General features: G+C 35.6%; 2 protein-coding genes across 2 annotated transcripts; one reads left to right on the top strand and one right to left on the bottom strand.

Moving 5' to 3' along the window:
• The first annotated feature begins 62,804 nt into the window (after positions 1 to 62,804).
• On the top strand, positions 62,805 to 177,263 carry LOC148951510 (protein hobbit-like). Its single transcript, XM_089091135.1, is given in 17 exon segments — positions 62,805 to 62,866; positions 64,641 to 64,974; positions 69,205 to 69,413; positions 79,154 to 79,290; positions 79,293 to 79,487; positions 92,514 to 92,714; positions 99,480 to 99,690; positions 132,320 to 132,973; positions 135,553 to 135,604; positions 144,612 to 144,807; positions 153,772 to 153,981; positions 158,233 to 158,420; positions 170,451 to 170,511; positions 171,796 to 171,972; positions 172,065 to 172,192; positions 175,997 to 176,272; positions 177,030 to 177,263. Coding segments are annotated over 17 exon segments (3,525 nt in total).
• Positions 177,264 to 177,406: 143 nt separating this feature from the next.
• LOC148951509 (protein hobbit-like) lies at positions 177,407 to 213,503 on the bottom strand. The gene is made up of 5 exons (XM_089091134.1): positions 213,492 to 213,503; positions 210,408 to 210,637; positions 198,691 to 198,932; positions 179,629 to 180,068; positions 177,407 to 177,424 (listed from the first exon to the last, which is right to left on the bottom strand). Exons 1-5 carry the CDS (start codon positions 213,501 to 213,503, stop codon positions 177,407 to 177,409), a joined length of 942 nt encoding a protein of 313 aa, XP_088947260.1.
• Positions 213,504 to 288,358: the final 74,855 nt, after the last annotated feature.

Raw genomic sequence — 288,358 nt, 5'->3', positions numbered from 1 at the left:
TTAAAGGCCGATCAAGCTTGCCACTTGGACTAAGACGTCATTAATTAATTACATTAAAAGACGATCATAAGAATAATAAAAAACCCTGGCATACATTGGACTTAGTTAGCTACTTGATTGTTTGAGGTTCGTCTCTTACTACTTCAAAGGAGAAAAAGCCAAAGGCTTTTTCCTGTTTGTAATCATATAGCATAGAATGAACCCCAGTTGCAACTGACATTATCATCCGAGTTGCAGCGGTAGCTAGCAACCTAGTAAGAGACAATAAAGTCCAATGTTAAGACATATAATTATAGCAATCTGGATTGCAGCGGTAGCTAGCAACCTAGTAAGAGACGATCACGTCCAATGTTAAGAAATATAAAAACCCCTAACTCCTAAAAACAGAGTCAGATCAAAACAAAAAGTACACCATTAGAACCGCCTTGTCCGAAACCCCTATAAAGGAAACTTACCGCCCTGCGGCTTGAATAACAAAGAAAATATATTGGCTTGATAATCAAGAAAATTGACTTTAACCACGTTATTCTCCACAAACGGGATATTTTTTCTTTCTTTCTTTTCCACAGATAGCTTGGCACTGGAACATCGTAGAGAGTTGTTCAATGGCTCATTTTAAAGGAAATCTCTAGATCTAGCGCTAGTTGTACTTAATTTTTTTTAAATTAATTTTTTTACGAAAAACTTAATTTTTTATATACAATATTAATCAATGACGTCATAGTCTTTGGATGTAGTTAGTACATAAAGTCTGGATCATCGAATTAAAGCTGAAACTAAGTAAAGAACAATTATGCCTCCATATATTCACAGTGATCTATAAAATTTCCCATTACATCTATAAACTGTTCCACAGTTGCCGGTTCATACCTTGGAAGCTTTTCACTAAACATGTTACAGTAAAGAACAATCTCTCACCCATAGTACATAAATAGAACGATGTCAGCCAAGAGGATCTAGTGTAGTACTATTTAATAATATATTTATTTAGACTTTAAATAGATAAATGTCTAAAAATTCCTTCTGGCAGGATTTGATACCCCTAGCAACTGAAGTATCAAATCAAACAGTTCGTGGTCATAATAAAGAGCTTTGTAATGGCTTATTTTAAATTACGAAAAGGATCGATCCCTAGATATAGCTGAAGCCTAGTAAAGAACAAACCCCGGTACTTAGTCTGGGTTGTTTACAGTAAAGAACGATCTCTCTCCCATACTAACTGATATATGGTGGTGCCAGGTGTAGTTACATAAAGAATTATAATAAAGATCACACTCTTCCCTATACTAACTTGCATAAGCAACTTCACTATAGTTAAGATTACAGTATTTATATTATACATCATTATAAATTATAAAAGGTTCAAATATTCGAAGATTATAGAGTTAAAAATTTACAGTAAAGAACGATCTCTCACCAATAGTAACTGATATATGGTGGTTCCAGGGGTATCTGCAAGCTATCCAGATTGCAGCGGTATCCAGGTTGCAGCGGCTGCTGTAACCTGGAGTATCTTTGCTTAAACAACAAAGAAAACATGTCGGCTTGTTATTAAACAAAAAACTTAATCCGGGCTGCAGCGGTAGCTAGCAACCTAGTAAGAGACGATGACGTCCAATGTTAATTTACATTAAAAGACGATCACTGAAATAATTACTGTAAAGAACGAACTTCAGCCCATAGTATTATAATAAAGAACGACCACTTGCCTCTACTAAATTTTATAGGCCACTTAACTATAGTGTTGGCTAGTACAGTTATATTTAATTATAGTAAAGAACGAACTCTAGTCCATAGTAAATGAAAAATAAATCGTGATTGCTACGGTAGTGGCAACCTAGTAAAAGACGAGCAGGTAAATGAGGACTATTTAAATTTCGTCGGATATACCTGAAATATAATAAAGAACGACCTTTTGCCTATACTAAATTTTATACACCACTTAATTATAGTATAGGTTAGTAATTTAACAGATAGCTTGGGACTGGAACATCGTAGAGAGTTGTTCAATGGTTCATTTTAAAGTAAATTAATGGGGTTAAAAACCTTTTGTAATTTAAACAAATTATTTTTATTACATTAAGAAATTTTAATTATATTCCTTAAGAAATCATCATAAATCATCTCTGTTAACAAATCATCTCTGTTAACAAAGGCAGCTCTAAACTTACCGCCTATTTCATGTTAAAGATTGATCATTGATGCCATAATCATAGTTTGTAGCCAGGTCGTCTCTTACTATTCCAAAGAAGAAAAAAGCCGTAGGCTTTTTCCTGTTTGTAATCATATAGTAAAGAATGATAAGATGCCTATGGTTTAATAAACGGTTATATAAAGGGGGTGTTAGAATACAATGCTTAATCAGTAATTAAATAAAGGCTCGATCATCGAATTTAAGCTGAAACTAAGTAAAGGACAATTATGCCTCCATATATTCACAGTAAATGCATAAGATTTATGTATAATTACATAATGGCTCGATCATCGAATTTAAGCTGAAACTAAGTAAAGGACAATTATGCCTCAATATATTCACAGTGATGTATAAGATTTCCCATTACATCTGTAAACTGTTCCACAGTTGCCGGTCCATACCATGGAAGTTACAGTAAAGAATGATCTCTGGCCCATAGTAACTGATATACGTTTACAGTAAAGACCGATCTCTGGCCCATAGTAACTGATATAAGGTGGTTTATATTAAAGGACGATCATTAGAAGAGCATTATAATAAAGATTACATGAAGGACCGATATAGTTCATCATAAATGGTATTTGTCAATTAGTTTTTTTATATATTTATAATAAGGAACGAAATCTAGCCTATAGTAACTAAAATGTTAAAATAAATAATTAAATAAAATCCGGGTCGCAGCGGTAGCTAGCAACCTAGTAAGAGACGATCACGTCCAATGTTAAGAAATATAAAACCCATAGTTCCTAACAAAGGAGTCAGATCAAAACAAAAAGTACACCATTAGAACCGCCTTGTCCGACACCCCTGTATAGGAAACTTTCTGTCCCTTGGTTTCGAACAAGCGTCACAAGCACTAAACGTCATTTCGTCGACAAGGAAAATCCGTCAGAACCACAAACCGTCAGAACGTCGACACGTCAGTTCATCGACAGTCACAATCGCTAGCCATCCGAACATCGACAGACATGACAGCTAAACTCAAAAACATGTAAAAAATTCTGAGATGCTTTGCCGTATCTATTTGATGCCTGCCTACGTTCTGACGGTTAGTGGTTCTGACAGATTTTTGCTATGTAAAAAAAATTTTAATTTTATATAATAGCAGTAAGAATATCATAGTTCAGAAACAAATTTCGGCGATATCCGGGTTGCAGCGGTAGCTAGCAACCTAGTAAGAGACGATCACGTCCAATGTTAAGAAATATAAAAACCCATAGTTCTTAAAAAAAGAGTCAGATCAAAACAAAAAGTACACCATTAGAACCGCCTTGTCCGAAACCCCTGCATAGTAAAATTTCTGTCCATTGGCTTTAACAGCAAGGGAAATATATTGGCTTGAAAATCAAGAAAAGTGGCAGATACTACAACATTCTGCCTAAACGGGATATTTTTTTCTTTTTTTTTTATTTTTTTTTTCTTTTGTATCCAGAGATAGCTTGGCACTGGAACATCGTAGAGGGTTGTTCAATAGCTCATTTTAAAGGAAATTAATTGGGTTAAAAATCTATAGTAACTAAAATAAATTATTTCTAAAAGAGAATAAATTTTTCCACCAAAAACTGCATTTTGATGTCTTTTCACACTGCAGTCTTTCAAACATAATCGTATACCAGCGGTAAGAATTGAACCCACGCCTCTGAAGAGACTGGTGGCTAAAACCAGTGCCTTGGACCACTCGGCCAGGCTGCCTCTCATAAATAAATATATATGTGAATTTGGGTTGCAGTAGTAGCTAGCAACCTAGTAAGAGACGATCAGTCCAATTCTAAGAAATATAAAAACCAAAAACTCCTAAAAATAGAGTCAGATCAAAACAAAGGTACATCATTAGAAATACCTTGTCTGAAACCCTACTAGATAAATAATGAACGTCATCATAGTTTTATATTAGAGTTATGACGTGAATAGAGTGACGTCATAATTAGTATATAAGGAAAGTCAAAACTGAAAATTCTCTCATTCTTGATTAGAATAATGGTTAGATCAAAGCAGGCTATACGCAAGTTGAAGAAAGAGTACTACATATATTGGCTTGAAAATCAAGAAAATTGACTTTAACCACGTTATTCTCCCCAAACGGGATATTTTTTTCTTTTTTTTTTCTTTTGTATACAGAGATAGCTTGGCACTGGAACATCGTAGAGGGTTGTTCAATATCTCATTTTAAATGAAATTAATTGGGTTAAAAATATATAGTAACTAAAATAAATTATTTCTAAAAGAGAATAAATTTTTTCAATAAAAACTGTATTTTTGATGCAGTGACGTCATAATTACTATATAAGAAACGTCAAAACTGTAAATGGTCTCATTCATGAATACATAATCCGGGTTGCAGCGGTAGCTAGCAACCTAGTAAGAGACGATCATCCGGGTTGCAGCGGTAGCTAGCAACCTAGTAAGAGACGATCACGTCCGATGTTAAGAAATATAAAAACCCATAGTTCTTAAAAAAAGAGTCAGATCAAAACAAAAAGTACACCATTAGAACCGCCTTGTCCCAAACCCCTGCATAGTAAAATTTCTGTCCCTTGGCTTGAACAGCAAGGGAAATATATTGGCTTGAAAATCAAGAAAAGTGGCAGCTACTACAACATTCTGCCTAAACGGGATATTTTTTTCTTTTTTTTTTCTTTTTTTTCTTTTTTCTTTTCCACAGATAGCTTGGCACTGGAACATCGTAAAGGGTTGTTCAATAGCGCATTTTCAAGGAAATTAATTGGGTTAAAAATCTATAGTAACTAAAATAAATTATTTCTAAAAGAGAATAAATTTTTCCACCAAAAACTGCATTTTTGATGTCTTTTCACACTGCAGTCTTTCAAACATAATCGTATACCAGCGGTAAGAACTGAACCCACGCCTCTGAAGAGACTGGTGGCTAACACCAGTGCCTTGGACCACTCGGCCAGGCTGCCTCTCATAAATAAATATATATGTGAATTTGGGTTGCAGCAGTAGCTAGCAACCTAGTAATAGACGATCAGTCCAATGCTAAGAAATATAAAAACCCAAAACTCCTAAAAATGGAGTCAAATCAAAACAAAAGTACATCATTAGAAATACCTTGTCTGAAACCCTACTAGATAAATAATGAACGTCATCATAGTTTTATATTAGAGCTATGACGTGAATAGAGTGACGTCATAATTAGTATATAAGGAAAGTCAAAACTGAAAATTCTCTCATTCTTGATTAGAATAATGGTTAGATCGAAGCAAGCTATACGCAATTTGAAGAAAGAGTACTACACAAACAACAGAGCTAGTTTCTTGAAAAGAGAAAAGCAAAGGTATTCAACCGACCAGGCGTATCGAGAAGTAAAAATTGAGAGAGCAAAACAAAGGTATTCAACCGACCAGGCGTATCGAGAAGTAATAATTGAGAGAGCGAAAGAAAACAGCAAGATGTGTTATCACAATGATGAAGATTATAGACATGTATAATAAAGAACGACCTCTTGCCTATACTAAATTATATAGTTATAATAAAGAGTATGTTAGTAAATCACTGAAATAACAAACCATTCCATACATTGGACTTAGTTAGCTACTTGATTGTTTGAGTTTCGTCTCTTACTATTTAAAAGAAGAAAAAGCCGTAGGCTTTTTCCTGTTTGTATTTATAGTTAAAAAACGAACTCAAGTCAAAAGAAACTGAACCCTGTGGTTCATTTATATTATCTTCATTATTTTAGCTAGAAGGTAAATAAGCAAGTTTCTTTTTTAATCCGGGTTGCAGTGGTAGCTAGCAACCTAGTAAGAGACGATCACCTCCAATGTTAAGAAATATAAAAACCCGTAGCTCCTAAAAAAAAGAGTCAGATCAAAACAAAAAGTACACCATTAGAACCGCCGTGTCCAAATCCTCCATAAAGGAAACTTACCGCCCTTTGGCTTGAATAACAAAGAAAAGATATTGGCTTGAAAATCAAGAAAATAGTCTTTTACCACGTTATTCTCCCCAAACGGGATATTTTTTTCTTTCTTTTCCACAGATAGCTTGGTACTGGAACATCGTAGAGAGTTGTTCAATGGCTCATTTTAAAGGAAATCTTTAGATCTAGCGCTATGTGTACTTAATTTTTTTTTTAAATTAATTTTTTTTTACGAAAAACTTAATTTTTTATATACAATATTAATCAATGACGTCATAGTCTTTGGATGTAGTTAGTACATAAAGTCTGGATCATCGAATTAAAGCTGAAACTAAGTAAAGAACAATTATGCCTACATATATTCACAGTGATGTATAAAATTTCCCATTATATCTGTAAACTGTTCCACAGTTGCCGGTTCATACCTTGGAAGCTTTTCACTAAACATGCAACATTTCTTTTGGATATTACTATGAAGTTTTGCGAAAGCATCTCTAGCTGACTTTTCAACAAAATCCATTCTTTCAGAGATAATTTTAATCTATTTATAATAAGGAACGATTGCAATAAAGAACGACACCTAGCCCATGTTAACTGAAACATAAATAGAGATTATTTAATGTCCATCAGTATCATGGCTGTAGAGATGGCTGAAACCTAGTAAAGAACAAATTGCAACGGTAGCTAGCAACCTAGTAAGAGACGATCACGTCCAATGTTATCCGGGTTGCAGCGGTAGCTAGCAACTTAGTAAGAGACGATCACGTCCAATGTTAAGAAATATAAAAACCCATAGTTCTTAAAAAAAGAGTCAGATCAAAACAAAAAGTACACCATTAGAACCGCCTTGTCCGAAACCCCTGCATAGTAAAATTTCTGTCCCTTGGCTTGAACAGCAAGGGAAATATATTGGCTTGAATTTACAGTAAAGAACGAACCTTAGCCCATGGTAACAGAAATAAGACTATCTAGGATGCACGGTAGCTAGCGACCTATTAATTACATATTCCGGAGTGCAGTGGTAGCTAGCAACCTAGTAAGAAACACAAAATTTAAAGATAATCATTAGAAGAACAAACCATTGCTTATGTTGGACTTAGTTAGCTGCCTGGTTCTTTGAGGTTCGTCTCTTATTATTCCAAAGAAGAAAAAGCCATAGGCTTTTTCCTGTTTTTATATCCGGGTTGCAGTGGTAGCTAGCAACCTAGTAAGAAACGATAGCGTCCTTTGTTAAGAAATATAAAAACCCATAACTCCTAAACAATTACAGTAAAGAACAAACTTCCAGCCCATAGTAGCAAGAATGAGATTATGATTTCATGTTAAAGACTGATCAATGATGTCATAACCGTAGGTTGTAGCCCGGTTGTCTCTTACTATTCCAATTAAGAAAAAGCCATAGGCTTTTTCCTGTTTGTAATAGAGTAAGGATATAGTAAAGAACGAACCCCAGTTCCGGGTTGCAGCGGTAGCTAGCAACCTAGTAAGAGACGATCACCTCCAATGTTAAGAAATATAAAACCCCCCAACTCCTAAAAAAAGAGTCAGATCAAAACAAAAAGTACACCATTAGAACCGCCTTGTCCGAATCCTCTATAAAGGAAACTTACCGCCCTTTGGCTTGAATAACAAAGAAAATATATCGGCTTGAAAATCAAGAAAATAGACTTTTACCACGTTATTCTCCACAAACGGGATATTTTTTTTCTTTCTGCTTGATTTTTCTCCTCAGCTATAAAGATCGAACTCTGCCCTATACTAACTTGCAAACGCAACTTCACTATCTTTAAGATTACAGTATTTATATTTTTACACTTTTTCTGTTTGTATTTATAGTTAAAAAACGAACTCCAAAGAAAAGTCCAAAGAAACTGAACACTGTGGTTCATTCATATTATCTTCATTATTTTAGCTAGAATGTAAATAAACAAGTTTCTTTTTTAAATTTTAAATTGAAAAGATGGTGCTTTTAATTCAACATATTAGCAGTTCTCCCCGACGGGGAATCGAACCCCATTCTCCCAGGTCACAAGTGGGCATACTTACCATTAGACTATCGAAGACCTATAAAATAAAAGTTACATATAAGATATGATAATGATTTTTTAATCCGGGTTACATAAAGGCTCGATCATCGAATTTCTTAATAAAAGAACGAACTTTAGTCCATTTATATTAAAGGACGATCATTAGAAAAGTGCACCATTGCATATATTGGACTGAGTTAGTTTTTAGTTTAGAATCGCTAAAGTTATTATGTAAACTGCAAAAATATTTATGATATCTGAGCAATAATTTTAATCTTTTCATTCAAACTAACAAAATACCTGATAATCCGGGTTGCAGCGGTAGCTAGCAACCTAGTAAGAGACGATCACTTCCAATGTTAAGAAATGTAAAAACCCATAGTTCCTAACAAAGGAGTCAGATCAAAACAAAAAGTACACCATTAGAACCGCCTTGTCCGAAACCCCTGTATAGGAAACTTTCTGTCCCTTGGCTTGAACAGCAAGGGAAATATATTGGCTTGAAAATCAAGAAAATTGACTTTAACCACGCTATTCTCCCCAAACGGGATATTTTTTTCTCTTTTCTCTTTTCTTTTGTATCCAGAGATAGCTTGGCACTGGAACATCGTATTACTAATTAATTTCACCTGATTTTGTTTTAAAAATAATTCCCACACCGGGATTCGAACCCAAACCAATTGGTTGAAAGCCAACTATCTTAAACCACTAGACCATATGAGATATGTGTAAAAAGCTAATTAATTGTTTTATGATATTATAATAAAGAACGACCTCTTGCCTATACTAAATTTTATACGCCACTTAATTATAGTATAGGTTAGTACTTCAACAGATAGCATGGCACTGGAACATCGTAGAGAGTTGTTCTATGGCTCATTTTAAAGGAAATTAATGGGGTTAAAAACATTTTGTAATTAAAACAAATTATTTTTATTACATTAAGAAATTTTAATTATGTTCCTTAAGAAATCATCATAAATAAAAATTTCCCAAACAGAAATTGAACTCAAGCCTACTGGGTGAGAGCTATCCCAACCTCTAGACCATATAGGATATATTAAAATATCCGATTAATGAAGTTTATGTTAAAGTTACAATAAAGAACGACCTCTTACCTATACTAAATTTTATACGCCATCCGGGTTGCAGCGGGAGCCAGCAACCTAGTGATCCGGGTTGCAGCGGTAGCTAGCAACCCTAGTAAGAGACGATCACGTCCAATGTTAAGAAATATAAAAACCCATAGTTCTTAAAAAAAGAGTCAGATCAAAACAAAAAGTACACCATTAGAACCGCCTTGTCCGAAACCCCTGCATAGTAAAATTTCTGTCCCTTGGCTTGAACAGCAAGGGAAATATATTGGCTTGAAAATCAAGAAAAGTGGCAGCTACTACAACATTCTGCCTAAACGGGATATTTTTTTCTTTTTTTCTTTTTTTTTTCTTTTGTATCCAGAGATAGCTTGGCACTGGAACATCGTAGAGGGTTGTTCAATAGCTCATTTTAAAGGAAATTAATTGGGTTAAAAATCTATAGTAACTAAAATAAATTATTTCTAAAAGAGAATAAATTTTTCCACCAAAAACTGCATTTTGATGTCTTTTCACACTGCAGTCTTTCAAACATAATCGTATACCAGCGGTAAGAATTGAACCCACGCCTCTGAAGAGACTGGTGGCTAACACCAGTGCCTTGGACCACTCGGCCAGGCTGCCTCTCATAAATATATATGTGAATTTGGGTTGCAGCAGTAGCTAGCAACCTAGTAAGAGACGATCAGTCCAATGCTAAGAAATATAAAAACCCAAAACTCCTAAAAATAGAGTCAGATCAAAACAAAAGTACATCATTAAAAATACCTTGTCTGAAACCCTACTAGATAAATAATGAACGTCATCATAGTTTTATATTAGAGTTATAATAAAGATCGAACTCTTCCCTATACTAACTTGCATACGCAACTTCACTATAGTTAATATAGTTAAGATTACAGTATTTATATTATACATCATTATAAATTATAAAAGGTTCAAATATTCGAAGATTATAGAGTTAAAAATTTTCCCACACCGGGAATCGAACCCGAGCCTGTTTTATAGTAAAGAACGAACTCTTGCCCTTAGTTACCTATGTCTTGTCAAATTAGCTAATTAATTTCACCTGATTTTGTTTTAAAAATAATTCCCACACCAGGATTCGAACCCAAGCCAATTGGCTGAAAGCCAACTATCCTAAACCACTAGACCATATGAGATATGTGTAAAAAGCTAATTAATTGTTTTATGATATTATAATAAAGAACGACCTCTTGCCTATACTAAATTTTATACGCCACTTAATTATAGTATAGGTTAGTACTTCAACAGATAGCATGGCACTGGAACATCGTAGAGAGTTGTTCAATGGCTCATTTTAAAGGAAATTAATGGGGTTAAAAACCTTTTGTAATTAAAACAAATTATTTTTATTACATTAAGAAATTGTTATAATAAAGATCGAACTCTTCCCTATACTAACTTGCATACGCAACTTCACTATAGTTAAGATTACAGTATTTATATTTTTACATTAAAATACGATCACTGAAATAACAAACCATTCCATACATAGGACTTAGTTAGCTACTTGATTGTTTGAGTTTCTTCTCTTACTATTTAAAAGAAGAAAAAGCCGTAGGCTTTTTCCTGTTTGTATTTATAGTTAAAAAACAAACTCAAGTCCAAAGAAACTGAACACTGTGGTTCATTCATATTATCTTCATTATTTTAGCTAGAATGTAAATAAACAAGTTTCTTTTTTAAATTATAATAAAGAACGATCTCTTGCCTATACTAAATTTTATACGCCATTTAATTATAGTATAGGTTAGTAATTCCACATCCGGGTTGCAGCGGTTGCTAGCGACCTAGTTAGAGACGATCACGCCCAATGTTAAGAAATAAAAAAACCCATAACTCCTAAAAAAAAAAGTCAGATCAAAACAAAAAGTAAACCATTAGAACTGCCTTGTCCGAAACCCCTGTATAGGAAATCATAATAAAAAAACGACTTATTAGTTATACTAAATTTTATTTTATAATAAAGAACGACTTCTTGCCTATACTAAATTTTATACGCCACTTAATTATAGTACAGGTTAGTAATCCAACAGATAGCTTTGCACTGGAACATCGTAGAGAGTTGTTCAATGGTTCATTTAAAAGGAAATTAATGGGGTTAAAAACCTTTTGTAATTAAAACAAATTATTTTTATTACATTAAGAAATTCTAATTATATTCCTTAAGAAATCATCATAAGTAAAAATTTCCCATACGGAAATTGAACTTAAGCCAACTGGGTGAGAGCTATTCCAACCTCTAGACCACATAGGATATATTAAAATATCCGATTAGTGAAGTTTATGTTAAAGAACAATCCGGGTTGTAGCGGTAGCTAGCAACCTAGTAAGAGACGATCACGTCCAATGTTAAGAAATATAAAAACCCATAGTTCCTAACAGAGGAGTCAGATCAAAACAAAAAGTACACCATTAGAACCGCCTTGTCCGAAACCCCTGTATAGGAAACTTTCTGTCCCTTGGCTTGAACAGCAAGGGAAATATATTGGCTTGAAAATCAAGAAAAGTGGCAGCTACTACAACATTCTGCCTAAACGGGATATTTTTTTCTCTTTTTTTTCTTTTTTTCTTTTGTATCCAGAGATAGATTGGTACTGGAATATCGTAGAGGGTTGTTCAATAGCTCATTTTAAAGGAAATTAATTGGGTTGAAAATCTATAGTAATTAAAATAAATTATTTCTAAAAGAGAATAAATTTTTCCACCAAAAACTGCATTTTCGATGTCTTTTCACACTGCAGTCTTTCAAACATAATCGCATACCAGCGGTAAGATTTAAACCCACGCCTCCGAAGAGACTGGTGGCTAACACCAGTGCCTTGGACCACTCGACCAGGCTGCCTCTCATAAATAAATATATATGTGAATTTGGGTTGTAGCAGTAGCTAGCAACCTAGTAAGAGACGATCAGTCCAATGCTAAGAAATTTATAATAAAGAACGAATATTTTACCGATTATCTACTAATAACCATATATGACGTAATAAGTGACATGACGTAATATCTAAAACCTATTGTGTACTAATAACCATATATGACTTAATGAGCGACGTGACGTAAAAATTGAAAAAAAATATTATAATAAAGAACGAACTCTTGCCCTTAGTTACCTATGTCTTGTCAAATTAGCTAAATAATTTAACCTGATTTTGTTTTAAAAATAATTCCCACACCGGGATTCGAACTCAAGCTAATTGGTTGAAAGCCAACTATCCTAAGCCACTAGACCATATGAGATACGTGTAAGAAAGCTAATTAATTGCTTTATGATATATTATAGCATAAATTTCATCGGATATAGCTGAAACCTAGTAAAGAACAAACAAGGCCACATAGTAACTAAAACTTTTAGAATAAAGAATGAACTCTTGCCTATACTAGATTAGATACTCAACTTAATTATAGTTAATGATAAAGTAATGTACATAATTTCTAATGTTATTAGAATTGTTGCCTATAGTAAATGATAAATTTACTAGATCCGGGTTGCAGCGGTAGCTAGCAGCCTAGTAAGAGACGATCACTCCCCATAGTAAAATCCGAGTTGCAGCGGTAGCTAGCAACCTTGTAAGAGACGATCACGTCCAATGTTAAGAAATATAAAAACCCCTAACTCCTAAAAAAAGAGTCAGATCAAAACAAAAAGTAAACCATTAGAATTATAATAAAGAACGAACCCTCGCTTATACCAACTCAAATCTTTAATATATTCCGGGTTGCTATGGTAGTCACATTAAAAGACAATCGTTGGAAAAACAAACTATTGCATACATTGGACTTAGTTAGCTGCCTGATTCTTTAAGAGTCTTCTCTTACTACTCCACAAAAGAAAAAGCCGTAGGCTTTTCCGGGTTGCAGCGGTAGCTAGCAACCTATTAAGAGACGATCAAGTCCAATGTTAAGACATATAAAAACCCATAGCTCCTAAAAAAGGAGTCAGATCAAAACAAAAAGTACACATTTAGAACCGCCTTGTCCGAAACCCCTGTATAGGAAACTTTCTGTCATTTGGCTTGGACATCATTATTATAAAGAACGATCTGTCGGCCATAGTATATTCGGGTTGTAGCGGTAGCTTGCAGCCTAGTAAGAGACGATCAAGTCCAAAATTAAGAAATATAAAAACCTATAACTCCTAAAAAAAGATTCAGATCAAAACAAGAATAACACTATTAGAACCGCCTTGTCCAAAACTTCTATATAAAAAACTTACCGTCCTTTGGCTTGAATAACAAAGAAAATAGATTGGCTTGAAAATAAAGAAAATTGACTTTAACCATGTTATTCTCCACAAACGGCACCTTTTTTCCTTTCTTCTTTTCCACAGATAACTTGGCACTGGAACATCGTAAAGAGTTGTTCAATGGCTCATTTTAAAGGAAATTAGTTGGGTTAAAAACCTTTTGTAACTAAAACAAATTATTTTAAAAACAGGATAAATTTGTCCACTAAAAACTGTATTTTTGATGTCTTTTCATACTGCTTTGTTTTCAAAGATATTTGATTTTTGAAGCAATCAAACAGTTCGTAGTAAAGTTGTATTTAAACTTTATATTCCATAGATAGCTTGGCCTTGGAGCATCGTAGAGAGTTGTTCAATGGCTCATTTTAAAGGAAATAAATAACATTCAAGGACATATCCAGAGGGTTTAGTAGGTTTGAACTCCCTCCCCAAAAATGTTTGTCCGACTCATAGCAACGAATATAAAAGAAATATAACAAAATTGGATATAAATAAAAAGTACAAAAATGAATATTAACAAGTTTTTTATGCGTTTTTGAAGTTTTTTTATAATAAAGAACGAACTCTTGCCTATACTACATAAGCCTATACTAGTTAATGATGCAGTAATGATATAATTTTATTGATTGCTGAATTAAAAATTAAAGAAAATGATCCCGGCTGGCTTTGAGCCACCAACCTTTTGGTTAAAGGCCGATTGTGCTTGCCACTCAGACTATGACGTCATTAATTAAAGTTGTAAAATTAACAATATGATACTTTTATCACTTATCTTTAAATATTGCAGTCTTCTCAAAAATATTTGATTTATTAAGCAATTCAGCCAAAAAAAAAAATCAAATTCCACATTTTTGCAGATAGGAGCTCGAAACCTCAACAGTATTTATAACGCCAATTAATTATAGTATAGGTTAGTAATTCCAAAGATAGCTTGGCACTGGAACATCGTAAAGAGTTTTTTTAATCCGGGTTGCAGCGGTAGCTAGCAACCTAGTAAGAGACGATCACGTCCAATGTTAAGAAATATTGGTATAATAAAGATCGAACTCCTCCCTATACTAACTTGCATAGGCAACTTCACTATAGTTAAGATTACAGTATTTATATTATGACAGTGAAAAGGTATGAGAAAAAAGTGCAAAACTCAAAAACTGTAAACTGCAAAAATATTTAAAATGTTTGAGTAACAATTTCACTTTATGAAAATATAATAAAAAACGACCTCTTGCCTGTGCTAAATTTTATAGACAACTTAACTATAGTATCGGCTAGTACAGTAAGATGTGAAGTCAAATATTAAAAATTATAATAAAGATCAAACAGTTCGTGGTAACGAACTGTAAGTAAGGAGCGACCCGGCTCAATGGTAACCAAAACTCTAGAAAACGAAAATAGATACATCAAAAGAATCAGATTTCAATGCTGATTTCAAATATATAACTTTCATCAAGTTTAGTGCTACCCATCAAAAGTTACGCGCCTGAGAAAGTTTGGCTGATTTTCAAAAAAAGGGGGAAAGACCCCCTAAAAGTCATAGAACTTCAATGAAAATCACACCATCATATTCAATGTATCAGAGAACCCTACTGGAGAGGTATCAAGCTCTTATCTGCAAAAATGTTGAATTTTGTATTTTTTGCCAGAAGTAAGATCACGGATGCATGTTTATTTGTTTTTTTGTTTTTTTCCAGGGGTGATCGTATCGTCCGGGTTGCAGTGGTAGCTAGCAACCTAGTAAGAGACGATCACGTCCAATGTTAAGAAATATAAAAACCCATAACTCCTAAAAAATTACAATAAAGAACGAACTCTTGCCTATACTAACTTGCATAGGCAACCGGGTTGCAGCGGTAGCCAGCAACCTAGTAAGAGACGATCACGTCTAATGTTAAGAAATATAAAAATCCATAACCCCTAAATCTGGGTTGTCAATCCGGGTTGCATCCAGGTTGCTCGTCTCTTACTATTTCAAAGAAGAAAAAGCCGTAGGCTTTTTCCTGTTTGTTATCAGGGTTGCAGCTGTATTTTTCCGGCCCTATGCAATATTAAAATCTGGGTTGCAGCGGTAGCTAGCAACCTAGTAAGAGAAGATCACGTCCAATATTAAGAAATATAAAAACCCATAGTTCCTAACAAAGGAGTCAGATCAAAACAAAAAGTACACCATTAGAACCGCCTTGTCCGAAACCTTTACAATAATTTACATTAAAAGACGATCATTGGAATAACATACCACTGCATACATTGGACTTTGCTGAATTGCTTGAGGTTCTTCTCTTACTATTTCTAAGAAGAAAAAGCCGTAGGCTTTTTCCTGTTTGTAATGATATAGTATAAAACGAAACCCAAGCTGTAACTGACGTCATCCTGGTTGTTATAGTAAATCCGGGTTGCAGCGGTAGCTAGCAACCTAGTAAGAGACGATCACGCCCCATAGTATAAACTAAAAAAACCCATAACTCCTGAAAAAAATATACTAATAACCCTAACAGGTTCGTTTTCGCCATAATTGATCTGGGTTGCAGCGGTAGCTAGCAACCTAGTAAGAGACGATCAAGTCCAATGTTAAGAAATATAAAAACCAATAACTCCTAAAAAAAAGAGTCAGATCAAAACAAAAAGTACACCATTAGAACCACCTTGTCCGAAAACCCTGTATATTAAACATTCTGTTATTTGGCTTGAACAGCAAGGGAAATATATTAGCTTGAAAATCAAGAAAAGTGGCGGCTACTACAACATTCTGCCTAAACGGCATATTTTTTTCTTTCTTTTTTCTTTTCCATAGTTACACTAAAAGAGGATCATTGAAATAACAGTTCATTGTGGAATATGTAAGTTTCAACGGATATCCGGGTTGCAGCGGTAGCTAGCAATAATCCGGGTTGCAGCGGTAGCTAGCAACCTAGTAAGAGACGATCACGTCCAATGTTAAGAAATATAAAAACCCATAGTTCCTAACAAAGGAGTCAGATCAAAACATTACATAAAGGATCGATATGATTCATCATAAATCACAGTTAAGAACCAGACTACCGAAATAGCGTATTTTTAATATGACTAAAATGCTAAGGTGCATCGAGTAGGAACTTTCAGGGGGTGCTAAGGCCCCAAGTAGAGCAAGGAGGGGGTATTACACTGATGTTTCTTCATTCCCCCTAAATGTTTTTGCACAAAAAACATCTATGGCACCTAAAATCTATTCAAGGATTAAGTAGCGAGATAAATAATATCCTGGGTATGATTTTGGTGATCAGACTGTAAGTCTCAGGGAGTGTTGGGGGGAGGATGCAGTAGACATCAAACTGTGACTTAAGATAGAGGATAAAACTATATCCGAAGACACTGGGTGCATCGAAGTTTACAAAATATAATATCTGTAATATCTCGGGAACGGCCCGAAAAATAGAGTTGCAACTTTCAGGTAGTGTAAAAGGAGGTTACATTAAAGGGTTATAATAAAGAACGACCTCTTGCCTATACTAAATTTTATAGGCCACTTAACTATAGTATAGGCTAGTACAGTTATTATATTTAAGGTCAATATATTGAAATTCTTCCACTGGGTTGCAGCGGTAGCTAGCAACCTAGTAAGAGACGATCACGTCCAATGTTAAGAAATATAAAAACCCATAGTTCCTAACAAAGGAGCCAGATCAAAACAAAAACTACACCATTAGAACCGCCTTGTCCGAAACCCCTGTATAGGAAACTTTCTGTCCCTTGGCTTGAACAGCAAGGGAAATATATTGGCTTGAAAATCAAGAAAAGTGGCAGCTACTACAACATTCTGCCAAATCCAGGTTGCAGCGGTAGCTAGCAACCTAGTAAGAGACGATCACGTCCAATGTTAAGAAATATAAAAACCCATAGTTCTTAAAAAAAGAGTCAGATCAAAACAAAAAGTACACCATTAGAACCGCCTTGTCCGAAACCCCTGCATAGTAAAATTTCTGTCCCTTGGCTTGAACAGCAAGGGAAATATATTGGCTTGAAAATCAAGAAAAGTGGTAGCTACTACAACATTCTGCCTAAACGGGATATTTTTTTCTTTTTTTTTCTTTTTTTTTCTTTTTTTGTATCCAGAGATAGCTTGGCACTGGAACATCGTAGAGGGTTGTTCAATAGCTCATTTTAAAGGAAATTAATTGGGTTAAAAATCTATAGTAACTAAAATAAATTATTTCTAAAAGAGAATAAATTTTTCCACCAAAAACTGCATTTTGATGTCTTTTCACACTGCAGTCTTTCAAACATAATCGTATACCAGCGGTAAGAATTGAACCCACGCCTCTGAAGAGACTGGTGGCTAACACCAGTGCCTTGGACCACTCGGCCAGGCTGCCTCTCATAAATAAATATATATGTGAATTTGGGTTGCAGCAGTAGCTAGCAACCTAGTAAGAGACGATCAGTCCAATGCTAAGAAATATAAAAACCCAAAACTCCTAAAAATAGAGTCAGATCAAAACAAAAGTACATCATTAGAAATACCTTGTCTGAAACCCTACTAGATAAATAATGAACGTCATCATAGTTTTATATTAGAGCTATGACGTGAATAGAGTGACGTCATAATTAGTATATAATTATAATAAAGAACGAACTCTTCCCTATACTAACTTGCATACGCAACTTCACTATACTTAAGATTACAGTATTTATATTATACATCATTATAAATTATAAAAGGTTCAAATGTTCGAAGATACATGAAAATTCTAAAATTAGTTTTGCTTTTTGTCTCCTGGAAGAAAATTTTTTTCATCTCAGTTCAAATTTATTATTGTATCCTGGAACCAAACTTTTTTTGGTTTGTAACCCGTAAAGTACATATCTCCATATTATTGTCTCATAAATGCAATTATTTTAGTTTTCAGTCCAGAATCGCTAAACTTATTATGTAAACTGCAAAAATATTTATGGTGTCTAACCAATAATACTAATTTTGTAATTCAAACAAGATAAATACCTGAAAATTTTAAAATTAGTTTTGTTTTATGCTAGGTTTTAGATACTCGACATGGGATTTTGTGTACTTAATAATTTTAAACCTTGAAAAAATATGGTCTCACGCGAGTGGAAAAAAAGAAAGAATAACCAAAAACAATATCAAAATAGAGCAATCCAAATTTCTACTAATAAAAAACTTTACTACACAAAAAATAAAGCTAACATCCTGCAATATCATCCGGGTTGCAGCGGTAGCTAGCAACCTAGTAAGAGACGATCACGTCCAATGTTAAGAAATATAAAAACCCATAGCTCCTAAAAAAGAAGTCAGATCAAAACAAAAAGTACACCATTAGAACCGCCTTGTCCAAAACCCCTGTATAGGAAATTGTCTGTCCCTTGGCTTGAACAGCAAGGGAAATATATTGGCTTGAAAATCAAGAAAATTGACTTTAACCACGTTAGTCTCCCCAAACGGGATATTTTTTTTTTCTTTTTTTGGTATCCAGAGATAGCTTGGCACTGGAACATCGTAGAGGGTTGTTCAATAGCACATTTTAAAGGAAATTAATTGGGTTAAAAATCTATAGTAACTAAAATAAATTATTTCTAAAAAAGAATACATTTTTCCAATAAAAACTGTATTTTTGATGCAGTGACGTCATAATTACTATATAAGAAACGTCAAAACTGTAAATGGTCTCATTCATGAATACATAATGGCTAGATCAAAGCAAGCTACACGCAAGTTAAAAAATCAGTACTAAAAAATCAAGAAAAGTGGCAGCTACTACAACATTCTGCCTAAACTGGATATTTTTTTCTCTTTTCTTTGTTTCCAGTATAATAAAGATCAAACTCTTCCCTATACTAACTTGCATACGCAACTTTACTATAGTTAAGATTACAGTATTTATATTTTTTTTACATTAAAAGATCCGGGTTGCAGCGGTAGCTAGAAACCTAGTAAGATCCGGGTTACAGCGGTCGCTAGCAACCTAGTAAGAGACGATCACGTCCAATGTTAAGAAATATAAAAACCCTTAACTCCTAAAAAAGGAGTCAGATCAAAACAAAAAGTACACCAGTAGAACCGCCTTGTCCGAAACCCCTGTATAGGAAACTTTCTGTCCCTTGGCTTGAACAGCAATGGAAATATATTGGCTTGAAAATCAAGAAAATTGACTTTAACCACGTTATTCTCGTCAAAAAGGATATTTTTTTCTTTTTTTTTTGTATCCAGAGATAGCTTGGCACTGGAACATCGTAGAGGGTTGTTCAATAGCTCATTTTAAAGGAAATTAATTGGGTTAAAAATCTATAGTAACTAAAATAAATTATTTCTAAAAGAGAATAAATTTTTCCAATAAAAACTGTATTTTTGATGCAGTGACGTCATTTATAATAAAGAACGACCTCTTGCCTATACTAAATTGCATAGGCTACTTCACTATAGTTAAGATTACAGTATTTATATTATACATCATTATAAATTATAAAAGGTTCAAATGTTCGAAGATTATAGAGTTAAAAAATTTCCCACACCGTGAATCGAACCTCGGGCCTGTTAAGTGAAAGTTAACTATCCTAGCCACTAAACCATATGGGACCATAAAGAAGTATGATTTAAGAGCCATATGCATATTATTATTTCACCATACCAATTATAATAAGTCCAAAACAAAATTGTCGACTTGCAACCTTACTTTAGACACATTAATTAAATCTTCATCATACTTAAAAAATGTTTTGCTAGTTTTACATGAAAGAACGAACCTTAGCCCATAGGAGCAGAAATAAGAATATCTAGGTTGCAGCGGTAGTTACATTAAAAGACAATCACTGAAATAACAAACCATTCCATATATTGGACTAAATTAGCTAGTTTATCTTTTGAGTTTCGTCTCTTACTATTTAAACGAAGAAAAAGCCGTAGGCTTTTTCCTGTTTTTCCGGGTTGCAGCGGTAGCTAGCAACCTAGTAAGAGACGATCACGTCCAATGTTAAGAAATATAAAAACCCATAGTTCCTAAAAAAGGAGTCAGATCAAAACAAAAAGTACACCCATTAGAACCGCCTTGTCCGAAACCCCTGTATAGGAAACTTTATGTCCATTGGCTTGAACAGAAAGGGAAATATATTGGCTGGAAAATCAAGAAAAGTGGCAGCTACAACAACATTCTTCCTAAACGGGATATTTTTTTCTTTTTTTCTTTTTTCCTTTGTTTCCACAGATAGCTTGGCACTTGAACATCGTAGAGGGTTGTTCAATAGATCATTTTAAAGGAAATTAATTGTGTTAAAAACCTTTTGTAACTAAAATAAATTATTTCAAAAAGAGAATAAATTTTTCCACCAAAAACTGCATTTTCGATGTCTTTTCACACTGCAGTCTTTCAAACATAATCGTATACCAGCGGTAAGATTTGAACCCACGCCTCCGAAGAGACTGGTGGCTAACACCAGTGCCTTGGACCACTCGGCCAGGTTGCCTCTCATAAATAATATATATGTGAATCCGGGGTGCAGCAGTAGCTAGCAATCTAGTAAGAGACGATCATTATAATAAAGAACGACCTCTTGCCTTTATTAATTTATATTAAAGCTATTATATTTAGCTAAGAGGTAGGAAAACTGAGTTTCTTTTTTAAATTGTAAATTTAAGAGAATCTACTTTAAATTCAATATATTTTACATTAAAAGACGATCACTGAAATAACAAACCATTCCATACATTGGACTTAGTTAGCTACTTGATTGTTTGAGTTTAGTCTCTTACTATTTAAAAGAAGAAAAAGCCGTAGGCTTTTTCCTGTTTGTATAGCCAAGTTAAAAACTCGGCCAATCTGCCTCTCATAACTATATATGTGAATTTGGGTCGCAGCAGTAGCTGCAACCCAAAGGTTAAAACCTTTGGGTTTTTAACCTTTGGTTAAACCTAAGGTTAAAAGTTAACCTAAGGTTAAAAGTTAACCTAAGGTTAAAAACCTTTGGTTTTTAACCTTACAAAAGGTTAAAAACCTTTTGTAATTAAAATAAATTAAAAATGGCTCATTTTAAAGGAAATTAATTGGGTTAAAAATCTATAGTAACTAAAATAAATTATTTCTAAAAGAGAATAAATTTTTCCACCAAAAACTGCATTTTTGATGTCTTTTCACACTGCAGTCTTTCAAACATAATCGTATACCAGCGGTAAGATTTGAACCCACACCTCCGAAGAGACTGGTGGCTAACACCAGTGCCTTGGACCACTCGGCCAGGCTGCCTCTTAAAAATAATATATATGTGAATCTGGGTTGCAGCAGTGGCTAGCAACCTAGCAAGAGACGATCAGTCCAATGCTAAGAAATATAAAAACCCAAAACTCCTGAAAATAGAGTCAGATCAAAACAAAAGTACATCATTAGAACTACCTTGTCTGAAACCCTACTAGATAAATAATGAATGTCATCATAGTTTTATATTAGAGCTATGATTACAGTAAAGAACGAACCTTAGCCCATAGTAAAATCTGGGTTTTATAATAAAGATCGAACTCTTCCCTATACTAACTTCCATACGCAACTTCACTATAGTTAAGATTACAGTATTTATATTATGCATCATTATAAATTATAAAAGGTTCAAATGTTCGAATATTATAGAGTTAAAAATTTTCCCACCCCGGGAATCGAACCCAAGTCTGTTAAGTGAAAGTTAACTATCCTAGCCACTAGACCATATTGAACCATAAAGAAGCATGATTTAAGAGCCATATGCGTATTATTATTTCACCATACCCATTATAATAAGGCCAAAACAAAATCATCGACTTGCAACCTTACTTTTGACACATTAGTTAAATCTTCATCAGGCTTAAAAAATGTTTTGCTAGTTTTACATGAAAGAACGAACCTTAGTCCATATCCGGGTTGCAGCGGTAGCTAGCAACCTAGTAAGAGACGATCACGTTCAATGTTAAGAAATATAAAAACCCATAACTCCTAAAAAAAGAGTCAGATCAAAACAAAAAGTACACCATTAGTATCGCCTTGTCCAAAATTCCTATAAGGGAAACTTACCGCCCTTTGGCTTGAATAACAAAGAATATATATTGGCTTGAAAATCAAGAAAATTTACTTTTACCACGTTATTCTCCACAAAGGGGATATTTTTTTCTTTCTTCTTCTTTTCCACAGATAGCTTGGCACTGGAACATCGCAGAGAGTTGTTCAATGGCTCATTTTAAAGGAAATTAATTGGGTTAAAAACCTTTTGTACTTAAAACAATGTATTTTTAAAATAGAATCAGTTTTTTACGAAAAATCACATATTTCATATTAAAGATTGATCAATGAAGTCATAATCGTATACCAGTGGTAGGATTTGAACCCACATTTCCGAAGAGACTAGTGACTAACACCAGCGCCTTGGACCACTCGGCCAAGAAAAATATCCCACAAACGGGATATTTTTTCTTTCTTTCTTCTTCTTCTTCTTCTTTTCCACAGATAGCTTGGCACTGGGACATTGTAGAGAGTTGTTCAATGGCTCATTTTAAAGGAAATCTCTAGATCTAGTGCTATTTTTACTTAATATTCTTTTAAATTAATTATTTTTTACAGAAAACTTAATTTTTTATTATAATCAAGAACGAACTCTATTATTATAATAAAGAACGAATATTTTACCGATTATCTACTAATAACCATATATGACGTAATAAGTGAAATGATGTAATATCTAAAACCTATTTTTTACTAATGACCATATATGACTTAATGAGTGACGTGACGTAAAAATTGAAAAAATTAAATTTTTTTTATTTTCGTTTTTAGTTCAGAATCGCTAAAGTTATAAAATGCAAAAATATTTATGGTGTCTGAACAATAGTTTTAATCTTTTAATTTAGACTAGAAAAATACCTAAAAATTTAAAATTTAGTTTAATTTTTTGTTAGGTTCTTGATACTTGATACGTGTCATAAACATTTAACTAACGGTTACATAATGGTTTCAATCAAGCAAGCTACACGCAAATTAAAAAAACAGTACTACCAAAAAAACAGAAATAGCATCTTGAAAAGAAAAAAGCAAAGGTATTCAACCGACCAGGCGTTCCGAGATGCGAAAATTGATAGTGACAAAGAGCGTTATTATAATGATGTAGTTTATAGACAAGTGAAAATTGATAGTGACAAACAGCGTTATTATAATGATGAAGTTTATAGACATGCAACAATTGAGAAAGCCAAACAAAAGAGCAAGGAACTGTATGTTAACGATATAGATTACCGAAACAAACATAAGAAAAAAGTTGCTACCAGAATAATGGGTAGGTACTGGGGTGACAAAAGCTATAATGAAAAAACTAAATTCTCTGCGAGGTTGTACCGTGGAACACATAAGGACAAAGGGAAAAATTACATTCAGAAATACAAGAAGATGGCAAAAATGCAGGCTGATCTTCGTAAATTGAGAAACATTTTACGCATGTTTTACCAGGATCACGAAAAGCATTCAAAATTAAAGATTAAAATTCTCTTTGAAAGAGCGGATGCTGTTGAAAAGTCGGCTAGAAATGCTTTGGCAAAGCTTCATAGTAATGTCCAAAAGAAATGTTGTCAATTTAATGAAAAGCTTCCAAGGTATGGACTGGCAACTGCGGAACAGTTTATAGATGTAATGGAAAATGTTCGACAACACAGTGAATATACGGAGGCGTACTTCTTTGAAAATTCGTATATTAATTTTGGAAGGAGTAATTGCAGTTTATGTAGCAGCAATAAAAATATATATACAAGCATACCTATCAACAGCGAAGGAAAAGCAATGTTTTTCAATTATTTACAGTAAAGAACGACATGACCATGCTAACTGAAATAATCTATTTTATATTAAAAACGATCATTAGAATAATAAACCATTGCATACATTCGACTTAGTTAGCTACTTGATTGTTTGAGGTTCGTCTCTTACTATTTCAAAGAAGAAAAAGCCGTAGGCTTTTTCCTGTTTGTAATCAGGTGTATTTTGTTAATTATAGTAAATCTTATAAAGGGTTTGTACAATAAAGATTTATAATAAAGAACGACCTCTTGCCTTTATTAATTTATATTAAAGTTATTATATTTAGCTAAGAGGTAGGGAAACTGAGTTTCTTTTTTAAATTGTAAATTTAAGAGATACTACTTTAAATTCAATATATTAAAAAAACTTTCTGACGGGGAATCGAACCCAGGTCTTCCGCATGACTAACAGTGATAGTGACCACTGTACTATCAGAGACTTAAAATATATAAATAATATATAAGTCATGATATTAAATTGGTTAATACGTCTTTGTACATGTTATTCCGGGTTGCAGCGGTAGCTAGCAACCTAGTAAGAGACGATCACGTCCAATGTTAAGAAATATAAAAACCCATAGTTCCTAACAAAGGAGTCAGATCAAAACAAAAAGTAAACCATTAGAACCGCCTTGTCAGGGGGGCAATTAGCCCTTGTCAAATGGGGGGGCAATTAGCCACCCCATGCCCTTTTTCCCAAATGCATTCGATAAAAATTTTGAAATAGCCATTTAGTTAAAAATAGTTCAATAGTTCTGGGGGCATATATGGTTCTTATGGAAGGAATGCTCGTATACCATTAGAACCGCCTTGTCCGAAACTCTTGTATAGTAAACTTTCTGTCCCTTGGCTTGAACAGCAAGGGAAATATATTGGCTTGAAAATCAAGAAAAGTGGCAGCTACTACAACATTCTGCCTAAACGGGATATTTTTTTTTCTTTGTTTCCAGATATAGCTTGGCACTGGAACATCGTAGATAGTTGTTCAATGGCTCCTTTTAAAGGAAATTAATTGGGTTAAAAATCTATAGTAACTAAAATAAATTATTTCTAAAAGAGAATTATAATAAAGAACGAACTCTTGCCTATACTAAATTACACACTCAACTTAATTATAGTAAATGATATATAGTAATGATATGGTTCTATTGATGTTTTATAAAGGACCGATATAGTTCATCATAAATGGTATTTGTCAAAAAGATTTTTGTATTATTATCCATTATTATGTAAAATGCAGTAATTTGGGGGGGGGGTTAACAAAAAAAATATTTGTTAACTAAAACGAGAATTATTCCTGAAAATTTTAAATATAATAATTTTATTTAACTGCAAATAGCGAAAATATTTATGACTCCTGAGCAATATTACATTAAAAGACTATCATTGGAATAATAAACCATTGCAGACATCGGACATAGTTAGCAACTTGATTGTTTAAGGTTCGTCTCTTACTCTTTCAAAGAAGAAAAAGCTGTAGGCTTTTTCCTGTTTTTAATCATATATTTACAGTAAAGAGCGAACCTTAGCCCATAATAAAATTATATTAAAAGACGATCATTAGAAGAACAAACCATTGCATACATTGGACTTAGTTAGCTCCCTGATTCTTTGAGAGTCGTCTCTTACTACTTCAGAGAAGAAAAAGCCGTAGGCTTTTTCCTGTTTGTAATTTTACAATAAAGAACGACCTCTTACCTATGCTAAATATTATACGCCACTTAATTATAGTATAGGTTATCCGGGTTGCTACAGTAAAGAACGATCTCTCATCCATAGTAACTGATAAATGGTGGTTCCAGGGGTAGTACACTTGAGGTTCATCTCTTACTATTTAAAAGAAGAAAAAGCCGTAGGCTTTTTCCGGTTTGTAATGATATAGCATAAAAGAAAACCCAAGTGGTAACTGATTAACAAACAATAACAAACAATTGCATACAATGGAATTAGCTAGCTACTTGATTTTTTGAGACTCGTCTTTCCGGGTTGCAGCAGTAGCTAGCAACCTAGTAAGAGACGATCACGTCCAATGTTAAGAAATATAAAAACCCAAAGTTCTTAACAGAGTAGTCAGATCAAAACAAAAGTACACCATTAGAACCGCCTTGTCCGAAACCCCTGTATAGGAAACTTTCTGTCCCTTGGCTTGAACAGCAAGGGAAATATATTGGCTTGAAAATCAAGAAAAGTGGCAGCTACTACAACTTTCTGCCTAAACGGGATATTTTTTTTCTTTTTTTCTCTTTTTTTTCTTTTCCACAGCTAGCTTGCCACTGGAACATCGTAGAGGGTTGTTCAATAGCTCATTTTAAAGGAAATTTATTGGGTTAAAAATCCATAGTAACTAAAATAAATTATTTCTAAAAGTTTTATAATAAAGAACGAACATTTTACCGATTATCTACTAATAACCATATATGACGTAATAAGTGACATGACGTAATATCTAAAACCTATTGTGTACTAATAACCATATATGAATTAATTACCGACGTGACGTAAAAATTGAAAAATTTTATTTTATTTTCGTTTTTAGTTCAGAATCGCTTAAGTTATAAACTGCAAAAATATTTATGGTGTCTGAACTATAGTTTTAATCTTTTAATTTAGACTAGAAAAATACCTGAAAATTTAAAATTTAGTTTAATTTTTTGTTAGGTTCTTGATACTTGATACGTGACATAAACATTCAACTATTGGTTACATAATGGTTTCAATCAAGCAAGCTATACGCAAGTTGAAAAAACAGTACTACACAAACAACAGAGATAGTAACTTGAAAAGAAAAAAGCAAAGGTATTCAACCGACCAGGCGTATCGAGAAGTAATAATTGATAGAGCAAAATTATAATTTAGATCGAACTCTTCCCTATACTAACTTGCATAGGCAACTTCACTATAGTTAAGATTACAGTATTTATATTATAAATCATTATAAATTATAAAAGGTTCAAATATTCAAAGATTATAGAGTTAAAAATTTTCCCACACCGGGAATCGAACCCGGGCCTGTTAAGTGAAAGTTAACTATCCTAGGCACTAAACCATATGGGACCATAAAGAAGTATGATTTAAGAGCCATATGCATATTATTATTTCACCATATCAATTATAATAAGGCCAAAACAATATCGTCGACTTGCAACCTTAATTTTGACACATTAGTTAAATCTTCATCAGACTTAAAAAATGTTTTGCTAGTTTTACATTAAAGAACGAACCTTAGCCCATAGTAGCAGAAATAAGAATATCTAGGTTGCAGCGGTAGTTAGCAACCTATTACACAATCCGAGTTTAAGTGGTAGCTAGCAACCTAGTAAGAAACTTCAAATTAAAAGATGATCATTAGAAGAACAAACAAGTGCTTATATTGGACTTAGTTAGCTGCCTGATTATTTGAGTTTTTATAATAAACAACGACCTCTTGCCTCTACTAAATTTTATAGGCCACTTAACTATAGTGTAGGCTAGTACAGTTATATTTAAGGTCAATTCCAGGGGTAGTACACTTGAGGTTCGTCTCTTACTATTTAAAAGAAGAAAAAGCCGTAGGCTTTTTCCTGTTTGTAATGATTAGGCATAAAAGAAAACCCAAGTGGTAACTGATTACAGTAAAGAACGATCTCTCGCTCATAGTAACTGATTTGTCAATTATTACGATAAAAGACGATCATTTGAATAACAAACAATTGCATACAATGAAATTAGCTAGATACTTGATTTTTTGAGACTCGTCTTTCCGGGTTGCAGCGGTAGCTAGCAACCTAGTAAGAGACGATCACGTCCAATGTTAAGAAATATAAAAACCCATAGTTCCTAACAGAGGAGTCAGATCAAAACAAAAGTACACCATTAAAACCGCCTTGTCCCAAACCTCTGTATAGGAAACTTTCTGTCCCTTGGCTTGAACAGCAAGGGAAATATATTGGCTTCAAAATCAAGAAAAGTGGCAGCTACTACAACATTCTGCCTAAACGGGATATTTTTTTCTTTTTTTCTCTTTTCTTTCTTTTCCACAGATAGCTTGGCACTGGAACATCGTAGCGGGTTGTTCAATAGCTCATTTTAAAGGAAATGAATTGGGTTAAAAATCCATAGTAACTAAAATAAATTATTTCTAAAAGTTTTATAATAAAGAACGAACATTTTACCGATTATCTACTAATAACCATATATGACGTAATAAGTGACAGGACGTAATATCTAAAACCTATTGTGTACTAATAACCATATATGAATTAATTACCGTCGTGACGTAAAAATTGAAAAATTTTATTTTATTTTATTTTCGTTTTTAGTTCAGAATCGCTAAAGTTATAAACTGCAAAAATATTTATGGTGTCTGAACAATAGTTTTAATCTTCTAATTTAGACTAGAAAAATACCTGAAAATTTAAAATTTAGTTTAATTTTTTGTTAGGTTCTTGATACGTGACATAAACATTCAACTAATGGTTACATAATGGTTTCAATCAAGCAAGCTATACACAAGTTGAAAAAACAGTACTACACCAACAACAGAGATAGTAACTTGAAAATCCGGGTTGCAGCGGTAGCTAGCAACCTAGTAAGAGACGATCACGTCCAATGTTAAGAAATATAAAAACCCATAGTTCTTAAAAAAAGAGTCAGATCAAAACAAAAAGTACACCATTAGAACCGCCTTGTCCGAAACCCCTGCATAGTAAAATTTCTGTCCCTTGGCTTGAACAGCAAGGGAAATATATTGGCTTGAAAATCAAGAAAAGTGGCAGCTACTACAACATTCTGCCTAAACGGGATATTTTTTTCTTTTTTTCTTTTTTTTTCTTTTGTATCCAGAGATAGCTTGGCACTGGAACATCGTAGAGGGTTGTTCAATAGTATAATAAAGAACGACCTCTTGCCTCTACTAAATTTTATAGGCCACTTAACTAGAGTGTAGGCTAGTACAGTTATATTTAAGGCCAATATATTAAAATTTTCCATTAAAAGACGACCATTGGAATAAAAACCCATTACATACATTTGATTTAGTCATCTATTTGATTGCTTAAGGCTAGTCTCTTACTATTTCAAAGAAGAAAAAGCCGTAGGCTTTTTCCTGTTTGTAATCAATTAGAAAAATTTATAATAAAGAACAGACTCTAGCCAATAGTAACTTAAATATTTTATATAAATATAATAAAGACCAAGGCATTATTCTGCTTCAAATAGGCGTTTAGATCATCCGGGTTGCAGCGGTAGCTAGCAACCTAGTAAGAGATGATCACGCCCAATGTTAAGAAATATAAAAACCCCTAACTCCTAAAAAAATAGTCAGATCAAAACAAAAGTACACCATTAGAATCGGCTTGTCTGAAACTCCTATAAAGGAAACTTACCGCCCTTTGGCATTAATAAAAAAGAAAATATATTGGCTTGAAAATCAAGAAAATTTACTTTAACCACGTTATTCTCCACAAACGGGATATTTTTTTCTTTCTTCTTCTTCTCTTCCACAGATAGCTTGGCACTGGAACATCGTAGAGAGTTGTTCAATGGCTCATTTTAAAGGAAATCTCTAGATCTAGTGCCATTTGTACTTCATTTTTTTTTAAAATTAGTTATATCTTACGAAAAACTTAATTTTTTATATACAATATTGATCAATGACGTCATAGTCGTTGGATGTAATAGTTAGTACATAATAAAGGCTCGATCATCGAATTTAAGCTGAAACTAAGTAGAGGACAATTATGCCTCCATATATTCAAAGTGATGTATAAGATTTCCCATTACATCTGTAAACTGTTCCACAGTTGCCGGTCCATACCTTGGAAGCTTTTCATTAAACATGCAACATTTCTTTTGGATATTACTATGAAGTTTTGCAAAAGCATCTCTAGCCGACTTTTCAACAAAATCCATTCTTTCAGATATAATGAAGAACGACCTCTTGCCTATAATAAATTTTATACGCCACTTAATTATTGTATAGGTAAGTTATTCAATAGATAGCTTGGCACTGGAACATCGTAGAGCGTTGTTCAATGGCTCATTTTAATGGAAATTAATGGGGTTAAGAACCTTTTGTAATTAAAACAAATTATTTTTATTATATTAAGAAATTTTAATTATATTCCTTAACAAATCATCATAAGTAAAAATTTCCCATACGGAAATTGAACTCAAGCCAACTGGGTGAGAGCTATCCCAACCTCTAGACCATATAGGATATATTCAAATATCCGATTAATGAAGTTTACGTAAAGAATAAATTTTAAACTTAAACAGGTGTCTGATTATTTGAGGATCGTCTTTTACTATTCAAAAGAAGAAAAAGCCTTTTGGCTTTTTCCTGTTTGTAATTTATAATCCGGGTTCAAGTGTTAGTTATAGTAAAGAACGGACTCAAGCCCAAACAAAAAGAACCCTGTGGTTCATTCATATTATTTTCCCTATTTTATCTAGGATGTAATTATTTTTAATAGGAACCTTGTAAGAGATAATCACGTCCAATGTTAAGAAATATAAAAACCAGAAACTACTTAGAAAATCCGGGTTGCAGCGGTAGCTAGCAACCTAGTAAGAGACAATCACGTCCAATGTTAAGAAATATAAAAACCCATAACTCCTAAAAAAAAAGAGTCAGATCAAAACAAAAAGTACACCATTAGAACCGCCTTGTCCAAAACCCCTGCATAGGAAACTTTCTGTCCCTTGGCTTGAACAGAAAGGGAAATATATTGGCTTGAAAATCAAGAAAAGTGGCAGCTATTACAGCATTCTGCCTAAAAGAGATATTCTTTTTTTCATTTCCACAGATAGCTTGGCACTGGAACATCGTAGAGAGATGTTCAATGACTCATTTTAAAGAAAATTAATTTTGGGTTAAAAATCTTTTGTAATTAAAACAAATTATTTCTAAAAGCGAATAAATTTTCCACTAAAAACTGCATTTTTGATGTCTTTTCATACTGCAGTCTTTTCAAAGATATTTGATTTTTGTATATAAATCATAATCGTAAACCAGTGGTAAGATTTGAACCCAAGCTTCCGAAGAGACTGGTGGTTAATACCAGCGCCTTAGACCATTCGGCCAAGCTGCCTCTCATAACTATATATGTGAATCCGGGTTGCAGCAGTAGCTAGCAACCTAGTAAGAGACGATCAGTCCAATGCTAAGAAATATAAAAAAATAGAGTCAGATCAAAACAAAAGTACATCATTAGAACCACCTTGTTTGAAACCCTAGTAGATAAATAATGAATGTCGTCATCCGGGTCGCAGCGGTAGCTAGCAACCTAGTAAGAGACAGTCACGTCCAATGACAAGAAATATAAAAACCCCTAACTTCTAAAAAAAAAAGAGTCAGATCAAAACAAAAAGTACACCATTTGAACCACCTTGTCCGAAACCCCTATAAAGGAAACTTACCGCCCTTTGGCTTGAATAACAAAGAAAATATATTGGCTTGAAAATCAAGAAAATTGACTCTAACCACGTTTTTTTCCACAAACGGGATATTTTTTTTTCTTTCTTTTTTTCCACAGATAGCTTGGCACTGGAACATCGTAGAGAGTTGTTCAATGGCTCATTTTAAAGGAAATCTCTAGATCTAGCGTCTTTTGCACTTAATTTTTTTTAATTAATTATTTTTTACGAAAAATCTAATTTTTTATATACAATATTGATCAATGACGTCATAGTCGTTGGATGTATTTAGTATTATCCGGGTTACAGCGGTAGCTAGCAACCTAGTAAGAGACGATCACGTCCAATGTTAAGAAATATAAAAACCCATAGTTCCTAACAGAGGAGTCAGATCAAAACAAAAAGTACACCATTAGAACCGCCTTGTCCGAAACCCCTGTATAGGAAACTTTCTGTCCCTTGGCTTGAACAGCAAGGGAAATATATTGGCTTGAAAATCAAGAAAAGTTGCAGCTATTACAACATTCTGCCTAAACGGGATATTTTGTTTTTCTTTTTTTCTTTTTTCTTTTGTATCCAGAGATAGCTTGGCACTGGAACATCGTAGAGAGTTGTTCAATGGCTCATTTTAAAGGAAATTAATTGGGTTAAAAATCTATAGTAACTAAAATAAATTATTTCTAAAAGAGAATAAATTTTTCAACCAAAAACTGCATTTTTGATGTCTTTTCAAACTGCAGTCTTTCAAACATAATCGTATACCAGCGGTAAGATTCGAACCCACGCCTCCGAAGAGACTGGTGGCTAACACCAGTGCCTTGGACCACTCGGCCAGGCTGCCTCTCATAAATAATATATATGTGAATCTGGGTTGCAGCAGTAACTAGCAACCTAGCAAGAGACGATCAGTCCAATGCTAAGAAATATAAAAACCCAAATCCGGGTTGCAGCGGTAGCTAGCAATCCGGGTTGCAGCGGTAGCTAGCAACCTAGTAAGAGACGATCACGTCCAATGTTAAGAAATTTTAAAAACCCATAGTTCCTAACAGAGGAGTCAGATCAAAACAAAAAGTACACAATTAGAACCGCCTTGTCCGAAACCCCTGTATAGGAAACTTTCTGTCCCTTGGCTTGAACAGCAAGGGAAATATATTGGCTTGAAAATCAAGAAAAGTGGCAGCTACTACAACATTCTGCCTAAACGAGATATTTTTTTTTTCTTTTTTTCTTTTTTCTTTTGTATCCAGAGATAGCTTGGCACTGGAACATCGTAGAGAGTTGTTCAATTGCTCAGTTGTTCAAATAATAAATTATTTCTAAAAGAGAATAAATTTTTCAACCAAAAACTGCATTTTTGATGTCTTTTCACACTGCAGTCTTTCAAACATAACCGTATACCAGCGGTAAGATTTGAACCCACGCCTCCGAAGAGACTGGTGGCTAACACCAGTGCCTTGGACCACTCGGCCAGGCTGCCTCTCATAAATAATATATATGTGAATCTGGGTTGCAGCAGTAGCTAGCAACCTAGCAAGAGACGATCAGTCCAATGCTAAGAAATATAAAAACCCAAATTACAGTAAAGACCGATCTCTCGTCCATAGTAACTGACATATGGTGGTTCCAGGGGTAGCTGCAAGAAATCCAGATTGCAGCGGTATCCGGGTTGCAGCGGTAGCTAGCAACCTAGTAAGAGACGATCAGTCCAATTCTAATTATGATAAGGAACAAATTATAAACATAGTTAGCTGTCTGATTCTTTGAGGATCGTCTTTTAATATTCCAAAGAAGAAAAATTATAATAAAGAACGACCTCTTGCCTATGCTAAATTTTACAGGTTACTTAACTATAGTATAGGTTAGTAAAGTTTACATAAAGGATCGACATGGTTTTTACAGTAAAGAAAAAACTTCCTGCCCATAGTAACTAAAATAAGATTATAATTAATATAATAAAGATCAAACTCTTCCCTATACTAACTTGCATACGCAACTTCACTATAGTTAAGATTACAGTATTTATATTTTTACATTAAAAGACGATCACTGAAATAACAAACCATTCCATACATTCAACTTAGTTAGCTACTTGATTGTTTGAGTTTCGTCTCTTACTATTCAAAAGAAGAAAAAGCCGTAGGCTTTTTCCTGTTTGTATTTATAGTTAAAAAACGAACTCAAGTCCAAAGAAACTGAACACTGTGGTTCATTCATATTATCTTCATTATTTTAGCTCGAATGTAAATTATAATAAAGAACGACCTCTTGCATATACTAAAATACGCCACTTAATAGTTTAGGTTAGTAATTCAACAGATAGCATGGCATTGGAACATCGTAGAGAGTTGTTCAATGGCTCATTTTAAAGGAAATTAATGGGGTTAAAAACTTTTTGTAATTAAAACAAATTATTTTTATCACATTAAGAAATTTTAATTATGTTCCTTAAGAAATCATCATGAGTAAAAATTTCCCATACAGAAACTGAACTCAAGCCTACTGAGTGAGAGCTATCCAAACCTCTACACCATATAGGATATTTTAAAATATCCGACTAATGAAGTTTATGTTAAAGAACAAATTATAAACCTAGTTAGCTGCCTGATTATTTGAGGATCGTCTCTTACGGCTTTTTCCTGTTTGTAATTTATTTTTTAATAAAGAATGAACTTCAGGCTTTGCTAACTGAAAAGTTTAATATTTTTACATATTACATAAAGGATCGATATAGTTATCCGGGTTGCAGCGGTAGCTAGCAACCTAGTAAGAGACGATCACGTCCAATGTTAAGAAATATAAAAACCCCTAACCCCTAAAAAAAAAAGTCAGATCAAGACAAAAAGTACACCATTAGAACCGCCTTGTCCGAAACCCCTATAAAGGGAACTTACCGCCCTTTGGCTTGAATAACAAAGAAAATATATTGGCTTGAAAATCAAGAAAATTAACTTCAACCACGCTATTCTCCACAAACGGGATATTTTTTTTTCTTTCTTTCTTCTTTTCCACAGATACCTTGGCACTGGAACATCGTGGAGAGTTGTTCAATGGCTCATTTTAAAGGAAATCTCTAGATCTAGCGCCTTTTGCACTTAATTTTTTTTTTAATTAATTATTTTATACGAAAAACTTAATTTTTTAAATACAATATTGATCAATGACGTCATAGTCGTTGGATGTAGTTAGTATTACATAAAGGCTCGATCATCGAATTTAAGCTGAAACTAAGTAAAGGACAATTATGCCTCCATATATTCAAATTGATGTATAAGATTTCCCATTACATCTGTAAACTGTTTCACAGTTGCCGGTTCATACCTTGGATGCTTTTCAATAAACATGCAACATTTCTTTTGGATATTACTATGAAGTTTTGCGAAAGCATCTCTAGCTGACTTTTCAACAAAATCTATTCTTTCAGAGATAATTTTAATCTTTAATTTTGAATATTTTTTGTAATCCCGGTGAAACATTCGTAAAATTTTTCTCAATTTACAAAGATCAGCCTGTGCGTTCTTTGCAGCTTGTGTAAACTGCAAAAATATCCATGGTATCCGAGCAATAGTTTGAATATTTCAATACAAGCTAGAAAAATACCTTAAAATGTAAAATTAGTTTTATTTTTGGTTAGGTTCTAACTACCCGATGTGGGATTGACTATGTAGTTTCAGACCAAAAAATTCCATTTTTTAATATATTTTATTTTTCAGTTTAGAATCGCTAAAGTTACTATGTAAACTGCAAAAATATTTATGATATCTGAACAATAATTTTAATCTTTCAAACTAACAACATACCTGAAAATTTAAAAATTAGTTTTACTTTTTGTTAGGTTATGGATACTCGATACGAGTCATAAGAAGTGTTAATTAGATGAAAATATTATTTCTTGTTTTGTAATAAGATGTCTTCTAAGCGAGTTATTATACGTAATTTAAAAAAAAATTACTATACAAAAACAGAGACAACATCTTGAAAAGAGAAAAGAAAGGTATTCAACTGACAAGGCTTATCGAGATGCGAAAATTGATAGTGACAAACAGCGTTATTATAATGATGTAGTTTATAGACATGCGAAAATTGACACAGCCAAACAAAAGAGTAAGGAACGGTATGATAATGATGAAGATTACAGAGAAGCAACAATTGAGCAGGCTAGACAAAAGATCAAGGAGCGTTATCACAATGATGAAGATTACCGAAAAATATATAAGAAAAAAGTTGCTACCAGAATAATGGGTATATACTGGGGTGACATATAATAAAGAACGACCTTTTGCCTATATTAATTTATATTACGGTTTTTATATTTAGATACGGGTTGCAGAGGTAGCTAGCAACCTAGTAAGAGATGATCAGGTCCAATTTTAAGAAATATAAAAACCCCTAACTCCTAAAAAAAGAGTTATAATAAAGAACGAACATTTTACTATACTAAATAAGCCTATACTAGTTAATGATATAGTAATGATATGATTTTACTGATACCTAAATTACTAAATAAATAAAATGATCCCAGGTGGCTTTGAACCACCAACCTTTTGGTTAAAGGCCGATCGTGCTTGCCACTTGTACTATGACGTCATTAATTAAAGTTTTAAAATTAAAAATATGATACATATGATACTTTTATCATACTTTTAATTAAAAATAAAATACTTTTTAAAGTAGAATCAATTTTGTAATCCGGGTTGTAGCGGTAGCTAGCAACCTAGTAAGAGACGATCACGTCCAATGTTAAGAAATATAAAAACCCATAGTTCCTAACGAAGGAGTCAGATCAAAACAAAAAGTACACCATTAGAACCACCTTGTCCGATACCCCTGTGTAGAAAACTTTCTGTCCCTTGGCTTGAACAGCAAGGGAAATATATTGGCTTGAAAATCAAGAAAAGTGGCAGCTACTACAACATTCTGCCTAAACGGGAAATTTTTTTTCTTTGTTTCCAGAGATAGCTTGGTACTGGAACATCGTAGATAGTTGTTCAATTTCTCATTTTAAAGGAAATCTCTAGATCTAGCGCCTTTTGCACCTAATTTTTTTTTAATGAATTATTTTTTACGAAAAACTTAATTTTTTATATATAATATTGATCAATGACGTCATAGTCGTTTGATGTAGTTAGTATTACATAAAGGCTCGATCATCGAATTTAAGCTGAAACTAAGTAAAGGACAATTATGCCTCCATATATTCACAGTGATGTATAAGATTTCCCATTACATCTGTAAACTGTTCCACAGTTGCCGGTCCATACCTTGGAAGCTTTTTACTAAACATGCAATATTTCTTTTGGATATTACTATGAAGTTTTGCGCAAGCATCTCTAGCTGACTTTTCAACAAAATCTATTCTTTCAGAGATAATTTTAATCTTTAATTTTGAATATTTTTCGTAATCCCGGTAAAACATTCTTAAAATTTTTCTCAATTTACAAAGATCAGCCTGTGCGTTCTTTGCAGCTTGTGTAAACTGCAAAAATATCCATGGTATCCGAGCAATAGTTTGAATATTTCAATACAAGATAGAAAAATACCTTAAAATGTTAAAATTAGTTTTATTTTTGGTTAGGTTCTAACTACCCGATGTGGGATTGACTATGTATTTTCAGACCCAAAAATTCCCTTTTTTAATGTATTTTATTTTTCAGTTTAGAATCGCTAAAGTTATTATGTAAACTGCAAAAATATTTATGATATCTGAGCAATAATTTTAATCTTTTCATTCAAACTAACAACATACCTGAAAATTTAAAAATTAGTTTTACTTTTTGTTAGGTTATGGATACTCGATACGAGTCATAAGAAGTGTAAATTAGATGAAAATATTATTTCTTGTTTTGTAATAAGATGCCTTCTAAGCGAGTTATTATACGTAATTTAAAAAAACAGTACTATACAAAAAACAGAGATAGTATCTCGAAAATCCGGGTTGCTGCGGTAGCTAGCAACCTAGTAAGAGACGATCACCTCCAATGTAAAGAAATATAAAACCCTCCAACTCCTAAAAAAAGAGTCAAATCAAAACAAAAAGTACACCATTCAAACCGCCTTGTCCGAATCCTCTATAAAGGAAACTTACCGCCCTTTGGCTTGAATAACAAAGAAAATATATTGGCTTGAAAATCAAGCAAATTGACTTTTACCACGTTATTCTCCACAAACGGGATATTTTTTTCTTTCTTTTCCACAGATAGCTTGGCACTGGAACATCGTAGAGAGTTGTTCAATGGCTCATTTTAAAGGAAATCTCTAGATCTAGCGCTATTTGAACTTAATTTTTTTTTTTAATTAATAATTTTTTTTAAGAAAAACTTAATTTTCTATATACAATATTAAACAATGACGTCATAGTCTTTGGATGTAGTTAGTACATAAAGTCTGGATCATCGAATTAAAGCTGAAACTAAGTAAAGAACAATTATGCCTCCATATATTCACAGTGATCTATAAAATTTCCCATTACATCTATAAACTGTTCCACAGTTGCCGGTTCATACCTTGGAAGCTTTTCACTAAACATGCAACATTTCTTTTGGATATTACTATGAAGTTTTGCGAAAGCATCTCTAGCTGACTTTTCAACAAAATCCATTCTTTCAGAGATAATTTTAATCTTTAATTTTGAATATTTTTCGTAATCCCGGTAAGAAATTCGTAAAATTTTTCTAAATTTACTAAGATCAGTCAGCATTGTTGCCATGTTTTTGGACTTCTGAATATAATTTTTAATTTTGCCCTTATGCGTTCTTTGCAGCTTGTGTAAACTGCAAAATATCCATGGTATCCGAGCAATAGTTTGAATATTTCAATTCAAGCTAGAAAAATACCTGAAAATGTTAAAATTAGTTTTATTTTTAGTTAGGTTCTAACTACCCGATGTGGAATTTACTATGTATTTTCAGACCAAAAAATTCAATTTTTTAATATATTTCATTTTTCAGTTTAGAATCGCTAAAGTTATTATGTAAACTGCAAAAATATTTGTGATATATGAGCAATAATTTTAATCTTTTAATTCAATCTAACAAAATACCTGAAAATTTAAAAATTAGTTTTAATTTTTTGTTAGGTTATGGGTACATGATACGAGTCTTAAAAAGTTTCAATTAGATAAGAATATTATTTCTTGTTTTGTAATAAGATGCGTTGTAATAGAGTTATACGTAATTTAAAAAAACATTACTATACAAAAAACAGAGACAACATCTTGAAAAGAGAAAAGCAAAGGTATTCAACCGACAAGGCGTATCGAGATACGAAAATTGAGAGAGCCAAACAAAAGAGTAAGGAACGGTATGATAACGATAAAGATTACCGAAACAAACATAAGAAAAAAGTTGCTACCAGAATAAAGGGTAGATACTGGGGTGACAAAAGCTATAATGAAAAAATTAAATTCTCTGCGAGGTTGTACCGAAGAACGCATAAGGACAAAGGGAAAAATTACATTCAGAAATACAAGAAGATGGCAAAAATGAAGGCTGATCTTTGTAAATTGAGAAACATTTTACGCATGTTTTATCGGGATCATGAAAAGTATTCAAAATTACAGATTAAAATACTCTTTGAAAGAGCGGATGCTGTTGAAAAGTCGGCTAGAAATTCTTTGGCAAAGCTTCATAGTAATATCCAAAAGAAATGTTGTCAGTTTAACGAAAAGCTTCCAAGGTATGGATTGGCAACTGCGGAACAGTTTATAGATGCAATGGAAAATGTTCGACAACACAGTGAATATACGGAGGCGTACTTCTTAGAAAATTCGTATATTAATTTTGGAAGGAGCAATTGCAGTTTATGTAGCATCAATAAAAATATATATACAAGCATACCTATCAACATCGAAGGAAAATCAATGTTTTTCAATTATGGCGAAAACGAGCCTGTTAGGGTTTTTAGTAAATGTGTTTGTAATACTAATGATTTAGAACAAATTCCTGGAACACTGACTCAAGAAAAAAGCATTTCTAACTGTGTTTTAAACAGTTCGTTTAGTTCTACTGAATATTTGGCAAAAAATTCTCTGTGTAGTAGAACAAACTGTCCTGAAAAGTACGAGACAACTATTGAAAAATGCTCTAGAACTAGATCTGACAAGGAAATTATGATGGCTGAAGTCACCTATAACAATCTGAGTAAATTACATAAAAGACCGATATAACTTATCATAAATGGTGTTTGTCAATTATTATTAGAGTAAAGAACATCCAGGGTGCAGCGGTAGCTAGCATTTCCGGGTTGCAGCGGTAGCTAGCAACCTAGTAAGAGACGATCACGTCCAATGTTAAGAAATGTAAAAACCCATAGATGCTAAAAAAGGAGTCAGATCAAAACAAAAAGTACACCATTAGAACCGCCTTGTCCGAAACCCTTTGAAACAAAACTTACCACCCTTTGGCTTGAACAGCAAGGGAAATATATTGGCTTGAAAATCAAGAAAATTGACTGTAACCACGTTATTCTCCACAAACGGGATATTTTTTTCTTTTTTCATTTTTTACAGAGATAGCTTTGCACTGGAACATCGTAGAGAGTTGTTCAATGGCTCATTTTAAAGAAAATTAATTGGCTTAAAAACCCTTTGTAACGAAAAAAATTATTTTAAAACAGGATAAATTTTTATACTTTACAGTAAAGAACGATCTTTCTCCCATAGTAAGTGATATGTTACATTAAAAGACGATCATTGGAATAAAAAGTTATTGCATGCATTGGACTTGGTTAGCTACTTGATCGTTTTATCCGGGTTGCAGCGGTAGTTACAATAAAGAACGAACTCTAACCTATAGTAACTGAAAGGTGCATACGGGTGTGTGTAGTTGTTAAATCCGGGTTGCCATGGTAGCTAGCAACCTAGTAAGAGTATAGTAAAGAACAGACTCTAGGCCATAGTAACTTAAATATTATTTCACGTTGCAGAAATACCTAGCAATCCGGGTTGCAGCAGTAGCTAGCAACCTAGTAAGAGACGATCACGTTCAATGTTAAGAAATATAAAAACCCATAGTTCCAAAAAAAAAGTCAGATCAAAACAAAAAGTACACAATTAGAACCGCCTTGTCCGAAACCCCTGTATAGGAAACTTTCTGTCCCTTGGCTTGAACACCAAAGGAATTGTATTGGCTTGAAAATCAAGAAAAGTGGCAGCTACTACAACATTCTGCCTAAAGGGGATATTTTTTTTTCTTTTTTTCTTTCTTCTTTCTTGTTTTCCACAGATAGCTTGGCACTGGATCATCGTAGAGAGTTGTTCAATGGCTCATTTTAAAGGAAATTAATTGGGTTAATTATATTTTGTAACTAAAATAAATTATTTCTAAGAAAGAATATATTTTTCAAATAAAAACTGCATTTTTGATGTCTTTTCATACTGCAGTCTTGTCAAAGATATTTGATTTCTTACAGTAAAGTGTTACACTAAAAGACGATCATTACAAGAATACACCATTGCATATATTTGACTTAGTTAACTGGCTGATTCTTTGAGGTTCTTTTCTTACTATTCCTATTAAAAATACCTTCTAACTGGGATTCGAACCCCGGTAACCCACGTAACAAGCGGGATTGCTTGCCATTGTACTATTTGAGACTTATGAAAAATACTTTATATGTAAAGTAAACATGATAATAAGTTCGTTTATACACTAAAACTTATAGAAATTATATAAGGAATCGGTCTGGTTAATTATATGGGTTGCAGCGGTAGCTACAAACCTAGTAAGAGACCATCTATAGTATATACCAATAGTATAGTCTTAAACAGTTATATTTGGAGTCAATATATTAGAAATTCCTTCTAATTTGGATTCAAACCCCGGTCACCCGCTTAACAAGCAGGATTGCTTGCCATTGAACTACCGGAGACTCATGAAAAATACATTATATATAAAACATGATAATAAATTCGTTAATACACTTAAACTCATAAAAAGTATATAAGGAATCAGTCTGGTTGATTATCCGGGTTGCAGCGGTAGCTAGCAACTTACTTACTTGTACTTGTGGTGGGAATCAGGCGTTTCCACCTCGCCCGGCATCGATGATCTTGGAGACCTTCTTGGACCATGTTGAGCGATCTTCTGCCAGCTGCTCTGCAAAAGTAAGCCACTGAGTTGACCATCTGTGTCCGAACTTTCTGAATCCCCCGATAGGTTCAAGGTCTGATTTGGCCAGGTTCCACCAGTTTTTCATCCTTGACGTCTCTTCCAGGAGCTAATAGGCTCGACTAGAAGTATTTGGCGAGGCAAGTATTCTGGCGGCTTCCGTAAAACATGGCCCAACCATTTCAAACGGCGTTCTTTAATAGTGAGCGCAACATCTCTCTGAATATTGCACATTCGACGTAGATCCGCGCTAGAGATACGGTCACACAGCTGTATTCTGAGAATTCTTCGCAGACAGGTATGCTCAAACACCTTCAGCGTATTCTCATGCTGTAGTTTTACCGACCATGTTTCGCATCCGTAAAGGAGAACGGTGCGGACTAGTGCCATGTAGATTCGAACTTTCGTTCGGACACTGACTTCGCGGCGATTCCATAAGGGTTTCCGAAGGGAGGCAAAGACTGTCTGCGCTTTCTGTATTCTCTGTTGGATATCAGCGTCGGAGGATCCGTCAATACATATTTGGGAGCCTAAGTATGTAAAACAGTTGACTTTTTCCAGCTGAACTTGATTGACAGTTAGTGTGAATGATCCTGTGTCGTGGTTAATAGCCATGAATTTTGTTTTCTCCGTGCTGACTTTCAAGCCGATCAGGTCTGCCCAGGCCACCACGTTGTCAAGCATGTTTTGAGCTTCTGCGGGGTCTGACAGGAGGCCAGTATCATCCGCATAATCGAGGTCAGTCAGTGAAAGATTCTGTCCGATCTGAACTCCTGGATAGGACGACAGTGCATTTTCAAGCACCCAATCGACGCAATAATTGAACAGAGTCGGAGAGAGGACACACCCTTGTTTAACTCCAAACTCAACCAGGAATTCTTCAGTTTCTTCACCATAGGCTCGAACCTGGCTCACTGACGCGTCATAGTATGCCTTCATCAGTTCAACAAACTTCAGCGGCATTCCGTCATTCTCTAGGATCTTCCAAAGTTTCTGGTGAGTGACAGAGTCGAAGGCGGCAATGAAGTCCAGGAACATCAAGATCAGGGATAGATTGTGCCTTCCAAACTGCTGGATAATGAGGCGAAAAACGAAGATATTATCAGTACAGCCTCTACCTGGCCGAAAGCCGGCTTGATTTTCTCTGGTTCTTTCCTCCCTTGCCCCTTTGAAGTGGTTGAAGAGTATGATCCCGAATATTTTAACCGCAATGTCTATACGACTTATTCCGCGGTAATTTTTGCATTCGGTTTTATCTCCTTTCTTATAGAAAGGGAGAATGACTGACGTCTTCCAATCTTTTGGGAAAGAATTGGTCCTCCACACTTCTTCGAGAATGCCATGGAGCTGTTCAGCAGTGACCTCAGGGCATTGTTTGTACACTTCCGGGGGAGGGCGTCTTCACCTGGGGCTTTGTGGTTCTTCAGGGTCTTGATCGCTTTTAGTATTTCGGCTCTGGTCGGTGTATCCAGCTCGACGTCATAGGGTTCTTTAGAAACGGCAGGTGGGAAAGCATCAGGAGCGGATGATGGGGATGGGTTTAGGAGGATCTGAAAGTGATCCTTCCATCTTGTTAAGCGCTCCTTCTGACAACTGATGATTTTTCCTGCCTGTCTTTGACTATTTCTGAGACAGCAGCTTTCTTACCAACGGACTCCTTCAGGATCTGGTAAAGCTTGCGGGTATCATGTGAGCGTGCTGCTTTCTCTAACGACACGGTAGCATCTTCCCACATTTGGCGGTGGTCCAGACGAACAGAGCGTTTTACCTGTCTGCGCAGCACTTTTGTTTCTTCTTTAGGGCCGCTCATCTTTTGTCTTCGCTCACCGACTATTGACAGGGTCTTAGCGGTAATCCAGTGCTGTCGTTTGATTTTTGCTCGGCCTAGGATCTCATCAACATTCTCTGTGATCACAGTTTTAAAGGTCTCCCATCTCTTCTCGGGGGTTGGGTTTTCATCAGAACTGAGGGTGTCAAATCGGTTAGTCAGTTCCAATTTGAGGGCCTGCCGAACTTCTTTGTCTTGGAGCTTACCAATGTCGAATCCGGCCTTGGGCTTGTTTTTCCGCCGAGTTGCAAGACGTAGCAAAATTTTTGCAGCAACAAGCCTGTGGTCAGACCCAGACTGCGAACCTGTGTCCGCGCCCTTGTAAGAGCGAGAGTCCTGTACGGAGCTTCTCCAGCGCTGGCGTACGAGAATGAAGTCTATTGGAGCCTTAGTGACACCGTAATTTGAATGCCAAGTTAAATGGTGGCTAGGTTTGTGCTGAAATATGGTATTGGTGACAACAGGGTGGTTCATCAAGGCGTAGTTTAACAACCTTTGCCCATTCTCGCATCTGTGACCTTGTCCAAATTTTCCCAGGACTTGTCTTGTAGTTTGGTCAGAGGGACCAACTCTTGCGTTGAAGTCTCCAGGAACAATCAAGTAATCACGTGCGGCAACAGAAGAAGACAGCTGCTGTAGTTCGCCGTAGAAATCATCCTTGGTCGTATCAGCAGCGTCACGGGTGGGGGCATAGGTAGATATTATCGACACATTTGCGGGGTTTCCTTTTAGTCTGATTCTGGCAAGTCTACAGGAGACTGGTTCCCATTCTAGGAGGGCATTTCTGGTTCTTTGGTTCATGATGAAACCAACTCCGTGGAGTCCCGAATTATCCTCTACTCCGGAGTAGAAAAAATGGAATTGATGTAGTGTTTCAGGAGCTGTAATAACTATGGAGCCAGAACCTGAAATTCTGGTCTCGGATATGCAAAGTATGTCTATGTTGTACTTCTCCATCTCATGGACAAGAAAAACTTGCGTGGCTTCTTGTTTGACGGATCTTACATTCCAGCATCCCACATTTATGCTAGATTTTGCCTGTTTAATGACTGTAGTAGGTTTTCCTAGATTCATGGCATGAAAAGGATTTTTCGACTTCGCCGCCATATTCGAAGTCACGTCGCCTGCCGGGAACGCCGTAGTATGGTTGGCTTGTTTACTTCTCGACACCCGCGCCAATACCGGGGCCGCGTCGCTTGCCGGGGACGCCGTAGCCGTTACAACTTTTCTTCTAAGTCTCAGATCCATCGATGTTTCTTGGGAATAGTGTTGACCGCAAGGTCCCCAGTCTTGCGGTTCACCCAGAGCGTGTTGGCCACCAAATCGCTCGGCGTGGAGCTCAGTGGTGTTTACACCCTTCCACCACTTTGAGGTGCGTTGACGGATTTCCTCTGCTGCCCAGGGACGGAAGATCGAGCCTCATTGCCTGTAACTACCATCACTGCCATGGAGGTATACAAGCTTAGCTTGACCTTTGATTCCCACCTGGAATCAGCAGGGGCTTCAGGATGGGCTAGCAACCTAGTAAAAGACGATCAGGTCCAATGTTAAGAAATATAAAAACCCATAACTCCTAAAAAAAGTCAGATCAAAACAAAAGTACAACATTAGAACCGCCTTGTCCGAACCCCCTATATAGAAAAATTTCTGTTCCTTGGATGAACAGCAAGGGAAATATTTTGTCTTGAAAATAGAGAAAAATGACAGCTACTGCAGCATTCTGCCTAAACGGCATCTGTTTTTTCTCTTTTTCCCTTCCACAGATAGCTTGGCACTGGAACATCGTAGAGAGTTTTTCAATTGCTAATTTTAAAGGAAATTATTGGGCTTAAAAACCTTTTGTATTTAAATCAAATTATTTTTTAAAATTACATTAAAAACATCCTACTAAGAGACGATCACGTCCAATGATAAGAAATATAAAAAAACCATAACGGCTAAATAAAAAGGTCCGATCAAAACAAAAAGTGCACCATTAGAACTGCCATGTCCCACACCCCTGTATAGGAAAATTTCTGTTATTAGGCTTGAATAGCAAGGGAAATATACTGGCTTGAAAATCAAGAAAAGGGGCAGCTACTACAGCATTCTGCCTAAATGGCATCTTTTTTTCTTTCTCTTTTCTCCTTTCTTTTCCACAGATAGCTTGGCACCGGAACATCGTAGAGAGTTTTTCAATGGCTCATTTTAAAGTAAATTGATTGGATTAAAAATCTTTTGTAACTATAATTAAATTTTTCTAAGAGAGAATAAATTTTTCTACTAAAAACTGCATTTTTGATGTTAACAATAAAGGACGAACTATAGCCCATAGTTACTGGAATCCGGGTTGCGAAGGTAGCTAGCAACCTAGTAAGAGACGATCACGCCTCATAGTAATTACAGTAAAGAACAAATATAAAAATATAACATAACTCCTTAAAAAAAAGTCAGATCAAAAAAAAACTTATACCATTCAAACTGTCTTGTCCAAAACCCCTATATTGGAAACATTCTGTCATTTCACTTTAACAGCAAGGGAAACATATTGGCTTGAAAATCAAGAAAAATGACAGCTACTACAGCATTCTGCCCAAAAAACATCTTTTTCTTCTTTTTTACTTTTCCACAAATAGCTTGGCACTGCAGCATCGTAGAGAGTTGTTGAATGGCTCATTTTAAAGGAAATCTCTAGATCTAGTGTCATTTGTAATTAATTTTTTTTTTAATAGAATCAGTTTGCTACGAAAAATTTCATTTTATGTACAATATTGATCAATGATTTACATAAAGGACCGCTATAGTTCATCATAATTTACATAAAAGCTCGATTTAGTTCTTTAAAACTGGTAATTATATAAGTTTCATAGGTATAATGGCTGTAGAGATAGCTGAAATCTAGTAAAGAACAAACCATGGCATAGTAACTAGAAACCTTACTAAGGGCTGTGGTTCGTCCTTTACTAGGTTGCACCTACCCCTGCAGCCATGATGGTTGTAACTTCTGATTTTGACGTCATATAGTAAGGAGCAAAATCTTGCCCTTAGTAACCTATGTCTTTTCAAATTATCCGGGTTGCAGTGGTAGCTAGCAACCTAGTAAGAGACGATCACGTCCAATGTTAAGAAATATAAAAACCCATAGTTCCTAACAAAGGAGTCAGATCAAAACAAAAAGTAAACCATTAGAACCGCCTTGTCAGGGGGGCAGTTAGCCCTTGTCAAATGGGGGAGCAATTAGCCACCCCATGCCCTTTTTCCCAAATGCATTCGATAAAAATTTTGAAATAGCCATTTAGTTAAAAATAGTTCAATAGTTCTGGGGGCATATATGGTTCTTATGGAAGGAATGCTCGTATAAACTTCAGACAGGGCTCATTTGATTGGAAACCGAGAGCTCTAGTACAATTTTTAAGAGTCAAGAGAGATCGGAGAGGTAACCAGTCCCCTCCCACGCCGTTTTTTCCCAATTCCATCCGATAAAAACTTTGAGATAACCATTTTGCTAAAAATAGTTCAAAGATCATATGACAAAAACTCTAGATTCGACCCCCCCCTCCCAGGGCTCGAGGGCAGGCATTGTAAATTATACCCTGGGGGCACATATGGTTCTTATGGAAGAGATGCTCGTATAAGCTTCAGAGAGGTCTCATTTGATTTGAAATTGAAAATCCTAGTTCACTTTTTAAGAGTTAAAGAGATCGGTGGGCAACAACCCCTTCCCCCCACTCCTCCACACCCTTTTTTCCTCAAACCCATCCGATAAGAACATTGAGATGGCCATTTTTGTGAAATAGTTCAAAGATCATTTAACGAAAACTCCGGTGTCAAAACAACCCCCACGGACCCGGGAGCAGGCTATCTAAGTTACACGCTGGGGCATATATGGTTCTTTGGAAGGGATGCTCGTATAAACTTCATAGAGAGCTCGTTTGACTGGAAATTGAAAGTTCTAGTTCCATTTTAAGAGTCAAAAGAGATTGTAGGGCCACTAGACCCCCCCCCACGGCCTTTTTCCCCAAACCAATCGGATACAAATTTTAAGATAGCGACATTTTTTAAAAAATAGTTAAAAAAAATAGATAACAAAAACTCGGGCGTCGACACAATCCCCCAAACCCAGCCGATAAAACTTTTGATCCAGCCATTATGTAAAAAAGAGTTCAAAAGTCAGATAAGAAACACGCCTGTGTCAACGCAACCCCCCCAGGGCCTGGGGGCAGGTGTGGTAAATTAGGCCTTGGCGGCATCTATGGTTTTTATGGAAGGGAGGATCGTCTAAACGACGGAGATGAGTAATTTGATTTTACATTAAATTGTATAATTAAATTTTTAATAGTAAAGACATTTGGTTGTGCACCTTCCCGCCTTCAACCCCCCCCCCCCTTTACGCCCTATGTTCCTCCACCCCCTCCGATAAGAACTGTCAGAGAGACATTTTTTCAAATGGTTCTAAACTCATAGAACGATAACTCCTGGGTCGACACAAGCCCTCGTGGCCCAGGTGGAGGAGTTGTAAGTTATGCCCTGGGGGCTTATATGGTTGTTATGGAAAAGATACTCGTTTAAATTTCAGAGAGGGCTCAGTTGATTGGAGATTGAAAGTTCTAGTTCAGTTTTTAATAGTCGAAAGAGATCGGAGGGCAACCAGTCCCAACTCCATGCCCCTTTCCCCCTAAATGCCTCTGATAAAACTTTTAAGATAGCAATTTTGTTAAAAAATAGTTCAAAGGTCAGATAAAAAAAACTCCGGTGTCGACAAAACCCCCCAGGGCCAGGGGACAGGCGTTGTAAATTATGCCCTGGGGGCATATATTGTTCTTATGAAAGGTATGCTCGTATAAACTTCAGAGAGGGCGGATTTTATTGAAATCCGATGGCAACTACCCCCCCCCCTTGTGGCCTTTTCCCCCCAAACCCAACTGATAAAAAGTTTGAGATACCTATTTTGTTATAAATGGCACAAAGGTTTGATAGGAAAAACTTGGGTGTGGAGACAATCCCCCCGGGCCTGGGGCAGGCGGTGTAATGTATGCCTTGGGGGCATTCTTGGGTATTATGGGGGGGTTACTAGTATAAGCTTCAGAGAGGGATCATGTGAATAGAAATTTAAGGGTCTAGTTCAAGTTTTAAGAGTCAAAATAGACCGGAGGGCAGCTAGCCCCCCCCACACCCTTTTTTCCTCAAACCCCTCGGATGCAAAATTGTTTATACCAATTTTTTTAAATAGTTTTAATATCAGATAAAAAAAAAACTCCGGTGTCGGCACAACCCGCCAGGGCCAGGAGGGCCGGCGTTGTTAGTTATGTCCCGGGGCGTACATGGTTCTTATGAAAGGGATGCTCGTATAAACTTCAGAGACGTAATTGGAAAATTGAAAGTTCTGTTCCACTTTTTAAGAGGCTAAAGAGATCCGAGGGCTACTACCGCCTCCACGCCCTTTTTCCCCAAATCCATCCGATAACAACTGTGAGATAGCCATCTTGTTAAAAATAGTTAAAAGGTCAGATAAAAAAACTTGGGCGCCAACGCAACCCCCCCCGGCCCGGGAGCAGGCGTTGTAAGTTATGTTCTGGGGGCATATATGGTTCTTATGAAAGGGATGTTCGTATAAACTTATGAGAGAGCTCATTTAATTGGAAATTGAAAAATCTAGTTAACTTTTTAAGAGTCAAAAGAGATCCGAGGGCAACTAGCCCCATCCCCTAGCCCTTTTCCCCCAATCCCATCCAATATAAATTTTGATATAGCCATTTTGTTATACGTAGTGGATTTCCCAATAAAAACAATGTTTTTGAGGAGGACGCTCCCCCACAGCCCTCAGGGCAAGGGTTGTAAGTTATGCCCTAGGGGCATATAAGGTTTTTAGAGAAAGCTTTGTCATAGAAACTTCAAAAAGACTCATTTGATTGGAAATTAAAAGGGCTGGTGCCCTTTTTAATAGTCGAAAGTGATTGGAGGGTAACTAATCCTCCTCTCACGACCATCTTATCCCCACACACATCCAATCACAATTTTTATATAGCCATTATGTTCAACGTAGTTGAAAATTCTGTAAACTTTGTCTTTGAGTCTGACACCCCCCCCCCCAACCCTCCGGGCACGGGTTGTTAGTTATGCCCTGGGGGCATATAAGGTGTTTACAGAAAGTGTTGTAGTAGAAATTTCAAAAGGGGCTCATTCGATTGGAAATTTAAATGGCTAGTACCCTTTTAAATAGTCAAAAGTGATTGGAAGGCAACTTAACACCCCTTCCACGCCCACCATTTCCCCAAACACATCCAATCAAAATTTTGAGATAGCCATTTTGTTCAACGTAGTAGGAAGTTCTGGAAATTATATGTTTGAGCAGGACACTCCCCCACAGTCATCAGGGCAAGGGTTATAAGTTATGCCCTGGGGACATATATGGTACTTATGGAAGGAATGCTCGTATAAACTTCAGAGAGAGTTCATTTGATCGGAAATCAAAAGTTCTAGTTCACTTTTTAAGCTTCAAAAGATATCGGAGGGTAACAACCCCCTCCCCACGCCCATCTTTCCCAAATGCATCCGATTAAAATTTTGAGATAGCTATTTTGTTAAAAATAGTTCCAAGATCATATAACAAAACTCCGGTGTCGACACAGCCCCCCAGGAATTAAGGGTAGGCTTTGTGGGTTGGACCCTGGGCTATATATGGGTTTCATGTAAGAGATGCTTATATAGACTTCAAAGAGGGCTCGTTAGATTTGAAATTGAAATTTTTAGTTAAATTTTAAGAGTCAAAAGTGTTTGAAGGGCACCTAGCCCCCCCCCCCTCTACGCCCTTGTTTCCTCCAACCTTTTCAATAAGAACTTTTTTATAGCCATTTAAAAAAAAGTTAAAATACTGTATAACGAAAACTCTGGGGTCGACAGACCCCTCGGGCCCGAGGGCAGGCGGGGTACGATAGGCCATGTGGGACAATATGGTTTTTATTGAAGGGATGCTCGTAAAACTTTATAGAGGGCTCATTTGATTGGAAATTGAAATTTCTATTTCTGTTTTTTTTTAATCAAAAGAGTTTGGAGGGCAACTAGCCCCCCCCCACGCCCCTTTTTCCCCAAATGCATCCGATAAAAATTTGAGATAGTCATTAATTTAAAAATTGTTCAAAAGTCAGATAACAAAACTAGGGTGTCGACACAACCCCTCAGGGCCCGGGAGCTGGTGTTGTAAGTTATGTCTTGGGACATATTTTGTTCTTATGACATTGATGCTCGTATAGACTTCAGAGAGGTTTCATTTGATTGTAAATTAAAAGTTTGAGCTCACTTTTTAATAGTCAAAAGACATCCGCGGGCAACTAGCCCCCCCCCCCATGCCTTGTTTTTCCCAACCCCTCATGTGAAAATGTTGAGATAGAAATTTTTTTAAAAATATTTCAAAGATCAGATAAAAAACTCCGGTTTCAATACAACCCCCCAAGGCCCGGAAGAAGGCGTTCTAAGTTATCAAACAGTTCGTGGTAACGAACTGTAAGTAAGGAGCGACCCGGCTCAATGGTAACCGAAACTTTAAAAAACAGGATTTTGATACCAATAGATACATCAAAAGAATCATATTTTAATTCTGATTTCACATATATAAGTTTCATCAAGTTTAGTCTAACCCATCAAAAGTTACGTGCCTGAGAAAATTTGGCTGATTTTCGAAAAAAGGGGGAAAGACCCCCTTAAAGTCGTAGAAACTTAATGAAAATCACACCATCAGATTTAGCGTATCAGAAAACCCTACTGTAGAGGTTTCAAGCTCCTATCTACAAAAATGTGGAATTTTCCATTTTTTGCCAGAAGAAAGATCACGGATGCGTGTTTATTTGTTTGTTTTTTTGTTGTTGTTTTTCCCCCAGGGGTGATCGTATCGACCCAGTGGTCCTAGAATATCGTGGGAGGGCTCATTGGAACGGAAATTAAAAGTTCTAGTGCCCTTTTTAAGTGATAAAAAAAAATGGAGGGCAACTAGGCCCCCTCCCACGCTCAGTTTTTTCCCAAAGTCACCCGATCAAAATTTTGAGATAGCCAATTTGTTCAGCATGAGAAAATATGATAAAAATTTCTTTTAGGATGACTTGATCCCCCAAAGTCCCCAGGGGAGGGCTGAAAGTTATGAACTTTACTCAATGTTAACATATAGTATTGGTTATTGGGAAGTATACAGACTTTTTCAGAGGAGATTTTTTCTGGTAGGTGGGGGAAGGAGAGGGTCGGGGGCTATATGGAAGGATCTTTCCATGAAGGAAGTTTTCATGGGGGAAGGGACATTGCTATGAAGGGGGCGCCGGATTTCCCAGCATTATTAAAGAAAAAGATCAGGAATTAAATAAAAAAAAACAAGTTTTTCAACTGATCAACTGATTGTGATTAAGAGGTCATTTTTAAAGAACTGGAAAAAAATTTTGAACTATAGTTTAAAGAGCAGGGTATTGACTAGGGGTGAACCCCCTAATGTACGTGTTAAAAATTTATGAATATAGAAGTTCGTTACGTAAGTTAATTCTTAGTTACATATATTTATTACTAATAAAAACGTTCGTAAATAAAATTAAACAAGTTTTGAGAAAGCCATTTAACAAAATATAATATGCAAATTTTGTTTTATTTATTCATGTACGGTGAGCCAAAATAAAAACCTGCATTAATTCAAAAATGTTCAAAAATTAAATAAAAAAAACAAGTTTTTTTTAACTGAAAGTAAGGAACGACGTTAAAACTTAAAACGAACAGAAATTATTCCGTATATGAAGGGGCTGTCCCTCCTCAACGCCTCGCTCTTTACGCTAAAGTTTGACTTTCTCACAACTCAATTTTTTTAAACAATAAAAAAACTTTAGCGTAAAGAGCGAGGCGTTGAGGAGGGGATAGCCCCCTTCATATACGGAATAATTTCTGTTCGTTTTAAGTTTTAACGTCGTTCCTTACTTTCAGTTAAAAAAACTTGTTTTTTTTATTTAATGCCCTAAAGGCATGTATTGTTCTTATGAAATGGATGCTCGTATAAACTTCATACAGGACTCATTTGATTGGAAATCAAAAGTTCTAGTTCACCTTTTAAGAGTCAAGAGATTCAAGGGCAACTAGCCCCTCTTTCCATGCCCTTTTTTCCCCAAAACCATCTGCTATAAAATTTTGAGAGAGCCAGTTTTTTAAAATTGTTCAAAAACTAGATAACAAAAAATCAGGTGTCAACACAACCCCCCAGGGCCCGGGGGTAGGCGGTGTAAGTGTTGTCCTCGGGGGGTCTATGGTTCTTATAAATGTGTTTATAATATAAACGTCAGAGAGGGATAATTTTAATTTACATTTAATGTTATCTGTCTCCTTTTAATAGTAAAAATATATCAAAGGGCCACTAGCCCCCCCCCCGCCCCAAACCCTCTTTTTCCCCAAGCCCACCTGATAAAATTTTCAAAATTACAATTTCATTAAAAATCGTTCAATGGTCAGATAAGAAAAGCTCCTGTGTCGATTCAACCCCCCAGGGCCCGGAGGCAGGCGTTGTAAATAAAACTCTGGGGGCATATATAATTCTTATGGAAGGGAGCTCGTATAAACTTCAGAGAGGGCTCATTTGATCGGAAATTAAAAGTTCTTGCTCACTTTTTAAGAGTTAAAGGAGATCGGGGGGCAATCAGCCCCCCTCCACGCCCTAAATGTATCAGATAAAAAATTTTAAATAGACATTTTGTTAAAAATATTTAAAAGTTCAGATAACAAAAACTCCGGCGTCATTATAAATGATTCAAAAGTCAGATAAGAGAAACTCCTGTGTCGACACTGCCTTACAGGGCCCGGGGCAGGCTTTTTAAGCATTGCTCTGGGGGCATATATGGTTCTTATTGAAGGTATGCTCGTATAAACTTCGGAGAGGGCTCATTTGATTGGAAACTGAACGTTCTAGGCCATTTTTAAAGGGTCAAACGATCTCGAAGGGCCACTAGCCCCCCCTCCTCGTTGCTCTTTTTTCATCAAACCCATCCGATAGGAGCCTTGAGATAATCATTTTGTTAAAAATAGTTCAAAGATCATATAACGAAAACTCCGGGGTTAGCACAACCCTCCAGGGCTAGGAGATATGCGTTGTAAGTAATGCTGTGGGGGCATATATAGTTCTTATGGAAAAGATTCTCGTATAAAATTCGTAGAGTGTTCATATGATTGGAAATTGAAAGTCATCGTTCATTTTTTAAGAGTAAATAGATATAGGAGGGCAACTTTCCACTATCTATTTTCCTCAAACCCATCCGATAATAACTTTGAGAGAGCTATTTTTTTCTAAACTGTTTAAAGTTCATATAACAAAAACTCCGGGGTCGACACAATCCTTATGATCCCGGCGTAAGAGTTATAAGTTGTTCCTGGAGGGCATATACAGCTGTTACGGAAAGGCTGCTCGAATAAAATTCCGAGAGGGATCATTTGATTGGAATTTTTAAGTTATATTTCAGTTTTTAAGAGTCAAAAGAGATCATAAGGCAACTACCCCCCCCCATGCCCAGGGCCCCCCAACTGAACCCGACAAAAACGTCGAGATAAACATTTTGTTCAAGATAGTTCAATGGTCAGACTAAAAAAAAACTCTGGTGTCGACACAACCCCCCAGGGCCAGGGGGTAGGCGTTGCAAGTAAGGCCTGGGGGGCCCATATGGTTCATATGGAAGGTATGCTCGTATAAACTTCGGAGAGGCCTGATTTGAATGGAAATTGAAAGTTCTTGTTCAATTTTTAAGAGTCAATAGATATCGGACGGCCCCTCGCCCACGCCACGTCATTTTGTCCCCAAAACCATCCTATACAACTTTTTAAATAGCCATTTTTTTGAAATAGTTCAAAGGTCATATAACAAAACTCCGGTGTCGACACAACCCCCCAGGGTCTTTGGGGCAGGCATTGTAAGCTATGTCCTGGGGCCGTATATGGTTCTTATTCAAGGGATGCTCGTATCAGGTTCAGAGAGGGCTCAGTTGAATTGCAGTTCAGAGTTGTATTTCATTTCCTCAGAGTAAAACAGATCGAAGGGCAACTAGCCCCTCCCGCCCTCTACCCCGTTGGATTTATCGGCTTGATTACCCCATCCGATAAAAATTGGAGGTGACCATATTGTTAAAAATAGTTAAAGCATAAGATATTAAAACTAGGGGGTCGACACAACCCGCCAGGGCTGAGGGACAGGTGTTGTAAGTTATGGTCTGGGGGTATATATGGTTCTTATAGAAGAGATGCTCGTATGAACTTCAGAGAGGGCTCATTTGATTGAAAATAGAAAGTTCTAGTCCCCTTTTAAAGAGTCAAAAGAGACCGAAGGGCACCTAGCCCCCCACCCCCGCCCATTTTAACCCAAACCCAACCGATAAAAAATTTTATATATTTTTTTAAAAATAGTTTTGACATTAGATAATAAAAACTCCTAGATTGATACAAACTTATTTTTTCACTTTTAATAGTGTTACTTTGATACCAGTTTTATTGCTTTAATGAACATTTGATATTTTTTTTTAAGTTCAATTTTGAAATAAGGAATTTTTAAAACTTGAAACTTTCTGCAATCAAAAACGAATAAAAATTAAATAAAAAAAAACTTTAAGAAAAATAAGTTTTTAAAATAAAATTAAAGAGCATTTTAAAATTAAGATCAGAATAAACAAATGCCTGTTAAAATAAAAACAAAACACGACCAGAAATTACTATTAAAGAATAAATAACACCCAAAACAAGCAGAAATTAAATAAACAGTCATAGCAAAAAACATACAACAAGTAATAATGTAAATGCATAAATAGATCTTAAAGCGAGTAATGCTTGGATTGAATATGAAAATCAAGCTTAAAACGAAAACAAATATTTTGCTACTGAACTATAAATGAAACTTAAAACGAACAGAATTAAATAAACTCTCAATGCAAACAAACATACAATAGATATCAATGTAAATGAATGAACTTGAAACGAGTGAAACTTAAAGTCAATATGCAAATCAAGATTGAAACGAAACAAAAATCACTACAAACAAGAGTTTGGGTATCGCTTCCTTCTCTCACTGTAAAGGTCTAAAACCCACTGCGTCATTGGCGCTTTACTAAAAACTATATGAATTTTGAACAGTTTTGGAAAGTATAAACTACATCAAATTGAATATTTGACGTATAATGATATTAATTTTTGAAAGATCCATCAGTTCAAGAATTTATTTTACTGTAATTTTCTTTTTATTTTCAATGGTGTAAGAACTGGGAAAGAAAATATTTGTAATATAATTCGATTTCGTTAAGCACCAATGACGCAGTGGGCTTTTGGTTTTTATAGCCCTTTGCATTTCCAATCGAATGAGATTTTTTTGAAGTTTCTACGACAATCCTCTCTATAAAAACCTTATATGCCCCCAGAACATAACTTACAACCCTTGCCCTGGGGTTTGTGGGGGAGTGTCTTCCTCAAAAACATAATTTCTGTCTGGAAATCAACTACGCTGAACAAAATGGCTATCTCAAAATTTTGATTGGTTGTGTTTGGGGAACGGGTGGGCGTCGTAAGGGGTGTTAGTTACCTTCCAATCAATTTTTACTATTAAAAAGGTTACAAGCCACTCCAATTTCCAATCAAATAAGCCCTGTTCGAAGTTTCTGCGACAACTCCTTCGATACGAAGTGCCCTGGTCTAAAGAAAAAGATTAATAAATAATACATTATGCCTACATCGTTCTTTACTTAGGCAGCGCCCGTGCTCTTCCTATGAAAGAAGGAGGCAAAACCCAAACTATTCTGTGTAGAGATTTTTGTTCGTTTCAAGCTGGATTTGCATATTCAATGGGTTTCATTTATACCTCAATAGCAAATTATTTTTATTCGTTTTAAGCTTTATTTGCATATTCAACTTAAGCTTTATCCGTTTTGAGATTTATTTATCCATTTTATATATTTGTACATGTTGTATATTTTTTCGCTATGATTGTTTATTTAATTTCCGTACGTTTTTGGGTTTCATTTATTCTTTAAGAGTATATTTATGGTTGTTTTGAGTTTGAGAGGTTGTAGGTTTCTATTTCTTCTGATTTTAACTTGATAATGACCTTTAATTTTCTTTTGAAAATTCTTTTTTGGAAAGTCTTTTTTTTAATAAATTGTATAAAAAGCCAAGAGAGATAGTCCGAGTGAGTAAGAGGCAAATCTGAGATAAGCCCATTTTAGGATTGTATAAAAATGATGCCATTTTATATGTTGATTGATAAGTCTACCTATCATCCGTTTATACGTCATTCCCAGGGCAGAGCTAAGGTAGATAGTCATAGAATTAAGGGATGAAAGATTAGATGCATTTGGGGTTGACGCGGGAAGGCCAATGTCCACTGGAATTGTATGCAAAATTTGGAATCAACTTTGCTTGGACTCACAGTGGCGAACAAGTGAAACCTAAGCCTAATAGACTTGGCCGCTTGTAGTCTAAAGGTGGATTACCGTGTCATCGGATTGACATATGACCAAGAAGTCCCCTGGACTCGCAGGCGAACGGTGAAAACTATAGTTTTCCAAGTGTTTGGTTAAATGGAATGGGTAAACGGCGGGAGTACTTGTGACTCTTATGGGATTAATATAATTTTAATGAAATTTTTTTTCTTTTCGATATTTGGGGGAGTCGTACTTCAGAATTTCGATGAGCTATATATCTAGAATTAATTGTGAGTGTTTTTCTTGTTTTCTTTGAAAGATTTCTAACAAGCTTTGTGAACAAGTATACAAAAATAACTGCACCCGGGTCACCTGGGTTTGGGTGTCCCCCTCTGCTCTCTCCCTTAGTACCCGAAATGTCTGTATAAAAATCTTGTCTGTAAAAAGACTGTGCGAGATTAAACTGTGTGCTAACAACTAAATGTTTTACTTTGAATTTTGGTTGGAGTATTTTGGTCTTTTTAGTTTTATTTCTCTTTTTAATAAAAGATCATCATGTGTTTACTTAATTATGCATACTTCACATGCTTAAGGTAGAAACATTAAATAGTTTTGTTTTCCTTTTTCCAGTTGGTTTTGTTTTCCGTATTGATTCATGGGCTGCTGAACGATTGAATGAGAAGTTTGTTTGTACAATTGAAAATTGCAAAGCGTCAAACCTTCAACCTTCTAAGTCGTATGTATGTCTGCCATCCGCTGAAATAGTTTCTTGCTGTTTATCTGTGGAAAAATGTCTTACCAGAGTAAACTGCCTCTTGTGACTGTAGAATTCAATGGCCCTCTGTATGGTCACTGGACTACCTCCACACATCTGACTATTGTAAGCATATTTGAAGATGCCAAACAGTTCAAAACTTTGTGGTCCAATGGGAGTAGTGCTCCTCCAACACTTGCATCAGCGCAGAGGAAAACGGTTGAAGTTTCATTGGAGAATTTGAAGCTTAGCTGTGTTTTGTCGAAAGAGAATATATTGGACATTATTGCAGGTGACTATAGTGACCTTGCTTAATATCGTTTCTGTAGGTTAAATAATTGCTACGCAGACAATACTTTCTTTGATGTTTATCTTAACTTATATAGCAAGCCAAAGATAAGGAAAGGGAAGGTACATTAATACTTAAAACGAACAAAAATTATCCGTATATTAAGGATTGTCCACTCTTCTATACCTTGCTCCTTACGCTAAAGTTTGACTGCTTGTCCCAACTTTTAAGAACGGCTATATTTGTCTTGAACAGTCTTGGAAAGAAATGATAAAATTAAACTAAATATTTGATACATATTGATATTAATTGCTGAAAGATTATCAGTTCAAAATTTAGTTTTACTGTAATTTTTATGTTTATTTTCAATGTTGTAATAACTACAAAAAATAGATTTGTAATATTATTCGTTTTCAATAAAACGCCTATGACGCAGTAGGTTCTAGACTTTTACAGTGAAAGGAGCATGGTACACACCTCAGTACTAAAATATCTGATATCCACTGTAATTGCCCAAAACTTTTAACACATCGTGCTTTTTTTAAATTTAACAGTACGGCACTTGACAAATAATTTAACGATATTATAGCGATACTATGGTGTTGCTTGATACTTGATGTATTTTGACACACAGCTGTATTGCATGGATTGGTGCTTCTGTAAAGTATAGATAATTACTACTACTACTACAAACAACTCACCGAAGCACCAAGCCGCCTGAGGCCAACACAGCTACGCAAGATCCTCCTCCATCCAAATCTATTTAAAGCCTTACTTTTTAAACCCGCCCACGAAGTTCCCATTTCCTTTAAATCTTTCTTTATGACGTCCTCCGACCCCAGACGAGGACGACCTGCTTTCCATAAAGCCTTAGATGGTTGCCCGAAAAGAACAATCTTCGGCAATCTATCATCCTTCATCCGCACAACGTGCCCTAGCCTGCTCAACCTTTCTTTCACTATAGCCCTAGAGAGCGGTATTGAACCACTTTTTTCGTATAGCCTATTGTTTGAAATAGGGTCAGTCAGCTGGGTACCCAGAACAATCCTCAAGCAGTTTCTCTGAAAAACATCTAGCAAATTGATGCACGTAATTGATGCACAAATATTACTCTTTCTGTGAAATTCGTTTCTTCTATTTTTCTAAATGAATTTTTTCCGACAGAAAAAAATCTAAATTTTGGGATAAGAATGATGAATCCAGAGAGACTTTTTCAGTTTTTATCTTGAGATATATTTTAGGTCGAGAGGAATCTTGTGTTATTTGTTAATCGTTGTTTTCTTTTTCTTTTTATCTTTTTCGAGTGGGTAATTTATCATTATTGTTAGTACTGCAGGCAAACTTAATTTTTACCCTAGTTTTAGGGGAATTTTCCCTAATTTGCTGCTCAAGTGGCACAAAACATATAAAAAAAAGGATACAATGCTAAAATACATGTAAGTAAGACATACTGTGTACTTAGGTACGGTGTTGAATGTCCTGTGAAAGCTGATAAAGCACATTTTTTAGTACGAGTTAAAACATGTCGAAGTTTTTGACTCTTTCTTTTTTCTTTTTTTAAACATTCCTCTTTTTTTTCTTTTTTTAGATACAATAATAGTTTAAGAATTGCAGAAAAAATGGGGTCTATCCCAATACATTGTTATTAGAACATGATTTTTCAACACTTAACCAAAAAAAAACATCTTAGGTATCTCCAAATGATTTAGTTGAGCATCTTTATGATTCCACTTAATTCAAATATATTCCCCTCCCATGCAGGAGAATGACCTAAATCCTGTCTACAACGACTACTTTGTTATAACTCGTTAGGTTGGACTGTATATCCTATTCTACAACTGTCCTAATCGAACTCGATTCATTCTTCTTGTAGTTTATGGATTTGTGGTTTATGGTTTATGCAGCTGTGGTTTATGGACCTGGTCAACTGTGTCTATGCTCGCCAATTGAATGTCCAGATGAACAACCGTCGATCCACAGTTTTCAACTACCGTTGTACTCAACTCGGTTTTGTGGATTTTTAAAATAAACAAAAATTAACTCTTCCAAACTAACCTATGGAGAATTTGTTAACCTTAACTTGAATTTCTCTTGGCCGATTTAAAATTGGTATTCTTCGTGGTTCTTGATCTAAAATAGCTCGGTGGGAGAAATCCAAGTGCACTAAATGACAAATTGCACTAAGTCACAAAATAACACAAAATGTCACATAATGTTGTCACATAAGTCACAAAATGTTGTATAGATTGAAATTAACCGAATTTCGGTTAGACTAGGTAGTAAATGAAACTCAAAGTACTAAGAACATCAAAACAAAAGTTCTTTCTTTCTGGACCTATCTTAGATCTATTCACACCCGAAAACCGCGATTTTCTCAGATTTTTCTTTTGGCTGTTTCATAATTATGAAGTTATTAGGGTAATGTTATAATTTTGTCAGTGTTGCCACGTCGAATCTTAGATTTTTTTTCTGATTTTTCACCCATATATTTTTCTTCCTTTTTTATTTAGCGCCCACTAATACTAAAAACTGCATAACTGCATATGGAAGCCTGTTTCATTAAATACAGAATTGTCGATTTCCTAATTTTTTTAAGGTGTATTTACCGGTTTTTTAAATCCGGTAATTGCCAACATAATTAGTTTAAAAAACCGGATTTCATTTCTACTGTCCTCCTTACTTCAACTTTTAAAGCCTTTGTGGATTTTTATCTTGGACATTTGAATGTCATTGATAGGTTAAAGTTGAAGTATATTTAATTCTACTATTCGCAATTCAACCTTGAAATCACAACTCTTAAATTGAGAACTGTTGTCGAAGGCTGTATCCAGGGAGGGGGGGGGGCTAGTGATTTTGACCGCTCCCCCTCCTCCCCCCCCCCCTAAATGTTTGTCCGAGTCGTAAAAGCGTATCCTGGACACTGCCCTGTAAAGCAATGAATACCTAGTAAAAATATATAATACCTTATTCTGTCGTTTGTTTTGTCTTTATGTCTTTATATTAAACTAGACTTATATGTTTATATATTTATAAATACTTCCATTCATTAATGATTACTTATTGCTAGAAATTATTGATGTTAATGCAGTAGCGATTTTAGGCCTCATAATCTGGGGGGGGGGAGGGTATCACAGGATTTTTTTTTTAAATAAATTTAAAAAAAAAAAAAAATTCAGATGTCAGAAAAACTGGAGGGCAGCTAACCCCCTCGACAGGTCTAGAACCGCCACTGTGTTAATAATTAGTTATTACCAGAAAAATATAGTTAATAAACTTAGTGGTGGATTGTCTTGTGTTTCTTTTTCCAGTTGCCAAATATGTGTTTCTTTGTGTTTCTTTTACGAGCTGCCAAATATTTTTTCATTTAAATGTCAATGTTTCGCCACCAGACTCTGCTATGAGCTAAACACTTTATGTTTGTAATACCAGGATTGTGTATGAAGCCCCTGGAAGCAAAAAAGTAGTTTTACCGTTTCTTTCTGCCACAGAGAACAAGTTGTCACACATTTTTCGATTTCATGGAACTCCTCCAGTAAACAAAAGTATAGCCTATAGCTAGACTGGCAAAATGCATATAGATCGTATAGCTCATCTCATATAGACATATAGCTGATTCACGGACTGACATAATATATATGTATGTTTTGCCAATCTTCAGTTACTTTGAAAGACTAAGAAGCAAATAACAACGCTTTTAAACCCTCTTTCAAGTATGGAGAACAAGTCGCCACTGGAGAACTCTTCTAGTAAATGAAATATAGCCGCTAAATTGAGTGGCAAAATATATGCGTATTTCTCAACAGACCTCAGTTGCTCTAGGACGCTCAGACACAAGAAATGGTGCTATTAATCTTTCTGTTTAGCATGCCAAGTAGCCCACTGTTTTTTAATTTTGTTGTCAATGTTCAGCCACCAGACTCTGGCTATGGGCTTAATGGGCTATACTCTTTATTTTTATAATACCAGGATTGTCTATGTAGAACTCCTCCAGAAAATAAAAACATAGATCATAAACGGACTGATGAAATCCATATGTATCTTTCCAGTTGCTTTAGAAGATCCGAATGCAAATGACGCTGCTTTTATCATGTCTGTTTACCATGGAGAACAATTTACCAAACATTTTTCAATTTTATTATCAACGTTCAGTCACCATAGTCGGCTATAAGATAAACTATTCATTTCCATAGTACCAGGACTGTCTTCGTGAAATTCCCTCAGAAAAAAATATAGTCCATAAACGCAGTGGTGAAATATAGATGTATTCCTCAAACGTTGGTTAATTTGGAAGCAAAGTCAGAAGCCGACACCAGTCTGAAGCAAAAGACGGTGCCTTTAAACTTTTCTTTTACCTTTTTTGCCAATTTTGTATAATTCTTCCTTTTTATTATATGATTTACGGAGTTATTTTGACATGCAGCTCACTAATAGGGTCATCTCAGTTGACGATTTCTAAGAATAAGATTTGAATCAATGTATCTGCAGGTGAACTGGTATTCGATGATCAAAGAATACTTACAGTTAGAGAATTAAGTTTTGTCCGAACAGATCGTGATGAACAGTTAAATATAGAACGAGAAGGCTGTGAACGGCTCCAGTTGCGGAGCAACAAAGCTACGTGAGTATTTACACTAATCGGTTACTGAACCATTTTCTTTTTCCCCTATATTTTTATTTTCCAACATTCATGTGGGTACAAAAGAACAATATGCAAGCTATAGAAAAAATATAGGGAGAAGTTCACTGAAGGATATTCTAGGGGGAAGTACAGGTCCGAAGCATAACCTCGAGCGTATGTGTCTTGTATGAAAAGTGTCGCTATCGATGGTGGCAATCCTCTAAGCTGGACAGACAAATACGAAGGATGGTAGTCCTAGGGTAGAGCAGAAAAATCTAATCTTGGGGGGGATTCAAAGTAAAACAAGGGCAAGTATATAGAAATTACTAGAATTCGTGAAAATGACTTTGAAGTCTTGATTTTTGGGTGGCATGGGTTGAAAAAAAAACCTTAAATTATCTGTGGAAGTCTGAACTAAAAGATAAGAATAACACTTAACCACTAACAAGATGAAATAGCCAGAGACTTTAGCTAGAAACAGCCAGTAACTTCTTGAATTTTTTAGTAACTTAAATTTTCCGGAACTTCTTAAAACTGTTTAAAGTTCTAAGAAACACTGTCATCACTTTTAGTTTTTGGTAGAGTTTGGGTCGTCTATAAGTTTATATTGGAGAGACACTAATGGAAGTTTAAACAGTCTAATCAGGGGTACGATAACGTACAGTATTATGTTTCATATTCAGTTAAAATACCACTCAATTAAAATGCGTGTTTAGCTAAATCATTAATTAAGTTAAACACGCATGAACATCATATTAATGGTTTTCCGCTCTTGGGGATGCTCTCCCATCCTGCGCAAGCAGTCTAAAACCTAACTCTTCTGGTACTTTTTGTTTTCATGAGTGTAGCTAGCAATTGTATATGTGAGTAGTACATATATATGTTTTAGTCGGTCTGTTTTACTTTTATATATATTTTTTATTTATTCTTCTTTTTATTCTTTTTTTATTAACTCTTCTGTTACTTTTCTGTTTTCGTAAGGGTAGGTGGCAATTGTATATTTGAGTAATTGTATATACATATTTTAGTTAGTCTGTTTTACTTTTATATATATTTTTTATTTGTTCTTCTTTTTATTCTTTTTTTTATTAACTCTTCTGTTACTTTTCTGTTTTCGTAAGGGTAGGTGGCAATTGTATATTTGAGTAATTGTATATACATATTTTAGTTAGTCTGTTTTACTTTTATATATATTTTTAGTTTTAGATTCTAGTTATTTTTTCTTTTTGTTATATCTACGCTGAAGATTCCTTATTTTATACGGACTAAATATTCGTTTGATTTTTGTTCTCTTTGTATTCCTTTACTGGTCAGAGACCCGTTTGTCTCTTTGAGATACTCTTTTTTGTATTTGTAGAATAGCGAGGTATCTTGAGATTATGCTCACTAGAAAAAACAATCATAGTATTGAGTAAATGTAGTGTTTCATTTAAGTATTTTTTTTATGATGGTTGATGTAAGTTTATTATGTTTGGGTTTTTTTTCTAGTGTACATGACCATATTTCCTAGTGTTAATCATTAAGTACTAGTATTAGGTAAATAGAGTGTTTCGTCTAAGTGTTTTGTGATGATCATTGATGAAAGCTTATGATAGTTGTGCCTTTTTTGTGTTCATGGCCGTATTTTTGTTTTTAAAATACACTTATCTATATATGCATAGAGATTCCAAGCAGTCATTAGGTCTTATTTAAGGTAGTTTGATAATTATAACTTTTTTTTCACGACTCGGAGACAGGTGTTAGTGCTTTTAGGAAAAGTTCGCGGGGGGGGTGAGGGGCTAAGTGGACTTAGGATATTTTGACAGGGGGAGGGGTCAAACTATTTTTGGTTCGAAAACTTCGAAAAATTTTCATATTGTGGTTTCTTTTCCTTTTCAAGCCTGTCGTTTGACCGGCTCTGAGTTCCGACTGGGTTTCTATTTTGTAAATACAATTAAATTATCTTCATCTCTTTAATATCGGAATTATTGTTGTGTGTACAAACTTAGAAATGTAAAGCTGATCTCATTTCCAAACATTTCAGGGTTGTTGACATTGGCACATTTCGTCTATATTTCCCGCATGGTTACAATTTTGCAGATTCTTTCAGTGAACATTTAATGGGAGTTAGTAAATGGCTTAGGAAAGCTCATCGATCTAACAGAACTCAGCCAAGTGTCGCTGAAAGTCAGCTGCCACGAGATCTACGTATTAAAGTTGGCTGCTTCTCAATGGAATTGGCGGATGACCCATTTGAAGTAATGCTTCGTGCTAACTATGAACTCCTAGAAGATGAATATAAAGAAAGCTTGAAGCGAAAGAAAGCTCTCGACGGAAAAATTGAAGAGCTGAAGAAGGCGGGCCAATGCCTAGCCCCTGTGAGTTTTTTTGTTTTTTTTTTCTTTAACCTTTAAAAGAAAAATAGGAATGCCCATACATAAATTGTATTAAACAATTGACTGTGTAGGGGAACCAAAGAATTTTTAACCTTAATGCTTCTTAGGACTGGCTTTTTCCCTCTTCTTTCTTAGGGAAAAAATGAACCCTCATGGTTGGGTTTTAATATTTTCTGACACGTTTCAAGAATTATTTGAGAACGTCTGTACATAAATTAAGATTTATAGTTTTTTTTTTTTTTTTTTTTTTTTTGGTTTAAAATTGTTTTTGTTGTTGATAATATGAGCGAAAACAGGTAAATGCTGGGACTGAAAGTTTGAACCCTTCTATGTGAAGGGGAACCTATTTGTGAGGGTTGGCGAACTCCACCATATCAAAGTAAGGATTGACAACCGTGGAATTTTTCTATTAAAAAAAGTTTTGTTAGGAAGACGAGGATAGGCGTGGCAGAAAAAGCTTTCTCGGAGATGATTGTTGCCCCCGTTCCGCTGAAAGCCTCTCTCTCCGTCCCAGTAACTAACAGAAATTCTGCCTGCAAGGCTTTATAGCAGTGTGCCGGTGAAACTTCTACGAGTCAACCTAACCAGAATTTTGACTGCGAACAGTATTGCAGAGCGACCTTGAGCACCAAAGCCTTAAGAAGAAATTATTACCCTGTCAACGACACAGTATTGCACTGTATTATGAGTAACGACTAGTTTTCTGGGTTTATTTGTACTAGTGGGCTTTTTGGGCTTTTTTTAGGCAGTTTAACTTCCTCCTCGCCAATGTTTTCTTGTCAAGGCCTACATCTCGATCGTGTTTAATATTATTGACGTGAGTATTTAACTAATCAGATACCTGTGATTGGTAGACATCGACACTTGTTGAACGGAGTGTATTGTCAAGCGCTGAAACTCAGTAGCAACCATCAAGGCCTAAGCTGGTACAAAGCAGCCATTCAATTTGAGGTCCAAGATTCTTACTGGTTGACAAGATTTACTGGTTCTAGACCTTAATGGTGGCATTTTTTGCTTTTATTGAGGTCCTGACGATGCGAGTGATTGTGATGAAACAAAAATTGCAATTTAAAGACAACTACCATATTGAAATTTTGAATGATGAACTTAGGTATTACGAACTGGATGTATCTAGAGTTTCAAAACCCCTCTTGAGGGGTTAGCAAACATGATATTAGGTCTTATAGAATTTATTTGTTGGGGTAGGAAGGATGGGACATATTTGCAATGGGTTAGGATTCGTAATGAAGGAGGAAGCTTGTAAGTGTTGTTTGGGTTGATTTGGTGCTAATAATGGGGTTCTAGTTGCATACTTCATGACTAAAAAGCAAAAGGCAACATTCTTAGAGTACTTGCCCCTGTAGAATCCACTGACAGACAGCTGTGACTTGGACGAATTATGCATACATTTGTAGGAACAAATAGATAAAATCCTAGCAAGAAACAAAATATTTTTCAAGGGGCTTTATTTAAGGTTGGGAAATATAGGCATTGACTCTGTTTACCTTATGTCCATTGTGTAAGAAGGAAAATCAGACGCTTATAGTTCCATATGTACAATAATCCAGTAAATAAAATTCTATTTGTACACTTCATGGCTACTAACTGCAAGCACTCTCTTAGTGGTATTTTGGTTTCTTAATACCTACTGACGGAGACAGTTGTGTCTCAGATTAATTTGGCATGCAGTTGTAGTATATAGTAGCCTCCATAATTAAATTTTAAAGCTGAAATTTAGGAAACTAATTTGCATTTAGTTACGACATTTTATAGTTCAGAACAAGAATTTGAGAGGACCGTTCCAAGAGTAGTTGGATATGAAATTGATGAATTTAAAATTAGATACTGTAGATATAATGATATTGGGAAAATAATTCATGAAGTAAAATGCGCAGTTTTAGGAAGGAAGGTTAGAAAACTGCTTGAAATATTAGCACAAAAGATTTAAGTGTGGTCGAAGTTTTTCAGTCAGGAATTTTACGAGGAAAAGAAGAAGTCAAGGGAAGTAGACAAGACACCAAAGCATAAATTAGGGAGATTTAAAATACAGACTATGAATAAAATTGCTAAGTATTTAAAAGATGCAGCCAGACCACATAATAGTCATGTTATAATCCTCATTTTATAAAACCTACGGGAAGTGGTGAACAGTGGTGGTAATTCAAGAAAGTGCAGGGGCAGGATGGCTCAAATGTATTTCTTAAATCTAGGGGACCAATATTTGTTTTTTCAACAAAAATTGTTTTTCCACAAAAGAATTATTTTTCAGTAAAAGCAGAAGAAAAATGCGTATTCTAAATCGGGGGGGAGGGAGGACAAAAAGTCTAGGGGAGGCAAAAATACCCCCCCCCCCCCCCGTCCATAAAAATTGACACCACGGGTAGTGAGGCAGACTAAGGTGAACTAGTCCCATTTATATCAAACAGTTCTGGTAACGGACTGTTACAAATAGGGCGCCCCGGGTTAAGAATAATACACCAAATAAATTGTTTTTTTATGCTGATTCCACATACATAAATTGAAAGTCTAATTAGGTCCAAGAGAGGCTCGTTGTGAATTTGCAGTAGAATTTTGTCGTGGTTTTAGGAAGGAAGAGGCATTGACCAAGTTTTTACGCTTTTTGTTAAAGAAACAACAGACATAACAAACAGCAAACATAACAAAACCTGAAGCAAAGCTTGTATTAATAATGAGCGCTGGAAACATCGTAGCTCTAATTTTTTTAGACTGTAAATAGGCATTTGCATACTTATAGAAAAGATTTTGTAAAGGTCCTATCTTTTCTTCGTATACTAGATAAGGACAATTAAGTGATAAGGGCTATGCACAAGAATAGTATTATGGTGGTTAATGCTAGGAGTGAGGCTAGCAATTTATTCGTTGTGAGATCAGGAATTAAATACGTTTGGGTCTTTCGTCCATTCACCTTGTCTTAAAGGCAAATTCACAATGGGATTTTACTTATGCCGAGATTTAGGAGGCGTAATGCCATAATAGCTAAGATATAAGATAGTTTGAACCTGTTCTGCAGTTGAAGGGTAAAAGATTACCAAAGATTGTCCTTGTTGGCCAACCATCTAGGACCAAACGAAAATCAGGTCTTCCCTGAATTGGGTAGGAGGATGTAAAGAAAGATTTAAGGGAAATTTGAACATCTTGGGAGGGTGTAAAGAGGGAGGCTTTGAATAGATTGGGCTGGAGGAGGAGCGTGTGTTGCTGTTTAGGCCTCATGCGGCTTGGTGCTGCAGTGAGTTATTAGTAGGTTAGTAGTAGTAGTGATTTCGCTAGGGCTAATTTGAACAATCAGATGTCTCAAGAAAGTTTCTGATTGGCTGAAAACTGCTATAACTAAATCATACAATGCTATTAGAAGTTCACCCATAGCATCCGCCTTTTTGTTTCCGTACATCCTTGTCTCTCGCTGGAACCAGGTATCCTCTATCTTAAAATTTAGTTACTGCTAACGAACCAAACAAGTTATATTGGATAAAGTTACATAGTTCGATTGAGAGACTAATATCAGCTTAAAATGGAATCATGGTCAAGTCCGTTGACTTTGAATTGAAAAACCAAGTATTTTGCAGTAGGCATCAAGATATGACTAATTGTAGAAAAAAGCCAAGACAGATAGTCCGAGTAAATAAGAGGCAAAAATGTTTAAATAGCAATGTTTAAGTGGCGACTGCTCCTTAGGATCAGAAATCGTAATATCAACTTGCTAATCCAAGCCATATGGAAACCCATAAATGAAAAAAATGTTCCAAATTATTATGATTGGCTTAAATTAGTAATAGCTAATTTGAACCGATGAATAGTAATATCAGTGTAAGAAGTAATATTCAAGTTCCATATTGTCTAGAAATAGAATAGAAAATTTTACAGAATGTGTTTGTCCGAGGGATTTGAGAGAAGATGTTTTTTTCTTCCTTAACACCTTCAATCGTTAGTTTGACCTCAAGTCATCAAGCCGTTAGTAATAATTAAGTAGTAATTATAAACGATAATCAGAAGATAAGATCAATCATTATTAAAATTATACTCAATCTGGAAGATTACTTTCAAACAGAGATATTTTTGCTCCAGCTCATATTCCAATCTCAAACTTGGATTGCGTTTTGTAAACATTCATGAATGTATCATTAACTAGATATTCTCTAATGGTCACATACTTTTCGTTCTTATTTCTTAAGAAGGATTTGCATTCTTTTCAAGGCAAAAATCGAAGAACTCTATAGAAACTTATCACAAAAGACAGTAGAAATTTACATATTGCGTCATCGCCAAATGTATGGTACAACTCCCCCATCAGTGGCCCTTTTTCAGTGGCTTGTGAAAGATGTTGAGATTTTTGCGATGGCAGATCCTTCAATACATGGAAAAGAGAGAGCCATTTCAGCAATTCGTAAAATTGACTCCGATTCGTGAGTATGACCTTTTATCTTCATTCTGGATTCTTTTTTGCTAGTTTTTCTTTGTTTATTAGAACGAAATCAAAGGTTGCGAACTCTCAAGTTTTCTGTCCTGGTCTGATCGGTAGGGTTAGATAAGAATGAAGAATTTTATGAGAATTTTTAATGCGTGAAAAAAAGCTCCAAACTTAAGTTTAAAATTATTTAAAGCATAAAATGTGGTCCAAACGGGAATAAAACTCCTTAAAGAATATGGACTACAGAAATTGTCACTTCTCCCATAAACTGAAAAGGCTTAAAAGATATTACTGGATGGGTTTAAGACTCGTTTTAAGGGTTTTCTTTGTTTATTAGAACAAAATCGAAGGTTGCGAACTCTGAGGTTTTCTGTCCTGGTCTGATCGGTAAATTAGGGTTAGATAATAATGAAGAATTTTATGAGAATTTTTAATATGTGAAAAAAAGCTCCAAATTTGTTTAAAATTATTTAAAGCATAAAATGTGGTCCAAACGGGAATAAAACTCATTAAAGAAAATGTACTACAGAAATTTTCACTTCTCTTATAAACTGAAAAGGCTTAAAAGATAATACTGGATGGGTTTCAGACTCTTTTTAAACGTTTCTTTCAATATAGATAATGTTCAATGCTCTATTTCTGGATATAGTTACTATAGAGCTTTAAGCTCATCCAGTCTCGTTTGATACACAGCCTTATGGCTTGTCTTCACAAATTTCTTTCTTTTGGTGTTCATGTTTTACAGTTTCAAAATAGTTGCCCAGAGACTGCTTGGTTTTCCATGATTCCATCCACTGTTTGATTTTATTAGAGAATCCATGGCGCTGGGCTCCTTAAAACTTTGGTTATGATATGCTATTATTCGGCTTTTTACCCTAAATTTGTGTTGTCACTTAATTCGTGTCTGTTGAATTTTGTTTTAAAGGGATCAATGGACGGTTTTCATGGATTAATCTTACAAAGCCGTTCTTCAAGTACTACAACCACTTCTCTTGTCGGTTATCCAACTGTGCCATTTTTCTGAGTTTTAGACGTATGAGCTTATGGAGCAGTAGTGCAAGTGGAGATAACTTGTCGGAGGGAGGCTACCGTTCTTCAAGTACTACAACCACTTCTCATGTCGGTTATCTAACTTTTCCATTTTTCTGAGTTTTAGAAGGATGAGCTTATGGAGCAGTAGTGCAAGTGGAGATACGTTGTCGGAGGGAGGCTGCCGTTCTTCAACTACTACAACCCCTACTCTTGTCGGTTATCCGGCTTTACCATTTTTCTGAGTGTTATACGTATGAGCTTATTGAGCAGTAGTGCAAGTGGAGATAACTTGTCGGAGGGAGGCTACCGTTCTTCTAGTACTACACCACTTCTCTCGTAGGTTATCCAACTTTCCCATTTTTCTGAGTGTTATACATATAAGCGTATGAAGCTATAGTTCTAGTTGCGGTAACTTCCCGGAGGGAGCCTACCGTTTTTCAAGTACTATAAACACATCGCTTGTCGGTTATCTAACTCTACCTTTTTTCTGAGTATTAAACGTAAGGGCTTATATGGAGCTGTAGCGCAAGTGGAGATAACTTATTGGAGGGAGGCTACCGTTCTTCAAGTACTACAACCACGTCGCTTGTCGGTTACCTAACTCTACCATTTTTCTAAGTGTTAGACATATGAGCTTATGGAGTTTTAGTGCAAGTGGAGATAACTTGTTGAAGGGAGCCTACCGTTCTTTAAGTACTATAACCACTTCGCTTGTCGGTTAACAAACTGCCCCTTTTTTCTGAGTGTTAGACGCATGAGCTTATGGAGCTGTAGCGCAAGTGGAGAAAAACTAATCGGAGGGAGGCTCCCGTTCTTCTAGTAATATAACCACATCGCTTGTCGTTTACCCAACTCTGCAATTTTTCTGAGTATTAAACATATGAGCTTATAGAGTTTTAATGCAAGTGGAGATAACTTATTGGAGGTAGCCTACCGTTTTTCTAGTACTACAACAACTTCTCTTGTCGGTTATCCAACTGTGCCATTTTTCTGAGTTTTAGAAGTATGAGCTTATGGAGCTGTAGTGCAAGTGGAGATAAGTTGTCGGAGGGAGGCTGCCGTTCTTCAAGTACTACAACACCTTCTCTTGTCGGTTATCCAACTGTACAATTTTTCTGAGTGTTAGACGTATGAGCTTATTGAGCAGTAGTGCAAGTGGAGATAACTTGTCGGAGGGAGGCTACCGTTCTTCTAGTACTACAACCACTTATCTCGTAGGTTATCAAACTGTACCATTTTTCTGATTGTTAGACATATGAGCTTATGGAGCTATAGTGCAAGTGGAGATAACGTATCGGAGGGAGGCTACCGTTCTTCAAGTACTACCACCACTTCTCTTGTCGGTTATCCAACTGTACCATTTTTCTGAGTGTTAACCGTATGGGCTTATGGAGCTGTAATGGTAGTGTAGATAAAGTATCGGAGGTCGCCTACTGTTCGCTAAGTACTATAACCACTTCGCGTTTCGGTTACCCAACTCTACCATTTTTCTAAGTATTAATCGTATGTGCTTATGGAGATTTAACGCACGTGGCGATAAATTATTGGAGGTAGCCTACCGTTCTTTAAGTACAATAACAACTTCGCTTGTCGGTTATCCAACTGTACCATTTTTCTGAGTTTTAGACGTATGGACTTATGGAGCTGTAGTGCAAGTGGACATAACTTATCGGAGGGCGGCTACCGTTCTTCAAGTACTACAACCACTTTTCTGGTCCGTTATCCAACTGTACCATTTTTCTGAGTGTTAGTCGTATGAGCTTATGGAGCTGTAGTGGAAGTGGCGATAACTTATTGGAGGGAGGCTACTGTGCTTCAAGTACTACAACCACTTCTCTTGTCGGTTATCCAACTTTACCATTTTTCTGAGTGTTAGAAGTATGAGCTTATGGAGCAGTAATGCAAGTGGAGATAACTTGTCGGAGGGAGGCTACCGTTCTTCAATTACTACAACCAGTTCTCTGGTCGGTTACATAATTCTACCATTTTTCTGAGTGTTAGAATTATGAGCTTATTGAGCTGTAATGCAAGTGGAGATAACTTGTCGGAGGGAGGTTACCGTTCTTCAAGTAGTACAACCACGTCTCTTGTCGGTTATCCAACTCTGCCATTTTTCTGAGTGTTAGAAGTATGAGCTTATCGAGCAGTAGTGCAAGTGGAGATAACGTATCGGAGTTAGCCTACCTTTCTTCTATTAGTACAACCAGTTCTAAGGTCGGTTATATGATTGTGCCATTTTTCTGTGTGTTAGACGTATGAGTTGATCGAGCTGTATTGCAAGTGGAGATAACTTGTCAGAGGTATGCTACCGTTCTTCTAGTACTACAACCACTTCTCTTGTATGTTACCAAACTGCACCATTTTTCTGAGTGTTAGACTTATGAGCTTATGGAGCTGTATTGCAAGTGGAGGTAACTTATTGGAGGTAGCTTACCGTTCTTTAAGTACTATAAACTCATCGCTTGTCGGTTATCCAACTGTACCTATTTTCTGAGTGTTAAACGTATGAGGTTATGGAGCTTTAGCGCAAGTGGAGATATCTTGTTGGAGGTCGGCTACTGTTCTCGAAGTACTACAACCACGTCTCTTGTCGGTTATCCAACTGTACCATTTTTCTGAGTGTTAGACGTATGAGCTTATGGAGCTGTAGTGCAAGTGGAGATAACTTATCGGAGGGAGGCTACCGTTTTCCAACTAGTACCACTACGTCTCTGGTTGGTTATACTATTCTGCTATTTTTCTGAGTGTTAGGAATATTAGCTTATGGAGATGTAGTGCAAGGGGAGATAAGTTGTCTGAGGTAGGCTGCCGTTCTTTTAGTAGTACAACCACATCTTAAGTTGGTTACCCAATTGTACCATTTTTCTGAGTGATAGACGTATGAGCTTATATGGAGCAGTAACGCTAGAGGCGAGAACCTATCGGAGGTATCCGACTGGATATCTATTACTACACACCCTTCGCGTGTTTTTTTTCTAACTCCACAAATTTTATGATAGTTAAGACGAATGGGTTATATGGAGAATTAGCGCTAGCGGAGATAACTTCTTGGAGGGAGGCTACCGTTCTTCAAGTACTATAACCACTTCGCTTGTCAGTTTTCCAACTGTACCATTTTTCTGAGTGTTAGACGTATGAGCTTATGGAGCTGTAGCGCTAGTGGCGATAATTTGCTGGAGGGAGGCTACTTTATTTTACCTACTGCAACCATGTTGTTGAACAGGTTCCCATCTATCCCTATTTCCTAATTGTTAAAAGTAAGGTGTTATGGAGCTTTATCGGAAGCTGAAATATCCTATTGGACGTCGTCTACTAAACGCCTAGTACTGCAACCATGTCGCTTGTCGGTTATCGAACTTTACCATTTTTCTGATGTTTAGACCTATGAGCTTATGGAGCAGTAATGCAAGTGGAGATAACTTGTCGGAGGGAGGTTCCCGTTCTTCAAGTACTACAACCACTTCTCTTGTCGGTTATCTAACTGTACCATTTTTCTGAGTGTTAGACGTATGAGCTTATGGAGCTGTAGTGCAAGTGGAGATAATTTATCGGAGGGAGGCTAACATTCTTTATTTAATACCCACACTTCTCTTGTCTGTTATCTAACTTTACTATTTTTGTGTGTTTTAGACGTTTGATCTTATGGAGCTGTAGTGCATGTGGAGATAACTTATTGGAGGGAGGTTACCATTCTTCAAGAACTACAACCAGTTTTCTTGTCGGTTATCTTCCTGTACCATTTTTCTGTGTGTTAAACGCATGAGCTTGTGGAGCAGTAATGCAAGTGGAGATAACTTCTCTGAGGGATGCTCCCGTTCTTCAAGTACTACACCACTTCTCTTGTCGGTTACCCAACTGTACTATTTTTCTGTGTGTTAGACGTATGAGCTTATGGAGTTGTAGTGAAAGTGGAGATATCTTATTGAAGGGAGGCTACCGGTCGTCAAGTACTACAACCACATCTCTTGTCGGTTATCTAACTTTACCATTTTTCTGAGTGTTAGACGTTTGAGCTTATGGAGCTGTATTGCAAGTGAAGATAACTTGTCGGAGGGAGGCTACCGTTCTTCAAGTACTACAACCATTTCTCTGGTCGGTTACCTATCTGTACCAGTTTTCTGAATGTTAGACCTATGCGGTTATGGAGTAGTAGTGCAAGTGGAGATAACTTATCGGAGGCAGGCTACTGTTCTTTAAGTACTACAACCATTTCGCTTGTTGGTTTTCTAGCTACCATTTTTCTAATTGTTAGTTGTATGAGGTTATTGAGTTGTAGTGATAGTGTAGATATCTTTTCGAAGGGAGCCTACCATTCGTTAAGTACTACAACCACATCTCTTGTAGGTTATGTAAATGTACAATTTTTCTTAGGGTTAGAACTATGAGCTTATTGAGTTGTAATGCAAGTGGAGATAACTTGTCGAAGGGAGGCTACCGTTCGTCAAGTACTACAACCACTTCTCTTGTCAGTTATCTACCTTTACAATTTTTCTGAGGGTTAGAACTATGAGCTTGTGGAGTTGTAATACAAGTTGAGATAACTTGTCGGAGGGAGGCTCACGATCTTAATTTACAACAAACACTTCTCTGGTCGGTTATCCAACTGTACCATTATTATGAGTGTTAGACGTATGAGCTTGTTGAGTTGTAATGCAAGTGGAGATAACTTGTCGGAGGGAGGCTCCAGTTCTTCAATTACTACAACCACTTCTCTGGTTGGTTATCCAACTGTACCATTTTTCTGTGTGTTAAACGTATGAGCTTATGGAGGTGTATTGCAAGTGGAGATAATTTGTCGGAGGGATGCTACCGTTCTTCTAGTACTACAACCACTTCTCTTGTAGGTTATCCAACTGTACCATTTTTCTGAGTGTTAGACGTATGAGCTTATGGAGCTGTATTGCAAGTGGAGATAACTTATCTGAGGGAGGTTACCGTTCGTCAAGTACTACAACCACTTCTCTTGTCAGTTATCAAACTTTGCCAGTTTTCTCAGGTTTAGACCTATGAGCTTGTCGAGTAGTAATACAAGTGGAGATAACTTATCGGAGGGAGGCTAACGTTCTTCATTTACTACAACCACTTCTTTTGTCTGTTATCAAACTTTGCCATTATTCTGAGTTTTAGACCCAAGAGCTTATTGAGCTGTAATGCAAGTTGAGATAACGTGTCGGAGTTAGTTTACCGGTATCCAAGTAGTACAAATAGGTTTAAGGTCGGGTATACGATTGTGCCATTTTTCTCTTTTTTAATCGCATGATCTTTGGGATCTGTATCGAACGGTGAGAGACCTTGTCGGAGGTATTATACCGTTATTAAAGTAGTACAACCACATCTCTTGTATGTTCCAAAAATGTACCAATCTTCTGAGTGTTAGACATATAATCTTATGGAGCTATAGTTCAAGTGGAGATAACGTATCGGAGGGAGGTTACCGTTCTTCAAGTACTACAACCACTTCTCTTGTCGGTTATCCAACTGTACCATTTTTCTGAGTGTTAGACATATGAGGTTATGGCGCTGTATTGCAAGTGGAGATAACTGATCGGAGGGCGGCTACCGATCTTCTAGTGCTATAATCTCTTCTCTTGTAGGTTATGTATCTTTACGACTTTTCTGATTGTTAGACCTTTGAGATTATGTAGTTGTATTGCAAGTGGAGATAACTTGTCGAGGGAGGCTCCCGTTCTTCAAGTACTACAACCACTTCTCTGGTCGGTTATCAATCTGTACCATTTTTCTGATTATTATACTTATAGTCTTATGGCCCAATAGCTCAAGCGGCGGTAACGGGCTTGAGGTCTGCTGCTGTGTTCCAATTGCTACACACACTTTGTGTAACATGTTCACATTAGCACCTTTGGTCACAGAGTACATAATAAGGTCGAATGGCCCTGTAGCTGCAGCATCGAGACCTTGTTTGACATCGGTTCCCTTGTGTCTAGTACTGTAAACATTACTCTTGTAAGTTTTACAGTTTCAATATAAGTCTGACTGTTAAACGTGTAGGCTTATCGAGTAATAATGATAGTAGCGGGAACGTATCGGAGGGCGGTTAACGTTATTTAAGTGATACAACCACTATTCTTATCGGTTTTACTGTTTACTGTTTATTTGATTACTGTACTAACTCTGCCACTTTTCTGATTTTTAGACGTATGAGCTTATGGAGCTGTAGTGCAAGTGGAGATAACTTGTTGGAGGGAGGATAGAGACTTCAATTAAAAAAACAAGAACAAGTTGATCGGTGCCGTATTCAGATTATATTTTGGAGCCTATGGAGTGGTTGTAGAAGGGTTTTCTACAAGCTCATCGTTTTCACATACATAATTTGAAACGCCAAATGAAATATCTACGTACTATCAGTATTTACAAATTCAGTAATACAAATAAGTATTTTTCAAAGTTGGTCAGTAGTGTATTTTACTTGCAAGCTAAAATGTTTTTAGATTAATATCGTCATTAGAATTTTTACGCAAATTTCAAAAAATGAGAAAACAAATAAGAGTTCGAAATAGGGACAGGTCCTTTTATTAGACATTGAAACAAAAATATACACAAAGACTTTAGATGCAAAGGCTAAATCTCCCTATTCGGAACTCTTATTTGTTTCCTCATAGAAAAGGCAGTGTGGTCTCGGGAAAAAAAGAGAACGGGGTTTTAAAAGGCCAACGAATATACTGTACGAGACAAACATATATTTCGAAAGGACAACTACCTGTTTTCTTTAGTGCTATAAGAGAAAGTTAGAAGATCAAATTTTTTACTTAAAGACTGTTAAGCCGAAAATACTAATTTGAAAATTGAGCCATTCTCCTAAAATCTGCGATCCACAAAAAAAAATGATGCTATTAGATCAGTTAATGATGCTAAATGATGCTATTATCAGTAAATGATGCTAGTATCAGTAAATGATGCTATTAGACACAATTAGATCAGTGACTGAATTGATAAAATTTCTTTCATTCACTGGGTAAGTCAACCCAATTAGCTAGATTGGGAAAATTCTACCTAAGATTTTGTCTAATTTTAACTAGTGCTTACTTTGCATTAGACTTTTTCAATCTGAGGGGTTAGAGGTAGGTATCCCTTTGTGATTGGAAAGTTGGCCTTGTAAAACCTCATTCTAAAAAAAACGTTATATACGGTTTATCATAAACCATGGTCAATGTGGTTTATGAAATTATCTTCAATATTATACATTCAACAGAAATTGACTATTGAACAGAACAGGCTTGTCCGCTAATATCTGTCTGGCATTATCCATGAAAGTGTTGCTTAGAAAATGAGTTTAGTGAAAGCAGTGACAGGGTAGCATCGATTGCTGCCAAACAAAGGCAATGTTGGTATCAAGTGAACAGAAACGTTCTTATTTTTCTTTTGTTCGAATTCAGACTACAAATTGTAATTTAACAAGACTTTTCACAAGGTTGCTGCTCTACAGGCCCGCCATTTTCTCTGGGAGGAGGGGGCGTTTGCCTGCCTCCTGGTTCTAGGGAATTTCGCTTTTTTTAAACTTTTTATTCTTCGTTATAATTTAATTTCAAGCCTCGGTTTTCCTAAAATATTTAGGGTCGAAAAGCAAAAGTAATACAAATATACATTTTTATGAAAAGTTTGAAGGTCTTTGCAGCATTGAGGAAGAAAAGTCCTAATAACAAAAACAAAAACTTCTTTAAGTTACATTTGCATCTCAAATTTCTTTAATGTCATTCTGTTTTTTAAAGCTCTGTCAGAATTTCACTATATACTCTTTTCCCTTCAATCGCAAAAATAATAACTACACAAACAGTCAACGTCCGGTGACTGATCCAAACAATCACCAGAAACCAGCTAATTGCTGGATTTTTCTTCTAGTGGTGCAATTGCTTCAGTTTTTTCTAACTCGAAGTTAAGAGCACCACAGGGTGTTTATTGGAGTTAAGAAAGAGTTTGGGCAGAAGGCTCTCGAGTCAGAGAGCCTCATACACAGTAGATGGGGCTACCGGTGTAAGTCAGTTTGCAATATAAATGAAAAAAATCACTCATAATCTTCGTGTAATGTCTCGCTGTCAGACACTTTTGGAATTGCAGCTGAGGCCAACGGTTTAAGGAATTAACTTTTAAGGGACTCTTAAAATTTAACTGCGAAACGAAAGACAAAAATATGGTGAAGCTGATATAATTATATTGATGCTCTGTTAGACCTGCTACTCTGTGTTGTTTCATTGAATGAGTACCTCTTAATATTATTAATTGGATTTTTGCAAAATCCAAGGCTCAGGACTGAAATCCTAAGGAATGGCAAACTATGAGTCCAAATTTACTTAGTATTTTATTGTGAATTCGCTCTTTAAATAAAGGGTGCCATAACATAGCAGTCCCAAAAGGGATTGTAACCCCCATACCTCACTCTTAACCACATCTACTATATGTATGATTTTGTTCAGATATCATCCGAGAACCAATCAGTATTTTTATAATATTTAGATCTTTAACTTTAGAAATTATTAGAGTTAATATTATAGCCTAACATGGCGTATTTTGCTATGGGGCAGGAGTGGGAAAATTAGCGCCAATGTTGCCCCTCCCCCAGGATTTTGACAAAGTTACCCTGCTGGAGCCTAAAGATGCTCAAAGAAGACGAAAAATTCAAAATAAAGAGGTAAATATATTGATTCAATGCATTAGATCCTGCAGTTATTTAGATGGCACTCATTTCAGGCCCTGGCCAGATGACGGCATTGAATTCAATACCCTCTGGTGCCGGGAAGTCCAATTCGGCTGCTCTTCATGGCGCTACCAGCTCCGTGACTTCCCTCAGCCTCTTGTAGACATCAAGAAACTTGTGATAATTGGCCGATGGGTGCAGAGATGGAAGCGGCGCCAAGAGCAAAGAGGACTTATAAAGTACACATAGAGGAGCCTTGGGAATCAGATATGGTCAAGAGGAGCTTATGTGGATTGAAGTACTATCATGATTTCAATTGCTTGTTTGAGTATTTTTGCCTCGCATATGGACCTTGTTGGGAGCCAGTTATAGCGCAATGTAACCTAGGTAAGCTTTCCTACTAGTACTTTTGAAAACAAATAAAATAAAACATTACCTTTCAATTGTTGAAACTTCATAAACGGTAACAGTGCAAGAAAGGAGTTTCAATGATCGTTGTAAAATGTAAATCAGCTTAGAATTTTTAGAAAAACTAAGTTGCTTTCTTCCTCTTCCCCCCCCCTCTTTCTCATCTCCCCAATCCAATAAAAAATATCGTCTCGGGACCCAAGTCTGGCTGGCCGACAGAGACGCAGCAAATATTTAATAGCAATTAGTTCGATATTGTTTTCTAGAAAACTGGTTAAAATGATAGAAAATAAGTTTTATTTCATTTATTTTCTTTAATACGTTATAAAATTAAGCTGACCCTCACCGTCATTCTCCGTCTTAAAAAGCGTACTTCTTTTTTATTATAGATAACTATCCCTCACCCTTGGGAAAAAAAGATTCTGACTAACTCCCCCCTCCCCTAATGCAATAAAAAATCTCATCGCTTTTCTGGCCTAAGCTTGATAAGCCGACAAAAAGTAAAGTATAAGTTTGACTAACAATTAGCTTGACATGTGTTTTGTAGAAGAATAAGTTCTGATGGTTAGAAATATTTTTTTTATGAAAACCAGCTTTTATTTGTTGGAAAAATACGCTGACCTTTATCGTAATTCCTAGTCATAAAAATGAATGACTTCCTTTTTATCATCAATGAATAGTTTTGACACTTAGGAAAACTTTCTGCTAACTCCCTTTCTCCTTTCCCTCCGATAAAAATATCATCCCATTTCTGGATAGAGTTTGAATAGCCGACAGAAGGATACCGTAGGTTTCGATAGCAATTAGCTCACTATCCTTTTAAATGAAATAAGTTTGGTAATAGAAAAGGCTTTTCCTTGCATTTTTTCGTCAGAAACTAGGTGTTACCTTTATTGTTCGTCTTAAAAAGACGAATTTCTCTTATATTATATAGAAAACTAGTTTTGACCTTAGGGAAGAATAATCTTTTTTACATTTGTCGAATTTACATTGGCTGGAGAAATATTGTAGTAGCTGTAATTTGATACACGAAAATGTTTAGTATGTTCAATCATGTATGTTATTCTAAATTAAAATAGATTTTCCTTTTAAAAGAAAATAATTTACAGACAGATGAATAGAAGTACCTAAACTAATGGAAGAAATACGTAAGTGAATAAGAACAAGAGACAAATGTAGAAGTGTCAGTTCTCGTGAGTCTCGAAATGAAAATTGTCTGGGAAAGGGGGTTGGGGTACATGATAACTACTTACATACCGGTCACTTCGATAGCCAATTACTGTTAGTCATCTGGAAATGTTTTTTCGGTTACCTTCAACAATTATTTTTCCGCTTTACCTTCATTATCAATTACCTGCGTCTTTTTCTCTACGTAGTTCTGTACATTTTTCACACGTTTTTAATGCTATATCCTCTTTTTTTTTATTCCGATTGATTTAATTTATTGGATTGTGGTCCTCTACGTGTATTTATTTTTCTTTTTATTTTGCTTTTCCTTTTTGAGTTTCTGAAGAAATGATCTCTTTCAACTTGCTTGTATATTATTACAAAAAGTTATGTTTTTGCGAAACTAATGATAAATTTATGTTTTTAATTTGGTTAGATTAAATTTCTTTTGTTAAGTCAATTACTTAATTAGCAAAATGAATTAATTTGGGTAAACTGCGTTCTTATGCTCAAAAGCCCAGTGAATCATGATTCTAAAATATAGGCATGTTTTCATGATACCAATTGCTACTAATAATTCACAGAAATTTCAAGATTTTACCACTCTCGAGTATATTCGTATATTTTGCTTGCAATTTTGCCAGTTTTCGACACTAGGTTGACAATAAATTATAGAATCTGCTTTAAACCTACGTAAGTGTAAAAAAAAAAGGTCCAATTTTACTCGAAGGGGGTAGGGAAAGGGGTTTCCTGTCATGATTTTAAAAACGGGCAAAAATTAAATAAAATCAAAAGTTTTTTCAACTGTAGGTAAGGAGCAAAGTTGAAACTTGAATCAAAAAGAAGTTTTGCCGTCTGTGAGGGGGGCTATCCCTCCCTCGGCCCTCGCTCTTTACGCTATAGTTCAATTTTCTGTCACAATTCTTTAAGAAAGACTGCTCAAACACAAGTACCGTTGACTTTGATTGAGAAGTATTTGTGAAGACTTTTAGACCTTAGCTTTGTGAAGACTTTTAGACCTTCCTCATAGACGCAATAACTTCAGTTCGTTTTATTTTTTAACGTAATGCGTTACTTTCATTAAATTTTATTTATTAAAGTCAGTTACTTTCATTATTTATTAAAATCAAAAACTGAAAACATTTTGAATGTATTTCGTTTTCTGTAGAGTGCTAATTATCATCTAGTCGGGGGGAGGCATGGGGTCCGTCTGCCCGGATGAAGCTGGTGTTTATTTCTTTCCACCTCCAATCGGTTATCTACGTCATTGTTTTCTCGTTTTGGGTTTCATTTATTTATCGACGGTGATTTACGGTGGTTATACTCTCAGAAGATTATTCGACTTTATTTCTACTTTATTAAAATTTCTTTATATTTTTACGGTTTTTCTATAAGAATCCATAGTTTGGCTTCCTATTTGTATGTTCGAGAAACTTTTTCGCCAATATTTAATCCTGACATAAATAGTATTGTTAAATTTAATTTATACTCCTCAAGTTGACTTTATAAGATAAAACATTACATCCCTCTCAAAAAATTATTTTTATGCTTTTTGACAGTTTGGACACACTTACACTCATTAACTTTATTTAAATTGTAAGAGCAGGAGTAGTAATAATAGTAGCCCCGTAATTTTCAACTTAGTACCTCCAGTCATTCTTGATATATTGCTAAGGTGTCGTATTGGCAACCATACACACAGTGCCTTTTGATTTAGTTTTAAAGTAACATTTAGTTTTAAAGCATAATACGTCGATTTCATAATTGTGGGGGTTTGACAAACATCTCTAGAAACATAGCTACTGGACTGTTCTACTATACTAAACAAAATGGATGTATCAAAATTTTGACTGGATGTTTTTAGAAAATTAATGGGCCTGAGAGGAGGGCTGCTTGACCTCCAATCTTTTTTTTATCATTAATTAAATAAAATTTTTCCACAAAATAATTTTTCAAAGAAAAGTTAAGAACTCCAGTAAACAAAAAATGAGCAAAAATAAAATCAAATAATCTACCAAGCGTGAAACTACCACGAATCAGCATCGATAAATAAATGAAACCCAAAACGAATAGAAATTACAATAAATAACCGAGTCAAACTCAAAACGAGCAGAAATTAACATAAGTTCGGCTCAAAACCCCTATGCCTTCCCAAGGCCAGAACATAATTTGCACCTTACTGTAAAAAATATAAATGTTTTTACTTTTATAACTTTAATCAATCAAATAATATTAACATTTTGATTACTAAATATCAGTATATATATTAAATTGACAATGCACATTCATTTGTATTTTTTTCATTGTATTTTTCTCATTCGATTGGAAATTGGAGTAGCTAGTGTCCTTTTTAAATTCAAAAGTTATTGGTGGGCAACTAGCCCCCCCCCCCCCCGCCCATCATTCCCCCAAACACATTCGAAAAAATTTTTGAGATAGCCATTTTGTTCAGCGTAGTTGATATCCAGATAGAAAATATATTTCTCAGGAGCTCACTCCCCCACAACCCTCAGGGCAACTCTCAAGTCCACCTTTTCCCCAAACACATCCAATCAAAATTTTGAGATAGCTATTTTGTTCAACGTAATTTGAAGTTCTGGAAATTAGGTCTTTGAGGATGACAACCCCCTCACAGCCCTCAGGATAAGGGTTGTAAGTTATGCCCTGGGGGCATATAAAGTTCTTATAGAACGCGTTGTTGTAGAAACTTCAAAAAGGGTTCATTCGATTAGAAATTGAAATGGCTTGTGCCCTTTTTAATAGTCGAAAGTAATTGGAAGGCAACTAACACCCCTTCCACGCCCACCATTTTTATTGAAATCTTTGTCCTAGAAACTTGAAAAAGGGCTCATTCGATTGAATTAGGGCCCTTTTTAATAGTCGAAAGCGATTTTAGGCTAACTAACCCTCCTCTCAAGCCCACATTTTCCCCAAACACATCCAATAAAAATTTCTAGATAGCCATTTTGTTCAGTGTCCTTGATTTCCATACAGAAATTATTTATTTGAGGAGGGCACTCCCCCACAGCCCTCAGGGCAAGGGTTGTATGTTATGCCCTGAGGACATATAAGGTTTTTATAGAAAGCGTTGTCGTAGAAACTTCAAAAAGGCTCATTCGACTGGAAATACAAAGGGCTGGTGCTCTTTGTAATTGTCAAAAGCGATTGAAGGGAAACTAACCCCCTCTCAGGCCCACCTTTTCCCCAAACACATCCAATCAAAATTTTAATATAGCCATTATGTTCAACGTAGTTGAAAGTTCTGGAAATTAGGTCTTTGAGGATGACAATCCTCCCACAGCCCTCAAAGCAAGGGTTATAAGTTATGCCCTTGGGGCATATAAGATTTCTAAAGAACGCGTTGTCACTCCCCCACAACCCTCAGGGCAAGGGTTTGAAGTTGGCGTTGTCGTAGAAACTTCCAAAAAGGCTCATTAGATTGGAAATTGAAATGGCTATTGCCCTTTTTAATAGTCGAAAGTAATTGGAAGGCAACTAACAACCCTTCCACGCCCACCATTGCCCCAAAAACACCCAATCGAAATTCTGAGATAGCCATTTTTTCCACGCAGTTTAAAGTTCTGGAAACTATACCTTTGATTAGGACACTCCCCCCACAGTCTTCAGGGCAAGGGTTATAAGTTATGTCCTGGAGGCATATAAGTTTTTACTGAAATGTTTGTCGTAGAAACTTGAAGAAGGGCTCATTCGATTGGAAATTCAAAGGGCTAGTGCCCTTTTTAATAATCTCGAAAGCGATTTGAGGGCAACTAACCCCCCTCTCAGACCCACCTTTTCCCCAAACACATCCAATCAAAATTTTTAGATAGTCATTTTTTTCAACATAGTTGAAAGTTCTGGAAATTAGGTCTTTGAGGATGACAATCCCCCCACGGCCCTCAAAGCAAGGGTTGTAGGTTATACCCTTGGGGCATATAAGGTTTCTGTTGGACGTGTTGTCGTAGAAACTTCAAAAAGGGCTCATTCGATTGAAAATTGAAATGGCTATTTCCCTTTTTATTTGTCGAAAGTAATTGGAAGGCAACTAACACCCCTTCCACGCCCACCATTTCCCCAAAAATATCCAATCGAAATTTTGAGATAATCATTTTATTGCACGTGGCTTAAAGTTCATGGAACTATACCTTTGATTAGAATACTCCCCCCACAGTCTTCAGGTCAAGGGTTATAAGTTATGCCCTGGGGGCATATAAGTTTTCATTGAAATCTTTGTCGTAAAAACTTGAACAAGGGCTCATTCGATTGGAAATTCAAAGGACTACTGCCCTTTTTAAAAGTCTCGAAAGTGATTCGAGGGCAACTAGCCCCCCTCTCTCGCCCACCTTTTCCCCAAACACATCCAATCAAAATTTTTATATAGCCATTTTATTCAACGTAGTTGAAATTTTTTGAAATTAGGTCTTTAAAGATGACAACGCCTCCACACCCAAAGCCCTCAGGGCAAGGGTCGTAAGTTATGCCCCAGGGGCATATAAGGTTTTTATAGAAAGCGATGTTGTAGAAACTTCAAAAAGGGCTCTTTAAGTTGGAAATTGAAAGGTCTTGTGCCCTTTTAATAGCCGAAAGTGATTGAAGGGCAACTAACCCCCATCTCACGCCCACTATTTCCCCAAACACATCCAATCAAAATTTTGAGATATCCATTTTGTTCAACATCGTCGAAATTTCTGGAAACTAGGTCTTTTAGGATGATAACCCCATCAGAGCCCTTAGTGTAAGGGTTGTAAGTTATGCCCTGTGGGCATATAAGGTTTATATATAAAGTTGTTTTAGAAATTTCAAAAAGGGTTCATTTGATTGGAAATTGAAATTACCCTTTTTACTAGTCGAAGTGAGTGGAGAGTACTTAACCCCCTCTCACGTCCACAATTTCCCCAAACACATTCAAACAAAGTTTAGAGATAGTCATTTTGTTCAACGTAGTTGAAAGTTCTGGAAACTATGTATTTAAGGATGGCAAACCCCCTAGAGCCCCCAGAGCACAGGTTGTAAGTTATGTCCTGGGGGCATATAAGGTTTTTATAGATAGAGTTGTCTTAAAAACTTCAAAAGGGGCTCATTCAATTGGAAATTGAGAGGGCCAGTGCCCTATTTAATAGTTGAAAGTGATTGGAGGGTAACTACCCCCCCCCCTCTCACGCCCAACAATCCCCCAAACACATCCAATCAAAATTTTCAGATAGTCATTTTGTTCAACGTAGCAGAAAGTTGTGGAAATTAGGTTTTGAGGATGACACCCCCCCCCACATCCCTCAGAGCAAGGGGGGTAAGTTATGCCCTGGGGGCATATAAGGTTTTTATTGAAGGTTGTGGCGCAGAAACTTAAAATGATCTTATTTGATTGGAAATTGGAAAAGGCTAGAGCCTTTTTTAATACTTGAAAGTGATTGGAGAGCGACTAATACCCCTCTCATGCCCACCATTTTCCCAGACACATCCAATCAAAATTTTGAGATAGCCATTTTGTTTAACGTAGTTGAAAGTTCTGGAAATTAGGTCTTAGAGGATGACAACCACCCTCACAGCCCTTAGGATAAGGGTTTCAATTTATGCACTGGGGGCATATAAGGTATATATAATCGAAAGGCCTTGTGCCCTTTTTAGTAGTCAAAAATATTTGGATGGCTTGACATTTTTATAATAAAGATCGCTGTGGGTATAATGTATTATTTTTTTGTTGCTGTTGTTGTTTAGACCAGGGCTCTTCGTATCCAAGGAGTTGTCGTAGGAGCTTCGAAAAGAGCTCATTCGATTGAAAATAGAAAGGGCTGATGGTCTTTTTAATAGTCGAAAGTGGTTGGAGGGAAACTAATCTCCCTCCCACGCCCACCCTCCCTTTTTCCTTTATGTTTAAAAACTAAATGTTAAGGTAAAATAAAAATGCACTGTGTTAATTCTAATTACAAATAAGGCATCTCAGCAGTATCCCAAAAACGACTGAGGGTATTATGTTCAAACTTTAGGGGCTACTTCTGCTCTTAAAATTTAACCAAATCAAAATAGTGTAAGTGCATGCAAGCTATCAAAGAAAGTATATAGTTTTTTTTTGCGAATGTTATCCAGTTTTCCATTTCAGGTCAACTAGAGGAGGTATGAAATTAAATTAAACAATACTATTTGTGTCCAGAATTTTAAAAGGGTGTATGTTGTTAAAAATTGCTGAAAATTTTTCTCCAGCATACAATAGCAGGCCATACTATAAATTCTTAAAAAACGAAAAGATTTAAAGTATCATTCTCTTTTTCCCTGAAGAGACTACGTCAATATAAAACGAACAGAAATTAACTTAAAAAACTTTTTCACAAAATAAGTTTTTCAAAAAAAGTAAAGAACTCCATTAAACAAAAATGAGCAAAAATAAAATCAAGTATCTACTAAGCATGAAACTACCACAAATCAGCATCGATAAATAAATAAAACTCAAACCAAGCAGAGATTAAAATTAATAACCGAGTCAAACCCCAAACGAGCAGAAACTAGCACAAGTTTGGCTCAAACCACATATGCCCTTTCAGAGCCAGAACATTATTTCTAGTTTACTAACAAAACTATAAATGAATATGCATTGTCAGTTTAATATACATATACTGATATTTAGTAATCAAAATGTTAATATTATTTGATTTATTAAAATTATAAAAGTAAAAACATTTATATCTTTTTCAGTAAAGTGCAAATTATGTTTTGGCCTTGGGAAGGCATAGGGGTTTTGAGCCCAACTTATGTTAATTTCTGCTCCTTTTGGGTTTGACTCGGTTATTTATTGTAATCTCTGTTCGTTTTGGGTTTCATTTATTTATTGATGCCGCTTTGTGGTAGTTTCATGCTTGGTAGATTATTTGATTTTATTTTTGCTCATTTTTGTTTAATGGAGTTCTTTACTTTTCTTTGAAAAACTTATTTTGTGAAAAAGTTTTTTAAATTAATTCTAAAAAAATTGCACTGGAACTTTTTGCTGTAGTTCAACATCCGCCTAAATTTTCCTTGAAACTTTCACCTTAATACTCTTAACTTTTGTAGTGAAAATATTTGTAGTAGCTTTAATATCAGTATGCGCATGGCACTTTTTGATCTTTCAACATTCCGTAACGATCGCTGAAGGTTTAAACTTAACACCATCAATCGTTTTTGAAGCAATTATGATACGTCCTCTTAACAACCTGTATGGGCATAGCATGTTTCGATTTACTTCCATACAGTTTCAATATTTCAAAATTTTTGCCTTAATACCTTTAGTTTCAGTAGTAGTAGTAGTACTAGCAGAACTAATAGTAGTAGCCTTAGCTTTAGTGGCAGTAGTAGTAGTAGATGTAGTAATAACAGTTATATTAGTAGTAGTTTGAGCAGAAGCAGTAGCATTAGGATGCAAATATTTTCTTTTGGTTAGTTCAACATCTCCCACAACAAGCTGTCTAAGTTTCAACTTCACACATTCAGACTGTTCCTAATACATTGCTGTTACGCGCTTTTGACAACCTTCATACAGACGGAATGTTGTGATTAAGTTCCAAAAGAATTTTTTGATAGTTTCACCTTCATACCCTTAGGCATAGTCATAATAGGAGGGACAGTAGTAGTATTGTATTTGTATTACTGATAGTAGTATTAATAGTAATAGCGGCAGTACTAGTAGCAACAGTAGTATTAACGTATTGTCTTTAGAAGTAGTTGTAATAGAAGTAGTAGTTGAAGTAGTTTTAGTAGTAGTAAATGTGACAGTGATAAAAGTATTAATAGTAGTGTGCACATATTGCCTTGTGGTCAGATGATATTCCCTTTCAGCATTTTTCTTACAATTCCAAATTAATACCCAAATCAATTCTTTAGATATGCTCTTTTGGCAATGTACATCCACGTAGCGTTTTTTTACTTAGCTCAAATTGTCCCTCAATATTATAAATGGAGCAGTGTGGTAGTATTAGTAATAGTGGTAGTAGAAGTAGTAGTTGTAAGAGTAGTGGTAGTAGTAGTAGTTGTTGTAAGAGTAGTGGTAGCATGCAAATATCCCCTTTTTGATCATTTCCTGAAACTTTCAAATTGATATACCCAGTCATTCATGAGTCACGCCCTCTTGACAATCCGTATACACATAATATGTTTTGATTTATTCACTACTCCCCTCAACATTCTCTGAAAGGCTCACCTGAATGCCCATCGTCTTTTTGGAAAGTAAATTTCAAACATAAATACCTTTTTTAATAACATATACTATATGTAAGCAATGAACGAATTGCCGAACTTACAGCCCTTGCCTGAGGACTGTGGGGAGGTTGACTTCCCTAAAGACATAATTATTGGGCCTTTCAACAATACTGAACAAAAAAGCTCTCTTAAAATTTTGATCGGATGTGTTTTGGGGAATGATAGCCTTGTGGGGGAGGTGCTGGTTGCCCTCAGTTCACTTTTGACTCTTAAAAAGGGAACTAGATATTCCGACTTCCAATCAAATAAGCCCCATCCGATTTGAAGGTTATACGACCGTCCGTTCCAAAAAAGACCTATATTACTCGGGCATAACTTACAACCCTTGCCCCTTGGCTCTGGAGGGTTGTCTTCACACTGACGGCATTGTTATATATTCTGTGGACTATTGTGAACAAAATGGCTATCAGACAATTTTGATCGGATGCGTTTGGGGAAAAGAGGGTTTCAGGGAGAGGAGGGGGTTAGGCTCCTTCCGTTGCTTTTGACTCTTAAACGTGACCTATAATTTTGAATCTGCTATCTAATAAGCCTCCTCTAAAGTTCACACAACCACCCCTTCCATAAAAACCTTATATGCCCCCAGGGCATAACCTACAACCCTCGCCCCATACTCTGGGGCGGTGTGCCGACGCTCAAGACCTTGTTATGTGATCTTTGGACTGTTTTTGAACAAATAGCTATCAAAAAATTTCTATCGGATGCATTTGGGGAAAACAGGCTGTGCTGGGGGTTCGTGGCCCTCCGACCTATTTGACTACTAAAAAGGGGACTAGAACTTCTGATTTTCAATCCAATGAGCCCTCTCTGAAGTTTATACGACAACCCTTTCCCTTATATGCCCCCAGGGCATAATTTACAACTCTTGCCCTGACGGCTTGAGGGAGTGGGAGGGGGTCAACTTCTAAGATATACTTGCTGGACCTTTTAACTCCGCTGAACAAAATGGTTGTCTAAAAATTTTGATTGGTTGTGTTTGGGAAAATGATAGGCTTAGGGGGGGATGAGGGGCTGGGTGCCCTCCAATCACTTTGACTGTTAAAAAGGGGACTAGACCTTTCAATTTGCAATCGAATGAGTCCTTTTCAAAGTTTCTACGACAACTCCTTCTATACGAAGTACCCTGGTCTAAAAAAAATGATTGGCTTGGGGGGGGGGCTGGTTGTCCTCGAATCACTCTTGACTATTGAAATTATCACTAGACGTTGCAATTTCCAATCGTATGAACCCCTTTCGAAGTCTCTACGACAACTTTCATACGAAGTGCCCTCGTTAAAAAAAAAAATTATAAATAAATAATAGATTGTGCCTGCGTTGTTCTTTACTTTGGCAGCGCTATTGTGCTACCTATTAAAATTAAAATTTTTGACTCATAAATTCGTTTCAGGAGAGGCAGAGGCGGTTTTAAGGAGGGACAGAGGAGGCACTTGTCTCGGGCGCAGAAATTTTAGGGGTGCAAAATTTCAAATAAATAATCGATCTGTTATGATAACTTTTTAGTTTTTGAAATTTTATTTTATTAATCAGCCAATCAATTTATTCAAAAGAAACACAGAAAAAATTACAGAACTTTAGACCTCCACAAAGGCTCTTTGACCTGTGAGAGTGGGAGGCTAAGCATAACATTAAAAATTAGCACCAAAAACTACCATGCTAATCAAAATAAATGAATTAAAAAAAATGAAAAGGAAAGATAGAGGGGGAAAAGAAGGAAGGAGAGAACTAACTGTCTAGGCAACACTAGACAACTAGACAACTGACAGCCTACAATAAAGTAGAGGGCGTATGTATGATAGAGAAGTATTAGTAGTATAAGTAAAGCAGAGGGCGTATATATAATAAAGAATTATAATAAGTTCTATTTATTATTGTAAATTTATTTTTAAAATAATTAAATAATTATAACTAAACAAATTAATGAAAATTAAACATTTTAAATAATTAATTAAAAATAAATCATTAATTAAGTAATAAATTGAAAATAATTTTGCTAATAAACGAAAATTTGTAAAATTTGGCCTGAGAATTTTGTAGGAGACAGGGGCGGCACTAATTAAGATTTTGCCCGAGGTACAGGAGAGGCCAGATCCACCACTGAGGGGAGGGCATAGCACAACCGAAAAACAGATGGAAATTAAATTGGAGATTTAAGAAATACTAGGAAAATATTAAAAGTCATAAGACAATTGGAGACTCCAGAGGACAGCAGTTTCAGCCACTGATTGGAACAGTTTTAAACCTGTAAATGTTAAGTATGACAGTTTGTGTAAAGAATTTTTTTTCTAAAATACGTCTTTTTCTTATGGTTGCAAGCTTTAGAAATTTGTGATGGGAGATTTTAATAACAGACAGCTCCAACCGACCTACGTACTAATATATCAACTTTATTAATCTACCAAGGACATAAAATAAAATAAAACATCTTGCCCTCTGGACCAATCTTAAAAGTGTTCATATACAAAAACCATGTTTTGTCTGCTAGTTTTTGCATTTTTTCAAGATTATGAAGTTTTTTTTTGGGGGTGTAACGCTTTAGTTAGTGTTGTCATGCTGAATCGTGAAAATAGGTAAAAATAAATAATGACTTAAAATTGACAAAGTTCTTCGTCCGTAAAAAGTCAAAACCTGCATATTTTTGACAATTTTTCCCCAAGTCTCTTTATTATTCACTTTGTCCCCAGATACAACCAAAAGCCTGCGCAGCTGCGTGGAGGTCTTTTTCATTGAATATTCAATTCCCAATTTTTCTCCGTTTTTTAGATATATATTCATAGTATGGCCGTTTTATTTTTAGATGTACAGGCGTTATTTAGATATATATATGTCTGTGTAAGTTTCCACTTAACCCAATTAAGATAATTAGATTTCACTTTCATTGTCCTTTGTACTTTAAGTTTTCAAATATTGCATCATATTCCAAAAAATTTTTTTATTATCAGAAACAAATATCTTCATATTGTTGGCCGAAACTTGAAAAAGAGCTCCTCTTCCACACGTCAAATCTATACCCCTTTTAATTGTTTTTTTTTACACAGGGTTTCCCTAAAAAAACGCCGGATTTGAATCTACAATAAATCAAACTTATTTATTTGAAAGGAGCAAACAAAACACACCAGTCTCACCAGGAGGTGTTGTAATTATACGTGAAACCCAACATCGGTCATATGGCCCCCATGCCAGACCTACAGGCAGTTATTCTATCCATTAAATACAGCGTGCAAAAATTTGCCTGATGTTCGATAAAGGGGGAAACACCCCCAAAAAGCCAAATTTTCTCAGTTATGTAATTTCATGGACAGAATAAGTGCCTGTAGGACTAGCATGAGAGGGGGAGGGCAACAATCCGGTACTCTTTTTGGACACCTTGTAGATGAAAGAGACGCAATTCAAAAGAAGGTCAAATGGGTGTACAGACATAACAAAAAAAATCTTGTTAATTTTTATTAAATTCCTCATTCAATATTAGTTGTCAGTGATTTAGAAAGATACATTTTAATCAAGATAACGTTAATGCTGCTCCCGTGTTTATTGGTAAATGGTCTTTGCTTTTAACACCAATAACAGCATTCTTATATACTCTAGTATCTTTTTCGCTTGTAATTTTCATGTTTGTAGCAATCGAAAGGGTAAATCGACCATCAAAGGATCCTAGTCCGAGTTTGCCATTTTGGGACAAGTCAAGACTTTTATTTCATGGTAGAATTACTAGTTCCATTCGACAAATGACTATACTGCTCCACACCTCCCTTGATCCTTACAACTCCACTGAAGAGATGGAGGTGACCTGGGTTGATCTGCTTATGGATTGGACAAACTGTAGGTTTATTTCTCTTTTACACGTGATTATTTTTTTATGTACTAATGATCTTGTGAAAAAACATTGTCTGTATTTTTTTTTTTTACCTTCAACCTTTTTCTTGAAGCTTAAATACCTCAGTATATGTTCTTTTTGTTTTAGTATATATATATATATTACGTTCTGAGTAATATACGCATTATGGAGACTGAATATTGAGCCTGGAATAGCTTTGTACTTTTCTTTTACCCATTTTTTTTTTTTTTTGTCCCTATTATCCGGTGAAAAAAATTATCAGTTCTTTTTTAGCTTCAATCTTTCTCTTGAAGCTTAAGTAACTCAGTATACGTTTTTTTTTTATTTTAGTGTGTACATATTATATGCTGAGTAATATGTGCAATATAGAGACTGAGTATTGATTGTAGAATAGTTTTGAATTTTTCTTTTACACATTATTTTATTTTTAAAGTACCAATTATCCGGTGAAAAATATTATCACTTTTTTCTTTTCTTCTTTTAGTTTCAATATTGCTTAATTACCTCAGTATATATTCTTTTTATTTCAGTTTGTACATACTACGTGCCTGGTAATATATGCCTTATGGAGAGTGAATGCGAGTGCGGAATAGCTTTTTTTTTCTTAAATTTTTTTAAATATGTGTTCTTTTGATTATGGGCTTCGGTATGGGGTAATGTGTATGGGCTTTTTGTTATGGGCTTCAGACTGAGTAATGTGTATGGAGCACATGAATATTGTTTTTCATTTTGGTATATATATATATATATATATATATATATATATATATATATATATATATATATATATATATATATATATATATATATATATATATATATATATATATATATATATATTATATATATATATATATATATATATACCAAAGTATTAAGTGCTTCATTATGAAGACTGAGTAATAATTATGGAGTAACTTTTCGCGTGTTTTTTTTTATTTAATGTTTTTTCATTGCGTTGTTTTCTTTTTAATATGCGCTTCAGCATAAGAAAAACCTGTATTTTCTCTTCAGTTCGGTATATATATGTACTATATGCTTCATTATGGAGACTGAACATTAAGTGTGGAGTAACTTTGTTTTGTTCAATCATTTGGTGTCCTTTTCATCTCAGCATGTGTTCTTTGTTTACGCGCTTCAGTATAGAGGCTAAATATTGAGTATGAAGTATCTTAAGTATTGACCATTGGGCTATGAACTAGCATATGTTATTGCCTATAACCCAGGAGTTACTTGCAAACATGGAGAAGCCCTATCGCTTTTAAAAGAAACACCGAGGAAAGGGATCTAACAATGTCAAGGACGAACTAATGCCATCTCTTCCACCTGAAGCCATACTTCAATCAAGTACTGCTACTACTACCGACTCACTGCAGCATTAGGCCACCTGAGGCCAACACAACTGCACATGCTTTTGCTCCGCCCCAGTCTATTCGAAGCTTTGCTTTTTACCCCCTCGCGGAAGTTTAAATGTCCTTTAAATCTTTCCATTTGACCTCTTCTTACCCTAATCAGGGACGACCTGTTTTTCGTTTGGCCCCATTTGGATAGTTAGGAAACACAGTCTTTGGTAATTTGTCATTCTTCATCTGTTAAACGTGGATCTTAATCTTTCTTTCATTTCATTTTAGTATCAAACCACCTTGTTCGTACAGCTTAATGGTGAGTCATGGTGAGTCACACAGTCATATGGTGATTATTTCGAGCACCTTAGACTATTATTTTTTCAAACATATCAAATATGGGCAAAAAAAAAATCCCAGTATAAAGTAAATGTAATGTTTCATTTAAATGTTTTTTTGAAGTGTTAAATATTTTTTTTCTCGGTGACCGTTTTTCCAAGTATTAGTACTATTTTTAGGTTAATGTAGTGTTTCATTTAAGTGTTATATGATGATGGCTGATCAAACTTTATGTTATTTGTGCCTTTCATTTATGTTATTCTACTGTGTTCATGGCCGTATATTTGGCTTTAAAATACACTTATCTATCTATCTATCTAATATGCAGAATAATTGTACCAAACACATTTTGCATGCAGCCCCGCTATACTTCCCCCCCCCCCGGAATGTGAAAATCTATAGTCCAAATTTATTTCTAAACTAACGAAAAAAGCGGCGTGTTCTCGAATTTTACAAAGTGTAAACTTGAGTTAGTGGTTCATAATACACAAGTACCAAAATTCCTTCCCCCTACGGAAATTGAAAAGATAAAACTCAAAGAGAGTTCTCAAACTTGTAAAGCCTTATTTTCCACGGGGGGGGGGGTATTTTCTGGGGGGTAAACGCCGGCCACCATTAAAATCGTATAAAAGTTTGAAAGGGTAGATTTTTAAGGATTTGTTGCCATATCATCCCTTTTAAGCTTGTTTTTCCAAGATCAAATGCTTATTGACAACCTCATAACCTTTACAAGTTAGGCGCAAAAAAATACTAATATTTTTTGTTTTGCTTTTTTTTACCATCGTAAAATTCATGTTTTAGCTGTATAGCAGCAGTATTGGTTTCTGAATTTTTTATACAGCTTAAGGTTCATTGAAATAGTTGAAGGTCCGATTAAAACAAATTATAAAAGCAAATCATATAATTAATAGTCAATCCTTAAACAGAATGTAAATGGCACAAAGCATAAATGTAAGTCAAAATGTAAACAAATTTTATGTTGATGCGAAGCGTAATGACTTACTTGACTTAAGTCCCATCCGCCCTTGAAGGGTGTCTTGGGGCCTCTTTCTTCGTAATGGCGTGGATGTGCCTTTTGTATGCTTCACGGTCTTCTGATAGGTGAAGAAGGTTCGAGAGGTGGTGAGGTGCAAAGTTTTCCTTCCACCTTTTTGGGGGACGACAACGAGGACGAGAACCGTGAATTTGGCATTCCAAGGGGATTTTTGGGAGACGGGACCGACTCATCCGTTGTACGTGACCGAGCCATCGAAGTTGCTGGAGCTGGGTCTTTCATGAGAATTGTTTGTTGTACTTTAAGGCGCTCGAAAAGTTCGACATTTGAGATTCTATCAAGGTAAGTGATCCCGGCGATACGGCGTTGGCACTTAGTTTCAAATGCTGCGAGTCGACGGTTGTCATTTACCTTTAGCGTCCATGTTTCACATTAGTATATTGCGATGGGGATGATCAGGGTATCGAAAAGTCGTGTCTTAAGCCGCAGAGACAAATCCTTGCTTCGCCATTTGGGCTTAAGGGCCTTGAAACTGGAATTTGCGAGGGCGAGACGTCTTTTAATGTCTTTTAATGTCTTTTGTTGTCGCTGGTGATCGAATTACTAAGGTAAGGGAACTCGACGAACCACTGTAGACTCTCTCCATCAAGTTTAAGGTCTGGCTTAACTGTATCCGGAGACTTTTGTGAGTACCTCGTAACCTTAGTATTTTATACATTTAATGTCATTCCTAAAGAACCAATGGCTTCCAGGACGTCGTTAGCAATGGCTTGTAGATCCTCGGGTGTTTCAGCCATTTTGTCGATGTCGTTGGCATAGGCTAGCTTATCTGTCTGAACACCCCCTATATGTGCGCCGCAAGTCGTTTCAACCAGGGATAAGACTGCTGTGAGGAAAAGGTTGAACAGCTCAGGAGACAAGAGGCATCCTCGAAGAACACCTGCGGAAGCCTGGAAACTGTCAGTGAGACCTTCACTAGTCATGACGCGACTCCCAAATTTGGAGTACATATCTTTGATAAGATCTACTAGCTTTCGTGGGATTCCATAATGGAGGAGGATATGTCATAGGCCATTTCTCCAAATAAGGTCAACTGCTTGCCTAAAGTCGATGAAGAGCTGATACAGGTTGCGACCGAATTCCAGATATTTCTCTAAAATTTGGCGAACATTGAAAATTTGGTCAACGGTCGATCTCCCAGGGCGAAAACCGGCTTGGTATTCTTGGATGACTAAGGATGACACGGCTCTGATCTGTTGGAGTATAATTCGGGTATAGATCTTGGCAGTTTGACTTGTTAGGCTAATAGGACGGTAATTATCACATATCGGCCCTGACCCCTTCTTGTGTAGTGGAACAATTCTGGCTTCGCGCTAAGAAGTTAGGAAACGCCTCTTTTGCCAGGCAGCGGATACAATCTTGTGGAAAAGATCTATAAGTGGTTCACACCGGACCCTTCAGCAGTTCTGCCTGTATTCCGTCCGGGCTAGGAGCCTTGTTAGTCTTCAGTGCTTGGATGACATCCTCGACCTCAGAATGGAGAGGAGGTGGGCTGGGGTCTGAGACAGTAACGAGAAACAGTTCCAGGACAGCAGGATTTGGATGGATGTCAGGATTAAGCTTTTCTTTGAAATGCTCCATCCATCTCGATCGGATACCTTCTGTGCTTTGTATCTGGGAGCCGTCTTTATCTAGCAGTGCACAAGAACTGAGAATTTTCTTGCTTGTTAGTTCACGAACTCTCTTATACTTGAAGTATGATTCGCCTTTCTTAAAATCAGACTCACACTGTTCGTATTTGTCTTTAATGTAGGTGCGATGGGCTCTACGGGCGGCTTTTTCTACAGCACGCTTCAACTGCTTATATCTGTCCCTGCTCTCTCTTTCTGACCTGTTATTGTGTTTTCGTTTCTCAGCACATAATAAAATGATTTCGTTGGTTATCCAAGGCTTTTTATCACCCTTTTTGGTTCCTAGGGCGGACACTGCTACTTTGCTGATGATCTTAGAGTAGTCTTTGACCAGTTTATCGATATCCTGTTTAGATAGATTTATAGGAATATTAGAAAGAAGGTCCGATATTTGAGTAGACACTTCATCGATGTGGGTCTGGCGGACTTGAGGGTCTTTGAGAAGATGTTTGTTGAAACGAGCGGGACTATTATTCAGCTTTGCCGAAGATTTCAGGCGTATCTTTAGTGCAGACATGACCAGGGAATGGTTGCTGTCGAAATCACCACCTGCGAGGGTGACAGTGTTAGCACAGAAGATTTCCAGCACCTACAGATGAGAACGTAGTCAATAAGATTACGGGTTTTTCCATCCGGCGAGGTCCATGTCGCCTTACGACGTTCTCTGTGTTTGAAGAGAGTGTTGGTAATGGCTAGATCACTGTCTCTTTAAAATTCATTGAGATTGTCAGACTCTTCATCTAGTTTGCTGCAGTCAGGAGCGTAGACTTGTATAATCGTGATGTTGATCGGTGATCCTTTCATTCTTATCATAATCAACCGTTCTGACACGGCCGTTACGGAAATCAGGGATCTTCGTGCCTTACTCGACATAAAAAAACCAACACCTTGGCGATGGACGCCATCGGTTCTCCCAGACATTATCAGACTAGTGTTGCCGATCCTTTCTTCACCAGTGCTAGGGAGGTGTGTTTCTGAAAGTCCCACAATATCCCATTTATATCGGTTTAGTTCATTTAGGACAAGATTTATTTTGCATTGTTTAGCAAGTGTCCTAACGTTCAGGGTTCCAATAGATAAAATCAATTTAGGGGAAAGAATAGCCTCCGGGTTTGGAGTTATCAACATTGTTAAAGGGTCTCCATTCACGAGATTCTCGGTCGTCAGATCGTCGGTTGCCCCGGACGCGGTAACTTCCTCGGTCGCCCTGAATGCAGCAGGATTGGTTCCCGTTATTGATCGTTTGTACTTCATAGTTTTTAATAACAAAGAAGGTTTCGTGGCTAATTTCAGGACGCCGGTAAGCCACTCCTCTCCACCCCTAGCAGGGGCCGGCTATATCTACTACCGATAATGCGCCCTTCTGGCATCCCGCATCACCTACAATTTTCCCATTGCTGGGAGAAGGTTTGTGACTGGAAGGAAGTATCCATACGCTGATGGGCCCTGCCCAGTGCACACCAGAGGGGCCTTCCACCTCCTCGGCCTGAACTTATGGCCCCCCGACGTGGGTGCTCCAGCTATATTTCAAGACCCCCAGAGACCAGGTCCTCCCTTGGTCCGCGCCTCCCTACCGAGAGGTGCCCTGCATATCTACAGGACATTCCCCTATCGGCCACCTGGGTACGCGCCAAGTGGCCTGGGAGAGGCCCCAAAACTCAAAACTCAAGCATTACGCGAAGCGTAATACTAGCTTTAAATTACTTACTTCAAAACTTACTTTACTTTAAATTTTTCGTATGCTGATCAATGGTCTACGTCGCACAATTGCCGATCTCTTGATTCACTGTCCTTGGCCGGGAGTGCAATGCGTGGTTGGGTGCAATAGGAAAACCCAGGAGAGAACAGATAAAATGGTTGCCTAGTTCTGAGATAAAAGCGCTAGTAGGACAACTAATTTTTTCCAAGTTTACATATTGGATAGAAAGGGCTAAATGGATAACTTCACAAGCTTAATTGGTTTTTATCTCCGGTTTTGGTTTTGCGTATTAATTCTTGAAATGACCGTTTGCGGACGTACCCAAAACTCAGTTCCAAAGGAGCTAAACTCCGGATTCTGTTCAAGAAAGGGGGGGCTTATTATCGTGGCTTATTGTCGTGTACGTAATAGGGGCGTATGGCTTATTATCGTGTGTTTGTTATTAAATTTATTGTGTCAAAAAAGGCCATAAAAGACATTAATATAGCTACAGAAAATATTATATTTATAAATATGAACTAATTTTAATCTCTGACCTTTTTTGTGTTATGCAATTTTTTGGGGGGCTGCAATCTCTTTAGCCCCGTTCCTTGCTTACGCTACTATCGTTTTTGGGTGCAATATTGATGTCATTTAACGAGTTGAAACTAGTTTTAATTTATTTTTTTTTTCTGTTTTTTTAGGTAACTTTCTCTTCAAGGGTGATTTTAATATATTTGTTCGGACTGCATCAAAGTATGATGACTGCCGGTTGTTGCAGATGCCTAACTTAAAGATGACGATTGCCCTTCAGTGGTTGTGTCTTGGAGACCCAAATGATCACCACTCTGTAATGCCATGTGCTCCTGACAAAGTTCCAGAATATTCTATGAACCAGGATCATGACTCATATCGGTAATTCTCCCTTTTTTCTGTTTTTTCATCTGTTTCTGTTTATTGAAGACGAGGGATACAAAAATTATATTTACTTTATGATGTAAATATATTCTGAGAGCACATACACGACATTCAATAAAAAAAAATGAGGATATGAAAAAAATTAAGGAACTAAACGAGCTTGATTTGCAGGCAGCGAAAAAAATAGAAGACTTCTGCTAAGCCGTCCTCAGCGCTAAAAAAAAAACGGGGAAAGGAAAAAGGGTATGAAAAAACTTACGTTTTAAAGTTGGCAGAACCCAGCTATCTTTTGAATGGTCTTAAATTATTTTTTTTTCTCTCTCTCTCTGTCTCTTTTTCAATAAATAGTTATAGTAATCAATAGTTATACACAAAGGCATAGTTATTGAGCCTTTCAACTATGATGAACTGAATATCTATCTCAAAATTTTGATCGGACGATTTTGGAAAAAAACAGGGGCGGGGCAGGAGGCCTAGTTGCCCTCCAGTTTTTTTGGTCACTTAAAAAGAGTTCTAGAAATTTTAGTTTCCATTAGAATGAGCCCTCTCCCAATATACTAGGACCACTGGGTCGATTACCCCTGGGGTAAAAATAAAGAAAAAAACGAATTAGTTTACTTAAAAAGGTTAGGTCTTTTAAACGTGCCTGTTTTAATTCCCTTTTTTGAGCGTAAAGGTCAGCTTAACGGAGATATTTACTGAAATATCTGCTTTGTCTTTTTGTTGCTTTTTTTGTTATAACTGGCTGAAAAGCACCCTCGTATGTTTTTTTTTTTTTTTTTTTTTTTTTTTTTTTTTTTTTTTGACGGACGGACGGAACCTAGTGATGACCTGACTATTTCTGCATAATGCTTGTATTTACGAAATAAAATGCCTGAAAAAGACAATTTAAACATTAAGTGAATCCCTGTTATTACAAATTTAGGATAATAGAAAAAATAGTGCCCTTCAGTGGTTATCTCTTGGAGACCAAAATAATCACCACTCTGTAATGCCCTGTCATCCTGACAGAGTTGTGATATTGGTTATTTTTTTTGGATATGGGTGACCAAAAATTGCATTTTATAACAATAATATGACTGAAATATCAAAAAAAGAGTAAAGACTAATTGTCAGTGGACCTAAAACTAAATCAGACGACCGATTAGAATCTTTTGTCGACGAAACTTTTGTGTTTTTTGTGTTCTCTGCAGAGAGAAAAAAATAGAAAATTTATTTGTTTAACAAGTTTTGCAGAAATTAGCTTAATTATATTAATGTCCCACAAACTACATTAAACATACCACTTTCCTACTCATCCAAGAATTACTTTAAACTGACTAGGAAAACGATAATAGTTTTAAGCGGTCTGTAAGACCGCTTAAAACTATTTATCGACAGTTTGTGTGTTCTTTGCTTGGCATAAGTCGAAAAAATCACAATAATTGTTTTTTTTTTTAATCAACATCTGCATAGATAAGCCTAATTACTCCACTATCCTGCAGTTACTTTAAATTAACCACCTACAGACGCGAGCTTTCAAAGATATTTTCACTTCCATCATTACTTGCCATGTCTTGATTTCTTTGTCTTGCAAAATACTGGATTGCATGCCAAGCTTTCTGTGGGAGTTTGCTATGCCCCGACCAGTGAAGCAAATGCAGAGGTAAAAGACCAATTTTATAGAACTTTACAAGCGGTAACAATATACCTAGGATATACCTAGGATATACCTAGATATACCTAGGCTTGACATAACATGCTTCATTGGAGACTTTAATGCAAAGATTGGCAACGACCGGGATTATTGCCCCCAAGTACTAGGTTACCCATGGGCTTGGAGACCGAAATGAATATAGGTGAATTGCTCGTTGATTTTGCAGCAGCCAATGATTTAATTGTTGGTGGGAGCTTATTTGCTCATGTTGACATCCACAAATATTCTTGGACCTCCCCTGATGGTTTAACTTAAAATCAAATAGACCATTGTTTGGTTAGCCGAAAGTGGCGCTCAGGCCTCATTGATGTACGATCGTACCGAGGTGCTGATGCAGGATCTGACCACTTATGATGGCAAAATTTAAAATCAAGTTGAGGAGAAATACAAAGAAGACTCCTCGTTCCGACCCTCCTTTTGACTCAGACAAGCTGCTAAACAAAACATTGAAGCACGATTTTGTGGTAGAACTTTCGAATAGCTTTCAAGCTCTCTCTCAACCAGAACAGATCAAGAACACATGCGGAAGGACATGAAGATTTGTTTTCAATCGGTTGCCTCGGAAATTCTTGGCTACCGAAAGAGCCCGAAAAATCAGTGGCTTTCAGACAAGACATGGGCCCTCATAGAGAACAGAAAATGTATAAAACAAACCCTTTCTCAGAATCAAGTACCAAGCCAAATTATCTTTAAACGTGCCAGTTATAGAGAAGCAGACAAAGCGGTAAAAACGAGCGCAAGAAATGACCACCGTTGTCAAATTGAAAGGAAGGCGGAACTTGCAGAAGAAGCTGCCAAAAGAGGTGGCTCTAGAGCCCTTTATAGGATTAATTAAAAAAAAAACATTTCCGAAAAATAAGTTTTTCAGAGAAAAGTAAAGGCCATTTTAAACTTAAGTTCAGCAGATACGAATACCTGTTAAAATTAAAAATAAAAACGACCAGAAATTACTATTAAAGAATAAATGAAACCCAAAACGAACAGAAATTAAATAAACAATCACAGCAAAAACATACAAAAAGTAATAATATAAATGAATAAACATATCTTAAAGCGATTAATGATTATACTTAATATTAAAGTAAAGATTAAAACGAAAAAAAATAGTTTTCTATTAAAGTATAAATGAAACTTTAAACGAACAGAAATTAAATAAACAACCAATGCGAATAAACAAACAATAGATATTAATGTAAATGAATAAATAAATCTTAAAACAAGTGAAGCTTAAATTGAATATGCGAATCAAGCTTGATGCAAAAAAACACTGAAAACAAGAGTTTGGGTATCGCCTCCTTCTCTCACTGTAAAAGTGTAAAACCTACTGCGTCATTGGCGCTTCACTAAAAACGAATTATATTACAAATATTTTCTTTTCCAGTTCTTACAGCATTGAAAATAAAAATAAAATTAGAGTGAAATAAATTCTTGTACTGATGGATCTTTCAACAACTAATATTATTATATATCAATTATTCAAATTTGATGTTGTTTAGACTTTCCAAGACTGCTCAAAGTACGCATATAATTTTCAGTAAAGCGCCAAAGACGCAGTAGGTTTTTAACTTTTACAGTGAGAGAAGGAGGCGATACCCAAACTCTTGCTTGTAGTGATTTTTGTTCGTTTCAAGCTTGATTTGCATATTCAATTTAAGTTTTACTCGTTTTAAGATTTATTTATTCATCTACATTAATATCTATTGTATGTTTGTTTGCAATGATTGTTTATTTAATTTTTGTTCGTTTTGAGTTTCGTTTATACTTCAAAAGCAAAATATTTTTTTTAGTTTTAAGCTTGATTTTCATATTCAATCTAAGCATTACTCGCTTTAAGATCTATTTAATAATTTATATTATTAATTTTTGTATGTTTTTTCCTATGATTGTTTATTGAATTTCTGTTCGTTTTGAGTTTCATTTATTCTTTAATAGTAATTTCTGGTCGGTTTAATTTTTAATTTTAAAAGGTATTTTTATATTCAAATCTTAATTTTAAAATTGCCGTTAATATTATTTAGAAACCTTATTTTTATGAAATTTTTTTTAATTAATTTTTGTTCGTTTTGATTGCAAAAAGTTTCAAAATTTTTTAAAATTCCTTATTTCAAAATCAAACTTTAAAAAAAATATCAAACCTTCTTCAAAGTATCAAAACTGGTATAAAAGTAACAATATCAAAGTGAAAAAAGTTTGCCCCTTTTGAAGTTTATACGACAACCCCTTCTATATAAAGTGCGTCTGGAAAAAAAATAAATGGAGCGTGGGGGGAGGCTAGTTGCCCTCCGATCACTTTTTACCCTTAAAAAGTGAATTACAACTTTCAATTTCCAATCAAATGAGCCTTATATGAGGCTCATACGAGTATCCGTTCCAAAACAACAATATAGACCCCCAAGGTATAACTTAACACACCTACCCTCGGGCCCTGGAGGGATGTTTGAACGCCGCCGATTTTCTTATATGAAATGTTTAATCATATATATATTAAGTGCGTCTGAGGAAAAAATGTAGTCTGGGGGGAGGCTAGTGGCCCTCGGATACCTTTTGACTCTTAAAAAGTGACCTAGAACGTTCAATTTCCAATCAAATCAGCCCTCTCTGGAGTTTATAAGAGCACCTCTTTCGTATGAACCATATATGCCCCCAGGAAAAAACTAACAACGCCGGCCCCCGGCCCGGGAGGGTTTGTTGAGACCGGATTTTTTGTTATCACACGTTTTAACAATTTTTAAAAAAACTGACTATCTCAAAAGTTGTAATGAATGGGTTTATAGAAACAAGGACATTGGGGGGGGGGCAAGGGTACCTTAAATATCTTTACTCTTAAAAAGTAAAATAGAACTTTTATTTCCTATAAAATGAGATCTCTATGAAGTTTATACGAGCATCCCTTTCATAAGAACCATACATGCCCTTAGGGCATAACTTACAACGCCTTCTCCCGGGCCGTGGGGGTTGTATTGACACTGGAGTTTTTCTTAGTCGACCTTTGAACTATTTTATTTTTAACAAAATGTCTATCTCAAAATTTTCATCAGTTAGGTTTGGAAAAAGAAGGCGTGGGTGGGGGGGGGGCTAGTTGCCCTTGGATCTCTTTTGACTGTTAGAAAGTGAACTCGAACTTTCAATTACCAGTCAAATGAGCCTTCTCTGAAGTTTATACGAGTGGCCCTTTCATAATAACCATATATGCCCCAGGACATAACTTACAAGGCTGCCCCCGGGCCCTGGGGGGTTGTGTCAACACCTGATTTTTGTTATCCGACTTTTGAACAGTTTTTAACTTAATATATATCTCAAAATTTCTATCGGATACATTCGGGAAAAAAGGGACGTGGGGGGGGGGCTAGTTGCCCTCCAATCTCTTTTGACTCTCAAAAACTGAACTACAACTTTCAATTTCCAATCAAATTAGCCCTCTCTGAAGTTTTCACGTGCAACCCTTCCATAAGAACCATATATTGCCCCAGGGCATAACTTACAACGCCTGCCTTGGGGCCCTGGGTGGCTGTGTCAACCCCGGAGTTTTCATTATATGATCTTTTAAGTGTTTTTAAAAAAATGGCTATCTCAAAGTTCTTATTAGATGGGTTTGAGAAAAAAAGGGCCTGGAGGGGGTATAGGTGCCCACCAATCTCTTTTGACTCTTCAAAAGTAAACTAGAATTTTCAATTTCCAATCGAATGAGCCCTCTTTGAAGTTTATTAAATAAAAAAAAACAAGTTTTTTAAACTGAAAGTAAGGAGCGACATTAACACAAAACCATCCCCGAAATTAGGCCGTATATAACCAGGGCGGGCCCCACCACAACGCCTCGCTATTTAAGCGACAGATTTTTTTTTTTTTAAAAAATGGATCTTTGAGGCCGCGAAACATTTTTGCATAAAGAGCAAGGCTTTGTGGAGGGGACAGCCCCTTCCATATAGGGAATAATTTCTGTTCGTTTTAAGTTTTAATGTCGCTCCTTACTTTCAGTTTTAAAAAACTTTTTTTTTATTTAATTTCTGATCGTTTTTTAGTTAATGTAGCTTTTATTTGCACAAAAATTTTACTTTTCTTTTCCTAAATGGATGTCTTTACAAATTAACTTACGTAACTAACTTCTATATTCCTGTATTTTTCTTCTGGCAATAAATACAAAGTTGCAGATTTTTGCAGATATGAGCTTAAAACCTATGTAATGGGGTTTTCTGATACGCTGAATCTCACTGTGGTATTTTCATTACAAATTCTTACACGTCCAGGGGATGTGCCCTCCCTTTTTAAAAAATTGAGTAAATTTTCTCCGGCTCGTAGCCTTTGATGAGTAATGCTAAACATATAAAAATTTAAATATTTATAATCGACATGATAAAAACATTCTTTTGATATATTTATTGACATCAGAATTCCATTTTTAAAAGTTTCGATTACTATTGAGCCGTATCGCTTGTTTTTTTATTGTTTTTTTTTATTACGTATATGTTATTACGTATATGAGGGGGATCTCCCCTTATTCAATACTACGCTGTACACTTTAAAATTAAAAAAACAAATTGGATTCACACACCCCTGAATCACCAAGGCCGTTTAATTAGAATTGCTAGCTCGTTTGAAAGCACTAAAAAAAAACTATAGCGTTAACAGTAAGTTATTGACTTGGGGGAGAACCCCCTCACACACTTTCTAATTTCTGTTGGTTTTAAGTTCTAATATTCCTTCTTACATTTCAGTTGAAAAAACTTGTTTTTTTTTATTTAATTTCTGATCGTTTTTTAAATAATGCTTGGAAATCTGGCACCCCCTTCATAGAAATTTCCCTTACCCCAAATAAACATCCTCCCTGGAAATATTCTCAAGAGTAATCCCCTCCACTAGCGCCCCACCCTCCAGAAAAAATCCTTACTGAATATGGTTGTATACTTCCCAATAACCAATAAATAATGCTGGCAAGTCCGGCGCCCCCTTCATGGCAATTTCCCTACCCCCATGAAAACTTCCTTCATGAACAGATCCTCCAACGTAACCCCCGACCCACCCTTCCCTCCCACTACCAGAAAAAACCTCCTGAAAACTTCTGTATACTTCCCAATAACCAATACTATATGTTAACATTGGGTAAAGTTCATGACTTTTAGCCCTCCCTCTGGGAACTTCGGGATATTAAGTCACCCTAAAAGACATATTTATCATATTTTCGACCATGCTGAACACAATGGCTATCTCAAAATTTTGATTGGGTGACTTTGGGAAAAAAATAAGCGTGGGAGGGGGCCTAGTTGCCCTCAAATTTTTTTGTCACTTAAAAAGGGCACTAGAAGTTTTAATTTTTGTTCGAATGAGCCCTCTTGGGATATTTTATGACCACTGGATCTATGCGATTCCCCCTGGGTAAAAAAAACAAAAAACAAACAAACAAATAAACACGTATCTGTGAACTTTCTTCTGGCAAAAAATGTAAATTTCCTCATTTTTGAAAATAGGAGCTTGAAACCTATACAGTAGGGTTCTCTGATACGCTGAATCTGATGGTGTGATTTTCATTAAGGTTATATAACTTTTAGGGGGTCTTTCCCCCTTTTTTTGAAAATCAGCCAAATTTTCTCAGGCGCGTAACGTTTGATGGGTAGCACTAAACTTGATGAAACTTATATATTTGAAATCAGTATTAAAATGTGATTCTTTTGATATATCTATTGGTATCAAAAATCCTTTTTCTAGAGTTTTGGTTACCATTGAGCCGGGTCGCTCCTTACTTACAGTTCGTTACCACGAACTGTTTGAAAAGTTAAAAAAAAAGTTTTGATTCACAAACCCCTGAATCACAAAGGCCGGTTAATTAGAATAGATAGCTCTTTTGAAAGCACTAAAAAAACTGTAGCGTAAAGAGCGAGGTATTGACTTGGGGGAGAACCCCCTCACTTACGTTATAATTTTTGTTCGTTTTAAGTTCTAATATTCCTTCTTACATTTCAGTTGAAAAAACTTGAATTTTTTTATTTAATTTCTGATCGTTTTTTAAATAATGCTTGGAAATCCGGCGCCCCCTTCATAGAAATGTCCCTTACCCCAAAGAAACATCCTCCACGGAAATATTCTTCAGAGTAACCCCCTCCTCTAGCCCCCCACCCTCCAGAAAAAATCCTTCCTGAAAATGGTTGTATACTTCCAAATAACCAATAAATAATGCTGGCAAGTCTGGCGCCCCCTTTATGGCAATTTCCCTTCCCCCATGAAAACTTCCTTCATGAACAGATCCTCCGACATGACCCCCGACCCACCCTTCCCTCCCACTACCAGAAAAAATAATAAATAATTATAATAATAATAAATTAATAAATTGTTTATTAATAATTTTAATATTAATAATTAATAATTGTTTATTATAATAATTAATAAATTGTAATAAATTGTTTATTTATTAAATAAACAATCATAGTAAAAACATACAACAAGTAATAATATAAATGAATAATTAGATCTTAAAGCGAGTAATGCTTAGATTGAATATGAAAATCAAGCTTAAAACGAAAACAAATGTTTTGCTATTAAAGTATAAATGAAACTTAAAACGAACATAAATTAAATAAACAATCAATGCGAACAAACATACAATATATATTAATGTAAATGAATAAATAAGTCTTAAAACGAGTGAAACTTAAAAAGAATATGCAAATCAAGTTTGAATCGAATAAAAATAACTACAAACAAGAGTTTGGGTATCGCCTCACTGCAGAAGCCTAAAACCTACTGCGTCATTGGCGTTTTACTAAAAACAATTCTTTGAAATGTTTTCACTTTTGTAACTTTAAGAAATCAAAAATTAATTAAGATTTTAGGGAATAAATATCAACATATGTATATTAAATTGACAATGCACATTTTTTTTTCAGTAAAGTACAAATTATATTCTGGCTTTTAGAAAGCATAGGGGTTTTGAACTCTACTCATATTAATTTATGCTCGTTTTGAGTTTGACTCTAATATTTATTTTAATTTTTGTCCGTTTTGGGTTTCATTTATTTATTGATACTGATTTGGGGTAGTTGTATGCTTGGTAGATTATATGATAGTCCGGACGCCAGGTGTTGAAAATATGAATCATACGACGACGGAATGGGGCTGCTATGAGAATTAGCCTACCCTCCACCCCCAAAATTGACCATGCGGATTCAAAAATACCAATGGCACTTGCTTGCGAGTGGTGGAACACTCCGAAACTTGACATTTTATTATATTTTGTTGTTTCATGCAAGAAAATGCATGTTCCACAAAGTTTGAGGTGCAGTTTTCCGCTGAAATAGAAATGCCTAGAAGCCATAGAATGTTTTCATAACAAACTAACACGATTAGTTAGAAAAAATGGCAGAGTTAAAAAAATAGCAAAACTATATGAATCTTGAACAGTCTTGGAGAGTATAAACAAAATCAAATTGAATATTAGATATATGATGATATTAATTGTTGAAAGATCCATCAGTTCAAGATTTTTTTTCAATGTAATTTTTATTTTCATTTTCAATGCTGTAAGAATTGAAAAATAATAAATTTGTAATATACGAGTAATTCGTTTTCATTGAAGCACCAATGACGCAAAAGGCTTTAGGTTTTTACAGTTAAAGAAGGGGGCAGTATCCAAATTTTGTAGTAGTGAAACTATATTTGTCTTGACCAATCTTGAAAAGAACTAACAAATTAAACTGAATATGTGATGCATAATGATATTAATTGCTAAAAGCTCATCAGTTCAAAATTTTACTGTAATTTTAATATTTATTTTGAATATTAAGTACAAAAGAAAACATTTGTAATATAATTCGTTTTCAGTAAAGTGCCAATGACGCAGTAGGTTTTAGGCTTCTGCAGTGAGGCGATACCCAAACTCTTGTTTGTTGTTATTTTTATTCGATTCAAACTTGATTTGCATATTCTTTTTAAGTTTCACTCGTTTTAAGATTTATTTATTCATTTACATTCTTGTATGTTTGTTCGCATTGATTGTTTATTTAATTTCTGTTCGTTTTAATTTTCATTTATACTTTAATAGCAAAATATTTGCTTTTATTTTAAGCTTGATTTTCATATTCAATATACTCATTACTCGCTTTAATATTTATTTGTACATTTACGTCCTCACTTGTAGTATGTTTTTTTGCTGTGATTCCTTACTTAATTTCTGCTCGTTTTGGGTTTTATTTACTATATAATAGTTATTTCTGGTCATGTTGAGTTTAAATTTTAAAAGGTATTCATATAAACTGAGCTTAAGTTTAAAATTGCCTTTACTTTTATTTGAAGAACTTATTTTTTTCATTTTTTTTTATTAATTTTTGTTCGTTTTTAATTGCAAAAAGTTTTAAGTTTTTATGGCATGGAGGGGGGGGTGCTTACTGTCCGATTATTCTTGACTTTAAAAAACAAATCTAGAACTTTCAATTTAAATCGAATTTAAATCGAGGCTTTTATCAAAGTCTATACGATTACCTCTTTGATAAAACCTTATGTATGAACAATAGACAGCTTGCATAACTTGTGAACAGCGATTGACAACAATGAATAGGTTGAAAAAAGAGCTCCAACCAAGAGGGTTAAACTATTCCGCTTGCTGGCACAAAAGCATCATGGCTATTTGGAATTGACCTTATTAGGATTTTGTGTGCCAAAGTGATTTTGCATCTTCCTTGGAGTATGTATTTTAAGCTTATAATTGGATAATTATTATAGATTTCCTATGTGTTCTTCCCATACAAAACCCCTTCCCATAAGTTACAAACCCCCCTTAATAAGTTATGCCCCAGGGCATAACTTAAAACGCCTACGCCCGGGCCCTGGTGGGCTGTGTCGATATCGGATTTTTTTGTTATCAGAACTTTGAATTATTTTAACAAAATGTCTATCTCAAAATTTTTATCTGATGCATTTATGGCTTGGAGGAGGGGGGGGGCTAGTTACCCTCCAATCTCTTTTGACTCTTAAAAAGTGAACAAAAACTTTCAGTTTTCAGTCAAATGAGCCCTCTCTAAAGTTTGTACAAACATCTCTTCCATAAAAATAATGAGAAGAATTCGGAGAATCCTTAAATTACAACCCTTGCCTTGAGGGCTGTGGGGGAGTTGTCATCCTCAAAGACCTAATTTCCAGAACTTAAAACTATGTTTAATTAAATGGCTGTCTCAAAATTTTGATTGGATGTGTTGGGGAAAAAGTGGGCGTGAGAGGGGGATTGGTTGTCCCCCAATCACTTTCGACTATTAAAAAGGGCACTAGCCCTTTGAATTTCCATTCCAATGAGTCTTTTTTGAAGTTTCTAAGACACCGCCTTCTATAAAAACCGTATATGCCCCCAGGGCATAACTTAAAACCCTTGTCCAAAGGGTTGTGGGGGATTGTCCTCCTCAAAAACCTATTTTATATCTGAAAATCAACTACGCTGAACAAAACAGCTATCTCAAAATTTTGATTGAGAGTGTTTGGGGGAATGATGGGCGTGGGGGGGGGGGCTAGTTGCCATCCAATAACTTTTGACTATTAAAAAGGGCACTAGCCCTTTTAATTTCTAATCGAATGAATCTTTTTTGAAGTTTCTACGAAAACCCTTTCTATAAAAAACCTTATATGCCCCCAGGGCACAGCTTAAAACCCTTGTCCTGGGGGCTTTGGGGGAGAGTCCGCCTCAAAAATATAATTTCTATCTGGAAATCAACTACGCTGAACGGCTATCTCCAAATTTTGATTGAATGTGTTTGGGGGAATGATGGGCTTTGGGGGGGGGGTAGTTGCCCTCCAATCACTTTTGACCATTAAAAAGGGCACTATCCCTTTGAATTTCCAATCGAATGAGCATTTTTTGAAGTTTCTATGACAAAACATTCTATAAAAACCTTATAGGCCCCCAGGGCATAACTTAAAACCCTAGCCCTGAGGGCTGTGGGGGAGTGTCCTCATCAAAAATATGTTGTCTATCTAAAAATCAACTATGCTGAACAAATTGGCTATCTAAAAATTTTGATTGGATGTGTTTGGGGAATGATGGGCGTGGGGGGGGGCTAGGTTCCCTCCAATCACTTTCGACTATTAAAAAGGGCACTATCCCTTTGAATTTCCAATCGAATGAGCATGTTTTGAAGTTTCTACGACAACGCCTTCTATAAAAACCTTATATGCCCCTAGGGTATATCTTAAAACCCTTGCCCTGAAGGTTCTGGGGGAGTGTCCTCCTCCAAAACATATTTTCTATCTGGAAATCAACTACGCTGAACAAAATGGCTATCTCAACATTTTGATTGGATGTGTTTGGGGAAATGATGGTCGTAGGGGGGGGGGCTAGGTGCACTCCAATCACTTTCGACTATTAAAAAGGGCACTAGCCCTTTAATTTCCAATCGATTGATCCTGTTTTGAAGTTTATACGGCAACGCCTTCAATAAAAAACGTTTTATGCCCCCTGGGGATAACTTAAAACCCTTGCCTTGAGGGTTGTGGGGAGGGGTATCCCCCTCAAAAGCATATTTTCTAGCTGAAAATCAGCTACGCTGAATAAAATCGCTATCTCACAATTTTGATGTGATGTATTTGGGGGAATAATGGGCGTGGGAGGGGGGCTAGTTTCCCTCCAATCAATTTCGACAATTAAAAAGGGCACTAGCTTTTTGAATTTCCAATCGAATGAGCCTTTTTTGAAGTTTCTACGACAACTACTTCTATAAAAACCTTATATTCCCCCAGGGTATAACTTAAAACCCTTGCCCTGAGGGGTGTGGGGGATTGTCCTCCTCAAAAATATATTTTCTATCTGGAAATCCACTATGCTGAACAAAATGGCTATCTCAAAGTTTTGATTGGATGTGTTTGGGGAAATGATGGGCGTGGGGGGGAGAAGGGGCTAGTTACACTCCAATCACTTTCGATTATTAAAAAGGGCACTATCCCTTTAATTTCCAATTGATTGAGCCTGTTTTGAAGTTTCTACGACAACACCTTCTATAAAAACCTTATATGCCCCCAGGGCATAACTTAAAACCCTTGCCCTGAGGGTTTTGGGGGAGTCCTGCTCAAAAATATATTTTGTATCTGGAAATCAACTACGCTGAACAAAATGGCTATCTCAAAATTTTGATTGGATGTGCTTGGGGTAATGATGGGAGTGGGGGGGGGAGTTGCCCTCCAATCATTTTCGACTATTAAAAAGGGCACTAGCCCTTTAATTTCCAATCGAATGAGCCTGTTTTGAAGTTTCTACGACAACGCCTTCTATAAAAACCTTATATACCCCCAGGGTATAGCTTAAAACCCTTGCCCTGAGGGGTGTGGGGGAGTGTCCTCCTCAAAAATATATTTTCTATCTGGAAATCCAATTTGCTGAACAAAATGGCTATCTGAAAATTTTGATTGGATGTGTTTGGGGAAATGATGGGCGTGGGGGGGAGAGGGGAGCTAGTTACACTCCAATCACTTTCGACTATTAAAAAAGGAACTAGCTCTTTAATTTCCAATCGAATGAGCCTGTTTTGAAGTTTCTGCGACAACGCCTTCTATAAAAACCTTATATGCCCCCAGGGTATAACTTAAAACCCTTGCCCTGTGGGCTGTGGGGGATTATCCTCCTCAAAAATATATTTTCTATCTGGAAATCAACTATGCTGAACAAATTGGCTATATCAAAATTTTGATTGGATGTGTTGGGGGGAATGATGGGCGTGGGGGGGGCTAGTTGCCCTCCAATCACTTTTGACTATTAAAAAGGGCACTAGAACTCTCAATGTCCAATCAAATGAGCCTGTTTTGAAGTTTATACGACGACGCCTTCTATAAAAACCTTATATGCCCCCAGGGCATAACTTAAAACCCTTGCCCCGAGGGTTGTGGGGGAGTGTCCTCCTCAAAAATATATTTTCTATCTGGAAATCAACTACAACTTACTGGATGTATTGGGGGAATGATGGTTGTGGGGGGGGACTAGTTGCCCTCTAATCACTTTCGACTATTAAAAAGGGCACTAGCACTTTGAATTTCTAATCGAATGAGCTTTTTTTGAAGTTTCTACGACAACACCTTCTTTAAAAACCTTATATGTCCCCAGGGCATAACTTAAAACCCTTGCCAGTTCGTGGTAACGAACTGTAAGTAAGGAGCGACCCGGCTCAATGGTAACCGAAACTCTAGAAACTACCCATCAAAAGTTAAACGCCTGAGAAAATTTGGCTGATTTTCAAAAAACGGGGAAAAGACCCCCTAAAAGTTATAGAACCTTAATGAAAATCCCACCATCATATTCAGCGTATCAGAGAACCCTACTTTAGAGGTTTCAAGCTCCTATCTACAAAAATGTGGAATTTTACATTTTTTGCCAGAAGAAAGATCACGGATGCGTGTTTATTTGTTTGTTTTTTTTTTGTTTTTTTTCCCAGGGGTAATCGTATCGACCCAGTGGTCCTAGAATATCGTGAGAGGGCTCATTGGAACGGAAATTGAAAGTTCTAGTGCCCTTTTTAAGTGAACAAAAAAAATGGAGGGCAACTAGGCCCCCTCCCACGCTTATTTTTTTCCCAAAGTCACCCAATCAAAATTTTGAGATAGCCATTTTGTTCAGCATGGTCGAAAATATGATAAATATGTCTTTTAGGGTGACTTAATCCCCCTAAGTTCCCCGTGGGAGGGCTAAAAGTTTTTAAGTTTACCCAATGTTAACATATAGTATTGGTTATTGGTATGTATAAAGAATTTTTCTGGAGTTTTTTTTTCTGGTTGTGGGAGGTAAGGGTGGGTCGGTGGTTATGTAGGAGGATCTGTTCATGAAGGAAGTTTTCATGGGGGAAGGGAAATTGCCATGAAGGGGGCGCCAGACTTGAAATTAAATTTAAAAAAAAACAAGTTTTTTAAACTGAAAGTAAGGAGCGACATTAAAACTTAAAACGAACAGAAATTATTCCGTATATGAAAGGGACTGTCCCCTCCTCAACGCCTCGCTCTTTACGCTAAAGTTTGACTCTGTCTCACAACTTTATTTTTTAAAACAATAAAAAACTTTAGCGTAAAGAGCGAGGCGTTGTGGAGGGGATAGCCCCTTTCATATACGGAATAAAATGCGTGTTTATTTGTTTGTTTTTTTTTTGTTTTTTTTTCCCAGGGGTAATCGTATCGACACAGTGGTCCTAGAATATCGTGGGAGGGCTCATTGGAACGGAAATTAAAAGTTCTAGTGCCCCTTTTAGGTGACCAAAAAAAATGGAGGGCAACTAGGCCCCCTCCCACGCTTATTTTTTTCCCAAAGTCACCCGATCAAAATTTTGAGGTAGCCATTTTGTTCAGCATGGTCGAAAATATGATAAATATGTCTTTTAGGATGACTTAATCCCCCGAAGTTCCCAGAGGGAGGGCTAAGAGTTATGAACTTTACCCAATGTTAACATATAGTATTGGTTATTGGGAAGTATACAGAAGTTTTCAGGAGTTTTTTTTTCTGGTAGTGGGTGGGAAGGGTGGGTCGGAGGGTATGTTGGAGGATCTGTTCATGAAGGAAGTTTTCATGGGGGAAGGGAAATTGCCATGAAGGGGGCGCCAGACTTGCCAGTAATATTTATTGGTTATTGGGAAGTATACAACCATTTTCAGGAAGGATTTTTTCTGGAGGGGGGGCTCTAGGAGGGGGTTACTCTGAAGAATATTTTCGTGGAGGATGTTTCTTTGGGGTAAGGGACATTTCTATGAAGGGGGCCCCGGATTTCCAAGCATTATTTAAAAAACGATCAGAAATTAAATAAAAAAATTCAAGTTTTTTCAACTGAAATGTAAGAAGGAATATTAGAACTTAAAACGAACAGAAATTATAACGTAAGTGAGGGGGTTCTCCCCCAAGTCAATACCTCGCTCTTTATGCTACAGTTTTTTTTAGTGCTTTCAAAAGAGCTATCTATTCTAATTAAACGGCCTTTGTGATTCAGGGGTTTGTGAATCAAAACTTTTTTTTAACTTTTAACGTAAAGAGCGTGGTATTGACTAAGGGGAGAACCCCCTCATATACGTAATAACATATACATAACAAAAAAAAACAATAAAAAAACAAGCGATACGGCTCAATAGTAATCGAAACTTTTAAAAACGGAATTTTGATGTCAATAAATGTATCAAAAGAATGTGTTTATAATGCTGATTCTAAATATATAAATTTTATTAAGTTTAGTATTACTCATAAAGGCTACGAACCTGAGAAAATTTACTCGACTTTTTAAAGAGGGGGGAAATATCCCCTACAAGTTAAAGAATTTTAATGAAAATCACACCGTCAGATTCAGCGTATCAGAAAACCATATTACATAGGTTTCAAGCTCATATATGCGAAAATCTGCAACTTTGTATTTTTTGCCAGAAGAAAAATATACGAATATAGAAGTTAGTTACGTAAGTTAATCTGTAAAGACATCCATTTAGCAAAAGAAAAGTAAATTTTTATGCAAATAAAAGCTGCATTAACTAAAAAACGATCAGAAATTAAATAAAAAAAACAAGTTTTTTAAACTGAAAGTAAGGAGCGACATTAAAACTTAAAACGAACAGAAATTATTCCGTATATGAAAGGGGCTGTCCCCTCCTCAACGCCTCGCTCTTTACGCTAAAGTTTGACTCTGTCTCACAACTTTATTTTTTAAAACAATAAAAAACTTTAGCGTAAAGAGCGAGGCGTTGAGGAGGGGACAGCCCCTTTCATATACGGAATAATTTCTGTTCGTTTTAAGTTTTAATGTCGCTCCTTACTTTCAGTTTAAAAAACTTGTTTTTTTTTATTTATTTTTGTTTTTTTATTATAGCGTATCAGAGTATCAGCGTATCAGCGTATCTGATAATCCTAAAAGTTATAGAACCTTAATGAAAATCACACCATCATATTCAGCGTATCAGAGTATCAGCGTATCAGCGTATCTGATAATGCGGAATCAATGCTGATTTCAAATATATAACTTTCATCAAGTTTAGTGCTACCCATCAAAAGTTAAACGCCTGAGAAAATTTTGTCTGATTTTCAAAAAAAGGGGAAAGACCCCCTAAAATTATAGAACCTTAATGAAAATCACACCATCATATTCAGCGTATCAGAGAACCCTACTGTAGAGGTTTGAAGCTCCTATCTACAAAAATGTGGAATTTTACATTTTTTGGCAAAAGAAAGATCACGGATGCGTGTTTATTTGTTTGTTTTTTTTTTGTTTTTTTTTCCCAGGGGTAATCGTATCGACCCAGTGGTCCTAGAATATCGTGGGAGGGCTCAGCGTATATTCAGCGTATCAGAGTATCAGCGTATCAGCGTATCTGATAATCCTAAAAGTTATAGAACCTTAATGAAAATCACACCATCATTAACAGCGTATCAGAGTATCAGCGTATCAGCGTATCTGATAATGCGGAATCAATGCTGATTTATTTTTTTTATTTGTATGTTTGTTTTATTTGTTTGCGTGTTTATTTGTTTGTTGTTTTTTTTTCTTTTTTTTCCCAGGGGTAATCGTATCGACCCAGCGGTCCTAGAATATCGTGGGAGGGCTCAGCGTATATTCAGCGTTTGTTTGTTTGTTTTATTTGTTTGCGTGTTTCTTTGTTTGTTTTTTTTTGTTTTTTTTTCCAGGGGCAATCGTATCGACCCAGTGGTCCTAGAATATCGTGGGAGGGCTCAGCGTATATTCAGCGTATCAGAGTATCAGCGTATCAGCATATCTGATAATCCTAAAAGTTATAGAACCTTAATGAAAATCACACCATCATATTCAGCGTATCAGGGTATCAGCGTATCAGCGTATCTGATAATGCGGAATCAATGCTGATTTCAAATATATAACTTTCATCAAGTTTAGTGCTACCCATCAAAAGTTAAAGTTAAAACCTTAATGTTAAAGTTAAAGTTAAAGTTAAAACCTTAAAACCTTTAAAAAAGTTGAAGTTAAAAACCTTAAAAGTTAAAACCTTAATGAAAATCACACCATCATATTCAGCGTATCAGAGTATCAGCGTATCAGCGTATCTGATAATCCTAAAAGTTATAGAACCTTAATGAAAATCACACCATCATATTCAACGTATCAGAGTATCAGCGTATCAGCGTATCTGATAATGCGGAATCAATGCTGATTTCAAATATATAACTTTCATCAAGTTTAGTGCTACCCATCAAAAGTTAAACGCCTCAGAAAATTTGGCTGATTTTCAAAAAAAGGGGAAAAGACCCCCTAAAAGTTTTAGAACCTTAATGAAAATCACACCATCATATTCAGCGTATCAGAGAACCCTACTGTAGAGGTTTCAAGCTCCTATCTACAAAAATGTGGAATTTTACATTTTTTGCCAAAAGAAAGATCACGGATGCGTGTTTATTTGTTTTTTTTGTTTTTTTTTTCCCAGGGGTAATCGTATCGACCCAGTGGTCCTAGAATATTGTGGGAGGGCTCATTGAAACGGAAATTAAAAGTTCTAGTGACCTTTTTAAGTGACCAAAAAAAATGGAGGGCAACTAGGCCCCCTCCCACGCTTATTTTTTTCCCATAGTCACCCGATCAAAATTTTGAGATAGCCATTTTGTTCAGCATGGTCGAAAATATGATAAATATGTCTTTTAGGATGACTTAATCCCCCGACGTTCCCAGAGGGAGGGCTAAAAGTTATGAACTTTACCCAATGTTAACATATAGTATTGGTTATTGGGAAGTATACAGAAGTTTTCAGGAGTTTTTTTCTTGTAGTTGGAGGGAAGGGTGGGTCGGGGGTTATGTCGGAGGATCTGTTCATGAAGGAAGTTTTCATGGGGGAAGGGAAATTGCCATGAAGGGGGCGCCAGACTTGCCAGCATTATTTATTGGTTATTTGGAAGTATACAACCATTTTCCGGAAGGATTTTTCCTGGAGGGGGGGGGCTAGAGGAGGGGGTCACTCTGAAGAATATTTCCGTGGAGGAGATTTCTTTGGGGTAAGGGACATTTCTATGAAGGGGGCGTCGGATTTCCAAGCATTATTTAAAAAACGATCAGAAATTAAATAAAAAAATTCAAGTTTTTTCAACTGAAATGTAAGAAGGAATATTAGAACTTAAAACGAACAGAAATTATAACGTAAGTGAGGGGGTTCTCCCCCAAGTCAATACCTCGCTCTTTACGCTACAGTTTTTTTTTAGTGCTTTCAAAAGAGCTATCTATTCTAATTAAGCGGCCTTTGTGATTCAGGGGTTTGTGAATCAAAACTTTTTTTTTTAACTTTTCAAACAGTTCGTGGTAACGAACTGTAAGTAAGGAGCGACCCGGCTCAATGGTAACTAAAACTCTATAAAACGGGTTTTGATACCAATAAATACATCAAAAGAATCAGATTTCAATGCTGATTTCAAATATATAATTTTCATCAAGTTTAGTGCTATTCATTAAAATTTAGACGCCTAAGAAAATTTGGCAGATTTTCAAAAAAAGGGGCAAAGGCCCCCAAAAAGTTACATAACCTTAATCCAAATCACACCATCATATTCAGCGTATCAGAGAACCCTACTGTAGAGGTTTCAAGCTCCTATCTACAAAAATGTGGAATTTTACATTTTTTGCCAGAAGAAAGATCACGGATGTGTGTTAATTTGTTTTTTGTTTTTTTTTTTCCCATGGGTGATCGTATCGACCCAGTGGTCCTAGAATATCGTGAGAGGGCTAACTGGAACGGAAGTTAAAAGTTCTAGTGCCCTTTTTAAGTGACCAAAAAAAATGGAGGGCAACTAGGCCCCCTCCCACGCTTATTTTTTTCCCAAAGTCACCCGATCAAAATTTTGAGATAGCCATTTTGTTCAACATGGTCGAAAATATGATAAATATGTCTTTTAGGGTGACTTAATCCCCCGAAGTTCCCAGAGGGAGGGCTAAAAGTTATGAACTTTACCCAATGTTAACATACAGTATTGGTTATTGGGAAGTATACAGAAGTTTTCAGGAGGTTTTTTCTGGTAGTGGGAGGGAAGGGTGGGTCGGGGGTTACGTTGGAGGATCTGTTCATGAAGGAAGTTTTCATGGGGGAAGGGAAATTGCCATGAAGGGGGCGCCGGACTTGCCAGCATCATTTATTGGTTATTGGGAAGTATACAACCATTTTCAGGAAGGATTTTTTCTGGAGGGGGGGGTGCTAGAGGAGGGGGTTACTCTTGAGAATATTTCCGTTGAGGATGTTTATTTGGGGCAAGGGAAATTTCTATGAAGGGGGTGCCGGATTTCCAAGCATTATTTAAAAACGATCAGAAATTAAATAAAAAAAAACAAGTTTTTTCAACTGAAATGTAAGAAGGAATATTAGAACTTAAAAAGAACAGAAATTAAAACGCATGTTAGGGGGTTCTCCCCTAAGTCAATACCTCGCTTTTTACGCTACAGTTTTTTTTTTAGTGCTTTCAAAAGAGCTATCTATTCTAATTAAACGGCCTGTTTTATTCTGGGGTTTGTAAATCAAATTTTTTTTTTAATTTTAACTTAACTTGCGTGTTTTTGAATACGGGGACAACCCCCTCAAATACGTAATAACATATACGTAATAAAAAAAAAACAATAAAAAAACAAGCGATACGGCTCAATAGTAATCGAAACTTCTAAAAACTGAATTTTGATGTAAATAAATGTATCAGTAGAATGGATTTATAATTCTGAATCTAAATATATAACTTTTGTTAATTTTAGTATTACTCATCAAAGTCTACGAGCCTGAGAAAATTTACTCGATTTTTTAAAGAGGGGGGAAACATCCCCTACAAGTGAAAAAATTTTAATGAAAATCACACCGTCAGATTCAGCGTATCACAAAACACTATTACATAAGTTTCAAGCTCATATCTGCAAAAATCTGCAACTTTGTATTTTTTGCCAGAAGAAAAATATACGAATATAGAAAATAGTTACGTAAGTTAATTTGTAAATACATCCATTTAGCAAAAGAAAAGTAAAATTTTTATGCAAATAAAAGCTGCATTAACTAAAAAACGATCAGAAATTAAATTTAAAAAAAACAAGTTTTTTAAACTGAAAGTAAGGAGCGACATTAAAACTTAAAACGACCAGAAATTATTCCGTATATGAAAGGGGCTGTCCCCTCCTCAACGCCTCGCTCTTTACGCTAAAGTTTGACTCTATCTCACAACTTTATTTTTTAAAACAATAAAAAACTTTAGCGTAAAGAGCGAGGCGTTGTGGAGGGGACAGCCCCTTTCATATACGGAATAAAATGCGTGTTTATTTGTTTGTTTTTTTTTTTGTTTTTTTTTACCAGGGGTAATCGTATCGACCCAGTGGTCCTAGAATATCGTGGGAGGGCTCATTGGAACGGAAATTAAAAGTGCTAGTGCCCTTTTTAGGTGACCAAAAAAAATAGAGGGCAACTAGGCCCCCTCCCACGCTTATTTTTTTCCCAAAGTCACCCGATCAAAATTTTGAGGTAGCCATTTTGTTCAGCATGGTCGAAAATATGATAAATATGTCTTTTAGGATGACTTAATCCCCCTAAGTTCCCAGAGGGAGGGCTAAAAGTTATGAACTTTACCCACTGTTAACAAATAGTATTGGTTATTGGGAAGTATACAGAAGTTTTCAGGAGTTTTTTTTCTGGTAGTGGGAGGGAAGGGTGGGTCGAGGGTTATTTTGGAGGATCTTTCCATGAAGGAAATTTTCCTGAGGGTAGGGAAATTGCCCTGAAGGGGGCGCCGGACTTGCCAGTAATATTTATTGGTTATTGGGAAGTATACAACCATTTTCAGGAAGGATTTTTTCTGGAGGGGGGGGGCTCTAGGAGGGGGTTACTCTGAAGAATATTTTCGTGGAGGATGTTTCTTTGGGGTAAGGGACATTTCTATGAAGGGGGCCCCGGATTTCCAAGCATTATTTAAAAAACGATCAGAAATTAAATAAAAAAATTCAAGTTTTTTCAACTGAAATGTAAGAAGGAATATTAGAACTTAAAACGAACAGAAATTATAACATAAGTGAGGGGGTTCTCCCCCAAGTCAATACCTCACTCTTTACGCTACAGTTTTTTTTAGTGCTTTCAAAAGAGCTATCTGTTCTAATTAAACGGCCTTTGTGATTGAGCGGTTTGTGAATCAAAACTTTTTTTTTTACTTTTAAAGTAAAAAGCCTGGTATTGACTAAGTGGAGAACCCCCTCATATACGTAATAACATATACGTAACAAAAAAAAACAATAAAAAAACAAGCGATACGGCTCAATAGTAATCGAAACTTTTAAAAACGGAATTTTGATGTCAATAAATGTATCAAAAGAATGTGTTTATAATGCTGATTCTAAATATATAAATTTTATTAAGTTTAGTATTATTCATCAAAGGCTACGAACCTGAGAAAATCTACTCGACTTTTTAAAGAGGGGGGAAACATCCTCTAAAAGTGAAAGAATTTTAATGAAAATCACACCGTCAGATTCAGCGTATCAGAAAACCCTATTACATAGGTTTCAAGCTCATATATGCAAAAATCTGCAACTTTGTATTTTTTGCCAGAAGAAAAATATACGAATATAGAAGTTAGTTACGTAAGTTAATTTGTAAAGACATCCATTTAGCAAAAGAAAAGTAAAATTTTTATGCAAATAAAAGCTGCATTAATTCAAAAACGTTCAGAAATTAAATTAAAAAAAAACAAGTTTTTTAATGAAAGTAGGGAGTGACATTAAAACTTAAAACGAACAGGAATTATTACCTGCATATAAGGGGCTGTCCCCTCTTCAACGCATCACTCTTTATGCTAAAGTTTGACTCTATCTCACAACTTTTTTTTTTAAAAAAATAAAAAACTTTAGCGTAAAGAGCGAGGCGTTGTGGAGGGGACAGCCCCTTTCATATACGGAATAAAATGCGTGTTTATTTGTTTGTTTTTTTTTTGTTTTTTTTTCCCAGGGGTAATCGTATCGACCCAGTGGTCCTAGAATATCGTGGGAGGGCTCATTGGAACGGAAATTAAAATCGCTAGTGCCCTTTTTAGGTGACCAAAAAAAATAGAGGGCAACTAGGCCCCCTCCCACGCTTATTTTTTTCCCAAAGTCACCCGATCAAAATTTTGAGGTAGCCATTTTGTTCAGCATGGTCGAAAATATGATAAATATGTCTTTTAGGATGACTTAACCCCCCGAAGTTCCCAGAGGGAGGGCTAAAAGTTATGAACTTTACCCAATGTTAACATATAGTATTGGTTATTGGGAAGTATACAGAAGTTTTCAGGAGTTTTTTTTCTGGTAGTGGGAGGGAAGGGTGGGTCGGAGGTTATGTTGGAGGATCTGTTCATGAAGGAAGTTTTCATGGGGGAAGGGAAATTGCCATGAAGGGGGCGCCAGACTTGCCAGTAATATTTATTGGTTATTGGGAAGTATACAACCATTTTCAGGAAGGATTTTTTCTGGAGGGGGGGGGGGGCTCTAGGAGGGGGTTACTCTGAAGAATATTTCCGTGGAGGATGTTTCTTTGGGGTAAGGGACATTTCTATGAAGGGGGCCCCGGATTTCCAAGCATTTTTTAAAAAACGATCAGAAATTAAATAAAAAAATTCAAGTTTTTTCAACTGAAATGTAAGAAGGAATATTAGAACTTAAAACGAACAGAAATTATAACGTAAGTGAGGGGGTTCTCCCCCAAGTCAATACCTCGCTCTTTACGCTACAGTTTTTTGTAGTGCTTTCAAAAGAGCTATCTATTCTAATTAAACGGCTTTTGTGATTCAGGGGTTTGTGAATCAAAACTTTTTTTTTAACTTTTAACTTAAAGGGCCTGGTTTTGACTAAGGGCACACCCCCCTCATATACGTAATAACATATACGTAACAAAAAAAAACAATAAAAAAACAAGCGATACGGCTCAATAGTAATCGAAACTTTTAAAAACGGAATTTTGATGTCAATAAATGTATCAAAAGAATGTGTTTATAATGCTGATTCTAAATATATAAATTTTATTAAGTTTAGTATTACTCATCAAAGGCTACGAACCTGAGAAAATTTACTCGACTTTTTAAAGAGGGGGGAAATATCCCCTACAAGTTAAAGAATTTTAATGAAAATCACACCGTCAGATTCAGCGTATCAGAAAACCCTATTACATAGGTTTCAAGCTCATATCTGCAAAAATCTGCAACTTTGTATTTTTTGCCAGAAGAAAAATATACGAATATAGAAGTTAGTTACGTAAGTTAATCTGTAAAGACATCCATTTAGCAAAAGAAAAGTAAATTTTTATGCAAATAAAAGCTGCATTAACTAAAAAACGATCAGAAATTAAATAAAAAAAACAAGTTTTTTAAACTGAAAGTAAGGAGCGACATTAAAACTTAAAACGAACAGAAATTATTCCGTATATGAAAGGGGCTGTCCCCTCCTCAACGCCTCGCTCTTTACGCTAAAGTTTGACTCTGTCTCACAACTTTATTTTTTAAAACAATAAAAAACTTTAGCGTAAAGAGCGAGGCGTTGAGGAGGGGACAGCCCCTTTCATATACGGAATAATTTCTGTTCGTTTTAAGTTTTAATGTCGCTCCTTACTTTCAGTTTAAAAAACTTGTTTTTTTTATTTATTTTTGTTTTTTTATTATAGCGTATCAGAGTATCAGCGTATCAGCGTATCTGATAATCCTAAAAGTTATAGAACCTTAATGAAAATCACACCATCATATTCAGCGTATCAGAGTATCGGCGTATCAGCGTATCTGATAATGCGGAATCAATGCTGATTTCAAATATATAACTTTCATCAAGTTTAGTGCTACCCATCAAAAGTTAAACGCCTGAGAAAATTTGGCTGATTTTCAAAAAAAGGGGAAAAGACCCTCTAAAATTATAGAACCTTAATGAAAATCTCACCATCATATTCAGAGTATCAGAGAACCCTACTGTAGAGGTTTCAAGCTCCTATCTACAAAAATGTGGAATTTTACATTTTTTGCCAAAAGAAAGATCACGGATGCGTGTTTATTTGTTTGTTTGTTTTTTGTTTTTTTTCCCAGGGGTAATCGTATCGACCCAGTGGTCCTAGAATATCGTGGGAGGGCTCAGCGTATATTCAGCGTATCAGAGTATCAGCGTATCAGCGTATCTGATAATCCTAAAAGTTATAGAACCTTAATGAAAATCACACCATCATTAACAGCGTATCAGAGTATCAGCGTATCAGCGTATCTGATAATGCGGAATCAATGCTGATTTATTTTTTTTATTTGTTTGTTTGTTTTATTTGTTTGCGTGTTTATTTGTTTGTTGTTTTTTTTCTTTTTTTCCCAGGGGTAATCGTATCGACCCAGTGGTCCTAGAATATCGTGGGAGGGCTGAGCGTATATTCAGCGTTTGTTTGTTTGTTTTATTTGTTTGCGTGTTTCTTTGTTTGTTTTTTTTTGTTTTTTTTTCCAGGGGCAATCGTATCGACCCAGTGGTCCTAGAATATCGTGGGAGGGCTCAGCGTATATTCAGCGTATCAGAGTATCAGCGTATCAGCATATCTGATAATCCTAAAAGTTATAGAACCTTAATGAAAATCACACCATCATATTCAGCGTATCAGTGTATCAGCGTATCAGCGTATCTGATAATGCGGAATCAATGCTGATTTCAAATATATAACTTTCATCAAGTTTAGTGCTACCCATCAAAAGTTAAAGTTAAAACCTTAATGTTAAAGATAAAGTTAAAGTTAAAACCTTAAAACCTTTAAAAAAGTTGAAGTTAAAAACCTTAAAAGTTAAAACCTTAATGAAAATCACACCATCATATTCAGCGTATCAGAGTATCAGCGTATCAGCGTATCTGATAATCCTAAAAGTTATAGAACCTTAATGAAAATCACACCATCATATTCAACGTATCAGAGTATCAGCGTATCAGCGTATCTGATAATGCGGAATCAATGCTGATTTCAAATATATAACTTTCATCAAGTTTAGTGCTACCCATCAAAAGTTAAACGCCTGATAAAATTTGGCTGATTTTCAAAAAAAGGGGAAAAGACCCCCTGAAATTTTAGAACTTTAATGAAAATCACACCATCATATTCAGCGTATCAGAGAACCCTACTGTAGAGGTTTCAAGCTCCTATCTACAAAAATGTGGAATTTTACATTTTTTGCCAAAAGTAAGATCACGGATGCGTGTTTATTTATTTGTTTGTTTTTTGTTTTGTTTTTCCCAGGGGTAATCGTATCAACCCAGTGGTCCTAGAATATCGTGGGAGGGCTCATTTGAACGGAAATTAAAAGTTCTAGTGCCCTTTTTAAGTGACCAATAAAAATGGAGGGCAACTAGGCCCCCTCCCACGCTTTTTTTTTTTTAAACTTAAAACTTATTTTAAAACTTAAAAATTAAAACGACATTAAAACTTAAAACGAACAGAAATTATTCCGTATATGAAAGGGGCTGTTCCCTCCTCAACGCCTTGCTCTTTACGCTAAAGTTTGACTCTGTCTCACAACTTTATTTTTTTAAACAATAAAAAACTTTAGCGTAAAGAGTGAGGCGTTGAGGAGGGGACAGCCCCTTTCATATACGGAATAATGCTGATTTTGCGGAATATAATGCGCTATATTTAATGCGGAATATAATAAAAAAAAATTTATTCATATATATAATGCGGAATATAATAAAAAAAAATTTATTCACAAACCCCTGAATCACAAAGGCCGTTTAATTAGAATAGACAGCTCTTTTGAAAGCACCAAAAAATTCCGCTGATAATGCGGAATCAATGCTGATTTCAAATATATAACTTTCATCAAGTTTAGTGCTACCCATCAAAAGTTAAACGCCTCAGAAAATTTGGCTGATTTTCAAAAAATGGGGAAAAGACCCCCTAAAAGTTATAGAGCCTTAATGAAAATCACACCATCATATTCAGCGTATCCGAGAACCCTACTGTAGAGGTTTCAAGCTCCTATCTACAAAAATGTGGAATTTTACATTTTCTGGCAGAAGAAAGATCAAGGATGCGTATTTATTTTGTTGTTTTTTTCTTTTTTTTTCCAGGGGTAATAGTATCGACCCAGTGGTCCTAGAATATTGGGAGAGGACTCACTCAAACGGAAATTAAAAGTTATAGTGACCTTGTTAAGTGACCAAAAAAAATGGAGGGCAACTAGGCCCCCTCCCACGCTTATTTTTTTCCCATAGTCACCCGATCAAAATTTTGAGATAGCCATTTTGTTCAGCATGGTCAAAAATATGATAAATATGTCTTTTAGGATGACTTAATCCCCCGACGTTCCCAGAGGGAGGGCTAAAAGTTATGAACTTTACCCAATGTTAACATATAGTATTGGTTATTGGGAAGTATACAGAAGTTTTCAGGAGTTTTTTTTCTGGTAGTGGGAGGGAAGGGTGGGTCGGGGGTTATGTCGGAGGATCTGTTCATGAAGGAAGTTTTCATGGGGGAAGGGAAATTGCCATGAAGGGGGCGCCAGACTTGCCAGCATTATTTATTGGTTATTTGGAAGTATACAACCATTTTCAGGAAGGATTTTTTCTGGAGGGGGGGGGCTAGAGGAGGGGTTCACTCTGAAGAATATTTCCGTGGAGGATTTTTCTTTGGGGTAAGGGACATTTCTATGAAGGGGGCGTCGGATTTCCAAGCATTATTTAAAAAACGATCAGAAATTAAATAAAAAAATTCAAGTTTTTTCAACTGAAATGTAAGAAGGAATATTGGAACTTAAAACGAACAAAAATTATAACGTAAGTGAGGGGGTTCTCCCCCAAGTCAATAACTATCTCTTTAAGCTACAGTTTTTTTTTAGTGGTTTCAAAAGAGCTATCTATTATAATTAAACGGCTTTTGTGATTCAGGGGTTTGTTAATCAAAAATTTTTTTTTAAATTTTAACTTAAAGGCCGTGGTATTGACTACGGGGAGAACCCCCACATATACGTAATAACATATACGTAACAAAAAAAAACAATAAAAAAACAAGCGATACGGCTCAATAGTAATCGAAACTTTTAAAAACGGAATTTTGATGTCAATAAATGTATTAAAAGAATGTGTTTATAATGCTGATTCTAAATATATAAATTTTATTAAGTTTAGTATGACTCATCAAAGGCTACGAACCTGAGAAAATTTACTCGACTTTTTAAAGAGGGGGGAAATATCCCCTACAAGTTAAAGAATTTTAATGAAAATCACACCGTCAGATTCAGCGTATCAGAAAACCCTAATACATAGGTTTAAAGCTCATATCTTCAAAAATCTGAAACTTTGTATTTTTTGACAGAAGAAAAATATACGAATATAGAAGTTAGTTAAGTAATTTAATTTTTTAAGAAATAAATTTATAAAAATAAAATTAAAATTTTTATTAAAATAAAAGATTAATTAAATTAAAAACTATAATAAATTAAATAAAAAAAAAAAAATTTTTTAAACTGAAATTAATGAGCGACATTAAAACTTAAAACGAACAGAAATTATTCCTTATATTAAAGGGGCTGTCCCCTCCTCAACGCCTCGCTCTTTACGCTAAAGTTTGACTCTGTCTCACAACTTTATTTTTTAAAACAATAAAAAACTTTAGCGTAAAGAGCGAGGCGTTGAGGAGGGGACATCCCCTTTCATATACGGAATAACCATATATGCCCCCAGGAGATAACCTCCAACGCCTGCCCCCGGGCCCGTGGGGGTTGTGTCTACACCAGAGTTTTTTTTTATATTATCTTTGAACTTTTTTTTAACAAAATAGATATATTAACATTTTTATCGGATACATTTGGGAAAAAAGGGCATGGGGGGACAGCCCCCCCCCCCAGCAATAAAAAACTTTAGCGTAAAGAGCGAGGCGTTGAGGAGGGGACATCCCCTTTCATATACGGAATAACCATATATGCCCCCAGGAGATAACTTCCAACGCCTGCCAACGCCAACTTCCAACGCCTGGGTTTGTGTCTACACCAGAGTTTTTTCCAACGCCTGGAGAACACCAGAGTTTTCCAGAGTTTTCCAGAGTTCGCCAACTTCCAACGCCTGGGTTTGTGTCTACACCAGAGTTTTTTCCAACGCCTGGAGAACACCAGAGTTTTCCAGAGTTCACTAGAGTTTTCCAAACACCAGAGTTTAACTTCCAACGCCTGGGTTTGTGTCTACACCCAAGTTTTTTTTTATATGATCTTTGAACTTTTTTTTAACAAAATAGCTATCTCAACATTTTTATCGGATACATTTGGGAAAAAAGGGCATGGGGGGGGACAGCCCCCCCCCCCCCAGCAATAAAAAACTTTAGCGTAAAGAGCGAGGCGTTGAGGAGGGGACAGCCCCTTTCATAAACGGAATAACCATATATTCCCCCAGGAGATAACCTCCACCGCCTGCCCCCGGGCCCGTGGGGATTGTGTCTACACCGGAGTTTTTTTTTATATGATCTTTGAACTTTTTTTTAACAAAATAGATATATTAAAATTTTTATAGGATACATTTGGGAAAAAAGGGCATGGGGGGGTGGTTACCCTCCAATATCTTTTGACGCTTAAAAAGTGAATTAGAACTTTCAATTTCCAATCAAATGAGCACTCTCTGAAGCTTATACGAGCATTCTTTCCATAAGAACCATATATACCCCCAGGGCATAACTAATAACCCTTGCCCTGAAGACCTTGGAAGGGAGTGTCATGCTCAAAGATATAAGTTTCAGGGATTTCAACTACGTTGAACAAAATGGCTATCTCAAAATTTTGATTGGATGTGTTTGGGGAAAGGCTGGGCTTGGAAGGGGTGTTAGTTGCCTTCCAATCACTTTTGACCATTAAAAAGGGCACTAGCTATTTAAATTTCCAATCAAATGAGTCCTTTGAAGTTTCTACAACAACGCTTTCTATAAAAACCTTATATGCCCCAGGGCGTAACTTAAAACCCTTGCCCTGAGGGCTGTGGGGGGGTTGTTATCCTCAAAGACCTAATTTCCAGAATTTTCAACCACGTTGAACAAAATGGCTATCGAAAAATTTTGATTAGGAGTGTTTGGGGAAAAGATGGGCGTGAGAGAGGGGTTAATTGCCCTCCAATTACTTTCGAGTATTACAAAGGGCACTAGCCCTTTGAATTTCCAATCGAATGAAGCCTTTTTTAAATTTCTACGACAAAGCCTTCTATAAAAAGTTTATATGCCCCCAGGGTATAACTTACAACCCTTGCCCTGAGGGATGTGTTTGGGGAACTGGTGGGCGTGGAAGGGGTGTTAGTTTCCTTCCAATCACTTTTGACTCTTAAAAAGGGCACTAGAACTCTCGATTTTCAATCGAATGAGCTCCCTTTGAAGTTTCTACGACGACCCATTCCATATGAACTGCCTCTGGGGGAAAAAAATAAATAAATAATAATAAAACATTGGAGCCGTGTGGCCTTTACTATAGGCAACGCTATAGCGTTGCCTATGATAACAAATGAAATAGATGGAAAGAAATGCTCCCAATGTGGCCCCGTTAGGGACCTTTCCGGTGCTTTACAGACAGAGCCAGAGGATGTAAATGAATTATGGGTGTTACACTTTGAGAAAATTTTGAATAGACCTCCACCAGAAAACCCCCAGAATATCCCAACGATACCACTTTTTCCCTGAATATCAGTGATGAGCCCCCAAATGCGATGGAGATAAGTACTGTAGCATGGAAATTGAAAAATGGTAAATCGCCAGGTGAAGACCGAATAACAGCAAAGATGATTAAGGCATCAATCCCAGGACAAATCTCATACTGGGTCAAGTTCTTTACCAAAATCTGGGAGAATAGAAGTGCCCAGGAAAGTGCTTTGTCATATTATTTTGGGAAGGATACAGACCGAACTAGATAAACACGTGAGAGATGAACAATATGGGTTCCGTGCAGGAGGTTCCTGTGCGGATCTTATTTTCACTTTACACATGCTCACAGAGGAAAGTCAAGAGTGGCGGTCCAAAATATACATGGCTTTCATCGACTTCGAAAAGGCTTTTGATTCGGTCAACTGCGACACTTTGTGGCAAATTCTGAACTATTACGGCTTTCCGGATAGAATAATTAAGATAATTATGTTATCGTACGAAGGGAGTGAGTGCTGCATTAAGACGCCAGAAGGCCAACTAAGATACTTTAGAATCTTATCTGGAGTTAAACAGGGATGCGTGTTGTCACCACTGCTCTTTATAATAGCTATTGATTATACCCTTCGCAACACAACAACAGATGGCATTGAATTATCATCCGGTGTAACAGTCAGCGATTTAGATTTTGCTGACGACATAACATTAGTTCAGGGTTGCAAGCAACATTTGCAGTATTTCATTCACAGGGTCAGTGTGAAAACCAGCCAGCTTGGTCTCCAAATAAATGCAGGAAAGACAAAAACAATGGCAACATCCAATTCCCCCCTACATATCACATGTGCTGGTGAGGAAATAGAACAAGTTGTTGAGTTTAAGCATTTGGGTAGCATCATAGAGAATACTGGATCTACCACAAAAGAAGTCATAACTAGAATAGGTCAAGCTAACACAGCCTTCAGTCAACTGAAAAGAATCTGGAAATCCAAGAATTATTCAAATTGCCTGAAGCTGCGCTTACTCAACAGTAACGTTTTGCCAGTCCTCATGTATACCGCTGAGACTTGGCACTTAAACATTCAGCAAGTGAAGAAGAAGATTCTTGCTTTTGAGAACAATTGCCTCAGTAGGATTCTGAATATACATTGGTCGGAAAGGGTCTCAAACGATATCATTCGGAGAATCACCAATCAACCACTAATAACCGACACCATCAGATCCCGTAGATAGAGGTATCTCGGATACGTTCTAAGAATGGAAAACCATCGAATCCCGAAGTCTACACTTGAGTGGCAGCCAGTTGGAAGCCGAAAGCGAGGGAGACCTCGAAACTTATTGACGCGAACCTACAACAGTGACCTATGCCGCCTGAATGCCTCTCTTCAACCAGATTGGGAAGATGTATACGCAGTGGCTCTTCTCAGACCCGATTGGAGAATATTCACTGATGCCTTTGGCGCCCCTGGCGGTGTAAGAGGATCTAAGGTCTAAGGTAAGGTCTTGGAATATTGTCATTTTCTATATTTAGGTTGATTTTAATCTCCTTAACTTTCTAAATTATCCGAATTCGTCAAGAGTCTACAATCGAATCTGAAAGTGACTTTAGACATGTTTATTCTTTTATACTCGCTTTTGGTAGCCTAATTATTTGTCCTGTTAAATACCAAAGTCCTTTATCGCATTTTTGTCTCTTTACCGTTGAATCCACACGCTATGGGAGTTTTCCTTTTATACTTTTCAGAAAAAAAAATATTGAAGCAAAAAAAACGTTTCCCATTATTGCTTTTGCGCAGTGTTGTCTGATCACCATTCTCCATTTTTTTCTTTAATTGCCTGATCGCGCTGCTCAGAAATATCGTGGAATGGTCAGAGAAAGTAAATTCTTGTGACAGAACTCAGAAGAAGACCTTTATACTCATCAAATTTATAAAGATGACTTGAATAATAAAAGGCAATTATTAATTCTGTTCTGATAATTACTTTTTAACAAAATGAGTCTTGGAAAATTTTATGCTTGCGTCTCAGTAATTTATGTTCCATATCAACCCAATGTTTATTCGCTGAGCGAGAGCCAGCATTGTACTGTAAATAGCAGGCACAATCTTTTCTATTTTGAAAATTTCTTAGCAAGTTTTTCAGAAATATACAAATCAAAAGTATCTGAGGAAGACCAAAGTTAAAATGAATACCTGCATCATTAGTTTCTATTCTCTGATTGGTTGTTGAAACAACCAATTACATTTTCAGTCACGCAAATTCAGTTTTTAGTTTCATGTTTCCTGAAGTATTTTTCATGTCTAAAGTGTGTCGTATCATGTCGGGGTCTAGATATATTTGAAGCGTTGAATAATCTGGTCTGTGGTTAGTCTAATGTTCTATTTCCATCTATTTTGTGTTTGTTTGTTTTTGCAGAGCTTTCCGATCCCAGAACATCATTATGGTTGTCTCCATGGAAACAAAGATGAAATCTAGACAACCTGATCAAAGACCAATCACCTTACTGTATGGAAGTACTCTGAAATGGTTTGAAAACTTGAAATACATATTAACTGGTGTTTCTCGGCCAATTTGTCGTGGAAGAATCTTCAACAATTTACGCAAGCGCAAACCAAATCTATCTCGACACTACAAAAGTATTCGACTCAGTTTTTCTCTTCGTCGCTATGATATATGTTACTGGATGTCTTACTAAATCCAACGGGGTGTTGAAGTTAGATGTGGAGCGTTAACACTAAGCTCCGAGCACAATTTACTCCTAGTGTCATGTGAAGATGGGCTAAGACGTCGGCCGAGAGCAGAGTGGTTCATTTCGTATATGAACTGTGATCTAAACGATTGTGAGGTATATCTTCAAGCGGCATTGAAAGATGAGGAAGATCCTCCTTTGAAAATCGTTGTGAATAAGCCAATAGAGTAACAATATTTTTTGAGTGTCAGTCGGGTCTCCTACGGTAGAGAAGTTTCAGTTTCATCTGCTGTCTCTTACATAAGTGGCGTTGGACGAAACCTTAAAACGCATAGACTTGTCGTCCATGATATGAAAAGTGCTTGGACAAAGAGTAACAGGTATGATCAATTATTATTTAATTGTAATTTTAATTATTATTGTGTGATCTTTATTATCCAAGGTGACCAATTTTGGAATCACGAGTATGTCTATTCACATTGGCTCCTGTGCTTTCTGTTTGACAAAGAATCTGCCCAGCCTTTTTTATTTGTCATTACAACAGTGACCCAAAATTCCCAAGTTAAATTTATTTAAAAATTTTGATGCTTAGTTGAAACCTAATAGGTCGAGGAGGAATTATGACCATCTACGCAGGACAGGAAAAGCATAAACAATAAATAATTAAAGCACAATTACACTCATACATAGCTCTAATTATAATAAAAAAAACATTTAATGTAAGTACAAAACCCTTTATGCTTTTATGTAATCCAAATATACGAATGCAGAAATACAGAAATTCTTCTGGACAATAGTAACATCGACAAATCGTCGACGTAATATTAAATATTCTTTTATAATTCTTTTTCCTTATTTTTTTAATTTATTTGTGTTTCCAAATTGTATTTTTTATTCAAATTTTAGTTCAAAATTACTATTCAAATTGTTGTATTTGATAATTTCATATCTTATATATATCGCATGTTGTTCAAATTATTTCAAACTATTTATTTTGGTGTTTCACTCCTGGTAACAACCACTTGAGATGGTCATTTGGGGTTTCAGGGTCACACTCTGACCCCCTCCCCTTTGAATTCTTAATATTTCTAGAATCTTTCCCTTATTCATTAATAGTTCTTTTTTCGGCATGTGGTTAATTACAGTTCTATTCCCTTGGGCTTTAACTTAAATGCATTTTTTCAAGCACAGTTTAAATACACATTTAGATACTTATTTCTCATATTGACAGCTCTGCTATCATAAATGGTTCAAATAATAATAACTTTTGAAGCATTATAATATTTCTCCAAGAGGGGTCTGACTCATAAATATTTTATCTCCGATGCGTTGCATGTCAATACTTTGTTTAATTTGAAATAATAGGCCTACTTACGAAAAAATTACCTTCAAATGGGGATAATTCATTTATTAGACAGCAAAAACAGATACAAAAGTCTGAACATTTCGACCACATATACAGTGATCGTCATCAGCAGAAAAGCGATCGCTGTATATGTGGTCGAAATATCCCGAATTTTGTATTTGTTTCATTTTCATTTATTAGACAGCGAAAACAGATACACAAATAATTTCGGAGACCACACTGCCTTTCTATGACGATAAAATAAAAGTTCAAAATAGGGATAAAATCCTTTTTAATAGACAGTGTATAGAAATTCACAAAAATACCAGATAATTTTGTCACACATAAAGGGACCAGCCGCAGTAGTAAAACTAAACTTTTACTACTTTTACTACTGATGAGTTTCGTTTTACTACTGATGATGGTCACTGTATATGTGACCGAAATATCTGGTATTTTTGTGAATTTCTATACACTGTCTATTAAAAAGGATTTTATTCTTTTATTTTATCGAAAACGGATACAAAAGCCTGGATATTTTGAACACATATACAGTGATCGTCATCAGCAGAAAAACGATCGCTGTATATATGGTCGAAGTATCCATAGTTTGGTATTTGTTTTCACTGTCAAATAAATGGACTTATCCCCATTTGAGCTTTTATTTTTTCGTCATAGAAAGGCAGTGTGGTCTTGGAAAAAAAATACCTTATTTAAGGTATTTCGTCGAAAATAGATAATATTTATTTTCCAAAGACTATCACCAGCTCTAATAGAGCCGAATTCGCTTCTTGTGTCAACTGGAAGAGAGAAAAAAAACAGAAACCACCAAAAAATAGATAAATGTTAAAAACTATTTAAAAGAAGTCTGGTACATATATCGCCACTTAAAAAATTAAAACAAATTAGAAAAATGTTGCGTATTAAAATAAAGTGTCCGAAAATTGTTAAAGTAAAAATTACTCACTAATGGCAAAAAATTGAAAAAGTGGCCAGATAGATTGATGGATAGAAGATATTTGACTCATAAACGACTATCACAGTCTAAAAAAGAAAAAATAGCCGAATAATTCAGTTCAAAGACTGTCGAAACTATAACAGAATAAAAAATAATAATACAGGTCAAAGATCTAATAATAAGAGAAACAATTGATAAATGTAAAAAAGGCTTGGAAAAAAGCTAAAATAAAAATATGCTACAAAGTTGAAAAATAAAAACAAACCGAGAGTTAAAAATAGTTCACAAAACAATATAAAAAGAAAGAAAACGTCGCTATGAAAGGTGACAATAACTATTGCGACAGCACACGAACCAACAGTGTGCCCCCTCCCCCTTTTATCAAGGTTCTTAGGCGTGAGGCTTTAAGATGGAAGAAGTATGGGATTTTATGTAAATGACCCTGAGCGAACGTTTCTGGACCTTGTCGCTAAGCTCACTAGAAAGCTGTAGATGCCAAACTATATATGCGTATTTCAATAACCACCTGATAAAGGATAAGTAAACACGGAGTGAATTCTACACTTAAATTTGCTCAGCAGTATAGTCAAGGATAGCCATGTGTTTGCTTATTTATTATATTTTGTAATATTTGAAACATGTACTTTTCATTTAAGATTACTGGAAATTGTGACACCAAGGTGTTTATCTTATTTCACTAGCATTACGGTGAGATAGGATCTAGGGAAACAGAGGTAGATATCAGGGAGTTTATAGTCAGGGTTTTTGTTTTAGTTCTAGGGGATCTCTTTTAATATTTCTTTGACATAATTCAAGAATCGACAAGATATATTTCCATGTTTAAGGGAACTCGCTACCCATTTTATTAACTATCATAGGCAGCGCACGAGCGTAAAGCTAGCGCTGCCAAAGTAAAGAACGATGTGGGCACAATGTGTTTTTTTTTTTTTTTTTGTTTTTTATCCATACCCGGGCACTTCGTATCGAAAGAGTTGTCGTAAAAACTTTGAAAATCGCTCATACGACTAGAAATTGGATTGGCTAGTGCCCTTTAGAATTGTTAACAAAGACTTGATGTAATATATCCCTCCCCTCCATACTTCTAATTGCTCCAGACATATTTAATCAAAATTGCTAGATAGTCAAGTTGTTTATCATAGATGTTTACACGATAGAACATATGTTTTTTAGGAGGATGCTCCCCCACAACCCTCAAGGCAAGGGTTTTAAGTTATGACCTGGGGGCATATAAGGTTCTTATAGAAGGCGTTGTCGTATAAACTTCAAAAAAGGCTCATTCGATTGGAAAGTCAAAGGGTTAGTGCCCTTTTTAATAGTCGAAAGTGATTGGAGGGCAACTAGCCCCCCCCCCCTACTCCCATCATTTCCCCAGACACGTCCAGTCAATATTTTTAGATAGCCATTTTGTTCAGCGTAGTTGATTTCGAGATAGAAAATATGTTTTTGAGGAGGATGCTCCCCCACAACCCTCAGGGCAAGGGTTTTAAGTTATGCCCTAGGGGCATATAACGTTTTTATAGAAAGCGATGTCGTATAAACTTCAAAAAAGGCTAATTTGTTCGAACGTTCAAAGGGTTAGTGCCCTTTTTAATAGTCGAAAGTGATTGGAGGGCAACTAGCCCCCTCCCCCTACTCCCATCATTTCCCCAGACACGTCCAGTCAAAATTTTGATATAGCCATTTTGTTCAGTGTAGTTGATTTCCAGATAGAAAATATGTTTTTGAGGAGGACACTCCCCCAGAGCCCTCAGGGTAAGGGTTTTAAGTATACCCTGGGGGCATATAAGGTTTTTAAAGAAGGCGTTGTCGTAGAAACTTCAAAAAAAGTTCATTCGATTGAAAATTCAAAGGGCTAGTGCCCTTTTTAATAGTCGAAAGTGATTGGAGGGCAACTAGCCCCCCGCCACGCCCATCATTCCCCTAAACACATCAAATCAAAATTGTGAGATAGCCGTTTTGTTCAGCGTGGTTGATTTCCAGAGAGAAAATATGTTTTTAAGGAGGAAACTCCTCCACAAGCCTCGGTGCAAGGGTTTTATGTTATGCCCTGTGGGCATATAAGAACGATGTTGGCACAATGTACTATTTATTTTTTTTTTTTTTCTTTAGAGCAGGGCACTTCATATGGAAGGGGTTGTCGTTGAAACTTCAAAAGGGGCTCATTCGATTGGAAATTGAGAGTTCTAATGCTCTTTTTAATAGTCGAAAGTGATTGAAGGGCAACTAGCCCCCCCACGCCCATCATTCCCCCACACACATCAAATCAAAATTTTTAGATAGCCATTTTGTTCAGCGTAGTTGACTTCCAGATAGAAAATATGTTTTTGAGGAGGAGACTCCCTCACAACCCTCAGGGCCAGGGTTTTAAGTTATGCCCTGGGGGCATATAAGGTTTTTAAAGAAGGTGTTGTCGTAGAAACTTCAAAAAAAGCTCATTCGATTAGAAATTCAAAGGGCTAGTGCCCTTTTTAATAGTCGAAAGTGATTAGAGGGCAACTAGTCCCCCCCACAACCATCATTCCCCCAATACATCCAGTAAGTTGTAGTTGATTTCCAGATAGAAAATATATTTTTGAGGAGGACACTCCCCCACAACCCTCGGGGCAAGGGTTTTAAGTTATGCCTCGGGGCATATAAGGTCTTTATGGAAGGGTTGTCATATAAACTTCAAAACAGGCTCATTTGATTGGAAATCGAGAGTTCTAGTGCCCTTTTTAATAGTCGAAAATGATTTGAGGGCAACTAGCCCCCCCCCCCCCAGCCCGTCCTTCCCCCAAACACATCTAATCAAAATTTTGAAATAGCCATTTTGTTCAGCGTAGTTGATTTCCAGATAGAAAATTATTTTTGAGGAGGATAATCCCCCACAACCCTCAGGGCAAGGGTTTTAAGTTATACCCTGGGGGCATATAAGGTTTTTATAGAGGGCGTTGTCGTAGAAACTTCAAAACAGGCTCATTCGATTTGAAATTATAGCGCTTGTGGCATTTTTAATAGTCAAAATTGATTGGAGTGTAACTAGCTCCCCTCCCCCCCCCCACGCCCTTCATTTCCCCAAACACATCCAAACAAAACTTTGAGATAGCCGTTTTGCTCAGCATAGTTGATTTCCCGATAGAACATATATTTTTCAGGAGGACACTCCCCCACAACCCTCAGGGCAAGGGTTTTAAGTTATACCCTGGGGGTAAATAAGGTTTTTATAGAAGGTGTTGTCGTAGAAACTTCAAAAAAGGCTCATTCGACTGGAAATTAAAGGGCTTGTGCCCTTTTTAATAGTCGAAAATGATTGGAGGGCAACTCCCCCCCCCCCGCACTCCCATCATTCCCCCAAGCACATCCAATCAAAATTTTGAGATAGCCATTTTGTTCAGCGTAGTTGATTTCCAGATACAAAATATATTTTTGAGCAGGACTCCCCCACAACCCTCAGGGCAAGGGTTTTAAGTTATGCCCTGGGGGCATATAAGGTTTTTATAGAAGGTGTTGTCGTAGAAACTTCAAAACAGGCTCAATCGATTGGAAATTAAAGGGCTAGTGCCCTTTTTAATAATCAAAAGTGACTGGAGTGTAACTAGCCCCCTCTCCCCCCCACGCCCATCATTTCCCCAAACACATCCAATCAAAACTTTGAGATAGCCATTTTGTTCAGCGTAGTGGATTTCCAGATAGAAAATATATATTTGAGGAGGACACTCCCCCACAACCCTTAGGGCAAGGGTTCTAAGCTATACCCTGGGGGTGTATAAGGTTTTTATAGAAGGTGTTGTCGTAGAAACTTCAAAAAAGGCTCATTCGATTGGAAATTCAAAAAGCTAGTGCCCTTTTTAATAGTCGAAAGTCATTGGAGGGCCACTAGCCGCCCCCCCCAAGCCCATCATTCGCCCAAACAGATCCAATCAAAATTTTGCGATAGCCATTTTGTTAAGCGTAACTGATTTCCAGACAGAAAATATATTTTTGAGGAAGACACACCCCCAGAGGCGTCAGAACAAGGGTTTTGGTTTATACACTGAGGGTCCATATGGTTTTTATAGAAGACGTTGTGGCAAAAACCTCTAAACAGGCTCGTTCGATTGGAAATTGAAGGGCTAGTGCCCTTTTTAATAGTCAAAAGTGATTAGTGGGCAACTAGCCCCCCCCCCCACGGCCATCATTCCCCCCAACATGTCCACTCAGAATTTTGAGATAGCTATTTTGTTTCGTGTAGTTGATTTCCCGATATAAATTATGTTATTGAGAAGGGCAATCCCCCAGAACCCTCAGGGCAAGGGTTTTATGATATACCCTAGGGGCATATAAGGTTTTTATAGAAAGCGTTGTCGTAGAAACTTCAAAAAATTCTCATTCGATTGGAAATTCAAAGGGATAGTGCCCTTTTTAATAGTCGAAATTGATTGGAGGGGAACTAGCCCCCCCCCCCATGCCCATCCTTCCCACCAACACATCCAATCAAAATTTTTAGATAGCCATTTTGTTCAGCGTAGTTGATTTTCGCATAGAAAACATGTTTTTGAGGAGGACAATCCCCCACAACCCTCAGGGCAAGGGTTTTAAGTTATGCCCTGGGAGCATATAAGGTATTTATAGAAGGTGTTGTCATAGAAACTTCAAAAAAGGCTCATTCGATTGGAAATTCAAAGGGATAGTGCCCTTTTTAATGGTCAAAAGTGATTGGATGGCAACTAGCCCCCCCGCCCTAAGTCCATCATTCCCCCAAACACATCCAATCAAAATTTGAGATAGCCATTTTGTTCAGCGTAGTTGATGTCCAGATAGAAAATATGTTTTTGAGGAGGAGACTCCCCCACAACCCTCAGGACAAGGGTTTTAAGTTATGCCCTGGGGGCACATAAGGTTTTTATAGAAGGCGTTGTCGTAGAAACTTCAAAAAAGGTTCATTCGATTGGAAATTCAAAGGGCTAGTGCCCTTTTTAATAGTCACAAGTTATCGTAGGGCCACTAGCCCCCCCCCCCGCCCATCATTCCCCCAAACACTCTCAATCAAAATTTTGAGATAGCTGTTTTGTTCAGCGTAGTTGATTTTCAGATATAAAATAGGTTTTTGAGGAGGACAATCCCCCACAACCCTATGGACAAGGGTTTTAAGTTATGCCCTGGGGGTATATAAGGTTTTTATAGAAGGCGGTGTCGTAGAAACTTCAAAAACGCTCATTCAATTGGAAATTCAAAGGGCTAGTGCCCTTTTTAATAGTCGAAGGTGATTTGAGGGCAACTTACCCTCCTTCACGCCCACTTTTTCCCCAAACACATCCAATCAAAATTTTTGAGACAGTCATTTAATAAACATAGTTTTAAGTTCTGGAAATTAGCTCTTTGAGAATGACAACACCCCCTCAGTTCACAGGGCAAGGGTTATAATTTAAGGATTCTCCAAATCCTTCCCATTATTTCTTATACATGGTATGCTAGTATACACTTTAAAGCAGGCTCATTGGACTGCAAATTAAAATTTCTTATATACTCTTTAAGATTTAAAAGAATTGGAAGGGTAACTAGCACCCCCCCTCCTCCCCGCCCGCAATGTACCCGATAAACATTATTTGTTAGACATTTTGTTAAAATAATTCAAAGTTCTGATAACAAAAAAATCCGATATCGACACAGCCCACCAGGGCCCGGGGGTAGGCGTTTTAAGTTATGCCCTGGGGCATAACTTATTAAGGGGGGTTTGTAACTTATGGGAAGGGGCTTTGTATGGGAAGAACACATAGGAAATCTATATTAATTATCCAACTATAAGGTTAAAATACATACTCTGTGATAGATGCAAAATTGCTTTGACACACAAATTCCTATTAAGGTAAATTCCAAACAGCCGTGATTCCTTTGTGTCAGCAAGTGAAATGGTCTATACCCCCTTATTGGGTCTATTTTTTCAATCCATTCATTGTTGTCAATCGCTGTCCACAAGTTATGCAAGCTGTCTATTGTTCATATATAAGATTTTTATCAAAGAGGTAATCGTATAGACTTTGAAAAAAGCCTCATTCGATTTATATTGAAAGTTCTAGATCTGTTTTATAAAGTCAAGAATAATCGGACAGTAAGCACCCCCCCCCATGCCATAAAAAACTGAAACTTTTTGCAATCAAAAACGAAAAAAAATTAATTAAAAAAAAACTTTCCGAAAAATAAGTTTTTTAAAGAAAAGTAAAGGCCATTTTAAACTTAAGCTCAGTTGACACGAATACCTATTAAAATTCAAACTCAAAACGACCATAAATTACTGTTAAAGAATAAATGACACCTAAAACGAACATAAATTAAATAAATAATTGTAGCCAAAAAATACAAGTAACAATATAAATAAATAAATAGATCGCAAAGCGAGAAATGTTTATATTTAATATTAATATCTAGCTTAAAACGAAAACAAATGTTTTGGTGTTAAAGTATAAATGAATCTTAAAACGAACGTATATGGAATAAGCAATCAATGCGAATAAACATACAAGAATGTAAATGAATAAATAAATCTTAAAACGAGTGAAACTTAAAAAGAATATGCAAATCAAGTTTGAATTGAATAAAAATAACAACAAACAATAGTTTGGGTATCGCCTCATTGCAGAAGCCTAAAACCTACTGCGTCATTGGCACTTTACTGAAAACGAATTATATTACAAATGTTTTCTTTTGTAGTTAGTATTGAAAATAAATATTAAAATTACAGTAAATTTTGAACCGATGAGCTTTTAGCAATTAATATCATTATGCATCAAATATTCAGTTTAATTTGTTAGTTCTTTTCAAGATTGGTCAAGACAAATATAGTTTCACTACTACAAAATTTGGATACTGCCCCCTTCTTTAACTGTAAAAACCTAAAGCCTTTTGCGTCATTGGTACTTCACTGAAAACGAATTACTCGTATATTTCAAATTTATTATTTTCCAGTTCTTACAGTATTGAAAATGAAAATAAAAATTACAGTGAAAAAAAATCTTGAACTGATGGATCTTTCAACAATTAATATCATCATATATCTAATATTCAATTTGATTTTGTTTATACTCTCCAAGACTGTTCAAGACTCATATAGTTTTGCTATTTTTTTTAACTCTGCCATTTTTCCTAACTAATCGTGTTAGTTTGTTATGAAAACATTCTAAGGCTTCTAGGCATTTCTATTTCAGCGGAAAACTGCACCTCAAACTTTGCGGAACATGCGTTTTCTTGCAGGAAACACCAAAATATAATAAAATGTCAACTTATGGAGTGTTCCACCACTCGCAAGCAAGTGCCATTGGTATTTTTGAATCCGCATGGTCAATTTTGGGGGTGCAGGGTAGGCTAATTCTCATTGCAGCCCCATTCCGTCGTGGTATGATTCATATTTTCAACACCTGGCGTCCGGACTATCATATAATCTACTTAGCATACAACTACCCCAAATCAGTATCAATAAATAAATGAAACCCAAAACGGACAAAAATTAAAATAAATATTAGAGTCAAACTCAAAACGAGCAGAAATTAATATGAGTAGGGTTCTAAACCTCTATGCTTTCTAAAAGCCAGAATATAATTTGTACTTTACTGAAAAAAAAATGTGCATTGTCAGTTTAATACACATATGCTGATATTTATTCCCTAAAATCTTAATCAATTTTTGATTTCTTAAAGTTACAAAAGTGAAAATATTTCAAAGAATTGTTTTTAGTAAAACGCCAATGACGCAGTAGGTTTTAGGCTTCTGCAGTGAGGCGATACCCAAACTCTTGTTTGTAGTTATTTTTATTCGATTCAAACTTGATTTGCATATTCTTTTTAAGTTTCACTCGTTTTAAGACTTATTTATTGATTTAGAATAATATATATTGTATGTTTGTTCGCATTGATTGTTTATTTAATTTTTGTTCGTTTTAAGTTTCATTTATACTTTAATAGCAAAACATTTGTTTTCGTTTTAAGCTTGATTTTCATATTCAATCTAAGTATTACTCGCTTTAAGATTTATTTATTAATTCATATTATTACTTGTTGTATGTTTTTGCTACGATTGTTTATTTAATTTCTATTCGTTTTGGGTTTCATTTATTCTTTAATAGGAATTTCTGGTCGTTTTGGGTTTGAATTTTAACATATATTCGTATCAACTGAGCTTAAGTTTTAAATGGCCTTTACTTTTCTTTATAAAACTTATTTTTTGGAAAGTTTTTTTTTTATTTAATACTTTAAAAAGAAGAAAAAGAACAATATGTATGGCCACTTTGCCGTTTTTGCCGATCTAAATTTCGAACTCGAACTGTTTTTTTTTGTTTTTTTTTCAAAAACTGATACTGAACAATCAGTTCGGTGCCTGATTTATCATTTGTAAATAAAAATTTGCCCTGAGAGACCTACCATGTTGGTAAAGTACTAGGCGAGGGTGTGCCAAAACTGACAGGCCTACTGTCAGGCCTACTAACTAAACCAAAATAAACAGAACTTGTCGTCGTTTTCAATGTTTCCAGGTGTTAGGTATCAAGAAGGGGAAAACGGCCCCTTTTTCCAGGCCTTTGAGCTAATGGTTTCTGATACAAGTGTCATATATATAGTTTAAAGAACCTGAAGCCATTTAAAATGACTGATGTTTGATTCTACTGATACGAAAATACAGATGCTAAAAGTGGGCAAGTGATTTTGTTTTAAACAAAAAATATAAAATTTCACTAGTGCCACAAGCATTTTAGCTGTCATTAGTCAATTAAAAAAAGATTTAACAGCATTATTGTTATTAATATTATGGGCAAATCCGCAAAACTATGTCAATCACGCCCCAAGGGCGCTTTAACCCCGCACCAAGAGGTAATAACAGTAATATTGTGCTAATAGCCGCTAGATTATTGGTTGCCCCTTGGATGTGGTATTTTGAAATAAGTCTTATCTATTTATTCCTTACTCTCTCCTTCTATATCTCTCCTTATTTGTCTTAAGGAGTTCACCACTGTTTTTGTACATCATCAGAAGAACTTGTGCTGGTAACAAATGCACCTAAAAATAGAGGGAGAGCCACCCGCCATTTGTCAGCTATCTGCAGCCAAAAGTACTTGATTCTCCGAGCCGGTATTAGCACCTGAACTTCTTTATCCCATTTCGGATTGCTCCTCAAGACGGTTTTTCTTGTGCCATAGTCGGCGCTATTTTTTTCCAGGATGGTTGACCTCCCCAAGGCATGATACTGCAGTCACTACTGGCTTTGATCCATCCAATTACGGCAACTTATTCACACAACACCCTGCCTCATGGTCAGGCACTTGACAGGTCGACCATTGTCTGGATGGCAACCGAAATTATCAGTAGTAGATCTCTATCTTTGTCTGCTACTCTCAGGGGCACCCAGAGAAGATGGCTTCCACCATGTCTATAGACATCTTGAGTTGTAGTCTTTTTATTTAATATCAATAAACTCGTTTATTGAAGGATTTTAAAATACACCCAGTGGACTTTGGAGATGTGCAACGCAGAGGTCAGCATGCTAAAAATTTTAAAGTAAAGTAAGGTTTTGTAGTAAGTAATTTAAAGTAAGCAATTACGCTTTGCATCAACACAAAATTTGTTTACGCTTTGACTTGCATTTATGCTTTGTGCCATTTATATTTGTTGCTGTTAACCTGATTCTTCAATGATTTCGGCAGTTTAACCTGATATATCTATTTTTAAATGGTTTTTCCATTTATTTTTTTCAGGCAAGCATCACAACACCATCTCCAATTACTCGCCTTCAATCTGGACATGCTGCTGGAATGCTGAAGAAACTGATTGCTGAAGCTGACAGCAGTTCCGTTGTCTTTAGCGAAGATCCTGTTGCTGATGCGAATGAACCAGCGTTGCAGGGGATTGCTGCCTGTCAAACCGATGATGTCCTTCATAACAATTGGCTAAGTAAGATATGACGAATTTTGTCTCTGACAGTACTAGATTTAGAGTAGTGCCCCCTTAAGCCTAAAAGGCAAAATAATCAGTGTTCTTATTTGCATCTCTTCGAATTGCTGAGGAGAGTGTTGGGTGGTGAATGTCCTCCGCAATGGAGATAAATACTGAAAATATTAAAACTGAGGGCCGAATGGAAAGAATAGGGGCAGTTATATCTTCTTTCAGATTTTGTTTATATTTCATTTAAATATATATAAAGAAATTGAGTGTAAAAAAGGAAATTTTTATAATAAGAAAAATACCGAGACATTTATCCAGCTCTATTTAGCCACGTGACTTTTTCCCTGTTTTTTTTTGGGGGGGGGGACTGATTGTATAAGCAAACCGCGATTATATGGTGAGAGGGATTATAGGGTAGGATAGTACCGTCCACTAAATTATAATATGGTAATTTTTTGGTAGTGCCCGACATTTATGTTATTATTACCATGCTACCACAACTATTGTAATCTAACAGGCGTATCTCTATGTTGCTCTCGTAAAATGTATTAAAGTAATCTTTAGCTTTAGATTTTTACTTTGTCATCTTTTGTTTGCTTTTGTAATCTTTGCTTTGCTTAGCTAAAATGATCTCAACCTTGGACCTGCTATGCCCATCGCTACTATCTTTGATCTATTTGATGTATCTTGGAGTCGATCTAAAAAAATTTCTTTTTTACTCTATTTTGCGACTATTTGGTATAATACATCCTGCACCTTACAGTTTACGGAAATTTTAGTTCTAAAGTAAATTTTTATTTCGTTCTCAGAACTCCGGGAATCCATAAGAGGCTTGATTTTCATCAGAATTCACTTTGTTATGGGGAAATTTTATGCTCTAACAGTTGAAAATGGCCCAAGAGAGTCTAAAATGATGTCACAGGACATGGAATTATTATAGCTTCACTGAAAATAAAAATTGAAACTGTGGATCTTTGTTATTTGCCTAACCTTGCAACCACTCTTCTTATTTATTTATTTATTATTTGTTTATTTATTTCCCTCAGAATCGAGGAATATATAAGATACATACATGAAATTCAAAAAACAAATAAAATACTTCATTAACGGAACAAAGCCTTGATTTAAGATATGCTTAACAACATAACTGAATAAAATAAGTAAGAAAAAATATATATAAAACCTTTTTTAAATTCTGGAAAAAAGGGAAAATGAAATTTTCTTTGGCATAGTTCTATTTTAGCTAAGAAATAAAATTTAAGTTAAAATTCTTAATTTCATAAATGGAATATTCTTAATAACAGCTGTTTTTCTTATTTTTGTAATCGTCTAGCCTTTAAACTTTCATTCTCCAGCTCTGAACCTTCTTCGTTCTCATTAATTTAAAAAACCTTACACTGATTTTAGATACCTTTCATATTCAAACCTGATCACTATACTAATCAGTCTTTCAGCATTGCTAATTAATTATTTAAGTTTACTGGCGTTAATACTTGATATATCTTTTTTTAAATTGCCTGTGGTTATTTAATACTTAGTTTCTTCTTCTCCTGTCTAACTGTTAATTTTGATTTTATATGTTCGTTTTTCTCCTCCGTTTGTTGTTGGCTTTTCTTTGGTTGCTGCTGCTTAGTTGGCTCTGGTACCAGCTGAGTGCTTAACTTTCTCTCTTTTTTCTTTTTCTTTGTGCTTTTTTTTTGGTGCTTAGTTATCTTCTTGCACCGTCAGACTGTTAAGTTTTTTTCTGATTAGTTTCTCTTTTTTGTGTTAGTTGTATGCTTTTTTGTTGTTGCGTAATATTTAGTTTGCTCTGGTACCTCCCGCCTGCTTAACTTTTTCTCTGTTTTCTATCTGTTTTTGCTATTATTTTTAGTGCTTAGTTATCCTCTTGCACCGTCAGACTGTTGATTTTTCATCTGATTTGTTTCTCTTTTTTTGTGTTATTTTTTTGCTTTTCTGTTGTTGAATAATATTTAGTTTGCTCTGTTACCGACCGCTTGCTGAACTTTCTCTCAGTTTTCTTTTTTTTGATTTTATTTTTTTTGATTAGTTATCCTCTTGCACCGTCAGACTGTTAAGTTTTCTTTTGATTTGTTTCTCTTTTTTGTGTGTTAGTTGTTTGCTTTTTTGTTGTTGAGTAATATTTAGTTTGCTCTGGTACCGCCCGCATGCTTAACTTTCTCTCTGTTTGTGCTTTTATTTTTGGCGCTTAGTTATCCTCTCGCACCTTCAGACTGTTAAGTTTTTTTGTGATTTGTTTATTTTTTTCTTTTGTGTTAATTCTTTGCTTTTTTGTTATTGCTTAATATTTAGTTTGCTCTGGTACCGCCCGCCTGCTTAACTTTCTCTCTGTTTTCTCTCTGTTTCTGCTTTTATTTTTGGTGCTTAGTTATCCTCTTGCACAGTCAGACTGTTAAGTTTTCTTCTGATTTGTTTCTCTTTTTTTGTGTGTTAAGTGTTTGCTTTTTTGTTGTTGCGTAATATTTAGTTTCCTCTGGTACCGCCCGCCTGCTTAACTTTCTCTCAGCTTTCTTTTTTTTGCTTTTATTTTTGGTGCTTAGTTATCCTCTCGCACCGTCAGACTGTTAATTTTTTTTCTGATTTGTTTCTCTTTTTTGTGTTAGTTGTATGCTTTTTTGTTGTTGCGTAATATTTAGTTTGCTCTGGTACCGCCCGCCTGCTTAACTTTCTCTCTGTTTTCTCTCTGTTTGTGTTTTTATTTTTAGTGCTTAGTATCCTCTCGCGCCTTCAGACTGTTTAGTTTTATTTTGATTTGTTTCTCTTTTTTTTGTGTTAGTTCTTTGCTTTTTTGTTGTTGCTTAATATTTAGTTCGTTCTGGTACCGCCCGCCTGCTTAACTTTCTCTCAGTTTTCTATCTTGTGATTTTATTTTTGGTGCTTAGTATCCTCTCGCGCCGTCAGACTGTTAAGTTTTCTTCTGATTTGTTTCTCTTTTTTGTGTGTTAGTTGTTTGCTTTTTTGTTGTTGCGTAATATTTAGTTTGCTCTGGTACTGCCCGCATGCTTAACTTTCTCTCTGTTTGTGCTTTTATTTTTGGTGCTTAGTTATCCTCTTGCACCTTCAGACTGTTAAGTTTTTTTGTGATTTGTTTATTTTTTTCTTTTGTGTTAATTCTTTGCTTTTTTGTTATTGCTTAATATTTAGTTTGTTCTGGTACCGCCCGCCTGCTTAACTTTCTCTCAGTTTTCTCTCTGTTTGTGTTTTTATTTTTAGTGCTTAGTATCCTCTCGCGCCTTCAGACTGTTTAGTTTTCTTTTGATTTGTTTATTTTTTTCTTTTGTGTTAGTTCTTTGCTTTTTTGTTATTGCTTAATATTTAGTTTGTTCTGGTACTGCCCGCATGCTTAACTTTCTCTCAGTTTGTGCTTTTATTTTTGGTGCTTAGTTATCCTCTTGCACCGTCAGACTGTTAAGTTTTTTTGTGATTTGTTTCTCTTTTTCTTGTTTGTTAGTTGTATGATTTTTTTTGCTGCGTAATATTTAGTGTGCTCTGGTACCACCCGCCTGCTAAACTTTCTCTCAGTTTTCTCTATGTTTCTGCTTTTATTTTTTGGTGCTTAGTTATCCTCTTGCACCGTCAGACTGTTAGGTTTTCTTCTGATTTGTTTCTCTTTTTTTGTGTGTTATTTGTTTGCTTGTTTGTTGTTGTATAATATTTAGTTTGCTTTGGTACCGCCCGCCTGCTAATCTTTCTCTCAGATTTATTTTTTTTGCTATTATTTTTTTTGATTAGTTATCCTCTTGCACCGTCAGACTGTTATGTTTTCTTTTGATTTGTTTCTCCTTTTTTTGTGTTAGTTGTTTGCTTTTTTGTTGTTGCGTAATATTTAGTTTGCTCTGGTACCACCCGCCTGCTTAACTTTCTCTCAGTTTTCTTTTTTGTGTTTTTATTTTTGGTGCTTAGTATCCTCTCGCGCCGTCAGACTGTTTAGTTTTCTTCTGATTTGTTTCTTCTTTTTTTGTGTTAGTTGTTTGCTTTTTTGTTGTTGCGTAATATTTAGTTTGCTCTGGTACTACCCGCATGCTTAACTTTCTCTCTGTTTGTGCTTTTATTTTTGGTGCTTAGTTATCCTCTTGCACCGTCAAACTGTTAAGTTTTTTTGTGATTTGTTTCTCTTTTTCTTGTGTGTTAGTTGTTTGCTTTTTTGTTGTTGCGTAATATTTAGTTTGCTCTGGTACCGCCCGCCTGCTTAACTTTCTCTCTGTTTTCCCTCTGTTTGTGCTTTTATTTTTTGGTGCTTAGTTATCCTATTGCACCGTCAGACTGTTAGGTTTTCTTCTGATTTGTTTCTCATTTTTTGTGTGTTAGTTGTTTGCTTTTTTGTTGTTGCGTAATATTTAGTTTGCTTTGGTACCGCCCGCCTGCTTAACTTTCTCTCAGTTTTCTTTTTTGTGTTTTTATTTTTTGCGCTTAGTTATCCTCTCGCGCCGTCAGAATGTTTAGTTTTCTTCTGATTTGTTTCTCTTTTTTTTTGTGTTATTTGTTTTCTTTTTTTTGCTGCGTAATATTTAGTTTGCTCTGGTACCGCCCGCCTGCTTAACTTTCTCTCAGTTTTCTTTCTGTTTGTGTTTTTATTTTTAGTGCTTAGTATCCTCTCGCGCCTTCAGACTGTTTAGTTTTCTTTTGATTTGTTTCTATTTTTTTGTGTTAGTTCTTTGCTTTTTTGTTATTGCTTAATATTTAGTTCGTTCTGGTACCGCCCGCCTGCTTAACTTTCTCTCAGTTTTCTATTTTGTGTTTTTATTTTTGGTGCTTAGTATCCTCTCGCGCCGTCAGACTGTTTAGTTTTCTTTTGATTTGTTTCTTTTTTTCTTGTGTGTTAGTTGTTTGCTTTTTTGTTGCTGCGTAATATTTAGTTTGCTCAGGTACCGCCCGCCTGCTAAACTTTCTCTCAGTTTTCTCTCTGTTTGTGCTTTTATTTTTGGTGCTTAGTTATCCTCTTGCACCGTCAGACTGTTAAGTTTTCTTCTGATTTGTTTCTCTTTTTTTGTGTGTTATTTGTTTGCTTTTCTGTTGTTGCGTAATATTTAGTTTGCTCTGGTACCGCCCGCCTGCTTAACTTTCTCTCAGTTTTTTTTGTGCTTTTATTTTTGGTGATCAGTTATCCTCTTGCACCGTCAGACTGTTAAGTTTTCTTTTGATTTGTTTCTCTTATTTTGTGTGTTAGTTGTTTGCTTTTTTTTGTTGCGTAATATTTAGTTTGCTCTTGTACCGCCCGCCTGCTTAACTTTGTCTCTGTTTTCTCTCTGTTTGTGCTTTTATTTTTGGTGCTTAGTTATCCTCTTGCACCGTCAGACTGTTAAGTTTTCATCTGATTTGTTTCTCTTTCTTTTGTGTTAGTTGTTTGCTTTTCTGTTGTTGCGTAATATTTAGTTTGCTCTGGTACCGCCCGCCTGCTTAACTTTCTCTCAGTTTTATTTCTTTGTTTTTAGCTAATTTTTTTCCTGGTTATTTAATGCTTAGTATGATCTTGTACCGTCATACTGTTAAATCTTCTCTTTCATTTGTTAGTCTTTTATGTTGGTTGTTTGCTTTTCTGTGGTTGTTTAATATTCAGTTTGCTTTCTCTTTGTTTTTTTTCTTCTTTGTTTTGCTAGTTGTTTGGTTCAGGTACTCAGTTTTTAGTATTTAGTTTTTAGTATTTAGTGTCCCCCTCTTCTCAAAAACTTGGAGTCTTAACCCCCTCCCTTCCTTCCTCCGTCAGAAGCGATTTCTGGGTACTCATGATGAACCAAGGGAGCGCAAACTTTCCACTACCTGGTGTACGCAATTTCTGAAATTACTTATTGAATTAAATGACTTATTGAATTAGACTAATTGCATTAAATTCATTGGGACAAAGATGCTAATTTGATAAAAATAACTTTTGGAAGTTCTTGCAGCATTAATTTATAAAAACTATATAAATAAATACAAATTTAGTAATGAGTAAAGCACGAATGTCGCTCAAGACGTTGGGGGGGGGGTATAATTGAGGATTGAGAACGCCACAGTTTTTTTGGCTATTTTGTATTTGGCTTCATTGTCCATTGTTATTTCTTTTTGTTTTAGGCTTCATTTATTCTGTTGTAGTATAGCCTACATTTTATGCTCACTTTAGGTTCGGCATTAGTTAAGGTTGTCGAGCTGTTAGTTTTCAATCCAAGTAGAAAGGAAAAGTATTTTCAGAAGGGGGGGATTGGTATACAGGACTGCTGGAACTGATGCTTCTAAGATCGTTAAATTCATAGATCGGCAAATAGACAAATGGTTTTTAATTTTTGTTTCTGTGTTTGTAAGGTTTATTTTTCTTTTTATTATTTCTTCTAGGATGTCACCAATCGATAAGTTGACTCACTTGACTTAAGGCTCCTACCGCATGATATGTGACGTAGAGAGCCTAACAAATTTGCAGTATTTAGTTTGCTCTTGTACCGTCCGGCTCTTGTATATTCTCTCTGATTTATTCCTTCTTTTTTTGTGTTAATTGTTTGTTTTTCTGTGACTTTGATATTTGGTTGTTATTTATTCTCTTTGTTTTATTTCTCTTTTTCGTTTGTACTTTTCATTTTTATATTTTTTCTGTGTGCTAGGTAGATATTTTGGGTCGCATTATTTGTCTGCGCTATTTTGAGAAATATTATTATCAACAATAATATGAAGAAATTTTTGAATGCAAAAAAATGCAGATGAAGACTTGAATGCAAAGTGATGGTTACATGAATTTGTATAATAAAGAAATAATAAAAAGAGAAAACCCCCTAAAAAACGAGCACTCAAAGTGAAATAAAAGGAAGTAGAGAGGTTAAAGAGGTCAAAGAGAGTATACTTGGTAAAGAGTATAAAGGAGAGAAGGTAAAATCTTCAATGTAAAAGCAGATGGATTGTAGTGAAGTAAGTAAATTAAAAAAGACAGTTCTTGGCTGTTTAGGGCTTGAAGGCGACGAAATTATAATCCAAAGTAAATAAATAAACTAAGCTAGTTCTTTCCAATATCCAACTCAACTTTTGGATTATTTTGAAGGTACTATCAAACTTGCAATGTTTTTTAGCAAAGTTGTTTTCGTCATTTGTGGTTTTATTATTTATAATATTCACTGCATACATGAGTCAAGTCTATCTGCAGATGGTTTATTATTTGCGCATGGATGCCATCAATTTCTCGTTTTTCCTTTTTTTTTTTAAGTAAATTTTTTCCAAGCATTAAAATATTTGTGTTCTTTTGTCTATTTTTAGGCTTCCATCGGAATGGGTAAATGGCAGTGACATGCATCCATTATTTCAGCAAACTATTTTCTTATGTCTGAAAAGTCTATATAAGTATAATCAAAGTTAAAATAAGTTTTATTTGAACAATGCCATAATGTGATGACGTTTGATAAGGAATAGCCCCATCTGAAGCTTATATAACCATTCATTCCGTAAAAGCCATACAAACCCCTACGGCATAACTTCCAGCCTTTGCCCCAGGGCTCTGGGGAGAGAATTTTCTTCTAACTTTGAAAAAAAAAATCCATTGTTGCACAGAATCTGAATTTTGGACTGATAGAAAACCCTACTCTTAGAAAAAATAGAAATGGCAAAACTATATTTATCAATAACTAAGAAAAAAAATTATATCAATTGCAATTCAATTGCAAGTATGTCTGGAATATCTCTACTGGATGTAGTATACAGTTACATCTAAAGTGTCAACTGTCGATAACACTAACCTAAAATCTTACAAATTCCATCATCATAAGACTCTTATTTAATATTACTTTATTGCTCACGATTTTGCTAAAAATGGAAATACTCAGGTACTCCAAGGCAAAAAATTAAACGAGGAACGTAAAGATTTCTAATCCGTAAAGATACAGTCATACTAGTTACTGACAGACTGCAGTTAAATTATAGAACTTATAAAGTCAACTCATCCAAAGACAGCATTGCCAAAACACCTGGGCCTCATCTAGGACATTTTCCAGGCTTAAACTCGTTGGAAATTAGGGTAGTTTCAACTGATATCAATTTTTAACACGCTAGAACTACTTTGTCCTGATAATGTTTTGGGCAATTACTGTTGTTAAAAAGAAACAACACAGTTACACAGAATACATCCAAACAACAGCAAAAGTGGAGTCTGAAGCACACCATACTCGCAGCACGAATCTCAAAAGATAAATCTAAAAATCTAAAATAATAAATCTAAAAAGATATATGTATAAGTGCATATGTATTTTCTCTTTTTTATAAACAGTTCCTAGTTGTTTATAAAAATGTTTTTGAGCCGGTCTTGAGCTAAGGTGAATGTTAACTCAAAACTCTAAACTAGGCGTACGGAAATATGTGTTATGCCAATCATGTCTGGTCTTCAGCGCCTCTTATTAAGTAAATGTGCCTCTGGAAATACGACTAGTGAACAATTATCCACTTGAGGGACCTTTCTCACTTTTTAAATTATTTTCAAAGAATTGCGACAAGCGCAAGTTTGAGATGTGCCCATTTGTTTTTGAAACATCAGTATGAGATTTGTATGCGTTATTTGGCTCACAGCAGCCGTGAGACAACTCTCTTTGGGGATTAATTTCGTGTCTTTTTAATAATATTTCTCAAACTGAAAGTTCAAGCCAACCAATAAAACTCTTGTGCGTCATCTTGCTCAGGCCAATATTACTTCATTTCGCTCACATTCATATTATTCGACTTTGCTTTCACTTCACTTTGTATACACTCTTTTTTATTATATTTTCTAAAAACCATATTGCTCTTTTTTTCAATAATATGTTTTAACTTTTCCCACAGTAATATTAATTTAATTTTTTTAACTAATACTGTTCATATTTGCTGACAGTCATATTAATTTACTTGGATAAACTGACATTACTTCCCTTTGTTCCTACTCGTACTGCTTCTCTTTACTCACACTCATATCACTTCACTGTGGTTACATTTATGTTATTTCACTTACTTTGTCCTCATTTTACTTTTCAGTTGAATTCGTCAACAGTCAAGTTTTGCTCAAAGGTTGTGAAACCAAAGGGTATCTGATCTTAAGTGCCGCCATAGCCCAACTTTTAAACAGAGTTCATGAGCCAGTTTGGAAGGATCAGACACTGGTGAGTAAAACATCGTGGATTTGCAACTTAGAAGGTTTGCAGTATTATGCCACTGTTAGTGCAGGCAGTAAGGATGATTTGGAAAGTAAGTACCTGTGATATGTAAGCCCTAGGGTATCTTAGATATAATGGGAATTTATTTTAAAAGTTATCTTTTATACATTTTTTGGGTCGTCCCAAATATGCTAATTTGTATTGGGGTTTATTGTAAATATAATGTGGTAATGTTTATTTTTGTTTTGTTAGTGTTGCATATAATTTTAACTGCTATGTTTTTTCTGACACATCGTTAATAATAATAAAAAACACACACAAATTTCGATTTACATTTAAAGTTGATGCTGGTCTCCAAAAAGAAAGAGAAAATTATAAAATATTTTGAATTTTCATATGTAAAAAAAGAAAACTAGGCTAAAGTAAACATATTTAACAAGACATTTAGACAGGCTATGAGCTTACTGATGAGAAATAATCCGCTTACTCTCTTTGAATTTTACTGAATATCGACAGGTTTTCGCTTCCTGATTTTGCTGATTTTCCTATTTATTTTCCTACACTGATTTATTTTCCACCAGTGATTTATTTTCCTGTTTATTTTCCTCCGCTGATTTTGCTTCTAACTTTATTTTTTACACTTCTGAAACGTTGGTTACAATAGGACTTAGTGGATGTTATTGGTGTTGTTGTTCTGCTTTGAGGTGGATTGCCTTTTGTATCCGTCACTTTTTACGGTTGGTTGCCCCGAAAGTAAGAACACTTACTTGATGTTCTGTAGAATACTTTTGGGCAATTCAGACAACCTAAATACTCTGTAATATATACCAAGTTTTGAGTTTCACACTTTATTTTCTTATCATTTTCCCTCTTTAATTTTTTCTTTTTTAGATTTTTTTCCTAAAAGTTTTCTTCTTGAGATTTTCCTTTTTAAATTAAGAAAAAACCTCGTTATTTTTTCTTTCTGTGATTTTTCTCTTTAAATAAAGAGGGAACCTTCACTCATTAAATTTTCCTGTTTCTTAAATCTCCTTTAAAGGACATTTCCTTTAAATTTCCTTTATAATATGATATGATGTATTTACTTAACCTTAACAACAATTTACTTACAAAAATCATATGATTCACCCAAAACCAAATGGTTGACGTGGGTGAATCAGCTAAAAAACACATACATATAACATCATTTAAATCTACTATAATAAGAAAGATAAAAAGAAAAAAAGACAGATAAAAAAAGAAAAGAAAAAAATGTAAAATATGTAAAGTAATATTAATACTACGGGTGCAGCAACTACGTATCATGTCCATACTTTGGAGTCTGGCTCAACAACCTACACACTATTAAAACTTAATATAAATCGAATCAAATCAAATCTCCTCCAAAATAAACAAAACTGAAATTCATACTTACTTAATAATTTTTCTTTCAATTTTCTATCTTCTTCGTTTCATTTTCCCAGTTATTTCATAACTTTATACTTCATAATAAAAGAAAACTTAGACTTGGCAGACACTACAGGTGAAGTATAATAATCATTCGTACCCCTAGTATTGTGGTTATGTATATTCTGTTGCCTCTGATAAATTGCTAGTACTACTACTACACACTGCCTTTCCATTTACAATAAAAAACTAATTCAATTATAATTCTATTACGATTAAAAATATAGAAAATAATCTCATTCTCTTTCATGCTTTTTTGGCAACTCATAATAATGTGTCTGATATTATCAACCACAAAACAACATCACGTAATCAGGAATGATCACAGACATTTTTTAAATAGACTACTACTAACAACTCACCGCAGCACCAAGCCACCTGAGGCCAACACAGCTACGCACGCTCCTCCTCCATCCTAATCTATTCAAACCTTACCTTTTTACATCTGCCCACGAAGTTCCCATTTCCTTTAAATCTTTCTTTATGACGTCCTCCGACCCCAGACGAGGACGACCTGCATTCCGTTTATATATTATATATTGCCGAAAAGAACAATCTTCGGCAATCTGTCATCCTTCATCCGTACAACGTGCCCTAGACACCTCAACCTTTCTTTCATTATAGCCCTAGAGAGCGGTAATGAACCACATTTTTCGTATAGCCTATTATTTGAAATACGGTCAGTCAGCCGGGTACCGAGAACAATCCTTAAGCGATTTCTCTGGAAAACATGAAGCAAGTCTTTGTCCGCTTTTTGGAGTGCTCATGTTTAACGGCTATACCTGGCCAATATCACCACTGCGGCGTCCAATACTCTAAGCTTGGTTCATTGAATTATTTTCCCGTTTGTTAAAACTTTTTTTCAACTTTAGAAAAACACCCCGAGCCTTGGCTATTCTACTTTTAACATCTTTACTGCTTCCACCATCTTCACTAATAATACTACTAAGGTAAGTGAAGCTGCCCACCTGATCAATCTTTATTGGCCTATTATGTGCATGTTGAGTTCTGATTCTAGCATTATGATGTTCTTGTTTAATTTTTGTTCTTTGTTGTTGTTTTTTCTCATGTTTTTAAAAATAGAAAACATACTGTTCTTAAGACATATTGTTTCCATTAAAAAGAAAATCCTACTGACCTTTTAGAGAGTTGAGGCGGTAGTGGTCCTATTTGGCAAACTTTTTATCACGTTATGATTTTTTTAAAGTTGTTTTGTTGTTGATAAATTTGAAGAATAAAAGTAGAAATTATTCCGTATATGAACGGGGCTGCCCCTTCCTCAACCTTTGCTCTTTATGCTTTAGTCTTAAAGTTTTTTAGGAGTATGATTCATTCAAATTAAATAGCCCTTGTGTTTGAGCCAAGTTTCTTAAATAATTGTGACAAAATGACAAACTTTAGTGTAAAGAGCGATAGTTGCTCCTCGATTGCTTATGACAAAGGGCACCAGTCACAACAGCTGGGTAGCTGTTGTGAGTGGTGAGTCTGTATCCCCATATTTTGCACCATTTTTGAGGTTCCACTAAGTATTATCCAGAGTGACTATACCTACAGAAACTCAAGGACAAGATATTGCAGTGGCTACTGAATTACTTTTCTTATAACTACCCAAATACTGAAAATGTATTTGGGTAGTTACTTGTACATTAGAAAATTAAAGAAAAAGTATGTGACCTGTGGAATACGATTTGCCTAGGCTACTTTTCAAAACACCATCTATTGATTTATTTATATTCCGAATCGAACATTTCACCACCACTACAAACATTAATTGATATTAGTTCCTTTTCCTTACTATAATCAATGGTTAAATAAACTGTATTTTTAACTTAGGGGAGACAAGTTTAATAAATAAGATATTTAAATACTGTCTTTTTTTTTAACGGAAAATGAAATTTCTTGGCATTACTTGCTGCAAAGTGTAAACTTTTATTTTTAAGAAAATTGTCATTGTTGATGCTTGGAAGGAATGGAAGTGGGTGAATTCTATTTTAATCTTAAGGCTTACCTAGGTATGATGTTAGTCCATTGATGTGAGAGCATACACAGATCTTTGTAGACAGAGATCTTTATGGAAGTCCTACTGCAACACCAGGGGTACCAATTGGGGTAAAGTTGTAGGGGCATTTGCTTTCTAATTTTGAGATACATTCTTTTAATTTTTTTTTTAATTCCCCCCCCCCTCGTGTTGATTTTTAAAACAAGTTTTAGTATCTTCAAAAGACAAAACAAAAACTACGGCTCACCCTATTTTTTTAATGGCTTCGCTTTACAATACAAGAGCTGATAAAATTGCAACCAGGCATCCAACAAGAACAGTTGCAATTAAGGGTGATAATACAGAGGTAGACCTAAATAACTAGCTGAGCACGGTTCAAGCACCTTAGGGAAGCCAGAATTGCGGCTTTCTGCGTTTGTTCACCTGACCTTTTCTATGCTTTTGCTTACCCAAAACAAAAAATATCTTCGATTTGACACAAAAAGATAAGAAATCTGAGCAAAGGATGTTCTTATATCAAAGGTCTACTACACAAACCATCTATATACAAGATATATCATTTATATGAGAAATGGTATACTAACGTTAAGTTCAACTCAAAATCTGTTTTGATGCATAAATATATTTTTTCTTTTGAACGCTGGCTATATTAACAATTTGTGGTATTGGCTATACTTGGTCTATTTTTAAGACGTCATTCTATGCATTTATCTTTATTTTCGAACTGGTTATAACCTAGTTCGGCGTCACCATGTACAATAATTCGTATTATAGTCACACTTATATACTCACTTTATTATAGTCAAGTGACTATAATATATTATAGTCACACTTATTATAGTATATAGTCAAACTTAGTCTTATCCAAATAGGGAATAATTTTTATTTGGCTTCCAGCAATTATGTGGCTTGGTGTTGAACATATTGGTGAAAAAGAGGTATCGCACATACTAGACTTGGTAGGATCAGGACTGTCTGTCGGTGTTTTTGTGAGTGAAACTGTAGGACCTTCAAACGACCCGGATAATACCCCTATCCAAGTAAGAGTTTTGATTAATGATCAAGACAACTATAATAAAAATAATGTTAAAAAAACAACAAAAGTACGAAGAACAAAAGGGAAAACTTTTTGTAAGACAGTGGAGATAATTTGAATGAATATTTCGGCCCTATGTCCAAGGGCCGTCCTCAGCAAGACAAAAATATATAAAAGAAAAAAGACTCACAACAACATGCGACCAATAAAACCAAAAAAGTGGAAATTTTTTCAAAACAGTCCTAGCATCATTACTTCAGCGAAGTTCAACCAGGACTCTTTAATGAGTGGAAAATTTACAGGAAAATTTAATGAGTGAAGGTTCCCTCTTTATTTAAAGAGAAAAATCACAGAAAGAAAAAATAACGAGGTTTTTTCTTAATTTAAAAAGGAAAATCTCAAGAAGAAAACTTTTAGGAAAAAAATCTAAAAAAGAAAAAATTAAAGAGGGAAAATGATAAGAAAATAAAGTGTGAAACTCAAAACTTGGTATATATTACAGAGTATTTAGGTTGTCTGAATTGCCCAAAAGTATTCTACAGAACATCAAGTAAGTGTTCTTACTTTCGGGGCAACCACCCGTAAAAAGTGACGGATACAAAAGGCAATCCACCTCAAAGCAGAACAACAACACCAATAACATCCACTAAGTCCTATTGTAACCAACGTTTCAGAAGTGTAAAAAATAAAGTTAGAAGCAAAATCAGCGGAGGAAAATAAACAGGAAAATAAATCACTGGTGGAAAATAAATCAGTGTAGGAAAATAAATAGGAAAATCAGCAAAATCAGGAAGCGAAAACCTGTCGATATTCAGTAAAATTCAAAGAGAGTAAGCGGATTATTTCTCATCAGTAAGCTCATAGCCTGTCTAAATGTCTTGTTAAATATGTTTACTTTAGCCTAGTTTTCTTTTTTTACATATGAAAATTCAAAATATTTTCTTTTTTTTGGAAACCAGCATCAACTTAAAATGTAAATCGAAATTTGTGTTTTTTTTATTATTATTATCGATGGTTCAGAAAAAACATAGCAGTTAAAATTCTATGCAACACTAACAAAAAAAAAATAAACATTACCACATTATATTTACAATAAACCCCAATACAAATTAGCATATTTGGGACGACCCAAAAAATGTATAAAAGATAACTTTTAAAATAAATTCCCATTATATCTAAGATACCCTAGGGCTTACATATCACAGGTACTTACTTTCCAAATCATCCTTACTGCCTGCACTAACAGTGGCATAATACTGCAAACCTTCTAAGTTGCAAATCCACGATGTTTTACTCACCAGTGTCTGATCCTTCCAAACTGGCTCATGAACTCTGTTTAAAAGTTGGGCTATGGCGGCACTTAAGATCAGATACCCTTTGGTTTCACAACCTTTGAGCAAAACTTGACTGTTGACGAATTCAACTGAAAAGTAAAATGAGGACAAAGTAAGTGAAATAACATAAATGTAACCACAGTGAAGTGATATGAGTGTGAGTAAAGAGAAGCAGTACGAGTAGGAACAAAGGGAAGTAATGTCAGTTTATCCAAGTAAAGTAATATGACTGTCAGCAAAGATGAACAGTATGAGTGAAACAAAGTAAAGTAATATGACTGTGGGAAAAGTTAAACAATATGAGTGAAAAAAAGAGAGCAATATGGTTTTTGGAAAATAGAATAAAAACGAGTGTATACAAAGTGAAGTGAAAGCAAAGTCGAATAATATGAATGTGAGCGAAATGAAGTAATATTGGCCTGAGCAAGATGACGCACAAGAGTTTTATTGGTTGGCTTGAACATTTAGTTTGATAAATATTTTAAAAAAGACATGAAATTAATCCCCAAAGAGAGTTGTCTCACGGCTGCTGTGAGCCAAATAACGCATACAAATCTCATACTGATGTTTCAAAAACAAATGGGCACATCTCAAACTTGCGCTTGTCGCAATTCTTTGAAAATAATTTAAAAAGTGAGAAAGGTCCCTCAAGTGGATAATTGTTCACTAGTCGTATTTCCAGAGGCACATTTACTTAATAAGAGGCGCTGAAGACCAGACATGATTGGCATAACACATATTTCCGTACGCCTAGTTTAGAGTTTTGAGTTAACATTCACCTTAGCTCAAGACCGGCTCAAAAACATTTTTATAAACAACTAGGAACTGTTTAAAAAAAAGGAGAAAATACATATGCACTTATACATATATCTTTTTAGATTTATTATTTTAGATTTTTAGATTTATCTTTTGAGATTCGTGCTGCGAGTATGGTGTGCTTCAGACTCCACTTTTGCTGTTGTTTGGATGTATTCTGTGTAACTGTGTTGTTTCTTTTTAACAACAGTAATTGCCCAAAACATTATCAGGACAAAGTAGTTCTAGCGTGTTAAAAATTGATATCAGTTGAAACTACCCTAATTTCCAACGAGTTTAAGCCTGGAAAATGTCCTAGATGAGGCCCAGGTGTTTTGGCAATGCTGTCTTTGGATGAGTTGACTTTATAAGTTCTATAATTTAACTGCAGTCTGTCAGTAACTAGTATGACTGTATCTTTACGGATTAGAAATCTTTACGTTCCTCGTTTAATTTTTTGCCTTGGAGTACCTGAGTATTTCCATTTTTAGCAAAACACCATGTAACAGAGGTAAAGGGTACTATCAAGCAACCGTTTTAAAATTAAAATAACTTTCCTTCGAAAATATTCAATAACATATACCAGTTGTTTTTTTGTCACTGTTAGGGTTGCTCTGTTGCCCAATTCCTCTTTCACCCTAAGACTAGCACCAATAACAGTGATTTGCTTACCCCTTCGTTGATCGGTTTATTAAATATTTTGTGTAAATTCAAACATGAAAAAAAAACTAAGCAAAAAAACTCACAGAGAAACTACAAAAGGTGCTGGAATAAAGACTTACAAAAGAAAATTTAAAAAAACGCATCAAAAATATATTTATATGCATTTTTTTTAGTTTTTACGGATCAGACAAAATACTGGGATGGGGGGGGGGGGGGGTTCAAAACTGGTAGTCCCCCCTGGACACAGTTTTGCTGAGAAGAAAAGAATTATCTGAGGGTGTGGCAAAATACACCATCTTCATAAAGAACAAAATAAAAAATCCGGATGCAGCTTCTGCATCACAAAACCGTACATCTAGGAAACTTCACAAAATCTATTCTTATGACAGTTCCATTTGACTAAAATTTTTATTTGAATAGTTCTAACCTTTTTCTCAAGGGCTTCAATTTCCTTGACCAGCTTCTCATCAGCCTGATTTTCTAACAGGGCCTTATTGACAAAAAAGGACTCTTTTTCGAGGCGTCTTAACTGGGACAGAAGGAGACTAATTTGATTTTGTAACTGCTGAATTGGCTTTTTTTGATCTTCAATATTAGAAAGCTGCAACTGGAAATGAATCTTTTGTCGCTTCTCCATTAAGGTCTTTCTATGTGGCTCAACATATAGAATCAAATTATTAATGACGTCCAGAACCATTGCATACTATAAAATATCGAAAATAAAGAATCATGAAGACAGTACAAAAAAGGGTGACATTTATTTACTTAAGGCAAGTCATAGAGGATATTTCCAGCTGGTGAAAATGAAAATATAATGTAAATATTTCGAAAGAAACCTCCGCTCAACCGTCCTCAGTACCAAAATAGAAAACAAACACACCGTAAAAACAATCACTAAAATAAACAAAAAAGAAACCGTAAAAAAGGAACGCTATCAATGCGACGGTGAAAGGGTAACTGAATAAAATATCTGATATTTCAGACAATGGTAGAGACATGTTTCAGAAAAGGGTAATATTTGTGACATGGGAAATATCGACACTTTTCAACAGCATCATTCAATCAACATTGTACCGATGAGTTTACATATTTATGGTATCGTATCAGATATCAGTAGCATTTTGTATTCGTATTGTAGTTGTATTGGTATCAAGTATTAGTAGAGAGTAGTATTTGTAGTCTGGAGTATTTTCTAAATTTAAAATCAAAGATATAAAAAAGAAAAAAAATCATAAAGACAGTACAAACAAGTGTGGTATGAATTTAATTAAAGCAAATCTTAGCATCTCGGACGTAATCATGTCCCAGGAAAGTGCAACCACTTTGTTTCTATAACAGTTTGTGCATCAAAATTATCGTTAATATTTGTATCGGTAATATTTGTGCATCGAATATCTATACTTTTCAAGAGTATAACTAAAACGACATATTTGCGGTAATGTATCAAGTTTCATTAGTATTTGCAGTTGAGGGTATTTGCTAAACTTATTTGGCAAGCTCGGTTAATTTGAAAAATGATTGAATAAATAGTCATGACGGTCGCGTCCAATTAGGCTTTGACAATTACTTTGTCACTGTTCGATAGTGAATTTGTGACAATGGTTCGAGTGTGACATTGCATTTTGGCCGCGACCGACTTCGGGCCGCGTGTGTGACCAATTCGTACCGAGGATAAAATGGGTTTGGGTGCAGTATTAGTAAAGAAAAACGACCACGTTTTGGACAATGGTACGATTTACGGCAATTTAGTTCAAAGTCGATACTAAGTTGTCTGTCATAAGCAGTATTTTAATTCACGAAAAGTGTTAAATATTTTAATTAAATTTTTAATATATAGAATTGGTTAGGTATTTAATATGATGCGTTCCAGGCGGCGTGCTTTCCATAATTCCCAGTTGTAGTTTCCATAATTTTGTTAATAAAATATTATATTTTCATCATATTTTGGTATGATTCATTAGGATTAACCTAACTTTACTTCTTGGGTGTGGTCGATGTAATAGGCAAGTACCGAGTAAATAGTCGTGACGGGAGTTTTTAGGCTTTGGCGATGATTTTGTCATTGATCGATAGTGATATTGTGACAATGGTTCGACAGTGACATTGCATATTGGACGCGACCGAATTCTGGCCGCGAATGTGACCACTTCGCTAAAATCGGTTTTGCTGCAGTATTAGTAAAGATAAACGACCACGTTTTGGACAATGGTACAATTTACAGAATTTATTCCAAATCAGTACTAAATTGTATGTCAGCAGTCGTTCAATTCGTTCAAAATGGGTGAAAATTTTATCAAAACCATTGAAATATATAAGTTAGATTAAAAATTTAATACTAAATTGAATGGATAAGATTAAATTAAGTAGAAATTAAATGCTAAATTAAAAACCATTAAGTAACCAAAAATATTAAATGTACAGCTATTATAATAGGCATTGGATGCTATAGTAGTGAGAAGTATATAAATCATTCTTCCATTATTTTTCTTTGTTTGACTAAATATTGGAGAAAGCTTTGTCCAGAAAACAATTGCTCCTCAGAGTTCAAGCTGATCATATTTGTACTACAAATAAGACATAAAAATTAAAAATACGATACGTTACCGCTTTTTAACAGTCAGATGAAGGCGAACCAACTGATTTGAACACATTTTTAAACAACAGGAAGAAAATTAGCAGCACACTAACTTTTGGTCTAGGCCTAACATAAAATCGATATTTGTGATACAGAAGACAAAAAACAAAGAAAGGCTAAAATACAAGAAAAGGCGGATGACTTGTTCAAATCAAATTTGTCAAATAAAGGTCTCAACATTTTTTTTTGAAAATTAAAACAAATATGTTATATTCGACGTGTGTCATCCGTGCAGTCGACAGTCGTCGTACAGTCGACTCCTGTCATCCGTCGTTTCTATTAATTCAAACCAACAAAATTGGGCGATATAGGCAGGTAAGAAGGAGTTCAATTTTTGGGACCGGCAGGGGTATACATACCAAGAAAAAAAAAAAAATAGGCAAGTTATATGAAACAATACAATCATTTTGGAAGAAATAAATTTATTCAGAGAGGTGGGCATGGAACCGAAAGCCTCACTCCATACTCGACAGTAGCAAGGTCATTTTCATTGTTCTTAACTCTGTCATTTTCTTTTCCTGACAGTTTTCATCACACTTTCCTATGTTCCTGTTTTGTCACTTAGGATAGACAATAAGCATCGATCCAAAAGAGCTTCTTTTTCCTATGCTATTATTAGAGTGTAACAGGTTATTTTTTTTATTTTTTTTATTTGAAAACTCTATATGTTTCTTAGTCTTCTTCGCTACAAACTTATGCCTCTGCCGCAGCTTGCATTAGAAAATAACATTGCAATGAGTGGGTTTAAAGGATAATAATTATTCTAAGTTTCATTCGCGAAAGATTTCACTAATACATTTATAACAAAAATAACATTTAGAACTAGATAGATGAAATTTTTACTTCCAACTTACGATTGCAAATACTAAGCAGCATTTTCCGGTCAAGGACAAGCAGAAGTTTTATGACAATTTATTTGAAGTAAAGAAGAATAAATGCCCAAAACAGGAAATTTGATATGTAATAACATTAAATACAGAACATTATACGATATAGTATGGGAAAGGAGTGCAAGGGAGTGCATGAGTGTGGCAATATACATCAGATTTTTTGGAGAATGGGAGATCGGGGGGATAAGGGAGGTTTAAAGTGAAAAGATAAGCATAGGGGCATTGGGACAGAGTGGTTATATTTTTTTTATTGATCCCGCTTTGTCGTATTTTTTATAATACATATGCCACGTGACAATAATGTTGGAATGTATCAAATCATAACGTAAGGTAGAACCTCAAAAATGAGCAGCTGCAAAGACTATCGTTAAAACAATTATAAACAATAAAATTGAAAACGAGTGATAAGCTAGACACAACTCAATGTCAAAAACCGGCCTGTACTTGCGAAATTTGTAAAAATATTAAACTTCGCATGATGAATACGACTACCACCTGAAAAATACAGCCGTTTTCATTTTGAAAAACACAATATTTTTTTCATGGCCATAAAAAATGAAGTTGAAAGAAAATGAACCAAAAAATATTTTATCTATAAAAAGGTCGGGTAAATTTCAGATTTAGAAGAGAATTTGGAAAAATAATGAAGGAAAGAGGTAAAATAGGAGGTAAAATGTTTTAAAAGATAGAAAACTGACAAATTAAAAGCAAGAAATGGTAACCTAAAAATTTTGATCTTTTGGATAAAGCCAAATTCAAAATAGTTTAAAAAAGAGGGCTTTGTCCCCCCCCCCTCGCTAGAAGACCACACAAAAAATGTATGGTATTTTTCGATAGATAAAAGAACTTTAAAAAAAAACATTTTCTTCCGAACTTGACCTTTCCCGGGAAAATTTTCCTAAGATCCCCCCCCCTCTTATACAAAAAGTTTTATGGATATTTTTCTGAGAAATCCGATGTTACCTGTAGGGAATTTGTGCAAATATTTAAGTCATGAGGAGTGAGCGTGAGTGAATCAACAGCCCTTTATTTTTTGGTCCGACTATCGCTATGTTCATCTATTGGAGGAGGGGGGATGTAACAAGCCTCATCCTAAACAAAATGTTTTATGGATATTTTTCTGAGAAAGCCGATGTTACCTGAATGGAATTTGTGCAAATATTCAACTCATGATGAGTGAGAGTCAGTGAATCAACAGCCCTTTCTTTCTTGGTCCAAATATCGCTAAGGTCATCTAATGGAGGAGGAGGGATGTAACGATCCTCTATCATCGACGGATCAAGATTATCATCACCATAACAAACATAGAAGATATCACATTTGCACCTGGAGACGATTCTTTGGAGATAGAAAAAAACAACTATCAAAACAAATAGAGGTATATCACCAAAAACAAAGACAGTAAATATAATATCAAATTTAAAATAATAGTTTACAGCATTTACAATGTTAAAAATTATGTATAATAACTCATATTTATAATATTCATTTCAAATGACATTTAAGGATAGGTCTCGGGAGAATGTTGTTAGTTTTCATCTTTCCTTTAACCAATTGTTTTGCTATTTATAAATTTTTTTATTTATTCTGTCCTGTTTTTTTTATTACAAAATATTAATTTTCTGGGCTTTTGGTAGTGATTTTTGAAATAGCCATATTATTTTATATTTATAGGTTATTAACCTTTTCTTTATGTGATGTAGAGGGAATATTAATCAAATCCTGAAAATTACTATTACTATCCGTTCCTTATCATTACAAATTTTCCAAATATCTATTAACTTGTATCTTTTTACGTAATGCATTAGTAAAATTAAGTTATAAGATTTAATTGAACACAGTCTAAACACATGTTATTATTATTTTTATTTTTTTGTGAAGTTGCATAGTGAAAACAAAGGCGATAAATCTGCACACATACATCACTTGTTTATTCAGGTCTAGCTTTCTTATTTCTTACTTATTTATCTTTTAAAATTATTTTATCTTTTATTTAATATTTTATTTCATCTTTTTACAATTATTTTACCTTTTAGTTATTTATCTCCTTCATTATGAACCATTTTGATTCTACCTTTTACGTATAGCTGGTGGTCAGAAACTACAAATAAGCTAGATTAGTCTGAAGGTTGTATAAAATAGAGGAGTTCATAATTCAAGTTGTGTTTAACTTTATGACTAAAAAATTAGCAAATTTTTTTATAGGAGTGAAAGAGACTCAAAAAAATTAAGCAAATGGTGGACGGCGGAGTAACTGCTCATACTTTGTGTTTGATGAGATTCCACTCAAATTCAATCAATGTCTCTGTATATTCAATCATATATAGGCCTACAGTTGTAGTGTATATATCTTACATAGATATACTTGTGTATATATGTGTGCAAACATGTGTATAGCTATGTGTGTTTACATGTGTATATCTTGTATATCTTATAGTTAAACACAATTCTTATAGATTACACACTATGTTATAGTTTGAGTGCTCATAGTCACTGCTCACATTATTGTAAATACATAGTAAATATAAGTATATATAGTAAATACGTAGTTAGTAAATATTAAATGCTAAAATGAATAGTAAATTGCTCAAATTATGAAGTACAGTGAAAATCAAAGTTAAAATATACATTGGATAAATATTTTGCTTATTTTCACCCAAATAGTCCTTTCCGAGGGGATTCTACATCGGCCTATCAATGGAACTAATCAAATGGAGCTAGATATAGTAAATATTAAATACTAAATGAATAGTAAATCGCTCAAATTATTAAGTGCAGTGAAAATCAAAGTTGATCTTTTGAATTGGTTAGGTGGAAACTGACACAACTATAAAAATCTTCAAGGTTAGGAAAATCGATAATTTGACTCTCAAAGCAAACGATCTTCGCTTGCAGTTATGCAGTTTCAGTAGTATTGGGTGCCAAATCAAAAAAAAAGAAGAAAAAAGTGGGTAAATACTGATAAATCAGCAAAAAATAAGCTAAAACACCTGAAACTAAACAGCTTACGAAGATGGAGCTTTCGTTTGAAGTTTTAATTGTCTTTGCAAACCAACGGATTATGTTTGAAGTTTTCTGGACGAAAAGCGTTGTCAAATTTAACTAATTATTTTTGAATATTATTTCCAAGGTTTAACGTGGCAGCACTGACGAAATTATCGTAATGCCTTAAAAATTTCATTAATTTGGATCAACTAAAAGAAATATTTAGAAGATCGCGGTTTTCAGGCATGAATAGTCCAAAGATGGGCTCGAAAGGCAAAAATGGTTTAGTTAAAAATTTTGATTTTCATATTCTTTGTACTTTAAAATATTTTTTTTTGTATCTATGTACATCAAAATGTTTCTCATCATATTTCTTGCCTCTTATACTTTCTAGTGGTGAAGAAGTAAAAATTACGCTAACTCTCAAGGTTATTCTTCAAGGCAAACACAATATTTTGAAAAGGCCCAAAAGCCAAATTTTGGCCCAGATAGGTGTTTTTCAGATAACATCTCCACCATCCCTACTTCCTAAGTTTGAAAGATCACTGGTTAAACTTGGACTTTGCTTTTGAGTTTACTTATAAATTACTTTATCCAAACTAATAGCTTTGGCAACATGATTCCCAGCATTTGGCTGGATTCCAAGTCCAAATTTAAGAAGTCTATCAAGAGATTCGTCTCCTTATCTAAAGTAAAAAAGAAACACACGGTAGTATTAAATAGAACTAAAAAACCAACATATTTTGTTCTATTATTATTTACTTGATAACAATTCCATACAATATTTCAAGCCTTAAAAATAGAAATAAGAGGGGAGGTAGGAGCTTGAAAATAGCTTTCAAAACCTAATTTGGTCTGTAAATTAATTTTGAAAGTTTCGTTTACTATTTAAAGACTTGCAGTTTTAAAAGCCTTAGAATATAAGATATGACTCCAGCATGCATTCCATTTGGAATTTGTTCGCGAATCTTTTTGAAAACCTGCATATAAAAACACATAGATAACTGAAAACTTATTGAATCATCAAGCCACATAAAGCCAACGCTACCGTGCAAACTCATCTTCCAAACCTACCTTGTTCTTAACTCCACTCTTTCGTCTCTCCCATGAGGCCTACTTACTTTAAATATTGTCTTATTGCCTCTTTCCGATCCATTCAAGGATGTCCAACCTTTTAATCTCCCTGAATGCCCAAAACGCATGATTTGTGCTACCCACTATCCTTCATCCATTAACAATTACATAGCAATCTTAATCATTTTTCCACTATAGTCCAAGGCATTGGGATCAAATTGCACTTTCTGTACAGATTACTGTTTGATATACTATCCTTCAAACGAGTGTGTGGATGGCAGTTATTTAATCCCTCAATTTAATAAGCAGCTAAACAATTCAAGCCAGCAACCAAATTTTTGAAGAACAATTTTAGATTCAAGAGAATAATAATGGATCCCAAAAAGAACTAGAAATGCGACGTCAAGATAAACATGATAATTTTACATTTCATTTTTAATAAGAGAATATAATAATTAATTTTTTTCTTACAAAACAAAATAACTTACAAAAAATCTTACAGTACTTACAGTACATAAAGTGGTATAAGGAAAGCTATATTAAAAAAGTTCGACCACCCCAAAAAGAGGTACAGATAAATTTGTGAGGGCCGAAGGCATGAGTTGTCGGACTTAGCCATTGAAAGGGGATCACCTGAGGCTTTTGCAGAGGCCGAAGGCCCAATCATCAACCTAAAGAATAAAATGTAACTCATGATACAAACATGCGAGATCTGGGCCAGCACTGCCGACCATAGCGAGCGAAGGGAAACTAATTTTGATAAAATCCATATTTTTAATGTCTCGTTTTCTTTTTATCTTAAGATTTTTCCGACGTAATAGGATATTATTAAATTCTTTACTCCTTTTTTAAAATGTGCGACGAAGACCACACTGCCTTTCCATCACAAACAACAAAAGTACGAAGAACAAAAGGGAAAACTTTTTGGAAGACAGTGGAGATAATTTGAATGAATATTTCGGCCCTATGTCCAAGGGCCGTCCTCAGCAATACAAAAATATATAAAAGAAAAAAGACTCACAACAACATGCGACCAATAAAACCAAAAAAGTGAAATTTTTTTCAAAACAGTCCTGGCATCCTTACTTCAGCGAAGTTCAACCAGGACTCATTTTTGCCAAACTAAACCATTTTTGCCTTTCGAGCCCATCTTTGGACTATTCATGCCTGAAAACCGCGATCTTCTAAATATTTCTTTTAGTTGATCCAAATTAATGAAATTTTTTAAGGCATTACGATAATTTCGTCAGTGCTGCCACGTTAAACCTTGGAAATAATATTCAAAAATAATTAGTTAAATTTGACAACGCTTTTCGTCCAGAAAACTTCAAACATAATCCGTTGGTTTGCAAAGACAATTAAAACTTCAAACGAAAGCTCCATCTTCGTAAGCTGTTTAGTTTCAGGTGTTTTAGCTTATTTTTTGCTGATTTATCAGTATTTACCCACTTTTTTTCTTTTTTTTTCTTTTTTTTGTATTTTGAAACCAATACTACTTAAAATGCAAAACTGCAATCGAAGATATTTTGCTTTGATAGTCAAATTCCTGATTTTCCTAATATTGAAGATTTTTGTAGTTGTGTCAGTTTCCACCTAACCAATTCAAAAAATCAACTTTGATTTTCACTGCACTTAATAATCTGAGCGATTTACTATTCATTTTAGTATTTAATATGTACTAACTATGTATTTACTATATCTAGCTCCATTTGATTAGTTGCATTGATAGGCCGATGCAGAATCCCCTCGGAAAGGACAATCTGGGTGAAAATAAGCAAAAAATTTATCCAGTGTATATTTTAACTTTGATTTACACTGTACTTAATAATTTGAGCAATTTACTATTCATTTTAGTATTTTAATATTTACTAACTACGTATTTACTATATATACTTATATTTACTATGTATTTACAATAATGTGAGCAGTGACTATGAGCACTCAAACTATAACATAGTGTGTAATCTATAAGAATTGTGTTTAACTATAAGATATACAAGATATACACATGTAAACACACATAGCTATACACATGTTTGCACACATATATACACAAGTATATCTATGTAAGATATATACACTACAACTGTGTATACGATTGAATATACAGAGACATTGATTGAATTTGAGTGAAATCTCATTAAACACAAGTATGAGTAGTTACTCCGCAGTCCACCATTTGCTTGATTTTTTTTAGTTTCTTTCACTCCTATAAAAAAAATTGCTAATTTCTTAGTCATAAAGTTCAACACAACTTGAATTATGAACTCCTCTATTTTATACAACCTTCAGACTAATCTAGCTTATTTGTAGTTTCTGACCACCAGCTATACGTAAAAGGTAGAATCAAAATGGTTCATAATGAAGGAGATAAATAACTAAAAGGTAAAATAATTGTAAAAAGATGAAATAAAATATTAAATAAAAGATAAAATAATTTTAAAAGATAAATAAGTAAGAAATAAGAAAGCTAGACCTGAATAAACAAGTGATGTATGTGTGCAGATTTATCCGCCTTTGTTTTTACTATGGAACTTCACAAAAAATAATAATAACATGTGTTTAGACTGTGTTCAATTAAATCTTATAACTTAATTTCACTAATGCATTACGTAAAAAGATACAAGTTAATAGATATTTTGGAAATTTGTAATGATAAGGAACGGATATTAATAGTAATTTTCAGGATTTGATTAATATTCCCTCTACATCACATTAATAAAAGGTTAATAACCAATAAATATAAAATAATATGGATATTTCAAAAATCACTATCAAAAGCCCAGAAAATTAATATTTTGGAGTAAAAAAAAACAGTACAGAATAAATAAAAAAATTTAGAAACAGCAATACAATTGGTTAAAGAGAGATGATAACTAACAACACTCTCCCGGGACCTGTCCTTCAATGTCATTTGAAATGAATATTATAAATATGAGTTATTATACATAATTTTTAACATTGTAAATGCTGTAAACTATTATTTTAAATTTAATATTATATTTACTGTCTTTGTTTTTGGTGATATACCTCTATTTGTTTTTATAGTTGTTTTTTTCTATCTCCAAAGAATCGTCTCCAGGTGCAAATGTGATATCTCCTATGTTTGTTATGGTGATGATAATCTTGATCCGGCGATGCTAGAGGATCGTTACATCCCCCCTCCTCCATTAGATGACCATAGCAATATTTGGACCAAGAGAGATAGGGCTGTCGATTCACTCACTCTCCCTGATCATGATTTAAATATTTGAACAAAGTCCCTTCAGGTAACGTAGTCTTTCTCAGAAAAATATCCACAAAACCTTATGTTTAAGAGGTGGCTGGTTACAACCCCCCTCCTCCAATAGATGAACATAGAAATATTTGGACCAAAAGAGATAGGGCTGTCGATTCACTCACGCTCACTCATCATTATTTAAATATTTGCACAAATTCCCTTCAGGTAAAATTGGCTTTCTCAGAAAAATGTCCACAAAAATTTTTGTATAGGAGGGGGGGGGATCTTAGGAAAATTTTCCCGGGAAAGGTCAAGTTCGGAAGAAAATGTTTTTTTTTTAAGTTCTTTTATCTATCGAAAAATACTATACATTTTTTGTGTGGTCTTCTAGCGAGGGGGGGGGGGACAAAGCCCTCTTTTTTAAACTATTTTGAATTTGGCTTTATCCAAAAGATCAAAATTTTTAGGTTACCATTTCTTGCTTTTAATTTGTCAGTTTTCTATCTTTTAAAACATTTTACCTCCTATTTTAACTCTTTCCTTCATTATTTTTACAAATTCTCTTCTAAATCTGAAATTTACCCGACCTTTTTATAGATCAAAGATTTTTTGGGTCATTTTCTTTCAACTTCATATTTTAAGGCCCTGAAAAAAAAATTGTGTGTTTCAAAATGAAAACGGCTGTATTTTTCAGGTGGTAGTCGTATTCATCATGCGAAGTTTAATATTTTTACAAATTTCGCAAGTACAGGCCGGTTTTTGACATTGAGTTGTGTCTAGCTTATCACTCGTTTTCAATTTTATTGTTTATAATTGTTTTAACGATAGTCTTTGCAGCTGCTCATTTTTGAGGTTCTACCGTACTTTATGATTTGATACATTCCAAAATTATTGTCACGTGGGATATGTATTATAAAAAATAAGAAAAAGCGGTATAAATAAAAAAAAAATAACCACTCTGTCCCAATGCCCCTATGCTTATCTTTTCACTTTAAACCTCCCTTATCCCCCCGATCTCCCATTCTCCAAAAAATCTGATGTATATTGCCACACTCATGCACTCCCTTGCACTCCTTTCCCATACTATATCGTATAATGTTCTGTATTTAATGTTATTACATATCAAATTTCCTGTTTTGGGTATTTATTCTTCTTTACTTCAAATAAATTGTCATAAAACTTCTGCTTGTCCTTGACCGGAAAATGCTGCTTAGTATTTGCAATCGTAAGTTGGAAGTAAAAATTTCATCTATCTAGTTCTAAATGTTATTTTTGTTATAAATGTATTAGTGAAATCTTTCGCGAATGAAACTTAGAATAATTATTATCCTTTAAACCCACTCATTGCAATGTTATTTTCTAATGCAAGCTGCGGCAGAGGCATAAGTTTGTAGCGAAGAAGACTAAGAAACATATAGAGTTTTCAAATAAAAAAAATAAAATAAATAACCAATAAGACTCTAATAATAGCATAGGAAAAAGAAGCTATTTTGGATCGATGCTTATTGTCTATCCTAAGTGACAAAACAGGAACATAGGAAAGTGTGATGAAAACTGTCAGGAAAAGAAAATGACAGAGTTAAGAACAATGAAAATGACCTTGCTACTGTCGAGTATGGAGTGAGGCTTTCGGTTCCATGCCCACCTCTCTGAATAAATTTATTTCTTCCAAAATGCTTGTATTATTTCATATAACTTGCCTATTTTTTTTTTTTTTTTTGTATGTATACCCCTGCCGGTCCCAAAAATTGAACTCCTTCTTACCGGCATATATCGCCCAGTTTTGTGGGTTTGAATTAATAGAAACGACGGATGACAGGAGTCGACTGTACGACGACTGTCGACTGCACGGATGACACACATCGAATATAATATATTTGTTTTAATTTTCAAAAAAAATGTTGAGACCTTTATTTAACAAATTTGATTTGAACAATTTATCCGCCTTTTCTTGTATTTTAGCCTTTCTCTGCTTTTTGTCTTCTGTATCACAAATATCGATTTTATGTTAGGCCTATACCAAAAGTTATTGTGCTGCTAATTTTCTTCCTGTTGTTTAAAAATGTGTTCAAATCAGTTGGTTCGCCTTCATCTGACTATTAAAAAGCGGTAACGTATCGTATTTTTAATTTTTATGTCTTATTTGTAGTACAAATATGATCAGCTTGAACTCTGAGGAGCAATTGTTTTCTGGACAAAGCTTTCTCCAATATTTAGTCAAACAAAGAAAAATAATGGAAGAATGATTTATATACTTCTCACTACTATAGCATCCAATGCCTATTATAATAGCTGTACATTTAATATTTTTGGTTACTTAATGGTTTTTAATTTAGCATTTAATTTCTACTTAATTTAATCTTATCCATTAAATTTAGTATTAAATTTTTAATCTAACTTATATATTTCAATGGTTTTGATAAAATTTTCACCCATTTTGAACGAATTGAACGACTGCTGACATACAATTTAGTACCGATTTGGACTAAATTCTGTAAATTGTACCATTGTTCGAAACTTGATCGTTTATCTTTACTAATACTGCAGCAAAACCGATTTTAGCCTCGTTCCAAAGTGATCACATTCGCGTCCAGAATTCGGTCGCGTCCAAGATGCAATGTCACTGTCGAACCATTGTCACAATATCACTATCGATCAATGACAAAATCATCGCCAAAGCCTAAAAACTCCCGTCACGACTATTTACTCGGTACTTGCCTATTACATCGACCACACCCAAGAAGTAAAGTTAGGTTAATCCTAATGAATCATACCAAAATATGATGAAAATATAATATTTTATTAACAAAATTATGGAAACTACAACTGGGAATTATGGAAAGCACGCCGCCTGGAACGCATCATATTAAATACCTAACCAATTCTATATATTAAAAATTTAATTAAAATATTTAACACTTTTCGTGAATTAAAATACTGCTTATGACAGACAACTTAGTATCGACTTTGAACTAAATTGCCGTAAATCGTACCATTGTCCAAAACGTGGTCGTTTATCTTTACTAATAAAGCAGCAAAAACGATTTTAGCGAATTGGTCACACTCGCGGCCAGAAGTCGGTCGCGGCTAAAATGCAATTTCACTCTCGAACCATCGTCACAAAGTCACTATCGAACAGTGACAAAGTAATTGTCAAAGCCTAATTGGACGCGACCGTCATGACTATTTATTCAATCATTTTTCAAATTAACCGAGCTTGCCAAATAAGTTTAGCAAATACCCTCAACTGCAAATACTAATGAAACTTGATACATTACCGCAAATATGTATACTCATCAATACTATGTAGTTTGAGTTATGCTCTTGAAAAGTATAGATATTAGATTCACAAATATTACCGATACAAATATTAACGATAATTTTTATGCACAAAATGTTATAGAAAAAAAGTGGTTGCACTTTCCTGGGACATGATTACGTCCGAGATGCTCAGATTTGCTTTAATTAAATTCATACCGCACTTGTTTGTACTGTCTTTATGATTTTTTTTCTTTTTTCTATCTTTGATTTTAAATTTAGAAAATACTCCTGACTACAAATACTACTCTCTACTAATACTTGATACCAATACAAATACAATACGAATACAAAATGCTACTGATATCTGATACGATACCATAAATATGTAAACTCATCGGTACAATGTTGATTGAATGATGCTGTTGAAAAGTGTCGATATTTCCCATGTCACAAATATTACCCTTTTCTGAAACATGTCTCTACCATTGTCTGAAATATCAGATATTTTATTCAGTTACCCTTTCACCGTCGCATTGATAGCGTTCCTTTTTTACGGTTTCTTTTTTGTTTATTTTAGTGATTGTTTTTACGGTGTGTTTGTTTTCTATTTTGGTACTGAGGACGGTTGAGCGGAGGTTTCTTTCGAAATATTTACATTATATTTTCATTTTCACCAGCTGGAAATATCCTCTATGACTTGCCTTAAGTAAATAAATGTCACCCTTTTTTGTACTGTCTTCATGATTCTTTATTTTCGATATTTTATAGTATGCAATGGTTCTGGACGTCATTAATAATTTGATTCTATATGTTGAGCCACATAGAAAGACCTTAATGGAGAAGCGACAAAAGATTCATTTCCAGTTGCAGCTTTCTAATATTGAAGATCAAAAAAAGCCAATTCAGCAGTTACAAAATCAAATTAGTCTCCTTCTGTCCCAGTTAAGACGCCTCGAAAAAGAGTCCTTTTTTGTCAATAAGGCCCTGTTAGAAAATCAGGCTGATGAGAAGCTGGTCAAGGAAATTGAAGCCCTTGAGAAAAAGGTTAGAACTATTCAAATAAAAATTTTAGTCAAATGGAACTGTCATAAGAATAGATTTTGTGAAGTTTCCTAGATGTACGGTTTTGTGATGCAGAAGCTGCATCCGGATTTTTATTATATTCTTTATGAAGATGGTGTATTTTGCCATACCCTCAGATAATTCTTTTCTTCTCAACAAGGCTGTGTCCAGGGGGGACTACCGGTTTTGAACCACCCTCCCAGTATTTTGTCTGATCCGTAAAAACTAACAAAAATGCATATAAATAAATTTTTGATGCGTTTTTTTTTAAATTTTATTTTGTAATTCTTTATTCCAGCACCTTTTATAGTTTCTATGCGTTTTTTTGCTTAGTTTTTTTTCATGTTTGAATTTAAACAAAATATTTAATAGAACGATCAAATAAGGGGTAAGAAAATAACTTTTATTGGAGCTAGTCTTAGGGTGAAAGAGGAATTGGGCAACAGAGCAACCCTAACAGTGACAAAAAAACAACTGGTATATGTTATTGAATATTTTCGAAGGAAATGGTATAATTCTTTTAGTTTTAAAAAGGTTGCTTGATATTACTCTGTACCTCTGTTGCATGGTGATTCCTCGTACTGTTATTGGAAGGGGGTTTTAGCCTAATATTACTATAAAACAAATAAACTTACTACTTAGGATAGTCGGTGTAATTGGGATTGTTATTTTCTACGCTTTTGCCCCAGCTAAGCTTAGGTTCATTCTTGTTTTACTAATCGTTTTTCTTTGCTTCTAGGAATCAGAATGCAAAGAAATTGTTAATAACGTCAATGAGGAACTAGCCATGTTAATATCTTGCGTACAGGAGGCACAACTCTCAGCCAATCAGAAAAGAGTTAGCCGCCAATCTGGAGGCTTCGTAAGCCTTGTTCGAACTCAAGAAATTTGTTTTAAGCATGCTCAATGGAGACTTACTGAAACTGATGGGCAACTGGGAATTGCCGATTTGGTTCTTAGCAACTTCCTGTAAGTGGATTTAGTTTTAACTTTTCCTAGTAGTCTGTAATTTTGGATACAGTCCATAATGGTCCATATCTAGTAGTACGTAGTTTTGGATTGATGTTTAGTTTATGCGTGCTTTCTTTTTTTTAATTTCTTTTAGAAAGCAGATTCTTATCCATGAACCATTTCCTGTATGAATATAGGATGGCTGCAAACATGTCCAAAGCAATTGCTAAAACTGTCCAAAATAATTTAATGCTGCAACTATTAGTGCCCCCAACTCATTGCAGCAAAGCTGAAAAAGGTCTTCCTCCACCCAACTCTATTTAGAACTTAATCCTGCATCTTCTTGTAAAATTTGTTTTTCCTTTCAACCTTTTCTTATAACATCTTCTTACCATATTCAAGGGCGTCCTGTTTTTCCTTAGCCCCAACTGAATTGTCAAATTTGCTTGTCGTAAGGTGTCATTCAAGTTTAACCATGTTTAACGGCTGTGAGAAGTTGACTCCTAAATCCTTTCTCAACCACCACCACCACCCCCCTCCTTGTATTTTGAAAAACGCCTTTGTATTTTTATTGATTTTTTTTTTTTTGGGGGGGGGGCGGTTGATTATCATTTGAAAAATAGCCCCCTCTAGATCTTGAAAAGTACATCTCCTAAAAAATAAATTTGAAAATTGGATACTCTGACAGAGATTTGAAATGACCCAGATTTATTTTGAACAGAATGCAAAAACTACTAACTACTACTAACAACTCATCGGAGCACCAAGCCGCCTGAGGCCAACACAGCTACGCACGCTCCTCCTCCACCCCAATCTATTCAAAGCCTCCCTTTTTACACCCGCCTACGAAGTTCCCATTTCCTTTAAATCTTTCTTTATGACGTCCTCCCACCCCAGACGGGGACGACCTGCTTTCCGTTTAGCCCTAGATGGTTGGCCGAAAAGAACAATCTTCGGCAATCTGTCATCCTTCATCCACACAACATGCCCTAACCACCTCAACCTTTCTTTCACTATAGACCTAGAAAGCAGTATTGAACCACATTTTTCGTAGAGCCTATTGTTTGAAATACGGTCAGTCAGCCGGGTACCCAGAACAATCCTTAAGCAATTTCTCTGGAAAGCATCTAGCAAATCATCATCCGCTTTTCGGAGCGCCCATGCTTCAGAGCCATATTTGATCACTGTCATCACTGTAGCTTCTAATATTCTAATCTTGGTTTGCAGACTTATCTTCCTATTCTTCCAGACTTTTTTTTAACTGTGAAAAAACACCCTGAGCCTTGGCTTTTCTATATTTAACATCTTTACTGCTCCCACCATCTTTACTAATAATACTACCAAGGTAAGTGAAGCTGTCCACCAGATCAACCTTTTTATTAACTAATGTCACTTTTTCATCTTCACTTATTCCTAGCCTTAGTGACTTAGTCTTTTTAACATTAATCTTTAAAACAATACTATCACCCTGAACTCGCAAAACCTCTAAAACTTCATTCATTTTGCTCACACTTTCATCTAGAATGCTTAAATCATCAGCATAATCTAAGTCCAGGAGACTTTTCCTCCCCATTTGTGTCCATTGTCTCCCATTGCTTTTCCAGTGCTCCTTAAAACAGGGTCCATCAAAATAATCCGTACAACGGGGGATAGAACACAACCCTGCTTTACTCCTGATTTAATACAAAACCCGCTGCTAACCTCATTTCCTACTTTAACCGCAGCAGTGTCATTCTCGTACATAGCACTAATAATATATATATATATATATATATATATATATATATATATATACTAGTAGATAAGAGGCTGTACAGAATTGTGGGTCGATCTAACTGTCTACATCTATATTAAACAATTATTAAATAGTAAGGACACTTTTAAAATGAAAAATTATAGATTTTGGCTAGCCAGGTGGGGCAAAACGAAAAGGGGCCATCCCATCCTCAAATGGGATGGGAACATGGTCAAACAAAATTTTCAAAAGATGCGGAAATTTCACGGGAAGGAGCACAGAGAAAATTTCTAAGTACAGTAGGGTGGAGAAGTACATGCGGTTGTGCTGGCGTTATGATGTGAAGAGTAATTAGTATTAAACTGTAATGATATACGAGCTTCGCATTAAATTATTATTATAACTAAATTATCCTTATAATTATAATGAACTGCCGTATTAAGCTGTAATGATATAATGAGCTTAGCATTAAATTATTATTATAATTATTTATTTGTAATAAAATTAAAATGAACTTAGTATTAAGCTGTAATGAGAATTATATTATCGAATACGGCATTAACACCAATTGTTGGAATAATATGGGATGTCACTAGGAAACTCACAATGTCACGATTATATGATGTCACAATGAAAATTGTCATGAAATTACCTGGTGAACTAGTTCAGACTTGGTGGTATTTCTAACTGAAATGAGAAAGTCAAGCCAGGTCCATGTAACATTATGGTACTCAATAGTTGGTATAAGCAGAGAGAATTCATGAATATCAATGATATTCTTCTCTTTCAATCCTTTATAAGAAACTTTGACAGGAACTTGTGGGATTTTTATATAAGTGAACACCATGTTTTGCTCAGCTCTCTGCTTCATTTTTTCGACATCAGACTCCATGGGGACATAAAAACTGGACCCTTTTTTCAAAGGTGTGGCATGGCTTTTAGAGCTTGACGAACCACTTTTTCCAGCAAGGTGAGAGGATGACCCAGATTTGCTTGTTTTCTGGCTAGAGCCTACTTCCTCGTCATCAGCAGACCGACTCTTTTCCGCGAAGCAGAATAGCATCATTTTCATTAAAAACTGACGGGTAAGCGCTAAAGAAAGCGGCCAAATTAGTTTTTAAATCAACTTTTGGCTGAAGTTTATCATTGAGTAAACGTTCGGTTTTGAAACATTATTTTGGAATGAATATAATAAAAAAGAACTTTAATTTTTCTTGTTTGGAATTTATTTCTTATTTTTAATTTGTCTTAGCACTTGTTTTTTCAATTTACCGTTCTTTTTACGTTACTATTATTTAACTTAAGTTAATGATTTAATTAAAGCTTAAATTAATAATTATTTATTATTTCTTGTGATTTTTGTCAATTTCTGGGTTTTGAATCTAACAAAGTCAGAATTTTATTATAGTCGTTTTGTTTCTTTTTGTCAGGTTAGTGATTAAATTGCGGTAAATCAACTACACTTTTTAATATTATAAATGTCTAATAGATTAATTAAATTAATTAGGAGGAGTCTCTCTTTTTCAAGACGCATTTTCTTCTATTTGTTTTTCTTCTTTTACGTATGTTTTCTTCCTATTCTTATTCCCTACTACGCATTAGCAAAAATTGGACTAAGTTTTATTACTCTATTACTTTAACTTTTATTAATGTTACTTACTTTATTATTTTATTTATAAACGATAGTGCAAGTTCTTTTCTTCAATTTAAAAAATGAAAAAGTGCTCAACTAATGTCAATTATTTTTTATAAAACTGATAAAAATATATAGAAAATATCTAAGACAGGATGATGAAAAAAAAAGGAAAGAACAATTACTTTAATTTAAGCATAAGTCTGCGGCTTGAATTGGCTAAGACGAACATCAGCCTTATAAGTGAAAGTAAAAAAAAAAAAACAGATAGGGAGAAAGGACTGAGAAGGAAAAAAGAATTAAAGGGATGAGACTTACCCGAGTTTTGAATGCGGGAGAATTATTTGCTGGCATTCAAGAATGGCGTGTTTTTTTCTTCTTAAAAAAAATCTTCATTATCTAAGTATTACTGTAAGAGTGAAAAGGAAAGGTGCCGTTGTTGTAAAAATGTATATCTCTGCCATACCTTGACAGCCATAAAATTAAAATCCTGAGGAGAAGGGGTTGGCGCTGCAGGACAGCGGATTTCCCCAGGAGGAGGGGTGTGAAGCACAAAAAAGGTGCGTTTCAATACCATAGTTTTTTTTTCTAGACGAGAGTCCAGTTTCGAATGGGGGGAGGGGGGGTCCTATTCCTCTGTGCCCTATTATGCAGAAAACTAAATAAGATACTGAAAAATGGACCAGTCTGGGGCGCAATTCTCGATAAAACAAATGTCAAATAGCGTATTTTGAATTGCCATAGTCAACATTTTGCAGGACACAAGTTTTATATAAAGGAGGGAACACTGAGGACCTAAGACATACTAAGGAGTTGAGGGTCATCAAATACTTTTCATTTTTTTATATTTTGGGAAATCTCACATTCACAGAAAATAAGTGGTACAACGTAAATCTAAGAACCAAAATAGGATAAAAAAAAGAGAAAATTTAGAACTAAAAATAAAATCAAAATGAAGCAATTAAAAAAAATAATAAAGCAAAACACAAAGGTTTTATTACAAGCAAGTACATAGGATTTTTTTTTTGGGGGGGGAGCAAAGAAAACAAACAAACATTATATGTTATGGAAGTTATCTACCTATTACATTAATAAAGCTAACATTAAGGTTACGAACATAAAAACAAAATAAGCAACGAAAGTTGTCTAAAAATTCCCCATTTTAAGGTTGAAACGAATTAAAGGACTCTTTATTCATTTTGTAATTAATTATTAAGCATTTGGGGATTGGCATAAACTTTCAAAAGATGTTGACTCTGCTCATCCTTTGGATTAATTAAAGTTGGCATGGCAATGGCCGATGGAATTCTTATAGGGGGTAGTTTCAGGGGAACGTGAGTATATACCATCTATTGAATTCCAAGGGGCCCCCGTACCAAACCGTTTTTTTTGGTAAGTAAACAGGTCAGTACATTATGACTTTACACTCATTGTGAAGAGGATTTACTCAACTTCAAAGTATAACTTGATTGGTGATTAGGATTTGAATAAAAGGAATAGCTTTCTGTACAATTCACAGTAGTAAGAGACTTGAATTCAAAGAGAATAGTTTTTATTTGCAAGGATATTAGTGGAGAAAAAAAAATGAGTGGTGCATTTACACTATTGGAGATTAATGATGGAACCGAAAGCAGCAGCAGCAATGATATACGAGTAACTAATGTGGCTGTTGAAATAACCGTTGATTGTAGACTATGTCTTGAATGGGACACTATGTATTCTAGATATGTGATATCATTAAGCAAATTTAAGCAGGAGCAGCAGCTATGTTTTGCTGGAAAAGTAAATATTCTCCATATAAATAAACTTCGGTCAGCGTTAGATATCCTATAGAAATATATTGATGAGAACAAAATGCATCAGTGAATATTATTATTATTATTGTAATTATGTTCAATAAAACTGTTTCTAAATCAATGGTATTTTTTTTCTTTTTCTATAGTAGACTAGCGTATATTTTTTAGAGTAGAAAAAAGAAATTCTGTTTAGTCTGAAGTTGGTTGTGAGAGAGTTAGGACTCTAAGAAATGGATAGATTCGAGAAAGATAGAATCATGAGGAATCTAGTTCTTATGGAAAATCGTTTGATTCTAGAAGATGATTTTCTAGAGTTGTCTATTCAAAGGAAGATATTTTCTCGGGGAATGCTTGTCGATATAATGAAAACTTATTCTCTATCATTAGACTCTTGTATGAAGCTTCTACATCGTGGTCCAAATGTATTTACACAATTTATTGATATATTGATCACGAAGCAGCAAAATGATATTGTAGATATTTTTTTAAAAATTATTTTTAAGAAATTTAGGACTTTTTTTTTCATCAGAAAGATGCTGCACAATGATGATTTACTCCTCTCTCTCTCTCTCTCTCTCAGACAATTTTTTTTTTGTTGCTATCTCAGTTTAATTGTGATAGTGAGAGTGTCAACACATGACAAAATGTTCCATACATGTTCGTTATGTCTGTACACACAGGGCAGCTGGTCATCATGTGAGAATTGCACAATGATTGAGGAGTATGATGAAAATTGTAGATTCTGCAACCCGTGTAAATTGCATAGAGGATATGCTGTACAAATTAAAGGTTGTAACTCTTGTCTTGAAGAGATGTGTGACTCTCATACTAGAGGCCACCTATGTTCCAATTGTCATTATGATAAATGTAAGCAGTGGGAGAGTTCATATCCCGGTATGATTGGAAAGAATCCTAACCATGATTTTAGTTTATCGATACGAGATTGGTATCGTCGTGGTTTTAGATTTTTCTGGGAGGAGGAACCGGGTCAACGATTCAACTGTTGGAACAACAAGAGAACATGGTTTCTACGTAATTGTTGTGAAGACAATGGATGCTTTGAATATAACCCCACTGATTTTTATTTGGCTGTGACGGAATGTGAGTCGAAACTTGAGGACACTGTTTGTGAAATTGCTTCAAATAGGCAAATTGAAACATGTGAACTCTATGTAATGAACGCAAATAGTATCATTGACTATACAAAGATATATGACAAGAGTGAAGTCACACTCTACTGTAGAAAATGTGACGCTGACATTGCAGTACATCAGGATCAGTACACTGTGAATTCAGATAATCTACCTGCACTAGTTGTTGTCGACAAATACCTAGTAGTGGTTGAAATCTAAAGAGTAGAAAAGTCGTTTTTATCATGTATATAAATTTTTTTTTATTAATAAACAATTTCACATACATCTTTAGAACATTTTATTATTAGGGCACTAAAATCAATATTAAAAACACTTGTTAGTATATTATGCACAAGAAAGTATTTCAATTGATGTAAGTCAACGTAGATGTTGAGAAACTGCTTGTTGGTGTAGCCACGACATCTGAACATGAAAAAGAGTAGTGCATGAAAGTCACATGTTTTAGTCGTTAAATCCTGTACTCTTCGTTGATTTAGAATAATGGTTTTCCCACTACTTTTAATAAAGTTGCTGATGTATGGAGCGTAGAATTTATACGATAGGCCAAAAGGATCGAAAAATTCAATATTCGTTGCTGTTTGAAAGATGCATAGCCAATGGCCGGTCTTCAAAGTCGATGGACTGCTATTAACAATGATTAGGGTATTGTTAACACTTGGAATTTTTTCAATGAAGTCCGAAGGTATGCAATAGGACTTGTATTGGGACATGTATGGATCCATACTAAATACGTTGATTATTTGGTTTGTGTTCATGGTGCAAGGTCTAGTAGAACACTGCCGTTGGGTGTGATTTCCCAATAGGTTTCAAATTGACTCAGTGATATTAGCGTGATACTCTCAGTCAGAGCATTGGCAAATGTACACTCTAAACGTACATTCCCTGATCGTACTATGGTCATATCTTGCATGCCTGACAAATCCAAAACAATAACCCCATGATTTTTTGAAAACATTGAATCATTTATTCCATTTTCAAATAGTTGAGAGTCATGATCTAGGGAGTGAATGGTCAACTCGTACAGAGTTCTCTAGGATTTTTTGTCAAACGATAGAGTGTACAGTGAAATAACCTTCACTTTGCACACAAGAGTAGATAGACCGAAAAAATTAAAATCATGGGGAGATTCAGTCCAGGATCCAACGGCACTGCCACTCTTCACAAAGGCCAAAGCCAATTTTGATGGGATTTCTCCATTGATAAATGATGAATCGCTATAGCTACGAGAACCGGTGGCAAGGTGACGTTGAGTGGTGATTGTATGGGGGACAAGAAGTTTAATGTTGTTACCGTTGGCTCTTAGCTTTTCCACTGCCAATGCAACAGAGCTCATAACCTGTTGTTTTTGGACGTGGAGAATTGCCGATGTGATAACAAAATTTGCATCAGGTGCTGCAGGAAGTGTTTTTTTCAAAATAAAATTCGATGGAGCCATCTGTAGCTTTATGTCAATCTTGACATTGGGGGGTAGCCATTGGGGTATATTGAATATCTGATGATTTAATTTTCCAACTAGATGATACTCCTGGGTCACTGCTGTAGTCAACTCACCATCAATATCAACACCTGTTCGATATTCATAGCCCAATGATTGTCCTCTCATCTCCTTGTACGCCTTTGGCGTCATCATCATAAATTTTATGTAGCTTGCATAGTTGGATAAATTATTGCTGGTGCTCACCAATGTCCCATTAATAAATGCATTAATTTGTTTGAATAGGTTGTGTAGAATACAGTTTTCATAGGAGAGACCATCGCCGGCATTTGGAGTTGTATTATCTGACTTTTTCTTCACCACAACATTTAAATCAATAAATGTTGATGACGAATCAATGAAATAGTCTTCATTGGAAAATATTTGAAAGTGTATATTTTCAGAGAGGGGTTGTTGAGGGTGAAATTGTTCATAGTAGCCATACTTGACACTGACATCAACATTTTCAGCGTTGAATAGATTCAATGAGGAACTGATTGATGGATATGATTCCTTGTGGGGGACATAAGTCATCTTAAGCGAAGAAATCAATCTTTGATCTAACAATCTTTTTCTTTTTCTTCTTTTGCTGCTGATGCTTATTGGCCTTCGGTTTTTTATTTCTGAAAGTCCTTGTTGATGTCCTTTGCTTCCTGCCTGGGAGGAGACTGATGAGTGAATGACGTGAACGCATCCTTTTCAATCCCTCCCCATTTTGTCGAGATTTTAATTGTTCACCAACGGCTCTTGCTGAAGATCTAATATTTTCTTTAACACTCTCCTTGAAATTCTTGCCCGACCCCCAGTCCTGTAGTGTGGAGGCAGTAAAATTTGATGCAGCAGGTACAAGATATTTTCTGGAAAGGTGCAGTGCAGAACGAAATAGCCTAGCAAACAAGCTACCAAGACCATAGTGAGACATTGTATTACGACCCTTGTAGTAGTCCAATTCATTGCCTATTTGACGTGGACTCAAAGCACCAACATAACAGTCAATATCGGGACAGACAAATGGAGTTCTTCTATTGTTCATTGTTTAGGTTATTGTACCGTCGTTGTCGTTGAGAAAGGGTCGAAAATGACATTTAATCACTGCTAAGCCTTTTGAAATTGCTATTGGATCACCTAAATCAGTTCTTAGTGTTAACTGACAGAGTTCCAAATAGGAATTGTTTACGGGAATATACTGAAGATGCTTTATATTGTAGTGGTGAACATGTTCTTGATTGGTTTTTAGTTCAAGAACTCGTAGGAGGGGAACATTTGAATTACCAACCCGAGATGTTTCCACAAATGAAGCGTAGAAAAATATACAAGTGTCCGTGGAGAAGCTGGGTGCATAGTCTGCATAGATAACATGGTCAAGACCACTGAAATTGTCTGTCCTAATAATACGGTTTTTAAAACCAAGAACCTCACGTAAATTCTCATTGAGGAAAATTCTTTCATTATCAATTGGATTGGTAACATAAATTCTCCTTCGTTCCGTTGAGTAATTGAAAGTGAAACCACCTTTTTTTCTACTTGAAATTTATTGTTGATAACTCGACACAGTTCATGCATGTTAGTGTAGTCCCTGTAGGGGATGTTAGCAATAGTATACTGATTAGAGTCAAAAGTTGCCATTGCACCTTCATCGCCGAATTCAAACGGTCGTATTTTTATTTCAGATTTACGGTACTTTCTCAGAATGTCAAAGGTAGTTTTGATGATGCAATCGATAAGAGCCACTTCATATGCACCGTAAAATTTGACGGCGGGGGAGAGTTTTGTCCAAAAATCACTTGTCGTATTCAAGTCATTGTAGAGAGGATCGGAAACGTTGGACATGAAATTTACATAGAAATCATTGGGCATTGTCAATATCTTCAACACCGATTCAAGAATCAAAATCAGATTTGTATCCTAGCCACCGAACAAGTAACTGTTTCTTACCCCTGCGAGTACGTGTCTTTAATATATTTTCAATTTGATATATTTCACTATAATTTTTAACTTTTTGCAGGTCATAGTAATAAGAACTACCGATAATCCCTTAATCTTCGGCGTCATACAGGCGATAGGTTATGTGTGTGGTTTTGTGGACGTTCTCCGATGTCTGGCGTCCGGTATCCCATAAATACTTTCCCTTTTCAAAAACAATAGTTTTCATATTAATTCGAACCTTATAATCAACATTGAATTTATTTTTCTTCTTCTTCTTGACTTTTGATTCATTGGAATATTGTTTAAGAAAGATGTCAGTTGTATTATAATCAGAATGATGAACTTCCGTTGGTGTAGAGTTGGACAATGATTGATGAGGTCGTTGATTATAAATCAACATGATTTTATCTAGATCATGAATAAAAGCTGGCGTATTTTTCAATGTACAATATCTTGAAATTAAAATTCGAATAGTTCTTATCAATCGCTCTGCCAATGCAGCCTTTATAGGACTGTGCGTATGATAGAGCAGTGTACTATATTTCTCTAGTACTTTTTCAACATGAGGATTAACAAATTCACTACCGCGATCCGTTTGAATTTTTTTATATGAATCCTGTTGGAGAATACTTTCATTTGCCTGAGCAACATCAACACCTCTCTTTGATTGCTATGGAATGGCATGGGCAGAGTGACTAAAGACACTGATTGCAAGTAGAATGTACTTGTACGGCATAGTGTGACGTCTTTGAAGCTCGTCTAGAGCCAAGAGATCTGCTTTCATTATATCCAATGGGTAAAAGGATTTAGTGTGTCGATATTGATTGGCACGAAGTCAAGGATTTCTATGCAGAGTGTAACTTGGTTCATTTTGTAGATAGTCTTGTACAATTTTAGTGCGAACACCCGTGACTTTGGAAAGAGTTGTGGGGGAACTTACACTCCCCGCCTCGCCAATATTTTCATAAACACCTTTCAGAACTTCAGCCATTTTGAACGTAAACACGGTGTGTAACGTCCGCTACCCTTTTGTATACTGGCTGCTGCTGCTGGTGGTGGGGACGCTGACTTGATACGTCTTTACTTTTGTCTAGCTATCAGTGGTGTGCTATTATTTTCCAAAATTGATTTAAAATCTTCTTCTTCCAGTTCATATTTTAATGTTGATGATGATGATGATGATGATGCATGTTCATTTAGATTTTTTAGAATTTGTTTATTGCCAATAAGACTTTTTGGGAAGTTTAATTTGTTTAGAAAGTTGTATATACGAGTGTCAAATGATAATAGTCATTTACGATTTGTAACCATGTCATACATTAAATCAAGTAGATTATAGCTCTTGCCCTGAATTATAATCCTTTCCCCATTGCTCTCAACTTGAATTTGATCACTGTCCAAGAGATAGATTAGGAGTCGTGTTATTTTTTCAAGCTATTTGTTGGGCCATATAGTTCCAAATTTAAATAAAAATTAAATAAAATACACTTTCTTTAATTGTGTTGCAGCAGTAGATTCTTGAGGAGATGATTATTTTTTGGGATCAGCAGCAGCAGTCGATGTCGATCGTTAAGATTATCCAACTCAGTGAAGTTCGTCTTTAAATAAAAGAAGTTTTTTATCACCCTCAATAGTAATCTTTTTAACGAATATAATCAATTTCTTCTCAAGTTCTTCACGAGTGATCGTGCTACGTATTTATGGGTGACGTCGGAGAGTTTTGTCTTTCTGACTAGAGAACAATATTCAAAATTTCTAAACTAACTTGCAGTAATATTGCGAAAATGAAACCACATATCTCACGACTATACTTCTTATTAAAAATACTCCAATTGTTTTTAGAGAACAATTTAAGTGCAATTGAAAGATTTTTCTTCTCCTGTTGTTTATATACTTCTGGCACTAGAACATTACACTCGGTGAAAATTAAAAAAATTTCGTATAAGATATTAATTAACTCAGTGCAACGACCTGGTTTGAGTCGCGCTGACCTAAGCGGAGGTTTTGAACTGCTTATAGCTGAAAACAGACTTATACTTTAGGGTAGTGTCTTAAGTGTTATGATAGCGAGTAATAGCTCTGTTTAATGTTCACAGGGAGAAGTACTGTAATTTCATTGTCGAAAATATCTGTGACTACACGTAGATCCTCGGGTGTATTTTGATTAAGATTCAGCAGGATATAACCGTGGGGTTTATTAGTTGCCTGATTGTATGCCGAGAGCAGAAATTTAGGGGCACCTGGATAGATTTGTTTATTGAGGGTTATTAGCGAGCTAGAATCACGAACAAATCTGTAGATGATATAGTAGGTACAGTTCAAAGCAAGTGTTCGCATACATTTGCTCTGATGAAAGAGATTGTGTAGAACCAGAGTAACGGAAATCTGTTCATGATGAGAGTGAACAGTGAATAATTGCAACATTTGCTGGGACCATTGTTCAATAGATTCAGCCAGATCGTCAATGATCAGCCAAGATTTTGGTTCAATAGTGTTAAAAAAATCAAGTCCCTGTATGAACTGTATCTGTATCGATCCCAGGGTGGTGGTGGCAGCAATTGCTTTTATTTTATTGTATGACTCCTCCCAAATACAATAGCAATAGCAGATTTTTTTCGGCTTTTCCGCAAACATTTTATCACAATTTTTAATTATTTTAGTTAAGAGTGTTGTTTTGCCCGACATTGAGAGCCCACAAAGAAACGATCTGAATGGTGTTTCAAATTTATACATGTTCCTTTCAACAGTTCACTTGGAAAACTAACTGTAGACTCTAAGTGTCTAATGACTAAATAATTTTTTCCCTACTACTACTACTACTACTCTGTTCTTCAAGAAGAAGACAAAGACAAAGACAAACACAAAGAATCATATTTTTTTTCTTTTATTATATGCACATAAAAAAAGTAACAATACATTGAAAAAAAAAATACACTTTTTTAAATTTATTTATAATAAAAAATACAACAACATTTACATAGGTATACACACGGAGAAAAAAATAATTTTTTTTTGTTTATTTTTAGAGAGAAAAAAAAACATTAAATTAGAGAGAGCACTTGAAAAAATACACTTTTTTTTTTAAATTTATTTATAATAAAAAAAATACAACAGCAACATTTACATAGGTACAGAGAGAGAGAGAGAAAAAACACATTTTTTTTTTGTTTATAGAGAAAAAAAAAAATTAAATTAGAGATGGCACTTGAAAAAAAAAAAATCTGCTCTAAGTCCAAAAAAAAAAAAAGATAACTTTGGTGACGGTGCGCCCCCCCCCGCGCTGACGGTGGCCGCCCCCCCCCCGGGCCGCGAGGCCCCCCCCCCCCAAAGGCCGCGAGGCCCCCCCCCCCCCAAAGGTTTTTAGGAAATTAGTTACAGGACTTTATTTAAACCGAGACTTTCACGGTGGGCAGTACATTCGATCCGGTCTGAAGTTAAAGAGTGTCCACGGGGGAGGGTGGTCACACCATCTTGACAAACATAGATCTTGTCGGAAATGGTACTCATGGCTATTTTCTCTACATTTACAGTATAGTTCTTGTAGTTCAATGAACGAATTGCCAACAATTTTGCTCGTGGAATTGTATTTTCAACAATACAATTCCTATAAATGTTCATGTCGAAATTCTTGTCCACAAAGCGCGTAGTTACTCCTTTGCAACGTTTTTTGATTTCCTCGTCGTATGTCTGTATAAAGTACACCTTCGGACTGACAAACATACCATGGGAAATCAAGTCGCTTCCCGTTTCAGATTTAAATAATAGTATTGTAGTGGGCGCCCGATAATTCACGAGCTCTGTTTCCACATCACTCTCAAAAGGGTTTAGTTCTCTTCCAGACCGGATAAGTTAGAATTGTGACACCTCTTAACGCAGAGGTGATGCTATTACTCATAGCAGTAGAGACTCTGTGTCCCAATAGCAGACCTCTACTTGCCTCTTTTCCGGCCACCGTACCCTAGCCACAGTGTAGTAGAATTCCAACTTGAGCTTTTTTGATATCTCCAAGAGAGCACTGCCTGCATCACTATTTTTATTCAGGACAATGCGTCTTTTTTTCCTATTCAAAAGTACCATGTCCGGACCAATGATTGTAAAGGAAGTGTAATTGGGATCGGCAATGATTCGAGCACAGTGTTCTGGATCGGTCACGACGTCACAACGATTCATATTGCGAACACTCTGACCTCTTGTAACGAAAGCCGAATTTTCAGTGTGTGGACTAATTTCTTTTTCGGATGTCGTGTTGTCTAAAGATCTTGCGTTGAAAAAAATGGCAACACACGAGTATAAAGAATATGGCTGACTAGACTCGTGGGCTTGGGAAATCGGTATTAATGTAATACAGTAGCTACACTTTCATTTTGTTGCTCCATGATGTACAACTATGTTTTTTTTCAGCAGAAGGTCAGAAATAAGTTTTTATTTTGAAGGTGTCCAATGCAATCCGTCCACCTTGACTAAACACCTATTGAAAGGACTCAAAGAGTCCATAGTCACAGGTCTATTGATACACGGGAAAACAAAATCCTATACTGAATCGTGAAGCTTGACTGGTATCTCTCAATCAATTTCAAAAAACCATCCAACTGGTCCAGTCTCCTCAACACTGTCGTCGCCAATGTTGGGGACATGGGGAGCTTGAGGGTCATTGAGCCATTTATAGTCGCCGCAAGGTAGTACATAATGGGACATGGCCGAGGGGTAGAGAGAATTCATATCGAGGAAAACTGCATTTGATTTTGTCCCCGTCTTCTCTCCCGTTGGATCGGTTTCCAAGATACGGTCTCCGTGAAAAACAAAACCCCCCCTCATTGACCTTTCGATGAACAGATGCTGATCAATGTCAGTGATTAGCCCAATTTTTTCCCCACTAATTTTCAGGATGAGGTCTATCACTAGATGATGCAAAGAATAATAATACCCCAAATCAAGATTAAACTCATCATAGATTTTATCCGTATTTTTACACATAATTTCTAACAAAGTTAACACGTCACTCGACAAATACGGCTGGCAGTAGTCAAATCTATTTTTACACCCCCCCTCTGCCCAAACTTTTTTAGCAAAACTGTATTCTTCGGGGGTGCAACTACGATCGTGAAGACTGTCGTAAAACGATTCAATGCAAAGAATAGCCTCCTCGGCGAATCTCGACGTGGAACAATAATGGTCATAAGGATATATTCCCTTGACCGTTAACAACTCATATAAGTCATTTGGACATTGTTGCTTGAGAAGGGGGAAAGCATTGCTGCTGTCATCGTTTTTCTGCACTTGAAGTAATTCGCTCAATGATTTGGTGAAAAAACTGTAGAAATCTAAAAAGCGAATTTTATTCGTGTACTCAACACCGGCTTCAACAAATTTCCACATAAATTCCAAAAGAAGCAACTTTTCTGCGGATTTAGGTATGATTTTTTGCGTAAAGCTGTCTATCACCCATGCACCATCATCATCACCATCATCATCCACTGTTCCATTTCTTTGAAGATGTGCCAATGCAGGTAGCACAAACTTCAGATCGTAGTTAGAGTTATGTATAAAAACCGGTAGAAAAAGTTGTTGTTTAATTTTTAAATTACACGAATTATGAGCTCTCACCCGAAAGCTACTTTTTCCCGTTGAATTAGAGTCAATAAGGTGGTTGTGGTCCTGCACCGCGTCTTTTGGAGCAAGGACGCCCCAACACACCCAGCAAATTGTCCCCTTTTCCAACGCCCGGTGCTCTTTATCCGACAATGTCATCGGATAATTGGTATGACGTAATCGTGAAATTGCTCTGTTTGCCGTTTTTTATTAAAGAAACCAATAGCTTTTCCATGCTGCCCTCCTCGTCCATAGTCAAAAAACTCTTCCAATAGCATTTTATTGTTGGCGTCGCGACAGGCGTGGGCGGAGGAACATGCAACTAGTTTGTGGTCCTTGATTATATTTGGTTTTGTTGAGTCCGATACCTAACCCCGTCTTGATTCACAGTCCAAAGACACTTTATCAGATTGTAGAAGGGAATTTTGAAAATTTTTAAATTGTAAAATGTCTGCCTTCTGCCGGCATTTCAATTCTTTGATTTCCATGAAGTTTGCAATGCTCCATGTGATCTGAGAATTTTCGCTCAGATGTGAATGAGGAAAGGCACATGGGACAATAGAAACGTTCTCCAAATTTTCTGCCTCGACAGAGGAGTCGACTTATTGCAGTAACGGGGAAAAAATTACCATAAGAATTTACATCTTTGGGAGGCTCGTAAATAACCCATACAAAATGTTTAACATGTTCCGCTATCGGCGTCCTCACTGAGAACAAAACCCCTTTTTATTCGGTTTTTCCCCCCCCGAGACCAAGACAGTGTCTGTTAGGCGCCCAACCCCCCCCCACTACCGATGGTAATGTTCGGTCTATAATATTCTTTATTATTTTAATGAAGACCGAAATTTTAACAATAAGAAAAAAAAAATTAATTTATTGAAAATTTTTACAACGTTAAGTGCAAGATTGTTGAGATTTTTAATTGATGATTCATCTTTTAATGTCTTATGGGCCGCTGCTAAAAATGCATATTTAAAGCATTGCAGCCCTGTGTCAAAATACAAACTTTGAACTCCTCCTGTAGCCGACAAATCTGGGTGGCATTTTATTTTTTTTACTCCTCCCACCACTTAAAATAAAGTTTTTTTTAAATCTACTGAGATTCAGACCCATGCATTCAATGTATAAAATGGTGGAACCACTCCCCCTCTAACTAAATGCATCCAAAGTTGAAATTAGTTTATTCACCCAGTTTAAAAAGTTGTCTTCAAAATCGTTTAGACCTAGGTAGAAAGTATGGTTGCCTGTCGAAATATGAAAATAAAAATCATCCCCAGATGTACTCTGGCGTGAATATACTTTATGATTCAAGGATGCTTTCATTCCCCCCCGACCTCCCCCTTTCTTGATCTGTATATAAATAAGTGGTCGAAATCGTTCGTTCTAACTATGTAGATTTTTCAAAGGGTCAGTTAAAATAATGCCAGCGTTTTCCTCGGGAAGGCTAAAATCTACCCTGTATATCTTCAAATGTTTTACAGCAGATTCTAAAAGATACATATCAGGCTATTCCAGGGATTTAACACTGTTTTCATGTCATGATCCTGTTTGTTCAGGACTCAACTCAATAAGTATAAATTTCTCATTAAAAATGTCCCCGGAAAAATGAGCCGATGTTGTATTACTACTACTATTAGGCGGAATGGTGGAGGAGGGTGACAGGGAATTGTCAATAACACCACTCCCAGTCTGTTCAATCACATTGGGGGGATGTGACATGAGGTCTCCTAGTACATGTTCCAAGGTGTTTGGAGACAATTGATCGAGCCAGCCTGTATTGTCCTCTGATAGAATTTCATTATGAGGACTCAGTTCAAATTTACTTGTAGCATCATCTAAATATACAGGCATGAAACTATCAGCCCACTCTGGGTCCTGAAGCATGTCAATATTACAGCTTAAGTCATCCAGGCTTACCATTTCCCCAAACACATCATTAATGAAACCCTCATGCCACTTCATATTCTCTAGAACCAGTGTAGGTTCATCCTTGAACTCTGCTGGTGGTGATAGAATTTGTACTGTAAATAGACCTGCTTCATCACTCAAGGTTGCCGCTGGGAGTGCTATATTTTTAATTTGTAGAAAAAAAGTTTTATTATTTATGTAAAATAACCATTTTTTTTTATAGTTAATAAACTTTGTCAATTTCTCATAGTCATTGTTCCCACTACCACCACCACCACCTGAACAATTAAAAGAAGAAGAAAAAAAAGTTACATTGCCTTATGTCTTTCATAATGTCAACTGAACATGTTAAAAAATATATATTCTTCATTTTTGTCAGGAAAATGTAATCTTATTCTTAGGATGGTCCAGTTAGAACAAGACGCCTGCTAGAACCCAAAGTCCCTCCCAATGGGGAGAACCCTTGAGAACTGGAGCTTTCCTTCGAGGTAAGAGGATCGATACCCCTTTCCGAGTTGAGGGGGTATCGGACTCCACAACACTGTTGAAAAAGAACACAGTCTCAAATTCTTTTTCTTGAACCTTTCAAAAACGAAAATAATTGCCTGAGTTGGTTCAAAAAAATAATAATATTTTCTTCATATGTGAAACCTATAATTGGAGATTACTAAAAACCTTCTTCCTGTCACAGGAAACCCATTTAGAATTCAAAGAAGATTAGGAATCGATGGGACGATCTGATACAATGCAAATGGCTTTAGTGCAATAACATCATTTTATGGAGTAATTGCCAACGTTTAACTACAAAATCGTTTTTTTTTTTTTTTAATTTTAATTTTTCAATAGATAGTTACGTTTTTTGTAGTTAAAAGTTTATTCTTTTTTTTTTTTTTTTTTATAATATGCGTATAAGCACTCCTTTATATACATATATTTATTGCTAATTTGTTTAATAAAAGAAAATGAAATAGCTTAGAAACAAATTTTAAGTTTTTTTTTTTTAACTCATCAAAAGCTATGCGCCTGAGAAAATGTTGTCTTATTTTTGAAAATAGGGATAGAAAAAATTATGTATATACTTACAAATTCTGACTGGACTTCTATATCTGAACTCCTTTGCAAAACTTGAAGGGGGTCGAGCTCAGTAGGCTGAGCTGAGACATGGTATAAAGTAGTCCATTCCCTTTTCAACTTCCTTCCAGTTGCCATGGAGCTAACGCGGGAGTCAGAGGGCGCTGTCGCTATAAGTTGGGTGCTCGATGGATGGTCCGGATCACGGGTAACTTTTCCAGCGAATTTGATAACGGACGCCCTTGCAGTTTGTATTAATGAAGGTTCGTTATATCTCGCTTTCTTTTCTGAAGAGGGATTATTGCACGTCTCTTCTTCCTTTAAAAAAAAAGACAAAAATTTAGCATGTAGCAAAAATACATTTTGGGTTTTTGGAAAATAATTCAGTTTATGTTAGACATCTAAAGTAGTGTAAAAACATCTTGATTTCAAAATCAGGGGTTTTGATAGTGGGATGGAGGACCTTTTATAAACTGCTCCTCCCTCCCTCCCCCCCTCCTACGTCCATGCTTCCGTGACTGTATTTTTAAATTAAAACTTAAAAAGCAGTATTTGCGTTCCTTATTAAACAATATGGCGAAGAATTGCATGTGACAGTCAAGTAAAACTATCAGATTTCAATCAAATGTAGACATAAATAGAAATTTAAGAAGTGGAAAAGTTAATTAGCATGGTTCAGTCAATCCCCTCCCCCTCCTATGAGATAATAAGGTCCGTTAAATAAAAAGGATAGCTAAGCTAACAATGTTATTTATCAAATAGGGTTATAAGGTAAAAAATTTTTTTTTTGAGGAAATGGGGGGGGGGGTGAGGGTTTTGACAGCATTAAATTTCAGGAATAGATTATTCAACGCATACTGGTCTGTAAAAATTTTAAAAAAACAGCACAAAAAAAAAAAAAAACTGATCTTGATAAAAAAAAAATAAAACTGTAATAAAAAGGAAGCTTTTGTAACAATTAATATATAAAAAGAATAATAATTTTATTATAGTCCCAAATTACTGATCGAAAGATAAGAAATTTTTTTAAAAACATTCCCAAAAACTGCAGCTTATATTGATAAAAAATAACCCCTTAATGTAATCGGGCCATGTAGTTTTTTTAAAAAAAATTCATAAAAAAAAAAGCCACTTATATTGATAAAAAAAGGAATCTTTTTTAAAAATTAATAAATTTTTAAAAGAGTTAACCACACGCAGTTTAATTAAATAAGTTATTCATTAAATTAATTAAAAGACAATTTTTTTTTTTTTTTGACTAATGGCCTTGAATTAATTTAAAAAAAAACCCTAAAAAAAAGGGTAAATTATCTTGATAAAAAAAGGATGCTTTTTTAAAAAACAATAAATTAAAAAATCAAAATTTTATTATATTCCCAAATTGCCGATCGAAAGCTAAGCACTTTTTTCAAAAAACATCTAAAAGACCCATTGATCTCGATAAGAAATCACACCGTAAATTTCAACCTATAAGAGAATTAGAGGTTTTTTCAGCTCCTAAAAACAACAGGCTTCTAAGTAGATAAGTACCCTTAGTTCTAGTGTAAGGAAAGAATTTCTTCCTTAACTTAATGACAATTTCTTTTTAATATAATAATGAGAATATTTTTTACTCACCAAAAATTGCTTATACATTTTTCTATGTAAATGCTTTTTACAAAAAATGCATGTAATTCTATCTCGAATATAAACTATTCAAAACTGATGGAGAATCAAATTTGAAATCTGAATATATACAAAAATAATTGGCGGGTAAAAAGAGTCATCGGTTTTCTTGTTTACCACTAAAAAAGGACACTGAACTTTGAAGTTATGCTGAACTTTTGAAATTGCGTTATTCCCTGGCAAAGAGAGTAATGACCTGCAAAAATTAACAGAAAAAAACTGTTTGTACGGGGGCCCCTTGGAATTCAATAGATGGTATATACTAAAGTGCCCCTCCCCCCAGAATACTGTAAGTTGCACAAATGATAGGGGCGAAAAATAACAACGAAACTTTCAAAAGATGCTGAAACTGTTAAGCCTGTGGAGTAATTAAAGTTGGCAGGGCAAAGGTCGATGGAATCCTTCTAGGGGGTAGTTTCAGGGGAACGTGCCCCTCCCCCCAGAATATAATAAGTTTCACTAATAATAGTAGAGAATTATAAAAGCGAAACCTTCAACAGATGTTGACTCTGCTAAGCCTGTGGAGTAAGTAATGTTGGTAGGTCACTGGCCGATGGAATCCTACTAGGGGGTAGTTTCAGAAGAACGTGCCCCTATCCCCAGAATATTGGAAGTTGCACTAATCAGAGGGGCAAAAAATAACAACGAGGAAACCCAATTTTCGCAGGTACCCCACCCAAACATTAACTCTGTATCAGCCATTGGATTGGATATTTTCTACAAATTTTGACATGCCAAGAGCGGTATTGCAGTTTACATTTACTGAGCAGAAGAAGTTTAACGAATAAAATGAAGTTATAAATTTTCTTAGGGCTAAAAAAAGGCTAGAAGTGTGAGAATTTAGATGCATTCCCAATGTAAAGGTAAAAATACAACCTATTTAATAGAGCTGCCAGCTTTTTAATTATTTAATCAATGCAGTGACATTCAAATGAACTGTTTTTTTCTTCATATCAATTTAAGCGTTAGAGAACGGTTTATAGGTTATTAATGATGATATACACACCATTCATGCATATGTCTGGAAATTAAGAAGTAAATAAGATTTTTTTTTCTAATCTGTGCTGCAGCTTAGATTATTTGCGTACTTTTTCAAGATCCATTAGATATTATTTACTTTATTTATTTCTTAATTTTTTGCTTTCACTTTTTATTTACATAAAAAGCGAAAGCGAAATTACAATATATATTGTGAGTCACAACACGGCTTGTAACATAGTTTTAAACGAGTGAATCGATTTACCTAAGTATTATAAAGGAAAAAAATAAGGATAAAGATCCTCCTGAGCCATTGCTGGCACATACTATGTCAAAATAACCTTTCAGATGCCGGGTCTATTTTTTAAATCGAGAAGTAGCAAGCCTGTTGCCCAAATAGAACTGTTGTTGCTGTTTCCCAAACAGAGGTTGCTGTTGCTTGTTGCCAAACAGAGCATCAATCCTCTACTACCACAGTGTAGTATTATGACTAAGAGTGCGCTAAAAAACTCGAACTTACCGATTGTCATTGGTTTAATATTGATTTCAAAAGGTTCCTTAATATGAATCCCTCCAACTGGGGCCCTATCACGAGAAAACACTCGGAGGGCTTTCTGTCGGTCGAAGGGCATTTTGCGATTCAAATCTGTTGGAAAAAGTACCTCCCTGTAGACTTGGTTTGGTAGGAGGTTGGTAACAGATATATATCCCAATTCAATTGTGTGCTCTACGGAATCGTCACTTTTTGAATTATTTGTGTACCTTAAATAAGAGAATCATATGAGTCTATGCTACAATTTGGGTCAGTTAGCATGGCAGAGAGCGCCAATAAAGATGAAAATAGACACACAATTTTCAAATATGTTATTCCTTTATTTTAATTTGAAAATATAAGCGAAAGGAAAGATAATGAAAAAGAAAAAAAATGGAACTGGAAAAAAAATGTTTGTCGCACTTCAAATAGAGTAGGCAATCACACATTCGATGCGATCGCATTCTGGAAACGACAGTGACCACTTCAGACCAAAACAATAATACTGCAGTAGGTTAAGAGTGACTCGACAATGTCTCGTACTATGGTACTATTCATGAAGATTTAGTCCGAAGTTCGGTTGTGTCAATTACACTATTTATGGCGATTTAGCCCAAAGTTGGTTGTATCAATTACGCCATTTATGACAATTTAGTCAGAAGTTGGTTGTGTCAATTACACCATTTATGGCAATTTAGTCCGAAGTTGGTGATGCCAATTACACTATTTATGGCAATTTCGTTCAAAGTTGGTCGTCTCAATTACACCATTTATGGCAATTGAGCCCTATGTTGGTTGTGTCATTTACACCATTTATGGCGATTTAGTAACAAGTTGGTTCTGTAATGTACTCTATTTACGACGATTTAGTCCAAAGCTGCTAGCACAAATAACGCCATTTACGGCAATTTAGTTTAAATCTTGTTGCCTCCCGAACACTATTTAGTCAAATTTAGCTCAAAGTTGTGCGCGTAAAGAACACTATTTACATCAATAGAGACCGAAGCTGGTAGCTCGAATAGCGCTACTTTCAGCGATTTATTCAAAAGTTGGTTATGTCAATTACATTATTTATGGCGATTTAGTCCGAAGTTGGTTGTGTCAATTACACTATTTATGGCAATTTAGTCCAAAGTTGTTTGTGTCAATTACACCAGTCATAACAATTTAGTCCGAAGTTCGGTTATGTCAATTACGCTATTTACGGCAATTTAGTCCGAAGTTGGTTGTGTCAATTACGCCATCTATAACAATTTAGTCCGAAGTTGGTTTTGTCAATTTCACCATTTATGGCAATTTAGTCCGAAGCTGCTAGCGCCAATAACGCCATTTACGGTGATTTAGTCTGAAGTTGGTTGTCTCACTTACACTATTTAGGCCAATTTAGTTCAAAGTTGTTCGTGTCAAGTACACTATTTATATCGATTGATACCGAAGCTGGTTATTTGAATTGCATCACTTATAGCAATTTAGTCCGAAGTTGGTTGTGTCAATTACACTATTTATGGCGATTCAGTCCGAAATTGTTAGAGTCATTTATAACATTTATTGCTATTTAGTCCAAAGTTGGTTCCGTCATGTACGCCATTTACGGAAATTGATTCCAAAGTTGGTTGCGGCACTAAAGCCATGTATAGCGATTTAGTCCAAAGTTGGTTGTGGCAATTAAACCATTTATGGTAATTTAGTCCGAAGTTGGTTGTGTCAATTACGCCATTTAAGACAATTGATCCCGAAGTTGGTCGCGTAAATTAAGCCACTTTTGGAGATTGATTCAGAAGCTGGTTGTGTAAATCACGCCCTGTTCACCGATTGATTTAAAAGTTGCGCGTGTCACTTCAGCCAAGTACAGCAATTGATTCCGAAGTTGCTTGCGGAACGAACGTCAAATATGGCAATATTTCTTAAAACTTGTTGCGGCACTCGCGCCCTATATACCGATTGTTCTCAAACTAGTCTGTTCCAATTGCGCCGCTTATTGCTATTGAGACAAAAGTTGGTTGTGTCAATTACATTATTTACGGCGATTTAGTCCGAAGTTGGCTGTGTGAACTACACTATTTATGGCGATTTAGTCCAAAGCCGGTTGTGTCAATTACTGTCAGAACAAAAACTTAAGTTCCGAAAAGTGTTTGAGGTTAAAATAGGGCAAATTTTTGTGGATAATAGGAGCTATAGTACCAAGGGGCTTGTAAATGTTCTCAACATTAATTTTTTGGGTTGCTATATGGGTTTGAATAAGTATGAAAACGAATTTTGTCCTAAAAGTAGTTGCTTGTCCTAGTAAACCTGGTTAGTCCCAAAATATGCTTTCGTGCGTTGATAACAACTTTCTGGGTTTGATAGTGAAATCGTATCATCGCATATTATATACTTAAATTATAACAAATAATTGAAAATACTATAAAATTTGAATGAATAAACTTCTTTTATTTTATACCTTCTGACATTTTATTAGACTTGCTTCACAACTGTAACTCAATTATTTTCCTTCCAGATATTAATAGTATCTTTGTTTGCTATTATAAAAAAAAGAACAAATCTTATGATGTGAAATCGAATTATTTTTGAGGTCAAGAAATTGTCGGTAGTGAAAATAAGGTTTTCTCCTATTTTGTCTCATACAGGTAATGAATTGAATTGTATGTGTAATGAACAATGTACACTGAATTGTATGAAGAGATCTTTGAGCTTCAGAAGAAATAAGGTTGCGGTTTAAAATACTTCGAAACGAATAAGAACAACTATTTTCTTCGTAGAAAAGGTTGATTTTCGGTAAAAGAATTAGCTTTAGGGTCAACTGTGAGGGCCAGGACCCTCAAAAAGACAAATATAAAGTTTGACAATGACTAGAAAATTATCCCAACAAAAAAAAGGGAGAAGAAATTCCCTGGACGATCCCAAGATACAATTTTGCCTCTTTTTGTGCGATAATGAAAGCACTGCAATAATTACCGCCCAAATTTAAACGCAGCCAAAAACGACCAAGCGTGTTGATTTAGATTTATAGATAAACGCGAACTACTTTATAAATTCTAGCTCCTATTCCAATAAAATAAACACCAGTAATTAAATTGCAAGATTTTGTCCAAGGCCAAGTCACCAAAAATATAAAACCCCTTAAAAATAACTGGGCAGTGATAGAAAAGTGTAATTTCTAGCTGATTCAGGAATAGTAGCTAGTATATAAATAAGTCTTAAGAGGAAAATATACTTTTCCGCTTTCTTAAAGCATGACATCCCTTCATTTGGAGATTCTGATTTTCTTTGAATAAGAGACTCGTATGTCTTCCCCCTTTTTTTTACTGCTTACAGCTTTAGAGTTCCTGGGAACTGCTTAAAACCAATTTTTGTCTAATAAGAATCCTGTTACTGAAAGATCATGATGTAGAACGATATGAAGCCTTAAACAGCTCTCTATGATGTTCCGTACACTGCTTTTCACCTTCTAGTAGTGTAGAAGGAGAGAAAAAAGAGGACACGTCAGTGCTACTCATGCAAAAAGTGAGTTTCCTTTTCGTTCAAGCCAGGGGACTGTAAGTCTTCTGAATATAGTTTTCGGCCATGGCGATTTCAAAGGCGTACTTTTTATTTCAATCCAAATCACATTTTTGAGGAGTTTCAGGCTATTTTTCGAAACTCTACTTAAAAAAGAAAAATTTAATTGACAGATGTGTCATACTCATAACACAAAAACAGTAACTAAATCACATAATTTTGCTCAAGGCCGAGAAACATTGATATGATTCAATACTGGCCGCAAGAACCCACTTAACTTGATTGGTATTGCACACCACCCAGTCACAGCGTTGCCACCCTTGATATGATTCAATACTGGCCGCAAGAACCCACTTAACTTGATTGGTATTGCACACCACCCAGTCAAAGCATTGCCACCCTTGATATGATTCAATACTGGCCGCAAGAACCCACTTAACTTGATTGGTATTGCACACCATCCAGTCAGAGCATTGCCACCCTTATTTATTGAAAAATCAGATAAGATTTAATCATGATTAAGTACACACACGCAATAAAACACTATATTATTCCCCTAAAGGCTATTCAACTTGTAAAAAGGGGGAAGACATAGGAGTAACTTAGTCAAAGAAAAAGAAATCACTTACTACTTAACAGAGAGAAGAAAAGAAAAAAAAGACAAGAATAAATTTTTAACACAAACAGTTAATAGATTATTCTGATAAGATAAAGATAAATTCCAATGAATCTATGCAAAAAAAGAATATAGAGGAAAAAAACTTCTAAGAAACCAACATCTCTTTGACAATTTTTTGAACAACCTGAAAGATTGGCACCTTCGAGCTGATTAAGACAGCTTTTTTCATATAATACGACTATGTTTGCCTAGAATAACCATTAAAAGAGGACTTTGCCTAGCTTTCAACATTTTTCGCGAATAGCATAGATTGTCGTCCCTTAAGCTTTATGTTCTCTTTGCAAGTTTTTTTTCCCAAAAGCAAATCTACATTAATAGGCTTGATATCAATTGAAGCAACGATGAATTAACTTGGTAATAGTTGACGTTTTAGTTCAGAATGTTTATTACTATAACTTTTCAGGAATTATTTTAATACGTTTATAGTCCAAATCTGTTGCAACCCAGATTGCAGCCCGACTCAATACCTAGTTGGACAAGAGGAGGGTGAAGCCGAAGAGATGGAAGAAAGTGAGTTAAGCGTCAATAAAACTGCGGTTGTAATCGATATTAACGATTTTCCACAACAAACCCGGTGGAAAGTTACATCCAGGCTAAGTTTTTTTTCTAATTTAGAATTATTGGTATTGTTTATATGTTTTTACAGCCCAGTTTATTCATCCGTTTCGAATGTCAAGATTATTCTCTGATCAAACTGTAGTAATACATTGTCGTACAATCGCTGAGTATCGTAGACAGTACAATAGCGCCAACTTGTTTCTTTTCACTTTTTAAAAGCGATTTTGAATGTTTTCACTTTTCTTTTTTTCTGAAGTCCCACAGTTAGAATGATTCAGCATGTTTTTCTTTTGTAATGAGAAAATTATAGTGAGTGTAAGAAGAAAATTTTGGTATCACTTCATAGCTGAGACTCAACTTTATCTTCTTACCTCTAGAAGTTGCTTCCATCTCTTTTATATTGAAAAATAAGTTGAAAATATGCCAGAAATATGCGTAAATATAGAAATTTTTCTATTTTTCAAGTAAAAAGTCTAAAAAAGGTCCTGGCATTATCCTAATTCCTGCTTCGTAAATTAATAGATCTGAAACTTATGAATTCAGATATAAGTATGGTATCCTTTCGGTACAAGCTACAGCTAGTCGCAAAATTCCGTGTTTTAGAGGGAATATAAACCTTAAGACATGGTGCACCCATCATACTTCTTCTTTACAACGTAAGAACCTTTACAACGTTTACAACGTTCTTCTGTACAACGTTACAACGTAATATACAGGATACGCAAAAGGGTCTTTGAAGATTTCAAAATAATAGGTTGAAAAGTTGCTGGAAATTTTGAAAATTCAAATTGATGCATGTAGACTCAGGATGAGATCTTGAGGAGAGAGAGAGAGAGAGAGAGAGAGAGAGAGAGAGAGAGAGAGAGAGAGAGAGAGAGAGAAAGAGATGAAGCCTAACACTAAGTTTCGAGGTAAAGATAAGTATAGCTTGTAGCTGGACCTTCAGCTAACAATTTCGCTTCTTCTTAGCATAGATACAACTAATTTTAGTGACTGTCTTTCGAGCGTGTTGCAATGATGTAACCAAAGAAGTATTTTGGATTTTGTACAACTACTCCGACTGATCCGACTCCGACTGATCGTTAACCAGTTTCAGCCCTGTAGTAGGAATTTATTGCGGGATGGGGGGGGGGGCGTCAAATACATTTTTGGGAGGAAGTATTTGAGAGAAAAAAACAAACCAAAATGTAAAAAAGCTTTTAATTTTCCTGGTTTTTGTCGTATTTTACGTGTAGAAATGCAAATATTGACGCAGATAAATTTGATGACCGAATTTTGCAGAAATGTGTTTCTGCAAACAGAGAGATTCGTAAAAAACACATATTTACATATTCGTAAAAACACATATTTAGAGAGACACATATTTAGATTCGTTACACATATTTATAAGTAGTAGGCTAAATATGTCACTGAGTTATATATTTCTGTATATAACTTATATAGGCCTAGTCAGTGAGTTACACATATTTATAAGTAGTAGGTTAAATATGTCACTGAGTTATATATTTCTGTATATAACTTATATAGGCCTAGTCAGTGAGTTACAAATATTTATAAGTAGTAGGTTAAATATGTCACTCAGTTATATATTTCTGTATATAACTTCGATAGGCCTAGTCAGTGAGTTACACATATTTATAAGTAGTAGGCTAAATATGTCACTGAGTTATATATTTCTGTATATAACTTATATAGGCCCTAGTCAGTGAGTTATGTATATTTATAAGTAGTAGGTTAAATATGTCACTGAGTTATATATTTCTGTATATTACTTATATGCCTATTCAGTGAGTTACACATATTTATAAGCAGTAGGCTAAATATGTCACTCAGTTATATATTTCTGTATATAACTGATATAGGCCTAGTCAGTGAGTTACACATATTTATAAGTAGTAGGCTAAATATGTCACTCAGTTATATATTTCTGTATATAACTTAGATAGGCCTAGTCAGTGAGTTACACATATTTATAAGTAGTAGGCTAAATATGTGACTCAGTTATATATTTCTGTATATAACTTATATAGGCCTAGTCATTGAGTTACAAATATTTTAAGTAGTAGGCTAAATATGTCACAGAGTTTTTTATTGCTTTATATAACTTATACTGTCATAGTCAGTGACATACACATAATTATAAGTTGTAGTTTAAATATTTCACTCTGTTATATATTTCTGTATATAACTTAGATAGGACTAGTCAGTGACTTACACATATTTAAAAGTAGTAGGATTAATATGTCACTTAGTTATATATTTCTGTATATAACTTATATAGGCCTAGTCAGTGAGTTACACATATTTATAAGTAGTAGGTTAAATATGTCACTGAGTTATATATTTCTGTAAATAACTTATATAGGCCTAGTCAGTGAGTTATGTATATTTATAAGTAGTAAGTTAAATATGTCACTGAGTTATGGCCTTTGCAAAACAAAAGTGATCCCTTTATCTGGCCTCCCCCAGGCCATTCAGCGTGTCCCCAGGTGGCGATAGGGGAACGCTCTACAGATATGTAGGGTACCTCCATAGGAGGCACGGACCAAGGGGGGCCCTTGCCCGGGGTCATAAATACAGGCGGAGGAGGAAGAAGGCCCCTCAAATGTACATTCAAAAGGGCCCACTGGTTTGTCCACAAGTTCCATGAGTTGCAAACCTTCTCCCAGCAATGGGTTAAATTGCATGGTGATGCAGAACACCATCGCGGGAGGATCCTCTATAGGAGGACAACTGTGGCAGGGCGTAAGATCAAGATATATGGACAACGGCCTCTTCAAAGGGCTGCCTCGACCTTTTCGGGGTCCCTGCAAGACTGGGGACCTTGCGGTCAAATCTATTCCCACTTGAGGAGTGGCGCCCCTCGAGGAAATTATAACCAAGTAAACGACACAGCATTCGCACGGGATTCTGACTAATGGACAATTCTTCTGGGCTTGGTATGTTTTGATGGGCGTCTTTAGTCTGAAAAACCTCTTCCTAGTTGATTTATCTATTACGGGTTGCCTCCCCGTAGTAGCATAATCTTTGTAGGCATGAATATATAATGAGTCGGAGGTAATAGGCTTGAGACTGTCTGTGCAGGATTTCTACTCTTGTTGATAGAAGAGCATCGCCAAGTGCTGAAAACCATGTTGTGACCAAGATGGGCCCAGAATTGCACAGAGCCTCCATTCATGGAGGTCCCAGGGACTTCTTGCTGTCTGGTTCTAAGCCGGCTTAAGTACTTCGGTGTAGACTTGAGAAGATATGTGATCCCCGTCCTGCACTGGTATTCCGGATCATTGCTTTTCCTGAGGCGAAAATAATTTCAATGATTTAAAGAACATGAAAATTGGAACTTGGAATGTTAAGACATTAAAAAATGACTATCGTATCGACATTTTGACTGACAAATTCAGACGACTTGAACTGGATTTATTAGGAGTTTAAGAAACTCATATCTCTGGGGTAGGAAACATCAAATTAGGTGATATACAATTTATTTACTCAGGTAGAAAGGATTGGGTACTTACACAGGAATTAGGTCTGATGATGAGTAAGGAAGATGCTAGGTCTTGTTTAGACTGGGAAGGTATTTAATAATTGAATACTAATTTCTCATTTTATGACTAAAAAGTTCAGGGCATCAGTTATAGTAGTATATGCCCCTGTAGAACCGACTGACGGAGATACTAGTGACTCAGATGAATTTTACTTACAGTTACAGGAGCAAATAGACAAGGTCTCAGGTAGAAATATGATGTTATTACTGGGAGATTTTAACGCCCAGGTTGGTAGAAATAAGGATAAATGGTATCCCAGCTTAGGTAAATTTGGTGTAGGAAAAGAAAACAGTAATGGATACAGACTTTTGCAATTTTGTAGGTATAACAATCTAGTTATAATCAATGCGGTGTTTGGTCGTAAAATGGCTCGTAAGCTAACATGGTATTCAAGTGATGGTAAGATAGCAAACCTGATTGATTATGTTATAGTAAACCGAAGACTGGTAGGATCAACACAGGATACTAGGGTATATAGGAGTGTTGTTATTGATTTTAAAAGTAAAGATAACCATCTAGTAGTGTCAAGGGTTAATTTAAAGCTGAAATATCGGAAGGGTAACTACCTCCCGGTAAGTTATGATGTTAGTAAACTTCAGGATGAGAATTTGAGAGAAACTTTCCAGGAACAGTTGAATACTAAACTTGAGAGTTTAAAATTTGACAATGTGGAAGATGGTTGGAATAATTTTAGAAAAATAATTTGTAAAGTTGCTGAAGGTGTATTAGGGAAGAAAGCGAGAACTGCAGCTAAGAATATTAGTGAAAAAGCTTTATGTTTAATGGAAAGGAGAAAGGACTGTACAAGAATTATCTGAGTGATAGATCGCATGAAAACAAAAGAAATGTAAGGAAAGTAGAGAAAGCATTGAAATATGAACTAAGAAGGTGTGAAGTGGAGGCCATGGATAAAATTGCCGAGGATTTAGAAGATGCAGCTAGACGGCATAATAGTAAAATATTGTACTGGCACGTTAACAAATTGGGAGGTAGTAGTCAATCCGGACTTGTCCCAGTTAAAGATAGGAATAGGGTCGCAATTAGCGATAAGGAAAAAACTAAAGAGAGATGGGCCGAACATTTTGAGAACTTGCTTAACCGAGATAGAGTTGCAGAAAAAATATAGAGGAAAATGAAAAAGTTTGTGATACCTTGGATGTGAAGGAAGATTTGTTTTGTGAGGAGGAATTAGCAACAGTACTAAAAGGATTAAAGAATAATAAGGCTCCAGGTGCTGATAGGCTAGTAAATAAGTGTCTTAAATATGATAGCTCTGAGGTTAGAAACAAGTTTTTGAAGATTATGAATATGATTTTTGAAAAAAAGGTAGTACCTAACGATTTTATGAAAACCTTATTCAAGCCACTTTATAAGAATGGTGATAAAAATGAGTGTAATAATTATCGAGGCATTAGTCTGGTCTCTGTAGGTAGAAAATTGATTAGTAATATGATACTTTTTAGACTGAGAGATGCCGTAGACAAAGTTTTAAAAGAAGAGCAGTGCGGTTTTAGAAAAGGTAGAGGATGTGTTGACCAAATTTTCACTCTTAGGTTAATAATTGAGAAGTGCCTAAGTTTTCAAACACCTTTGGTCCTCAGTTTTATAGATTACTAGCAAGCGTTTGATTCTGTTGACAGAAGAGCTTTAGTAAAGCTTTTATCCTTGTATGGTATACCAGACAAATACATTAGTGATTAGTGCTATGTACGAGAATAACACTGCTGCGCGGTTAAGGTAGGAAATGAGGTTAGCAGCTGGTTTTGTATTAAATCAGGAGTTAAGCAGGGTTGATTTCTATCCCCCTTTATATGGATTATTTTGATGGACTTTGTATCAAGGAGCACAGGAAAAGCAATGGGAGACCACGAAATTAAATGGGGAGGAAAAAGTGTCCTGGACTTGGATTATGCTGAGGATTTAAGCATCCTAGATGAAAGTGTGAGCAAAATGAATGAAGTTTTAGAGGTTTTTCGAGTTCAGGGTGCTAGTATTGGTTTGAAAATTAATGTTAGGAAGACTAAGTCACTAAGGCTAGGAATAAGTGAAGATGAAAAGGTGACGTTGGGTCATGAAAAGATTGATCAGGTGGGCAGCTTCACTTACCTTGGTAGTATTATTAGTAAAGATGGTGGGAGCAGTGAAGATGTTAAAAATAGAATAGCCAAGGCTCAGGGTGTTTTTTCACAGTTAAAAAAAGTCTGGAAGAATAGGAAGATAAGTCTGCAAACCAAGATTAGAATCTTAGAAGCTACAGTGATGACAGTGGTCAAATATGGCTCTGAAGCATGGACGCTCTGAAAAGCGGATGAAGATTTGCTAGATGCTTTCCAGAGAAATTGCTTAAGGATTGTTCTGGGTACCCGGCTGACTGACCGTATTTCAAACAATAGGCTATACGAAAAATGTGGTTCAATACCGCTTTCTAGGTCTATAGTGAAAGAAAGGTTGAGGTGGCTAGGGCATGTTGTGTGGATGAAGGATGACAGATTGCCGAAGATTGTTCTTTTCGGCCAACCGTCTAGGGCTAAACGGAAAGCAGGTCGTCCCCGTCTGGGGTGGTAGGACGTCATAAAGAAAGATTTAAAGGAAATGGGAACTTCGTAGGAAGGTGTAAAAAGGGAGGTTTTGAATAGATTGGGGTGGAGGAGGAGCGTGCGTAGCTGTGTTGGCCTCAGGCGGCTTGGTGCTCCGATGAGTTGTTAGTAGTAGTTAGTAGTTTTTGCAGTATGTTCAATATAAATCTGGGTCATTTCAAATCTCTGTAAGAGGCTCCAATTTACGAATTTATTTTTTTGGTATTATACTTTTCAATACCTAGTGGGGGATCTTTTTCAAATGATAATCACCCGCCCCCCCCCAAAAAAAATAAATGAAAATACAAAGACGTTTTTCAAAATACAGGAGGGGGGTGGGGGGGGGGGGTGAGTAAGGTTTTAGGAGTCAACTTTTAACAGCCGATAAACATGGTTAAACTTGAATGACACCTTACGACAAGCAAATTTGACAATTCAGTTGGGGCTAAGGAAAAACAGGACGCCCTTGAATATGGTAAGAAGATGTTATAAGAAAAGGTTGAAAGGAAAAACAAATTTTACAAGAAGATGCAGGATTAAGTTCTAAATAGAGTTGGGTGGAGGAAGACCTTTTTCAGCTTTGCTGCAATGAGTTGGGGGCACTAATAGTTGCAGCATTAAATTATTTTGGACAGTTTTAGCAATTGCTTTGGACATGTTTGCAGCCATCCTATATTCATACAGGAAATGGTTCATGGATAAGAATCTGCTTTCTAAAAGAAATTAAAAAAAAGAAAGCACGCATAAACTAAACATCAATCCAAAACTACGTACTACTAGATATGGACCATTATGGACTGTATCCAAAATTACAGACTACTAGGAAAAGTTAAAACTAAATCCACTTACAGGAAGTTGCTAAGAACCAAATCGGCAATTCCCAGTTGCCCATCAGTTTCAGTAAGTCTCCAGTGAGCATGCTTAAAACAAATTTCTTGAGTTCGAACAAGGCTTACGAAGCCTCCAGATTGGCGGCTAACTCTTTTCTGATTGGCTGAGAGTTGTGCCTCCTGTACGCAAGATATTAACATGGCTAGTTCCTCATTGACGTTATTAACAATTTCTTTGCATTCTGATTCCTAGAAGCAAAGAAAAACGATTAGTAAAACAAGAATGAACCTAAGCTTAGATGGGGCAAAAGCGTAGAAAATAACAATCCCAATTACACCGACTATCCTAAGTAGTAAATTTATTTGTTTTATAGTAATATTAGGCTAAAACCCCCTTCCAATAACAGTACGAGGAATCCCCATGTAACAGAGGTAAAGGGTACTATCAAGCAACCTTTTTAAAACTAAAATAACTTTCCTTCGAAAATATTCAATTACATATACCAGTTGTTTTTTTGTCACTGTTAGGGTTGCTCTGTTGCCCAATTCCTCTTTCACCCTGAGACTAAAACCAATAACAGTGATTTGCTTACCCCTTCGTTGATCGGTTTATTAAATATTTTGTGTAAATTCAAACATGAAAAAAAACTAAGCAAAAAAAACTCGCATAGAAACTATAAAAGGTGCTGGAATAAAGACTTACAAAAGAAAATTTAAAAAAACGCATCAAAAATTTATATATAAGCATTTTTGTTACGTTTTTACGGATCAGACAAAATATTGGGAGGGTGGTTCAAAACCGGTAGTCCCCCCTGGACACAGCCTTGTTGAGAAGAAAAGAATTATCTGAGGGTGTGGCAAAATACACCATCTTCATAAAGAATATAATAAAAAATCCAGATAAACAAACAGAGATCTGAAATGACCCAGATTTATTTTGAACAGAATGCAAAAACTACTAACTACTACTAACAACTCATCGGAGCACCAAGCCACCTGAGGCCAACACAGCTGCGCACGCTCCTCCTCCACCCCAATCTATTCAAAGCCTCCCTTTTTACACCCGCCTACGAAGTTCCCATTTCCTTTAAATCTTTCTCTATGACGTCCTCACACCCCAGACGGGGGCGACCTGCTTTCCGTTTAACCCTAGATGGTTGGCCGAAAAGAACAATCTTCGGCAATCTATCATCCTTCATCCACACAACATGTCCTAACCACCTCAACCTTTCTTTCACTATAGACCTAGAAAGCAGTATTGAACCACATTTTTCGTATAGCCTATTGTTTGAAATACGGTCAGTCAGCCGGGTACCCAGAACAATCCTTAAGCAATTGCTCTGGAAAGCATCTAGCAAATCTTCATCCGCTTTTCGGAGCGTCCATGCTTCAGAGCCATATTTGACCACTGTCATCACACTAGCTTCTAAGATTCTAATCTTGGTTTGCAGACTTATCTTCCTATTCTTCCAGACTTTTTTTTAACTGTGAAAAAACACCCTGAGCCTTGGCTATTCTATTTTTAACATCTCATCCCAAATCATAGGTTTCAGACACCACACACCTACGAAAGACTAAGAAATCCGGTTATGAAAAGTCAGAAATAGCAAATTACATATCCCAAATCATAGGTTTCAGACAACACTCACCTATGTGTGTGTGTGTCTCTGTGTGTGTGTGTGTGTCTGTGTGTGTGTTTGTGTGTGTGTGTTTGTGTGTGTGTATGTGTGTGTATGTGTGTGTGTGTGTGTGTGTATGTTTCTGTGTGTGTGTGTGTTTCTGTGTGTGTGTGTATGTGTGTGTGTGTATGTGTGGATGTTTGTTTGTATGTCTTTGTTTATGTGTTTGTCTGTGTTTGTATTTTTGTGTGTTTGTTTGTGTGTGTGTCTGTTTGTGTTTTTTTTTTTGTGTGTTTTTGTGTTTGTGTTTGTGTGTGTGTTTGTGTGTGTGTGTTCTTGTTTGTGTGTTTGTGTTTATGTGTATGTGTGTGTGTTTGTTTATATGTGTGTCTATGTGTGTGTGTGTGTGTGTGTGTGTGTGTGTGTGTGAGTGTGTGAGTGTGTGTGTGTGTGAGTGTGTGTGTGTGTGTGTGTGTGTGTGGGTGTGTGTGTGTGTGAGGGCCTTTGGGGCACAGGGAGGGCCTTTGGGCACAGGGAGGGCCTGGGGGACATTTCGGGACCGGTGGAGGGCCTTTGGGACCCCGTTGGTCCTTTGGGAGCTCGATGGGCCTTTGGGGGGCCCGGGGATGGCCATTGGGGGTCTGGGTGGGCCTTTGGGGCACAGGGAGGGCCTTTGGGTGCCTGGTGGACATTTGGGGACCGGTGGAGGGCCTTTGGGACCCCGTTGGTCCTTTGGGAGCCCGGAGGACCTTTGAGGACCAGGGGAGGGCCTTTGGGGGTCCGGAGGGGCAGTTGGGGGCCGGGGGAGGGCCTTTGGGACCCCGTTGGTCCTTTGGGAGCTCGATGGGCCTTTGGGGGGCCCGGGGATGGTCTTTGGGGTCTGGGTGGGCCTTTGGGAGCGCCGGTGGCCCTTTGGGAGCTTGGGGGCTTTTGAGGGTCCGGGGGGACAGTTGGGGGCCTGGGGGACATTTGGGGACCGGTGGAGGGCCTTTGGGAGCTTGGGGGGCTTTTGAGGACCGGGGGCTTCCTTCGGGGTTGGGGTAGGAGGATTGGAACCCTTTGGGGTTGGGTTAGAGGACCTCACAACACTGTTCAAATGAAACTTGTGTATTATAACGACCACACTCAAAACCTCTTCCAAAATCTCTTCAAAAATCTTCTTTTAAAATGTCTCTATCTGTTTCACCGAAATAGTTCCATAACCTGTCTAAAACGGTTTCGCCCAAATAATCCCTAAACGTAAAGTCAGCGTGTTCCTTTGTTATTGGCATCTCTGCGCTAACACATTTCAAAATAATATGTAACCTTTTCGCGCGCGAAAACAATTCATCGCTAAGATGCTTCTTGCCTAATTGTTTCTGTGGCCTTTGGTTATTAATATCCTTTGGAGTTCGACCAGTAGAACTGTTCCCGAGGCAAAGACATTAATGACTTGGATCTATTCCTGGAGAAATGTTTCTAGGCAAAAATTTTTAAAGTCTGACAGATGATGTCATTGATTGATTAATCTGTCAAGGAAGGGGAAATTAATTTGTTGTTTCTAAGGGGAATTATTGATTCACGATAGGTGAATTGAGGTCGACAGCACAGGTGTTCCATGGTCGATGTTGTTGTTGTTGTCAGTGCACGCTCTCAGCAAACTTTATGTAAATCAAGTTCACAGGTGCTACTCGTGACAGGACCACGTGGTTTATGGTTTTCCAAGTGAGAAAGTTCCTGTTTTTCCAAGTGAGAAAATTCCTGTTTTTTCATTCTCACTGAGAAAACCATATAACAGACATGAATTGCTGTTGACATCCATAAATGTGACAAAGTTCCTGTTTTTCAAATTCTCACTGACAAAAACCATAAAACATCCATAATTTGATGTTGACATCCTAGAAAAACATCAAATAAATCGAACAACACACATAACCGTCCATGAAAACATACATAACTGTGAGAAAATTTATGTTTTTCAAGTTATCACTGACAAAAAACCATAAACCACGTGGTTCTCGTGTCAATATATGGTGTTAAAAAAAGTTGTAGGTGGCAGCAGGGGTGCGTGATCACGCTGGTACCCCCTCCTCTACCATTCACTCAAAACAAAATGTTGTTGCGTCAACCGATGTTGCATCTAACCCCTAATGTTTGAAGATTTCAGTGGATATATTTTTTTGTTTTGGATAATTAACCTATCATCTTTAATTACTTTTATAACTTTTGGTTACTGTTGTTCAGTAGAATTTTTTTTGTATTTATTACTCTTTTTTAAGGTCATTTCTTTAGGTATTGAAGCAGAAGTTGAGGGTTCGTCGACGAACAACTGCTGAGGAAGAACAAAAATTACAGCAAGAGGAAGACAAAGCGAGGCTTCTATTTGGATCACAACTTGTTGTAAGATGTTTTCTTACTTTTTGGCTTCTCATCAATCCTCTTTTTGTTCATAACCTCTTTTTTTTCCTTTTTATGCTCAAATTCAACTTTTATATCGGAAATTTGAGCAGCCTACTTCCCAAATTGTGCAAAAACTTTGAGCCATCTTGATTAGACAATTGATTCAGGAGATTTATTCTGTCTTATTTTTTGTTGTGACTAAACGTATAATTGATGGTGATTTATACCTCATATGAAAATGTTGTCTTTGAATTTTGATTTAATAGCATAAGCTAGTTACCATTACCTCCAGGAAGTTAAAAATCTTGATCTTTTGTAAAGTTTATTCCCATGAATCATTAGCATCAAGTGAGAGTTGTACAATCTTTCAATATAGCACGTGCAGCCAGCTGCGTTTTTGCGGCTCAATATTTCCAAACCACTTTTTACAGAGCCACCAATTTTGTTCTTTTTTCTGATGTTACCCAAAATTTTGATTAGACAAACTAAAGGGGGGCAGTCAGAAGCACCGGTGTACCTGTCGGGAGAAATTCTCTTAAACAATGGGGATTAGCTAAGCGGAGACTCGAACTTTCATTGCTAGCTAGAATTTTCCCCTCTTGCTATTCAAAATTACAAGCGTTGTCCATATTTAGCAAAACTAAGTGGAAAACTCTCAGCGCCCCTTTCGTTTTCTCTTCCAGGGTTTGATTAGAACTGGCCGATTAAAATTGCCGAACTGGGGTAACATCGGAAACGGTCACTCGTACACAAAGCTGTGTTGATCCATGGTGCGGTCAATGCATACGGGGAATAAAATTGACTGCATTATTTAGCTAGCGATTAAATTGTTTGATCATACTGATATTCTTACTGCGAAAAGCTAATTTCTCTTGCAAATTTCTGTTTATGAATTTGTTTATCAAAATAACGACACCTGACTCAGACAACGTGAGGGAAATAACTAAAATTTTCAGCATTTGTGCCAAAGAGAACAAATCGTTGCCTTTTTTGTGATGTGTGATGTTGAATAGGACGTTAATTTAATTTCGCGCTAGTCGCTTTAGCACACAAAACAAAAAGGCTTCCAAACAGTGTGGCAAGCAAATAACAGAGATTTCGCGTTAGTTTAGTGTCTTATCCTGTACTATTTCCAAAGATCCTCTCACCGTCTGTCCACATATGAATCAGCCGTCTCAACTGGTTTATTTGGTGATTGTCAAGGATATGCTACCTGAGCTAACGTCCCCACTATCTTGGAAAGGGTTCATATCAAAGGGCTCTTGGAAAGGGTACACCCTGGTAACATTAACTCGAAGTCTCTTACTCTGAAACGTAATAACAATGAATGGAAGATAGATAGATAGAAAGATTCTAGTCCAGCCAAAGTACACTGCTTTTAAGCTTGCAGAAGCAATGAACCAAAAGAACATTACGACTAAGATGGAAAATGCCCAGTTTTTTTGTAAAAAGAGTACCACAAGCGATTAGTAGAGCGAGCCTTGTCAAATATTTAGCTTAGTTAAGTCAAAAAATGTGGATCTACCAAAGCTTTCAAGCTTATCTGCTCAAATTGACAGGCACTGGAAAAGACGATCAACAGCCCGCTAAGGATTTACGTTGTTGGCTACCTATCAGCCAACATCTCGCAACTTGCTCAGTGTGATAGGGATGACTCCATGTCATCGGAACATAGTCACTGCTATCAGACAGAAATGTCTAAATTGTGGCTCCGATAGTTGGCACTTTGCAACGGAACATTGCATGAAACCCCAGTTAGTTCCGAAGGTTGCTGAAAGACCATTGATTTCACGTTTATGAAAAGGTAAAGTGATAATTTATCTGGTTTCTTTACGTATAAGATTTTTTTTGGTTTGATGGATTGATGATGGGAGGTCCCGAACGATTTTTTTTATGTCGTTTTGTTTTGTTTTTGGTTGTCGAATATCGTCACCTTTCATAAGTTGATTAATATTTAGGCCTAGTGATCTGATTATTTACCTAAACAGGCTCCGCTTTAGGTTTGGATATATTTATTGTTTATGAATAAACTCCTTCTTAAAAAAAAATTAAAATCAATACTCGTGCTTCCCCGCTGCTTGTCTTTCCAATAAGTTCCAGAGAAAAAGATGAATGGAAAGTTGGATATTTTACTGGAATACTATCGGTAAATTAAGCAGGATTTTCCTTTTAAGTGACCTCTCTACAAAATTCGACTACATGTTGACCCAAAAACAATTTTTTAACAGAAGGAGAGTGTAAACCTAATGAAATTCTTATTTAGGGATTCTTGATAAAGGGAGAGAAAATTGATTTATTGATCTTTGAATGAAATTTACAATACAGTCTAAGTTTGTATTTGACTGGTAAATTAAGTCGGGGGCGTGTTTCAGTAAAAGTAGGAATAGAATAGAGAGTTTCCCTTGTATCAGATCAGTTAAAGGGTGGCATTTCCTCTTTACTATCCGGAGTGACTTCTAGTTGTATGATCAAGGCTATAGTCGTGTCACTAGTTTGTTTTGCAGATGACTTTCTTAAGTTCTCGAGTGCTTTACTTTCTGTAGTTTCATATTTAAGAATATTAGGAAAAGAATATTATGGAATTGGTTTTAATTTTAGCTAGTCAATATGTGAATTTCTTTTATGTAGTTGGATTAGTTCCGTCCAACCCAAGATTTCATCTGGAGTCACAAGTGGTCATACATCCCGAGTCAGTTGGTTGTTTATTTGGGTTTGCCAATTGGCAATACTATGCAATTTGCACCATCACTTATTGTAAAACGAATAGAAAAGAGAATGCCTTCTGCATATGGAGCTTTATTTTCTTCAAAAAGGAATTCGAATAAATTCTCGCGATCAAAGAATTTTGTGGTCGTTGCATTGCCTCAAATACTGTATATTTTGCCCTTTTAGAAATTATTAAATAATGAAAATAAAATAGCTCTATATAAGGATTGTATTTTTAATGTACCTGGAATTTTAGTTTTGTCCATTACCTACAAGTAATTCATATCTAATGAAAAAAAAATTCAGTGTCTGATCCGTTTGTTGTTGTGGAAGATTTTGTGTTAACACACTGTATTAGAGTTTAAGCCAGTAGACATTCCTGTAAGGCTCTATTTTTTAAATAGAATATATTGTTAAGTTGGTTATTCATGCATTTTAGTTTTGTCTCGTTTATCTATTTTCTGTAAGAGAAAAAGCATATAAGAACTATAAAACAAAGTAAGAAAAGAATCTACCCCAAGGCTTTGGGAATTAAATTTTTTTTTTTATGATTCTTAACAAATTATTTTTGGTCAATGTATAAATTTTCTTCTCTTTTCTCTTTTTTCCCCCTTATGTACTCCGTCATTTAGTGGATCTGCACCCTTTTTTTGTTTTGACAGGTTATAAATAAATTGAATTGAATTGAATACCTTATACGATGGCTTAAATTCTCCCTGTTAAAATTGTGTTAAATCAATTTGAATCTCACTTGCTATTGCGTTCCTAGTATCTGCTTGTATAATGTAAAATAGTGTTAAGTTGATTATTCATGTTCTTTAGTTATTTGTCTCTATCTTTTTTCCTTCTGTTTTTAGTTATTTGTCTCTTTATATTTTTTCCTTCTTTGTTCTTTTCTTCTGTTCTCTTTTCTTCTATCTTTTTTTCTTCTTTTTTTTAATTGTGACGGGAAAGCGAATTTCTCCGTTGCTTTCGAGATTTTTCTGATGAACGCAGAGGGTTGAAGCGGGTATTTCCTAGTGCGCATGGAATTTTCTAACCTAATTGGTTAAGTTGCGTTAAATAAAGTATAACCTTTCACACTTGGCTTACGTAAAAATTCATAAAGCCGTTCATGATCATCACCTGAAAATATTGTACTTTTTAACGGTGTCATATATTATATTTCAGCAGGGTGTTTAATTCTAACTTTATATAAATGATTTTTCCCATTAATAAATCTCAATCATGGTTCATTGGTTCATACATGGTATATGGTTTATGGTTCATAGTTCATAGTTCATCTTAGGATCCAGCTTCTTACTTTCCTAATAAATGTACGGACAAAAACAATTAGTCTTTTCATTAACAATATAACAGAATTTATTTATCGTTTCGTTTTGGATCTTGTTTTAAATTTTGTATTTTTTTTATCAAAAAATTTTTACCCCTTCTTTGGATTTTACTAATTCTGGAAACTAATCTAAAAATCAGACATAATTATCAAATGATTAGACAAGGCATCAGGAATTACAGAAGTAGTGACAGAATTAAAAGGATAAAAAATATTTTCAATTAGCGAAACCGATGCGCCATCTATCCTAGATCATTCAAAACATATAGAGTTGAAATTATATGATAGATGGCATTCGTCCTATAATATCTTGATGACAGAGTTCAAGGGTGCCAAAGCCATCTTCCGGAGAGGGGTATAGAAATTTTTCAAGGGACATGGATTTGAAGAGCTTTATTTTCACATCATAAAATCGTTATAATATGAATTGTTTTTTTTTATTTAAATGTGCTTTAATTTCTCCTTATAGGCAATTGGGCAAAATTTTTCTTATGGGCAAATATAATTATTTCCCTTGCAAGCATTCCTGTGCTTTACTATTCCTCCTACTGTTCTGTGAAAAACAACTAGATACCTGACAATTTAAAAAGAAATTCAGCTTCCAAGATAATTGACGTTTTTCCTTTTTTATTGAGAGATAGCTGTTTCATTGAGAGCTATGCTCTCGCTTATGTGTATCATTTCTAGCTTAAGCATGAACTAGTAATCATTGATTTTTTTTTCCTTCAGTTTCCATTTTCCTGCCTTAAACATTAACATGCTATGCAGAAGAAAGTAGAAACAATAAAAATCAGGGCTAGAATGAAAACTGATTACTAGCTATAAATTACGAAGTGACATTTGAAGCCTTTTTTTGTTCTTGCTCTACAATTGTTATATTTATTGTGTACTCTCTTCAAGCAAATTTGATTGCATACCCATGGCCGACATCATCCTAGTATTTTGATTCAAAGTTCTTTGTAAATCTTCAACTTTAATTCTATAAACTTTATTGAGCTTTAGCAAATCCTCCGTACTCAGCGTCATATTTCTTTTTCCCGTTATCTCTACCTTGTTTGAATATGTAACAAAGCCGATTCTTCTCGTGTGGTCAAATAGCAATTGTGACATTCGACCCAACATTGACTCTCAATTGCGACATTGACAAGGAATTACCTGAGTGTTGATATTGATATTAATAGACCCATTTCTGTGACTAGAAAAATCTGTTTTGCAAGCAAGAAAGAACGAGTTCGTCATTCCTTATAAATAAGAATCACAATAGCTTGGTATTTGGGTCTCTTTCATAGTGTATGTTTAAACATTGCATGTGGCACTCCTGCTAAAAAGCTGCTATAGACAAATTTCTGTGACTAAAAAAATCTCTTTTACACGGCCTATCACCCTAGTTAGACAGTCCTTATAAATAAGAAACCATTCAGAGTGGTAGGTGTGACTCGAGAGGCGTGTAAATGTAAAAATTAATTGTTTCAATATTTATCTAAATATTCTCTAGAAAAATTTATTTTACTGAAAAAATATGTTTTTCACTTAATAACGAACTACATCTTCTGACCTTATAAATAAGAATCACAACAGCATTTTATTTGGGGCTCAAGCGTTGTGGCAGTGTACAAAGTACAGGTGGCACTCCTGCTAAAAAGCTGCTATAGACAACGAAAAAAAGCTGCTATAGAAAACTTTCCTAACTGCTTGTTTGACCAAATCTATCATTGCACCTTTAACAGATATTTGATGGCATTAGGTTGTTATTGAGATCCTCTAGCATTATTTCCTAGAAATCTGGAAGAGATACAGAACTTTTGATTTCAGATTTCAAAGAAATAAGTTTATGCTCTATGCGAGTCTGAAGCTTGATCATCCCTAACATGTTTTCTTTCAGATTTAGGGACTTTTATTTTGCTTCTAATTTCTATATGTGGTGATTTTTGAACTGTGATTCGTAAGAAAGCGAACGTTAGAAAGTGTCGTTTGTATATATCATACAGAGCAAAAACTTTAATCAATTTATTTGAGTGTATAGTAAAGGTGTTGAAGGTGTTTTTCTGTTAGTAACTTTTTTTCTGGTGCCTTTTAATCTTTTCCATACTCAACTATAATTCTGTTTGCTATGCTTTTAAAGTACTCTTTTTCGTTATGACAACGCTATTTGATTTTGTCCCATCTTTTCTTGTCGACAGCCTTCATGTACTAAAAACCTTTGTTCCGCATTTTGTAGTAGATTTTTTTTTTTTGTATTTTTACCTCTACTGCCAGTTGTAAACTGGATAATTATTAATATTTCTGAATCACCTTATAAGTAGGTCCTTCCTTATTAAAAACCTCTTTCGGAAAACTTTTTCGTAAAAATTGGGGAGATGAAAACAATGACTTTCAAGTGAGCCTCTAATCATATCTGCGATTTTTCCCTCGCCAGCCTGCCTGCTGGAAAAGAACAAAAAATACAGTATAAGTGGCTTATCATCGAGTTTCTGTGCTATCCAAATGCTTGTCTTTAACAAACGCCCCTTATCAACTGTTCCATCGGCATAAATGTCACCTAGAAACCAAGTCCTTTATATGCTCATGTTCCCTTCTATTGTTGAAACGCGAAAAAAAAATAAGAATCTACGGACGTCGCATCGAGGGGCTTCAAAATTGATTAGAGGTTCCGAAAGGAAATCTTCTGTCTATTTCTCATTTCCCTCTTTCAGGAGAATTCTTGGGGACTTTTTTCCCTTCTAGTTCTTTTATCTACTGATTACAGTGTGCAACTTGTAAAACAAGGGAAGATTGGACATAATTCCTATTATTGTCCTTTGTTCTCGACAGGACTTTCATTTATTGCTGCTCTTTTTCTTAAAGTTCTACAAAGTTGTAAGAGTGGAAAAATAAGTCGATTATAAGCAAGTATATATACAGTATCTATCTGTTTTGACTTGTCTCTTTCTACAATTAGCCATGTCTTGATGCAACCTACTGCAAAATACTTGATAAGTTCAATACTGTTCAGTGTTTTTCAGTGCTAAAATGTGATTTTCTCCAGTTTTTATGATAGATGGCTGACAAACTTCAGTCAAGGGACTTGACTGTTCTAGCCGTTGGACATTTCCAGACAGGATTTCTAACTTGGAAATTTCTTGGGCGGGCTTTTAATTTTGACATTTTTAATCATCTTATAGGTTTGTTCTATAATCCTAATAAATTTATTTTCGTCATTACTTTTACCTTTAAGCTTAACATGGATTGTAGCTATCTTTCCTAAATCAGTGTCAAACTGGAATTCTTTTACATTTGAATTCGTTTTTAAAAATGTTTTTTTTTTTGGCTACAATGGGTCAAAGAAATCCCCAAATGTGGTGGGAGGATGTCCCATCCCATTTGGGAGATAGGGGATTCTTGGGAGGATGTAAATAGGGGGCTTTGGATGATCGATTAGGATGGAGGAGGAGCGTGCGTACTGGTGTTGACATCAGGCAGTCTGATGCTGCAGTGAGTTGTTAGTAGTAGTAGTAGTAGTGTACACGCCATTATATGAGAGAGGTAAAAACACCAAAGGATTCAAAAGCAAAAAAACAAAATCTGGATATTCAGTAATTTCAGATGACGGTTTATTATTTCTTTAAGAATATAATCGTTGTTTTTGGAATAAAGAAAATAAAAATATCACAAAAAATGGTTTTAATCCCTAGTCTTTTTTCAGCCTGGGGATAGCAAATCTGGAAAAAGAGGCCTATTCAAGTCATCTAAGCCAAAGTAAAGTTTCTTCTTTTTTTTACTAATTTATTTATCTGTTAATAAAATTGTTGTTCGTTGAATCTATTGTTTTTTTTCATGATGAAGATAAGATAACGAGAAGGTAGTTATGATTTTCCTTTCTACACGAAGAAATATTGTACTTTTTTCATTATTGACAGGATTCATCGTGTTTCATCCGGTTGAAGGGAGCTACGTCCTAGCAAACGGATTTTCACTAGGCAAAGAGCTATCGGCCTTTCTTTGAGCAAAAAGCTTGCCAAATGGGTTTTTTGCTAACTCTTTCTGGTTGGCAGCTCTGTCTTATCTCCATAGTATGACGGCAGTGTTTCTGTTTCTTCTTTTTCAATAATAATTTTTATAGTTTTATCATCATTAGTAATGACTTTGGTGGTAAAATTATGCTGCAAACACTTCACGTTTCTAGGTTTCTAATTCAAATGATTGTGCATTGTCAATTTAATGTACATATGCTGATATTTATCCCTTAAAATCTTAATTAATTTCTTTATTTCTTAAAGTTATAAAAGTAAAAACATTTAAAAGAGTTTTTTTCAGTAAAATACAAATTATATTCTGGCTTTTAGAAAGCATAGGGGTTTTGAACCCGACTCATATTAATTTCTGCTCGTTTTGAATTTGATTCTGTTATTTATTTTAATTTCTGTTCGTTTTGGGTTTCATTTATTTATTGATACTGATTTGTGGTAGTTGTATGCTTGGTAGATTACTTGATTTTATTTTTATTCATTTTTGGTTTAATGGAGTTCTTAGTCATGTACATCCTCTAGTTGACCTGATAAATAAAAGTTAATACCATTCCCAAAAAAACATATCTATGCTCTTTCACAGCCTGGATACAATTAGCCTACATTCTTTTGATTTAATTAAATAAAAAAAACAATTTTTTTAAACTGAAAGTAAGGAGCGACATTAAAACTTAAAACGAACAGAGATTATTCCGTATATGAAAGGGGCTGTCCCCTCCTCAACCCTCGCTCTTTACGCTAAAGTTTTTTATTGTTTTAAAAAATAAAGTTGTGAGACAGAGTCAAACAAGCGTAAAGAGCGAGGCGTTGAGGAGGGCACACCCCCTTTCAAATACGGAATAACATCTGGTCGGTTTAAGTTTTAATGTCGCTCCTTACTTTCAGTTTAAAAAACTTGTTTTTTTTATTTAATTTCTGATCGTTTTTTAGTTAATGCAGCTTTTATTTTGGCTCACCGTCATTGAATAAGTAAACAAAATTTGCATAAAAATTTTACTTTATGTTTGCTAAATGGCTGTCTCTAAATTCGGTTCTGACGTAATTTACAAATTAACTTATGTAACGAACTTCTATATTCGTATATTTTTCTTCTGGCAAAAAATATAAAGTTGCAGATTTTTGCAGATATGAGCTTGAAACCTATGTTATAGGGTTTTCTGATACGCTGAATCTGACGGTGTGATTTTCATTAAAATTCTTTCACTTTTAGGGGATTTTTCCCCCTCTTTAAAAAATCAGGTAAATTTTCTCAGGCTCGTAGCCTTTGATGAGTAATACTAAACTTAATAAAATTCATATATTTAGAATCAGCAGTATAAGCCCATTCTTTTGATACATTTATTGACATCAAAGTTCCGTTTTTAAAAGTTTCGATTACTATTGAGCCGTATCCATTGTTTTTTTTATTGTTTTTTTTTTATTACGTATATTATGGGGTTTTCCCCTTAGTCAATACCACGCTCTTAACGTTAAAAGTAAAAAAAAAAATTAATTCAAAAACCCCTGAATAACAAAGCTCGTTTAATTAGAATATATATCTCTTTTAAAAGCACTAAAAAAACTGTAGCTTAAAGAGTGAGGTATTGACTTGGGGGAGAACCCCCGCATATACATAATAATTTATGTTCATTTTAAGTTCTAATGTTGCTTCTTACTTTCAGTTGAAAAAACTTGTTTTTTTTTTAATTTAATTTCTTATCGTTTTTAAATAATGCTTGGAAATCCGGCGCCCCCTCCATAGAAATGTCCCTTATCCCAAAGAAAAATCCACCACGGAAAAATTCTCCCGAGTAACCTCCTCCTCCAGCCCCCCCCCACTAGAAAAAAATTCTTCCTGAAACCTGAAAATGTCTGTATATTTCCCAATAACCAATACAATATGTAAGCAATGGGCAAAGTTCATAACTTGCAGCCCTTCCCCTGGGAACTGTGGGGGATTAAGTCATCGTAAAAGACATATTTATTAGATTTTCGACTATGCTGAACAAAATGGCCATCTCAACATTTTAACTGGGTGATTTTAAAAAATATGAACGTGGGAGGGGGCCTAGTTGCCCTCAATTTCTTTTGGTTACTTAAAAAGGGCACTAGAACTTTTAATTTCAGTTCCAATAAGACCTTCTATGATATTCTAGGACAACTGGGTCAATACGATTACCCCTGGGGAAAAGAAAAAAACAACAAATAAACACGCATCCGTTATCGTTCTTCTGGCCAAAAATACAAAATTCCACATTTTTGCAGATAAGAGCTTGAAACCTCTACAGTTGGGTTCTCGGATACGCTGAATCTGATGGTGTGATTTTCATTAAGGTTCTATGACTTTTAGGGGGTCTTTCCCCTTTTTTTGAAAATCAGCCAAATTTTCTCAGGCGCGTAACTTTTGATGCGTAGAATTAACCTTGATGAAACTTATATATTTGAAATCAGAATTAAAATCTGATTCTTTTGATGTATCTATTGATACCAAAATTCTGTTTTTTAGAGTTTCGGTTACCATTGAGCCGGGTCGCTCCTTACTTACAGTTCGTTACCACGAACTGTTTGATAAAATTTTAAGAGCAGAAGCAGTAATAGAAGAAGCCCCGAAAATTTGAACTTGATACTCTCAGTCGTTCTTGGTATATTGATGAGATGTCTTATTGACAACCAGCGTACAAACAGTATGTTTTGATTTAATTTTAAAGCAACATTTTGTTTTTAAGCATAATCTGCAAATTACATAACTGTGGGAAGGTTGACCTATCCAATAACCCTAGAAATATAGTTACTAGACCATTCAGCTATGCTGAACAAAATGGCTGTCTTAACATTTTGATTGGAAGTGTCTGGAAAATTATGAGCTAAAGAGGAGGGCTGATTGCCCTCCAATCATTTTTTACTCTTATTAGGGCAATATAACTTTTAGTTTTCAATCAAATTAGCTCCTTTAAAATATCAATGATATTACTAGCTATGATAGAGTATCGCTACCTATGTCCTTATATGCCCTGTTAATACCTGCTTGCATACAGGTTTTTTGTTTAATTGAAACCCCTCCTAACGTTCCCTAAACGTTTCAACTTAATGTCGCGTCATTAGTTACAGTGACCGTAGAAGCACCATTAAATGAATGCACACAGTGTCTCCTGGCTAGCTAATCCAGAACCTATGAAGGTATGAAGGTGAAATTTTCAGAGAATATTTCTGTTGTCCGGATGACAACCTGTCATCCGTATGCAGGATGTGAAAAGGCTATATCAACAATATCTTAGGAACAGCCTCGTGTGTGAAATTAAAACTGACAAATTGTTGAGGGGGATGTTGAACTAACCAAAATACAGTATTTGCATCATAATACTAATACTTCTACTGTTACTATTGCTGCTGCTACTACTCCTGCTACTAAAGCTAAGACTACTACTATTAACTCTACTGCTACTACTATATTTACTGGTGCTACTACTACAACTAATAAACCTAAGGGTATTAAGGTGAAAATGTCTGGGAATATCGTAACTGCATTGAAATAAATCGAAACACACTATGCCCATATATGTTGTCAAGGTATTAAGTTAAAAATTTCATCGTCTGTTGAAAGGGATGTTGAAAAAATGGTGCTATATGTATACTGCTGCTAATGTTACTACTGCTACTACAGCTATTGCTACGCATAATTACTGAACCTTTCAACAATGCTGAAAAAACTGATGTCTGAAAACGTTGTTTAGATATTTGTTATTGGAAATGATATGCGTGGGGGGGGGGTCTCGCAAAGCCATTTTGACTCTTAAAAAGTACACTATAACGTCCAATTTAAAATAAAATGAGAACCATCGGAATTTCAATCGATCACCCATTCCATAAATACCTGATAGGCCCCCAGGGCATAACATAAACCCTTGGCCCCCGAGCACTGGGGGGGGGGGGTTGTGTAAACCCGGAAAGCAGTGTTATATGTTATTTGGACTATTTTAAACAAAATTTGCGTCGCATATTTTAAGTCGAATGCATTTAGCAAAAAGAGGGGTACTTGACAACCCTCGCCCTATGGCTCTGGTAGTTTGCATCAACCTCAAGAGCCTTGTTGTATAATATTTAGACTATTTTGAATAAAATAATTGTCTCAAAATATCTATTGGATACGTCTCTGAAAAACATGACTTATGTGTGGGGAGAGGATAGCTGCGCTCTGATAACTTTGACTCTTAAAAAGGACACTAGAAACTTATAATTATCAATCCAATGACTCCCCTCCAAAGCATATACGGCCACCCTTTTTAGAAGAACTTTCATGCCCCAAGGGAATAACTTGCAACCTGTTCCCTGAGAGCGGTTGGGAGGGGGGGTGTATTCCTCAAAGACATAATTTCCGAAATATTCAACTGCGATGATAAAATTGTTACCTCCAAATTTTAATTGGGGGTGTTAAGGCAAATGCTGAGCATGGAGGAGAGGTTGTTTGCTCTCAAATCACTTTGAATCTTAAAAAGGTCACTATAACTTCCAATTTCAAATCAAACAAGCCCCATCTGATGTTTATACGACCGCCCATTTAATGAAAACCTTTATATGCCCTAATAAAATAACTTACAACCCTATCTCCAGGGCGCTGGGGGGGTGTGTGTCATCCCTAGAGACATTATTATATGTTCTTAGGACTATTTTGAAAAAAATCTCTTATCTCATAATTGCAATCAGATGCGTTTGGTGAAAGGAAGGATTGTATAAGAGGGGGGGGGGGACTAAATACTGTCCTCACTTTTGACGCTTAAAACGGAACTCGAACTTACAATTTTCAACCAAATGAACCTCTTCTAAAGTTAAACAACCTTTCCTTCCATAAAGACCTCAAATACCTCCCGGGCATAACTTACAATCCTTGCCCCTAATCTCTGGGGTTTGTTTCAACCCTAAAAGCCTTGTTATATGATATTTAGATAATTTTGAATCGAATGGCTCTCTCAAAAATTCTATTAGATGCATGTCGGAGCAATACGACGTGTGTGTACCTTATATTCCCCCAGGGCATAACTTAAAGCCTTTGCCCCAGCGCTCTGGGGGGGGGGGGGTTGTGTCAACCCTGGAAGCATTGTTATATGTTCTTTGGACTATTTTAAACAAAATTGCCATCGCATATTTTCAATCGAATGCATTTAGCAAAGAGGGGTACTTGACAACCCTCGCCCTATGGCTCTGGTAGTTTGTATCAACCTCAAGAGCCTTGTTGTATAATATTTAGACTATTTTGAATAAAAGAATTGTCTCAAAATATCTATTGGATACATCTCTGAAAAACATGACGTACTTGTGTGTGGGGGGAGGATAGCTGCACTCTGATCACGTTGACTCTTAAAAAGGGCACTAGAACTTATAATTACCAATCCAATGAGTCCCCTCCAAAGCCTATGCGACCACCCTTTGTATAAGAACCATCCTGCCCCAAGGGAATAACTTACAACCTTTTCCCTGAGAGCTGTAGAGAGGGGGGTGTCTTCCTCACAGACATAATTTCCGAAACATTCAACTGCGATGATAAAATTGTTACCTTCAAATTTTGATTGGGGGTGTTAAGGCAAATGCTGAGCATGGAGGAGAGGTTGTTTGCTCTCAAATCACTTTGAATCTTAAAAAGGTCACTATAACTTCCAATTTCAAATCAAATAAGCCCCATCTGATGTTTATACTACCGCCCATTTAATTAAAACCTTTATATGCCCACATAAAATAACTTACACCCCTATCTCCAGGGCGCTGGGGGGGGGGGGTGTTTCATCCCTAGAGACATTATTATATGTTCTTAGGACTATTTTGAAAAAAATCTCATCTCATAATTGCAATCAGATGCGTTTGGTGAAAGGAAGGGTTGTATAATAGGGGGGGGGGGACTAAAAATTGTCCTTCACTTTTAACGCTTAAAACGGAACTCGAACTTACAATTTTCAACCAAATGAACCTATTCTAAAGTTAAACAACCTTTCCTTCCATTAATACCTCAAATACCTCCCGGGCATAACTTACAATCCTTGCCCCTAATCTCTGGGGTTTGTTTCAACCCCAAAAGCCTTGTTATATGATATTTAGATAATTTTGAATCGAATGGCTATCTCAAAAATTCTATTAGATGCATGTCGGAGTAATACGACGTGTGTGTGTATGGGTAGCTGCCCTCTGGTCACTTTGACTATTAAAAATAGGATTAGAGCGTCTGATTACCAATCCATTGAGCTCCCTCCGAAGTTTATATGACCAGGCTTTCTATAAGAACCTTATATGCTCCCAGGACATAACTTGGACATAACAGGGCTGGGGGAATTTGTTATCCCCAAAGACATAATTTCCAGACTTTTCAAATCCGTTGAACAAAATGGCTATATCAAAATTTTGATTGGAAGTATTTGGGGAAATGATGGGCGTGGAGGGGGGGGGTCTTTGGCCCTCTGATTACTTTCGACTAACAAAAAAGGCACTAGTCCTCTCAATTTCCAATCGAATGAGTCCTTTTTGAAGCTTCTACGACAAAACTTTTTATAAGAACCTTATATAGTTTGAGGTGCGGTTTTCCGCTCAAATACGAGATAAAAATGCCTAGAGGCCAAAGAATGTCTCATAAAAAACTAACATGATTAGTTAGAAAAAATGGCAGCAATGACGCAGGTAAAGAAACTAAACAAAGTCTAAATTAACACTATTTATTTAATGCTCACATTCCCAAATTCATAATAGTTGGGTTTTTTTCCTAGTATCCCTCCATTTTAAGTCACGCATAATTAATCCCCGCCTGAATCAGCCTCAGTCTCGCAGCACTTCCCACAACAAGAGCACAAAATATCGCAACCTCTATCTGCACTCTATCTGATTTTCTTTAGGAGGCGATCAATATCTCGGAATTCAGATTCAAAATATCTTCCTCAAGCTCAACTACTCAGTCGATTTGTTCCAAAATCTGTTCAGTAAGAGCAGATTTTCGAGGTAACCACGGCACAGCTGCTCTAAGGATCGTCTTCCTTCCTTTGGAGAAAATGAACCTCACAGTATCACACCCGGTGAAACAGTGCAAAAACGCAGTTGAATTCACTAGAGATGATAAATTTACAATTTCAGTGATCGAAATGGCTTTGTCCTGCAAACGAACCAAAGCATTAGGGGTGATCACAATGTCTGTGTCATTTGCTTCCACGATTGTATCCGTGCACCCCGTCCTGGCACAGAAACCCACGTGAAGGTCGACACGGATATCCGCTTCTTCATGTATGCTGCTCAGTTCATTGGCCAATCTCGCAGTTTACAGTCTAGTTACCCGGAAGCAGCTGAGCTACTCCGGTTCTATCTACAAATCCTCCTGAAAGGTACACTGGAAAAGCAGGGACTTTGCAGTCAGTACTGGTCCAATGGTCAAATATGCATTCTATAAGCTTTGCTTTACTTTGGATATCAAGCATGATAGAGTTCTATTCCAGCTGTCGAGAACCATATTCGGTTGAATTGAAAAGGATTTTCCAGGCCTGTTTACACGCTTTTCATGGCAACCACTACTGTCTTTCAAAGAAACAACTTCTCAACCCTCAATGTCTTCAAATAGTCCATTATAATGGTCTGCTACAACATGCAGCTGAGTTGTTTGTTTAGGAAGTTTTCCTATGAGATTCGTAAAAGTCCTTTTAGCAAAGCCTACTAAAATTTCATCCCTCCTAGAGGTTGATCTCTTATAAAGGGCATAAAATCAACAACAACTGCCTATACTTCCTAAGAAGCATTGGCGTCATTGCTGCTTATTCCATGGAGGGAAGGGGTGTGTATGACGAATGCATACTGTTAAAATCACAACTTGATGGAACTACAAGATCTACCGAATTTGGCTATTAACAGGAACCAGATCAACACGCTAAATCTCTAAAATTGGAAATGGACGAAAATAAATAACAATTTGACGAAAAATTAACTAATTGGTCAAAAACTTTAAGGTAATACACCCCTCCCCACCCTTGGGATTCTGCTGCTCCTATCACCACCCATTAGTTGACAGTAGGAGTTCATTGTCCCTAAATACTGTCCATTCAAGCTTCCCAGAGCTGTCACTGGGGGACTGAAATTTCATTAGGGCAAAGGAAAGCCCTTGCAGGATTATATGCTCAATTTGTGGAATATCATGACATATAGCAATTTAGTTGGCAGATAGATTTTGGCCAAGAGAATAGGAGACTAGTAAGATTGGAAACTCTAAGCTCCATGAAAACAAAAAATCTTGGAAGCCATCTAGCTATATCTAGACTAAACAAAAACACTATCCTTCGTATAGCTCTGAATAGTTACTACCTGTGTAACTATATTCCACCTACTATATCTTAAAAACTATCAATTATAAAGGTTAGATAAAAAAAAAAACTTTGTAACATTGGCCACTACCACCAAATTACCCACAATTGTATTTGTCTGCTCGCAATTTGGTTAATTTGGAATATAGGACCTGATGAGATAGCTAAGAAATAAACATACCATTCAATTCAGTCTGTTCTCTTGATTCGGTCTTGATACTAACACAACAGCAATTAAAACAACACAAAAAATCTCGAAAATGACGTCTAAAACCAGAGGCGTCGTTTAGGCGAGGGGCTGGCTTGGGCTATAGCCCCACCCGGATTTTAGGAGGGGCTCCTAAACGATCGTCACAATCTTTGTCGATTTTATTTGAAGTGGGAAAATTAATTGTGTAAAAAAGTGTTCTCAATTAAAAGAAACCCGTTTCTAATATAGTTGTACTTCACAACAATAAATTTTGGGCTTCATTCCCATACGTATTTATTTAATATACCCTTTTCGTATATCGTGACGTATTTTATTGCATTGTTGTTACAGCCACGGTGACAAACTTTCATTACAGTAAAGTAATTGATCCAGGATCTGTAATAAAATTATAAATTATAATTAAGATGGAGCAGTGACCTCCTACATATAGACGCATTATGTACTCTATATTTCTTTGGGATTATTGTGAATCTGTTCTTTCCTGAGTCGTGTGGAACTCAGATTTTCCTTGTTTCTGTACTGGGTAAATAGAACACTATTCTGTACAATGGTGGACTTTTTGCGTTCCTAGTAGCCATGGACGTATTATTATTAATAGAAGCCAGACTGTATGGGATTTTGAAAGTTCCTTGTGCTTTTTCTTCTTTGCCTCCAGTCAACATGTTAAATTTGAACTTTGATTTCATTCAAGATGATTATTTCAGGAATTTTATTTCTCAAATTGTCCTGAAATTTATCTTCTTGAATTTGGAAAATATCAAAGTGGGAATTTCCGACCAGTAATTTTTTTAGATTTCAGGAAAGATAAGAAAGACAAGAAAAATATATTACATAAAAGAACAAATCAAAGAATCTATAAGGATCTTGAAGAGCAATACTTAATCTCACACACCAAAGATCATAACAAAACGAGAATATGAAATAGGAAAAGATTTGTTAATAAAGCAGTTAAAAAGAAATTGTAACAGCAATAAAAGACAAAATCTTTCGACTTCACAAAGGAAAGGCTTTATCAGCGGGGGTGGGGGCTTAGCTTGAACCAATTTTAAAAAGATTGGGACAACATGACAAATTTAACAAATAAGAGCTACACAAGAACAACCTGAGCATTAAAAGTAAAACTCAAACCTATCAATTGGTGTCAGCTCGAAGAAAATTTGCGATGGGGGAGGCGAATTTACTGTTGAACATCCAGAATGCCAGTTTAAAATGCCAGTGGAGCGTCATGAGCGACCAATTTTCAGGTGTGCAAGCCCATATTATATCAATTGCACCGCATGCAATTTACATTAATTGCCATCCTCATAGAGTCAACCTTGTGTTGGATGATTCCATTCAGAACTTGAGATGATTGGCTTCTTTGTTACCTACTGTTCAAGAGCAGTACTGTTTAATCACGAATAGCAGTACAACCTACCAGCTATTTGTTAATGTTCAGAAAGCCACTGGCATAACTGGTTTTTATCTGAAGAAATCAATTACTACAAGATGGGCATACCGGAATAGATCGATGAACATATTTCTGAATAGATACAACTGTATTTTGCCTGTTTTATCAATTACCAAAACATCTAGCGACAGGGAATATGCAGCTCGGGCCCACGGCCTCGTAGCCATACGTAAAGCATTTGAATTAATTTTTATGCTCCATCTAGCCGAAAAAAAATTTGCGCCACGAATTCTGTCTGAGCAGCTGCAGAGTTAGACCTAGTTTTATTTAAGCACGCGAGATGGAATTATAGACAAATGAACTGACGATGGTTTTGATGAAATCTTTCGTAAAGCAAAATAATTTTATTGTGAGTGCTGTCTCATTGAGGATCTTTTGCAAAATTCTCAGAATTCTGATTCCTCATGTAAAAGAAAAAAGCGGGCACATCAGGGAATTCCTGTATGTGATTTTGTGCTCCAAGTTTGAAAGGCGCTTCGTGAATGCTCCCCGCACTTTACCAATACTAGCTAGTGCAGCATTGCATTACAAAGAAACTTACATTGATACAACTCTATTGGCCTCTCAAATGGACCCTGTGAGAGGAGATGTACACTCATTAGCTAATACGCCAAAAGATTTTTTTGAACGTCACAATTGTCTTGAAAGCAATATCAATAGCGTATTCCTTTCTACACTAAGACTGATTAAAACCTATTTAAGATCAATAATAGGCGATGAAAGACTCGGTGATCTGAAGTTGATATTGAGTGAAAAGGCTCTTATGAAATTGTTTAGCTTAAATGTTATGGTTTAAAAATACATTTAAATATGTAAAATTGTTGTGTAAAATTAAAGTATATAAAACTTATGGCTAGAAAATTATTTTTAGAAAAATGATATCTTGTCGATTCTCAGTGTTACAACAAAACCGTGAATTACTTTCCAACTTAAGCTCTCTCTGTGTTCATTAAACACTTTTAAGATGTTTCTTACTATTATTAGTCGATTTTGGGAGAGACATATGTTAACCACTATAAATAATTATTGCTCTTCAACAGCTGTGAGCCGACCAATTAAGGGGCCCTATAGAGGATACTTATCCCCCCCTTAGTTTAGAATGAAATGACGCCACTGGCTGAAACCAATTTTTGCGGCATTTGCTCGCTAGACTTGAACATCACAGAGAACTTTTTGAGGGCTGATTTATAAGCTAGTGTTTATATCTAATTGCTTTTTAAATTTGACTTGATAGCATCATCATAAAGTGCCATATGGCACCGGAAATGTATACTTTGGGTGACATTTATGGAATGGAATGGATGGGTACTATCATAATATCCATGGTTGAAAACCCTATTCCTGAGGTTTACAATGCCTCATTGCCTCTTCTATTTTCCCCCTTTCCTAGTATAACAGTTTTAGGAATTTTCAACCAACGCTTTATAACTGTGGAGTTAACTATGTATAACTTTTTGGCACCTGACTGTTAAAAACTCAGGGACTGTTATTCAACTAGTCAATCATTTACCAAGGTTTTATCTCTATAATCGTGTCTGTTGATCTTACTTTTAAAGGAATCAGCAGATTGGTTTTCAGTTGTAAAATTCCTCAGAAAAGTATTTTAAATGGACGTACACCGTAATACAAAGCTTTTCGTCAACCGTGGGGTGTCTACTATTTTAGGTGATCCTACCATATCGTTTTTTTTTTTGTTTTTTTTTTCGCACTGGCTTGGCAAAAAGTACAAGAAAAAACTAGCTCGTCGGAGGGGAGGGTGTTGGATGGCTTTGTAGAACACCGCAATTGATGTCCAATCAATGCTGTCATTTAGAAATAGCAAAGGTGTCCGATCAGTACTATTGTTCAAGAGGATAGGACTCGATTTAGATGTGTTCTCCAATCAAGGCCGTATCTAGAATTATTGTTTATGGGGGGAGGGGGAGGGAGAGGGCCAATACCAAAATAATTAAAAAGAACAGGTTTACCTACCATGGACTTTGTCTAGTGGTCTCAATTAATGGATTTTATACGACAGACAAACCCACTTGCGGACAAATTGAAAAGATGCCAAAGCCAAATTGGAACACGTGATATAGACTGAATTTTATCCAGCTTTTGTTTTCAAATAGCCAAATTGAGTTCAACCATAGATGACTTGGAAAAAGAAGTGGGAAAGATGCAACAAAATAAAGATAAAGAAGAAGGTTCAGGTTTAAGACAAAATAAAGTTGAGCCCTTAGATCGAAACAAAGTAGGCCAAGATCAAACGGATGCAAATGAAAACATACTATCCAATTTACGCATGGCTGTATTTACGAATCAAATAGATGCGGTGGAATCTCATCTAAAAAATAAGGTACACCCTAATTTGAAGGATAATTTCTTGAAAACAGCTTTAGTTTATGCTGCTGAAGGAATTAGACTAAATATTTGCCAGCTGCTAGTTTCAAACAGGGTAACTGTAAATGTTTTTGATTTTAAAAGTTTCTTCCCTTTACATTATGCCGCCCGACAAGGCGCATTGGGTATTTGTCAGTTTCCAGCACAGTTTATATAATATACCAGTAGGTTTACCGCAGATGATTTCTGGCTCTTAATTCTCGGTGCGAACAATAGGTCCTCCCACTTATTTCTGCACTTATTGTCCACTTATTGGTTGAGCCGGCCAAGTGGTTTTGTCAGTACTTGTTCCGTAGTGATTATTCTTTGTCTACCCGTGAAAAGATCTAATGCCGCTTATGTTTATATCTGCAAAAACGTTCTCAGGAGCACTCAAACCTCGGTCCGGGTTTTTATAATGGGTGAGATAGGGAAAGATCATACTGGATAATTATCTAAACTGTGGTTTCTAGTGTCAAATGGTGCTGTTATCAGGCCTAAAAAGAAAAAAGAGTCAACCCCTTTCGCCGTTATAAAACCAGAAGAGGTGACGGAAGAAGTAAGAGTCAATTACTTTACTCCAGAGCCAGCAACAAAGGAAAACTACTACTACTACTACTAACAAATCAACGCAGCACCAAGCCGCCTGAGGTCAACACAGCTGCGCACGCTCCTCCTCCACCCCATCTATTTGCTATGCTGCAATGCCGCTTATGTTTATATCTGCAAAAACGTTCTCAGGAGCACTCGAACCTCGGTCCGGGTTTTTATAATGGGTGAGATAGGGAAAGATCATACTGGATAATTATATAAACTGTGGTTTCTAGTGTCAAATGGTGCTGTTATCATGCCTAAAAAAGAAAAAGAGTCAACTCCTTTCGCCGTTACAAAACCAGAAGAGGCGAAGGAAGAAGTAAGAGTCAATTACTTTACTCCAGAGCCAGCAACAAAGGAAAACTACTACTACTACTACTAACAACTCAACGCAGCACCAAGCCGCCTGAGGCCAACACAGCTACGCACGCTCCTCCTCCACCCCATCTATTCAAAGCCTCCCTTTATACACCCGCTTTCTTTCATTATAGCCCTAGAGAGCGGTATTCAAACCACATTTTTCGTATAGCCTATTGTTTGAAATACGGTCAGTCAGCCGGGTACCCAGAACAATTATTAAGCAATTTCTCTGGAAAACATCTAGCAAATCTTCATCCGCTTTTCGGAGCGTCCATGCTTCAGACCCATATTTGACCACTGTCATCACTGTAGCTTCTAATATTCTAATCTTGGTTTGCACACTTATCTTCCTATTCTTCCATCCTTTTTTAAACTGTGAAAAAGCACCTTGAGCCTTGGCTATTCTATTTTTAACATCTTCTCTGCTCCCACCATCTTTACTCATAATACTACCAAGGTAAGTCAAGCTGCCCACCGGATCAATCTTTTCATTACATTACCCAACGTCACCTTTTCATCTTCACTTATTCCTAGCCTTAGTGACTTAGTCTTCCCAACATTAATTTTCAAACCAATTCCAAAACCCTGAACTCGCAAAACCTCTAAAACTTCATTCATTTTGCTCACACTTTCATCTAGGATGCTTAAATCATCAGCATAATCCAAGTCCAGGAGCTCCTTATATAATCCTGTGCTCCTTAAAACAAACTCCATCAAAATAATACATATAAAGGGGGATAGAACACAACCCTGCTTAATTCCTGATTTAATACAAAGACAGCTGCTAACCTCATTTCCTTTGAGGTTAGACTGGGGACAAGGAGCTTCTGGACAAAGAGAAAATAACCACACAAGAAAAAGAACAGCGTCAAGACAATTCGGCTCAGACCGAAACAGAAGAAAACCCCTGTAAAGAAGAACAAATGTCATCCAATTCATCAGGGAGTTCAGCAGAAACTCAGAATGATTTTATAGAAGAGAAGATGGATGAATCAAGAACCAAGGAAGGAGCAAGGCATCAAGTGACCAAGGAATCAAATGGATCAAAAAAGCGAACCAAAAAGATTAATTCTTACAGCAAAGCAAAAACACAAAAAGTAAAGAATGGCAGCAACTTTAGAAGCATGGGCCGATTCAACATCTTTTCTTCTTCCTGAACAGAAAAGAATAACTGAAAAGACGGCTCGACCTGGACCAAGAGTCAGGCCTAGAAAAGAAAAAGAGTCAACCCCTTTTGTCGTTACAGAACCAGAAGAGGTGATGGAAGAAGTAAAAGTCAATGACTTTGCTCAAGAGCCTGCAACACAGGAAAAAATACCAGAGAACTGGGAGGAGCTCCTGGACGAAGAGAAAATAACCACACAAGAAAAAGAACAGCGTCAATAAAATGCTGCTCAGACCGAAACAGAAGAAAACCCCTGTAAAGAAGAAAAAAGGTAATCCATTTCTTCAGGTAGTTCAGCAGAAACTCAGAATGATTTTATAGAAGAGAAGATGGATGAGTCAAGAACCAAGGAAGGAGCAAGGGATCAAGTGACCAAGGAATCAAATGGATCAAAAGAGCGTAAACCCAAAAGATTAATTCTTACAGCAAAGCAAAAACACAAAAAGCAAAGAATGGCAGCAACTTTAGAAGCATGGGCCGATTCAACATATTTTCTTCTTCCTGAACAGAAAAGAATAACTGAAAAGACGGCTCGACCTGGAACAAGAGTCAGGCCTAAAAAAGAAAAAGAGTCAACCCCTTTTGTCGTTACAGAACCAGAAGAGGTGATGGAAGAAATAAAAGTCAATGACTTTGCTCAAGAGTCTGCAACAAAGGAAAAAATACCAGAGAACTGGGAGGAGCTCCTGGACGAAGAGAAAATAACCACACAAGAAAAGGAACAGCGTCAATAAAATGCTGCTCAGACCGAAACAGAAGAAAACCCCTGTAAAGAAGAAAAAAGGTAATCCATTTCTTCAGGTAGTTCAGCAGAAACTCAGAATGATTTTATAGAAGAGAAGATGGATGAATCAAGAACCAAGGAAGGAGCAAGGCATCAAGTGACCAAGGAATCAAATGGATCAAAAAAGCGAACCAAAAAGATTAATTCTTACAGCAAAGCAAAAACACAAAAAGCAAAGAATGGCAGCAACTTTATAAGTATGGGCCGATTCAACATCTTTTCTTCTTCCTGAACAGGAAAGAATAACTGAAAAGATAGCTCGACCTGGAACAAGAATCAGCCCTAAAAAGTGTCAACTCATTTTGCCGTTACGAAACCAGAAGAAGCGACGGAAGAAGTAAAAGTCAATGACTTTATTCCAGAGCCAGCAACAAGGGAAAAAATATCGGACAACTGGGAGCCTCTTCTGGACGAAGAGAAAATAACCACACCAGAAAAAAAATTCTGACAATAATACACCTCTACATTGCGCTGTGAATTCAAATGTAATTGTTGTGGTTAAATATTTTTTAGAAAATTGAGCAGACCCCCACTTGGAAAATTGTAGCAAAGTAACAGCTGTAGATACAGCTGCTAAAAAAAGCTAACTGGCTATTAATCTACTGCTGAGTGGAATCAAATAATGGTAAAACTGAAGTCGACTCGTAGCTAAAAGTGATCTGAGGGGGAACTGGGAATACAAACTACTCTTATTACCGATATCTTGGAAATATGAGCGTCAAACTAGTACTTGGTGGCTCTACGAAACCTTGCTTGTTGGTTGAAATCTAAAAATGGTCAGTTGAGGACAGTAATTGGAAGTTTTTGTGAAGGAAAGTTTCGGTATATGGCCTAAAATTTATTTAATTCATGTGTAATTCTGTCCGTGTACCTTTTATAAAATAAACTTGGAAATTTTTCTTATTTGATTTGGATTATTGCTTAAATTGGTTCTATTTTTTTTTTGTATTTTTTTTTTTTTTTAATGGGGATCTGATGTCGAAAAATGAACAATGGAAATGGTGTGAATACAAAAATACTTTATGACCTATAACCATTTTCTTATTCAAGGCATTGTAAACGTTGTGAAGCTCAAAATTTATAGAGAAAAAAATTTGAGGTAACTCAAATTTTGCGTGAAATTATTATAACTTCGTGAAGTTACTCAAATAGTTCATTTAGGTATCGTATTGAAACTTGGAAAACACTTATTTAACGTACAATTGTGGGATTAGTGGCAAGCCTGTGTTGGCTTCCAGAGAGGATACAATTTCAAAATCTGATTTTTCTTGTTTGCTACAGTGGCGTAATTTCGTCAAAATCCTGGGGGGGGGGAGGGCAATGTTCCCAAATCAAGTAAAAATGACAGTGAAAACTGAAATATGAGCCATATAATACCATAAAGGTAAAGATATACTAAAGAAAACTCACCCGTTTCAGCGGATTCTTGAATTTTTCAGGCTTGTTTTAGTTTCGCCAAGATTTTTGAAGAAAATATATTTAATCGAGGGGGGCGGGGGTGGGCAAACTGACGTCTGGGAGGGAAAGTTTCCCCTCCCCTTGTTCCACAGCAAATTACGCCCCTGGTTTGCTATAAAACGGTAATGAATACCCACTCACATTTGTAATAATTATAATTAGATTTTCTTATAAATTCTTCTAATAGACGAAGCTAGTTGTGTCTATTTTATCGTATTCAACTGTTTAAGAATACATGCTTATACAGAAGGAATATGATGAAATCGTTCCTCTAGCATACTGTCAATGATCTCGCCCCCAAGAGATAAATAAAGTCAATAGGCAAGAAATTTTCTGTTTGAGTATTGTTGCATATTTACGCCAAATCTGTGAGAGAAGGAGGCAATACCCAAACTCTTGTTTGTAGGGATTTTTGTTCGTTTCAAGCTTGATTTGCAGATTCAATTTAAGTTTCACTCGTTTTAAGATTCATTTATTCATTTATATTAATATCTATTGTATGTTTGTTTGCATTATTTGCATGATTGATATTTAATTTCTGTTCCTTTTAAGTTTCCTTTATACTTCAATAGCAAATTTTTTTTTCGTTTTAAGCTTGATTATCATATTCAATCTAAGCATTACTCGCTTTAAGGTCTATTTATTCATTTATGTTATTACTTGTTGTATGTATTTTGCTATGATTGTTTATTTAATTTATGTTCGTTTTAGGTTTCATTTATTCCTTAATGGTAATTTCTGGTCGTTTTTAGTTTGAATTTTAACAGGTATTGGTATATGCTGGGCTTAATTTTAAAATGGCCTTTACATTTCTTTGAAAAATTTATTTTCCGGAAAAATTTTTTTAATTAATTTCTGTTCGTTTTTGATTGCAAAAACTTTCAATTTTTTTAAATTCCTCATTTCAAAATCAAACTTAAAAAAAAAATCAAATCTTCATCAAAGTATAAAAACTGGAATCAAAGAAACAATATCGAAGTGAAAAAAGTTTGTCCCCTTTGAAGTTTATACGATGACCCCTTCTATATGAAGTGTGTCTGGGAAAAAAATAAATGGAGTGTGGGGGGAGGCTATCTGCCCTCCATTCACTTTTTACTCTAAAAAGTGAATTAGAATCAAATTCTTGATCCTCCTCAAAACATCCTCCACAACTACCACAAATTAGCATCGATAAATAAATGAAACCCAAAACGAACAGAAATTGCAATAAATAACAGAGTCAAACTGAAAACGAGCAGAAATTAACATGAGTAGGGCTCAAAACCCCTATGCCTTCCCAAGGCGAATACATAATTTGCACTTTACTGACAAAATATAAATATGTTTACTGTTATAACTTTGATAAATCAAATAATATTAACATTTTGATTACTAAATATCAGTATATGTATATTAAACTGACAATGCCCATTCATTTGTATTTTTTTTTCAGGAAATTAAAAATTATATTCTGGCCTTGGGAAGGCATAGGGTTTTTTAGCCCTACTCATGTTATTTTCTGCTCGTTTTGAGTTTGTCTCGGTTATTTATTGTAATTTCTGTTCGTTTTATATTTCATTTATTTATCGATGCTGATATGTGGTAGTTTCACGCTTGGTAGAAGTAGAGTAGTAGGTTCCATTTTGAAGACGCCCCCGTACCAAACAGGTTTTTCTGGTAGGTAAACATTTCTACAGGGCATTACACCTTTCAAAGAGACGGGTTTTCTATTGTGACATCGATTTTTTGGAGTTCAAACTCATGGATACATGTTTATTTTTTTTTTTTTTTTAAATAGGTTCCATTTTGCTGACGCCCCCGTACCAAACAGGTTTTTCTGGTAGGTAAACATTTCTACAGGGCATTACACCTTTCAAAGAGACGGGTTTTCTATTGTGACATCGATTTTTTGGAGGTCAAACTCATGGATACATGTTTATTTATTTTTTTTTTAAATAGGTTCCATTTTGAGGACGCCCCCGTACCAAACAGGTTTTTCTGGTAGGTAAACATTTCTACAGGGCATTACACCTTTCAAAGAGACGGGTTTTCTATTGTGACATCGATTTTTTGGAGGTCAAACTCATGGATACATGTTTATTTTTTATTTTTTTTTTAAATAGGTTCCATTTTGCTGACGCCCCCGTACCAAACAGGTTTTTCTGGTAGGTAAACATGTCTACAGGGCATTACACCTTTCAAAGAGACGGGTTTTCTATTGTGACATCGATTTTTTGGAGGTCAAACTCATGGATACACGTTTATTTATTATTTTTTTTTAAATAGGTACCATTTTGAGGATGCCCCCGTACCAAACAGGTTTTTCTGGTAGTCCTATTCTACAGGGGCATTACACCTTTCAAAGAGATTTACGCAATCTAAGGACAAGTTTTTCTGACGTAGATTTCTAGTTCATGATATACAAGTTTTTTTTTAGGTTAAATCCGTGGTCATTCATCTGTAAGTTGATTAGTAGGTTTTTTTTTTAAACTTGGCTAATAGGTTTTTAAACCTATTACTACAAACGCTACATGCATTCCATTTTTGGAACTAGGAGCGAGATTGTGTGATGCTATCAGACTGGTTTCGTTTCATGGGTTCATTAATAGAAGGACTAATGTTTTTGAAAAGGGTAATTACTTCTTTAGTTTACGAGATTTGCGAATTTTTTGCGAAAAGGTATTTGCGTAAAGGTATTGCGATGGTTAAGAATGCCTCACGGGTAATTAAAGAATGGGATGCTTGCATCAACAATACAAAGAATTTGCTCAGATACTTAATAGATTTGACAACTACAAGAGACATTGGTTAAGTAGCAAATTCTTTCTTGAATTCACCTGTTGGATAAACAAAAAGACATTTCGTTCAAGAAATTATGACAAAATTCATAGTTTTCTTTACAATTCATATTAGTAATGCCTGAAATCATGAATTAGAATATTTAATTAGCTGTTTGGGTTTTCAGACATAGTTTTTTAGATGTTCATGGGTGTTAGGTTCCTGGAGGGTTGGACAGTGTTGTCAATTTTAAATAGTTTAGAAATAAAAAAATTAACAAGAAATGGCTGAAAAGTGTTTTGAGGGAGTTGAGTTGCACGAGGGTTCAGTTACATGCGGATTCAGTTACACGGGGATTAGCTAAATGGGGTCGAGTAGCACGGAGGTTCAGTTGTACAGGGTTTCAGTTATACAGGGGTTCAGTTACATAGGGGGTTCAGTTGTACGGGGTACCGGTTATAGAGGGGTTCAGTTACATGGGGGGTTCAGTTATTTTTTCCGATTTTGTGTGTTTTCGCAAGAAAATAACTGGTCTTTTAGCAAACTTAGCCATAGCTACCTGAAACTCTGCATAAATATCTTCATTTTTAATCTAATTGCGTAGACACTAAAGGAACATTGAACATTTTTTCTGATTTTGTGTGACCACCCGGCGCCCCAAAGACTCCTGAGCCTCCATTATAATACTTTTTAAGGTTTTATTATATCTTTTCAGAATAAATTATTATTTTAGGGAATTATTTTGGTGAAACAGTTAGAGACATTTTGAATGATGATTTTAGAAGAGGATTTGAGGGTGAAACTCTGTGGTCGTTATAATACACAAGTTCCATTTGAACGGTGTTGTGAGGTCCCTTACCACAACCCCAAAGGGCTCCGATCCCCCACCCCAACCCCGAAGGAACTGCTATTTGCTTGCGTGTATAGGAATTCCCTTGTTATTTGCTTGCATGTATAGGAATTCCCATGTTATTTGCTTGCGTGTATAGGAAATTCCCATGTTATTTGCTTGCGTGTATAGGAATTCCCATGTTATTTGCTTGCATGTATAGGAATTCCCATGTTATTGGCTTGCGTGTATAGGAATTCCCGTGTTATTTGCTTGCGTGTATAAGAATTTCTATGTTATTTGCTTGCGTGTATAGGACCGTGTTATTTTCTTGCTAGGACAGGTATTCCCTTGTTATGTGCGTGCGTTCATAGTAATTCCCATGTTTATTTGCTTGCATGTATAGGAATTCCCACGTTGTTTGCTTGGTTGCACAGCAGTTTACTTGCTTTATGCTTGCGTGCATGTTAATTCCCAATGCTATTCCAGGACATTATATTCCTTCCTATGATATTATAAGGGCTTTTCCGTGTGGTTTTTCTTTACTTGATACCCATTAAAAACAAAATTTTTGTGTTAAATAAGTAGTTCTTATATCTTTTAAAAGAGCTTTACGGGGGTTGAGAGACTCGATTGCCTGATTCCGTGTGGTTTTTCTTTACTTGGTTCTCATTAAAAACATAATTTTTGTGTTAAATAAGTATTTATTGTATTTTTTAAAAGAGTTTTACGGGGTTTGAGAGCCTCTGTTGGCTGATTCTGTTTATATTTTCCTGACTTAGTGCCCATTAAAAATAAAATTTTTATGTTAAATAAGTTGTTCTTTTATCTTTTAAAAGAAATTTAATGAGCTTGAGAGACTCGGGTGTCTGATTCCGTGTGGTTTTTCTTTACTTGGTGCCCATTAAAAACGAAATTTTTGTGTTAAATAAGTAGTTTTTTGTATCTTTTAAAAGAGCTTTAAGGGGTTTGAGACACTCAGTTGCCTGATTCAGTGTGGTTTTTCTTTACTTAGTGCTCATTAAAATCGAAGTTTTTGTGTTAAATAAGTAGTTGTTGTAACTTTTAAAATAGCTTTAAGGGGTTTGAGAGACTCAGTTGCTTGATTCCGTGTGGTTTTTCTTTACTTGGTGCCCATTAAAAACACAATTCTGTGTTAAATAAGTAGTTCTTGTATCTTTTAAAAGAGCTTTACGGGGTTTGAGACACTCTGTTGCCTGATTCCGTTTGGTTTTTCTTTACTTGGTTCTCATTAAAAACGAAATTTTTGAGTTAAATAATTAGTTCTTTTTTCTTTTAAAATAGATTTTAGGGACTTGAGAGACTCATTTGCCTGATTACGTTTGGTTTTTCTTTATTTTTTACCCATTAAAAACGAACTTTTTGTTTTAAATAATGAGTTTTTGAATATTTTAAAAGATCGTTATTCGGTTTGACAGACTCTGTTTACTGATTATTCTTAATTTTTAATTAATTAGTGGCCATTAAAAACGAAGCTTTTCTGTTAAATAAGTAGTTTTTTGTATCTTTTAAAATAGCTTTAAGGGGTTTGAGAGACTCAGTTGCTTGATTCCGTGTGGTTTTTTTTACTTAGGGTTCATTAAAAACGAAGTTTTTGTATTATTATTTGCGAAGTTAAATTTAGTATTTTCTGGTAGTATATTACTGAAATCATGAATTATAGTCTTTAATGAAATGTTAAGGGTTTTCAGACCTAGGTTTCTTAGAATTTCTTGGGTGTTTGACTCCTGGTGTTTATTCGTTGAGAAGTTAACTTTAGTATTTTGTGGTTTTACGCGCCTGAAATCATGAATTAGAATAGTTAATTAGCAGTTTAGGGTTTTCGGACCTAGGTTTTTTAGATTTTCGTGGGTGTTTGTTTCCTGGAGTTTATTATTTGAGAAGTTAACTTTAGTATTTCATGGTTCTTTCTTGAATTCACCTGCTGGATAAACAAAAAGACATTTCGTTCAAGAAATTATTACAAAATTCTAAGTAAGTAACAAACTCTTTCTTGAAGTTACCTCTTGGATACACAATGCAGAAATTTCATTTAAGAAATTATGAAAAAAAATTGTAAGCAAGTAACAAACTCTTTCCTGAAGTCACCTCCTGGATACACAATGCAGAAACATGCAGAAACTTCAAAAAATTGTAAGTAAGTAAGTAACAAATTCTTTCTTGAAGTCACTTCTTGGATACACAATACAGAAATTCCATTAAAGAAACTATGAAAAAATTGTAAGTAAGTAGCAAATTCTTTCTTGAATTCATCTGCTGGATAAACAAAAAGACATTTCGTTCAAGAAATTATGACAAAATTCTAAGTAAGTAACAAACTCTTTATTGTTTTCACGACTTAGATACACCATGTAGAAATGTAATTCAAGAAATTATGAAAAAATTCTCAGTAAGTAACAATTTCTTTCTTGAAGTCAACTCTTGGATACACAATACGGAAATTTCATTCAAGAAATTATGAAAATATTTGTAAGTAAGTAACAAACTCTTTATTGATTTCACCTCTTGGATATACAATACAGATACTTCATTCAATAAATTATGAAAAAATCGCAAGTAAGTAACAAACTCTTTATTGTTTTCACCTCTTGGATATACAATGCGGATATTTCATTCAATAAATTACGAAAAAATTGTAAGCAAGTAACAAACTCTTTCTTGAAGTCACATCTTGGATACACAATGCAGAAACTTCATTTAAGAAACTATGAAAAAATTGTAAATAGGTAAGTAACAAATTCTTTCTTGAAGTCACCTCTTGCGTACACAATGCAGAAATTTCATTAAAGAAATTATGAAAAAATTCTAAGTAAGTAGCAAATTCCTGCTTGAATTCACCTGATGGATAAACAAAAAGACATTTCGTTCAAGAAATTATGACAAAATTCAAAGTAAGTAACAAACTCTTTCTTTAAGCTACCTCTTGGATACACAATGCAGAAATTTCATTTAAGAAATTATAAAAAATTTTAATTAAGTAGCAAATTCTTTCTTGAATTCACCTCTTGGGTAAATAAAAAAGACATTTCATTCAAGAAATTACGACAAAATTCTAAGTAAGTAACAAACTCTTTCTTGAAGTTACCTCATGGATACACAATGCAGAAATTTCATTTAAGAAATTATGGAAAAAAAAATTGTAAACAAGTAACAAACTCTTTCATGAAGTCATATCGTCGACAAACAATGCAGAAATTTGATTAAAGAAATTATGAAAAAATTGTAAGTAATTATCAAATTCTTTCTTGAATTCACCTGCTGGATAAACAAAAAGACATTTCGTTCAATTTCATTCAAGAAATTATGACAAAAGTCTAAGTAAGCAACAAACTCTTTCTTGAGGTTACCTCATAGGTACACAATGCAGAAATTTCATTTAAGAAATTATCAAAAAATTGTAAGTAAGCAGAAAATTCTTTCTTGAATTTGCCACCTGTGTAAATAAAAAAGACATTTCATTCAAAAAATTACGACAAAATTCTAAGTAAGTAACAAACTCTTTCTTGAAGTTACCTCATGGATACATAATGCAGAAATTTCATTTAAGAAATTATGAAAAAAAATTGAAAGCAAGTAAAAAACTCTTTCATGAAGTCACCTCGTGGATACACAATGCAGAAATTTCATTAAAGAAATTATGACAAAATTGTAAGTAAGTAGCAAATTCTTTCTTGAATTCACCTGCTGGATAAACAAAAAGACATTTCGTTCAAGAAATTATGACAAAATTCCAAGTAAGTAACAAACTCATTATTGTTTTCACGACTTAGATACACGATGTAGAAATTTAATTCAAGAAATTAGGAAAAAATTCTCAGTAAGTAACAATTTCTTTCTTGAAGTCACCTCTTGGATACACAATGCAGAAACTTCATTTAAGAAATTATCAAAAATTGTAAGTAAGTAGCAAATTCTTTCTTGAATTCGCCTCTTAGATAAACAAAAAAAGTGATTTCATTCCAGAAATTATGACAAAATTCCAAGTAAGTAACAAACTCATTATTGTTTTCACGACTTAGATACACGATGTAGAAATTTAATTCAAGAAATTATGAAAAAATTCTCAGTAAGTAACAATTTCTTTCTTGAAGTCAACTCTTGGATACACAATACGGAAATTTCATACAATAAATTATGAAAAAATTGTAAGCAAGTAACAAACTCTTTCCTTCAGTCACCTCTTGGATACACAATGCAGAAACTTCATTTAAGAAATTATCAAAAATTGTAAGTAAGTAGCAAATTCTTTCTTGAATTCACCTCTTGGATAAACAAAAAAAGTCATTTCATTCAAGAAATTATGTCAAAATTCTAAATAAGTAACAAATCCTTTCTTGAAGTTACTTCATGGATACACAACGCAGAAATTTCATTTAAGAAATTATCAAAAATTGTAAGTAAGTAGCAAATTCTTTCTTGAATTCGCCTACTGGATAAATAAAAAAGGCATTTCATTCAAGAAATTATGACAAAATTCTAAGTAAGTAACAAACTGTTTCCTGAATCCTCCTCCTGAATGCACAATACAGATATTTCATTTAAGTAATTACGAAAAAATTGTAAGCAAGTAACAAACTCTTTCTTGAATACACCTCCTGGATACACAATGCAGAAATTTCATTAAAGAAATTATGAGAAAATTGTAAGTAAGTAGACATTTTTTTTTTAATTCACCTGCAGGATAAACAAAAAGACATTTCGTTCAAGAAATTATGAGAAAATTCCAAGTAAGTAACAAACACTTTATTGTTTTCACGACTTAGATATACGATGTAGAAATTTAATTCAAGAAATTATAAAAAAAGGAAAGTAAGTAACAAACTCTTTATTGATTTCACCTCTTGGATACAAAAAAAGACATTTCATTCAAGAAATTATGACAAAATTCTAAGTAAGTAAAAAACTCATTCTTGAATTCGCCGTTTACATGCACAATACAGAAATTTCATTCTATGGGACCTCTCTACGTGATTAAACACGTTTTGAAACTACATGCTATTTGCTTGCCTTTCCTTGGCACATTTCCAAACGAGCGGGGATTCCCCACTGGTTCCTACACATTGCAAAAAAGTGACCAGCATGAAACTCCGTTTTCAACCAGACTGGTTTTGACACGACACACAAACGAGTCATAGTGAAGAGATATCCAAAAGTTAGGTTAATCTAGGTTCACTTAGAGTGGCGCGCCACTCTAAGTTAACCTAGATTAACCTAACTTTTTGGATATCTCTCTCACTATGACTCTGTTTGTGTGTCCTGTCAAAAACCAGTCTGGTTGAAAACGTGGAGTTTTCGTGCTGGTCACTTTTTTGCAATGTGTAGGAACCAGTGGGAATCCCCGCTCGTTTGGAAAGGTGCCAAGGAAAGGCAAGCAAATAGCATGTAGTTTCAAAACGTGTTTAATCACGTGTAGAGGTCCCATAGAATGAAATTTCTGTATTGTGCATGTAAACGGCGAATTCAAGAATGAGTTTTTTACTTACTTAGAATTTTGTCATAATTTCTTGAATGAAATGTCTTTTTTTGTATCCAAGAGGTGAAATCAATAAAGAGTTTGTTACTTACTTTCCTTTTTTTATAATTTCTTGAATTAAATTTCTACATCGTATATCTAAGTCGTGAAAACAATAAAGAGTCTGTTACTTACTTGGAATTTTCTCATAATTTCTTGAATGAAATGTCTTTTTGTTTATCCAGCAGGTGAATTCAAAAAAAATTTTCTACTTACTTACAATTTTCTCATAATTTCTTTAATGAAATTTCTGCATTGTGTATCCAGGAGGTGTATTCAAGAAAGAGTTTGTTACTTGCTTACAATTTTTTCGTAATTTCTTAAATGAAATATCTGTATTGTGCATTCAGGAGGAGGATTCAGGAAACAGTTTGTTACTTACTTAGAATTTTGTCATAATTTCTTGAATGAAATGTCTTTTTATTTATCCAGTAGGCGAATTCAAGAAAGAATTTGCTACTTACTTACAATTTTTGATAATTTCTTAAATGAAATTTCTGCGTTGTGTATCCATGAGGTAACTTCAAGAAAGGATTTATTACTTATTTAGAATTTTGTCATAATTTCTTGAATGAAATGACTTTTTTTTTGTTTATCCAAGAGGCGAATTCAAGAAAGAATTTGCTACTTACTTACAATTTTTGATAATTTCTGAAATGAAGTTTCTGCATTGTGTATCCAAGAGGTGACTTCAGGAAAGAGTTTGTTACTTGCTTACAATTTTTTCATAATTTATTGTATGAAATTTCCGTATTGTGTATCCAAGAGTTGACTTCAAGAAAGAAATTGTTACTTACTGAGAATTTTTTCATAATTTCTTGAACTAAATTTCTACATCGTGTATCTAAGTCGTTAAAACAATAATAATTTTGTTACTTACTTGGAATTTTGTCATAATGTATTTAATTAAATGACTTTTCTTGTTTATCCAAGAGGCGAATTCAAAAAAAAATTTGCTGCTTACTTACATTTTCTAATAATTTATTAAATGAATTTTATTCATTGCGCATCTAAGAGTTGACTTCAAAAAAGATTTTGTTACTTGCTTACAAATTTTTCATAATTTATTGAATGAAATTTCCGTATTGTGTATCCAAGATTTGACTTCAATAAATAAATTTTTACTTACTGAGAATTTTTTCATAATTTCTTGAATTAAATTTCTACATCGTGTATCTAAGTCGTGAAAACAATAATGAGTTTGTTACTTACTTGGAATTTTGTCATAATTTCTTGAACGAAATGTCTCTTTGTTTATCCAGCAGGTGAATTCAAGAAAGAATTTGCTATTTACTTACAATTTTTTCATAATTTCTTCAATGAAATTTCTGCATTGTGTATCCACGAGGTGACTTCACGAAAGAGTTTGTTACTGTATCTCAATTTTTTTTCATAATTTTTTAAATGAAATTTATGCCTTATGTATCCATGAGTTGACTTCAAGAAACAGTTTCTTGTTTACTGAGAATTTTGTCGTCATTTTTTGAATAAGATGTGTTTTTTATTTACCCAGGTGGCGAATTCAAGAAAGAATTTGCTACTTACTTACAATTTTTTGATAATTTCTTAAATGAAATTTCTGCATTGTGTATCCATGAGGTAACTTCAAGAAAGAGTTTGTTGCTTACTTAGAATTTTGTCATAATTTCTTGAATGAAATTGAACGAAATGTCTTTTTGTTTATCCACCAGGTGAATTCAAGAAGGAATTTGCTACTTACTTACAATTTTTTCATAATTTCTTTAATGAAATTTCTGCATTGTGTATACAAGAGGTGACTTCAAGAAAGAATTTGTTACTTACCTATTTCAAATTTTTTCAGAGTTTCTTAAATGAAATTTCTGAATTGTGTATCCAAGATGTGACTTCAGGAAAGAGTTTGTTACTTGCTTACAATTTTTTAATAATCTATTTAATGAAATATCCACATTGTATATCCAAGAGGTGAAAACAATAAAGAGTTTGTTACTTACTCGCGATTTTTTCATAATTTCTTGAATGAAGTATCTGTATTGTATATCCAAGAGGTGGAATCAATAACGAGTTTATTACTTACTCACAACTATTTTCCTAATTTCTTGAATGAAATTTCCGTATTGTGTATCCAAGAGTTGACTTCAAGAAAGAAATTTTTACTTACTGAGAATTTTTTCATAATTTCTTGAATTACATTTCTACATCGTGTATCTAAGTCATGAAAACAATAAAGAGTTTGTTACTTACTTAGAATTGTGTCATAATTTCTTGAACGAAATGTCTTTTTGTTTATCCAGCAGGTGAATTCAAGAAAGAATTTGCTACTTACTTACAATTTTTTCATAGTTTCTTTAATGAAATTTCTGTATTGTGTATCCAAGAAGTGACTTCAAGAAAGAATTTGTTACTTACTTACAATTTTTTTCATAGTTTCTTAAATGAAGTTTCTGCATGTTTCTGCATTGTGTATCCAGGAGGTGACTTCAGGAAAGAGTTTGTTACTTGCTTACCATTTTTTTCATAATTTCCTAAATGAAATTTCTGCATTGTGTATCCAAGAGGTAACTTCAAGAAAGAGTTTGTTACTTACTTAGAATTTTGTCATAATTTCTTGAACGAAATGTCTATTTGTTTATCCAACAGGTAAATTCAAGAAAGAACCATGAAATACTAAATTTAACTTCTCAAATAATAAACTCCATGAAACAAACACCCACGAAAATCTAAAAAACCTAGGTCTGAAAACCCTAAACTGCTAATTAACTATTCTAATCCATGATTTCAGGCACGTAAAACCACAAAATACTAAAGTTAACTTCTCAAATAATAAACCCCAGGAGTCAAACACACACAAAAATCTAAAAAACCTAGGTCTGAAAACCCTAAACATGTAATTAAATATTCTAATTCATGATTTCAGGCACGTAAAACCATAAAATACTAAAGTTAATTTATCAAATAATAACACAAAAACTTCGTTTTTAATGAGCACTAAGTAAAGAAAACCCACACGGAATCAAGAAACTGAATCTCTCAAACCCCTTAAAGCTATTTTAAAATATACAAAAAACTACTTATTTAACACAAAAACTTCGTTTTTAATGGCCACCAATTAAATAAACAACACCAGGAATAAGTAATTTTAGTCTGTCACCCACCTTAACTAAATAATAAATTTTACAAAAAACTTAGTGAGTAAACCAAAAATTATGTTTCTACTTGGCACCAAGTAAAGAAAAACCACGCGGACTAAGGCAACTTAGTTTCTCAAGCTCCGGAAAGCTATCTTTAAAAATACAAGAACGACTTATTTAACACAAAAAGTTCGTTTTTAATGAGAACTAAGTAAAGAAAAACCAAACGGAATCAGGCAACAGAGTGTCTCAAACCCCGTAAAGCTCTTTTAAAAGATACAGTAACTACTTATTTAACACAGAATTGTGTTTTTAATGGGCAACAAGTAAAGAAAAACCACACGGAATCAAGCAAGAGAGTCTTTCAAACCCCTTAAAGCTATTTTAAAAGATACAAAAACTACTTATTCAACACAAAAAATTCGTTTTTAATGAGCACAAAGTAAAGAAAAACCACACGGAATCAGGCAACAGAGTGTCTCAAACCCCTTAAAGCTCTTTTAAAATATACAAAAAACTACTTATTTAACAAAAAAATTTCGTTTTTAATGGGCACCAAGTAAAGAAAAACCACACGGAATCAGGCAACCGAGTCTCTCAAACCCCGTAAAGCTCTTTTAAAAGATAAAAGAACTACTTATTTAACACAAAAATTTCGTTTTTAATGAGCACTAAGTAAAGAAAAACCATACGGAATCAGGCAACAGAGGGTCTCAAACCCCGTAAAGCTCTTTTAAAAGATACAAGAACTACTTATTTAATACAAAAATTTTGTTTTTAATGGGCACTAAGTAAAGAAAAACCACACGGAATCAGACAATCGAGTCTCTCAAACCCCGTAAAGCTCTTTTAAAAGATAAAAGAACTACTTATTTAACACAAAAATTTTGTTTTTAATGGGTACCAAGTAAAGAAAAACCCCACGGAAAAACCTTTGTAATAGAATAGGAAGGAACATAAGGTCCCGGAATAGCATTGGGAATTCCTGTACACGCAAGCAAATAGCATGGAAATTCCTATACACGCAAGCAAATAACGAGGGACTTCCTATACATGCAAGCAAATAACAAGGGAATTCCTATACAAGCAAGCAAATAACATGGTAATTCATATACAAGCAAGCTAATAAAATGGGAAATCATATACAAGCAAGCAAAAAACCGGGCACGTGCTATACTCGAAAGCACGTTACATGGGAATACCTATACGAGCAAGCCAAATACATGGGAATTCCTATACATGCAAGCAAATAACATGGGAATTCCTATACACGCAAGCAAATAACATGGGAATTTCCTATACACGCAAGCAAATAACATGGGAATTCCTATACATGCAAGCAAATAACAAGGGAATTCCTATACACGCAAGCAAATAGCAGTTCCTTCGGGGTTGGGGTGGGGGATCGGAGCCCTTTGGGGTTGTGGTAAGGGACCTCACAACACCGTTCAAATGGAACTTGTGTATTATAACGACCACAGAGTTTCACCCTCAAATCCTCTTCTAAAATCATCATTCAAAATGTCTCTAACTGTTTCACCGAAATAATTCCCTAAAATAATAATTTATTCTGAAAAGATATAATAAAACCTTAAAAAGTATTATAATGGAGGCTCAGGAGTCTTTGGGGCGCCGGGTGGTCACACAAAATCAGAAAAAATGTTCAATGTTCCTTTAGTATCTACGCAATTAGATTAAAAATGAAGATATTTATGCAGAGTTTCAGGTAGCTATGGCTAAGTTTGCTAAAGGACCAGTTATTTTCCTGCGAAAACACACAAAATCGGAAAAAATAACTGAACCCCCCATGTAACTGAACCCCTGTATAACCGAAACCCCGTACAACTGAACCCCCCATGTAACTGAACCCCTGTATAACCGAAACCCTGTACAACTGAACCTCCGTGCTACTTGACCCCATTTAACTAATCCCCGTGTAACTGAATCCGCATGTAACTGAACCCTCGTGCAACTCAACTCCCTCAAAACACTTTTCAGACATTTCTTGTTAATTTTTTTATTTCTAAACTATTTAAAATTGACAACACTGTGCAACCCTCCAGGAACCTCCAACAACCATGAACATCTAAAAAACTATGCCTGAAAACCCAAACAGCTAATTAAATATTCTAATTCATGATTTCAGGCATTACTAATATGAATTGTAAAGAAAACTATGAATTTTGTCATAATTTCTTGAACGAAATGTCTTTTTGTTTATCCAACAGGTGAATTCAAGAAAGAATTTGCTACTTAACCAATGTCTCTTGTAGGCGTCAAATCTATTAAGTATCTGAGCATATTCTTTGTATTGTTGATGCAAGCATCCCATTCTTTAATTACCCGTGAGGTATTCTTAACCATCGCAATACCTTTACGCAAATACCTTTTCGCAAAAAATTCGCAAATCTCGTAAACTAAAGAAGTAATTACCCTTTTCAAAAACATTAGTCTTTCTATTAATGAACCCATGAAACGAAACCAGTCTGATAGCATCACACAATCTCGCTCCTAGTTCCAAAAATGGAATGCATGTAGCGTTCGTAGCAATAGGTTTAAAAACCTATTAGCCAAGTTTAAAAAAAAAACCTACTAATCAACTTACAGATGAATGACCACGGATTTAACCTAAAAAAAAAACTTGTATATCATGAACTAGAAATCTACGTCAGAAAAATTTGTCCTTAGATAGCGTAAATCTCTTTGAAAGGTGTAATGCCCCTGTAGAATAGGACTACCAGAAAAACCTGTTTGGTACGGGGGCATCCTCAAAATGGTACCTATTTAAAAAAATAAATAAAAAATAAACATGTATCCATGAGTTTGACCTCCAAAAACTCGATGTCACAATAGAAAACCCGTCTCTTTGAAAGGTGTAATGCCCTGTATAAATGTTTACCTACCAGAAAAACCTGTTTGGTACGGGGGCGTCAGCAAAATGGAACCTATTTAAAAAAATAAATAAAAAATAAACATGTATCCATGAGTTTGACCTCCAAAAAATCGATGTCACAATAGAAAACCCGTCTCTTTGAAAGGTGTAATGCCCTGTAGAAATGTTTACCTACCAGAAAAACCTGTTTGGTACGGGGGCGTCCTCAAAATGGAACCTATTTAAAAAAAAATAAATAAACATGTATCCATGAGTTTGACCTCCAAAAAATCGATGTCACAATAGAAAACCCGTCTCTTTGAAAGGTGTAATGACCTGTAGAAATGTTTACCTACCAGAAAAACCTGTTTGGTACGGGGGCATCCTCAAAATGGAACCTACTACTCTACTGGTAGATTATTTGATTTTAATTTTGCTCATTTTGGTTTAATGGAGTTCTTTACTTTTCTTTGAAACACTTATTTTTTAGAAAAAGTTTTTTAATTAATTTATATTCGTTTTATATTTACATAGTCTTTTCACAAAAAAAATAATAATTCTTTAAATCCTTTCTTTTTTTAAGACTTTATAGTTTAGCCTGCTATTTGTATGCTGGAGAACAATTTTCAGCAATTTTTAAAAACATACACCCTTTTAAAAATCTGGACACAAATAGTAGTATTTAATTTAGTTCCACACCTCCTCTAGTTGACCTGAAATAGAAAACTTGATACCAATCGCAAAAAAAAAAAAATCTGCTTACTTTCTTTGATAGCTTGGATATGCTTACGCTATTTTTATTTGGTTAAATTTTAAAGTAGCCCCAAAAGTTTGAACATAATACCCTCAGTCGTTCTTGGGATACTGCTGAGATGCTTTATTGGGAATTAGCATTAACACAGTGCAATTTGATTTAATCTTAAGGCAACATTTAGTTTATAAAACTAATGGGCAAAATTGAAGGTGGGCGTGCGAGGGGGACCAGTTGCCCTCCAATCACTTTCAACTATTAAAAAGGGCATCATCCCTTTCTATTTACAATCGAATAAGCCCTTTTCGAAGTTCCTAAGACAACTCCTTCCGTACGAAGTGCCCTGGTCTAAACAAAAAAAGGAAAAAAATAATAATAAATTGTACCCACATCGATCTTTACTATAAAAATTTCAAGCCTTCAAATCGCTTTCGACTATTAAAAAGGGCGCTATCTCTTTCAATTTCCAATCGAATGATCCCTTTTTGAGTTTCTACGACAACGCTTTCTTTAAACACCTTACATGCCCCAAGAGTATAAATTACAACCCTTGCCCTTAGGGCTGTGAGGGGGCTGTCATCCTCAAAGACCTAATTTCCAGAACTTTCAACTACGTTAAACAAAATGGTTATCTCAAAATGTTAATTGGATGAGTTTGGGGAAATGGCAGGCGTGAGAAGGGCGTTAGTTGCTCTCCAATCACTTTCAACTATTAAAAAAGGCACTAGCCCTTTCAATTTCCAATCGAATGAGCCCTTTTGAAGTTTCTGCGACAACGCTTTGAATAAAAACCTTATATGCCTCCAGGGCATAACTTACAACCCTTGCCCCGAGGGCTCTGAGGGGGGTTATCATCCTCAAAGATCTGATTTCCAGAACTTTCAACTACATATAAGAAAATTGCTATCTCAAAATTTTCATTGGATGTGTTTGGGGAAATGGTGGGCGTGAGAGGGGGGCTAGTTACCCTCAAATCATTTTCGACTATTAAAAGGGGCACTAGCCCTTTGAAATTCCAATCGAATGAGCCCATTTTCAAGTTTCTACGACAAACCTTTCAATAAAAACCTTATATGCACTCAGGACATAACTTACAACCCTTACCCTGAGATCTTTTAGGGGAGTGTCGTCCTCAAAGATACAATGTCAGGACCTTTCAACTACTTTGAACAAAATGGCTATCTCAAAAATTTGATTGGATGTGTTTGGACAAAGGGTGAGCGTGGAAGGGGTGTTAGTTGCCTTCCAATCACTTTCAACTATTAAAAAGGCCACTAGTCAATTTAATTTCCAATCAAATGAGTCCTTTTTGAAGTTTCTATGGCAACGCTTTCAATAAAAACCTTATATGCCCCCAGGGCATAACTTACAACCCTTGCCCGGAGGGATACGGGGGGTTGTCATCCTCAAAGACCTAATTTCCAGAACTTTCAACTACGTTGAACAAGATGGCTTTCTGAAAATTTTGATTGCATTTGTTTGGGGAAAAGGTTGGCGTGTGAGGGGGGTTAGTTGCCCTCCAATAACTTTCGATTATTAAAAAGGGCACTAGCCCTTTGAATTTCCAGTCGAACGAGCCTTTTTTGAAGTTTCTACGACAACACTTTTTATAGAAACCTAATATGCCCCCAGGACATAACTTACAACTCTTGTCCTGAGGACTGTGGGGGAGTGTCCTCCTCAAAAACATAATTTCTATCTGGAAAGCAACTACGCTGAACAAAATGGCTATCTCAAAATGTTGATTGAATGTGTTTGGAGAAATGGTGGGCGTGAAAGGGGTGTTAGTTACCTTCCAATCACTTTCAACTATTACAAAAAGCCCAAGCCACTTCAATTTCCAATCGAATGAGCCCTTTTCGAAGTTCCTGCGACAACTCCTTCAATACGAAGTCCCCTGGTCAAAGACCAATAGTGCCCCCCCCCCCAAAAGTAAATAATACATTGTGCCAACATTGTTCTTTACTTAGGCAGGGCTATTGCGCTGCCTATGATTGTTGAAAAAGTTTCTCCAGCATACAAATAGCAGGCCAAACTATACATTTTTAAAGAAAAACTGGAAAGATTCAAACTGTTATTTTCTTTTTACTTAAAAAAATGATGTCAATAAAAAAAGAACAGAAATTAATTAAAAAAAACTTTTTCCACAAAACAAGTTTCTCAAAAAAAAGTAAAGAGCCTCATTAAGCCAAAAATGAGCAAAAATAGAATCATTGATCTACAAAGCATAAAATTACCACAAACCAGCTTCAATAAATAAATGGAACCCAAAAGGAACAGAAATTGCAATAAATAACTGAGTCAAACTTAAAACGAGCAGAAATTAACATGAGTAGGGTTCAAAGCCCTTATGCTTTCTAAAAGCCAGCAACTAATTTGCACTTTACTGAAAAATACATATGAATGTAAACTGTCAGTTTAACATACATATGGTATTATTTATTCTATAAAATCCTAATTTAATTTTTGATTTATTAAGGTTATAAAAGTGAAAACACTAAAAAAAAAGTTATCAGCATATGTATATGTATGTTACAAATGATAAATATCAGCATATGTATATGTATGTTACACTGACAATGCCCATTCGTTTGTATTTTTTTTTTTAGTAGAGTGCAAATTATGGTCTGGCTTTTAGAAAAAAAGCCAGAATATATATGAGAAAAGAAAAGGAAAGAAATCCAGATATGTTCTGGCTTTCGTATTTTTTCAGTAAAGTGCAAATCAAGTTCTGGCTTTTAGACAGTATAGGGGTTTTGAGCCCTACCAATGTTAATTCCTGCTCGTTTTAAGTTTGACCCGGTTGTTTATTGTAATTTTTATTCGTTTTGTGTTTTATTTATTTATTGAAGCTGATTTGAGGTAGTTTTATGCTTGGTAGATTATTTGATTCTATATTTCCTCATTTTTGGTTTAATGGAGCTCTTTACTTTTTTTGAAAAACTCATTTTGTGAAAAATTTTATAATTATTATAAAGGATTACGCTAGACAATTTATTTGCGTCCGATTTTACATAACATTATATTAATTCAGCTTTTAAAATAGCCTACAACAAGGCCTATATCTTTTCATGTTACGGTAAGAGACTGTGATACATAAAAATGTCAGTAACGATGACATTTAAAGATAGCTGTAAGTGAGAAATCGAATGGTATATTCTATTTTCTTTTTCTTGTTGACTTCTGTTTTAGCTTAAAAACAAATTGACTGCTCAAAAGTAACACTGTTAGAATCAACTTGCCCCGTGTTGGTGCAAGCCCATAGTTGCTATGCTCAATGAAGGTCGTTTTTGGCCGAACCCAGTTTATGCTGCACAAAACGAAACAAACTAGCCTTCAATTTTGAAATTAGACCTAGCCATCTAAATCAGCCTATTAATATTATCTTCAACTCCAAATTCTTCTGAGACTTATTCCCTTTCTGAGACTATTCTTATGGTCTTTATTAGCTTTAAAGTGTAGTTTTCTATTCTGACAAATGAATTTTTCAATATCCATTTTGATCTTGTCCAGTCTACTGATCTGATGAAACCTGTTCATCAAAATTTTTCAGAGAGGGTTTTATGAATTTTTTCAGGTTCATAAGATTCATAAACTTGTACAATATTTTGGAAAATTAGATGGATTTTAACCAAAATTTGCACATAGCTACGATATTCGCATATCTGGCAGAATAATCGTGTTTGCATGCGAATAATCGTCTATGTAGCAACCGAGAGTTAGGCTCCGCCATTTAGATTGGCCTAAAAAACCTTACCTTTAATTCCGACACTTCTTCTGAGACTTTATTCCATTACTTTTATTACAAGCAACCTATTCTTATGGTTTTTATCTGATTTAGAGAATAATTTTATAATTCCTAACTGGATTTGTTTTTCAATATCAATTTTATATTGCACAGCCTATTGATTTGATGCGATTTATCCATCAGAATTACCCGAGAAGTTGAGATTCATCAGCTTGTACGATATTTTGGAAAATCACATTGGTCTTAACAAAAATTCCAGCACAGCTGCGGTATTCGCATATCTAGCCGAATTTTTGTGTTTGCATGGGAATAATCACATATGTGGGAACCCAGGGTAAGTGCAAGTATCTAAGTACATCCAAGAAACTGATTTAAAAAAAAAACGATTTCATTCGGTAGATTTTGCTGCAAAATCACACATTTTATCGGTCAAAAAGTCCGCTTTTGGAGCTACAAACTTGATAGTTGCAGGGTTGCCACCGGTGACACTTTAGTGTCACTTTTGACCTTTTTTTTAATGGCACTTTTTGGAACACCTGAGACTATTAGGACACTTTTTAGCAAAAGTGGCACTTTTTTGCCACGTAGCACTATTTTACAAAAAAAGAATTTTTTTAGACAAAAAACCGGAAGGAAAACTGTCAATGTAGATATGCATCGATATCCTTTTTCTGTCAGTTAAGATTGTTATCTTAACTCCGCGCTAGGCAATTATTGGATGCAAGAATCTTTTTGTGCGGTGAAAAACATAAACGTGTTTGTCTCTATCTGTGTGTGAGAAATTTGTATATTCTTATTCTTATCACTGATAAGCGAAGATCCTCCAGTGATCTTCGATACGAAATACTTGGCAATGAAGAGGACGAAGATAGACATTTAACTGCAATGCGGTGGAGAAGACGTCAGTTGTTTTAAGTTGTTTAGTTCAACTATTTTCTGTTGGTGCACTAATTTGTAGGTTCATAAACAATAAGTCAGTCAAGCAGTTTGTAATTCTTGAGCGGGTCCAAATTCAATTTTTATGTTTTATTAGTTGAGGGTGGACTACAATTCAAAGAAGAAAAGAACAAGAAAAGCTAAGAGTGTATTTTTGCGCCACTATGTTAATAGCTGTTACTATGTTAACCAGTCACTGGGCCAGTGACTGCTTAACTTTGCGCATCTTTTCATCGGTTTCCGTGACTGGAGCTCTTGACGCCCAGTGACTGAAAAGCTCACTGGTGACAGTACACAACGACTCAGCAACGCCAAAACATCCACTGAGCTCACTGGTGTGCCACAAGAATATCTAGTGACCTCTTCAGTGACTGGGCCAGTGACGCAAAAATGCTCTAACATTTCCGTTCATATTTTTCATTTTTTTTGTTTGAACTCTTGGCAATGGACAAATGAATATTAATACATAACCATCATTCTAAAAAAAAAAATTGATGCCAAAATTTTCATTATCTTTAATCCTATGCAATCATTAGCAAAATCACAAGCTTATTTCACTTTTTTTTACTTAAATTTATTTTACATCATTACATAAATTGAATTTGGACGCACTTCCTCATTTTAGTTATTTTATTCCCACTAATATTTGATTGTAAATGTGTTTTCACGCTGATACACTAAATGCTCTTTTTTTAATATAAAGGTGCTTTCATATTGATACTTAAAATGCTATTTGACTGTTCCTATGCCCTAGTCCCTGGAGACATAGTAAAGAAAAATTTACTGGGAGTGACGAGAGTTCTCGTGAAACTTATTCTATTCAGATTGTGACAAGTACTACTACTACTACTACTAACAACTCACCGCAGCACCAAGCCGCCTGAGTCCAACACAGCTACGCACGCTCCTCCTCCACCCCAATCTATTCAAAGCCTCCCTTTTTACACCCGCCCACGAAGTTCCCATTTCCTTCAAATCTTTCTTTATGACGTCCTCCCACCCAAGACGGGGACGAGCTGCTTTCCGTTTAGCCCTAGATTGTTGGCCGAAAAGAACAATCTTCGGCAATCTGTCATCCTTCATCCGCACAACGTGCCCTAGCCACATCAACCTTTCTTTCCTTATAGCCCTAGAGAGCGGTATTAAACTACATTTTTCGCATAGCCTGTTGTTTGAAATACGGTCAGTCAGCCTTGTACCCAGAACATTCCTTAAGCAATTTCTCTGGAAAACATCTAGCAAATCTTCATCCACTTTTCAGAGCGTCCATGCTTCAGAGCCATATTTTGCCACTATCATCACTGTAGCTTCCAATATTCTAATTTTGGTTTGCAGACTTATCTTCCTATTCTTCCAAACTTTTTTTAACTGTGAAAAAACACCCTGTGCCTTGGCTATTCTATTTTTAACATCTTTACTGCTCCCACCATCTTTACTAATAATACTACCAATGTCAGTGAAGCTGCCCACCTGATCAATTTTTTCCTTACTTAACGTCACCTTTTCATCTTCACTTACTCCTAGCCTTAATGATTTAGTCTTCTTAAAATTAATTTTTAAACCAATTCTAGCACCCTGAACTCGCAAAACTTCTAAAACGTCATTCATTTTGCTCATACTTTCATCTAGGATGCTTAAATCATCAGCATAATCCAAGTCCAGGAGATTTTTTCCTCCCCATTTGATTCCGTGGTCTCCCATCGCCTTTCCTGTGCTCCTTAAAACAAAGTCCATCAAAATAATCCATACAAAGGGGGATAGAATACAACCCTTCTTAACTCCTGATTTAATACAAAACCAGCTGCTAACCTTATTTCCTACCTTAACCGCAGCAGTGTTATTCTCGTACATAGCACTAAGCACTTTAATTATTTGTCTGGTAAAGCATAGAAGGATAAAACCTTTACTAAAGCTCTTCTATCAACAGAATCGAACGCTTGCTCATAATCTATAAAACTGAGGACCAAAGGTGTTTGAAAACTCAGGCACTTCTCAATTATTAGCCTAAGAGTGAAAATTTGGTCGACACATCCTCCACCTTTTCTAAGACCGCATTGTTCTTGTCATAAAAGTTTGTCTACAGCATCTATCAGTCAAACAAGTATCATATTACCAAGTAGGCTGCTACCTAGAGAAACCAGACTAATCCTTCGTTAATTTCAATACTCACTTTTATCACCTTTCTTATAAGTGGCTTAATTAAGGTTTTCCTAAAATCGTTAGGTACTTCCCCTTTTTCAAAAATCATATTCATAATCTTCAGTGACTTATTTCTAACCTCAGAGCCACCAAATTTAAGAAACTCATTTACCACGCTATCAGCACCTGGAACCTTATTATTCTTTTATTCTTTTAGTACTGTTGCTAATTCCTCCTCACAAAACAAAACTTCCTTCACATCCAAGGTATCACAAACTTTTTCATTTTCCGCTATATTTTTTCCTGCAACTCTATCTCGGTTAAGCAAATTCTCAAAATGTTCGGCCCATCTCTCTTTAGTCTTTTCCTTGTCGCTAATTCCGACCCCATTCCTATCTTTATCTGGGCCAAGTCCGGATTGACTACTCCCTCTCAATTTGTTAACGTGCCAGTACAATATTTTACTATTATGCCGTCTAGCTGCATCTTCCAGATCCTCGGCAATTTTATCCATGGCTTCCACTTCACACCTCCTTAGTTCATATTTTAATGCTTTCTCCACTTCCTTTACATTTCTTTTGGTTCCATACAATCTATCACTCAGATAATTCTTGTACAAGCCCTTTCTCCTTTCTATTAAACATAAAGCTTTTTCACTAATATTCTTAGCTGCAGTTCTAGCTTTCTTCCCTAATACACCTTCAGCAACTTCACAAATTATTTTTCTAAATTATTCCAACCATCTTCCACATTATCAATTTTTAAACTCTGAAGTTTAGTATTCAACTGTTCCTGGAAAGCTTCTCTCAAATTCTCATCCTGGAGTCAACCAACATCATAACTTCCCGGGAGGTAGTTACCCTTCCGATATTTCAGCTTTAAATTAACCCTTGACACTACTAGATGGTGATCTTTACTTTTAACATCAATAACAGGAGTCCTATATACCCTAGTATCTTGTATCGATCCTGCCAGTCTTCAGTTTACTATAACATAATCAATAAGGTTTGCTGTCTTTCCATCACATGACCACCATGTTAACTTGTGAGCCATTTTATGACCAAATACCGTATTGGTTACAACTAGATTGTTATAACTAGAAAATTGCAAAAGTCTGTAGCCATTATTGTTTTCTTTTCCTACACCAAATTTACCTAGGCTAGGATACCATCTATCCCTATTTCTAACAACCTGGGAGTTAAAACATATTTCTACCTGGGACCCTGTCTATTTGCTCCTCTAACAGTAGGTAAAATTCATCTGAGTTACTAGCATCTCCGTCAGTTGGTTCTACAGGGACGTATACTACTATAACTGATACCCTGAACTTTCTAGTCATAAAATGAGCAATTAGAATTCTATCATTAATCCCTTCCCCGCCAAACAAGACTTAGCAGCTTCCTTATTCATCATGAGCCTTACTTTCTGTCTATGAACCCCATCCTTCCTGCCTGAGTAACAAATTCTATATCACCTAATTTCATGCTTCCTACCCCTGGGATATGAGTTTCTGAAATTCCTAATAAATCCAGTTCGAATCGTCTGAATTCGTCAGTCAAAATGTCGATACGATAGTCATGTTTTAAAGTCGTAACATTCCATGTTCCAATTTTCATGTTCTTTAAATCATTGAAATTATTTTCGCCTCAGGAAAAGCAATGATCCCGGATACCAGTGGAGGACACCGAAGCGCTTAAGCCGGCTTAGAACCGGACAGCAAGAAGTCCCTGGGACCTCCGTGAATGGAGGCTCTGTGCAATCCTGGGCCCATCTTGGTCACAACATGGTTTTCAGCACTTGGCGATAATCTTCTATCAACAAGAGTTAAAATCCGGCACAGAGAGTCTCAAGCCTATTACCTCCGACTCATTATATATTCATGCCTACAAATATTATGCTACTACGGGGAGGCAACAAATAATAGATAAATTAGCTAGGAAGAGGTTTTTCAGCCCAAAGTCGCCCATCAAAACATAGCAAGCCTAGAAAAATTGTCCATTAGTCAGAATCCCGTGCGAATGCTGTTTCGTTTATTAGGCTATAATTTCCTCGAGGGACGCCACTCCTCAAGTGGGAATAGAGTTGACCGCAAGGTCCCCAAACTTGCGGGTACCCCGAAAAGGTCGAGGTAGCCCTTTGCAGAGGCCGTTGTCCATAGATCTGGATCTTACGCCCTGCCGCAGTTGTCCTCCTATAGAGGATCCTCCCGCGATTGTGTTCTGCATCACCATGCAGTTTAACCCAGTACTGGGAGAAGGTTTGCAACTCATGGGACTTGTGGACAAACCAGTGGGCCCTTTTGAGTGTACATTTGGGGGCCTTCTTCCTCCTCCGCCTGTATTTATGACCCCGGGCGAGGGTGCCCCAGTTTCTATGATGGACCCCCAGGGACAAGGTCCCCCGTTGGTCCGTGCCTCCTATGGAGGTACCCTACATATCTGTCGAGCGTTCCCCTATCGCCACCTGGGGACATGCTGAATGGCCTGGGGGAGGCCAGGATCATAAAACTAAAATTAATTAAAAATATTATGTTTCCTTTAAACATGGAAAATGGTATAGTCTTCTGTATGACTTTTTAAACATCAAATTATTATAAGGAAGTATGAACAAAGTTATACAGAATACTTTTTGGTTTTCTTATTTAATATAACTCAACATTAGCTTGTAAAACTAACGTCTAGCCGAATTTTTTGACTTACTTCAACATTATTCTGTAAAACTAATGTAAAAATTAATGTAAAACTAATGTGTAGCCTGTTTTATTGATTTACTTCAACATTAGCTTGTAAAACTAATGTAAAAAACTAATGTAAAACTAATATAAAGCTAAAATCTAGCCTAATTTATTGATTAACTTCAACATTAGCTTGTGAAACTAATGTCTAGCCTAATTTATTGATTTACTTCAACATTAGCTTGTAAAACTAATGTAAAAAAAAAAACTAATATAAAATTAATGTCTGGCCTAATTTATTGATTCACTTCAACATTAGCTTGCAAAACTAATGAGTGTGGTGACGGAAGGGCGAGGGGGTATTGTGGAAATAATTGGTGTGTTTTAAACAAAATAAATCAAGATACACCCTCCCCTTGGTCTCCTCCTTTGTATTAGCCACCCTCATTATAAGGATCTTTGCTTTATGTTAATTATAAATATATATATATATATATATATATATATATATATATATATATATATATATATATATATATATATATATATATATATATATATATATATATATATATATATATATATATATATATATATATATATATATATATATATATATATATATATATATATATATATATATATATATATATATATATATATATATATATATATATAATATATATATATATAGTATAAATACATATATATATATATATATATATATATATATATATATATATATATATATATATATATATATATATATATATATATATATATATATATATATATATACATACACATATACATATGGGAGGATCTACAATACTTCAAGATCCTCCTTCAACATTCCCTGCAATTTTCAACCTAACAACCCCAGCCATTTCTGAGACATAGTAGATACGCCTTTTTGAAAACCTGGAGGCCCTTAAACTGTTCAGATCAAATTGGCTCCAACTTTGCCCCATGATTTTGACAAAATTACGCCACTGGCTATGATGGATCCCCCTCCAAATACTTTGAAGAGGTATTCGAACATACCTGCAAGCAGATAAAACAATTTTATGTGCTTCAAACGTGGCATCCTCGCATGCCAGAGTTACATCCACAAAGCATTCTGGTTGGGGCAAACTGTCGAAATGATACAAGAGCTGCTCAGTGTGAGAGGACCATTTAAGACTATAAAGCCGTGATTCATCTCTTGGTGATGAAGGTGGAGGAAGAGGAGTGTTTCTTCCGCCATGTTGAGAGGTATCACAGTCACTTGGCTGTTCTGAGTCTCTTACAGCCTGAGCCTCAAACTTCATGATTTAAAGAGACCTTGAACTTAGCTTGCACATTTAATAAATTCGACTAGGAAATGACTAGATTCAATAAGAATTTTTAAAGATTTCAAGAATTTCAAATTTGCATATTGGAAATTGGTTTCCAATAAGAGAACTGAAATAGGAACAGGTCTTCTGTTTTTTTTTTTTTTTTGCCTGTTCTGTTTCTGTTACATTTAATTCAAGCCCAGTTTTTTTTATGTTTCTTAAGAAAAACAGAAAAGTGCCCATGCTTAAAATTGTTGTTTTATCGTCTGTGAAGGATAAACAGGAAAGAGGAATTGAATACACGCCGTATTTCCTTAATTCAACTGATGATTTGCCGATCTATGACTTAAAATTAAAGAATAACACGATTATTATGCTATTGCTTAATTTAGATACTTCAGAGGGTATGTGCGATGGAACATGTTTAGGTTTTACTGACTTATATAAAAAAGTAATTAAAGCAAAGCTATAATTATTGGTAAAAAGCTGAAAAAGAAAGTTTTTGTATATGTAATGTCATGTGAAAATTATACAAGATTATGAATGAGTTAGAACAGCTAAAGAAAAAGGCAAGGAAAAAATTTCTGAGATAATGATGGACAAAAATTAAGCACAGCTAGATCTGCGGTTAGGATGCATGCAATAACCATTATCACAACAAATCACAAACGAAAATGATGTGCAACAAAATCTGCAATTAGAAGACAAGTGACAGCGAGGATCGCTTGGAATCGTAGACAAAATCTGCGTTCAAAAGAGAAGCAACGGCGAAAATCACAACGAGTCCCAGAACAATACAACTCCTATAAAATGTATGGTTTTGCAAAGGATAAACAGAAATACGGAATTGAATTCACGCCTGAATTTTGAATTCAATTGTAATTGCTTATTTGCAACCTCATGACTTAAAATTACAGAACGATACGATAATGATGCTAAATCGTAATTTGAGAATCACATATATACAAGCGTGCCGGGTGCCACGGCCCGGAGAGACCAGAAGACCAAGCTTCGCTCGGTACCTGGTACTGGTACCCAGCTGGCTTGTATTTATGTAGCTATCGCTACAACTATTATAAATCCATAATATCTGAGACTTCCGGGTTTGATTATAATTACATATTAAAGAATCGACCTAACTTCAATCATTTTCAGTAATCTTGGTTATTATGGTGACTTTCTTTCTGTTTTTCTTTTTTGTTGATATTTTTAAAAACAATCATTCTGTACTACTTGAAATAAAAATTGTTTTCAGCAAAGTGCAAACAGTACTCTAGCTTTCTTAATCCTTAAAAAGCATTTGCCCTAATCATGTTTGTGGGAATTTACGTCCGCTTTGAGTTGACTTATATTATACATTGTAATTTCTGTTGCTATCCCTCTCCATGACGTCGCTTGCTTGGCAGGTGACCTAAATGCGAAAGTTGGTCAGGACAGATCATACTGCCCCGAGGTGTTGGGACATCCCGGGCTTGGAACTATCAACGAAAATGGTGCAAGGCTAGTCAGCTTTGCCATGTCGAATGACCTGTTGATACGAGGTACATTATTCGAGCACAAAGATATACATAAGTATACATGGACATCCCCAGACAAAACTGTCAAAAACCAGATTGACCACTTTCTAACCCGACGACGGAGGAGAACTAGTCTGAAAGACGTGAGGCGTTACAGAAGTGCGGATGTTGGGTCGGATCATGAACTTCTTGTAGCGACACTCAAGTTGAAACTCCGCTCCAACAGATCCCGACAACCAAAAAAACTACCAAGCAATTTTGATGTGGAGAAGCTCAGGGACAAGAATGTTAGGAGACAATTTAACATCAAACTCTCGAACAGATTCGAGGCACTTGCTGATATACCACAAGATGTGGAAGAAGCTTGGACGACTATACAACACGACTACGCAGAAACTGCTGAAGAAGTTCTTGGCTTTAAAAAGTCAATAAGGGAACAGTGGATATCCCAGAAGACATGGGACTTGATCGAAGACCGCAAGAAAATAAAACAGAGCAGGCTCAGTAATGATCCCTCTGCTGATGTCATGAAAGACATAGCTTATAAAGAAGCGGACAGAGAAGTGAAGAATAGTGCTAGGTCAGACAAGCGAAAGCACCTCAATGAGAAAGCAAGAATGGCACAAGAAGTAGCCCGACGTGGTTACACGAGAGCTGTGTACCGCCTAACTAAAGAAATCGTTGGGAAGACCAACGTACAAGAAGGACCAGTAAAAGGGGAAAACGGAAGACTGCTAACCAATCCAGATGACCGAAAAAATAGATGTGCCGATTACTTCGAAAACCTTCTCAATCGCCCTTCCCCTACTGTTCCACCAGACATTCCGGGCAGCCCAATTTTGGATTTTCTCATTAATGAAAACGAGCCGACGGCGGAGGAGATCCTTTCAGCCTCAAAAAAGCTGAAGAATGGAAAATCTCCGGGTAGTGACCGTATATCCGGAGAAATGGTCAAGTCATCGATCCGCAGGTCCCTTTCAGTGTGGCTAGTCTTCTTTTCCCTCCTCTGGCAAAAAGAAAAAGTCCCAAAGGACTGGAGAGCAGGAATCATTCTTAAACTGTTCGAAAAAGGAGACGTGACAGTCTGTGGCAATTACAGAGGCATCAACCTCCTCTCGATACCCGGAAAACTCTTCTGCATAATCATCCTGAAAAGACTTCAAGCTGCCTTAGACCCGCATTTACGCAAGGAGCAACATGGTTTCCGACCAAAAAGATCTTGCGCCGATCTGATATTCACACTGCGGACCATGCTTGAAGAATCAAATGAATGGAGACAACGTCTATATCTATTATTCGTCGATTTTGAAAAAGCTTTCGACTCAATAGACCGCCCAATACTATGGAGGATCCTGATCTTCTACGGTATTCCTGAAAAGCTGGTTCGCCTTATCATAGCAATGTATGAAGACACGGAATGCTGCGGGAGAACCTCCGAAGGAAATACAAGATATTTCAAAGAGATGACAGGTGTCAAACAAGGATGCGTACTGTCTCCATTCCTTTTATTCTCATAGTGGACTACATATTCAGACAAATTGATGAATACAGGATCAAAATTGCAGACAGACTAGTCCAAGATCTCGACTTTGCAGACGATGTTGGATTGATGGGGAAAGACAAAAGCAAACTTCAAGACTTTTTATGCAAGTTAGCCGAAAGAGCGGAGCAGTTTGGGTTACAATACAACGCCCCCAAAACCAAAGCGATGTCAAACACTAACTCACCGATGAATATCCAGCTGGGGACTGAAAGCATAGAGCAAGTTACTGACTTCCGATATCCTGGCAGCACCGTCTCGTTTAGTGGCGACTCCGAAAAAGAACTGCGAACACGAATAGTCCTGGCAAGCACAGCATTTCAACGACTTCGACCAGTCTGGAGATCAGCGAAGTACTCACTCCAGCTAAAACTTCACCTTTTCATAAGCAACTTCCTTTTGATCTTTATATACGCTAAGGATTGTTAAAAAATCACAACTGAGCTGGAAAAACAACTCAATGCGTATGAAAACAACGGTCTTTGACATATCCTGAACATCAACTGGAAGTATAGGATAACAAACATGGAAATTTGCCACTACGCAAACTAGCCTGATGTCGCTGATGTAGTCAGGCAACGAAGATGGCGCTATCTTGGCCATGTTATCCGTATGCCAAGATCGAGGCTACCGAATATGATCCTCCAGTGGCAACCAGACGGCACGCGTCGGCGAGGAAGGCCCAAAAACACGCTTCACAGGACATATGAGCGGGACAGGAGAGCCCTTCACGCATCCTTAATCCCAGAGTGGGCGGACATTTACGCCGCAGCTCATTTGCGGGATGATTGGAGGCTGTTAACGGACGCCTTGTGTGCCTCTGGAGGTACAGGAGGAGCTAAGGTAAGGTTAGTAGAAATTGTTGTTAGAAATCGGACTTGCGGTAATAGTCAAATATCTTTGAATAGACCGTAGTATGAAAAGACATTAAATTTCGCAAAGAGCATAAAACTGGTAATTGCAAAAATATTTGTTTATATTTTAACAAGGGATTACAACATTTCAAAAACCTTAAAATGAGAACCAAAACTTTGAAGCTTAGTAGAAATTGCTGTTAGAAAAACATCATTACCGAATTTCTTTTCTTATAAGTATAACCAATGTCTTTTTAAAACACGAAAAAAGTTGAAAAGAATTATAATTTCAGTTCAGAATCGCTAAGGTTGTTAAGTAAATTGCAAAAATATTTACGGTGCCTGAGCAATAATTTTAATGTTTTAATACAAAATAGAAAAATACGGTACCTGAAAATTTTGAAATTAGTTTGTTAGATAAAATCCATTCGCTAAGTGATTAAGCTTACAGGTTTGAACGCAACTAGTCATATAATGCCAGTAGGAAGGCCAAAAAATGAAAATTTACAATTATTACAAATAATGATTCGATATTTTGATAAGAGATTAAAACAATTCAAAAACCTTAAAAAAGAAAACCAAAAGTTTCAAGCTTAGTACATATCGTTGTTAGAAATCGGGCTAGCTCCAATAATCAAAGATTTTTTAAAAGACACTAAATTGCGTAAAGAACAAAAAAAAAAATTTGTAATTTCAAAATTATTTGTATGTATTTTAAGAAGGGATTACGACAATTTAAAAACCTTAAAAAAAAGCAAAAGTTTGAAGCTTAGCAGAAATTGTTTTTATAAATTGGACTTCCTTTAATATTCAAATATCTTTGAAAAGACACAGCTGACGAATAAACACCTATTTGAACGCAAACAGTTATATAATGTCAGTAGGAAGGCCCAAAAAAAGAAAATTTGCAATTATTACAAATGTTGATTCTCTATTTTGAAAAGCGATAACAACAATTCAAAAACTTTAAAAAAGAAAACCAAAAGTTTGAAGCTTAGTACCTATCGTTGTTAGAAATCGGACTAGCTTTAATAATCAAATATGTTTGAAAAGACTGCACTATGAAAAGACATTAAATTGTGTAAAGAGCAAAAACAAGTAATTGCAAAAATATTTGTATATATTTTAACAAGAGATTATAACAATTCAAAAACCTTAAAAAAGAAAACCAAAGATTAGAAGCTTACTAGAAATCGTTGTTAGAAATTGGACTTCCTTTAATAATCAAATATCTTTGAATAGACGCAGTAGGAACAGACGTTAAATTGCGTAAAGAGCGAAAAACTAGTAATTGCCAAAAAATTTGTATATATTTTAACAGGGGATTACAACAATTCATAAACCTTAAAAAATAAAATCCAAAGTTTGATGCTTAGTAGAATATCGTTGTAAAAAATAGGCTTAATTTAATAAACAAATATCTTTGAAAAGACCGCAGTATGAAAAGACAGCAAATTATCTGAGGTTAGAAGACAAGCGACAATGATAATCCATATATAGAAGCGTGCCGGGGACTGGCGGTGAAGCCGCCGGTCTCCTGGTACTAGTTATACATGATTATAGTTAAATATATAAATATTATTAAACATAACTATGTTTAGCATTGTATAAGAAATAAGTAATTGCTTATTTCTTATTTATTTTATTATCCTATTTTCAGAAGTGTTCTTTTTATAGGCTCGTCTCTTACTAGCATATTCCTGTGCATGGAATACTGCGAGCAGGATTTGGCATCTCTTTTAGATAACGTGAATTCAGCGTTTTCAGAGTCGGAAATCAAATGTATTATACAACAACTTTTTATGCGTTTAGACTACATGCACAAGCGATATATTGTTCATCGCGATTTGAAGGTTTCAAATTTACTTCTGACGGATACTGGAATCCTAAAAATAGGTATTATCCTCTTTTATGTGTACATAATAATCCATAACAATCCATAATAATCCCTTTTGTTTGCTAATCGTGCGTTTGAGGAAGTTAGTAATGTCGTTGTTTGACTGTATATTGTATCGTGGATACTGACAAGGGGTAATTGCCCACTTGGAAAGAAGAAGACGTTATAAGGTGTTATCATGGTTGCGGGGTCAAAAGAAAGCTATTACAGAACGAACTCTAGTCCATTCTAACTGAAAATTTAAAAGACGTTTTAAAAAAAAATCCTGTCAAGTGAGGAAGAATTGGCATTTAAAGCTAATTCGGGAATGGTAATTATTATTTTGATTTGTCGTAATGGTAAAAGTTTATTACGAAAATTACACAAAGAAATGAATATAAAGGCGACAAAGGGTCTATGGCCAGTAAATGAAAACGAAAAAAAAAATCGAACAAATATTTTGCCACGCATCTTCAGCGTAGAAAATAAAAATAAAAACTAAAACTAAAAAATATATATAAAAATAAAATAGACTAACCTAAAATACATAATATACAATTACTTAACATTTACAATTTGTAGCTATCTTCATCAAACCACAAAAGTAACTGGATACGAAAATTAATATATACATAACTTTGAAAAATAGCTCGAAACCCCTCGGAAACAGTGTAGGATCAAAACAAAAACTCAGATTCCTGCAATCAATCAGTTTCCTCCGACCCTCGCACAAGTATGAACCATTTCTTTTTATGCCTGCCATGCGACAGGCTTTGCTGCTAAAATAATATATTTTTCTGTAGACCCATCTAGGCTGGTGCTGTGATTGTTACCCATATGAACCCTCATTAGTAAAATTTATACTTATTAAATTTTACACTTAACAATCCCGTTCTCGCCCACCTTCGAATCTTAATTACCATAGCTGAAAACCCTACATGGAAGTAATACAGTCCGCCATTTGGAGCAACAAGGAAAATCACTTTTCGATTTGGAAGCAGTGATGTGCAGGAGCGTATCTAAGGGAGGGAGGTAGGGGGAGTGGTCCCTTCCCCCCGTAATTTTTTGTCTCACTCGTCAGAGCCTAACAAAAATGCACATGTACAAATTTTGGGGCGTCTTTAATTTTTATTTTGCACCCCCCTCCCCCTTAAAAAAAAATCCTGGCTACAGCCCGGGTGATCTATCTACTTTTTTCTCTTATTGTTTTTTTTTTTGCCGCTAGTTTTGCACTGAATTGAAATGTAATAAGAATATAAAATGATAAATATTCACATTCAAATCTTGGTAATAACAAAGTTGTGGTAGAACTTGCCAAATCTCCCTCTCCCCAATTTCCTGGCAACGTTTATATGTTGGTTATATTGTGTATTGCAATGATTCTTTGATATATCAAATGAATGAGAACTGAATACGACAGTTAGAGTATAAAAATAATCATTCGTAGTTTAAAGGTTTTTACCACGGCACAGTGTTTAAGGGGCCCTAATATTAATGTACATGGTAGTAGTTCAAATTATTGTGTGGTGAATGATAAGAAGGATATCATTTTTACTGCCTGGCCCCATGAATGACGGCGCTCAGCCATCATTTTGATGTCACAATTAGAAGTAAAATATTCATATTCAAATCTTTACAGAGACTTGGAATTATAACTGTTCGTCCTTTGGTGGCACCATGGTTTTGACCTCGTCCTGGTAATACTGAACCCCAGCTGCATCTCAACAAACTCTAGGGCTGAAGCAAGGACCTTTGTAGTCAAGAAGCGTCGTTAATCTAATGCATGCATACTCTAATACTGTTCATGTGTTTTCATTCGAATCATTCCATGTTTCTTGAATCATTCTGATAAACCAAAATAAAGGGATTTTATAGCAAATCAAATCAGGGTTTACAGATTGAAGTTTTATGTTTTGAGAAGCTTTTTTATTTGTAATTCCTACTTATTCGGGTTTTCATACAACAAAATCTTATATTTAACAATTTCCAAAATTTTTTGTAGGACGTTTAAAACTATTTCTTGGAACGGTGCTCAACCAATTCGATTGTACTCATAATAAGCTAACTTTTAGTAATATCTGAGATTTTTGTAGGAAGCAAAAAAAAAATAATATAATACTTAGCAACTTCCAAGGTTTTTCTTAGGAAGCTAAAAAACGTTATTGGAACCCGATTCGGCTGCTTAGCGAAAGCAGGTTTAAACCAGAATAAGCAAATATTCAGCAATTTCCTAGGATTTTTAGGAAGCAAACCAAAAGTTTTAGGAACTCGATTTGGGTTTTTTCCAAATAAATTTATAATTTTTTTTACAGGAATCAAATTCAATTTCTCACCTGAACCGGGTGAGAAACAGAAAAGGCTGAGGTTTAATAATAAGGCCTCGTGTGCTGATAGTGTGGTAAATGAGTCTTTTAAATACAGAGGTTGCAAATTTGTGAATAAATTACTGAAGAATATGAAAATTTATTTTTGAAAAAGGGAAAGTACCTAGCGATTTTTAGAAAAATCAATTAAACCCCTATTTATGAAGCTGATAAGAGTAAGTGTGACAATTATAGAAGCATTAACTTGGTTTCTATAGGTCTCAACCGAAATAATTGCATAGTTTTTTCTTCTATTTTTCAATGGCTGTTATCCTTATAGACCCTTTATAGATCCTTATAAACCCTTTATAGCCCTTATAACCTTATGACTATATACAGAGCCTATATACCTTAGCCCTTATAATATAGCCTATAGCCCTTATAACCTTATGACTATATACAGAGCCTATATACTATATACCTTAGACAGTGAAAACAGGTACAAAAGTCTAGATATTTTGATCACATATACCTATTTGAACGTATATTTGTTCCGTACACCCAATTTGAGGAAGACCTGCTTTTCAGTTGCCCCTACATGGTTTGCTGAAAATGATGATCTTTGGTAATGTGTCATCTTTCATCCACAGAGTGTATCCTAACCATCTCCATCATTCTCTCATTATAGCCTTAGAAAGCGGGATAGAACCACATTTTTTGTACAGGTTATTTTTTGGAAAACAGATAGTCAGACGGGTACCCCAAACAATCCGTAGTCAGTTCCTCTGAGAAACATCCTCTTCCGTCTTTCGGAGCGCCAACGTTTCAGACCCATACTTGACCACTGATATCACTGTAGCTTCCAGTATCAGTAGAGATGCATTATTGAGTCCCGTACGACCCACGTGGTTCGTACAGCATTTTTAATGCTGACGGGGGTCCTAATATGGTCATAGAGTCCCTAGGGAGAAAGATTACGTAATGGGGTCAATGACCTCTTTTTCCAAGGTCGATTTATTTGATGTTTCTATGTGTAATAGCTCCGGGGCGATGGTTGTACATGCGCATTGAATTCTAACGGGAACAATGTTATTGATCTGGGACTCGAGGGGGACGTGAATTTCCGAGAAAGTGATTGCGTAATCGATTGGGAATGTCATGGTGTCCAGAAATAGTATTTGTTGTTGTTGCTCTAGGCAATGTTATGACTTTCCCGGAAACAGTTAGATCACGTGTTTCCTTCTCAGCCAATCAGCGAGTCGGATACATACTCCTTCTCAGCCAATCAGTGAGTCGGTTACAAATTATCGGAGGAGGGAATATAAGGAAGGGATTTTTGATGTAGTTTTATTAGTCTGTGAATAGAAATAAAAGGAGTAAGAACAGTTTGACTTTACTCATTTGGATATACATTTGTGTGTGTTGACGATGAGTGGAATGTTTACACTATTAGAAGTTGATCTTGGAGTCGATTATAATGATACCATAGCATCAAGCACTGCAGTGGAAATCACGAAAGGGTCGCGGCTTTTTCTGGAATGGGATGCAGTATATTCACGATATGTAATATCCTTGAACAAATTCAAAATGAAGGACCAATTATGTTTTGCTGCAAAGGTTGATATCGCGCATGTGAATAGGCTTCAATGTGCTTTAAGTGCACTGGTGAAACATGTTGAGGACAATAAACAGTATCGCTGATTGTACATGCTATGTATTACTGTTGTTGCTGTTGTTGATGTAATTATTCAATAAAATTGTTTCGAAATCGAAAATGTTCTCTTTCATTTCTGGTTAGGGCTAACGAATCAGGGTCAGTCTAGAGTCAGCAGTTGGAGTGAAAGGACTGAAAAATGAATAAATTTGAGAAAGAGAGAATTAGATCAAATCTAGTGTTTATGGAAAAAACATTTGATATTGGATGATGATTTTCTCGAGTTATCTCTTAAACAAAGGATATTCTATTGTCGGGGAACACTTGACAATATAATGAGGAGTGATTCTCCCCCATTGGACTATTGTATGAAACTTTTAAAGTGTGATTCAAATGCTTATAGTCAATTTATTGATATATTAATTGGAACAAAGCAGAATCATATTGTGGATATACTTTTGAAAATATTGCCAATGGATTCAATGTAGATGGCTCCCCCATCATTCGGAAGAGGTAACGTCACAGAGCTACTCCTCTCTCCCACCATTTCCCTCTCATTGAATTTATCGAACGAAGAGGATCAGTTTCGTTTTAGCTGTGAGTGAGTTGACATCGGAAACCGAAAAATGTTCTATATATGTCAATTTTGAATTTATACTCTTGGCAGTTGGAATAATTGTGAGAAGTGTAAAATTATTGATGACTATAGTGAAAAGTGTAAATTATGTAATCCTTGTAAATTAAATAGAGGCTATGCAGTACAAATTAAAGGATGTAATTTATGTCTTGAGGAGGTGTGTGACTCTCATCCTAGAGGGCACCTGTGCTCCAATTGTCACAATGATAAATGTGATCAGTGGGAGAATACTTACCCCCAATATGATTGGAAAGAATCCTAAACGTGATTTTAGTTTATTTCTACGAAATTGGTATCGTCACGGATTTAAATTATTCTGGGAAGAGGAATCTGGTCTACGATTCAACTGTTGGGGTAACAAGACAATTTGGTTTCTACGTTATCGTTGTGATGACACCACCTGCTATGACTATAAACCAAGTGATTTTTATTTGGCTGTGACGGAATGTGATTCACCATTTGAAAACACTGTATGTGATATTGCTTCAAATAGACAGATTGAAACTCGTGAATTTCATAATATGAATGCAAATAGTATAATTGACTATACAAAGAGATATGACAAGAGTGAAGTTACATTATACTGTAGAAAATGTGACCCTGACTTTGCAGTCAATCAAGATCAATGTACAGTGAATCCAAATGATTTACCGGCATTAGTGGTTCACGACAGTTGCCTATACATCGAAGATGAAGAAATCTAAAGTGAAGATTTAAAGACATTGTTGTATATATATGCATTTTATTAATAAACAAATTCACAAACATTTTTTAAGCACTTTACTCTTAGGGCACTGAAATCAATACTGTATAGGTCTGAGAGGATATTTTCCACTAGAAAGTCGTTCAGACGGGGATTGTTACTATAAATGTGGAGAAACTGCTTGTAAGTAGAGTCGTAGTATCGGAATACAAAATATATTAGTGTATGAAAGCCGAAGCTTTTAGTCGTTCGATCCTGAACCTTCTTTCAATTTTGAATAATAGTTTTCCCACTGCTCTCAATCTAGCTGCTGATGTGAGGCGTGTAGAATGTATAGGGTAGACCAAGAGGATAAAAAAATTTAATCGTCTTCATTGTTTGAAAGATGCACAGCCAATGACCCGTCAGCACAGTCGACGGACTGCTATTAACAATAATCAAGGTATTGTTGACACTTTGAATTTTTCCAAGAAAGTCTAAGGGTAGACAATAGGATTTGTACTGAGACATGTAGGGGTCCATATTAAATACATTGATTATTTGACTGGTGTTCAAGGCGCCAAGTCTAGTAGAACACTGCCTTCGGGAGTGATTTCCCAATAGGTTTCATATTGGTTTAGTGAGATTAGTGCAATACTCTCTGCCAATAGGTTGGCAAATGTACACTCTAAACACATACTCCCCGTACGTACTATACTCATATCCTGTGTACCCGACAAATCCAGTACAATGATACCAGGTGTTTTAGCAAACATATCTTCGGTTATACCATTTTCAAATAGTTGTAAATCATGATATACGGTTTGCATGGTCAGCTCGTACAATGTTCTATAGGATTTATCAAAAGATAGATTGTAGAGTGGGATGCCGTTTACTTTGCACACAAGAGATGAAAGTCCAAACATCTCGAATTTATGTGGACATTCAGTCCATGATCCTATTGCACTGGAGCTTTTTACAAAGGCCAAAGCCAATTTCGATGGGATTTCGCCATTGATAAAGGATGAGTCGGTGAAGGTGCGTGACCCCACGGCAATATGACGTTGATTGGTGATTGTATGAGGAACAAGTAGTTTAATATTATTTCCATTGGCTCTCAGTTTTTCCACGGCCAAAGCAACAGAACTCATAACCTGTTGTTTGCGTACATGAAGTATTGCTGAGGTGAGGGAGAGACTTACATCGTGATTAGCAGCAAGTTCATTTATCAATATGAAATTGGAGGGTGCAAGCGTCAATTTTATTTCCACTTTAACATTTGGTGACAGACATTGGGTATATTAAATATTTAATTATATATTTTTACAACTATCTGTAATTAACTATTTGTAGCATTTTTAAGTGAATATGTAATATAATTATAATAAATTTATTAATATACATTTTATTTGACTCTCAATAAATTCTATGAATTGGGTGTAATCAAAATGAGTTGCATATATCTTGTATAGTTTGAGAGATTGTTGCTTGTGCTCACCAGCGTGCCATTGATTTAGACACTGATTTGACTAAATAGATTTTGTAGTATACAATTTTCATAGGATATTCCATCGGCCCGAATTGGCATTGTATTATCAGATTTCCGGACTTTCATTTGTAAATCAATAAATGTCGAAGACAAGTCCATAAAGTAGTCTTCATTGGAATAAATTTGAAAGTGGATATTATCGGAGAGGGGTTGTTGTGGATAAAATTGTTCATAGTATCCATGCTTGACACTCACATCCACATTTTCAGCATTGAATAGATTCAATGAGGCGGTGATTGAAGGTTGAGAATCCTTATGCGGTAGGTAGGACATTTTAGGAGAAGAAATCTAGTTTCGATATAACAATTCTTTTCTTCCTGGGACTTCTGGTTACACTACGTGTCGGCTTTTTTCTTCTTTTCTTTGACAAAGGGGATGTCTTTTGTTTCCATCCTGAGTAGGGACTGATGAGTGATGCATTGTTTCTTGACCTTTTTAAGCCTTTACCATTCTGTTTTAATCTCTCGCCAAGGGTTCGCGCGCTGGACCTAAGATTTTCCGAAGCACTTTTTTTAAAATCCTTGCCAGAGCCCCAATCGTATAGTGTAGAGGATGCAAAATCCGTCGCAGCCGCTACAAGATATTTTCTAGCCAGGGGTAACGAAGAGCGAAACAGCTTAGCAAACCAGCTGCCAAGACCGTAGCCAGACATTGATGAGCGACCTTTGTAGTAGTTAATTCCATTGCCCCGGTGTCTTGGACCAAGAGCGTTCACATAGCAGTCAATATCAGGACAAGTGAATACCACTTTTCTATTATACATCTTGTAGTTGAATGATGGGTCGAAAATGGCATGTAATCACAGCCAACGCTTTTGAAATTGCTATTGGATCACCCAATTAAGTTCTTAGTGTTAACTGACAGAGTTCCAAATAGGAAGTGTTTAAGGGGATATACTGAAGATGCTTTATATTGTAGTGGTGAACATGTTCTTGATTGGTTTTTCGTTCAAGAACACGTAGGAGGGGAGCATTTGATTAACTAACCCGAAAGGTTTCCACGAACGATGCGTAGAGAAATATACAAGTGTCCGTGGAAAAGGCAAGCGGATAGTCAGTAAAACTGAAATTAGTGTTTCCGGCACTTTTACCATTGATTTTATTGAGCTTAAAGCCAAGAAAATCCTTTAGGTTATCATTGAGGATAACCTTTTCACTGACAATAGGTGAACTAATGTAGATCTTAGCCTCCTCCTTTGAATATTTGAAATGAAAAGCTCCTTTTTTATGAGTGGAAATTCTTTTATTAATAGTACGACATAAATCATTCCTACAGGTGAGGTCCTCGTAGGGTAATTCAATATATAGATAATCCATCCAATTGATTTTTTGAATTTGTTCTTGATCGCCTGATGGTGGCGACCAATCATAGGGTCTAATTTTTATTTCATATTTACGATCCTTTCTCAGGATGTCAGAGGTATTTTTGAGAATACAGTCCACAAGAGCCACTTCATACTTTCCGCCGAATTTGATGGTGGGGGAGAGTTTTGTCCAAAAATCACTTGTTCTATTCAGATCATTGTAGAGAGGATCAGAAACATTGGAAATGAAAGTCACATAGAAATCATTGGGCATTGCCGATGTCTTCAGCACTGATCCAAGAAACAAAATCCGAGTTGTATCCTAGCCATCGAAAGAGCAAGTGTCTCTTACCATGGCATGTACGACTCTTTAATATCTTTTCAATTTGATAAATTCCACTAGTGTTTCTAACTTTTTGCAGCTCATATTCATAAAAACCACCGAGAATCTCATCATCTTTGGTGTCTCGCAGTCGATATGTTATGGGTATGGTGTCCAGGATTTTGGACACTTTAAAAAGTTCGGTGCTCCATAAATAATTCCTCTTTTCAAAAATATTGGTGGTTCTATTAATTCGAACTGTATCACCAACATTGAATTTCTTCTTTTTTTTCTCTTTTTCACCATTGGAGTATTGCTTTAGAAAAGCATCAAATGTATTTTCACTGTAGTGAACATCCCGAGGGCTTGAGTTGGACAGAGATCGATGGGGTCGTTGATTATATATCTGCATGATTTTATCTAAATCATGAATAAAAGCCGGTGTATTTTTCAATGTACAATATCTTGTAATTAATAGACGACTCGTTCTTATTAATCGTTCGGCCAATGCAGCCTTTATAGGGCTGTGACTATGATAGAGTATTGTATTATATTTCAAAAGAACCTTTTGCACATGGGGATTAACAAATTCACTACCACGATCCGATTGAATTTTTCTATAGGAATCCTGTTCTAGAATACTTTCAATGGCCCGAGCAACTTCAACACCTCTCTTTGACCGTAGTGGAATGGCATAGGCATACCGTCTAAAGACACTGATTGTCACTAGAATATATGTGTAGGGTGCATTGTGACGCCGTTGAAGTGTGTCTAAAGTTAAAAGATCCGTTTGCATTATAGGCAGAGGGAAAAAGGCTTTAGTTTGTCGATATTGTTTACTGCGAAGCCTGTGATTCCGATGTAGTGTGTAACTCGGCTCATTTTCTAGATACTCTTTTGCATTTTTCAATGTGGTGGTGCCGGAGACTGCTTTGGAAAGCGTTTTGGGAGAACTTAAACTCCCCGCTTCGCCAATATTTTCATAGACACCTTTCAAAACTTCATCCATTTTGAGCGTAAACACGTAGTGTAATGCCCACTCCCCTTTTGCACACTGGCGGGCGAATCAATTCGTCTTCGCTTTTGACTAGCAGCCACAGGTGTTGTAAAATCATTGCTGATAGTATCTTCAAATATTGAATCTTCTTCTTTTTTAAATGATGGTGTTGGAGGAGGAATATATTCTCTTAGTTTCTTTAGAATTTGCTTATTGCCAATAAGACTTTTGGGAAAGTTTGATGCACACAGAAAGGTGTATAGATTATCGTCAAAGGATAAGAGTCCTTTACGATTCGTCACCATATCACAAATTAAATCAACTAGATTATAACTTTTTCCCTGAATTATAATTCGTTTCCCTGTGCTCTCGACTTGAACTTGATGCTCACCGCCAGTTTCCAAAATGAGATAAGATAATACTCTTTTACTGTGTTCTCGATATGTGAATGGAAATAGGTTTACAATTTTCGATAAACTCGACATAGATTCCTTCCTATTTGGTGCTGCTGCAGAATCTTGAGGAGATGTTTCGGGTGTAGGAAGATCTGTGATGAGCCTCTCACTATAAGTTGTATGTTTGTCCACACGTCGCAATGCATCTTGAAGTAAAAGCAGTTTTTGTCATCGGCAATATTCTCGTCATTAATGAATTTGTTTAGATTGTCTTCAAAATGTCCCATGGGCGAGAGGACAAGTTCAAATGGTGTCAATTTATATGTTTTTGCCATCTAGAGAAAACTGTTTACAAGTCCTACAATTATTGGCAGCAAAAGTGTAAAATACATACCACCTGCTTGGAGAAGCTGTGTTCGTTTAAATTTTTTTCCCTTGTTTTTTAAGGCTAGAGCGATTAAAGTGGAATGACGGTGCATTGTATTCTGTTTAAAATTTTCTAGCAATCGATATATACACTCGGGCAAATTTTATAATATTTCGCATATTAGATTAATTACATCTTTTTCGAAACCATGTTTAAGTATGGCCTTCCTAAGCAATGGTTTTGAAGTGCTTAAAACGGAAAACAGATGCCGCTGTTCGTGTAGTTTCTTCAGTGTCATAATGGTGACTGATAGTCTTTTCTACTGTTCACCAGAAGATATACTGTAATTTCATTTTTGAAAATGTCGGTGACTACACGTAGATCCTCGGGCGTGCTCTGATTAAGATCCAGCAAAATGTAACCGTTGGGCTTGCTTTTCGCCTGTGTGTACGCTGACAACAGAAATTTCGGGGCGCGGGTGTATATCTGCTTTTTGTGATTTATGCGCTCGCTATAATCACGAACGACTCGATAGATAATATAGACGGTGCAATTCAAAGCAAGGGTTCGCATACATTTGCTCTGATGAAACAGATTGTGTAGAACCAGAGTAACGGAAATGTGTTCATGATGGGAGCGAACGGTGAACAATTGTAGCATTTCCTGTGAGAACTGTTCAATGGATTCAGCCAAATCATCAATAATCAGCCACGAATTCGGTTCAATACTATTGAAAACATCAAGTCCCCTTATGAATTGTATTGGTATGGTTGTGGCAATATCTTTTATTTTATCATAGGACTCCTGCCAAATACTATAGCAATAGTAGATTTTTTTCGGCTTTTCCAAAAACATTTTATCGCAATTTTGAATTATTCTAGCTAAAAGCGTTGTTTTCCCTGACATTGACGGACCACACAGAAATGATCTGGAGTGTGTTTTCAATTGATACTTGCTGCTGACAGCAGTCGAAATGCAAATAACTGTAAATCATATGTGCTCAATGACTAATTAGCAATAATTTTCCCCATGGATCTATCTATTCAAGAACAAAAAAAAAACAATATTTCATGGCAGCATTTATTTCGACACTGCATGAAAACATTTGCAGTCAACATGAACAACGATAAAAATAACACTTGTTCAACGTGACATAATTTCATGGTAAACATTAAAACTCTATTTGTTTAACATGAACAATGATAACACTTTATAAAAAAAAAACACTTTTGTCCATCAGCAGCACTTTTTGTCTTTAAACACTTTTCTGTACAATAACAACACTTTTCTGTACAACATCTTTTTACAAAACTTTTCTGTACATCACTTTTTTTTGTTAACTTAAACACTTTTCTATACAATAACACTTTTTATACAACAGAAAAAACACACAAGGGAATATGAACTAGCACAGTTGAACTTGATTATGAATTTAACGGTGGGGTCCCCCCCCCCCCGGGAGGCCGCGGGGCCGAAGGCCGGCCGGCCGCGGGCGGGGATCCCCCCCCCCTGGGCGGCCGCGGGAAGGGACCCCCCCCCTCCCCCTCCCCCCGGGAGCGGCGGTGGAAAAACAATAGTTGTCGTCACTGCTATGGGTTAGTGGTGATGGTTAGTGCTTGGGTTAGATGAACAGTTGGTTAGGTTAAGTTATGTACACGTTGGGGGGTGGGGAGTTCGGGTTAGGTTAATTTATGTAGATCGAGTTACTAACGAGATTCTATGCAATACACCCTGTATGAAATACCAGAGTGGCCATGGGGTAGAACACTCACACCATCTTTGAGCACATAGACCTGGTGAGATATGGATGACATCACATTCTTCTCCACTCTCACAGTATCATTTCTATACTGTAAAGAACAAATTGCAAGCACTTGTGCTTTCGGCACTAGGATACTTTCTACACAGTCTCTAGACACGCTCAAGTTAAAATTGCTCTTTACAAAATGTGTAGGCACCCCTTTACACGCCTTCTTTTCATCCCCACTATGAGTTTCCACGCAATAGACTTTGGGGCCCGGGAACACCCCCTGGATATTAAATCACTCCCCGTCTCTGATTTTAATTTTAATAGTTGGTTGGGGGCTTGACGTTTCACCAACTCGGGGTAGAGCGATGGATTCCAGTTGGTGAAATCCATCCTCAAGCTGATGTGTTCCCCATTTTGCAAATCACCCAATAAATCCAATTCAGTCCCATTTACCTTTAACAGCAGAGAATCTGTATCACCATAGTAAACTTGAACCTCCCCTCCCGTGGCCATTGCACCTTGCACACATTGTAAAAGAACGACGACATGAGCTTTTTTGAAATTTCTAGTACTGAACTGCCTCCTGCGATATTCTTGTTCAGTACTACATTTCGCTTTCGCCTGTGTAAAAGAGCCATGCCAGTCTCTATGCTCGTGAACGATGTAAAATTGGGGTCGGCAATAATTCGTGCACACTCTAGAGGATCAGTCACGACGTCACAGCGAGATCTATTCCGTACACTTTCACACATTTTGCCAAACGCTGAATTTAGAATGAGTTTATACATTTCCTTCTCCACCTTTGAATTTGCCTTAGAGCGTTTATCGACAAAGGTGTCGATAAACGTTTTCAAGTAGGGTCGCTGATTGAACTGCAGGACCCTGTGTATTTTGGTGATTTTGAAAACGTGGCTAACCATCCAATGCAAAAGCACATGGTGAACAAAGAGAGTATCTGTAGGGTCTAAATCAGCAATCAGTGTCTGTTTAGAGGGAGTCCAATGTATCCCCGCCTCCACAAACAATTAACAAGTGTAGGGACTCAGAGAGTCCCCGCTCACCGGTCGATTGATACAGGGATAAACAAAATCTTTGACTGAGTCGTGAAGCGCCAGCGGAATGTGACTGTCAACTTCAAAGAACCATCCTTGTGGCCCATTGTCCTCGACGGTGGTAATGTCGGGGAACTCACAAGGATTCTCAAGCCATCGATAGTTCCCACACGGCAAAGAGTAGTGTGACATTGCCGAGGGGTACAATGAGTTCATGTCCAAGAACACTGCATTTGACTTTGCACCGGTGCTTTGTCCGCTCGGATCGGTTGATAAGACGCGGTCCCCATGAAAAACATACCCTCCCCGCATTGAACGCTCTACAAAAAGGTGCTGATCTATGTCGGTGATTAGGCCTATTTCCTCCCTGCTAATTTTTAAAATTAAATCCATCACTAAATGGGGTGTAGAAAAATAATAGCCTATATCTAACCCGGAGTCTGAATAGATCTGGTCTGTGTTCTTACAGACTATATCCAACAGAGTTAGAACGTCACTGGCCAAGTAGAGTCTACAATAATCACACCCATTTTTACAATCCCCCTTGGACAACACCTTCTTGGCAAACTCATACTCCTCGGCTGTGCATTCACTGTTGGTCAGTGAATTGTAAAAAGCTTCAATTGGAGGTAGTTTTTCCTCGCTTAAGCGAGCGCCAGAACAGTAATAGTCGTATGCGTATATACCTTTGCAGGTCAACAGATCATAAATTTCACTGTCTGGAAAGTGCTGTTTAAGCAAGGGAAATATATCAAAATTGTCGCTTTTCTGCACTTTAATCAATTGACTCAATGCCTTGGGGAAAAAACTAAAGGAATCTAAAAACCTAATTTTATTCCATCACATATGCCCATTATCCACTGCCTGCCATTTCAGCTCGAGAAGCAATAACTTCTCAGCTGATTTGGGAATTATCTTGTAGGTAGATGAACTATTTACCCAAGAACAATCTACTCCCCCTCCCTCCCTATTCATACGTGCCAGTGCCGTTAAAATAAATTTTAAATCATAATTGGAATTATGAATAAAAACAGGGATAAAAACTGTTGGCTAACATTTAAATTACACGATTGATGCGCAACTCCTCTAAAATTACTCCCTCCCGAGGATATTTCCTGCCACAAATGGTCATGATCTCTGACTTTCCCCCGCCCCCCCCGTGTGCCGTTAGTCCCCTTATCCACCTCATCAAACGCACCCGTACCAACCCCACCGATTTTTTGATTTTTAATAGCGGGACGATCCTCTGCGGACAGCACCACTTGATAATGAGTATTTTTCAAACGAGAAATAGCACCATTAGCCATGCCAATCAGTTTAGTCAACGCCTTGACCATGCACTCCCCGTCATCCACTGTTTCAATTATTTCTAACAACTGCAGGGTGTTAGATCTATCTCTTGGCGCGTGGGCGTAGAACACTGCAATAGCCAGATGTTCTTTGACTCGGTTTGGATATTTTGTGTCATTCATCTCCATCAGCTTAGCCTCACAATCCAAAGATATTTTGTTGCACTGGAGAAGGGTCTTTTGGAAATTTTTAAAACGTAGAATGGCCCTATCCCCTGAAACCGTTTCCACTGTCTGATATCCATGCCGTCTACAATGCTTCATGTGATCCCGTAGTTTTGTATCACTACGGAATCTAGATAGGCATGTTGGACAGTAGAAACATTCCCCCCTCAGCTTACCCTCCCCCAGAACTCTACTAATGTCAGTGATAGGGTTAAAATGACCGATTGTGTTCGGTTGACTAGGTGGTGTGTAAAACAACCAAACCCAGTGTTTAACCAAATCAACTGACGGACTCCGTACGGGGAAAACCACCACCTTCTTTTTTAAACGAGCCCCATCTTCAAATTCAGTTTCATATTGTACAACAGTAACGCCGATATTTAAGTGAACATTAGCCCTGTCAAACATGTCAATAGATCTAAGCGTCACTGGATATTTCCCCTCTAGACAAGAAAAATCTACAACTGGGAAATCGGACCATTCTTTCCCTTGTACAGACCAGTTGTCTAAATTCTTCCTGGTAGCGTCCCGAGGTAGAAGCTCGAATGTTGAGATGAGGAAATCATATCTGAAACACTTTTGACATGTTTCAAAACAAATCAACTGGACACCTTTACAACCCTCTAGATCTGGATTATATTTTAAAACTACTGACCCCTCAGACTGACCCCCGCCTGCCCCCCCTCTTAAAATAAAATCTTTCTTAATTTTACAAATATTTACGCTTAAATTTTCAACAAAAAGAACTAGAGACCCACTACTGTTTTCATTAAAGTTCTCGAGATGCGTTATAATTTGATCGACCCAATCCATGAAAGCTCCCTCAAAATTTTCTAAATTTGAATAAACCAAACGCATCTCGGAATGTACAAAATGATAATAAACCTCACTTTTCCCCTCATTCAAATAAAACACTTTTAAAACAATAGAGACCTTATTTGAATCCCTCCCCCACAACTGAATTTGATTCTCCAGAAGTGCACAAATTTTGTATACATAGGCATGCAAAATTTATATAGGGTTATATACAAATTTTCAAGACACAAGTTAATTAAAAGGGTCACCAAACATTGCAGTGAAAACAACTATATTATTTAAAATTTTGTTGGACAGCTGAAAGTCTGGGAGAGTTGTATCCCCCGCTCCCGCGGGGCGATTATCCCCTCCCCCAAGCTGTTCAAAAATATGGCTATGGGGAGCCGCGTCATTCGATTGAAGGGGGGAAATGTTCATGTAATCTGAGGGGGAAGGGTTTTCCCTCAATCCACTGACAAAATCATTCAAAAGCTGCCTTGTATTTGGACTTAGCAGTGCTAAGTCTGAATCTGAATTATCTACATTACCCTGCTCAACTGCGCTATTATCTACATTTAAAAAATCACCTAAAAAGTCGTCAATATTATCTGGAATTTGATGTAAATCATCCCATAGTGAATTGTTGGGGGGCTCCATGTGTGCCTCCTCTCCTTCTCCAACTGACGAGCAGGGGGGAGATGGGGAGTATGGAACCAGGATCAACCTACAAATGAAAAAATAACTTATTTTCAAAGTGTTCAAATCATCCCTACTGCTTTTAAAATTTGGATTATTATTGCTTAATAACATTTGGTTAATACAACTGAAGATAATCTAAGATATGACACTATAGATGAAAAATAACTTATTTTCAAAGTGCTCAAATCATCTCTACTGCTTTTAAAATTTGGATTATTATTGCTTAATAACATTTGGTTAATACAACTGAAGATAATCTAAGATATGACATAGAAGGCGACAATTTGTTCGTTTATTTTCAAAGTGTTCAAATTTTTTTTTTTTTTTTTCGGCACTCCCCCCAGCGCTCCCCCTAACCGTGCCCCACAGCGCGTCCCCGACCATCCGTGGCGCTTTTCGGAGCCACAGCGCATCCCTGTGGCACTTCCCTGACCCGTGGCGCACCCCACCGGCGCTTCCATAACCTTGCCCCCACAGCACTCCCCGGACCCATCGGCGCATTCCGGGCTCCGCGGCTCCCAGCCGTTTACCTAATGCCCCAAAAAACCATATTGTTAGGCGGCATAAGTCGTTTCGCCTACTTCCCATAGAGGTTGTCTATTACTCCAAATGAGCCTAGATTATTTTTAATCGCGTGTCTGTTCTCTGGGAAACAGTACAATTAAATTCGAGAACCGTTAATTCTTATTCAGGAATGTCTCTCCATGCAAAATCATGGCAAGTTGATCTAGACAATCGTTACGCAAATTAGAATTAGGCCTATGTGTAAGAGATTGCAATG

Source organism: Artemia sp. Qi Xiang Cuo, chromosome 6 (genome assembly GCF_049724085.1).
Source record: "Artemia sp. Qi Xiang Cuo chromosome 6, ASM4972408v1, whole genome shotgun sequence".
Classification (NCBI taxonomy): domain Eukaryota; kingdom Metazoa; phylum Arthropoda; class Branchiopoda; order Anostraca; family Artemiidae; genus Artemia; species Artemia sp. Qi Xiang Cuo.
This window is presented reverse-complemented; position numbering and strand designations above follow the sequence as displayed.

What these genes read in the sequence shown, in the direction of transcription:
- LOC148951509 (XM_089091134.1), bottom strand. An exon ending in TTGGTTCTTAGCAACTTCCT is followed by an intron (nt 198,933 to 210,407) that starts GTAAGTGGATTT and finishes CTCTTATTTAAG; the next exon opens with GTACACAAATAATTCAAAAA. An exon ending in TATTAAACCAATGACAATCG is followed by an intron (nt 180,069 to 198,690) that starts GTAAGTTCGAGT and finishes CGCTTTCTTTAG; the next exon opens with CGCTTACCCGTCAGTTTTTA.